Raw genomic sequence first — 288,358 nt, forward strand, 5'->3', positions numbered from 1 at the left:
CCTCAAGGAGATATTTGAACAAGGAGAAAATAAATACAAGAGGGGCAGTGGTTTCATGACAGTAGAATCCCAAAATGTCAGAGAAGACATCCTCATTTTACAGATGAGTAAAACAGAGGCTTGGAGAGGGGAGATGACTAACCCTATATCACATGGTGAATGGTTACCAGAACCAAGGCTGATAATCACCTGTCATGAAGACTGAGGAGACTCCTCTGGGTCTACAGCATCTCCTGCCATAGGATTCAAAATTCTGAACAGAATCTTCTGGTTCTGTCTCTTGACTGCCTCTAGGCTATGCCCTTGCTGTTTATTTAAGGCTCAAACCCAATTCTCTACCACTCTATTGAGTACTGGAAATTTGCATTTTAACAAGCACTCTAGGTGATGGCTGGAAACATTTAAGCCTCAGAACCTCAGGTGCAAGGGGACATGCCACTGGAAGCCAGCCACAGGCTCTCCATCTCCCTCCAGGTAGGCCCGGGACACTGAGTAACAGGCTGACTGACCATGCACCAGCAGGCCTGACATGATGCACTACCTGGGGAAGGACTGTCAGGACAGGGGCAGCTCCAGAAGCATTTGCAAATAAAACCTACTATGTGACCCTATGTGTTGAGAAAAACTAGCTTCTTTTTTTAGTGCTTGATCAAAAAGCCCAGTTTTGCTGTGTTGCTAACACGAAGCCCAAAATGCTGTTGCTCTGTCCACCACCTCCACTCTCTCCTCCTCTTTCCCCCAAACCCGAGACTCCCACCCAACCTCAGGATTTCCTTTTATACACTTCTTATTTGTCTTTGAGCCCTTGTTTAGCCTCCTCTTAACTCCCACTCAGACAACTGGGGGATTTAATATTTTCTCCCAAGGGCAATACAAAAATAGCGATGACAGTGATTACAGGGTGGCCGTGCTCCGACCCTGGCTTTGACAAAGCCTTGCAGGTAAATGTCAGCATTTACCAGGACACACCTGCTTTACTTGCCCAGTTGGCTTTAGATTATGAAAGCAATTTCTTTTCTTTACTTAAAATTAGTTGCACCTCTCCCTGAGGTGGATGGCCATTTCTAAGGTTGGGCCTGATGCTGGTGCATGTATAGCTGGTTCACACTTCCATCAGGCCACTCACGTGTATGGAGCTCACACTGGCCTGCGTATGCTTAGTCTGTCAGAGGCAGCTTACAAAGGAAAGAAGGCCTCGCCTGAGAGTCATGGAGAGAGAAGCAAAGAGTAGAAGAAAGGAGAAGCCTCCATTTCTCTGCTGAGGCTGATTAAATGATTTGGGAGAGATGGCTGCATGGTGAGCTTGAGAGCCAGAGACCCCCAGTTTCCCTGGGCTATATTGCCCAGTGAAGGCTGGAAGGATTCGTTAAGTTGTGATTCAGTGAGAAGGAGACCAGCTAAGTGCTGGCAGCAGGGGAGGGATTACCAAGTAATGGCACTGGAGCTGTTTAGTTCTCAGTCATAGATGTAATTATCTCTCTAATGGGGACCTTGATAAGCCGATCAAGGTAAGTAAATATCATGTGAGGTCTGTTTATCAGCTGGGCTGAAGAACTTCACTGCATACAAAGGGAGAGATATACAGAAAGATATTAATGTATGTGTACATGTGCACACGTCTATATACGTAAACCTCATTCACATTCACTGGCACAAGAACACATACAGTTACACTCAGTTACACAAAGATATATATATATGTAAAGACATACACATACAACTATATGCATATGTGCATGTGCCAACATGCCATCTTACACACATGGGTGCATGCTAATGTGTACATTCCAATTAGTCCTACACACAGGTGTAAATAGGTACATTAGCTCACACATGCAAATCAGAATAAAATGGAATAAAATCAGAATGTGTCCATGGCATGGTGGCCACTTGACTTATTGGAGACCACACTGAGCCAAGGATGAGGTTTTTTTTTTTTTTTAAAATTATACTTTAAGTTCTAGGGTACATGTGCACAACGTGCAGGTTTGTTACATATGTATACATGTGCCATGTTGGTGTGCTGCACCCATCAATTTGTCAGCACCCATTGCCTCATCATTTACATCAGTTATAACTCTGAATGCCATCCCTCCACTGCCCCATAATAGGCCCCAGTGTGTGATGTTCCCCTTCCCATGTCCAAGTGATCTCATTGTTCAATTCCCACCTATGAGTGAGAACTGTGGTGTTTGGTTTTCTGTTCTTGTGATAGTTTGCTGAGAATGATGGTTTCCAGCTCCACCCATATCCCTACAAAGGACACGAACTCATCCTTTTTTATGGTTGCATAGTATTCCATGGTGTATATGTGCCACATTTTCTTAATCCAGTCTGTCATTGATGGACATTTGGGTTGATTCCAAGTCCTTGCTATTGTGAATAGTGCCACAATAAACATACATGTGCGTGTGTCTTTATAGCAGCATGATTTATAATCCTTTGGGTATATACCCAGTAATGGGATGGCTGGGTCATATGGTACATCTAGTTCTAGATCCTTGAGGAATCGCCATACTGTTTTCCATAATGGTTGAACTAGTTTACAATCCCACCAACAGTGTAAAAGTGTTCCTATTTCTCCACATCCTCTCCAGGACCTGTTGTTTCCTGACTTTTTAATGATTGCCATTCTAACTGGTGTGAGATGGTATCTCATTGTGGTTTTGATTTGCATTTCTCTGATGGCCAGTGATGACGAGCATTTTTTAATGTGTCTGTTGGCTGTATGAATGTCTTCTTTTGAGAAGTGTCTGTTCATATCCTTTGCCCACTTTTTGATGGGGTTGTTTGTTTTTGTCCTGTAAATTTGTTTGAGCTCTTTGTAGGTTCTGGATATTAGCCCTTTGTCAGATGAGCAGATTGCAAAAATTTTCTCCCATTCTGTAGGTTGCCTGTTCACTCTGATGGTAGTTTCTTTTGCTGTGCAGAAGCTCTTTAGTTTAATTAGATCCCATTTGTCAATTTTGGCTTTTGTTGCCGTTGCTTTTGGTGTTTTAGACATGAAGTCCTTACCCAGGCCTATGTCCTGAATGATATTACCTAGGTTTTCTTCTAGGGTTTTTATGGTATTAGGTCTACCATTTAAGTCTCTAATCCATCTTGAATTAATTTTTGTATAAGGAGTAAGGAAAGTATCTAGTTTCAGCTTTTTGCTTATGGCTAGCCAATTTTCCCAGCACCATTTATTAAATAGGGAATCCTTTCCCCATTTCTTGTTTTTATCAGGTTTGTCAAAGATCAGATGACTGTAGATGTGTGGTATTACTTCTGAGGGCTCTGTTCTGTTCCATTGGTCTATGTCTCTGTTTTGGTACCAGTACCATGCTGTTTTGGTTACTGTAGCCTTGTAGTATAGTTTGAAGTCAGGTAGCGTGATGCCTCCAGCTTTGTTCTTTTGACTTACGATTGTCTTGGCAATGCAGGCTCTTTTTTGGTTCCATATGAACTTTAAAGCAGTTTTTCCAATTCTATGAAGAAAGTCATAGGTAGCTTGATGGGGATGGCATTGAATCTGTAAATTACCTTGGGCAATATGGCCATTTTCATGAAATTTATTCTTCCTATCCATGAGCATGGTATGTTATTCCATTTGTTTGTGTCTTCTTTTATTTCACTGAGCAGTGGTTTGTAGTTCTCCTTGAAGAGGTCCTTTATATCCCTCATAAGTTGGCTGCCTAGGTATTTTATTCTCTTTGAAGCAATTGTGAATGGAAGTTCATTCCTGATTTGGCTCTCTGTTTGTCTGTTACTGGTGTATAAGAATGCTTGTGATTTTTGCACATTAATTTTGTATCCTGAGACTTTGCTGAAGTTGCTTATCAGCTTAAGGAGATTTTGGGCTGAGACAATGGGGTTTTCTAAATATACAATCATGTCATCTGCAAAGAGGGACAATTGGACTTCTTCTTTTCCTAACTGAATACCCTTGATTTCTTTCTCTTGCCTGATTGCCCTAGCCAGAACTTCCAACACTATGTTGAATAGGAGTGGTGAGAGAGGGCATCCCTGTCTTGTGCCAGTTTTCAAAGGGAATTTTTCCAGTTTTTGCCCATTCAGTATGATATTGGCTGTGGGTTTGTCATAAATAGCTCTTATGATTTTGAGATATGTTCCATCAATACCGAATTTATTGAGAGTTTTTGGCATGAAGGGCTGTTGAAATTTGTCAAAAGCCTTTTCTGCATCTATTGAGATAATCATGTGGTTTTTGTCTTTGGTTCTGTTTATATGCTGGATTACGTTTATTGATTTGCATATGTTGAACCAGCCTTGCATCCCAGGGATGAAACCCACTTGATCATGGTGGATAAGCTTTTTGATATGCTGCTGGATCCAGTTTGCCAGTATTTTATTGAGGATTTTTGCATCGATGTTCATCAGGGATATTGGTCTAAAAATCTCTTTTTTTGTTGTGTCTCTGCCTGGTTTTGGTATCAGGATGATGTTGGCCTCATAAAATGAGTTAGGGAGGATTCCCTCCTTTTCTATTGATTGGAATAGTTTCAGAAGGAATGGTACCAGCTCCTCCTTTTACCTCTGGTAGAATTCAGCTGTGAATCCATCTGGTCTGGGACTTTTTGATTGGTAGGTTATTAATTATTGCCTCAATTTCAGAGCCTGCTATTGTTCTGTTCAGGGATCCAACTTCTTCCTGATTTAGTCTTGGAAGAGTGTAAGTGTCCAGGAAATTATCCATTTCTTCTAGATTTTCTAGTTTATTTGCATAGAGGTGTTCATAGTATTCTCTGATGGTAGTTTGTATTTCTGTGGGGTCAGTGGTAATATCCCCTTTATCATTTTTTATTGCATCTATTTGATTCTTCTCTCTTTTTTTCTTTATTAGTCTTGCTAGTGGTCTGTCAATTTTGTTGATCTTTTCAAAAAACCAGCTCCTGGATTCATTGATTTTTTTGGAGGGGTTTTTGTGTCTCTATCTCCTTCAGTTCTGCTCTGATCTTAGTTATTTCTTGCCTTCTGCTAGCTTTTGAATGTGTTTGCTCTAGCTTCTCTAGTTCTTTTAATTGTGATGTTAGGGTGTCAATTTTAGATGTTTCCAGCTTTCTCTTGTGGGCATTTAGTGCTATAAATTTCCCTCTACACACTGCTTTAAATGTGTCCCAGAGATTCTGGTATGTTGTATCTTTGTTCTCATTGGTTTCAAAGAACATCTTTTTTTCTGCCTTCATTTCGTTATGTACCCAGTAGTCATTCAGGAGCAGGTTGTTCAGTTTCCATGTAGTTGAGCAATTTTGATTGAGTTTGTTAGTCCTGAGTTCTAGTTTGATTGCACTGTGGTCTGAGAGACAGTTTGTTATAATTTCTGTTCTTGTACATTTGCTGAGGAGTGCTTTACTTCCAACTATGTGGTCAATTTTGGAATAAGTATGATGTGGTGCTGAGAAGAATGTATATTCTGTTGATTTGGGGTGGAGCGTTCTATAGATATCTATTAGGTCCGCTTGATGCAGAGTTGAGTTCAATTCCTGGATATCCTTATTAACTTTCTGTCTCATTGATCTGTCTAATGTTGACAGTGGAGTGTTGAAGTCTCCCATTATTATTGTATGGGAGTCTAAGTCTCTTTGTAAGTCTCTAAGGACTTGCTTTATGAATCTGGGTGCTCCTGTATTGGGTGCATATATATTTAGGATAGTCAGCTCTTCCTGTTGAATCGATCCCTCTACTATTATGTAATGGCCTTCTTTGTCTCTTTTCATCTTTGATGGTTTAAAGTCTGTTTTATCAGAGTCTAGGATTGCAACCCCTGTTTTTTTTTTTTTTTTTTGTTCTCCATTTGCTTGGTAGATCTTCCTCCATCCCTTTATTTTGAGCCTATGTATGTCTCTGCATGTGAGATGGGTCTCCTGAATACAGCAAACTGATGGGTCTTGAATCTTTATCCAGTTTGCCAGTCTGTGTCTTTTAATTGGTCCATTTAGATTTATGGTTAATATTGTTATGTGTGAACTTGATCCTGTCATTGTGATATTAACTGGTTATTTTGCTCATTAGTTGATGCAGTTTCTTCCTAGCATAGATGGTCTTTACATTTTAGCATGTTTTTGCAGTGGCTGGTACCATTTGTTCCTTTCCATGTTTAGTGCTTCCTTCAGGGTCTCTTGTAGGGCAGGCCTGGTGGTGACAAAATCTCTAAGCATTTGCTTGTCTTTGAAGGATTTTATTTCTCCTTCACTTATGAAACTTAGTTAGGCTGGATATGAAATTCTGGGTTGAGAATTCTTTTCTTTAAGAATGTTGAATATTGGCCCCCACTCTCTTTTGGCTTGTAGAGTTTCTGCCGAGAGATCTGCTGTTAGTCTGATGGGCTTCCCTTTGTGGGTAACCCGACCTTTCTCTCTGGCTGCCCTTAATATTTTTTCTTCATTACAACTTTGGTGAATCTGACAATTATGTGTCTTGGAGTTGCTCTTCTCAAGGAGTGTCTTTGTGGTGTTCTCTGTCTTTCCTGAATTTGAATGTTGGCCTGCCTTACTAGGTTGGGGACATTCTCCTGGATGATATCCTGAAGAGTGTTTTCCAGCTTGGTTCCATTTTCCCCCTCAATTCAGGCACACCAATCAGATGTAATTTGGTCTTTTCACATAATCCCATATTTCTTGGAGGCTTTATTCATTTCTTTTCCCTCTTTTTTCTCTAGACTTCTCTTCTCGCTTCGTTTCATTCATTTGATCTTCAATCATTGATACTCTTTCTTCCAGTTGATCGAGTCAGCTACTGAAACTTGTGCATTTGTCACATATATTTTGTGTCACGCTTTTTATCTCTGTCAGTTCGTTTATGGCCTTCTCTGCATTGATTATTCTAGTTATCCATTCTTCCAGTCTTTTTTCAAGATTTTTAGTTTCTTTGCGCTGGGTACGTAATTCCTCCTTTAGCTCTGAGAAGTTTGATCAGTTGAAGCCTTCTTCTCTCAACTCGTCAAAGTCATTTTCTGTCCAGCTTTGATCCGTTGCTGGCAATGAGCTGCATTCCTTTGGAGGGGGAGATGTGCTCTGATTTTTTGAACTTCTAGGTTTTCTGTGCTGCTTTTTTCCCATCTTTGTGGTTTTATCTGCCTTTGATCTTTGATGATGGTGACGCACTGATGGCGTTTTGGTGTGGGCGTCCTTTCTGTTTGTTAGTTTTTCTTCTAACAGTCAGGACCCTCAGCTGTAGGTCTGTTGGAGATTGCTTGAGGTCCACTCTAGACCCTGTTTGCCTGGGTATCAGCAGCGGAGGCTGCATAAATTAGAATATTGCTGAACAGTGAGTGTAGTTGTCCAATTCTTGCTCTGGAAGCTTCATCTCAGGGGTGTACCCTGCCATATGAGGTGTGAGGTATCAGTCTGCACCTAGTGGGGGATGTCTCCCAGTTAGGCTACTCAGGGGTCAGGGACCCACTTTAGCAGGCAGTCTGTCCATTCTCAGATCTCAACCTCTGTGCTGGGAGATCCACTGCTCTCTTCATACTGTCAGACAGGGTCATTTATCTCTGCCACGGTTTCTGCTGCTTTTTGTTTAGCTATGCCCTGTCCTCAGAGATGGAGTCTACAGAGACAGGCAGGCCCCCTTGAGATGCAGTGGGCTCCACCCAGTTCGAGCTTCCTGGTGGCTTTGTTTACCTACTTAAGCCTCAGCAATGGTGGGTGCCACTCCCCCAGCCTTACTGCTCCCTTGCAGTTAGATCTCAGACTGCTGTGCTAGCAATGAGGGAGGCTCTGTGGGCATGGTACCCTCCCAGCCAGGTGTGGGATATAATCTCCTGGTGTGCCATTTTCTAAGACCCTTGGTAAAGCGCAGTATTAGGGTGGGAGTTACCCAGTTTTCCAGGTGTTGTGTGTCTCAGTTTCTGTTGGCTAGGAAAAGGGATTCCCTTCTCCCTTGCACTTCCCAGGTGAGGCGATGGCTTGCCCTGCTTCAACTCTTGCTGGTTGGGCTGTACCAGCTGACCGGCACTGATTGTCCAGCACTCCCCAGTGAGATGAACCCGGTACCTCAGTTGAAAATGCAGAAATCACCCGTCCTCTGTGTTGCTCACACTGGGAGCTGAAGGCTGGAACTGCTCCTATTTGGCCATCTTGCTCCAGGATTGTAGGATGAGGTTTTAAGTGTCATGATGGCAGTGGCCAAGTATCCTGGTCCTCACAGAACCCAAGAGCTGGGTGCATAGTGGCTGCACAATACAGTCTTCCGGGCTGATGGACTCCATGGCTTATCTGTCATGGTTTGATTATGACAGCCATTGCAAAATTGTCTTCTCTCCCATCCTTGAGTGTGAACAGCTAGAGTTTCTTGGAGCTCCTCCTTGGCTGAGATTACAATGTGCTTATGCAGCCTCTCCCTTATTCTCTGAATCGCTACTCCCAGAATCCTACCTTATAGTCCAGTATAAAATTTTATTTTCATTCCTGCTCCAAAGGGAAATGAAAGATCCATGCTAGTCAGTGTGCTTTGGGCTTCTTTGGAAAAGGAGTTTGCATCCTTGGCATAGAGAGAGACCAAATGCCTCATCTGTGGGATTCAGGGCCTTGGGGGTGATGCCCATGCCCATGGCTCTCTACAGCCCACCTGGCATCTCCATCAGGCCTCTCCAAAGAAGGTCCCAGTCCCTATCACAGCAATAAGGAAACCCGAGGTGGTGTCCCTGTGGGCCAGGCAATAACTGTTGATACGGCAGTGGTTCACTAACAAGTACCCATCATTATTAAATATTATCATTCAAAAGAGTGCACATTCTGTGTTTGTTTGCTTGGTCCATGTGAAACAAAGTAAAACCACACTCACACTCTCTGTGTTGCTGGAGGAAGGGAATGCTTGCTCCCTGTGCCACAGGAGTTAGCATTTCTACTGAAGCAGCAAAGTTCAGGGACCCACGTGAAGGAGCCTCAAAAGAGAGTTCCCTTTCTCTGTGCAGTTCTAGAGTGTGATGAACTCCTGTCTTCATTTCCCATGCACTTGTTATTGATTCTGGCATAGACTACTCAGTGCTCTAGGAGGAAGAAAAATGAATTGGGATGGTAATTTTGAACTTTTAATTTCATCCTTTTCCTTCTCCTCCTCCACGAACTTTCTCTGTTCCTCTCTCTTATTTGTCTGTCGTCCCCTTCCTTCCCCTCCCCTCCCCTCCCCTCCTCTCTCCTCTCTCTTCTCCTCATACACTCTGAAAACCAACAGGGTAGCTACCGAGCTGTAGCCTTCGTAGCCACACTCTTAAGATGTGGAAACCCTAGGACTATGGCTTCACTCTCCTCTGATCCCCATCTTTAACATGAGCCTCTTGTTAGCCTGTCTCTTGAAGAGTGGGAGTGCAGCAGTGGCATCAGGAACTCTGAGGGCTTGTTCCAGGAGTGACTGTACTGATGTTCTCACTAAACTGGTTTTCACTTCCTCAACTTCCACCCATTGTCTGCTGGTCTCTTGCAGGTTCTCCCTGCTGTCCCTCCTCACACCCATTTCATAAAAGCTCTTTTCTGATTCTACAAAACCAAGGCACTCATCGTTCCCAAATTTTCCTCTGGCACACTGTTCTAGGGTGTGAATGCCTCCAGAAAGCCAAACTTCCTGTATTCGTCAAAGCACCAGAAACACAGAGGATGCCTCTCCTTACTGATTTCACTTGTTTTCTTTAAGAAATAGTGTTAGACATGGAGTATGTTGGCCCTTTTGGGGAGGGCACAGACAATGGCAGTCTATGACCGTTCTGTTTCATGACCCCACCTCTTCCAAGACCTAACTGTTGTCAGAGATGCTCAGCTGTTGTGGAATAATATGGTAGGTGCAAAGCAAAGAGAGTTGGGAAGAAATAATGGATGCTAAAAATGACCTTGTTACACACATTTAATTACAAGCAGTTATGTTTATGTAGTCTCAATACTCATTACTGGGAAGCACCATTATCCAGAAAGAAAAGCGCCTTAGAACAGCTGAAAGTATACAGGTTAGGGACACAGATTGTATTCAACATAATGGGTATGTTTTTGAGGATGGGTAAAGGTTAAAATGTATGTGAATAAAGCTTTAGCTGATTTCTTTAAAATTCATTGTGTGTTATTCAATAAGTTAGTTAACACCTATTTTATAAAATGGTATCATGAAATATTTATGTCAGTCCTCAGCTTATTTCTTATGAAATTCTTAATATTTTCTAGATCTGATTAATGAAGAATAAAATGATACCATAGCTATAACAATGTTTTACCAGTGTGTACCTTTCTCTTTAAATAGAGGAGAAAATCTTGGTCATAAAGTCTCAGAAAATTAATGGCATCATTTCTGAAATTATATTCATAATTCTGATTTAATGATTTTCAAAAGCTGAGAGATTCAATTCATATATGTGCCCACATTTACCAAAGGACTAACAAGAGTTTGATACTTCTTGCTCCATAAATAACACACATTTGCTGAGATTACACTGAATTATTTCAAATTAAGTAGTGAGAAGCAGCATAAGGATTTATTGTTGTTTTTATAAATTATAAGAATAGACTGTATTCACTTTGTATCAGCATAAACTTGATTTGACTGCTTTTAGTATTCTACCTTAAAAAACACAGTTCCACGATATATTGCCGAGTAATTTTTAACAATATTTCTGAAATGTCTATTAGTCCGTTTACTTAAATTCAAAAATGAAGTCAGACATTTTATGACATAAAGTGACTCTGATTGGGCTGATCATTTGATAGTCAGGGCTGATGTTACTAACTAGGTTATTCGGCAGACATGGCCCCATTTACAAGTGAGCTAAGTCTATATTTAAAGAATAAGATGAGATAAGAGAAGTTTATTGTAAACATTATATTGTTAAAGACGTACTGAAGTTAATATTTTCAATTTTATCAATTCTATCTGGGCATTTTGTGCTAAAAAATGTGCATCTCCCTGGAAAACAATGGGCACAAATAATAGTATCGTAGTAAGTTTTGGTAAAGTCGTTTTGGTATTTCTCCCAGGTATGGAGACAGTGAATGATTGTAATAGGTTTTTTCTTTAAGTGAATAAATGAAAACGTACTTACACTTATATGGTTTGGATCCGTGTCCCTGCCCAAATCTCTTGTTAAACCGTCATCTCCAGTGCTGGTTGGAGGTGATTGGACCGTAGAGATGGTTTTCTCATGGTTTAACACCAACCTCCTTGGTGATTTCGTGGTGATAGTAAGTTCTTCTGAGATCTGGTTGTTTAAAAGTGTGTGGCACCTCGCCCGTCTCTCTCTTCCTCCTGCTCTGGCCACGTGAAGTATTGGCTCCCCGTTTGCCTTGTGCCGTGATTGAAAGTTTCCTGAGGCCTTCCCAGAAGAAGCCGCTATGCTTCCGTGCTTCCTGTACAGCCTGAAGAATTGCAAGCAAATTGAACCTCTTTTCTTTATAAATTACCTAGTCACAGACACTTCTTTGTAGCAGTGCAAAAATGAACTGGTACACACACACACACATGCACACCCCTTTTCAATTCTGGTGGTTTCCAGTGCTTTGCTGTCAGCACCAGCAGAGAGTTGCCTAATCAAACTGTCCTGTGATCACTAAAAATAATTTTTAATAATAGTTCAAGTGATTTTCAGCTTATAGAAGGAATTTTAGAAACTGATATAACTTCCAATCCCGTCTCTTTCAAAAGGACACATCTTCTGAGAGCTAACGCCTACTGAAATGTAAGAAGTAGAGAGGTGTGGAACGTGAATAAAAATCTTTCTGGGGCATAGGAGCAGTAACATTTGAACACGATTGAGCTGGAAGGTCCCTTTCAGCTCTGATAATCTGTGCCTGTCACTCACATCTATGTCCCTTTTATACTTCTTGGGATCCCTTCTCAGCTCCCCAGGAACCCCAGCTGACCCCAGCCTCTCCCAGCCCCACTGCCATGGCTTACATAGTCCTTCCAGGCTCTGTATGAACCATGCTCCATACCTTCCCTGCCCTCCCCACCCTTCTTATCCAAATCACTCTCCTCCCAGCCCTGCCTCTTCACTTGTTTTCTAACCATATTAATGTTAATAAAATATTGATGGTTAACCTCTACCTCTCCAAACCTTCTACCCTCTATCTATTAGGATTGAAAGGGAGCCTTAGATACCACTCCTAGCCACCCCATCAAACAGATTGGGCCACTTTTGACTCTCTTGAGTCTACCCAGGCTGATCTCATGTCCCTGTGTATGAGAATCACCGTGAGAAGCCCCAGACCTATGCCACTTCTGTCTTCTGTAGCCCATTTTCTGTTCCCATCTCCCACCTTGTCCTCCCCAACTCTTGAACACTTGTGTCTGCTAGAATATGTGGTCCATCAGCAGCAACCTCCCCCCGCCCCATTCTAAACCTCTTGTCTGAATTCTCCCTTCATTTTCTTGCCCTAACTAAAGCCTAGGTTTCCCCCAAGAACAGGGCTTTTCTGGACCTTTCTGGAGTGAGGGCTATTTATTTGCCCTTATCCCTTATACCACAGGATGTGGAGGAAAGCTAAAGATCCTCTCTTCTCTTCATTGTTGCTTCTAATCTGTCCTCTCCTCTCTTTCCTTTAAACATGCAGATCTGAATCTTGTGTCTTCAGAGTATGCCGCCCACTCCTCTTCTAACTACAGTTAACTTCTAATCCCAGAGTTATGCCTCTTAGTTTTCAATGATTTTAGCTGTTGGCTTACTGTTTCTCTGACTCTCTTTCTATCTTAATTCTGGGTGATTTCCATATATACATGCATAATCCCTTTAACTCTTGACCTTCTAGTTCCTTGAATTTCTTTTTTCTCTAATGAATGCATTCTTTCTGTTCTACTCCACTACTTGATCTCATGGCTGAATTCTGCCCTATCCTTACTAACAGCCCACTTTCTGACCTCACCATTTATTTTTCTAGCTCATTTCTTCTAGTGCTCTGACTTCAATCAACCCTTGATACTCAGCTTAAAATACATTATTCTACTCGTTATACCCATCCCTTGTATTTGCCCCTTAACTTCTTTGTCCCATTTTAATACTCTTTCGGGAGAACTAAGATCCTAAGCAAACTCTCCACAACCTCTGCACCTACACTCACGCAGCTAATCTGAAACAGAGAAAACACATAATCATGCTGACCGTCTCATGGGCTACTTTAAGTTGTGTTAAAAGAAAAACTTCAGCCAAAATTAAATTTAAAAGAGTTTAATTAAGCAATGAACAATTCGCAAACTGGGCAGTCCCCCAAATCACAGGAGATTCAGAGAGACACCAGCGCAGCCACATGGTGGAAGAAGATTTATAGACAAAAAGCAGGAAGTGATGTACAGAAATCAGAAATGAGGTGCAGAAACAATGGGATTGGTTACAGCTCAGCGTTTGCCTTATTTGAATACTCGGCAGCATAGGGGTGATTGAAGTATGGCTGCTGGGATTGGCCAAGACTCAGCTATTGTTACAGATGTGTATTCCCAAGTTAGGTTTTCAATCTTGTCTACCTGTTAAGTAAGGTTGCAGTTCATCCACAAGGAGTCAGTTATAGAAGTACAGAGTCCTTCTCGGGCCAGATGTAACTCACTTTAACAGTTGAGTCACAGTGTTCCCTGGCATTCATACTACATTCCATCTATTTGCCTCTATCTTAAAACCTTCACCATATGTTCCTTCACCATCATTCTCAGCTGACAACATTGCGTCAATTTTGTCAGTGAAGTAGGAAGCAATCAGAGGAGAATCTCCACATGTTTCTACCATCACATCTACCCATCTACCAGCATCTACACCCATAAGCTTCCCAAGCGTCAGTGGAGGTGAACTCTACATGTACCCCTCTAAGGCCACAACACCACACATTTCACCCACCCCCACCTACTGAAGGTTATTGTTCCAGCATTTCTCTCTCTTCCCCCTATACCATCCATATTTCTATTTCTAGTAAATCACTATCATTATCATGCCCAATGTGCTTATTTCTTCCATCTTAAAAAAGTCCCTTAAACCAACCAACGTGTCCTTCAGTCAGTGAACGAATAAATTGTGGTACATCCAAATAATGGAATATTATTCAATGCTAAGAAGAAATGAGTTATTAAACCGAAAATACATGAAGAATCCTTAAATGCAAATTACTAAGTGAAAGAAGCCAATCTGAGAAGGCTATATGCTGTATGATTCTAACTTTATGACATTCTATAAAAGGCAAAGCTATGGAAACAGTAAAAAGATCAGTTGTTTCAAGGAGGTGGGATGAATCATTGTGACAGAGAGGATTTTTAGGGGAGTGAAACTACTCTTTATGATACTATAATGGTGGGTGCACGCCATTAGACTTTTGTGCAAACCCATAGAATGTACAACAAGAGTGATCCCTAATGAATACTGTTGACTTTGGGTTATAATGACATGTCAGTTTAAGTTTATTGATTGTAACAAATGCACCACTCTGGTGGGGGAATTGATCATGTGGGAAGCTGTGCATGAATGGGAGAAAGGGGTATATGGGATATCTCTCTACCTTCTACTCAATTTTGCAGGTAACTCAAAACTGTTCTAAAAAATAAAGTCTTTAAAAATATGTCTTTTGATCTCACCGCACCTCGCATTTCTCTGCTCCGCTTTAGAGTAATACTCCTCAAAATAATTGCCTCTACCCACTACCTCAAATTCTTGTCCTCCTATTTTCTGTTAATCCCATGTCAAACAAGATTTTGCCTTCAACCCCTCTACCAAAACTACCCACATTTAAGGTCACAACGACTTCAATGCTGCTAAATCCACATCAATTCTTAAAACTGATATTTAACCTCTCAGTAAACATTTCATGGTTATTCATTCCTTACTCCTGAAAACACATTCATCCCATAGCTTCCTAAACAGCACACACTTGATTTTACTCTTACTTTTCTGGTAATATTTTAATCTTTTTTTTCTGTTTTCTTCTTTTCTACCTTGTCTTTTATTATTGGAGTGCGTCAGGGCTCAATTCTTGGACGTTGTTCTTTTCCATTACATTTACTGCCTGGCTGATGTCATCCTATCCTATAGCTTTAAATCCCACCAATGTGCTCATAACCTATATCTCCGGTACAGATATGGCCACTTAATTCCTGATTCCAACTGCTTATTCAGTAGTGATTATAAGAGTTAAAGAGGAAAGAAACATGAAATGTGGCTTAACAGTCAAAGACAGGTTTTCTTTAGATAAAACCTGAGAGGAGTTTCTGGCCGATTTTGGTCAGGAGTGTTTTCTCTTAGAGACTAAGAGTATATATTGCTTTTAGGGTGAGGGGCTTACTTCAAGCTTGGAATGTTTCTGTGTGAGGGAGAAGTTTTGTGGTGGGGTTGGAATGTCTCAGGGAGGTGGGGAGGTTATTTTGGGGCCAACATCTTTCGGGCTGGAGGGGAATTACTTGAGGCTAGCATGTCTTTGGTCAGGGAGGAGTTTGGAATGTTTCTGGTTGAAGATGTTGTTTGTGGTTTATGGTCATGATGACCTTAGCCATTAGACTGATGCCCTTTGGATTTAGGTGGTTTTTCAGTAAGGTGAATTTTAGAATGAGGGGCTTGTCCAAGATGGCAATGCTCAGCTCTGGCAGTGATGTCTAATAGAAATAGCGAACTTAACACGTCCAAGTGATGTTTCCCCACACCCTCTTTGGCCTTCTTTTTTCTATCAGAGCTCATGGCAACTCCATCCCTCCATCAAAATAGGCTGAAATACCTAGGTACCATTCCTGATTCTGTGTCCTACCTTTCATGAAATCATGTTAGTTCTTCCTTTAAAATATATCCAGCATCTGGCCCCTTCTCACCAACTCTTCTGCCACCACTCTCATCTTGCCTGAATTTTTGTAATAGATTCCTAATGGCTTATTTGTTCTAATTCCTACCTATCCCTTTATAGTCTATTCTTAATATGATAGCCAGAGTGAGCCATTCCCATGGTCCAAGGCTCAAAACCCTGCCATAGCTCTTCAGGTCATTTCAGCTGGAGCCTAAGTACTTAGTAATACTACGCCCTGCATGGGGTAACAATCTGACCCATTACCTTTCTGACATTACCTCCGGTGACTCTCCTCTCAATCTTCTGTAGCCCCTTCCTCAAATAGCTCAGGCCATTTGTACTGGCTATTTCCTCTGCCTGGAGCATTCTTCCCCCAGGTAACAGCAAGGCTTATTTCCTCTCCATGATCAAATTTTTTGTTCAAAACTGTCTATTTAAGGTCTACTCTGATTATCCAGTTTTAAATTGTGCTCCCCTTACCATGCTGAATTTTTTCAGGGCAATTTTTTCAACTTTTTTGTGTTTCTTTTATATATTGTCTTTCCCCCTAAATGCATGCTTTATTAAAGGATATATATATATATATATTTATTTATTTATTTATTTGTGTGTGTGTGTATATATATATTTATGTGTATATATATTTATGTGTATATATATTTTTATGTGTATATATTTATGTATATTTATATTTATTAGAGAATTATATATATAGACACACATATATAGTCTGTCTTCATTGTTGTATAATAAATGTAAGTATATACATATATGTATATAAATATATAAAAATAAATAATATATAAATATATATTATATATAAGTATATAAATGTGTGTGTGTGTGTGTGTGTGTAGTCTTCATTGTTGTAACCTTAAGGCCTGGCTATTGTCTAAAAATATTAAGTGCTCAGTGAATACAATTGATCATCATTATCCATGAATTCTGTCTTTGCAAATTCACCTACTTGTTAGAACTTAATTATAACCCCCAAATTCACATATTCTACTTTTGTAGACATTCAGATACACACACAGAGTGGTGAAAAAGTTGAGTCACCTGGCACAGAAGTTCCCAGCTCAGGGGAACAAGGCGATTTTCTGCCATCTTGCTTCAGCTCTCATACTGTGAGAGAGGGTCTTCTCATGGTCTATTTGGTGTCATCTTTTTCATGTTTTTATGGTTTTGGTTGGTGTTTTTGCTGTTGAAACTGCTCTCCAAGCAGAGTGCTAATAGTGCTGTCTACTGTTTCCAACTTCAAGAAGTCTGTGATGCACTTTATGGAAAAAAATAAATGTTAAGTTTTGTTCATGTGCGAGTTATAGTGCTGTTGGTGTGAATCCAATGTGAATCCAATCCACACACACACACAGAAAGGTGTCTTTAAACAGAAGTACATATAGAACAAGGTTGTGTATTGATTGATTGACAATAAGGTTGTGACCACAGGCTTGCAGGAACCTCACATTGTATTTCCCCTAGGAGCAATGGCTCAAGATTTGCTAACTCAGTGTTTGCAGAGACTTTATAGAGCATACCTATCAAAAAACTAAGAATACTTAGAATAAACTTGATTTCTTTAATTGAATGAAATATATTTGCATTTTAAAAGAGGTCTATTGTTAAATAAAACTAATCTCTCTTGCAGTTTCAGGCAATTTAGGATGGTAATCAGACCAGTCTCATGTATTTAACAATTGACTAGGCATCCATTGTCTTACTTGCTACTTCTAAAGACCCTACTGAATGGACCAGAGAAAGATATTGGTCCTCATTTTACAGATGGAGAGTGAAGTTCCAGAGGAGTTTTGAGGCCCTCCTGAACTGAAGCTCACCATACATGAGGAAGCTATTACTCCACAGACGGTGGACCTTGCTAGTCTAGCTCTTTACATCAGGCTTTCAGGAGTCTCAGGCTTGCTAAAGGGTGACCTCGGTGGTTTTAGTCTGAGTCTCTTATCAGGACAGACTGAGCTCCTCAGCCTCTATGCATCACCTCATCCCACCTCTACTTAGTTCTTTCTTATTTGTTTTTTGGACCACAGTTCTATGTCCAGTTCTGGCCTCCTTATTTCACTCTCTGGTTCTTCAGCTTCTGATGTCTTCTTTTTCTCTTCTCATTCTGCTTTGTTTTTTTTTTAGTCTCTAATTAGATAACTGCTTTCTTCTGAGACATAGATGAACTACAAATTCAGTAACAATCAGATACTGACCATAGCCACAGTCTTCTGTAGATTTAAATCCAGCAATAGCATGGACTATAACACAGTTATCCATCACAAAGTCACAGCACCATGCACTCTCTTACACAAAATAGGCACCAAAATACTTATTAAATTGAGTTGAATAGTCAGGCGAACTGTTAAACATGAGTCTCTAGTGAATATCTGGAATGAAGAGATGAGGTAGTGTTTACTGATGGGATAAATCATTTGGGTCTCTTTCTTCCCAGATCCCCAAAACAAGTCCTATAAATGTCCTCAGAGCCTCACTCTCTGGCTGTACAAGCTGAGAGATGCCCAAGACCCTGATTTAGAACCATTCCCAAAGGGTGCCTCCTATTCCTCTAAATTCTAGATTTTTCCCATCATAACTCCTTCCAACATGGTTCTGGATTCAAATGGGATTGCCAAGTGGAAGTATCTGGAGATCTGTCAACACTTGTTGATCAGCCCTGATATGAACAGCTCTAAATAACACACTATAAACTGTTTACTTTTCTGGCTGTAATTGCTTAAAGAAACAAACTTACAAACTTGATAACATTTAACAGTAAGAACTCTGTTTACTGGAAATTCACACCTGTACCCTTTATTCTACCACTTCTCAGAAAGGAATGGAATAGTAATTTTTTGAAATTGAAGCTGTTAGAATAGGTGATACACTTGGGGAGTTTGTAAGCACACACGGTGTGGATGTGTGTGTGTGTGAGGACACCAGCTCACACATTCCTGAGCCACCATCTGTACTGTTTGTATTCATTGATCAATCACAGAACTTTATGGGATGAGTCCTAATATATTCCACCTTTTTGAAATTTATTGCAATGTGAATTCCCTGACAGGGGACTTCCTGTTATGTTCCCAGAAAAAGATATGAAAGTGCCTGTTGAGCACATTTAGAGTGGCTCCAGCCATGAGAATAGATCTCAGATTAAGAGGAGCCCTTGTGTTCAAAGCCATGTCCCTAGAAGACCACAAAGGTTTAGGGGCAAGAGAATGGGGTTGAGGCCTAACTCTGTCTCTTTCTCCAACCCTATCTCCTTATATGCCCACTGCCACATCTATCTCCACATCCACTGTGTGTCTGCAGGGGCACATTCACAATATTTAATGGCCGTGGTAGCCTGGGCAATCACCCATCAAAATATACACAGGCTGTGGCACTCCAAAAGAGCCCTGAGGTCCCCTCCTATGACAGGAATTACCATTGTGATTATTGAATCTTGGGGAAATTGGAAGGTCCCAGAGGACAGTGGCTCCTTATCAGCTGGTTCAGAGGCATTTCAATATTTTAACAAGTACAACCACATCACATCATACAGATCACAGAACTGCTTAGCTGTATTTGTGCAATATATTGGCCTCAGCCTTCAAAATTGACTCAGATAGTTATCTTCACAGGAGGGTATGCTGGAGGCTTTCCAGAATCATTTATCCTGTGCAAGAAATGGAGAGAGCTGAGTCTTAATTTCAGTTTGGCTACTAACTTGCCTATGACCTTATTAAGCCAGTCACTTAACCTTGTGAGCCACAGTTCACTCATATGCAAACAAAACAAAACAAAATAACCAACTGGCTGGTTTCTTTACAGATTTATCCAGATCTTCATTCTGGAAAGGAAGAATAATGAGAGGAAGGATGATGAGAGATGAGGCAGAAGGATGGTAAGAGCTAAGATTTGGATCGCAGCCAATGATAACAGTGTCTTTCATCTGTACAGGATTTTACAGTTTCTTGAGCATTTTCATTATACTAAAACAAACTGTTTCCAGAGCACTAGTGTGTGTGTGTATTCTCCACAACAGAAAGCTCAGAGCTCATAGCATAGCCTAAGAGAAGAGACTGACACACATATGAAATAAGAGTAGAAAAAGATTGATGAGTGCTCGGGTGGTCAGGGAAGTTTGCACTGAGGAGGTGGGATGGGTGCTGGACCTCATCACATCCAACTGTGATGGCTTTTTATACTGTAGGATTTCTATCTGTGTATAATATTCCTGGGTCATTATTTTTTTGCCTCAGAACTTGGAAGTATTGCCCCTTTCTTTTCTGACACTGGATGTTTCTCTGGAGAGAATCGAAGACAGCTTTGGTTTCTCTTCTTGCTTTTTCTGCAAGTATAACTAAGTAATTCCTTTCTTAATCCTTGAAGTTCAAGAATGTAACCAGGATATCTCTTGGGTTTAGTCATTCTGTACAAGTGTTTTCTGTGAATGGATGTGCTTTTATAATTTACCCTCTTTTATTCAGTTCTTTCTTCATTTAGGGAAATTTAGCTTTAAAATATCTTTGAATAATTCTTGTCCGTATTTTTTGAGTTCTCTATTTCAGGAACACTTTTTTATCCATATGTTGTATCATTTCTGTCTTCCCTTGATATCTGTTACTTTATCTGTAATCATCCTATCTTCCCCTTTCCTTCCCTTTGCATTCACTCAGGAATTTCATTTCGAGGCTTTAATTAAAATTTCAGCCACGTCTATTCTGTTCTTGGCTGCTCTAATTATTCGTTTCGTAAATGATACTGTTGTGGTCCTCAATCAGTTCCCTTAGTTCTGCAATGTGCCTTTTCTTCTTATTCTGTTCTCTTGGCATGTTGTCTTAAATCCCTTTATAAAACAGAGAATTCATGTTATTAATATTATCAAGTTATTCCATAGCCTGAAGCACTTGCTAGAACTTTTCTTCTGTTCCTTGGGTTATGTTTTCTGCTGAGTTGTTTCTCTGTCTCCTGTAGCCCATGCTTTCCTTCAGGGGTTTCCTGTGATAGGTTCCACAGCCAACTTACCCTCTTGCTCATGTAAGCATGAGGAACTCTGACTGCTGTGGTACATTGGGGCAAATGCTTCTAAACATGTTTCCCTTCTTACTGAGACAGTTTTGGTTTCCCCTTTAGACAAATTCTAATGGTATTATGTTCTTACTGCTTTTCAGTTACCCAGTGCTTCAGAGCCGGTTGAAAAGTTGAGTGGGAGCTGTGAGAAAGTTTGTTAGATAATCTGGGCCATAGTCTTCTGAGATTTTTTAAAAAAATACACCATTAGAGACTCCCAAATCTGATCAAGGGTACATCTTTCTTATGGCAGGAAATACCCTGTGCTTTGGAGTATTCCCCTAATTTAGACTAGAATCCTAAAAATGGTAAATCCATGTAGTTTTTCTGCCTCTACTAAAATGGAATGTCAGTTAGGATTAACTTGCCCTTGTTTTCTTATGTACACCACGCAGCTAATAATATCACAGGGATTTTTGAGGCTTAAATAGAATATTGCATGTGCTGGGTTATTGTCATGGCCTAGTAGATACCCAAAATATGTTAGAAGTGATGATTTTACAGCCTTAGTAAATGGATATTCTCTTTAAGAGAATGTGTCTTTATCTCTGCCCAGGGCTACGTACTCACACCTTAATTCTATGTGTTCTCAAATGGGGTTGTATTCTTGAGACTTTTATTAACAACATTATTTGCCTTGTGTGACCTGTTGGGTGTGTGAAGGACGAAGAATGGAGTTAGGACTTGTGATGAGCGATGCCCAACCCAAATATTCTCTTTATTTTCTTGGCAACCACTACTCAAAATTTATGACATGAGATTTTATCTTATTTATTTTTTGTTGCTGCTGATGAAAATGTCATCGATGTTAGTTTCAATAGGTAATAGCGCGGGATATTGTTTATGTTCCTCCATTCATCATGTCTATCTATAAGTACAAACAGGGTTCTGGAGGCAGATGGGAGAGAGGCAGGCAGTGCAGGCAGAGGCCTGAAAGACGGAAGGAGCAGAGGTAGGGATGGGCAAGAGGAGGTAGTGCAGGCAGGGACTGGTTTGCAAGGAAGGGAGTCATGGGTGATGAGCCACAGTGGAAGGAATTTAGACTTTTGTGGCTAGTCATAGGATTTTGTTTTCTTCAGATGGAGTCTCGCTCTGTTGCCAGGCTAGAGTGCAATAGCACAATCCCGGCTCACTTCAACCTCCGTCTCCTGGATTCAAGTCCTATGTTCACCTGATTCTCCTGCATTCGGGTGATTCTCCTGTGTTCAAGCAATTCTCCTGCCTCAGCTTCCTGAGTAGCTGGGACTACAGGTGCATGCCACCACACCCAGCTAATTTTTGTATATTTTTTTAGTAGAGACAGGGTTTCACCATGTTGGCCAGGATGATCTCAATCTCTTGACCTTGTGATCCACCTGCCACGGCCTCCCAATGTGTATTCATAGGATTTTGGAGCCCAGGAATAGGAACTGAGATTGGTGGTAGAGCTAGGACTAGTATTTGGATTGTTAGTCTTCACCTACAGTGCTCTCCTGTGAGTTCGTCTGTTGGCATGCTCTCTCTCCAGCAGTGAAACTGTTGGCTTTCATGACCACATGGCCCTGAGGTTCTGGCTGAGGTGAAGGCACACCTCTTGCTATTTCTTCCTCTTTAGTAAAATAGAGACTACAGGATGAGGAGATAGATGCAGAAGATGCCACAGTTCTGCCTGTTTTTTATTTAAGGTTCTTGTTTTGCTAGAGATAGATGTGGCTGGGAGATTACCTGGTTCTATGAGTCCAAGTTTCATCTTGCTTCTGGAATTTGGGGACCAGGCTGCTCCCAGAGCCACTTCTAATGACACACCCATAACTCAGAGTTGTAATATTGATCTGGGCATCAGAGATGAAGATAATTACTTCATGACTTTTAAGTACTGTAATTTTGCTCATGAAGTCCAGGTAATAGTTCTCCTAAATTGAGAGATCCCAAGGTCATTGACTCCAAAGCCAGGATTGAAGCCTGGTGTATAGTAGGTGCTCAGTGGATGTTTCTTAATTAAGAGAGGAAAAGATAGACCAGTTAGCCCCCAGAAGTTAGAGAATATCCTTCGGGTGCCCTGCTTTCCTCCCACCCTATCACCCTCTCTAATTTAGAGTCAAATTCTTCCCAAGAAGCTTGAATCTGCCAGAGGAGTGAGGAATCATCCAGCAGGAGGGTTATTTTAAATCTTTAATAGACATATTACCTTACATTATGGCTTCATCATCCGCCCCTCAGCGTGAGCACAAAGAGAACATCCATCACAATTAGTGTAACATCCCAAACACATAAAAAAGATGAAAATGTGCGGCTACATTGGGTATAAAGGAGCCCAGCCTTTCTGAGCAGAGTTTCTTTGGACCTCGGGCACACAGCCAGACGAGGATGCTGTCCTCCCATGGGCCCAGTAGGAGATGAGGGTCTGCTCCAAGCCCAGTGGGTTATTTCTGTCTATCCTCCTCCAGAAAAGCAGAGCCTTCCAGAACTGAGCTGAGGCTGTCACTGTCCTCCACAAAGCTCTGCTCTCATTTCTATTACTGGCCACTCAGAGGACATTGGCCAAAACTTGTGGTCCCTGAGTCCAGGGCAATCAGGAAAAAAAAAAAAAGTTTTATGTACTGAGCCAAATTCTGTATGAAGATCTACTTCTATTAGCTCATGGAAGTCCTATGAGCAGTATGTGAAGTATTGCTGTTCTTTTTGCAGAGAAGGAAGAGGCTTAAAGATTTTCTGTGTGATACAGAAAGTAATAAGTGACTCATACACCCATCAGTCTGATGACAAAGGTTATTTTCTTAGAATGTGGTTACTGGTCAAGACAAGTGTTCATAGAACTGAAGTTGGAAGGAAAGAAGATGCCACTCTCATTTTGGAGGCAAGAGCAGTGCCAGTCATGCGCTGCCAACACCTGGTGTCCTTTTCCCTTTCTCTTTCTTTTGCCCTTCACCTCCATACAATTCTTCACAATGCCCTCCAAACTATTGCTTATATGTTTCAGTGTTTGCATAAATTTATGTATGCGTATATGCAATTATTTATCTCCCTTTGGGGCTCATGCACAGTTGAGTTAATCACACACTTCAGTTCTCAGCACTATCAACATCATTCACCACAAGCTTGTCTCCCATTTATTTTCTCCTGTTACAGTCCCTGATTCTCATTCCTACTCACCTCACCTGCCTGGACACCTGCTCTGATGTGCTGGATATGTGTCCTTCTAGCATTGTGTGTGTTCATGTGCTTTGGTTGACATAAACAATATTTTATAATAGGCTTTATTTTGCTTCTATTTTGTTTCCGTTTAGATTTAGCTACATTTGCTCTGCAGGCATCTAGCTCATTGCTTTGAACTCCTGTGTGCTGAGATGCTATGCCTCCACACATTTTATTTGTCCCCCCCTCCCTGGAGACAGGCACTCTAGATTGCCTTTGACTCTTGGCCACCTCAGACAATACAATGATTTAACCAATATCAACATCCTTGTCCCCTTGGGATCTGTATTAAACTTCACCTGGCTATTCTCAGTTCTTTGATTTTCTGCAATTGTCCTGCTTGTTTATGTTCTCATCACCCCTTGTCTGGGTCATTACAAAGATCATCCTGCCCAGACTCCCACCTCTCCTGACAGTAAATTCTGCTCTTATTTAAGGCTCAGATAAGCCAGTTGCCCACCTGTGCTTGGTCTCTTCTCAGTTCCTCCATGATATAATTTCTGTACTAGTCATTTGGTGTAGAAACCACAATCTGAGATGATAGATGATTAACTGTAGTAAATGCAGTGGCTTTCTACCTGGTTAGGTTTTGTTGTTCTCAGCTGCAGAGGGAGTAGCCTATTCATCTCATCATAGAGCCCAGTACTCTGTGTAGTACATTTACAGTATACCTAAAGGACTCTACAGGTACACACACTGGAGTATAAGTTTGTGACTCAATGCTACCCTCTGCCTCTGTGCCAGGGAAGGAGTCCCTACTCATCTGGCTTAGAAGCAGGTAGATGGAAGCTCATCACCAGCAGATGGGTGGGGTCATAGAGAGCTGGTGAGGGTGGGTCAGGAAGCAATAAAGAGGCTTTTCAAGCTTTCTGGTGCTGCCAGGTACTAATTTTGACACAAAGTGCTAATAGGCATGAATTATGAATTTGCCTCAATCCTTGGTGACAGACATGTGCATACAAGCCTCGTTGATCCTACATGCAAGTGTGTGTGTATGTGTGTGTGTGTGTGTACATGCGTGTGTGTGTGTGGTGGGGCAGGGAAGGAAAGGATGGAGGCATGGAGGAGCTGGCGTACACCATAGCTACTTTGGAAAAACAGGGCACAAAGTAGGGCTCAGATGTAGACCCCCCCCCCAGCTGCCCTTCCTCCCTCTTCCCTGAGATATACTGAATGGCAGGTGCAGCTGGAAGTATCAGGAAGGGGTTCTGCCTTTCAAGCAGCCAAAGCAAAATGTACTGAGCAGTAAGGCCAGAGGTGTGTGAGGCAGGACAGCCTTTTTCTTGGGATGTTCATTCATTTGAGTTTTAATCATGCCTATAATATCACTTTCATTTTCTGATCATTTTCCTGAATCCCAAGATTTCTTCATTCACTTTGTTCTTCTCTAAACATGCCTGAATGCATTCACCCTGTCCCTTTCTAAAGGGGTTACTAATTTGGAAGTTTCTTAGCCAGGTCTCCCTTAGCCAAGTCAGAATGAGTTGTTAATGCTCTGGACTTCAGTATCTTCTTGGTAAATGTGGATTAAGCATCTTTTCTAGAGCAATTTCATAAGGAAGCTGTAAGAACCAAACAGAATAGTAGGTGTGAAAGTGCTATGTACATTATAGCTATAAATAAAATATGCATTGCCGTCTGTATTCCACTTTTGTTTTATCTTAATTTTTTCCTTCCTTTTCACTTGTATTGATAAGACAGGGATTGGCTTTTCTCTTAGACTAGTGCTCCGTTCCCCGGCCCCAAACCTGTACAACTCTGCCACTGCACAAACATACCTCCTTTACTATTCACTAGGGAACAGTAAAGTTTATGCCAGCAGACTCCTAAATCTGTCATAATCCATAGAAGGAGACTTGGCCCAAGAAGGGAGATAGAAGGGGTAGTGGGATAGAGATGCTAAATTGACCTACACGATAAGGAATTGATAGAAGGGAAGGAGAGGAAGAGAATGGAAGCTGTTCAGCTGGGGATCTGAGGAAGTTCTAGGGACTGTGTGCGGAGGACTCTGTAGGATGGGAGGGAATTGGGTAGTAGAAGAAAGGGCTTTAAAAGGAGTTACTGTGACTTCTTAATTAGATCCCTTTCACAGTCTTCAAGAGATGTAAATAATGCTTGTGATTCCTTCCTAATTACTATTTGGTAGTGGGACTTGGCTCTTTAAAGATGAGTCCCTGCAGAGACTGTGTAATATAACAGATCATTTATCACATCATGATGAATTTAAAGCTATTCAAGTTATTTTTTATATTTGTAACTAGGCAGAACATTGTGTGGACCACCTGCAAAGTGATGGTGTGTGGTGGTTGAGGGTGGGCAGTCGGGAGGGCAGTGCCCTTGGTCCTTTTTGCTAGGGTTCCTGTGCAGTCTGGATGGCCATACCCAAGAACCCGCTACCGAGGCTCCAGGTCTCGGCCAGCTTGTGGATTTCAGCTGGGAGTCTCTTGACAGCTGTTAGCATTTCCAGGGCCACATATTGGGCCACATGACTGTGGCCCTGCCAGCTAAAGAGCACCTTGATGTTGTCACCATGACAATCAGAACTACTCAGCAAACATGGGATGCAGGGGGGAGTAGCTCTGTCAGAGTGATGACCCCAAGTCCTAGCCCCTGTTCCACTGCCATGCTGTAGTGAGAGGAATGGGGATGATATCCGCTAACATGGATGAGGGGGAAGCTGGGACTGTGAAAGTCCCCTGGAGGTGAGTGAGTGAATGATGACGACATTAGATGCAGTCATGTGATGTTGGATCCCTGTCCATTGTCAGGGAAGGAGGCCAGTTCTTGAGTTGATGCTCTGGTCAGTGTCCCATGGGAGGACATCTTTGAACCTTGCAGACAGCATGGATTCCTCAATCCTGGGAGAACCTGGCTTCTTTAGGATAAGCACCTTCTTTATCATACTGCTTTCCTACAGTCATCCCCAGTCATAAGTTTTGATAAGGATCATAACCAGAAGCTATGTAAAGCAGCCATCAGAAATGATGTAAGTGTGTGTCTGCAGCATTTTCCAGGGATGGGCAGGTGGCTGATCTGAGATGGTCTGGAATTGTTCTGACCAATCCCTCTCATCCTTTTACCTTAAAATCCTCCACACCCACCCACACCAGATGTCAGTAACACCTGAATAATGGTCTTCTGAGCTGGTTCTCAGTCTGGTCTGTACTTCATTCAGGTCTCATGCAACAAAGGTATGCTCTAATTTACAGTAGAGCATAATGGTTAGGGACAGAGATTTTGGAGCCCGCCTGCTCAAGTTGAGATCCCAGCTCTATCAGTTACAATCTGTGTGACATTAAGACACTGCTTAACCTCTCTGGGCCTGTAAGATTGAGTTAATGGCAGTATCAAACTCACTAGTGTTTGTTGTGAAGATTCAATGAGTTAGTACTTGTAGAATTAGATGAGGCCTAGTATACAGGCAGGTTTGAGAAATTATTGTAGGCATAGCTAAGTGTAGAACAATGATTCTGAAAACATGGTCTAGGGTGACCCATATCAGAGTCTTGGTAGGGCCAGGAGAGGGGAAAGGAGCCTATTAAGAGTGAAGATGTTTGGGCTCTGCCACAGATAGGGGAACTACAATCTCCAGGAATAGTGCCAAGTATTGACACTGACAACCAGCAATCCAGGCAATTCTTAGCTAAAGTTGGAGAACCATTGTGATGGGTAGAATTTTACAGATGCCCCACCCCTACCACAAAATACCTGCTACTGGTTATCCGAACATGAATCTAGGTGCTTCTAGGAAGGGATTTTGCAGATGGAATTACAGCCTTTAGTCAGTTCACTTTAAAATATGGAGATTATCTGGGTGGGCCCGCTGTAACCATAGGAGCCCTTTAAAAGGCAAAAGACATCAAACAGATTTGACAGAAGGGGTTATTCTAACCCTTACTGGTTGTGAAATAGAGCAGGGCACGTGAGGAGGAATGAAGGCAGACTTCAGAGACTGAGAGACAAGCTCTTGGTTGACAGCCAGCAAAGACCTGCGACCTCAGTCCTACAACCACAAGGACCTGAATTCTGGTGACCAACCATTGTTAGTCAGGTTTCCCTAGAGGGACAGGACTAATAGGATATCTGTATATATGAAAGGGAGTTTATTAAGGAGAATTGACTCAGAGGATCACAAGGTAAGTCTCACAATAGGCCATCTGCATGCTGAGGAGCTAGGAGGCCAGTAGTGGCTCAATCTGAGTCCCAAAGCCTCAAAAGTAGGGAAACTGATAGTGCAGCCTTTAGCCTGTGGTCAAAGGCCCAAGAGTCCCCAGTAAACCACTGGTGTAGTACAAGAGTCTGAAGGCCAAAGATCCTAGAGTCTGATTTTCAAGGGCAGGAAGTATCTAGCATGGGAGGAAGATGAAAGCCGGAAGACTCAGCGAGTCAGCTTATCCCACCTTCTTCTGTCTGCTTTTTCTAGTCGCACTAGCAGCTGACTGGATGGTGCCCACCCACACTGAGGATGGGTCTTCCTCTCCCAGTCCTGACTCAAATGTTACCCTCCTTTAGCAACACCCTCACAGACACACCCAGAAACAACACTTTGCATCCTTCAATCCAATCAAGTTGACACTTAATATTAACCATCACACCAATTGAATGAGCTTGTGAAAAGAACGCAGCTCTACTGACACCTCGAGACCCCAAGCAGAGGACCAAGTCCAGCCACCCAGGACTTCTTAGCTACAGAACTGTGAGACGATAAATGGGTGCTGTCCTCAGTGGCTAAGCTGGTGTCAATTGCACAGCATTAGAGAACTAATATCACCACTGGTGTTTGCAAGAGTTACAAACACCACTTTGTTAGACTTGTATTTGTCCTCTAAGTTTGTAAGACTTGTAAGACCGTAAGAAAGACACTTGGCTTGGGATATCCTATTGCATATATATCCTCTGGCAAGTTACTGAACATTTTTTTCTTCCTCCATAAAATAGTGACAAACTTAACAGAATTGTTGTGAAAAGAAGGTGAAATCAGATACACAAAAAGGCTGTTGCAGGGTAAAATGCTGTTTATACAAAATAGAAATTCCAAAATTTTTCATTGCCAAATATATTCTGTCCTTTGAGGTTTATTCAAAACAGCAGCAAACAAGCTTCTGCGTAAACTGGAGGGGTCCCCTGTAATGTTACGTGGTTCTGAGGCTCAATGGATTACAGACCTAACTTTGATATGCACTCCCTTCACACTGCCTACAGTCACAAGCCTTGGGCCATTTTTGCCCAGCGGCTGTGGGTCTCTGAGAAGCTGTTGCTGCACCTGCTAGAATGGCTCATCTTCTTTTGGAGTTGTTGTCTCCACATTCAGAGTGCAGTGCTGCAGAGATTCCTTCGATCAGCCTGCAGTCCTTAGGCAGACACTATGTGCTTCTCTGGTGGGTATGAGTGAGCCATATGGAAAACACTTTTTCTCAGATGTTGTCATACTCCCAATACCACCAGATTCACTATTCTCCTTTAAGGGACATGTGTGTCTTGTGCAAATACTTTGAATAAGCCATTGGGTGAGGGGAGGATACCCTAAGGACACGAGAGAATCACAGAGGGTTGTTCCTGATCAGTTAGTGAGTCATTTATCAGTGAAGTATGAAGGTATATCCAATGCTGATGAGATGGTATACTAGAAATGATTTTAAAAGTTCTTCTCTAAAGGGGAGAGGACATGAGATCATTGCCTTTAGGAGAGAAGCTGCGAGGAAGGAACATAGGCAAGAACAGAAGGCTGTGCATCTCACATCTCCGAGGGCCACCATCACATAGACTGTGATGTGCAGCCTTCTTAGAAGTGTCTGATGGAAAGTTTCATGACAGTTCTGCTTTATTGTGTGCTATGTAAAATCTCTTCCTTCTTGCCCTATGAAATCTAAGTGAAATCTGCATGATTTTTTAATGTACTGTTTTGGAGGAGACAGCCAACTACTATCCCCAGACTCAAGCTGGGCATGAGAAATGAGCCAGGACCCAGCATAGTGAGGCCAGAAATCAGGTGCAATTCTTGAGCACCTCTCTGTGTGTCAGGGATTGTGCTGAGCTATATAGAGGTATACATACATACTCCACACACAATTTTAACTCTTCATCACCCTCTTGAAATATGTTTGTATTCCTGTTCAACAGGGGAGAGAGGATAGAGATATTGAGTGATGTACCAGTCCAACATAGTGGTCGATGGCAGGGCTGGGACTCAATCCCAGTACACATGCTTCCAACTGCACTGCGTTGTCTGCCTTAAAAATGAAATGAAATACAGGCAAGAGACTTCCCGTTTTCTCATTTCGTCAATAACTTCCAGAAATCCTGATGCGAGAGCACTTGGAAGGAGTCAAGCCCCAGGGACCTTAGGCCAGCTCTCTCACCAGTGTCATCAATCTTAGAGGAAGACTCAGGACTCAGAGCAAGGTGTACCTGCTGAGTGACATTGTCAAAGTGGTTTGGGGAAAACATTTCGCTTTCTCTTAATACTGTCTAACTGGGGAAAACAAATATCTTCCCCTTTTCACCCTTTAAAGAGAAATCTATGCCCAGAATTTTCAAACAGCAGCTCAAGAAACAAATAATCTTTGTCCCTCTAATTTATCATTTTCTAACTTGATAATAGTCACCATCCAGTGGGCCACTGTATTATAACAAAGCATGTCAGACGGGTCTCGAAGCTTAATGAATACACATAAATTAAACTCCCAAAACTGCAGATTTAAACACAACTGCCCATCCCCATCCTCTTTTTTGGGTATATTTCTGAGCCATTAAAGAAATTACTTTCTCTTGCATTTGCCCGGTAACTGAGGTCAGGCTTGAATGTGTAAGCAGTGCATGGCTTGGCCCTCTGACTTTGCATCAGCACAGGCAGAAATTATCTCTCGAAGTGAGGAGGCTTCTCTCTCCAGTTTTTTGTTGAAGATATAAGAGTACTTTATAGAAACATCAGGCAGGGACCTGCCTTTAAAATAATCATATGACTTAGAGCAAAAATAAATAATAATGCCTGGGAAGGAAAGGGAAGAAGCAGTGTTGGGCCCTCTATTGAGCTGTCACGAGCTGCTGACAGAGCAGTTTGGTGACTAGAGGGAGCAGTGGCTGGTGGGAGGGAAGAGGATAGTGAGGACTGAGCAGTGACTGGGTTATATGAGAGGAAAGGAAGCCAGCGTTTTGGAGACCTTGAAGTAACAAGAAGCATCCCCCTTGCACCTGTAGAGAACCATGCCCATGACTGACAGTAATACCTCACCATTGGTGGAGGGACCCAGGGAGACCAGTAGGTGAGGAGGAGCATGTCTGAAGGCAGACGGGGAGAGCATGCAGGCCCTGCATGGGGAGGAGTTGAGAGTATAGGCTCACCTTCAGGCAGACCTAGGGTGCCTCTCGCTTACTTGCAGTGAGAGCCTGGGTAAGTTCTTACCCATGCTTGTTTCTCTAGCTATAAAGTGGGCATGGTTGCTCACTGTAGTTTTTATGAGGATCACATAAAACCCATCCGTGTGGCCCAATGCCTGATATCCAGCAGGTTATCCACAAATAACAGGTGGATTTATTACTAAGGTTAATTCCAGTTATCAATGGAAGCCTTGGATTCCGGGATCAGGAGATAGGGACTGCATGGCACCTATGGAGACAGAACATGAGTGACACTCATTACATCCAATTTGCAGAGGCTCCCTGAGGGCAGGGGCCTCCACTCAAATCCTGAGAAGCCAAACTCTTCCCAGGACCATCCCAAAGAAGTCAGCCAAGGCATGCGTGGTGCCAAAGGGAGGCATTCATCCATTGGGCCATAGTCACTAACCCCTTGCCAGGCACAGAGGGTGGAGTGGGGAATAAAAAATAGAGACATTTCTCCTGGCTAACACAGTGAAACCCCATCTCTACTAAAAAACACAAAAAACTAGCCGGGCGAGGTGGCGGGCGCCTGTAGTCCCAGCTACTCGGGAGGCTGAGGCAGGAGAATGGCAAGAACCCGGGAGGCGGAGCTTGCAGTGAGCTGAGATCCGGCCACTGCACTCCAGCCTGGGCGACAGAGCGAGACTCCGTCTCAAATAAAAAGAGACATTTCACAGTCTCTGACTTGAATTCGCTTACAGTTCCAGCCAGGGAGACAATATGCCTAGATGGGGAAAAGGGACAACAAAATAAAACTTTCTATAGTATCAGGAAAGCAGTAAGACTGATAAAAATACAGGAATGCTGAGAATGATGGTTTCCATCTTCATCCATGTCCCTATAAAGGACATGAACTCATCCTTTTTTATGACTGCATAGTGTTCCATGGTGTATGTGTGCCACAAATTCTTTTTTTTCTTTTTCTTTTTTTCTTTTTTATTATACTTTAAGTTCTAGGGTACCAGGAAGGGGCACATCACACACACGGGCCTGTCCTGGAATGGGGGAATGGGGGAGGGATAGCATTAGGAGATACACCTAATGTAAATGACGAGTTAATGGGTGTAGCACACCAACGTGGCACATGTATACATATGTAACCACGTTGTGCACATGTACCCTAGAACTTAAAGTATAATAAAAAAGAAAAAAGAAAAAAAAATACAGGAATGCCTCAAGGCTGATATGTATTAAACCCAACAGGTCATTCATTCCTGGTGTGAGCAAAAAGGAAGATGAAATAAATAGGAAGCTTCCAGAGGGCAGGGGTCACTTTGCAGCCTGATTTCAGCTGACCTTTTCTACCCTTGTCCCTGTCCCACAGACCAAGCAAGAACCAGGTCAGGATCTCAGGCCTTTGGTGAGTGCCGGGATATCCATCCCAGTCATTGAGAATGACTCTCTGAGCTTTAGGCCTGGCATGAAGATGTTGAGGACAGGCAAGGGAAGAGGCCAGGGAAGGCTGCCAGGGGTCATAAGGGACGCTGCTCTGGGAGGCAGAAGTTCTAACACTAGCTCTTCTTCTCCCAACTCACCATGAGAATTTGACAAAGAACTTGTCCTCTGCAGAGTTCTAGTTCCTCATGCATAAAAACCTGTATAAAGCTGGCCATAGTGGTGGCTCATGCCTGTAATCCCAGCACTGTAGGAGGCTGAGGTAGGAGGATTGCTTCAGCTCATGAGAGCTGAGAACTGAGACCAGCCTGGGCAATACAGTGAGATCTCATCTCCACAGAAGAATTTAAAAATTGGCCGAGCATGGTGGTGTGTGCTTGCAGTCCCAACTACTCCGGTGGCTGAAGTGGAAAGATCACTTGAGCCCAGGAGGTAGAGGTTGCAGTGAGCTAAAATTGCACCACAGCACTCCAGCCTGGGTGACAGAGCAAAATGCTGTCTCAAAAGCAAGCAAACAAACAAAAAACGACAAAGAAAAACTTGGATAAGGCATGCTGAACTATCCATTCTCTTAATTTTTCCCAACTGTGATACGTGAGTATATGAGGTGTGGAAGATTAGGTTCCTAGAAGTCACATTTCATCCCCACGGGGTCTCCTTTGACCCTGGTTTTAAGGATTCCCTCCTAGACTCCATGTCTCTTGCTCTGCCAGCTTCACCTGTCCCTTCAGGGACTCCGGCTGTCCCTGGCATCCACAGCTGGCTGCTGTGGGGCAAGGGAAAGGTCAGATGCCTCTGGTCAATTTTTAATCATAGGTGGCAGATGTTGAAGCCTGGGATTTATGAATGCTTTTCATCTTAAGCAACCTGCTGCTGGCTCCCAGCTACTCTCTCTCACCTGCTGCATATGATTTACACATCTGTCACCCACTGCGGTAAGCCAGAGGCTGAGCTGCAGAATTTCCAGTGGCCTCGCCCCTTCTCAAATGCATTCTAGTTCTTTTGTGCTATAACAATGAGCTCATTTGTTGAAAGGAGTCTGCTCCTTTGGAAAACCACTCCCATACCACACTCCTTTCCCAGCTCACCAGCTTTTCTCCTCTTCATAATCCAGAGTTCTCCCTCTCATCTAGCTCTCTAGAGAATTGCAATTTCCCTTCATGAAGCTTGCACAGATGGATTTAGAAGAGTCAAGGCCAAGTGAATTTCAAGGGTTGCTGCGAGAGACCTGCCTCTGATTTCCCCCCGCTTTTTTTTTTTTTTTTTTTTTTTTTTTTTTTGCACCCAGGCTGGAGTACAGTGGTGCAATCTTGGCTCACTGCAACCTCTGACTCCTGGGTTCAAGCAATCCTCCTGCCTCAGCCTTTCAAGTATCTGGGATTACAACCGGGGACCACCACACCAGACCAATTTTTGTACCTTTAGTAGAGACGGAGTTTCACCATGTTGGCCAGGCTGATCTCAAACTCCTGACCTCAAGTGATCTGCCCACCTTGGCCTCCCAAAGTGCTGGGATTATAGGCATGAGCCACCACGCCCGGCTCCACCTCTCTCCTTGAACCTCAGGCACCAGGTCCACACTTCCTCCCTTTTATGGCTGAGATGCATCACATTTAAATGGGGTCTCAGAGACAGACCCCAGGTTCTTGGAAAAGATTTCTAAAGTGATTTTAATGAATCATGGTATTCCTCGATAGCTGGCACCAACCCTAGTCTGGTGATGAAAGAGGTCTGTGTCTTTTGGCTAAGAAAGTGCTACCCATCCTCCTTTCCCCATTTATGTTCTTGAAATGAGGATAGCTGATGAGGTGCAAGGTTAAGAGAAGGATCAGGCTCTTGAGGAGATGATCCCACCAGTTATGTTCCTCTCTGAATCTCATTTGGCCATGGGAGCTTCAAGGTAGAGGGAAGAATGGAAAGAGGATATCTATTAACCCTTAATTGTAGAGCTAGACATTTTACATCCGTAGCGCAAAGGAGTTTCCATAGGACAGGCAGGTAATATCAAAGAGTGAATTGAATTTCAGTATAAGTGAGAGAATAAGGAATGGTGAGGTCTACAGCAATCTGGAGAAAATAAGTTCTGTACACAAGAAATGGTTACTACTTAGTTTTAAGGGGTTAATTTCTTACAGAAATAAAGGCATAAGGTTGCCAGATCTTCTGGTATTTCAAGAGCATATAGAAATACAGGTTTTTAAAATGTGCACTGTCTTACTTATAAGCAATTAGCCAATAATTCAAAAAATAGAAAACATTATGCAGGATTCTGCAGGCTAAGCAAAGTACATCTGCTAGCCAGATTGCTCCAAAGAGCTCCTGATTTCAACTTTTCTTTTACTTGTTTGATCTTACTACTTTCAACAACGCTAGAAGATGGGTTTTATGATCTCTTCCCATAGTGGAAGAAACTGAAGATCAGAAATGTCAAGGACTTTGCCTGGAGCCATACACATGGAAGAGACGGGGCTTAGAAATAGGCCTGCCTTGGCCAGGTGTGGTGGCTCACTCCTGTAATCCCAGCACTTTGGGAGGCCCAGCTGGATGGGTGACTTGACATCAAGAGTTTGAGACCAGCCTGGCCAACATGGTAAAACCCTGTCTCTACTAAAAACACAAAAATTAGCCAGGTGTGGTGGCACGTACCCGTAGTCCTAGCTACCTGGGAGGCTGAGGTGGGAGAATCACTTGAACCCAGGAGGCAGATGTTGTAGCGAGCCAAGATCAACCCACTGCACTCCATCCTGGGCAACAGAGTGCTACCCTGTCTTGAGGAAAAAAAAAAAAAGAAAGAGAAATGGGCCTGCCTGGATCTTCTGCAAAAGTCTTCCCCTCCCTGCAGGGAGGAAGCTCTCTGAATGTCCGCTGAGTGCCCTGCCCAGATTGTGCAGAATGAGGCAAGCATGGATATTTCCACTTTCCCTTCGTCCCTCACATGCTCCAAGGCTTTCTAGGACTTGTGAATCTTTCTGTATATTTGCCAGATTTGACCCCTAAGTACTTGAGAACTTCAGAAGCATCTGCAGAAAAATGTACTTGTTTCTGAGTCATTGTCCTTGCTAGGGCTCATTTAAGTGTGGCTGGTTAAGTCCTAAATAATGTTAATTTTTCTTTTACCTACTTATTTTGTACCCACTACCTGACTTTTTTTTTTTTTTTTCCCTCATGTGGTGTCTCTGTCAGCGAGGCAGGAGTGCAGTGGCACTATCTTGGCTTACTGTAACCTCCGCCTCCCAGGTTCAAGCAATTCTCCCACCTCAACCTCCCAAGTAGCTGGGATTACAGGTGTGTGCTACCATGCCCAGCTAAGTTTTATATTTTTAGTAGAGACAGGGTCTCACCATGTTGGCCAGGCTGGTCTCGAACTCCTGACCTCAAGTGATCCGCCTGCCTCGGCCTCCCAAAGTGCTGGGATCACAGACATGAGCCTCTGTGCCCGGCCTTGACTTTTATACAAAGAGAATAAAGACAAATTCCTAGAAGTTCCAAGTCAACCAATACATACAGAATCCAATCAGATTTTCTTGGTTGCCACATAGATTTGGAGCTTGCAGGGGACTGGGGAGCTGGCGTTTCCTGAAATGTGCCTGGCACTGTGCTTTGCTTCTCTATGATTTTATTTAACCTAATTCTCTATGATCCTGTGGATTGGGAATTATTGGCCTCAATTTACAAATGAGATAATTAAGCTCATAAGATTTAAGTAACATGCCTAAGGTCACAAAGTGCAGATAGAGGCAGGATTTGGGCCTTGAGCTGCCCAACCTCAAATACTGCAACATGTTACCTAGGAATCTTACAGTAAATCTGTCTGTGCTGATCATGAAACAAGTTGCTGAGAAATTCTGTTTTTAAATTCTGCTGTTCCACTGGGCCAGAAAGAAAGGAAAATAAAATACAGTTTGGATTAACAATATAAATGTGGGCTTTGTATACGTAGAACGAAATGCAGGAGAAAACCTCACCTTAACCCTTCTTGAAATTTATTATTCATCATTCTCTCAAAAAATGTATCAATAATACATTGTGAGTTAGCACAAAAATTATAAATTGTACTACTTTATGAGGATGGAGGAATCTGTAATTGTATAATTCCATTACCTCTTACACTTTGTGCTGGTGTTGTCTAAATTGCATTATTATATCAGCTACAAGCCCATGGTTCATTGCTATTGTTTTTGCTTTAAAAAGTTAATAATCATTTATGTTGTATATGGCGTATTTATATGTCAACTTAGAATTTTACCCAGTGGATGTATACTTCATTATTTATATATAAAAACACATTATATATGGAATATATAAATACGTTTATGTATATAAATATAATTGTAATTATACATATAATTATATGATTATGTATTCACATATAAATATCTTTTATATATATTAATGTGGTATATAACATGTATTAAATACTTTAAATGTAATTATATATTTACAAAAAATGTATGTAGTATGTTATATATAACATACTATATATAATATATATATTCACTCTATAGAATTCTAAGTTGACAGTTTTTTTTCAGCACTTTATTCACCATAAATATTCCAGTGGATGTAACTGGAGGTCATTATCTTAAGTGAAACAAGCCAGGCACAGAAAGTCAAATATTGCATGTTCTCACTTATAAGTGGGTGTTAAAAACTGTGTACACATGTAAACAGAGTGGAGTGATAGGCAATGGAAACTCAGTGGGGCGATGGGGTGGGACAGGGTAGATGACAAGACCAGCCTGGCCAATGTGGTAAATTAATGGGTACAATGTATATACACTGTTGGCTGGGCACGGTGGCTCACGCCTGTAATCCCAGTGCCTTGAGAGACCAAGGTGGATCACTTGAAGTCAAGAGTTTGAGACTAGCCTGGTCAAATTGGTGAAAACCTGTGTCTACTAAAAATACAAAAGTTAACCAGGCATGATGGCGCCTGCCTGTGATCGCAGCTACTCAGGAGGCTGAGGCAGGAGAATCACTTGAACCTGGGAGGTGGAGGTTGCAGTGAGCCAAGATCACACCACTGCACTCCAGCCTGGGTGACAGAGTGAGACTCTGTCTCAAAACAAACAAACACTATTGACTTAGGCTACACTGAATTTATAAGAAAAAATTTCTTCAATAATAAATTAAACTTAGCTTAATAAAAAGTAAATAAAGTCTCATTCCATTGGCTTCTGTTCATCATTATTTATGGTGAAAAGCCAGTCATTATTTTTATCACTGTTCCCCAGTATGTGTCTTTTTTCTTTGACTGCTCTTAGATCACTTTTTACTACTTACTTTAGGCTGTTTGATTACAGTGTACCTGGGGTGGAGGGGCTCTTTGTAATTACCCTACTTAGGGTTGATTGACCTTCTTAGATCTACAGGTTGATTCCTTTGAATAGTTTATTAGCCTTTGTATCCTCAAATGTTTCTCCTGCTTCGCTATCTCCCTTGTCTCTTCTGGGAATAACATCACTTATAGTTTAAAACATTTGCTATTGTATGCCAGATCTGGGATGCTCTGTTCTGTTTTTCTTTCACCCATTTTGTCTTTGTGTTTTCATCTGAACACTTTCCATTGATGTGTCTTTAAGTTCATTGATCTTTGCCCTTTCCATGTTCAGTCTTCTGCTAATCCATTTAATAAATTATTTCCAATATTGATTTTATTTCTTGCATTTTGACTTGGATCTTTTTTATAGCTTCCGTGTCTCCACTGAAATTTCCCATCTCTTCCCACATGTCTTCTCCTTTCCACGAGACCCTTCAGGATTTTTATCATAACCCCTTTAGCATCTCTGTCTGGTAACTCCAACATCTAGATCATCTCTGGTACTGTTTTCTATTGTCTGTTCCTGTTTTGACTTTGTATTACCATTTTCTTAACTTTTTGTGCTCTCATTACGTACAAAAGAACACTATATTCTGAAGGAAGTAATGTTTGCTTCCAGAAAGGTGCACACCTGTGTTTCTGTGATGCTGTGAGAGTGGGGGCTAAGTCAGTCTCACCTGAGTTAGACTAGATTGAGATAATTCTGTTGTAGTTTTAATTTTATTCAGTTCACAACTGGCTTCAAATATCTTGAGGACAGGATAGGCACTTTTCCTGTTTTATCAGAAATGGAGATCTCAGCACAGGTGAGGTTCTGGGGATATGGCTCTGACTCACAGCTGAGCCACCAGCTTTCAGATATGTGGAAGGCCTCTCCTTGCCTTACAACTAGGCTGACAAATCCTTGGTCATTAATGCATTCTCTTTGCCGTCAAGTCCTGCCCACTGCTCTCTGTACCTTGGGAGTTTGCTTTCAGTCCTGTTGCCATTCTTTCAGTCTTCGGAGGTCTTGGGAAGATCTGGAATGCCTTGAGAGTTCTTTCTTATTTTTAGTTCATTTAGATTTCTTGGTGTTATTAGTTCTATAATGGCTATTAGTACTGTGTTTTCTCTTGGTAATTAGGTGGAAGTGATAATCTTATAACTTTGAAAATCTAAGTCAAAAGTGGGAGCATTGTGCTCGTTGTTGTTATTGATGGTGCCTTGTTCCTGTATAGTTGGATATCATATAGGAAAGCAAGATTTATATCTAATAAGCTTACTCTGTGTGGTGTCTAGAGCCATGATGCATATTTTTTACCATGGTCCCAAATAATATCCTCCTTACAGGTAATACTGTCTGTCACAACCTTCATGATTCCACAGTTTTGCCCACACTTCTTAGCACTCCTTTATGAGTCTCCCACCTCCTTGGGACTCATTTTCAATTCTGGCAGCTGAATTAGGTGTGGGGTCTTGTCTCTCTCTCCTGCTTATGTGTGTGTGTAAACACACACATCCACACTCACCAGGAAGATACAACAATTTATCCACTCTGGAATCTGGCTTCTGAGTCAGTGTTTTCATGCCATTCCCACTGACATGTAGGATTAGTTCCTGTGTCGTGTCAACGAAGCATCTCACCATAGACCAACTTTCTTAACACATTTAGAAAAGCCAGGAAAAGAAGTAATTTGGAACCAGAAAAACTTGAAAAGGGCACAACTGACTTTTAGCCTTTTCTCTGGAAATATTGTAGGGCCTGGAGGACTTGTCTCAGGTTTGGAATCGACCTATATCCCAAGGATATGACTGGTGAAGGACAGCCAGGGATGAATGTTGCTAGGCCTTTAAAATGGCCCTGAGCTGAGCAGGTCAACACCTATGGGAAAAGGGGAGGCAAAAATGTAGTCAGTTCATGGCAAGAGCCTGGAAACAGGTAAGGGAGAGGGAGGAGGTAACGGGGAATCCAACGTAACTGTGCCAGCTGTGGCTCCCTGGCCCAGAACTGATGGCTCTGATTGTTTCCCACTGGATGCCACTATTTGCCATAAAACACTAGGACCCCACTATTCAGTCCAAATCATTTCATTTCAATTCAGTGCAATTCAGTTTCATTCAATCTGACATATTAAGTATGAATTAAGTAACTACTCTATGTCTAATGCTGTGTTAGTCACTGTGATGATTGCAGAAAAAGCATTGTGCAAAATGGCTCTGTTCTCAAGGAGACTGTGAGTATAATCCTACTACAGAAATAAGAATGACTCATTATCCAGCTAAAATTAGAGAACAAAGTAAGAGAACTGGACTGAAAGATCAGGGTTTTAATTCCAGATCCACAACTTAGTGATGGGGCCATTTAATCTTTCTGTACCTCACTTTCTTCCTCTGTAAAATGAGGGATTGTAATAGATCAGCGGTTCTCAAACTTACTGCACTTAATATCCCTTTTATAACAAATAATTTGTAATGCCTCATTTACCAAACTGAAATGAAATTTGCAGATTTTATACTTAGATATGTAATAAAAATCAGTATAATACCCTAACTATAATATAAAGAAGGAATAAAAAGCAAGCATTTTAAAATAAATAATATGCACTTTAGTATGTAAATTTTCAGATATAGCTACACTAGAAGACGTAATGAAGTACTTGGGTAGTTGCACCTACTTACAATGAATAAGTTCGGATTTAAGAGACAATGAGAAGATCAGAAGCAGTCTGTGCCGGAAGTACATGAAATAAAGGAGCAGAGGTATACATACTCATATTCTAGAACTAAAACCCATGTAAGGGTAACGAGTAACAGATTAGACTTACTTGTACATAAAAAGAGAAAGTGGGAAACAGCTTTAATTGAAGCAAGGACAATGTGCCAACTCTAATTACAAGCTACATGCAGAAGTAGGGAAAATGGATATTCTTACAGATGAGCTGGGCCTTATTTATAAACATGGTGTCAAAATAATGCCTGATGTTGTGACAGGGGATGGGAGAGTGGCAGGGCATCTCGGAACACACACCTTCCGTGTGAAGTCCCACCATATGTCAAGGTGTGCATTCATGCATTGAGTCTCTGGTTTTCTGGTGGGGAGCTTGAGATTTATCTAGGATATGAGGCAGTTCCTTGTTTTGCAGGACTGTGCCCAGCACTGTCAGACTTCTGTTCCCTTTCCAACACATGCTAATAGTGCTCTGTAATTATTGTGGCAACCAAGAATACCCCCATGTGTTTTCAAAATACCTCTCCCGTGAAGAGGTTATCGTGTGTGAATCTCCATCAGTCTACTATTCTGAAAATTCAGAGTCAAATGAGTGGGATGGATAATAAACTCAATGGCAAGTCATGATAGGGATGATCAGTGAGAACAGAACCATCTTGATAGAAGAAGCAGAGCTCAGATTGGTCCAGAAGGATGAGCAGAATTTAGCTAGCAAGAGTGGAAGAAAATGTTGATAATGGATGGGCATGTTGGCTCACACCTATAATCCTAGCAGTTGGGAGGACAAGGCAGCAGGATTGTTTAAGCCCTGGAGTTTGAGACTAGCCTGGGCTTGAATGGTGTCTAGTTTCCACAAAAGAAAAAAGAAAGTAGCCAGGTGTGGTGGTGTGCACCTGTGGTCTCAGACACTTGGGAGGCTGAGGTCAGGGTATTGCTTATGCCCAGAAAGTTGAGGCTGCAGTCAGCCATGATCACACCACTGCACACCACCCTGGGTGACAGAGTGAGACCCTGTCTCAAAATAAATAAATATATAGAAAAACTAAAAATGTTGATCGAGATTGCAGGGAAGGGTCCTAAAGAACATAAATATTAATATGTTGAAAATCCCTGAATCTTCTCTTCTCATAACTCTACTATCGAGATTCTACATTATACCTACATGTTCAGTGCAGCTGATCACAAATTGAGAGGGGCTCTAAGTACATTAAAAGGAATATACTGCACTCATTAACACTCCCCAGTTTTAGACTTTTCATGAGTTCAAATTTACTTTAAAATGGCAATGATTCTGAATTACAGAGATTTCCAGTCAACCAAAGAAAAAATTTCAAAACACGGTCACATTGGGGAAAGTAAAGAAGAGGGGTTCCAAACCCAGGGCTCCTGGGACCCCTCGACTCTTCTTGATTTGCGGAGTATCAATGAGAGTTTCCATTCTGAAAATACACAGCTCCTCTCTAGCTAACTGACACTCCATTGAATGTCTCTGCAGATAATGCCGAGATTTAGACTTTTAAGTGCAGCTTGGGAACCTTTTTGTTACAAACAGTTTTGATGATAGCTCTTAAGACTCTGAGGAAATACAGCATCATGCTCAAGTGCCTTAATAGCTGGAGGAGCAACAGAATCAAGCACACCTGAGATGAACCTCACTGTTGGCACTTCAGAGGAGCAGTTGTGGGTGGCGGGCACAGTTAGAAAAACAAGAGAGCTTCGGGAAGAAGCTTTGGCTGCCTCAGCAGTGAGGCCCGTCCCTGGGGATGTGAGAGTTGTGTACCTCAACATCTCAGGAGAAGGGAAAGAAATCAACCAGACCTCATGATGTTGTGGACTTCATAACCACATCTCCTACACTTCTCCCTAAGATACTGCAGGAGGGATTCAAAGCTTCAGAACCCTCTCTCCTGGCCATGTGACAAATCAGGATAGCAGCAATGTTGGGGAAATCTGGGTCCTATGTTCATTTTTTCCAGGTGGCTCTTTAAACCCACTCGTCACTGTGGGATTTCTGGGAAATGTACAAAGGAAGAAAAAGGGAGGATGCTATAGAAAGAAGGAGGCATGCAAAGAGAACAGAAACCAGGAGTTACGATGAGACAGAATTGGAATGAGCGTTGTGTGCAGAGTCGGATGCCTGGTTCCTGGTTTGGCTGGTCATCACTGTCTCTGTAATCTCCCCAGTCCTGCAGCATCACATCAGACCCTGCCAATCGCATCTGATGTTGTTCACCCCTTGGTGTCTGTACCCCAGTATCTCCTTTCCTTTTCAGTTCTTCAAACCCCCTTCACTCCTTTGAACCAATTCACTCTACATGCACTGACCTCTCAGGGGGCAGACTCCCCACACCACTCGTTGGTCAGTCTATACCTTTTCTCTGACTAACACCTACTCAAGGAGTAGACGTTGCTCCTAGAGAGTAATTGACGAGTGTTTTTGTTTGTTTTTTTCTGAGATGGAGTTGTGCTCATGTTGCCCAGGCTGGAGTGCAATGGCCCAGTCTTGGCTCATTGCAACCTCCACCTCCAGGGTTCAAGTGATTTTCCTGCCTTAGCCTCCAGAGAAGCTGGGATTACAGGCATGCACCGCCAGGCCTGGCTAATTTTTGTATTTTTAGTAGAGGAGGTTTCTCCATGTTGGTTAACCTGGTCTTGAACTCCTGACCTCAGGTGATCCACCCGCCTTGGCCTCCCAGAGTGTTGGGATGACAGGCATGAGCCACCATGCCCTGTTTCAAGGGCGTTTATTAAAGAAAATATGGGCAGATTTAGGGGAACCAAAAAGGCATGGTGAGCCGCAGGAACTGGCCCAGGAGGAAGTCTTCATTTCCCATAAGCCTATAGGGACAACCAGAGGAGCTGGCAGTGGTTCTCTTGGAGATTTGGCTGTGGGAAGATGCTGCATGAGAGGCAGCAGCTGCTGCCAAAGCAACCTCTGGACTCTGGGAGGTTGCAGGACAAACAGTGACTGTAGAACCAGAACTTCCTTGAGCAGAGCAGCCGTCAGCAACCCTGGAAGAAGTGGCTCTGAAGATTTGCAAGGGCAGGTAATGGGCAAATCTCATGCAAGTGTAGATAACTGGCAATATCGTTTATACCCAGTCCCCAATGGCAATGGATTCTGGAAAGTAAAGTTGTATGTAAGCTTTCCAACCACTCTAAATAAAAGGAGAATTCAGAGGATGAAATAACCATTCTAAGTACCCCACCTGTACGCCTTTACTAATAAATTCTGTCTGCCTGAACTCCACTTTGCAGATACTGCAAAGTTCTCACCCTCACTTCCTCTCAGTCTTTGCTCAAATGCCGCTTTTCCAGGGTGGCTCTCTTTCCTGTCCCTGTGAAGTGGTGCCCACTTCCTATCTATTCTCTCCTCACTTGTTCTGAAATGAAAGCCGCTATTTATTCATTTATTTCTTTCTCCCCTGACCAGAATGTTAGCCCATCTGAGCAGGCGTTTTTGTTGTTGTTGTCGTTTATCTTCACTGTCTGTGTCTCAGTAAATATTTGTTGAAAGAATGTTGAATCAATAAACCTGGAGAAGAGGAGGCTCGGGCCAGACTTTGAAGGGGTATTATAAGATGCACTGGAGAGTTAGATGTATTCTTTTCACAGAGGTGATGTTGCAAAGGAATGGAGGCAGAGAAGGAAGGTGATACTGCCTGTGATTATGAAAGTGGTCACTCGGGCAGCAGCTGAGAAGGCAGCCTGGGGAGGGGAGCAGTGGGAGGCAGCTGATCATGAAGGGCGTGGGTCAGCCAGTCATTTGAGCAGGACCTGCTGGATGCAGATCCCTCTGCCAGGCTCTGAGGAGTGTGTAAGTGGCCTAGGGGAGGGTGCTGAGCTCTGACAGCATAAAAGGAACAATCTCTGTCACCTGAGGAGCCAGCAGTTCTATTCGGAGAAATTATAGTCAATTACATGCATAAAATGTGTAGAGCACATTCAGAAGTTCAAGTTAACACAGCAGGAGTCCACCGGGTCCCGTGGACACCCTCTAGAAAAGAAGAACTGTCTTTGGACATGCTTGACCTAGAAGACTTCCTGGGAGCCATGAGCATGCGTGGTGCACCAGCAGAAAACTCTGGATAGCAGGAAATGCAAGAATCTGCCTGGGAACTTGTGGCCAGTTGGCGAGACACTGTCTAGACGCTGCCTGGCACGTGGGAGGAGCTCATATTCACTCTCTTTCAAACTTGTTGAATCAGCAACTGAAAAATGCAAACCCTATGCAATTTTCTGAGTGCTCTTGTCCCACTCTGTTTAGCCCACAACTCTCTAACTGCGTCTTCCTGTTTGAAAGGCTCTTTCCTTGGCGTTAGTTTTCCTCTCTGGCTTCTCTTCCTTCTTGGATAGGGTCGACATCCTTTGTCCTATTTTTTCCCCTTATCTCACTGCTGCTCACAAAGGCATAGTTCCTCTGATAGCTGCTTCTAGGAACAAGACCCCTCCAAATCAATGACTTCTTTTGTGAACTTGAATCAACCTTGCCAACAGCTCCTTAGGATGCTCCACTGTGAGGGATGATCTAAAACCAAATGGTTTTTCTACCCATGATAAATTTACATGCACATTTCTTTAGGCTATGGTGCCCAGTTGTTAGGCCAAACACCAGTCTAGATGTTTTTATGAAGGTATTTTTTTTTAGATGTGATTAACATTTGCAGTAGAGGACTTTGAGTAAAGCAGTTTACCCTGCATAATGGGGGTGGGTCTCATCTTAAACCAGCTCTCAGTGTTAAGAAAAAACTGTGAGGCCCACTGAGATGGGAGGAATTCTGCCTCTGATGATCTTTGGACTCAAGACTGCAACACTTGACCCTTCCTGCTTGTAGATTTCAGACTTGCCATCCTCTATAATCTTGTGAGCCAATTTCTTAAAATAAATCTCTCTCTTAAAATAAATATATACATCTTAGCTGTGTTTCTCTGGAGAATGGAATGCTGATATACCAGCTCCTATTGCTTCTGCCTGGACTCAATGTCTCTGATGAGGCAGGACCATCTGACCAGTGACTTCACTCACCCTTTCTCCTCCTGCTCACCCCTGACATCCAGTCATTACCAGATCTTGTCAGTTTTACCTTCTAAACTTATTTTAAATCCTATCCATTTTTTTTCTATTTTCATCACTATGTCCCTATAAAAGTTATTATCTTCTCTAGTAAGACCTACTACTCTACCCCACTTCTGAGGCTCCCTGCAATCTCTTGCCTCCTCCAATCCGCACAGTGGCGGTCTTTCTAAATAATAAACCTGATCTTATGGAACTGTTCAATGGCTCCCCTTGGTCTCTATGATAAAATAGAAATTCATTAATGCTGATTAAAAGGTCCTAGATGATCTAGCTTTGCTACATCTCTTATCCCATCTCCAGCTCTATCTAATCCCCACCACCTTACTCTGCTTCTTGAAGAAGCCATGACTTGCTATGCCTCAGGGCCTATCCCCTTATCCTGGAATACAACCTGCCTACATTTTCCTTCCGGCTAATTCCTCCTCATCACTCAGATGTCATTTCCTCCAGGAAGTATTTTCTGACCCCTCCAATCTAGGTCAGATTCTGCTTCCATATGGCTCCATCACACTTATCACTTATTATTACCTGTTTGATTTTCTGCCTCCCTGAAGGCTGGGATTGCATCTTGCTCACTACGTATTACGTCCCTGGTGTCTAGTGTTTAACAGATGCTCAATACATTTATATTGAATGGATAATATCTAAATACATTCCAATCTGTTTTTTTTTACTGTCCCTATCTACAAAAATGTTATTAAAAATGGAGTCTATTCAGTGTCTTCCTAACTTCTTAATAAGTTAGTGTATAAGAGAGTCTAATCTCTCAGCCTTTAGTGACCTCTCACACTGCTGCTGGTTCTGATACTCTTTCTTTGTTCACAGCCTTCAATAATTTGCCATGTCTGGTGTCATTCTAGGTCTTCCTGCTTGCGCATTTCAGGTGTGCCATGTCTGGTGTCATCCTAGTCATGAGATGACTGTCCATTCCTAGGACCCCATATTGTAGCCCCACAAATCTCCTGGCCATGGGCTATCTTGGCATTCCTCCCCTATGGTGGTTTCCTCATGTTGTCTCTTCTTGGTGGGGGGGTTGGGGGAGAAGCCTTTCCAGACTCCGAACTCCCTTTATCCTCTTCCTTGGATTGTAGTTAATTATCCTCTTTTCTAAACACCACATGATTTACATAAGGGAAAGAGTCAGCAGATATAAGACCTTAGATAAGCTAGCTCATTTTTAGAGGGTCAGTATCCTCACCTGTAAAATGGGACTGATAATATCCACAGCATTGTAATAACAGCTTTCACTCATCCAGTTACACCACGTGCTGAGTAACCTTCTAAGCATGCTGCACGTGTTAACTTACTGAACCATTACAACAAAACCCTCTTTAGTGCTGGAACTGAGGCAGAGAGAACTGAAGCAACTTTCCCAACATCACAGAACTAGAAGTTGCAGAACAGGGATTCAAGCCTGGCAGCCTACTTCCAGGCTTGAGCTCTCATGGCATTGCTACACTGCCTATTAGTAAAAGTGAGATAGTGAATAAAGGTGCTTAGTCCAGAATGCTGCTCTAGCATGCAGAGTGGGTGCCTTGGGGTCAGGTGGATTTGAGTGTGATTCTGCCACATAGCCACAAAGTCACAAGCTGACTGACCTTGAACTGGTTATTTATCTAATAGACACCTCATCTGAAAAATTGGCATATTACTAGTATTTCATAGAATTTGTTCTGCATGTTGGAAAACAACCCATAAACAGTATTCTTAGAATAGTGCCTGGCACATGGTAAAATCTTCATCGATGTGCATTTTATAATTATGTCTAATAATAATCTTTATTATCACAGTCTGCTCTGTGCTATAGTCGCTTGTGTGTTTAATTTTAATCCATCTTGTGAGGTCGTAGTCTTTTTGTTCATGGCGTATGTTTTAGGTCCTTGCGCACAGTAGATGCTCAATGTTTGTTAAATGAGTAAATAGATGATCTTTTCATTGTGATTCACTTAAGAGATTGTAGAAAGTTTGGTGAGCTGAAAAAAGGTTTTGGTCCAATTCCGTCTTAGGGGATGAAAAGGGTTCCCTAAGATGGAAGTGGTGATGTCAATGGACAATGCCAATTACAACTTTTTCCCCTGCTCTGTCTACTATTCCCACTGAAAGAGTTCATGGCTAGAGGGCTGGGACTGGATCTCTTTTTATCCTGTTGAGGCAAGGTGGGTAATACCCATCCCCCAGCTGGGTCTGAAGGACTCAGATACTTCCCTGAACTGAAGAAATTACATTGACTTTTTCAGACACAAAAGAGGCTTTTGGTATTGCCGTTGTTATATGTAGCCAGGAATAGTTGGGGGGGCGGGGGTACAGAAACAGGAGGGGATTCTGGAGAGAATCAGGGCTTTAGAGAAACTCACCTGGAGCCCTGACTCACCATCAAGAGCATGATTCTGGGAAAATCATGTAAACGCAGGTGGGGCGGGTCCATTTTCCTTATTTGCCATATGTGAGATCCCACGTGAATGTACTGGGGAAGCATCTTAAGGCCTTCCTTGGTTTATCACTGCTGCCCTTGTGCTAAATGTGGGTCACCTGAGAGTCTAAATCATTGTTGTCTCACTGACTGCCAAGGCAGAGACAAGCCCTGTAGGAAACGGAGCTCATAGGAGGAGGTGAAGTGAAAGTATCAGGTGACGTTAATGCTTGAAGGAGTCTTAAGGATCAGCTGGCCCAGCAATTCTCCAATTCCTGCTGCCTCCACAATTTCTGCCATATCTGCATTCCATCTGCAGTTATTGATGCAGTATTTTCCTTTAATACCGGTCGCCTTTTTACTTAAATATGTATAGAAAAAAAAACTTTGTACTATTACTGTAAATGTAAAACCAATATCACTTCCTATAAATAGAAGGCAAAAAAAGGAAATACAATGAAAACTCAGCGATATCATTAAATTCTAGCGAGGTACTACTGCTTGTCAAGGTTCTAAGCCTGAGGCCTGCCTTCTCTCCCTTGAAAAGGTAAATTAGCAGACATTAGAGAGGTGTTAACTGAAAACTCAGAACCAAGCTGGGACTTGAAGGATTGAATGATAATTGAAAAGGAGATCAATTTCTCACTAAGGATTAAATGTAACCTAATACTATATTTATGCTCCCTCTAAAATGATCTCCACTGCTCTACATTTTAGAGAAAAGGTGACTTTGGTCCAACCTTGTCATTTTACCAATGATGAAATTGAGATCCAAGTGGATCACGTCTGTTCACACCACCGAGGAGCTTTTCAGCCCAGACTTCTGACCATGATGTCTTGGTCACCTAAGGGTCACATCGCAACCGCCACCGCCACTGCCGCGAGACATGTGGGGATTCCATAAGTCCAAAAGTATTTTCAGCCACCTCAAGGCATTTGGATCTATTATTTCACTCAGGTTTGGAAGTGGCCCCATGAGATGAACAGGACTTGTTTGATTCTGGCCATGGTATAGATGTGGAAGTGAGATTACCTGCTATTTCAAGGTCTCTCAGCTGGCAGGTGGCACACCAAGGCCCCAACACTGCCCCCCAGTTTACTTCCTTTCTGCTACATCACTCAGCCTCTCAGAGAAGCTGGCATGACCTCCCTTCATCTCCATCTGCTTTGTGATTGAAATTTATATAACCACACTGATTGTATTCTCTGTGAACAAGATACTATAGGCCTTTACAAGGTTTGAGTTCTCAAGTTCACATTCTCATTATTCTATCCAAGGCATCTGGGAAAGGAAAATAAACTTTTCAAGCAAAACCTCATCTCTTCAATCTAACCTCAAGCATGAAGCAGGAAGATGGCATAACAACAGCCAGGGAGTCAGCAGGTCTTGCTGCAAGCAGGCTGAGTGGCTGAGTGATTGTGCCACCGGACGAGGGCTGGTGAGTGAATGATGTCAGCAGAGCAGCAGGCTCCAACCTGCATAGTTTGAGGGGGTCACATCCACATGTAGCTACATCAGGACTCCCCTTCTCGCCTCCACCCCACCTACTGCACAGTATTCCCATTCCTATCTTTCAGTGACATTCACTTTTTACAAAACGAATTACATACGTGCTGGACTTTTTAGTATGTAGGTTAAGTAACTGCAATCCATCTTCAATGCTTTTCCGAAAACTACCAGATAAGGTCAAAACTAATTAGCCTGGCATCCAAGCCTTTTCATGATGTGGCTAAGTGATTGTCCTGGTCTACATGGGCCAACCTTCCAAGCTCCTCTGTCTGCCTCCTCAGGCCTTACTCAGCCTTCCAGAGCACACTCTTGCTCTACTCCTGTATTAGCCGATTTTCATGCTGCTATAAAGAACTGCCCAAGATTCAGTGATTTATAAAGGAAAGAGGTTTAATTGACTCACGATTCAGCATGGCTGGGGAGGCCTCAGGAAACTTAAAATCATGGCAGAAGGCCAAGGGGAAGCAAGGCACCTTCTTCACAAGGTGGCAGGAAGGAGAAGTTCCAGCAGGGGAAGTGCCAGACGCTTATAAAACCATCAGATCTCATGAGAACACACTATCATGAGAACAGCATGGGAGAAACCCACCTGCATGATTCTTATGCCTCCACCTGGTGTCTCCCTTGGCACAAGGGGATTATGGTGATTACAATTCGAGGTGAGATTTGAGTGGGGACACAGAGCCAAACCATATTAACTCTCTTGAGCCCCAAGAGCCAGGTGAGCAAGGGATGGTGCTGTCCATTAGCTTATTTCTTACTTTGTGAAGAAGTTAGTTGTGTTATGTCTCTTTGCATCTCTTTATTTTGATCTGCTACTTATATAGTTGAGTCTTAAGTGTTTAGTAGTAGGTATTCAGTTACCTGTATTTTGTTTTTTTGGTCACAATGTGTTCTGTGCATTCTGCTGCCGACTGCTCTGTATTGCATATGAAGTAGATGTTCCATACACATGTGGACAGGAACTGCATTCCTAGCCAAGGTATAATTACCAAGTGTTAAGAGTTTTAGGAACCACACAAAGCAGTTTCAGTTTCGGAGTTGTATTGATTCCACTCCCAGGTGGTGAAACAGAAAGTTGCAGCTCCCATCACACTATGCTATTGCATCCCTTTTGTTTTCTCCTGACCTGAAGGAAACAACTCCTTTCTGCAGAGGCCTCAGGATAGGAGAAGGGATATGGTTTAGCAAACCCAGCCCCATCTCCCCAGCCTTTGCAATCCCTCTTCTTGCTTGCTGGAGTCCTTTCTGTTCCACCAGAGAGGAGGAAGCTGAGAGCTTCAATTCCCCCTCTCCTCTTTCATTCTCTCCTACGCTTCATTCTTCCTTCTTTGCTTTCTCCCATCTTCAGGGCTGTGGTTGGCTACCAAGTCTATTCCCTGTGGCCTTGTGGAAACTTGGGGAGTAAGGCAAATACACTGCCGGGGCCAAGAAATCAGGGAGCAAATTCCAAGTGAGTATTGGAGTCCCTCATGGGAAGAGGTACTGCTGCCTGGGCTGTAATTGTCATGGAGGCTGTTCATGGTGACTCCACTAGCAGGCAGAAAGAAAGGGTGCAAAAGACTAGGGAATGAGAGAGAGAGGGAGGAGGGGAAAGAAGGGGAAAGGAGGTGAAAGGGGAGATGGCAGAAAGCAAAGGGAAGGAGGAAGAGAGGAAGGGAGAGACAGGCGGAGGGGAGGGAGTTTCTGGAAGGATGTGGAAGGTTTGATTGGGGGAGACAGCAGGAGCTAGGTGGGTAATGGTGGTTGTTGCAGGAGGGGATGAAATGTGAAAGGCCAGTGAAGGGAGAGGTGAAGAGGTGGGAAGGAAGAGAGGTGATGAGTAGAGATGGGGAGAGTGGAGGAGCCTGAGGAAAAGATGAAAGAAGGGGCTTTAGAAAGAGCAGGGGCTGGCATGGGGAGGGGAAAGGAGGGGAGCCAGCCAGGCTCTCAGAGTAATTCTTAATTATGGCCCGATGTTTCCCATCTCTATCTGCTCTTTGATCTCGTGTGTTACACATTAAATATGAGCAACCAAATGGCTGCATCTCATGTTGAAAAACTCGATGAGGCAAGACTTCAAAGCGAGCAGTGGAGCAAAACAGGCGTCTTGCCTGGCTTTTTGTAGCGCGGTTTTGCTGGCCCAATTAGGTTAAATGGAGCCCTGAAATCCCCTCTTGATTGGAGCCGGGCTCCTTTTCTTGCTCCCACCACCGGCTGCCAGACTTAATGAGATTAATGACCCAGGCTGGTCAGCCACCAATTGACCCCTCTCCGGTCACTGCAGACCCACAGAGGGGCTGCCCAGAAGCTGGTACTTGGACCAGGCCCTCACAGGCTCTGCCTCTGCATTCTCGGGGAGGCCTGGGGCTGGATGGGATCCGTCCTCCATGTGGCTGGGAAGCAACTGGGTGTATAGCCACTGTGACAGGCGCCTGGAGTAGCAGGAGGAGTCCTTGAGCCCTGATCTTAGCCTCCCTCTCTAGATTTCCATTCTAGGTGCCTGAGGTCCCAGAGGCAGCCATATCCACTCATCCAGGAAGTCAGACTTAGGCTCTCATCTACCAAGAGCAGTGATCTAGCTGCTGTCTCTGCACCTTAGTTTTCTCCTCTTTCAATGCAGGGACCAGACTAGATACTTTCCAGGCACCTTACAGGGTGCCTCTGCCAGGCGATTTCTGGAACATCCTTGTGTCCCTGGAAGGAATGCTTTTTCCCATCCTAAACCGGAGGTGTTCAGCCTGCTCGGAGCCTTTTTTCTACTCCAGGGCCGTTTCTCTTCCCTTTCCCCAAAATTCCTCCAGAACTCTCATATTGCCTGAACCACGCCCACCCGATGGAAGGGGAGACAACTGATAGCTTATTTAAACTGGGTTGGGGGAAATTAAATGAGAGAGTTTGTATTTTGAAAAAGCACATCTGGAGAGAAGGCAATCATTCACTCAAAGGAAGGTCTCTGAGGACCCAGTTGTTGAATTTTACGTGTAGGAGGAGGCAGAACTGCGGGTGGCCCTCAAATCTTGCCAAATAGGGGAATTCTTACCCTTTCTATGATTTTTTCTTCTATGTGTGTGTTGGCGGCAGGGGGGATTACTCTGGGCATTATGGGCTGAGACTGTGAAGTTTGGCTTATGCTTTTAGGCATACACATCTCTCCCTCATCATCGCCCATTTTCTAGAAATGGGACTTGTGCTCAGCAGTAACTGATCTAGGCACATTGGGGTGGCAGGAGTAGGGAAGGTGAAGATCTGCGTCACAGGAGCTCACTGGCAGGGTGGACACAGCGCACAGCTGCCGATGAGAACAATTCCACCTTCTGGAGCATCCTGAGAACAAGGCTGGCCTCGTTTCCTGGTTGGGCTCATCGTTCACACCCTTGAGGCTCTGGCCCCTAAGAGACTTTCCCAGGCATCTTTTCTGGTGCCCTCCCTTCTGGAGCCATGTCTGAGCGGCAGAGTGAGCCACCGCGTGCCAGCCCCACTGATGGCTGCCGGCAATGACAGATGTTATTTTACAGAATGTGGCCCCAGAGATGTGACATGTGTAGTTCCTAAGTGCCACTGGGGAAACCTGGGGAAGGAGGGAGTGAGGAACGAGGCTCTACCCTTGGCTGGTTTTCTCCAGCTGATGGGGTGATGGGGTGCAGGGAATACGGAAGTGGAAAGTTGCTTTGCTTTTCTTAGTATCTGGGAGATTTCAGTGTTCAGGCAGCCCTGTGTTGGCCTCTGAGCCCATGAACGGATTGATGAGATCTGACCAGGGGCAGGGGATCTCCAGATACTTGTTTCTCAGTGTGGGGAACTGGGGAAAAGTGATGATGCTTCCATGTCTTCCTGGAGGCCTCTGACAAATCAAGCAAAGCCAGAAAGAGAAGGGGTGAGTGCATCTTTCCTGGTCCAGGCTCAGAAAACACAGCGTCTGGAAGTTCCACATTGTAAAGCTTCCCGGCATATAGGTTCCTTCACAGCACAACACTTAAGAACGGGCTGCCTGGGTCAAAGTCTGGGTCTTCCTGACCGGGCATGGTAGCTCACACCTGCAATCCCAGCACTTTGGGAAGCCATGGTGAGTGGATCACCTGAGGTCAGGAGTTTGAGATGAGCCTGGCCAACATGGCGAAACTCCATTTCTACTAAAAGTACAAAAATTAGCTGGGGGTGGTGGCTCATGCCTGTAATCCCAGCTATTTGGGAGGCTGAGGCAGGAGAATCACTTGAACCCAGGAGGTGGAGGTTGCAGTGAGCCAAGGTCGTGCCATTGCACTCCAGCCTGGGTGACAGAGCAAGACTTCATCTCAAAAACAAACAAACAAAAAAAGCTTAGTCTTCCAGAGTGATCTGGGACTAGTTACATAATGCTCCATGCCTCAGTTTCCACATTTGTGAAAAGCGAGGGTAATGGTTGACCCCTGCCATACCCGTTATGAGGATTAGAGCACTACAACAGTGCCTGGCACTTACTATTCAATGAGAAATATCTTTTATTTTTGCATCTGTTATTTCATTTGGTTCTCAATCGCTGATGGTGCTAGGGAACCTTAAGCTCTTTTTATAGAAAGAGGAGAAAGGTAAGACTTTGCTTAGCTCGCATATGGTGGAATTTTGTCCTTTTCCTTTTCATATGATGCCAGGTACACTAGGGAAGTGGAATCTTCAGTCTTGGTACATGTGGTAGCTGTTAGTTTTAGACACCAATTATTTCTAGTTCTAGCTCCTTCTGGACACATGGTAGGATTGCAATAAAAGTTATGGCCATGTGACTTGCTTTGACCAATAACATGTGAGCAGACATAGCATATGTCACATCTGAGTGGAAGTTCTAGAATCTGGAGTACACCTTGCCTGGTCCCCTTCCACTGCTGCAGTGATTATGTGAGCCCCTGCTGAGACCTGAGAAACCCGAATGAGAAGAATGCCCCAGAAGCCCTCACTGGATACAGGTGAAGGAGAATATACCTTGGTTGGTTAATCACTGAGATATGGGAGTCACTTGTTAGTGCCACACAGTCAAGATTGTCTTGCCTTCTTTGCCCAAATTAAATGCACCTAGAACCCGGAGTCCTCCTCTTGACAGAACCTGCTTCACAGCTTTCAGAAGAATCCGATCAGATGGAAAGGTGTGAAGTAATAAACCATGGTTCTCTGCCTTCCTCTTTCAATCTTGATCTGCTTTATTCCCTCGTAGACGCCATTCAGCTCAGGAGGTGAAGGGTTCTGAACAAAAGGGGGATTTTGTTTGAGTTTGTTTTGTTTTTCATTGTATTCCCCTGATAAAGACAATGGGATCCCTATCCACTCAGTTGTTCCCATCAACCTCCTGATACCTCAGAGGAAGTGGAGAGATGCAGGGATTATACAAGCACCTCTGGTAGAAGGAGTGGGGTTTGAGATAGGCTTTGCTTGCCCTGGTCTTCGGCTGCCCCTTCTCAAGAACTTGATCTCCAAGTAAAAGAGACTCAGCCTGGAGCTGACATTGAGAGACTCCTTCCCAGCATCTCAGGGCCAGAAGGAGACTTAAGTAAACACCACCCCATATTCTAGAGGAGGGGAGTGAGACTCTGAAAGATAGTGGATGGCCCTGAAGCCAGGCTCTCTGCAATCCTTGAAAAGCAGGACCAGTTGCATAATTTGTAGGGCCTAGTACAAAAGAAAAATGCTGGGCCCCTTGTCCAAAAGTGTTAAACATTTCAAGATGGTGGCTGCCAAACATTAAACCAAGTGAGGGCCCCTGCTAAGCATGAGGCCCAGGGCTTGGGTTTCTCATCTATGTAATGAGCTGATTCCCTCACAAGGAGGGAAAAGGAAATCCACTTTAGGCCTCAGTCCATATCCATCCTTTTGAAATTGTTGACCAAATTTCAAGAGAAGCTCAATTAAACATCATTTAGGCTATGAAATGACTCCAAACTCACATCGATGGTCTGGTCTTTCCAGGTGATGGCTCTGCCACGTGGCCAAGACCAGCTTCTTAACTCTCTCCTACACAGGGAAGGCAGACTTCCCCTGATCTGTAATAACCAGTTTAACGATAAACTCTAGGAAATCCTAGCCAGTTTGGCGGTGAACCCTAGAAAGACAGATACCACTTCTCCTTGTGTTGTTTTAACTGTTCTTGGGGTCTGGGGAGAAAATCCAATCTGCAGAGAGGAAGACATGAGTTTGGGGGCTTATCAAGACTTGTCACTGTCCTGTTTGTTTCCTTATTTTCTGACTTCCCCTTGCAAGTGTGAGTGTGGTCAGGACACACCTGCACCTCACTTGTTCTCTCTCCCCTATGTACAGAACAAGGTGGAGCAGAGATTGTCAGTCAACACCTGTGGCCTGAATGCATGATGAGGGACCCAGAGCCAAGTGGAACAAGCAGGCAGCAGGTGGAGCTGGTGATGTCTGTGGGTGCCCACAATGCAGAGTCGTGTGCATTGCACTTCCCTCCCACACCCAAGCCTGCACCTAAGTCAGGATATCTAGGTGTAAACAACTGCTGCAGCACATCAGGTGATGTCTTCTGGAGAATTTACGGGGATTAAAGGGCCCAGCTTGATCCAATCAATCATCAGTAGCCAAATACTTTCTAAACATCTAGCATTTATTCATTCAAGTAAAACAAACATTTACCTTAAACCAGTAAGATTTACAAAGACTTAGAGACAGAGGACTAATTGTGTGATTTCAGGCTCCACCCTACCTCCTTAGGGTACCGGGGTGGGAGTGGGGTCAAGACTTGATGCCTTTACCATTTTCTGGAATCACAGAGAACTGTGAAATGATGCCTGGGAGTCTTTTTGCCTATGGGCAAGGCAGGAGCCCTACAAGGGATGCAAGAAGGAACAGGGAAGATCTGAAGATGTCGCTCCTGCATCTCTGAAAACCCAGTTTGTCTCCACCTCCTCCCTAGGGTGGGCTCCTACTGGAGTCAACCATGCTCCCAAGTTAACAAACACAGCCAGCCTCTTCCCCCCTCAATTCTTTCTCTCCTCTTTTGCTGGAATGGTAATTTTAAGTCTCTAATAGCTCCTCAGGGCACCGAGGTGAGGCAAGAGGGGGATGTATTTATGTTCACATTTGCCAGCCTGTCTTGCCGGGTGACAGCAGGACTGATGGCACTGCTGATGAAAGCCGCCGCTCCATTCCACCCGGCGAAGAGCAGAGCAGAGTTTGTCGCATCTCCCCGGTGACCAGTCTGCCTGCTGCTCTCAGCTTGGGCCAGCCCAGTATGTCCTCTCACCCATTCCTGGCTTGAAATCAGTCCCAGCAGTCCATGCATATTAATGTTGGGGCAGCAGCACCCTCCTTAGAAGGGTTGGCATACTGGGCATTTATTAATCACTGTCTCTAGCTCTCTGCATGGCCACCAGACAGGAGGCCCCTGCATAGGCTGGCTGTCATGTCACTGCCAACAATGGGGTTAGCAGAGTGGAAAAGAACAATAGCACATCATTAATGAGGGGGGCCCTGTTCTGGTGGTGGGTACATTGGTGGGTAGTCAGCATCCTGAGTTCCACCCATAAGTGCATTATAAGACAAATACCATTGTGATTGCTGTCACTTGGTCTAACAACAGCACCTGCATTGCACACTTACTGGGCAGTGGGCCTCTACTGAGAACTCACTCATGCACTTCCAGGGATGCTCTCCCATTGAATGCTTCCAGCTTTGGGAGACGGGTATTCATTGGTATTTTGAGTCTACAGATGAAAAGCTGGTATTTGAAGAAATGAAGTGGTTGATCCAAGCTCATGCAGCTATGAAATAAGAGACACATCCAAGCCTTCTGACTCCTGGTCTGCCTTGTTACTGCTATCACAAGCTGCCTCTGCAGGTGCGGTTATCGCTGGAGGCATTTCCAGTAAGTCTAGTCAGCCTCCCTCTTACCTATTTTGCACAGGCATAAATTTGCCAAAGCTGTGCTTCTGGAAGGACTTATAGAGATTCCAAGTTGAGCATCTGAGAAAGAGCTGAGAAAGACATGAGAGGTCCCCTAGTCCAAATTCTTGTTTTAATAAATTGGGAAACTAAAGTAATAGCCAGACATCAAACCCAGTTCTTCCAGCATCTTGCTCTGATGCTAGGACTTTTACCCTCCCTCTAGGTCCTGGCTGCTGCACCAAGTCCAGCCCATGGGCCTGGCTCTTTAGCCCTATAGTCGTCTGTACCACCCAGCTAAGCCTGTTTTCTGTCACTTGGTGCCCAACCTATTAACTCCATTCAGGTTCCCAGGTGGGTTCCCTCATTGCCTGGAAGATGAGCTGTGCTCAGCCTCACCTTTGCATCTTTGTGTAGGCTGTTTCCTCATCTTCTTCTAAAATGTCATTTTTTCCTAGCCTCTGTCTGAAAACTTAAAGTGTCATATCCTTTGTGGATCTGTGTCCAGCTCACCCCTGTCTTTTCTTCTCAGAAATCCTACTGCATAAAATGTTGGACTTCATTCATCTCCACTTCTAAGTCATTGGTTAGATCAAGGAGGGCAGGAGTGCTGTGCTTAGCTCATGGGTTTTCTTCATCATTTGATAAGAACAAGAAGGCACATAGAAGTTCCTTAAGACATTCTTAGGAATCAACAGATGCATAATAATGTTGTCCACTTACAACCCTGTGTCTCTGATATCACTACCTCTACCTGCTCCCAGCATAGTACACAGCAACCTTGCATTCACAAATGCTAGAAATGTTTAAGGAAGAGATGCTACTTGTTGGGCACCATAGCAGTGTGGAGGGGGCATGATGGATAAGTATACCTGCCCACTAGGAGCTTATAATCTAGTGGAGGAGAAAGAAGTAACAGGCTGGAGAGTATCAAGGAAAGAAGAGAACCTGTCTGTCTGAAAGAGAAGCCATCTGGGCTGTGATAGAACTGAGCAGGTCCTGAGACATGACCCTTAAGCACCTCTGATCCTCCCCTGCCCACCGCAGCAGCATCTTCTCGCCTGCCATTCGCTAGTGACCCTGAATTTCCAATCATGCCCTCCTTCAGCTTGAGACCCTCTAGCCTGTTGTGATTAGTTCTTTCCTTTTTTTTTCTGTTAAATATTCCCAGCTAGATGTCCCTCTACTAAAGCCCTGTACATTCCATTTGGAATTACGAATGACAGGTAACCAATGTATATGCTGCCCCTGGAGACAATGACACATGAAGGACTCTAATGGAGGAACTCTAGATGTTGGAGACAAGTTATTAGGAGAGTTATTTGGGGACAGAATTGGGGCTTCCCATATGCCCCTGAAAAAATAACATGGAGTTGGAAGCAACCACTGCTTTCAGTTTCTTTTATCTCCTCTACAAACAATTAAGTTTCCATAGTGAACTAATAAATGATTTAGGATTAACACCCAGCTCTACACTGGAACCCTAAAAACGTGCTGAGAAAGAAGAGTTAAAACATATACTGGGGGCTGGGCACAGTGGCTCATATCTGTAATTCCAGCACTTTGGGAGGCCAAGGCGGGTGGATTACGAGATCAAGTGGTTGAGACCATCCTGTCCAACGTGGTGAAACCCCATCTCTACTAAAAACACAAAAATTAGCCAGGTGTGGTGGCTGGTGCCTGTAGTCCCAGCTACTCAGGAGGCTGAGGCAGGAGAATCGCTTGAACCTGGGAGGCGGAGGTTGCAGTGAGCTGAGATTGTGCCACTGCACTCCAGGTGACAGAGCGAAACTGCATGTACAAAAAAAAAAAAAAAAAAAAAAAAAAAAGTGGAAATATTTTCACCTACATAAATATTCCAAAAATCAGGAAAAAGTGAAAATAAAAGGATGGCCAAGGGGCTTGTGATCACGTAAGCATTTTGCATATATGAGCTGAACTGTAAGATCCGTGATGGTAGAACCATGTCTCATTCCCTGCTATAGTCCTAGATAAGCAGGCAGCACAGTGTCTGGCACTGGCTCGATAAATATTTTTAGATTGATTGCTTCTTTTTTCCTTTCTTTTTCTTGATATTAGTAGTAAAAGACGAAGTTAACATTGCGTTGTTCATCAGAGTGCCATTTGCACATCTGCCTGAGAACTCTGTCATATTGTAGCATAAATTGTGCAAAGGACATAGGCTCCCCGGAGGAATGGTAAGAGGAAGCTGGTGCTCCTAATCGGGCCGCCAAACCCAGGAGTGAGTTAGTCACAAAAGCATGATGACACATGTACTACAGTGAGGTTGCCCTCAGGGAAGCATTTGTTCATTCATTCCTATCCAACGTATATTGTTAAGCGTGTGTGTATACTAGGCACTCTGTTAGACCCAGCAATTTAAACAAAGTGTCTACCCTCATAGGATAAATAAGCAAGTAAACCAATAAATGAGTTTTAAAAGGAGTACTGCTATGAAGAGAACAAGCTGGGTTCCCACAGGGAGACGGATTAGGGTTGATGGCACTTATGTAGATAAAGCTACCCAGAAGAGGTGACCTGTAAGCTGAGACCTGAAAAAAGGTAGCCCATGGAGGGCCAGGAAAGCCATTTAGAGAAGAAAAGTGTAGGTATAAAGGGCTTAAGAAAGGGTGGGTGTGTTAGAGAGATGGAAAGAAGGCAACATGGGCAGAGCCCATGAGTGAGAGGAAGGAGGGACAGAGTGAGGGCAAAAGTTGGTCGCCAGGTTAGGTTTTTCCAGAAATACAATAGAAATATGATTGATATTTATAGAAGTGTCTTCTAAGGTAAGGGATGGATTTCACAGCACCCATAGAGAATGCTGGAAGACCAGTTGGAGAGATATTGCAATAGTCTTAGCAAATGGTAAGAGTGATGTAGAGATAGATTGAGTCTAGGAAATGAGGACAGAGGCAATCCAGAGTGACACTCAGGCTTCTGGCCTGAGCAGCTTAATAGGAAATTGTCCCATTTACTGAGATGTAGAGGGCCTGGCAGAGGAGCTAGCTGAGGGGGACTTCAAGAGTTTAGTTTTGGACATGTTAAGCCTAATGAGCCCTATATCCAACTAGAAAGGTCGAGTTGAAAATTAAATATACAAGACTGAGGTGTGGTTTGCCTTGCAGATACAAACTTGGAAGTTGTTGGCTTCCAGAAGGCACTTAAAGCCAGGAGTGGTTGAGAACACAGGGAGACGGAGGTGAGAAGTGGCCACAGGCAGTTAGTTCTCTTCAGGACACTTGAGTTAGAACTTGGGGAGCATGGCAGCAAAAGAGCCTGAGATTGAGCAGCATAATGTAAAAGAAAAATCTAGGGGTGTGTGATGTGACTTCTGCAGAAGCCAAGAGAAGGGAGTTTAAAGGAGGAAGAGTGATTGATGATGCTAAATACTACAAAAATGTTAAGCCAAGTGAGAAAAGTGTCCAGCAGATTTGGCAACGTGGAGGCCTTTGGTGATCTGGATCCAAAGAGATGAAGTGAGGGTGATTGTAGAAAATCAACTGGAAAGGGCTGATGTGTAGAATGGAAAATGATCAATTAGAGGCGGCAACCTGTGAATCTATCCTCTTTTGAAAAAATTTGAAGTTCCAGGATACATTTGCAGGATGTGCAGGTTTGTTACATAGGTAAACGTGTGCCATGGTGGTTTGCTACCCCTATCAACCCATCACCAATGTAGTAAGCCCTACATGCATTAGCTATTTATCCTGATGCTCTCCCTCCCCCTGCCCCCAACAGGCCCCAGTGTGTATTGTTCCCCTCCCTGTGTCCATGTGTTCTCATTGTCCAGCTCCCACTTACAAGGGAGAATATGCGATGTTTGTTTTCTGTCCCTGTGTTAGTTTGCTGAGGATGATGGCTTCCAACTCCATCCTTGCCCCTGCAAAGGACATGATCTCATTCCTTTTCACGGTTGCATAGTATTCCATGGTCAATTATTAAAAAGTGAATCTACTCTTTACAAAAGTTTCTATTAAAGTATTCTATTAAATACTATGAAAATATTCTATTAAATATTCCCAGCTAGATGTCCCTCTACTAAAGCCCTGTACATTCCATTTGGAATTACGAATGACAGGTAACCAATGTTTATGCTGCTCCTGGAGACAAAGACACGTGAAGGATTCTAATGGAGGAACTCTAGATGTTGGAGACAAGTTATTGGGAGAGTTGTTTGGGGACAGAGTTGGGGCTTCCCACATGCCCCTTAAAAAATAACATGGAGTTGGAAGCAACTACTGCTTTCAGTTTCTTTTATCTCCTCTACAAACAATTAAGTTTCCATAGTGAACTAATGAACGATTTAGGATTAACACCCAGCTCTATACTGGAACCCCAAAAACATGCTGAGAAAGAAGAGTTAAAAGATATAAAGGAAATTTACCATGTGTAAATGGCTCAATCCTTGCCTTGGAGAAGGCAGGGAGGAGAATCAAGGTCAAGGTCAAGATCAAGATCAGCAAGGGTCACACTGACAACTTCCCCAGCACAGCTCCTGAAGATTTGCTGTGTGTTGCACATGAGTGTGAGCTGCAGAAGTAACAGAACCAAGAAATCTGTGGGTGCAGTAGGGCAGTAATTTATGAGGAAATACTGTCTGGGCCCAAGTTGGAACTGCAGCACTGAAGTCCTCATCGGGCTGGACAGAAGAGATTGGAGTGAAACGTGTACTGAGGCAAGGAAGTAGATCAGATGAGGAAAGCAATAGTAGAGGGCCCCAGCATTTTTATGTTTTCCAGTGGACAGGAACAAGGAAGAGACAGTTATAGTAGCATTGATATCAACTGGGGGTGGCAGTGGCAGCTGGTCTGAAACTATAATCCTTCACTAATTCACAAATGGGTTTCCCCGACAAGAAGAGGTCAGGAGACCAAGTTTGACCTTGTGTTTTTGTGGTTATGCTGCTGCTGTTTTCTCATTTTCAGTACGGGGACATTCAGCCTTCAGGAAGACTTTGGAATACTTGCAACACAAGGCAAGCAAGCATTCTGAGTGGGGTCCGGAGCTTACTTGATGTTCACCATGACTGAACCGTACAACTTCTCAAAAGGTTAAGGGTGTATCAGAAAACCAGAGCTATGAAAACGAGCCCAGAGGCTTGCACTGTGGCTGCAAGGAGCCACTAGGCAGGGAGAGGAGTTCTCTCAATATCAGAAGTTTCGTCAGCCTCTGTCCTTCTGTCACTCTGTCTGGGGGTAGGCACCCATGGTGAGGGGAGCTCAAGGCAGCACCAACCTAGGTTACAAAAATCCCCATCACACCTGGCCTTGAGTTCTGTGAAGGAGATCAGATAGGATGCATTTCCCAACGCGTCCCCATCTCCATCTGCCTTCCCCACAATGCTGCTTCCAAAGCCTCACTGCCACCCAGTCTGAAATCTGAATCCAAGAGACCAGTGGCAGCAGAAGCTCTTTTCTTTAGTGTCTACTGTGTGCCGGACACCATTCTAAGAGCTTTTCATTTTGCTAGTCATTTATTTCTCACAAAACCTATTTCAGCGAGGTGCTCTTAGTAATTCCATTTTAGAAATGGGGAAACTGAGGCATGGAAAAGGTTGTGAGTGGGCCTATGGTGACAGGAATGGGAAGAGACAGAGGTGGGGCATGGACCCAGGCAGGCTGCCTGAGTACCACGGCAAGTGGGGAAGCCTGCTTCATCCTCAATGTCTCACCTGTTCCTTCTGAGGGTCTCAGACTGACTCACTCTAGAGAGTTAAAAGGACATGCCCTGTGTCTGAACACCTAATTGTTAACCAGGCATCCCCTAAAAGGTTGGACTTCGAGGCTCACAGTGGTTTCTCCAGGGGACGGGCACGGTGGCTCATGCCTGTAATCCCAACACTTTGGGAAGCCAAGATTGGCAGATCGCCTGTGGTCAGGAGTTTGAGAACAGCATGGTCAATATGGCAAAACCCTGTCTCTACTAAAAATACAAAAATTAGTCAGGTATGGTGGCACATGCCTGTAATCCCAGCTACTTGTGTGGCTGAGGCTGGAGAATCGCTTCAACCCGGGAGGCAGAGGTTTCAGTGAGCAGAGCTTGCACCACTGCACTGCAGCCTGGGTGACAGAGGAGATTCACACACACACACACACAGAATAGTTTCTCCAGCCTCCTGGAGGCAGAGGGGGGCTCCCCAAGGTTGTTCTAGGCCATCTCCACTCCCTCGACCCCTCTATTTGAAGGGTTGCCAGTCATGGTGACAAAGCCCTGCGTGCTTGGTTCTCAGTAGTCATTTCATTGGAAATGTAGATGTTTATTGACCTTAGTTCAAATCATTCTAGATAGGTCTACAAAATGTACCCAAATATCAGCTGGGCTCTTCAGACCCTTTGTATAGACAGGATATGACCTCATGCTTTCTGTGAGTTTTTTTTTTGTTGTTTTTTTTTTTTGTTTTTTTTTTTTGTTTTTTAAAGGTGGAGTCTCGCTTTGTTGCCAGGCTGGAGTGCAGTGGCGTGATCTCTGCTCACTGCACCCTGTGCCTCCCGGGTGTAACTGATTCTCCTGCCTCAGCTTCCCGAGTAGCTGGGACTACAAGCGCAAGCCACCAAGCCTAACTAATTTTTGTGTTTTTGGTAGAGACGGGGTTTCACCATGTTGGCCAGGATGGTCTCAGTCTCTTGACCTTGTGCTCCGCCTGCCTTATCTTCCCAAAGTGCTGGGATTACAGGCATGAGCCACCCTGCCCAGCTGCTTTCTGTGACTTTCATGCACTGACTTCCATTTCCATCACCCATGCCTGCTGGGAGCCAGCGTGACTCACCCTTGCCAGTTGAGTCTGTAATCTGGTTCTCCTCTCCCTAGGCATAAAGGATCCCTAGCGGCAGGTATAGGGAGGCCTCTCTTCCAAGTGGCCCACACCCTAGAAGGGGATTGAGGTAGCAGGTAGCACTGCATGCAGGTAAGCTGGAGTTGTTCTGCAGAGCTGAGGCTGAGGATCCGTAAAAAGGAATGAGGCAAGAGAAAAAAACCAGTTGAGCAGATAAATGCTCTTCCAGAGTAAATGCTTAGACTGATGACTTGTATTCTCCAGGTCACCCAGACCCAGTGTCCCTGTCACTACTCCTAACAGAGCCTGTCATCACTACATAATATGTATTTACTTTATTTGGAGTCAGGTTAATTGAGGTTAAACTTACATGCAGTAAAATTCGCACTTTTTTGTGAGTTTGGAAAAACATATACTGTCATGTAACTACCACCGCAATCAAGATCTAGAACATTTCTGCTACCCTTTGCTTACCAACTCCTCCTCTAAACCTAGCCCCCAGCAAACACTGTGAGTTTTTGTTTTGTCTCTACAATTTTGCCTTTTCCAGAATGCCATTGAATGGACTCACATAGTGTTCAGGCTACTGAGTCTAGCTTCTTTCATTTAGCAAAATGTATTTCCATTTCATCCATGTCATTTATTGTATCAGTAATTTGTTTGTTTTTATTGCTGAGTGCTGTTCAGTTGTGTGGATGTTTCAGTTTATCCATTCCCTGGCTGATGGACATAGAGTTGCTTTCTGTTTGAGACATACGTAAGTAAAACTGCTGTAATTATTCCTGTACAAATAGGTTTCCATTTTTCTTGGATAGGTGGGTAATGTATTGGCTGGTCACATGGTAAGCATATGTTTAACTTGATGAGAAACTTCCAAACTATTGTCCAGAGTGGGTGTACCCATTTGCAATCCCACCATAAAGATAGGAGAGCTTCAGCTCTGTGCATCTTCCACAACACTTGGTATTGTTAACCTTTTGCACCTGTTTTGTTTTTAATTTTAGCTTTTCTGATAGGTGTGTAGCAATATCTTACTGACATTTCAATTTGCATTTTCCTAATGTTAGGACATGGAATGCTTTTTCAAGGGCTTCCTTGTCATCTGTATAGAGTATTTGGTGATGTGTCTGTTCAAATCTTTTGCTTATTTTAAACATTGGGCTATTTGTATTTGTATTATTGAATTTGGAGAATTCTTTATGTATTCTGGATACAAATCTGTCAGATATGCAGTTTATAAATGCTTTCTCAACAGATACTTATTTTAATACAATCTGTCCTCCTCTTTGGATTTCAAATACCATTCCCAATTCTCACCATTAGGCCGGCAGAGTTAGAGGAACAGGAAGAACACTTTAGTTTTGATTTTCTAGAAGAGAGAAACTGAGACACACATATACTTTTTAAAACCTGCTGCTTCTAGTATCACAGAGAATCGGAGCCAGGCATGAGACTTGATCACCGAGAAGGGAGTCTTAGAATGTGTTTGAAACTGTCCCTCCCCTTATAGGGCTGTCATTTAAGTGAGGCCCAGCAAACCAGTGTCATCAGCTTACTTCCAGGAAAGAGTAACAGGTGTTTGTCAAATATCTTTTGTGTGCCAGAAATGAATTCAGATCAGGGACCAGCAAGCTAGGCCTGAGGGCCAAATATAATAACTCTTTACCTGATTTTGTACAGCCTGTGAACATTAAGATGAACATTTGCAACTGACATCATGACAGGAAAAACTCACTTTGAAACCCCACTTAAAGGACATGCAATCACCCCCTGTAAAGAAGTCAATTTTTTAATTATAGACATTTTTAAAAATGATACACAATTACTATTATTTTAATATATATTATTTGATATTATATTTTGAATTTCGTGAACAACAATCTTGTTTTCTCTCTTGCTGTGTCAATAATGCTTACATAGTACACTTCATTTTACCACTTGGTCTGCAGAACCTCCAATTTACTCTTTGGACCTTTGCAAGAAAAGTTATGTCTTTAACCGTTAAAACTGTAACAACCTATTTTACGGAGAAAAGTGAAGATCTTTGCAAAAGATAAGTAAGCTGTGTAAGGTTACCCAGTTAATGTCAGTGGAACAGGAATTTTGGGGGATATTTCTGACTTCAAAACCTGGTCCCTTTCCAAAAGCAAATTCACAGCAGCAATTTAGCAGAAAACAGAAAAGAAGAAAAAGCAATTTTGGTGGGTGGGGTGGGGTTCTTCGCTCAGGGCATACCTTCCCAGGGTTCCTCAGCCTGTTTTTGGCCAATTCACAGGCCTGTTCACGGAGACCAGGAATTCATCAGAGGGACCTCACGATCCTATGGGATTCTTAAACCATGCCAGCGACATTCTGCTCTCTTCATCCTACTTCACTAGCTGAAGTGCATATAGAAAATTTTAAAGCTTTCCAATAACAATTCTTTTTTTAACTACATAAAGCATGTTAGCTTTTAAAGCCCAGCGAATCATGTTAAGCAAATGGGCCATGGACCCAGGACACTGGGTTCAACTCCCAGCTCCACTCTTAGGAGCCTTGTGACCTCCAGTTAAGCTAAACAGAGGTACCTGGATTTACCTTTTTAAAAATAGGGTATAATAGGACCTATTCATAGGCCTTCTATGAGGCTTAAGTGGGTTAATATTTGCAATGTGATTAGAACAGCACCTGACGTAGCACAGGCACTTTATCAGCATATATTAAATAATAAAATAAATGCTTGATTAATCAGAATATTAAATTGCCAGAAAACTCATCTCTTCTCTTTCTAGCTCATCAAAATGTTTCCGTATTAAATGGGTCCTGAAAGAGCAAAAGGAAGAGAAATTTGAAAGCGACAGCATTGCCTCAACTTCCTCAGTGTGATCATTCTCTTGTGGGGGACAGAGAAGCAGGAGGGGAATGTGTTTTGCTACTTTCAGCCCAGGTACACGCTCCCCAACTCTCCAATCCAGGAGAATGACCTGGGTTTCACCAAATTACAATTATTATTATTTGAGCAATACGTAAAGCTTTTGATTCTGAAATGATGATCCTTGTAGTTGAAAGCAGCAATTCTACATCAAATTACAATTATTTACAACATCATCAGGCTAGGAAAATGCAGCACTTTGGCGACACCTTGCCCTTCCATGTCAGGAGATCATGTTTGTGTCTATACTTCCCCTCTCATTCTTCAGAAAGCCACACCCAGGTGTATCCCCTGCTGGTACCCTAATTAAGTTTCTTCACCTCCCACTCCATTTCCCTGACACACACAAATGGCACTCAGTGCTGGTGAGGGTGTGAGACAGATAAACACTTTCATACACTGACGGTTAGGATAAGCAATTGAGATATTTCCATCAAGAGCCTTAAACATATTCTTAATCCAAGATTCCAATTCTGAAAAGACATGGAGACAAAAAGAGTGTGTGTGGCGGGGTTGTGGGTGGTAGTTGTAGAATTTAAACGAGAAAAGCTGAATCTGACACATAATGGGAGTTGCCTGGCGAGTGTGTGGGCATCGGAAGCCAGAGGGCAGTAGGTGGTGCGTTCCAGGGTCCTTCTGTGAGCACACCTGCTGCACTGTAGCTGCTGGTGCCCAGAGATGGGCAGCGCTGCAGACCCATATGCTGTAGGACACTGCAGTGCCCAAACAAGGGCATTGCAGTCCATCCACCCACCACAAGCATTGTCCATTGGAGTCAGAATGGATCTGGGAGACAGACTCGACTCTGCCCTGGCTCAGACACCCTAGGACGGATCCTGCAGCCTGTTGGGGGCACTGCCTGGGTGGAGTCAGTTCTTCAGCTTGGCTGCCTAAACCTTTCCCTCCTCACTGTGGGTCTGAGGACTTAACACATGAACACATGTCTTAAAAATAAAGTTTCTATACAAGTATTAGGAATTAGTATCTAGATCCATATGATTTCAGTCTTTTAATCTTAGGTTAGAGTCTCAGATGCCCTAGGGTATCTTTAGTTTTTTGTCATAAGTCAAGAGAATTAATCTTTAATTGCTTTAATTTAAGCGAATAACCAAAATACTACAATTTTAAGGATAACCAAAACGCTACAATTTTAAGAAGAAGTATGGAAATCAAATAGAGGATCCCAGGTCAATAATGTTAATAGAGGCACAGGGAAAGGATTAGAAGGTTCATTTATTTAGCATACAGGAGACTGGCACTGACGAAGATGACCTCATTGAATCCTCAGGAGGCAAGATCTTACTCCCATTTTCTACCCCCAGGGAATGGAGGCTAAGGGCCTTAAGTTAGGGAAGATGGAAATGGCAGAGACGGGATTTGAACCCAGGCATCTGACCACGGGCCCATGTGCTTTCTCAGCATTGCAGCTGGCCACTTGGCAAGGCTGGCATTTAGGTGCACTGTTAGTCCTCAGCTGTGCAAATGTTCCAAATCACAGAGAAAGACATTTAATCTTTTCAGTGATCTATGGAACCGCTTAGGAACTGTAAGAGGAATTACGGGGATGAGTCATTCTCTGTCAGCAGGTGAACTGTAATGGAGTTTTTATAACTATTTTCTTATTTATGTGTTTGTCCAAAAAAATGGAAATAATGCACCAGAGCCCCCTGATGGCTGTTTCCCCACTGGGCTCTGCCTGTGGGGGTGTGTGAGATGTGTGTACACATTGGTCTTGCAGTCTCATGTGGGTCTTATGCTCTATGAGATTTGGGGTTGAGGATAGTTTGTGTAGAATTATATTGGGGAATCTAGTGGCTGCCTTTGTGTGTGAAGGAGGATATGCGAGTATGAGAGAGAGTAAAGACATTATGTGAATTACTGAGAAAGTGCCTACTGAAATGTTCTATAACTTCGGATACCCTGAACTCTGTGATCCTTTATTTTAACTAGAAAAGGAAATGTACAGTGACCTAGAGCTCTTCTTAGTCTTTGGATTCCGTTAGCCACGGGTGCCTAGTTTTGATGTTGTCCTTTAGTGAGGTGGACTCTGTTCTTACCAGGGACCTCCCTGCACCATTAATTCTGCCCTCCGAAGCCCCTCTCCTTTTCTTCTCTCAAGGCAGAGGAGGATGTTAGATCCTCCCCAGCCCCGTTTGGTTGTTGATAAAGCTCATGAGTATCTCTCGGGGAATCGCTCCGAGGTGCAGGCCACGCATGGTCTGAGAGAATTCGAAGGCTCTCAAACCCAAGTAGCTGAAGTCCTTTCTGAAATGGTGGACCCTAACTGCTAAAACCTAGACTTTGACCTCAGTCTTGATCCCATCTGAGAGAACATGAGGATTCTGAACTTGGGTTGACCTCCATGTCATCTTCTCTGGAGATAGCAGGACTGGTTCTGGGCTTCTGTGGGTTGACTCCATGGAAATGAACCTGGTCAAAAACTCATCTTCCAAAGGGTTTTTCATGGGGGATTATTTTATTTTAGAGATGGCATTTCATTTTGTCACCCAGGCTGGAGTGCAACAGGTGTGATCATAGCTCACCACAGCCTTGAACTCTTGGGCTCAAGTGATCCTCTCGCCTCAGCCTCCCCAGTAGCTGGGTCTACAGGCACTTCATGAGGGATTTTGAGTCATTTGGGTTCCTTAGCCAGCTCTGTCTCTATTTGGGGGCTGGAGTTAGTAGAAGGGAGTCTGTCCATTTTTATCAAGGGTATATTATATATTACATAGAGATCAGAGGCTCAAGGTGGTGACATAATGGGGTGTAAGATGTCGTCTGTAGCCTGTGGGGTAAAAAAAAAAAAAAAAACCTGGGAAGATAGCAATTAAGTAAAGCCTAATAACAATAAAAACATCAAAAGTCCTTTTTATGAGATTATCCTGGGCTAACAGTCAACACTCTGGTATATAAGGGCACCTTAGAATCTATGGTTTTGTGATTTAAGCTGCATCAGTTACCCCTATACCTGGAACATGGTAGATACTAAACAAATGTTTATGTAAAGAAAGAATGAATGAACCTAGATGCCCACACCTCAGACAGACAGAGCCCATTAAAATTCAGCTAACATATGTTGAGAACTTACTACAAGCTAAGTTTTTTTTTTTTTCTTCACTTTCATGAATGCCTATCTTTCCAGCAACAATTTGAAGCAAGAATTTTATGGAGGAAGCAACTAAAACTCAGTGACTGACCAAAGGCACACACCGCCTCCAGGGTGGAAGTGAAATTTGAACCCAGGCTCCTTCTAGCATGTTGCTTTGCTTTCCCTTCTATTTCACCAATGAGATTTTGCCTTTTTCTCTTTTGTGTTGCTTTCTCCCCTCCATGTTTCCTTTCTTTAGGAGACAGCCCTCTCCTGAACCTGTGTGTTCCACTCTCGGTTTCTGGACCATCTGGAAGGTCACTGCTCCTTAGCTCCAGATTCTAAACAGGCAATGCTGCGTCCACTGCCGCTTGATGATAAGGGCCAAACAAATATGAGCAGAACCCAGTTCCATTGCTTTTCCTTTGCCAAAATACATTAATAAAGTTAATTAGCATTGACCTGAAAAAGTCAGAACAGTAACCTCCTGGCATTAGGATCAAATGCAACGAAGCACAAACAATAAAAACTCAATTACTGCTCCCCTCTGAGAAGCTGTCACTGATTCTCGAGGACTAGAGGCAGTGGGGGCTGACACCTCCCCAGAACCCTCCCTGCCCGCTCCATGCCTCACTGCTGGACCCTGAAGGTGAGCTGGGGCTAGGCCCCAGGTAGGATTATGTATAGTTAAATGCACGAGTCCTAGTGACCTTGGCTTGACTTGGGCTGTCATCAGTGTCCTTAAGGACCAAAACAGAGCCTGCAGGAGGTACCTGGCCATCGGAATGGGAAGCTAGTCCTCTGCCAGATGAGCCTAGTGATTTGCTTTGGTGGCTCAGATGATGATAGACAGGGTCAAGTCTATTTTTTTAATTTAGAAAATGACTTATGGTCTCAGCAAGAATGCTAGGGTTTAGAGCAAGGCCTCCTGGCCCACCAGGGACCCAAATAGCCAGACAGCAAACAAAATAGGCTGCCACTCATGGGGACTAGGTGAGCCCAGAATGGAAAGACAGCAAGAAACTCAGGGGGTTTGAACAAGCCGGTACCCAGGACTCTCCCCAGATAGATTAGAAACCTGGCTTAGGTCGATAGGAATATTCTAGATCTTACCCCTGGCAGTCCTAGGTGACTAATTTATTGCTGCTTCTGGTCAGAATTGGCTTAGACACTGGGCGAGGACATGAAAGTTGTAAATGACCCTGCAAGGCACTGGGGATGTACGTTGCTGACATTTTCCCACCCCACCCCTACTTTCCAATGATCACATTTTATTGTTGAATTCCCGTCCTGTGCAAGGAATTGAGGAACTAGTATGTGGAGACAGAAATATGCACAAGCCCCAGCATTTGCCCTTGAGTGGTCCTCACTCTGGTGGGGTGGGATGAGCAACCCACTGGATTTCTGCCCCTCCTTAATACTTCCCTCAGCCTTTATTTTCCATGATACTGTGAGATATTTGAAGAGTGTGCTGTGCTGAAATGCAGGCTTCCTTATCTCAGTCTCCACTTGAGTCTCTCCAGCTCATCATCTTGCTTATGAGCAGCACTGGAAAGGGGACGGGGGACACTGCTGTCACAAATCTTATTGGTTCTCCTGCTGTTATATACAGCCCATGGGCTGCCCCAAGCCCCTCCCCTGGCTCCTGAGGCCCAGCAGGGTCCCATGAACTCAAAAAGGATGGCAGGAGCGGATGAGCCCATCTTTTGGTAATAACAGTGGCAGATGCTCTTTGTAGAGTTGCCTGCAACTCCAGGGAAAGGTTAGTTGAGATGGACGAAGGTATACGGAGAGGGGCTAAGGAACACACACAAGTATATTTTCTAGGTGGCTCTTGAAAAATACATACTTTGGCCCAAAAGTTATTTCAGGGAGATGCTTGCAAAGAATGGGAAAGATCCAGAGTGAGGAAAAGGGAACACCCAATACAAACCAGGCTGCATGAGTGGAGGGAATAGGAACTCCCTGAGAACACAAGGAAGCCCTTTTAAAATGTTTGCAACGGAGACAGCTCCCTCACACATTAGCACTCAGTTCCACACAGTCCTGAGGTCAAGCTGCCTGGGCTCCCTGCAGGTTCTGCTCCTTATGGCTGTGTGACCCTCCCACAAGACCCTTCTCTGTAAAATATGGGTAATGACATTACTCACCTTTAAAGATTAAATGAGCCCATATGTGCTAAGTTATATAATCATTGCTTGTCAAATGTTGGATATTATCATAATGTTAGTATTTGTAGATTCCAAGAGCCCATAGCTCAGAAGCAGAGAGAGACGTGCAAAGAACTCCAAGGCATGTAGAAATTTCCTCTCCTTCCAGGCTATCCAGAGAGCAAAGCCATGCTGCTGCGATAGTCAACAGAACAAAAGCAGAAAGCAGGCCGGAGGTAGATTTCACAGGACCTTGAATTCCAAGGAGCATTCAAGATTTCCTTAAATAGGTACCACATCTGTATACTTGAAATACGGTATTTAAATATGAATGCATTTTGGGGAAAATGTTTCAAACAGTGTGTGAGAGAGAGCTGCAGGCTCACAAAAAATGTCCTGCTTTGCTCTTCCGCCCACATTTCCATCCTTGCATTCATCAAGTGGCCCATGTCTGACCTCCGTCATTTGCAAACAGCCACTTCACCACTCTCTTATTCATGTGTTCATCTCCCACCTTGCCAGAATTGTTTTCTCTAAGCACAGATATGCTACCTGTTTAAGAAGACCTTGAATGCTCCCTGGAATTCAAGGTCCTGTGAAATGCACCTCCATCCTGCTTTCTGCTTTTGCTCTGCTGACATTAGACTTGCTGTTCCTTGAAAATTTCCTACTGCTGCCCCTCATCAGAATTAACTACTTTAGCAGTGTGGCTTTGCTCTTTGGTTAGCCTGGAAGATGGAGAGGAAATTCTTATGTGCCTTGGAGTTCTTTGCATACCCATCTCTGTTTCTGAGCAGTGGGCTCTTAGAATCAACAGATACAAATGTTATGATAATAGCCTACATTTTACCAAACAATGGTTATATAACTTTGCTCACAGAATCTTTTTCATCGTTTCAGGTAAGTAATGTTACTGCTCTTATTTTACAGAGAAGGATCCTGTGGGAGGGTCATAGCCACAAGGAGAAGAGCCAGCCAGGAGCCCAGGCAGCTTGACTTCATGGCTGTGCTCTCGAACACTATGTTAGGCCGTTTTTGCATTGCCATAGAAAATAATGGAGGAAGGCTGGGTAATTTAGGAAGGAGAAGAGGTTTAATTGGTTCACAATTCTGCAGTCTATACATGAAGCATGGCACCAGCATTAGCTTGGCTTCTGGGGAGGCCTCAGGGAGCTTTTACTGATGGCAGAAGGTGAAGTGGTAGCAGGGGCATCACATGACAAGAACAGGAGTGAGAGACAGAGAGACCGAAAGCGGAAAGCGGGAGGTGCCACACACTTTCTAGCAACCAGATCTCGCAAGTACTCACTCACTCTCATGAGGATAGCACCAAGTCATGAGGGATCCACCCCCAAGATCCGAACACCTCCCACCAGGCCCCTCTTCCAACACTGGGGATTACAATTCAACATGAGATACGAGGGGGACAAATAGTCAAGCCATATTAATCCCTAAGTTATTGCTGGGTCTCTGGAACTTTCAATGCACGTAGACAGTCTCCAGTTGCATAGTAGGGCCTGGTCAGTTTTGCAGACTGAAACAAAAGACAAATGAGAGAATAAGGGGATGGAAGGAGCACATCACCCTGGGAAGGTGAGCCTATGGGAGTGGGCTGAGAATGAAGCCGTAGGATGGGCCCAATGCACAGGTATGCTTGCTCTGTCTCCCTCTTGACCAGTTCACTGACCTTGGAGGAGGCAGCCTCTAGCAGGGCTGCCCCAGAAGTCCTGGGGAGGTCCTCCTGTCTGCCAAAAAATACCGCTTTCAGCTGCTTGATGGTGCCTGAAATTGTACCATTACAGCCTAATTCTTATAGCTTAGGCTGCTTTTCCCCTGTTAAAATGCAAATCCTCCTGGGAGAGGCAAGTTATTAAACTTTATTAGTCTTTTATATCTCATGGTGAGTTTATTGATGAAAGCCTTCTCCTTAGAAATGGCTGGGATAAGGGAGAAATATGGAGATGGCATATATGTTTTGGGCTCCAGGGAATGCAGTCACCTGAAGGGCCAGAAGTGAAGGAGCAGGGATTGAAGGAGGAATGATGAGAGCTTGGGAACCTACAAAGCTGACATTTCATGTGTTCTGTTGCATAGGACCACAGGTGACTGGTAGCATGTGGTTTTGAGTGGACTGGCTGAGGAAAGGGTCACAGGCATGTCCCCAGCATTGGAAGGACCAAGTTCCTGGGTCAACATGGAGCTCTAAGTCACTAAAACAGCCTTCCTGGTCTTTGCCTCATGCAAGAGAGCAGCATTGCAGGCAGCACCAGGGCCACTGTCAGCAGAGTTTTTGCAATGTGCCCATGCACACAGTACCCTCTTTCCAACACAGTGGTCCTGGATATCTGTCACTCACTCCAACCCAATGGGAGACCCTCAGAGTGTCTTCTGTGTGCGCTGCTGTTTATTCCCTTATTTCTTGCACTTCTTTCACCCCTTGGGCCTGAAGACGACAGCTCAGTTTCATTCTCTACCCCATCGCAGACATTTTTCTGAAACCAACCCTTGCCATCCACTCACTGCCTGGACTGTGGTGAGCAATGCATATTGAGAGGGATCCTTTTTTTTTTTAAGGACATGTCAGGGTTTCTTCAAGAACAATATTATTTTATGTGTTTTCAAGATACTTTGTAGTGCCTTCAGATTTATGAGATGGCCTTTATTACTTCGGTAAAATATTTAAAACAAAAATAAGAACGGAAGCCTGAGGTTCTTGGCCTCCATTTCTCTGGAGCTTGCTCGCACAGAAATACTCCCTAATCTTCACATACATCCTCCCTCCAGAGACCCTGGCGGCTTTGGTTGCTGGTGATACTGATGTTCAAGAACTGGGCAGGGCTGCACCTGGGATCGTATCTTTACTTAATGAATGGTGTTTCTCTACCTGATGGCAAATAAATGGAGATTCCAGCACATGGAGTGTGGTTTGCTGTTGTTGCTTAACGATGCATTCCAGTGTGTATGTGCCTTATTTTTGAAATTGTGATAGCACACAATAGCACCTTGAATGGAAAATAATGTGTTTGCTATATGTAGTAGATGCAATGAGACAGTTTGCAAAGAGGGTCAGATAGTATGTTAGTAAAAGGACAACTTAACTGAGGGAAAAGAGACCTGGGTTGCGAGCCAGCTTTGTCTCTAATGAGCTGCAGAGTCTCAGAGGAATTACTCTCCCCTCTGGACCAGGAGCTTCTTGCATTTTTTCAGTCATTCATTCAACGATTATTTCTTGAGTGTGTACTATGTACTGGATACTATGTTCATCTGAAAAGCCAGGCAGGTGTATTAAATGGCTTTTTCCTAATCTAACATTCTTTGGAATAGTTGATTTTAGGAGGCTTTGAGAACCTTGAATGTTCACTAAGACAAAGAACAGTGGACAAGGATTCTCCCCTTACTTTTTTTTCTAATTATTATTATACTTTAAGTTCTAGGGTACATGTGAACAACATGCAGGTTTGTTACATATGTATACATGTGCCATGTTGGTGTGCTGCACCCATTAACTTGTCATTTATATTAGGTATATCTCATAATGCTATCCCTCTCCCTCCCCCCTCCTCCCACCTCATGACAGGCCCTGGTGTGTGATGTTCCCCACCCTGTGTCTATGTGTTCTCATTGTTCAATTCCCACCTATGAGTGAGAAGATGTGGTGTTTGGTTTTCTGTCCTTGCGATAGTTGGCTGAGCATGATGGTTTCCAGCTTCATCCCTGTCCCTACAAAGGACATGAACTCATCACTTTTTATGGCTGCATCGTACTCCATGGTGTATATGTGCCACATTTTCTTAATTCAGTCTGTCATTGATGAACATTTGGGTTGGTTCCAAGTCTTTGCTATTGTGAATAGTGCCATAATAAACATGTGTGTGCATGTGTCTTTATAGCAGCATGATTTATAATCCTTTGGGTATATACCCAGTAATGGGATGGCTGGGTCAAGTGGTATTTCTAGTTCTAGATCCCTGAAGAATCACCACGCTGTCTTCCACAATGGTTAAACTAGTTTACAGTCCCAACAGCAGTGTAAAAGCGTTCCTATTTCTCCACATCCTCTCCAGCACCTGTTTTTTCCTGACTTTTTAATGATCACGGTTCTAACTGGTGTGAGATGGTTTTGATTTGCATTTCTCTGATAGCCAGTGCTGATGAGCATTTTTTCATGTGTCTGTTGACTGCATAAATGTCTTCTTTTGAGAAATGTCTGTTCATATCCTTCACCTGCTTTTTGATGGGGTTGTTTTATCTTTCCTTGTAAAATTGCTTAAGTTCTTTGTAGATTTTGGATATTAGCCCTTTGTCAGATGGGTAGATTGCAAAAATTTTCTCCCATTCTGTAGGTTGCCAGTTAACTCTGATGGTAGTTTCTTTTGCTGTGCAGAAGCTCTTTAGTTTAATTAGATCTCATTTGTCAATTTTGGCTTTTGTTGCTGTTGCTTTTGGTGTTTTAGACATGAAGTCCTTGCCCATGCCTATGTCCTGAATGGTATTGCCTAGGTTTTCTTCTAGGGTTTTTATGGTTTTTGGTCTAACATTTAAGTCTCTAATCCATCTTGAATTAATTTTTGTATAAGGTATAAGGAAGGCATTCAGTTTCAGCTTTCTACTTATGGCTAGCCAATTTTCCCAGAACCATTTATTAAATAGGGAAACCTTTCCCCATTTCTTATTTTTGTCAGGCATGTCAAAGATTGGATGGTTGTAGATGTGTGGTATTATTTCTGAGGGCTCTGTTCTGTTCCATTGGTCTATATCTCTATTTTGGTACCAGTACCATGCTGTTTTGGTTATTGTAGCCTTGTAGCATAGTTTGAAGTCAGGTAGCGTGATGCCTCCAGCTTTGTTCTTTTTGCTTAGGATTGTCTTGGCAATGCAGGCCCTTTTTTTGGTTCCATATGAACTTTAAAGTAGTTTTTTCCAATTCTGTGAAGAAAGTCATTGGTTGCTTGATGGAGATGGCATTGAATCTATAAATAACCTTGGGCAGTATGGCCATTTTCACGAAATTGATTCTTCCTATCCGTGAGCATGGAATGTTCTTCCATTTATTTGTGTTCTCTTTTATTTCGTTGAGCAGTGGTTTGTTGTTGTCCTTGAAGAGGTCCTTCACATCCCTTTTAAGCTGGATTCCTAGGTGTTTTATTCTCTTTGAAGCAATTGTGAATGGGAGGTCACTCATGATTAGGGTCTCTGTTTGTCTGTTATTGGTGTATAAGAATGCTTGTGATTTTTTGCACATAGATTTTGTATCCTGAGATTTTGCTGAAGTTGCTTATCAACTTAAGGAAATTTTGGGCTGAGACAATGGGATTTTCTAAATATACAATCATGTCATCTGCAAACAGGGACAATTTAACTTCCTGTTTTCCTAATTGAATACCCTTTATTTCTTTCTGCTGTCTGATTGCCCTGAGCAGAACTTCCAAGACTAGGTTGAATAGGAGTGGTGAGAGAGGGCATCCCTGTCTTGTGCCAGTTTTCAAAGGGAATGCTTCCAGTTTTTGCCCATTCAGTATGATATTGGCTGTGGGTTTGTCATAAATAGCTCTTATTATTTTGAGCTGTGTCCCATCAATACCGAATTTATTGAGAGTTTTTAGCATGAAGGGCTTTTGAATTTTGTCAAAGGCCTTTTCTGCATCTTTTGTGACAATCATGTGGTTTTTGTGTTTGGTTCTGTTTATATGCTGTATTACATTTATTGATTTATGTATGTTGAATTAGCCTTGCATCCCAGGGATGAAGCCCACTTGATCATGGTGGATAAGCTTTTTGATGTGCTGCTGGATTTTGTTTGCCAGCATTTTATTGAGGATTTTTGCATCGATGTTCATCAGGGATATTGGTCTAAAATTCTCTTCGTTTTGTCTCTGCCAGGCTTTGGTATCAGGATGATGCTGGCCTCATAAAATGAGTTATGGAGGATTCCCTCTTTTTCTATTGATTGGAATAGTTTCAGAAGGAATGGTACCAGATCCTCCTTTTACTTCTGGTAGAATTCAGCTGTGAATCCATCTGGTCCTGGACTTTTTTTGGTTGGTAGGCTATTAATTATTGCCTCAATTTCAGAGCCTGTTATTAGTCTATTCAGGGATTCAACTTCTTCCCAGTTTAGTCTTGGGAGGGTGTATGTGTCCAGGGATTTATCCATTTCTTTTAGATTTCCTAGTTTATTTGCATAGAGGTGTTTATAGTATTCTCTGATGGTAGTTTGTATTTCTGTGGGATTGATGGTGATATCCCCTTTATCGTTTTTTATTGTGTCTGTTTGATTCTTCTCTCTTTTCTTCTTTGTCTTGCTAGCGGTCTATCAATTTTGTTGATCTTTTCAGAAACATTGATTTTTTGAAGGGTATTTTGTGTCTCTCTCTCTTTCAGTTCTGCTCTGATCTTAGTTATTTCTTGACTTCTGCTAGCTTTTGAATGTGTTTGCTCTTGCTTCTCTAATTCTTTTAATTGTGATATTAGGGTGTCAATTTTAGATCTTTCCTGGTTTCTCTCGTGGGCATTTAGTGCTGTAAATTTCCCTCTACACACTGCTTTAAATGTGTCCCAGAGATTCTGGTATGTTGTATCTTTGTTCTCATTGGTTTCAAAGAACATCTTTATTTCTACCTTCGTTCCGTTATGTACCCAGTAGTCATTCAGGAGCAGGTTGTTCAGTTTCCATGTAGTTGAGTGGTTTTGAGTGAGTTTCTTAATCTTGAGTTCTAGTTTGATTGCCCTGTGGTCTGAGAGACTGTTTGTTATACTTTCTGTTCTTTTACATTTGCTGAGGAGTCCTTTACTTCCAACTATGTGGTCAATTTTGGAATAAGTGCAGTGTGCTGCTGAGAAGAATGTATATTCTGTTGATTTGGGGTGGAGGGTTCTGTAGATGTCTATTAGGTCTGCTTGGTGCAGAGTTGAGTTCAATTCCTGGATATCCTTGTTAACTTTCTGTCTCATGGATCTATCTAATGTTGACAGTGGAGTGTTAAAGTCTCCCATTATTATTGTGTGGGAGTCTACGTCTCTTTGTAGGTCACTAAGGACTTGATTTATGAATCTGGGTGCTCCTATATTGAATGCATATATATTTAGGATAGTTAGCTCTTCTTGTTGAATCGATCCCTTTACCATTATGTAATGGCCTTCTTTGTCTCTTCTGATCTTTGTTGGTTTAAAATCTGTTTTATCAGAGACTAGGATTACAACTCCTGTTTTTTTGTTTTGTTTTGTTTTGTTTTCCATTTGCTTGGTAGATCTTCCTCCATCCCTTTATTTTGAGCCCATGTGTGTCTCTGCGCATGAGATGGGTCTCCTGAATACAGCACCCTGATGGGTCTTGACTCTTTATCCAATTTGCCAGCCAGTGTCTTTTAATTGGAGCACTTAGCCCATTTACATTTAAGGTTAATATTGTTATGTGTAAATTTGATACTGTCATTATGTTGTTAGCTGGTTATTTTGCTCATTAGTTGATGCAGTTTCTTCCTAGTGTAGATGGTCTTTACCTTTTAGCATGTTTTTGCAGTGGCTGGTACTGGTTGTTGCTTTCCATGTTTAGTGTTTCCTTCAGGAGCTCTTGTAAGGCAGGTCTGGTGGTGACAGAATCTCTCAGCATTTGCTTGTCTGTAAAGGATTTTTTTTCTCCTTTACTTAGGAAGCCTAGTTTGGCTGGATATGAAATTCTGGGTTGAAAATTCTTTTCTTTAAGAACGTTGAATATTGGCCCCCACTTTCTTCAGGCTTGTAGAGTTTCTGCCAAGAGATCCACTGTTAGTCTGATGGGCTTCCCTTTGTGGGTAACCCGACCTTTCTCTCTGGCTGCCCTTAACATTTTTTCCTTCGTTTCAACTTTGGTGAATCTGACAATTATGTGTCTTGGAGTTGCTCTTCTCGAGGAGTATCTTTGTTCTCTGTATATCCTGAATTTGAATGTTGGCCTGCCTTCCTAGGTTGGGGAAGTCTCCTGGATAATATCCTGAAGTATGTTTTCCAACTTGGTTCCATTCTCCCTGTCACTTTCAGGTACACCAATCAGACGTAGATTTGATCTTTTCACGTAGTCCCATATTTGCTGGAGGCTTTGTTCATTTCTTTTTAACCTTTTTTCTCTAAACTTCTCTTCCCACTTCATTTCATTCATTTGATCTTCAATCACTGATACCTTTCTTCCAGTTGATTGAATCAGCTACTGAAGCTTGTGCATGCGTCACGTAGTTCTCATGCCATGGTTTTCGGCTCCATCAGGTCATTTAAGGTCTTCTCTACACTGTTTATTCTAGTTAGCCATTCGTCTAATCTTTTTTCAAGGTTTTTAGCTTCTTTGCGATAGGTTCAAACATCCTCCTTTAGCTCAGAGAAGTTTGTTATTATTGATCATCTGAAGCCTTCTTCTCAACTTGTCAAAGTCATTCTCCATCTAGCTTTGTTCTGTTGCTGGTGAGAAGCTGCGTTCCTTTGGAGGGGAAGAAGTCCTCTGATTTTTAGAGTTTTCAGCTTTTCTGCTCTGGCTTCTCTCCATCTTTGTGGTTTTATCTACCTTTGGTCTTCGATTATGGTGATGTACAGATGGGGTTTTGGTGTGGATGTTCTTTTTGTTTGTAAGTTTTCCTTCTAACAGTCAGGACCCTCAGCTGCAGGTCTGTTGGAGTTTGCTGGAGGTCCACTCCAGACGCTGTTTGCCTGGGTATCAGCAGCAGAGGCTGCAGAACAGCAAACTCTTCTGCAGGAACAGTTCTGCAAAGGTGCCTCCCAGTTAGGCTACTTGGGGGTCAGGGACCCACTTGAGGAGGCAGTCTCTCTGTTCTCAGATCTCAAACTCCATGCTGGAAGAACCACTACTCTCTTTAAAGCTGTCAGATAGGGAGGTTTAAGTCTGCAGAAGTTTCTGCTGCCTTTTATTCAGCTGTGCCCTGCCCCCAGAGGTGGAGTCTACAGAGGCAGGCAGGCCTCCTGGAGCTGTGGTGGGCTCCACCCAGTTCGACCTTCCTGGCGGCTTTGTTTACCTACTCAAGCCTCAGCAATGGCGGGCGCCCCTCTTGCAGCCTCGCTGCAGCCCTGCAGTTCCATCTCAGACTGCTGTGCTAGCAATGAGCAAGGCTCCGTGGGTGTGGGACCCTCTGAGGCATGCACGGGATATAATCTCCTGGTGTGCCGTTTGCGAAGACCACTGGAAAAGCGCAGTATTGGGGTGAGAGTGACCTGATTTTCCAGGTGCCATCTGTCACGGCTTCCCTTGGCTAGGAAAGGGAATTCCCCAACCCCTTGAGCTTCCCGGGTGAGGTGATGGCTGGCCCTACTTCGGCTCATGCTCCATGGGCTGCACCCACTGTCCTGCACCCACCGTCGGACAAGCCCCAGTGAGATGAACCAGGTACCTCAGTTGGAAATGCAGAAATCACCCGACTTCTGCGTCGCTCACTCTGGAATCTGTAGACTGAAGCTGTTCCTATTCGGCCATCTTGGAACCTCTCTCTCCTCACTTTTTAAAGATCTTATGAGTTTTCCAAATGTGAAGGTCATAAAAACCTAAAGCAGAAGGCAGGTAGTAAATCTCACCCTCCTCATTTCCCAGCATGGGTGTGCCAGAGATTCTGGGTCCTTTATAATTCACTTGATAGAATCAAATAAATTTTACTTCCTTCCCAGTGGATTTTCTTGCTCTTAAGGCAAAGTGCTCTGTCGTGGAAATTGGTCCTAGGAAGACTGAGAAAAACCCAGGTGGCACCAGCCCAAATCCACTCTTACAGACCTTTTTCTCTCCTGTTCACTGCTTCTTCCTTGAAAGGTTTGGAGTCTGTTCCTTTGCAGGCACTCTGCTAGGTGATAGCTGCATGCTCTCTGTCTTTGAGGAGCTCACAGCCTAAGGGAAGAAGGAGGTGCCAGAGAATCATAGTGATGTCTGGATGGTGCATTGTGAAGGAGCACCTCAAACCTTCACTGGATCCAAGAAGATTTCCCACTGGCGGCAGAACTTAAGTTTAATCCTGAAAAAATCAATGAGTTATGCAGGCAAGCAAGCTGTGGATTGGCACTCTAGACAGATGGAGTAGCATGGACAAAGGCCCTGGGGTAGGAGGAGGTGGTGTGTTTGGAGAAGCAGTTTAGAATGAGGCAGGTGCATGGGACAGGGCATCACAACCTTCAGCTGGTAGCCCTGGCTAGGGTAAGCTCCAGGAAGCTTGGAGTTGCCATTGACAAACATTAAGCAAAGCTGTGGCGTGATCTCCCTTCTCCCCAAATTGTCTGCTCTCACCAAGCAGCTTCCTACTTACCAAATCCATTGCTCATCTGCTCCCTGTCAAGTCTTCAGCGTCCTCTGCCTCATTCCGCCATGTAAGTCCCGTCCTCTTGCTTCCTTGGTTATCTTTCAAGAGGAGAACTCATTAATTCAACCTTATAATAGTTTAATGAGAATGACAAAACATCTGTCTTTTTAACTCATGTAAAGATGTCAGGCCGGACATGGTGGCTCACGCCTGTAATCCCAACACTTTGGGAGGTTGAGGCGGGTAGGTCACCTGAGGTCAGGAGTTCAGTACCAGCCTGGCCAACATGGTGAAACCCCATCTCTACTACAGATACAAAAATTAGCTGGGCGTGGTGGTGGATGCCTGTAGTCCCAGCTACTCAGGAGGCTGAGGCAGGAGAATCTCTTGAACCCGGGCGGTGGAAGTTGCAGTGAACCAAGATTGTGCCACTGTACTCCAGTCTGAGCAACATAGCAAGACTCTGTCTCAAAATAAATAAATAAATAAATAAATAAATAAATAAAATGTCAAAGAGGTGGTATATAGAAAATAACATCCAAGGTCTGACACCTCTTCTAAACATGTGGGATTCTATATCGTCCCAGCCCACCTACTAGAATGGGCGCAAGTCTGGGTGGGTTTGCAGAAAGCCTGTGTTCTGAGTTGTGGAGATCCACCTACCAAGTTAGCCACTGCCAGAGCCCACAGACCTTTCTGGGACCTGGTTCTGTTTGTCTCTCTGTGTTTATCCCCTCCACAGCCACCAGGACCCCTCTGCTGCTGATGCTGTGAAGACCTCATTCTCTGCCCTGTTCCTCATGATCGTCAATGGTAGAATCAATATCCATGGGACCAAATACAGCTACAGCTCTGGCCCACACTCCCCTTTTTAGAGGCTAAGCCTTCAGATGTAGAATCCCCATATTCCCAGGCTGACAATATGTTTTCATCATTACCATTGCATGAAATGAAGTTAACTTACTGAAAAGTTACTTGCCAAGTACAAGTACATCATCTTTGTTATTCATCACCAAAACCCTTTGAGGGAAGGGTCATTAACCCCAGTTTTGTGAATGAAAAATGGCTACTCTGAAAGATTAAGTGACTCTCTGAAGTTCATGTTGAAAGAAGCAGAAGCAGAAGGCTCGCTGTCTGATCTGCAAATGTTGCACCCATTATTGGGTTAATGATGTGTCTGATTTGTAGCTCCAGAAGTATATTCACAGCCAATCCTTGTAAGAGGCATATTCTAAACAAGCACATAGATAAACAAATGGATAACTATTTTATGGTCACTGTACATGTAGAATCCCTCACCTATTCATCATTCTATCTGGTCACGTCCAACTGTAGCCAACCTCAGAAATGTGTAACAGAGAATGCACCATTAATAAGGTAGAAACTGTCCCCCAGACACTGAGCTGTGCTCAGTGTTTTTGGGTAGGAGTAGGTGTGAGGCGAGATTCTGCCATTTAACATTGCACCAAACTGCAATTCCCTTGAAAGCAGCTGTTCCAGAAGCTCCTTCAGGCTCCTGACTGCCCTTTGGCTCTGTCTTGGGCTGCCCACTTAAGAAATCACTTTATCATGCCACTTCGTGATTATATTTGCCCAAGGATTGAGCTCAAAGGTCCTTTTAATTGGAAGGGTTTTTTAAAAAAATACCTTTCTGAGCAACCTAACGCTGGGGAGTAGAGGTGGGGACCCCTAAAGGCATCTGAGTTGCAGGTTACTAGTTCTCTGTAGCTGGAGATGTGGGTCATGGCCAGTGCTTGGGTTGGGCCCATATAATTCTGTAGAGAACGTCAGGAATGTCTAGTATTACTCTAGACTCCAGATGCATTATATACACAGCATGGGTAAAGGACTTCTCTGAGATAGGATGCTAGGGACATTAACCCTTGGGTTTCTCTAGGATTTATCTCATTTTGAACCTTAACTATGCCACAGCACCCTGAGATTAATCTCTAGACTCAGGAGATACCCTCCTTTTCTTTTTCTTTACTTTTTTTTTTTTTTTTTTTTTGAGACAGATACTCAGTTGCCCAGGCTGGAATAAAGTAGTATAATTTCGGCTCACTGCAACCTTTGCCTCCCAGATTCAAGTTATTCTCCTGCCTTGGCCTCCCAAGTTGCTGGGATTACAGGCACCTGCCACCATGCCCAGCTCATTTTCGAATTTTTAGTAGAGAAGGATTTTCACCATGTTGGCCAGGCTGGTCTCGAACTCCCGACCTCAGGTGATCTGCCCACCTCGGCCCCTCAAAGTGCTGGGATTACAGGCGTGAGTGATCGCACCTGGCCAAGAGATAGCCTTTCGATGAATCATCCTCAAAAAGATGACAAGTGCTGATATTCTGCCACAATTTCTGTGAATGGAGAATTCCTGATGAAACAAAATGGCAGAATATTAAAAATAGCTGGGAAGTCACAAGAGAAATTTCGACTGATTGGGTTGTTTGCCCCAATTCTTCATGCTTCCCAGGAGCTACATCCTTGGTGTGGCCTTGTCATGAACAGAGTGTACTTCCATACTATTTGCCTGAAGGCCTCAGTCATGGGAGTTTCTTTGGTCAAAGAGATGTTAGTAGATGTGATCCCAATGGGATCTTGAAGTGTACTTGAGCAGTGGGGCCTGCATTCTGTCACCTCCATTTGAAAACCATGCCCTAGCTAGCTCACTACCTGCGGAAAAGTAAGAAATATGAAGTAGAGGCACCACCAAACAAGAGCTGCCCAGCGATCCTGAAAGCTCTTGAGTGAGAGATCCACTGTTACTATATTCACTATTGATATTTTTCATTGGTTGAAATATAGCATAATTGTGGCAGTGATTAATACAAAGACCTATTTGTGTGGCTATGAAATCCTCCCTCTACAGGCTTCTCCCTCAGGCACAAAGCATTTATAGGTACTTACTACCCGGCAGCACAATGCTAGGCCCTGTGAAGACACAGGAGAAGTGAAAGATACAACCTCCGCCTTAGAGATATCCCTGTCTAGGTAGAAGTATCTATCTAGAAAGATATGTACCTATCTAGACCACCACAACTCAGGATGGCATCTCATGATAGCTGAACCACGGTAATGACACACTGGAGGGATCAAGCAAGCTCCCCATGGATCTTGTTGGGGATTCAGACCTCATCCCCTACCTTGTGTCTTTGCATGTGTAGGAATATATATATGGACATACTGACATTCAAAAGTTGTATTAGGAGTTTGAGACCATCCTGGCCAACATGATGAAACCCCGTTTCTACTAAAAATACAAAAATTACCTAGGTGTGGTGGCACACGCCTTTAATCCCAGCTACTTGGGAGGCTGAGGCAGGAGAATCGCTTCAACCCAGGAGGTGGAGGTTGCAGTGAGCCGAGATTGTGCCACTGCGCTGCAGCCTGGGTGACAAGAGTGAAGCACCATCTCAGAAAAAAAAAAAAAAGTTATATTAATCGTATCAATAGATATTTGTCTTAGACTCTCACCTCCCACTCATGCACATATATGTGTACCACACAAAGTGACTGATGAGGGAATTGTATTATTGTTTATCGCCAGTCATGACTTTTTACTGAAGATCTTACAAACATTTTAGAGATGAGCTATCTGAAATAAAAAGGGATGTCTCACATTCCTGAAGATGGTATTGCAGGGAAAGAAGGAGCTGGAGTTGGTATGGATCCAGACCGCACTTTTTCTTGACCACTCACTGGCTATCCTTCCTCTACCCAGAGGCAGCATTGCATGGCCACAGTGACTGAGCTTGAGAGAAAGTCAGACCTGGTGCTCTTTCTATCTCTGTTGCTTACTTACTGAAAAACTTTGGGCATGCTGTCTAATTTTTCTTATTTTTAATTGATTAATTTATTATTTATTCATTTATTTCTTAGACACAGAAATAAATGAATCAGTCTTGATCTGTTGCCCAGGCCAGAGTGCAGGGGCGTGATCATAGCTCACTGTAGCCTTGAACTCCTGGGCTCAAACGATCTTTCCACCTTAGCCTCTCAAGTAGCTAGGACTACAGGTATAAGCCACCATGTCCGGTCTCTCCTGTTTCCCACTTTCCCTTTCTTTAAAATGAGGACAATAGTTTATACCCCTGAGAGGTATCATAAGGATTAGAAATAATTTGTCTATTATGGGATAAATTGTGTTCCCCTCCAAAAAATGTGTATGTTGATGTTCTGACCCCCCAGATATGTGTATGCTCAAATTCTAAGACCTCCTCGGGTTGTGATCATTATTTGGACCTATGTCTTTACAAGGTAATTAGATTAGAATAAGGTCATTAGAGTGGTCCCTGAGTCAAAAGAACTGGTGTCCTTAGTAGAAGAGGAAACACACAGAAGACAACCGTGGGAAGAAGAGAGAAGATGCTGCCTGAAAGCCACAAAGAGAGGCCTCAGTAGAAACAAACCCTGCTGACACCTTAGTCTCCGAATTCGAGCCCCCAGAATTGTGAAAGAATAAACTTCTGTTAAGCCACCCAGTCTGCTGTACTTGGTGCAGTCCTAGCAAACAAATGCAGTGTCTAAAACTCCTGGCATAGGATAAAGAATGATCCCTGCAAATACACAGGCTCCACCTCCCTTCCCTCCCACTTCCTTTCTACCTACTTCTCACTGGAGGCCTTTTCCTCTTCCTTCCTCCCTCCCACTTCTGCTGCCTTCTCTGCCAACCTCCTCTCTCTCCCCTCTCCTCTTTCTTCTATTTCTCTTCCTCCTTATTCCTTTACTTTTTAAGAAAATTTTTTTATTTTCATAGGTTTTTGGGGAAGAGGTGGTGTTTGGTCATATGAATAAGTTATTTAGTGGTAATTTCTGAGGTTTTGGTGCACCCATCACCCGAGCAGTATACACTGTACCCAATTTGTAGTCTTATCCCTCACCCCCCTTCCATCCTTTTACCCAAGTCCCCAAAGCCCATTGTATCATTCTTATGCCTTTGCATCCTCGTAGCTTAGCTCCCACTTATGAGTGTGAACATACGAGTCTCTCTTCACCCAAAATACATAGATCTGTAGCCTCTCAGTGTGAGGTGGGAGGGCTGGCCACAGGGAAGCAATCTAGGGAGTATTTATGCTCCTATAAAAGGAACAGAGGGACTCTGGCATTGCCCCTGGGCAGTCCAGAGTAACAGGAGAATAAGAATCCAGGAGGACACTGAGCTGCTCATGAGAGGGAAGACGTCTCTCAGGATTATGGAGTTTAGCTGAATTGAATCTTGTGAGAACAGGGACTTTGGAGTTTCTAATAGCTCTTAAGTATCTTTTGCTTAACTAGAAAAACAAGGAACTACTATGGAGGGAGATGCCATTTCCTACGTCATCCTTTGGTTTTGGGGCTGAGATCCTGGCTTTGGAAGAGTCTTTTGTCCTATAGTCCCCATTATCTGAATCCATACCTGCAAAGGTAGCACAGAGCCAGCAGGAGGAGACCCAGGATGCCAATGGGAACAGTGCTTGTTCCGCCCTGCAGCTCTTCCAGGGGCGGTTAGAACAGCCTTTGGTAATTGACTTCGCTTCCAGAAAAGACACTCTCTTCCGCCAGAAAAAAATGAGTGTAATCAGACTGGCTGGCAACAGCGTTTTGAGATTTCCTGGATGAGAGGTTCTGTGTAAACGTAGGATACTGTTGTTTTCATACCTGCTTGCTGGGCCAGGAGAGAAGGGAAATGGGAATGCAAAGCAAGAATGCCTCCCTGGCAGCTGGTCCCCAAGCCTCTCAATCACACTTGACGTTTGCAAAAACACTCACAAACTGAGCGGTCATGGAAACAGGTGGGAGAGTGAGGACCAGGCAGGCTAAGGATGAAGACGGGGAATGGCAGGTCAGACGGCAAAACATCTGGCAGAGTGGCCCTTTCCTACTCTGAGCTCATTTCTTTGCCTTTGAGATGTGAGATTGGGCTCTTCTGTCATTTCTGGAGCTCAGAGTATAAAATTCCCGGAATTCCTCATTAGCAAGTATAGAGGGAGTCCTGGTCAGAGACCAGGAGAAGAGATATTAAGGAGAGAAAGTGAGAGTCAAGTGGAGTGCAGATAAGGGAGGAGATGAGAACAGGAAAGAAGGAGGAATGGGAAACAGAGAAACACAAGGAAAGGAATTCTGTTTTCCCAGAATCAGTTCCCAGTCTGGGATTGGCAAAGAGCAGTTTTCCTGATGGAGGCTGTTACCTTTCATTTATGCTGGTGCTGTCATGTCCAACAGCAGGAGGAGAATTGCTTTGAAAAGCATACCTGAGCTTCCTAGGTAATATGCAGTTCAGGGTCTTATTAAGAGAATAAGCAAAGATAGCAGCTGAGCCTCAGGTTGTCCCACTGTCTGGGGGTGGCAGGAAGTCTAGGTCCTGATCCTTTCTTTTATGTCCCTCCCAACTCCCCCGACAAAAGAGCAGCTTTGAGATGGGAGGACTCCTACTGAGGTCTAAGGTGCTCCCTGGCATGACATGAAAGACCCTTTCTGTCTCTTATTCCTCAAGATGGAATGTTAAATAATGCTGCAGGGTTGTACAGACCGGTATCTAGAGAAGGCTGCCTGTGTCAGCCGCTTAATATGCAGAATGAAGAAGTCATAAAGCCAAGTGCCTGTAACGTTTACTGTGAGTGATAAAGGAGGAAAAACACCCTGAGCAGAAGGCAGGTCCGTGTGCCTCATTATCTCTGCATGGCAGGGGCTGCATCTGGTATCACAGCCAGGAGCACCCGCCATGTTGGCACAGGTGCATGCGTGTTAGAGAGGCATGTGCTTGGGCATTCATGTGCACACATACACATGCACACATACACCATCACAGGTGATGACTGACAGCAGGGGGACTGCACTACCTATGACTGGTGATTCCTAGGGCTTCCTCAACTCAAGAACTTCTCTCCCCTGGGACAGCCACCTTCTCAGGACCGAGGAGAATGATGGAAAAGAATAATAGAATTACCAGTTCACTTCACTGCTACAGAGTACATGGAACACCATGGAAGGGTCAAAGTTATAGAATTGCTAATCAGCAATCCCAAACCACCACATCCCATCTTTCCTCTGGCAGTGACCATTCCGAAGACACTGATCCTGAGCTGCAGCAGCTTCTGGCTGTTGTTTTCTGGCCCTGGTGTGGGTTAGAGCATACCTGGTCTGTGTCACAGCCATCCTTAATGCCCTCACTTGGGGAAGAAAGGCAGCGTTCTCCTGACTGCTATTTGTCTTCTCATTATAGAGATTCATCTCTATTTCTGAAAGGTCTCTCTTCCCTTGAGAAATGTGGAACATGTTGTCTTGGGCAGGGTGGTAGGATGCCTCACTGTGGATTGCAGGGCTCTCCAGACTGTGGCCTAGGAACCGCACAGGTGCGTTGGCCTCAGGTGAGTTCACTGCCCATCTGGATTATGCTCTGTGAAAGGTTCAAACCTGGTGACCCGGGCTGCATCTATCAACTACAAGACCTTCTTCTCTACTCTTACAAGGTCACAGTCCATGTCCTGACATGCCACTGTCTCTTCAGTAGGCAGGAGAGCTCAGATTCTCTTCGCCTCCTTTTTCTGAGGTTTTCTAGAAGGAAAGGCCACTATTTTGTATCTTATTACTGAAAATATACCTCATGACCTCTAAGGCAAACAATGAGAGAAAAATCTCTTTGTGGAGAGGACAACTAGATATTCAACTTTGCCTCTTACTGTAGAATCTGACCACCTTGGAGTGTTTCATTGATTATGACCTCACCATTCTGACCTCTGCTGGGGGTTGGCGGGGTTGGGAGGAGGTAGCAGTACTTCTCCCTAGCTACCCAGCAGTTGTTTGACTCAACCTACAATACCTCCAGGCTGAAACATTCATAAAAGACTTTGCCAAAGGGTATGGGAAAACAAAAGGGAAATGAACACAAAAAGCAATATGGGTCCAGGCAATTCAGTTTACAAGGGATGGCCCAATGCTGGGAAGTAATACTATCTCATTAAGCATGAAACTTAAACCAGTGCCCCAGGGAATTTTTACCTTTAAATCTACTGTTTTTTTTGGTTCTCCTACTACTCTCTCAGATGAGGACACCCAGCGGATAGAAACCTCTTAGTTTTTAGGAATATCCTCATGTCCTGCCTGCATGTAATGTGTTAGAGTGGAAGGATGTTCAGGGATCATCAAGCAGCGTGGTTTGCCCACCTAGAAGCTCATCAGAATTAAGAAGCTTGGCATAAATAGAGATTCCTGGGTATAGCCCCAGATATTTTGATACCATGTTTTAGGAGGGCACTGGTAATATTTTTAACATGTCTCTGAGGGGATGTACCCTTTAGACCTCCCAAAGATAAGGAAACTAGCCCCAGATGGGAATTTTTCAAGGTTAAATAAAAGTTTAGCGAGAAACTTTTTTTTTTTTTTTGAGATGGAGTCTTGCTCTGTCATCCAGGCTGGAGGGCAGTGGCATGATTTTGGCTCACTGCAACCTCTGGCTCCTGCGTTCAAGCAGTTTTCTTGCCTCAGCCTCACGAGTAGCTGGGATTACAGGCATGTACCACCACACCTGGCTAATTTTTGTATTTTCAGTAGAGACGGGGTTTCATCATGTTGGCCTGGCTGGTCTCGAACTCCTGACCTCAAATGATCCACCCACCTCAGTCTCCCAAAGTGCTAGGACTACATGCATGAGCTACCACACCTGGCCGAAAGTTTTTTGTTAATGTTTCTCCCCCTCCACCTATCTTGTGCCTCAATATCGGACCTTGGTAGAATCCAAGGGAGAAAAAGGCAACCTCAGTTTCCATGGAAAAATTTCCCTGTTTGACTCCATAATAAAGAACTCATCTCCGGGGTCAGAGAAGAGGTCCTCAGACACAAGAGGTAAGCAGCTAGAGCACCCATCTAGAAGGCATGTGTCCATGTTCCCTTAATGCTTATTATTCGGACCTGCTGAAATCCAAACTATAAGTATTTCAGTGTCTCTATCTACTTCCAAGGGTCTTGGAACTCAAACTGTGGACAGAACACAGGTTTGGTATTAAAGAACCTAAGTTGTGAATCCAGCTCTCCAACTCCTCGAAATAGCTGAGTGACTTGGGCAAATCACTTCCGCTTTTTAAGCACAGCCCTTCATTGACCATTAACGGGCCTGTGATTTGATACAAAGAAACATGCATCAATGGTTTTTTCAGACAGCATCTGGTCATAAAGATGGAGCAAGGAAGGGGCTGTGCCTAGAACCCCCGCCGATATTGGTAAAAGCCATCTCAGCTTTCTTCTCTGTTGTACACACCTCTTCTCTCCCAGTAATTCCGTCCTTGAGAATCAGTCTCCATACTTAGGTGGTGCAGGTACAAAGAATGGGCACAGGAGGATAGGCGCCACGGGTCATGCTATGAAATCCATGGGCTGACTTTCTGATTCAAAAATGCACTAAGCATGGTACTATCTTAGAGCCATAGGATGTGAAGTCTGGTGGGAGCAATTGAGGTCGTCTAGTGATTCTACCTTCCCTTTTCTGAAGGCCAGAAAAGTGAGTCCTACTCAATGCCACATCACTAAAATTTGTTTTCTCTTCTCCCAACATCAATCCCAGTTCTCTTCCTCTCTTCCTTGCCTACCCTGTCTCTCTCCCCTGTGAACTCTTGCAACATTCTTGTAATGCACACAGCACCAGGATGTTCCTTACATGCAGCTTTTTCATTCCTGCACATCTTGTCCCTCTGACGAGGCTGTCAACAAGGCAGGGATTATGCCTTTTGTGTGTCTGCTGTATGAAAGGCTTCACACACAGTGGATGCTGAATAAAGACATACTAGCTTGAAAAACGCAGCGATGAATATTGCTTTCAGCAAAGAAAGAAAAATGCTGTAGCAAGCATGTGAAGCATTAGGAGAGGTGAGAATGCATATTAAACTCTTCAAGTGACCTTAGCATGCTTCTCCCCTACCATGCTTACCCCCTGCCAGTCCCCTTGGAATGTCATCCTCCACCCTACCTACCACCTTTCAGCTCATTAACCACTTTTCCATCCCCTCTCTCAATCCATCTTGGCCCCATGTCTTGCTTTTCACCACTCTCGCAGGGCTTCCCTTCTCCACAACATGATTTGTAGAGTTGTTTATGCTTTGTTGGCTGAGTCTCCTGCATAGTCTGGTCTTACTCTCACCTTTTCAAACCATTCCAGTCATAGCCACCTCTCCCTTGTCCTTCTCATCCCCATCTATAGTCTCTCCAACACAATGATGCACTGAGGTTGAATGAAGGGTTCTAGGCACAAGTGAAGTCTGGACATAACTAAGAATGGGGTGGTGGAAGAAGTCATTGCCAAACAGATCCAGAAGGGGATGTCTGGGAAATCCATGGAACAAAGGCTTCTCCAAACTCTGAGCACCGTCTCTATCTCCCTGGTGTCTTTATGCACAGAGATTCTAGTTCTTTAGTTTGCCTTGGCTTTCATCAAAATGCCCTATGTTGATTCTCCCTTTCCTCTCTTTTCACCTCCCTTCATACACACCCCTCATCCTCAAACACACACACTCCCCAACACTTTTTCTCTTAATACAAATCACAGGTACAGTTGAAAAATCACAGAGCAGAAGAACAGAAATTATTTTCTCCTAAAAACTCTATTTCCCTTGACTCATTTATATATTGGTATGAAGCCAGTTCTGGAGCTGTGGTCAACAGGAAATTTTATTCAGTTTATCACTCTGTAGTGTCTTCTTTATCAGCGTGAAATCTTACCTGTAGCACAGCGTAAAAAATTGGGTCTCTTTTCCTTTAAAGCAAGCTCCCCCTCCCACTGCCACCCAGGCAGTTCAAAAGGAGATTGTGGAAGTTGGTTCTGGCCCAGTGCCCCTCTGAACAGAGATGCTCACTGCATGGTTTATGTGCATAAGCAGTCGGAGCCAAAGGCCAGTTGTCACCAGGAGATGTATCCAGGCAACCTTGGTGCTAAGCAACAGATTGAAACTCAGAGTGTCCTGGTCCACGCCAGTTAGAGCAGGCTGTTGAGAACTTGGCCTTGACTGGAGGAAAGCTTGATTTGGGTGGGGTGGAGGATAGAGGAGGAGAGGAGAAAACAAGAGGAGAGGAGACAGGGATATGAGATGGGAAAATAGAAGTAAAGAGGGGAAGGAGAGGGGAGGGAATGAGAACAAATAGAAGATGGTTGATCTCAAACAACATTTCTCATGTTATGAAGGCCAATAGTTAAAGAGTAATTTGAGGTTTTAAAAAAGCAACAACTAAGCTTTTTGAAGTGTTTTTGTACATGTTATTTTTTAGGTGAATGCGTTTCCCAGGCATCAAAACATTCTGTCTCCAGGACCTACATGACCTCAATCATCCATGGTCCTGAGATTAGTCTCACCTCACTTTCTGGCCTGCTTCTGCAGATCAGAAGCCCAGGACTGGCCTGGGGGATTTATTCCTGAGGACAGGGCCCTGGCATGGAAATGTGTGTGGAGCAATGTGCCACAGGATGGAGAGAGATAGAGGAGAGGTGGAAGAGGAGGCCGGAAAAACGAGTCCAACCTAGTGATGGGGCAGAATTTGGGTCAGCCCTTATGGTCAGTATGAACCCCCTCCCCACTTTCTGCTTTCCTGCAAAGTTCTTAGGAAACAGGTCAGACGCTGTCCACAAATTTCCTCTCTATGGATGAGACAGCTCAGTGCTCAGATGATCCAGTCAAGTCTATCACACAGACCAGGGAAAACAGCTTGACAGCCATATTATCCTTAGGCTGGAAATGTTTTGGTCATAGGATAGAAAGACTTGAGGTATTAGAAAGAAAGGCAGCACCTGTCACATGAGCCTCCAACCCAGGGCCCACTGGACTCCCGACCCACACCACCCACTTCTCCGCAGCATGCTTTTCTCATGCACCTCTCATGCAGAGCCTGCGCTAAACAAGCTTCTGCCTCTATCACCACCTCCTCCATCACCACCTCCTCCCATTAGCTGCAAGCAGTTGCCACATGGCAGATATCACATGTGCCACTCATCACAGTCTCTTCTCACACACTAGCAGGATGATTAGATGTCATTTCAACAAGGCCCTGGAATAGGGTCATTAAGAGCTGTCATTCCCTTTTTCTAAGCCAATTTGTCTGTATCAGTTGTTGTCGACCATTAGAGCCTCGCAGACTCACAGAGAGGTGTCTGAGTCGGAAATCATTTGGCATATGGCGAGCACGTGTGCACTTATGAGCTGTGCCTCATCCCTGATTGAGATCTATCATCCCAAGCCAAGGCTCTGGACTCAGCAATTTGCAAATCCCAGACTTTCACAGTTTGTCTCCTCCCCAGGACGATTCCTAAAACCAGCTTTGCCTGGAAAGTACCAGGTGCATTTGGTCTGGAGTTGATGAGATGTTTCTTTTTGTTTGGCTTTTAAAAGCCTGACAAGAAGAACACTAGGAACATCAAGTCCGTGGTAGTGCCAGATAAAGATAGTCTGAAAAAACTAGGGATGTGTGTGTGTGATAGAAACTAGAAACTATTCAAACGTAAGTTTCCAGGGATTTTATAACACATACACACATATGCTGGCCAAGAACCAGACTTTTGGAAAAAAAATTTATCTGAAACTCACACAAGCCACAAGATGAAATGTTTATTTTCTTTAGTAGAACCCTATGTTTCCATTTCATGGGCATTTGTTTGTGACCACACACTAACTGAACCCCCTTCATCTACTGGAGGAGTTCTCCTATAATGAGCTGAGAATTCTAATACCTGCTGTCCTTCCATAGTCAGTCTAAATTTAAGCAGCACCCAAAGTGAAGTGATGGACACTTAAGCAAAGCATTATTATGGGCCGGGACCTCACTAGATGACTGAGGAAACTCACCTAATTAGGAGAAGATGACTGTAGAGACTTTGTGTATCTAACGGGAGAGAGTTTTCCAGAAGATGGGCAAATCCCTTCTTTTTAAAGTCACGTATGCCTCCAGCATGGCCAAATTATTCTAGTTTTTAAGGAATCCAGGCTGGGCGCAGTGGCTCCTCCCTGTAATCCCAGCACTTTGGGAGACAAAGGTGGGAGGATTGCTTGAGTCCAGGTGTTCAAGACCAGCCTGGGCAGCATAGCAAGATCCTGTCTCTACAAAAAAAAATTTTTAAATAGCCAGGCATGGTGTTGTGTACCCGTGGTCCTAGCTACTCGGGTGGCTGAGGTTGGAGAGTCACTTGAACCCAGGAGGTCAAGGCTGCAGGGAGTCGTGATCATGGCACCACACTCCAGCCTGAGTGACAGAGCTAGAACCTGACTCCAAAAATAAAAAGGAAATCAAGCAAAGAATTCTGGGCACTCCAACTTCTGTTAGCAATTTGAACCAGTAGGAAGAGGGGGGTCTTCCTATTATAGATAGTGATCTGTGACATAAGGTAGACGTTCTAAACAAAAGAAACGAGACTAGTTAAGATCATTCCCCATTTCCTGATTGAACCTGTTGCTTCGTGTTTGTTATCCCCAGTGTCTGCCTTCAACTCCTCCTGACTGAGACCATTGGACCTCCCAGCTGCTAGGTCCAAATCCTACTCCTTGAAGGACCTCGAAACTCCACCTGTGCTGATCAAATTCTCACAATAGGAATAGCACAAAGACCAAATCGCTGAAAAGAGAAATGCTGAATGAAAAATCAAGCAAGAAGTTAATCTGTTTGGCACCTTGTTACCTCTCTTCTGAGTGTAATCTGGGAGGCTGTTAATTGCTTGATTTACTGTATAGTCACTGCCAACAACAATAAATACAGTTAATTATTATCAGGTAACTCACTGCCAGTAATTACCAGGAAATTGAAGAGAAAGTCTCTCCATGATATCGTCAGCTACAACTCATTATCCTCCTCCTTTAGTATCTATTATTTTTAAAATTTGCTTTCCTTAAGCTTTCTGTAGAAATACCTTGGGTTCTACCAGTGGTTTTCTTTTCTTCCTTCCATTAACGGCTGCACGTTTGTCAAGAAGGAGTAACTACAACAGAATCTGTCTTCACCTGTTCCTACCACCCTGGGAAGCTGAAATGATTTTAGAGCATGTGACCAGCCTGATGGGGTTTCTGAGAATACCCAGTCTTTGTTGTAAGAAGGGATCCACCAAGAGAAATAGGGGGAGAATATCTTGCTCTAACCACACAACACATTTTTGCTTAATTTTCTTAAATCAAGACTTTCTTAGACAGGACTTAGAAGTAGTGTGCGGTAATAGAAACAGAATAATATTTGGTGTTAGAGACTTAGTTGTGAAAATGTTTAAAGTATTTCTTAAACACCTTAGACATTCAGTTTCCTCATCTTCAGAATAGAAGCCAACGCCGTTTCCATAGAATTTACGTTGTGATTAAGTGGAAGAGTTGCTGAATAAAAACTTTCTGTTCCTCCAGCCTATTCTTATATCTTTCCTTAAAAATTATACCATTTTTTCTTTTTTTTTCTTCCTGGCTTGGATGCTGAATAGTTTAGTGCCAAATTTGTTTATGCCGTTACTAAATATACGGTGTATATCATGCGTGCTAACCACTTACAATATCTTATTTTGCTATTTTGACATTTCCTTTTCCCCACTGTCCTCATTTGAATGTTTTAACTTTTCATCTTTTTTTATGTATATATTTATAGAGTCACCTTAAATCCATATAATTAGCATTAAAAAATTCTCGTATTTTCTGTGTTTCTACTCCTGGCAAACTGTCATCTTTCTCTAAACCCAAATCTTTAGTTTGACAAGAACTGAAGAGGGAAAATTTCTCATTAGTGCAGATACACTTTCAAAAAATAGTCTGCCATGGTCTCAGAGCCCTAATCAGACTTGGCCTTTGACGGGCAATGGAGAAGTGGCATTCTCCAAGTGCTTCACTTCACAGCGAGGGGAACGGGAAGGTGCTAATGGGAGACAGTCCGAAATGCATTGTGCCAAAGGTTGAAGAGTTCTTGGCCCTGAGTTGAAATTTCAAGTAACATAGTGGGTCTTTATTGAATGTCTATTATGTGATTTGTCAGGTTCATACAGGTATAGAGACAAGATGTCCCACGTGTTCTTCAAAAATGCTCATTGTCCCCACACTACAGCTGAAGTTTTAGCAAATGATTCATGTATCACAGATTGCCTTACCAAAAGTAGCATCAGTTTTGGTTGTATGCGAAAAAATGGATTTCTATTCTTTTGGAGTGGATGGGGTAAGAAAATATGGGTTATAGTAGTTACCACACAGAGGGAACAAAAAAGTTCCCACTCATTGGAAAGAGTCTCAACTCTGAAAGCCATATATCTTATATTCTATGGGTAGGCTTATCTTAATTTAGGGATTACACCATGTAATTATTGTAAATAAAGGAAATAACCAAGCTATGTAATTTAGTTTGGTCGTATCTGCAGAGGATTTAGAATTCTGGCTAGGACAGAAGATGGCAATGAGTGAACAAAACTGTGTTGTATATGATTAAGAGAACAGTGCAGAAATAACAAATATACCACACACACTTACGTATGTTTAAATCTTGCATACACGTACCCATGATGTTTTGAAACATGTATGCGCCTTAATGGCTAAATCAAGCTAATTTTCATATGCGTTACCTTACATACTTATCATTTATTTTTGGTGAGAACACTTAAAATGTACTCTGTTAGCAAGTTTTAAGTATGTAATACATTGTTATTAGCAATGGCTATCATGTCGTACAGCAGATCTCTTGAATGTATTCCTCCCAAATGAAATGTCGTATCCTTTGAGCAACATTACCCCAATCCCTTCTTTCCAGTCCCTGTTAACCACTATTCTACTCTCTACTGCTATGAGTTCAACTTTTTAATATTTGACAAATAAGTAAGATCATGTGGTGTTTGTCTTTCTGTGCCTGGCTTAGTTTGCTTAATATAATGCTCTCCAGGTTTATCGATGTTTTTGCAAAAGATAGGATCTCCTTCCTTTTTAAGGCCTAATAGTATTTCGTTGTGTATATATACTATATTTCTTTATCCATCTATCCATTAGGGAACATTTAGGTTGACTCCATATCTTGACTATTGTGAAAAATCCTGCATCAAACATGGGAGGGCAGCTATATCTTCGACATACTGAGCTTATTTCTTTCGACTAAATACCCATAAGTAGTATGACTGCATCATATTGTAATTCTATTTTTAATTTTATGAAAGACTGTCATACCATTTTCTGTAATGACTGTATTAATTTACATTCCCGCCAGCACTGTACAATGGTTCCCTTTTCTTCCTGTCCTCACCACTTGTCATTTTTCATCCTTTTAATACTAGCCAACAAACCTCATTCTTGACTGCCTTGCCTTTGACTGTCGTCCTTGCTCTGCCTTTTCTTGGGCAGCAATTGGTTATCCAGAGCTTGCATCCTTATCTTTGGACAGTTTTATTCTGACTTATTTCTCCCTTGAAATTTCCATCCTCCCACATGTACCCAGTTCCTCTGGTGTCTTGCAGCCCATACCCAAATCTTTCACAGGACCTTTGGGTCTGTGGAACTCTGCAACACTCTTCTTTGTAAAAAAGGGTGGCGTAGAGTTCTTTCCCTTCTTTCTCTTGTCTTTCTTTTCTTTTGCCTGGTGTATCCTGACCAAATCACCTCTGTGCAACAGTCATCTTGTCATCCTGCCAAGTCCCCACCTGCTAAGGTATTTTACTTTTGAGGGGAAAGGATTGTGTTCCTAAACATCTTGTATTAACACTTCCACCTGATAATTTGCATCTTGTAAAGTGTAGGGTGACTTTTGAGCTAACTCAAGGCATGGCATTAATTTTGTGGGCTGCCCTGTCCTTGACTAGTTGTTTGTTCTTGGATCCTTTGCTCTCCTTGCCAAATGTATATCTAGTCACTTTCATGTACCCCAAAGAGGGGAAGCTACTGGCTACCTGACTCTCAAGAATGTGGAGATCACCTTTGTGTTGGTGAGGCATACTTCGCTTCCCAAATTAATGAAGCAAAATCCTTCAGTCTTCATCTTGGTCCAATGCTGGGAACTGCCTTGGCACTGTGGATACCAGCCCTAGCTCTTCTGTGCCTACTCGGTTCCAAACTCCAGGTGGCGTGGCTCACTGACTGTCAGAGGTCTAATACCAGGAATCTCTTCAAGGATGAGATATCTCACAAAAGAGAATACTCTCGAAAAGAGACAGATAAAATGCTGAGCAGGTGTTTCTGGCTTGAAACCCCTGTAGTCTACACAGAATACCTCCGTTGTGTCCTAGCTGCCTTTAACAACAGCTCTGAGGACATAGAGTGATAGAGACTTCTCTACATTGACTGTGTGAAGCGCTACAACCACTTTTGTTGGTTGCTGCAACAGTTTCAAGTTGTTGTTGCTACAATCATTTTTTAAAAACTGTTTAGCATTATACACTAAATTTGAAAATAAGCAGCCATACTTGGACAGTTCTACTTTTAGGTATTATTTCCTATGTCTGCTGTCAAAAGTTACCTCTAACGTGATGGTTTTAAAATAACAGAAATTTATTTTCTCACAGTTCAAGAGGCCAGAAGTCAGAAATTAGTACTACAGGGCTAAACTCAAAGAGACAGAGGGTCATGCTCCCTCCAGAGACTCTAGGGGAAAATCAGTTACTCAACTTTTCCAGTGCCTGCTGGCTGCTACATTCCTTGACTGAAGGCCACATCACTCCAATCTCTGCTTTTGTAGTCATATCACCTCTTCTTCTCCCTTTCTTTCTTATAAGGATACTTCTGATTGATTGAATTTCAGGCCTATCTAGCTAATCCAGAATAATCTCATTTTAAAATCCTTAATCACATCTGCAAAAACCTTTTTCTCAAGTAGGATAACATTTTCACTATTTAGTCTTTTGCAGGTATGTATTCAAAAATATGCACACATATGCACATCAGAAGACATGCTGAAGAAGGTGTACAGCACATATTCATAATAAACCCAAACTTGATATATATTGGATATACTCCAAATATCCATCAGGAGTATTAGATAAACCAAGTATATCCATGTAATAGAATATCATGAAGCAATGAAAATAAACATATATTAACTACATGTAGTATCATGGCTGAATATCACACACATAAGTTTGAGTGAAAGAAGCCAGATAAAAATACATATTGTAGGATTCCTTTTTATAAAGTTCAAAAACAGGGAAAATGAAGCTAGAATATTTAGGAATGACTATACATTGAAGTTTGAAGAGTATGTACTGGTTTGAATAGTATCTTCCCGAAATTCATGTTTACGTGGAACCTGTAAATGTCAGCGGTTTTTTTTGTTTGATTTTTTTTTTTGAAATAGTCTTTGCAGATGTGATTATGTTACAATGTAGTTATCTTACATTAAGATGGGCACTAAATCCAACAGCTAATGTCCTTATAAGAAGGCCCTGTGGCTGGGCATGGTGGCTCATGCCTGTAATCCCAGTGCTTTGGGAGGCCAAGGCGAGCGGAACTCCTGAGGCCAGGAGTTCGAGACCAGCCTGGCCAACATGGTGAAATGCAGTTTCTACTAAAAATACAAAAACTAGCCAGATGTGGTGAGTGCCTGTAATCCCAGCTACTCAGGAGGTTGAGGCAGGAGAATCATTTGAACCTGGGTGGTGGAGGATGCAGTGAGCCAAGATCGTGCCATTACACTCCAGCTTAGGCAACAAGAGCAAAACTCCATCTCAAGAAAAAACAAAACAGAAACAAACAAACAAACAAAAAAACAAGGCTCTGTGGACACACACAGGGAGAATGCCATGTGAAGACAAAGGCAGAGACTGCAGTCGTATGTCCACAGCTTGGGGATGCCAAGTTTGTTGGGAGCCACTAAAAGTGTGGAAGAGGCAAGAAAGGACTCGTCTGGAGCCTTCGAGAGAGCATGACCCTGCAAACACTTTGATTTCACTTCTAGCCTCCAGAACAATGAGAAAACAAATTTCTGTTGTTATAAACCACTTGATTTGTGGTTATTTTTTTTATGGTGGCCCTGAGAAAATAATACAGAATGTAAAACAAATAAGTGATAATCAAAAAAGTTGGAATAATGGTTACCTTTACTGGGAATGGTGTGAGTTGTAACTAGGAAAACGTAAAGAGAATTCCAGGGCTGACAATTTTATTTTTCTTGACATGGCTAAGGCTAGCAGGTATCAATAATGATGCTAAACTTCCTGCTTATCCTTACATTCTTTATTCCTTCTTTTTCCATTTTTTAGTAAAAAGTTTTAAGTTATTTTCCTAGGGGTTCTGAGACTTCTTGTGGAGTGACCTGTCCATCGAGGTTTGGAGCTTGCAGAGCAAGTCAGCCGCAGAGTGGGTTTGTGGTGTCAATAAGCAGAAGAGGAGGGATTTGGCTGCATGTATCAAGGAGATTCAGATACGCAAGAGCCTATCAGAAATCTATTTCTTTTTTTTCTTTTTTTTTGAGATGGAGTCTCGCTCTGTCGCCCAGGCTGGACTGCAGTGGCCGGATCTCAACTCACTGCAAGCTCCGCCTCCGGGTTTACGCCATTCTCCTGCCTCAGCCTTCCGAGTAGCTGGGACTACAGGCGCCCGCCACCTCGCCCGGCTAGTTTTTTTGTATTTTTTAGTAGAGACGGGGTTTCACTGTGTTAGCCAGGACGGTCTCGATCTCCTGACCTCGTGATCCACCCGTCTCGGCCTCCCAAAGTGCTGGGATTACAGGCTTGAGCCACCGTGCCTGGCCCAGAAATCTATTTCTTCTCCTGGGAGAAAACTCATCCTTACAGAAAAAGGCCATGCCTGCAAGCTTGGTCCAGGAAGGAAAATTCTAATTAAGTCCTTGAATTTGTCAGTCAGCTCTCTCCTTTTTTTTCTTTTTAAATTTTTGGAGACAAGGTCGGATTCCGTCACCAGGCTGAAGTGTAGTGGTAATATCTTGGCTCACTGTAACCTCTGTCCCTCAAGCCAGCCTCCCACTTCAGCCTCCCAAGTAGCTAGGACCACAGGTGTGCACCACCACGCCTATTATTATTTTTTTTTTTTGTATTTTTAATAGAAACAAGATGTCACTAGGTCACTAGGTTGCCCAGGCTGGTCTCGAAATCCTGAGCTCAAGCTCAGCCTACCCATCTCAGCCTCCCAAAATGCTGGGATTACAGGCGTGAGCCACTGTGCCCGGCCAGCTCTGTCCTGTTTCTAATATCCACCTTCTATATATTTCTGAAGCTCTGGACATGGGTATTGAGAGAATGGAAAGGAGAAAATGTATTATCTTACTTAAATGTCTTGTAAAGCTTTTTTTTGCAAGAAGGATTTTTGAGGTATGTATATATATACACACACACACATATTTTATATATATACACATATACATATATTTATACATATATATATACACACACACATATATATGTATAATTTTTTTTGAGACAGAGTCTCCCACTGTCAACTGGGCTGGTGTGCAATGGCACTATCTTGGCTCACTGCAACCCCCTCCTCCCGGGTTCAAACAATTCTCCTGCCTCAGCCTCCCAAGTAGCTAGGATTACAGGTGCCTGCTACCACATCCAGCTAATTTTTTGTATTTTTAGTAGAGACAGAGTTTCACTATGTTGGCCAGGCTGGTCTTGAACTCCTGACCTCATGATCTGCCCACCTCGGTCTCCCATAGTGCTGGGATTAGAGGCATGAGCCACCGCACCTGGCCAAAATATTTTTAATAGGATTTTTTTTTTTAAAGCAGAAAGCATTCTAATTTTGACAAACACTGAATGGCTTTAGAGACCTGAGAGCTCTGTATCTGGGGAGAGGCAACGGCACTTCACAGATAGTAGACATGGTAATTGACCCAAGTTGCTTATAAGTTTATAGGAGCTCCTGAGAGAGATATAGGAGACAGTGGACTGACTAAGCAGTAGGCAGAAGCTTTGTATCATTGGCTGCAGGTAAGAGGCAGAAGCCAAAGGATATGCCAGAAATTGCTCCTGTCAGTGGAGGGTTTCGGGATCCCAGGTCTTTATTCTCACTAGAAATTGCCGGGAATCAATCCTCAGCTTGCTCATTAGACTTGAAGGCAACAGGAAGTTGAGGGAAAAGATGGGATGAGAAACCATAGTTCTTAGTTTCACTGGGAGTATCAAAGAGGGTTTAACATTTCTTACCTTTTGGAGCATGTTCTCCATCGTCCTCTATAAAGTGAGCAGTGTAACACCTAGAGCACTGAAGACTGGAATGATCAGCAGAAAGGAAATGGACATGCACCAAGTTCCTGGTCTGTACCAAACACTTTATATTATCTCATTTAATTATCACCAGACTAGGAAATAGGTTACATTGTTTTCATTTTACAGTTGAGAATATCAGCCAACTTCATTTTATCAAGAAGAAACATCACCAGATTCATAAAACTGGAAACTGGTGGAGCTGGGACTTGCAGCCAGAGCTCTGCGGCTCTGGAGATCTCAGTTTTCCCACTACTAGCCCTGCTGAGATAATGTTTGCGAAACAGCCCAGTTAGAACTATGAGATCACCTAGAAACTGAGACTGCATTCTCACTTATGTAATTCAATGAAGTCAACATTAAACTGTAAAATAAGTGTAAGGTAGTATAGCAAAAATCTAATGAGTATTTTAATAACTTTTCTTAAATGCCAGATGTCCAGTTCTTCACCAAAAAATTATTTTGGGGACCCTTCCTTTACTGTTGCTCTGGATGTATTCTCAATATGCTCAGACAGTTCAGTATCGGATATAACAGCAAGGGGAAGACACAACATCACAAAAGTGAGGCATAATTATTCATTTTATAACAATTATACAATACATAATTACTTATTACAACATTATTTGTATTCGGAAAACTTAGTTGATAAGACCAAATAACACAGAGGTGGGATTGAGAGGTAAGAACAGGTACATGAGATATGGAGATCCCAGACTGGTATTCCATTGTACTACCTAGAATCCAGGAGATTCTGAGATACTTTTGGTCACACTATTGTTCATTTCCTTGTAGAAGCTTCCCTTTCCCACTCCACTGCTGCCCAGCAACCAACACTCTATCAATATCCAGTTGACAGTTTGCTCCCAGAACATATTCTCAGATCATTTTGAAAATGCGAACATTACAAAACTGAAAACTAGAATTCATAACAAGACTATTTCCATAATATAAAAGGTAGTACAATACAAGGAAAAGAGCATATATGGGCTAAATATATTCCTTTTCTGTTTTTGATATGATTTGGCTGTGTCCCCAACCAAATCTCATCTTGAATTGTAGCTCCCATAATCCCCATGTTTTGTGGGAGAGACCCGGTGGGAGGTAATTGAATCATGGAGCAGATCTTTCCTGTGCTGTTCTCTTGATAGTGAATAAGTCTCACAAGAGCTGATTGTTTTATAAAGGGGAGTTCCCCTCCACAAGCTCTCTTGCCTGCTGCCATGTAAGATGTGTCTTTGCTCCTCCTCCACCTTCCACCATGATTGTGTGGCCTCCCCAGCCATGTGGAACTGTGAGTGCATTTAGCCTACTTTTCTTTATAAATTATCCAGTCTCAGGTATTTCTTCATAGCAGTATGAAAGTGGACTTACAGTTTTTAAATTCAGCAGTTAAAAAGAAAACTTGATACATTATTTCTTCCTAATTTTCATATGAAAATGTCACTCCCCCAATTTCTTTAGTTGAGCATTCAATGAATTTATTTTCATCATTTCAAAACTACAAAAATAATTATTTAAAGCTAAGAATTTAAAATTTTAATACAATTTGGGCCATATCACATGAATTTGATATCAAATATTTGCTTTGTTATTCACTCTAATTCACATTTTGTTTTTTCTTTGATCTGAGAGATATTTAGGAGTTCTTAGTTTTTAATTATGAGTGATTTGGGATTTTTAAATAAGAACTTTAAAAATTAATTTATAGAATGGTATCGTTACTGGAGAATATCACCTGTAGTAGTAGTTTGTTGAATTTTTTTCCCATTATATGGTAAAATTTTATAATGTTATATAAGCACTGCAAAAGATGTTTTACATTAATAGGAAGAATTTGGTATTGATATATAGGAATTCCATTTTTTTTGCCTTGACATTTTCTCAGTCTAATATTAAAGTTATGACTCTTACTTAAATTTTTTCTTGAATATGTTCTTTTCCTTTAATTTTTCTTGTTTCATTTAGTCTTGTTTAGTTTTGTCTTAGTGATGTCTTTATAATATTCCATATAACTTTACTGCTCAGGTGAATCCACACGTCTCTCACTGAATTGAAGAGATTAGTATATTTTACCTTTATTTTATTTTATTTTTATTTTTATTTTATTTATCTTATTTATTTTTTGAGATGGAGTCTCACTCTGGCACCCAGGCTGCAGTGCAGTGATGCAATCTCTGCTCACTGCAACCTCACCTCCTGGGTTCAAGCAATTCTCCTGCCTCAGCCTCCCAAGTAGCTGGGACTACAGGCGCCTCCCACCACACCTGGCTAATTTTTTGTATTTTTAGTAGAGACGGAGTTTCACCATGTTAGCCAGGAGGGTCTTGATCTCCTGACCTTGTGATCCATCTGCCTCAGCCTCCCGAAGTGCTGGGATTACAGGCATGAGCCACCCCACCCAACCCGTTTTACCTTTAGAGCCGTAGTTAAAATTTCAGTCTCACTTATAATCCTATCATATGAAGTTTCTCTACTGTCTCTTCTCTTTCCTTATTGTCTTTTGTTAAATGAACTATATTTAGCTTGTTCATTTCCATGCCCACTATTTCTGAAGATAAATAAGTCGTTACTATGATTATTTCTTTGAAGTTTCTCAAAAACATTTTCCAAATCTATGTTTGGAAATGAATAGGACTTACATTGATGTACCCTCCAGGCAAGAGTTTGGCAACATTTTAACTTACTTTACTTTTCCCCTTTCACCTTTGTGGTTTTTGCTAATATAATTTTGTTACTATAATGTGATATAATCTATTAATAAAACTACAGCTCTTTTAACAGTTTCAAATTAATAAATTCTATAATACATATTCACTGTTTCAAGAAACACTTTAATGCCTGTGTTCCTTTTGAACCAGACTTGTAATTTTAAGACAATTCTGTTTTACTTATTGTAGGACTATCCTTCCTTCTACACTATAGTTTTCCCATTCTTGAGCACTAATTTGTTCAGCATAATAAAGTTGTCTTCAAGTAATTATTCTGTGAAATGTATATTGGGGTGTTATATTTTCTTTTTCTTTTTTAATTTTTAATTTTTATGGATATATAATAGTTGTACATTGTTATGGAGTACATGCAATATTTGGATACAATTATACAATGTGTGATAATTCAATCTGAGTAATGGAGATATTCATCACCTGAAAGATTTATCATTTGTGTTGGGAACATTCCAAATCTACTCCTCTAGTTAGTTTGAAATATTCAATAAATTACTGTTAACTGTATTGCTTCGTGGTGCTACTGGACACTAAATCTTATTCCTTTTATCACACTACATGGTTGTACCCATTAACTAAACCCATCTTTTCTGGGCACTTGCATATCTGCCAAGAAAATTTTAATGACTATAAAATTGTTGCATAGTACATGTTTTCCATTACTATAAAGTTGCTCTGTTATCTTGTGGGTTTCAGTGTTACAGAGGAGACTCCTGAGGCCAGTGCAATTTGGACCTTCTGGAAGTGTACAAATTAAAGTTATTTTGGTTGTAAGAGAAAGACGATGACTGTGACTAACTTAAGAAAACAAGGCATTTGTTGAAAGGATCACTTTATAAATTGAAGGAATAGCTAAAATTCAAACATTGGGAAGGTTAGAAAGGTCAAAATAATTACTATAAATGTATGGATCTTTCTAGGGTGATGCTATTATAGTAATTTAGCTTGAATACTTCCAACAACTCAGTGTTTCTATCCAGGTTTCTCAATCATGAAAAAGAGAATCAGCCTTAGGGGGTACTGAAGACCCCCTAAGCCAGTTTGACTGATGCCCCATTATAAGTAACCTGATTTTTTTCTGGATGGAATTTTACAGGATTTTTATTCCTGTTATTTTTTTAAATGCCAAAATGGGTTTAGAAGCCCAGGTTTTTCCTTAGTTCAGAAATAATTTCTTCTAGCACAATAGCTTTATTGTTTCTATTTATTTTGTTCTGATCTCTTCTTCCAAAATCCCAGTTATCCTGACATTACGCACTTGTCCTTTGCCTTCCATACTGGTGACCATTTTTATGTCTTTTTCTTTGGTGTTCGGAGAGAGACTCTCAGTTGTTTTCTACGCTTATTGATGTTCTGCAGTATCTTTTCTGGTTTCCATGGGCTGCCTGCACTCCTTGTCCTGAGGCTTCTTTTTCAGAACACATCACTCCAACCTCTGCTTCCAGAGGTTGTCTTATCTCCTTCTTCTGTTGACCTTCTCGCCCTCCTCTTAAAAAGACCTTTTATGATTTTATAGGGCCCATCTAGATAATCCAGTTTAACTCTTTATCTCAAGCTCCTTAATTTAGCCACATCTGCAAAGTTCTTTCTGCCAAGACAGGTAACAGATTCCAGGAATTCGGAGGCAGGTATCTTGGAGCTAGGAGGACTTCATTCTGCCTGCCACAGTATATGACATTATTATCAACCAAACTCCAGTTATTCAAATTTCATGTTTCCTACATATTTCTTTATTTTTTCTGTTCCAGGATCCTGTCCAGGATTCCACAATGCATTTCGCCACCATGTATCTCCTTAATTTTCCTCTTTTCTGTGACAGTTTTGCAATCCCAAAGAAAAATTTTAATTTTGCTTGCTTATTTTTAACTTTTCCTCTTATTCTTCTCTGTGTTACCCATTTCTGTTTTCAATTCATCCCACTATACATTGTCCCATTTTGGTTCTTCTGCCTCTATTTCTTTTACTTCTTTTATTATTTGTCCTGGCTTTTTTGGAAACCAGTTTTTCTGCATTCTATCGAAAATGTCAAATGGTGTTTTCATCCCACAGTAGATGTTTATGGAGTACTGCTCTTCCTCTGAGTCATCAAGACACGTTGCTTTGACTTTGTTCTCAGTGTAACTTTCAAATGTGCTGCACACCATCTATATTTGGAGTTTGCCAACACCCAGGATATGTGGATCACATTCCTCCCCGGTGCACAGCCACGCTGCTGACGGAAGAATCACTTTCCCAATCAAGAGTTAGAAGACACAAGTCTTTGAGATATGAGAAAGATGACAAGGATATAAGAAAATGTTTTCCTATCCAATCCCAGGTGTTTTTATGAAATAAAGTCTGGGCAGGTTTCTCTTGTTATAAACTCATCTGCTTTATTATTAGAGAAGAATTCCCCGTGGTTCTGTCAATACTTTTTTTTTAGCCTGTTTTTATTGTTGTTAGGAGTAGTCATTTTTTGGTCATAGGGTATCCAACCCAGGAACTCACGGATAAAGGTACAAATTTCAAAGTTATCACACATGAAGATGAGGCAAACTACAGGACTGGCTGATACTACTCAGGGATAAAATATAGCTAGAGGATTGACAAAAGCTCACATTGAGCTCCACGTTCCTCCATATGTTCACAGCTACATTAGCTCTGTTTGGGAGAGTTCAGACCTGAAAGCAGTGCATCTGAGAAAGTCCTCATTTGTCTGGCCAAGTGTTGAGCTAATATGGGCCTCATAAATGCTGAGGCAACATTCTACAGTGGAAATAAATAGTTTAGAGAAGAATTTTATAGTCAGATAGAATTGAGTTCAAATATGGGCCCAGCCACATGTAGGTGTAAAACCTGGGAGATGGTACTTACTTACATGGGGCTCTGATTCTGCATCTGTAAGATGGCTTTACTGAAAGAACCTATTCATAATTCACCAATGTATAATTGAAAATCAATAACCTGCACTTTTTAAAAGTGTTCATTTGATACATTTTAAAGTACATAGGCACCCATGAAATTATCACCATAATTAAGATAATGAGTATATCAATTATCCCCTCCTTTGTCATCCCTTCCTCACACCCCTCCCCACCTCCACCTTTTCCCCAGGCAACTCCTAATCTGTTTTCTGTAGATTCATTTGCATTTTCTACAGTTTTATATAAGTGGAGTTATGTAATATGTGCTCTTTTTTTCTGGCTTTTTCACTCAACAAAATTATTTTGAGATTTATCCATATTGTTGCATATATCAATAGTTCTTTCCTCTTAACCACTGAAGTCCAATTTATTTTTTTCTTTTATGGATAATGCTTTTGTTGTCATATCTAAAAAATGTTTGACTAATCCAGGATTATAAATATTTTCTCTTATATTTTCTTCTGGAAGTTTTATGGTTTTATATTTTACATTTGGGTCTTGTCTTAGTCCATTTGTGTTGATATAACAAAATATCTTAGACTGGGCAATTTACAAAGAATAAAATTTACTTCTTACCATTGTGGGGATTGGCAAGTCCAAGATCAAGGCAACAGAATTGGTGACTGGTGATAACTGCTCTCTGTTTCCATCATAGTGCCTTGTTGCTGTATCCTTACATGGTGGAAGGTGGAGGGGCAGGAGAGATGCTCCCTTTAACGTTGAGCCCTTTTACAGGGTGTTAATCCCATTCATGAGTGGTCCACATTAGTCACCTCTCAAAAGCTACACCTCTAATACTGTTGCATTGAAATAAAATTTCAACATGAATTTTGAAGGAACATCATCATTCAAACCATAGCAGGTCTCATCTCACAAATTATATACTGTGCTTTTGTTTTCATTCAATTAAAAAAATTTCTAACTTGCCTTTTTATTTCTTCTTTTATCCAAGGATTATTTGGAAGTGTGTAAGTTAGCAAACAAGTCCTTTACTGAATTTTTTTCCAGATATTTTTCTATAAATGACTTTTAATTTTATTGTGATCAGAAATCCTACTTTGTATGACTTAAAACTTTTCAGGTTTGTTGAGACTTCTTTTATGGCCCAGAATATGGTCAACTTTGGTAAATGTTCCATGTGCACTTGAGAATTTGTGCATTGCTGTTGAATGTTGTTGGCTGGAACGTTCTGTGAATGGAAATTAGATCAAGTTGTTTAATGGTATTATTTATTATTCCAGCCATTTGTATCCTTAGTGATTTTCTTTCTCCTTGTTTGGTCAATTATTAAGAGAAGTATATTGAAATCTCCAGCTATAATTTGCATTTATTTCTCAGTTTTTGCTTCATGTATCTTGAAGCTTTGTTATTAGATGTGCAAACATTTAGAATTGTTGCATCCTCTTGATGAATTGACCCCTTTAGCAGGTTGAAATAATCTTGCTTTGAAATCTATGTTGTCTAATAGTAATATAGTCAATTCAGTTTATTTGTTTTCTTTTTCCAATTAGCATTAGATTGCTGTATTTTTCCATCCTTACACTTGTAATAAATTTGTGTGTTTATGTATCAAATTGCCTTCTTGTAGGCAACATATAGTTGTGTTTTGCTTTTTCTAAATCAAACCTCTGCCTCTTAACTGGGGTGTATAGAAGATTTAGATTTAATGTGGTTATTGATATGATTGAGTTCTAATCTGTCAAAACACTAATTGTTTTCTATTTTTTCTTTGTTTCCAGTTTCCTTTTGTCCTGTGTTCCCTTGGACTATTTTTTATAATTTCATTGGATCTCCTCCATTGGCTTGTAAGTTATCACTCTTTTTAATGTTATTTGATTGCTCTAGGGTCTGTAATGTAAATCATTAACTATCACAATCTTCAAGTAGTATTATACCACTTCATATATAGTATAAGAACCATACAGCAGTATCCTACCATTTCCCCCTTTTAGTCTTTGTAGCAGTGCTGTCATACATTTTACTTTTGCATGTTATAAACCCTATAATACATTGTTATTTTTGAACAATTGATTATCTCTTAAAGAGATTTAAATTAGAAAAAAAATACTAGCCATTTCCAATGCTGTTAATTCCTTTGTATTGATATATTTTTCTATTTGAAATTGTTTCCTTCTGCTGGAAGGACTTTCTTTAACATTTCTTGTAATGCAGGTCTGTTGTTAATGAATTCTTTCAGCTTCTGTATGTTTGAAAAATACTTTAGTTTGCCTTCACCATATGAAAGATATTTTTGTTGGCTACAGATTTTTAGGTTGCTAGTTTTTGTTTTGTGCCCCCCACCGCCTACTCCCTTGCCACCAGTTCTCCTACCTCACCCACCTCTGAACTCTAAAGATTTTGCTTCATTGTCTTCTGGTTTGCATTGTTTCCACTGAGAAATCTGCTGTCACCGTTCTATTTGTGCTTTTGTATGTCTCAAGTTGTTTTACTTTGGCTCATTTAAGACTTTTTCTTTATCAGTGGTTCTAAGCAATTTGATTCTGATACACTGCAGTGTAACTTTCTTCATGTTTAATATGCTTGGATTTTGTTGAGCTTCTTTTAATCAAATTCAGGAAAATTTTGGCCATTATTTTTTCAAATAGTTTTTTTTCTCCCTGTTTTTCTTTCTGGAACCTCTTGGCTACTTGAAGTTTCCTCATGCTTCACTGATGCTCTGTTCATTCTTTATTTCATCTCTTTTCCCCTATGTGTGTTAAATTTGGCATAGTTTATTGCTATGCATTAAAGTTCATTTGTCTCTTCTTCTACAATGTCTAGTCTGCCATAAATCCCATCCACTATTTCTTGTTTGCTTGGTTTTGTTTTTTGTGTGTTTTATTTTTGGAGGCATTGTAGTTTTTAATCTCTGGAATTTCTGTTTAGGCCTTTCTTGTGTCTTTCATGTCTCTACTTAATATGTTCAATTTTTCTTCTAGATTCCTGAACATATTAATACAGTTATAATACCTGTTTTGATGCAATTGCCTACTAATTATATCATTTAGATCATTTGTGTCTTTTCTGGTTTTGTTTCAATTGCTTACTTTTTATCCCTATTATGGGTTGTAATTTTTTCCTTTTTACATACTTCATATAATTGTGTGTGTGTTTATATATATGTGTGTCATTTTTTGTTTGTTTGTTTTTTAGTCAAGGTCTCGTTCTGTCACCAAGGCTGCAGTGCAGTGGTGTGATTTCAGCTCACTGCAGCTTTGCAACCTCCGCCTCCTGGGTTCATGCAATTCCTGTGCCTCAGCCTCCTGAGTAACTGGGACTAGTGGTGTGTGCCACCACGCCTGGCTAATTTTTGTAATTTTAGTAGAGACGAGGTTTCACCATGTTGGACAGGCTGGTCTCGAACTCCTGGCCTGAAGTGATCCACCTGCCTGGGTCTCCCAAAGTGCTAGGATTACAGGCGTAAGCTACCTTGTCTGAATATATTTTTTATTCCTAAAAATATTCCCAAGTTTTGTTCTGAGACACAGTTAAGTTACACAGAAACCACTTGATCTTTTCAAAACATGAATACATTTAGTCTAGGGCTAATTTTTTCCCACTACTGAGGTAATCCCTTCTTAGTACTCTACTCAGTACTTGGTGAATTATGAATTTTTCTACTCTTAGACACTTTCTGGCCCTGTGTGATGGCTGAGAATTGTTCCTTCTAATTTTTTCAGGTGGTTCTTTCCCCAGCCTAGAGTATCTTCTTTGAATGCCTGTGCAAATGAGACTTTAGTTGAAGGCTCAACAGTCTTCTACAGGTTTCAAGTTCTAAGTATGGCTCTCTCTTCTCGTGATCTCTACCCTGTAAACTTTAGCCACCTGATCCTTGCCTGATTCCCAGTTCTGCTTCCTCAACTCAGTTAGACCATTAGGCCTTGCATGGGCTCTACCTCCCCATGCCTTGCCTTGAGAACTCTCTAGACCGTAAGTCAGAACAATCATATGGCTCTGTTTGTTTGCTTCCTGCCTCTAAGGGAACACTGCCTTTTATTGCTTGATGTCCTATATTTACTCCTATTGTCTTTTCATATAGTCCAGTTTTTTAGTTATTTTAGGTGGGATAATAAATCTGGTTTGTGTTACTCTATCTTAGCCAAAAGAGAATGTCTTCAAAATCATTTTTGTAAGAACTGAATGATATAGGACAAGAGAAGACCTTAGTATAATATCTGACACAAAGTAAGAAATCTGCAAATGTTAATTTTTAGCCAACTTAATCAGAATTTGTATGCAAGTATGGCTTTCAGATCAAGGCCAAAAATAGTTTTCCTCTACTTTGTTCTGGCCAGATCCCTCCAGGAATACTAGATTCACTCCCTGTTACCATAATTTTAAACAGGTCCTGACAAATTGGAGAATATCCAAAGGAAAACCACAATAACAGTGAGATTTCTAGAAAGAATGGCCTAAGTGAATAGTTAAAAAATAATGGCAGATATCCAGCTGAAAGAAGATAAATCAGCCGTCCTCTGGTAACCAAAGGGCCCTTGCATGAAAGATGATTTAGATCATGTCTTTAATGGGAAGGATCAGGATCAGTTGGTGGAAACTAGAGACAGTGTGATTTGGGCTCATTATTAATGCAGCCAGTTTCCTGAATAGTCAAAATCAGGTACAAATACTGAACAATACTTTTTCTCTTTTTTTCTGATGAATGCCTTCAGTCATCGTTTAACAAATCAATTTCTTTTCCAAATCCCAATGACATATGCTGTTGATTTCATTCGGTAAAATTCACGTGAAATGTAAACCTCATTATGTTTCAGGTTTGGCTCAAGTGACCTTCAGAGGCCAGGGCATGGTTTGTTCTTTTATTATTCTCTCTCCCTCTCCAGGTTGTTTTTTTGTTGTTGAAGCCTGGCAGAAGGGGATAGGATATATTGGAAGGGGTGGTCTTAACCTCATGCCCCTCCCTAGCTTGTCTGGTTCTTCTGCTGCTTGTGGCATGCATGATGTGGTGGTCTCTGTGTAGATCATGTACCTAGATTTCTCCGGTTCTACCTTGCCCTCCTCAGTAACTGTGGATCCCTCAGACAGGAGCAGTCAAGTTTCCTGGGAGCATCAGATCATGCCCCAAATCTCCCTCTTGTTAAAGTACATCTGCTTCCTTTTCTACCTGAGTGTTTTTTCATGTGGAGGCTCTGAAACTGCTCAGTTGCTCTTGGGGTAGCAGTTGCCTTCGCTTTTTCTTTAGAGACTCCACTGGTGGTCTCTACTCAGCCTCCTGTGTTAGATTACTTCAGTAAGCTATTTGCCTTCAAAAATGCCCAGGAAATAATCTGACACCATCTTTATATTCATATTCACATACATCTGAAACTTAAAGTACTCATGTCCAGTTTTCACAAAAGCTTAAGTTTCTCTTAAACTTGACACCAAAAGCACAGACAGAAAAAGCAAATATAAACAAATGAGACTATATCAAACTAAAAAGCTTCTGAACAGGAAAGGTAATTATTGACGGATTGAAAAGGCAATCTACAGAATGAGAGGAAATATTTGCAAACCATCTCATAAGGGATTAATATTCAAAATATATAAGGAATTCCTACAAGTGAATAGCAAAAAAAAAAAAAAAAAAAAAAAAAAAAAAAAAAAAAAAAAAAGTCCCAAATAATCAGATTTTAGAAATGGGCAAAGGACTTGAACAGATATTTCTCCAAAGCAGATACAGATAGCTAACAGGTATATAAAAGGATGCTCAACAACACTAATTGTTAGGGAAATGTAAATCAAAACCATGAGATAGCACTTTGGACCAGCTAGGATGGCTATTATTGATAGCATTAGGATATATACCTAATGTAAATGACGAGTTAATGGGTGCAGCACACCAGCATGGCACATGTATGCATATATAACAAACCTGCACGTTGTGCACATGTACCCTAGAACTTAAAGTATAATTAAAAAAAAAAAAACGGGGCTGGGTGGGGTGGCTCACGCTTGTAATCCCAGCACTTTGGGAGGTTGAGGCAGGCAGATCACAAGGTCAGGAGTTCAAGACCACCCTGGCCAACATGGTGAAACCCCGTCTCCATTAAAAACACAAAAATATGCTGGGTGTGGTGGCACACGTCTGTAATCTCAGCAACAAAGCAAGACTCCATCTCAAAAAACAAACAAACCAACAACAACAATAAAACAGAAAATAACTAAAGTGTTGGCGAGAATGTGAATAAATTGGAATCCTTGTGCACTGTTGGTGGCAGTGGAAAATGGTGCAGCTACTATGGAAACAGTATGGAAGTTTCTCAAAAAATTCAAAATAGTGCTACCATATGATGCAGCAACCCTTCTCATGGGTATTTAGCAAAAATAGTTAAAATTAGGATCTTGAAGAAATATTTACACTCCTATGTTTATTGCGGCATTATTCACAATGGCCAAGAGGTAGACACAGTGTAAAAGTCCACTGGTAGATGTGTGGAAAAAACAAACATGACATGCACACAATGAAATATTATTCAGTCTTAAAAAATAAAATTTTGTCCTATGCTACAACATGGATTAATCTTGAGGACATTATGCAAAGTGAAATACGCCAGTCACAGAAAGACAAATACCAAATCATTCCACTTATATGAGGTATTATCTAAAGCAGTGAAACTCAGGGAAACAGAAAGTAGACTGGTGACTGTGGGTAGGGACCGAAGCAGGAGAAAATGGGGAGTTGCTTTTCAATGAATATAGAGTTTGAGTCATGAAAGATTAAAAAGTTACAGAGATATGCTGCACATCAATGTGCATATTGTTGACAATACTGTACTATGGACGTAAAAGGTCGATTTTTATGTTGTATGTTTTAACCACAAGAGTAAAATCATTTAAGAAAAGATGCTGAGGGAGGGGGAATGGGGAGTTAGTATTTAATAGGAACACAGTTTCAGTTGGGAAAAATGGAAAGTTTCTGGATCTGGATGGTGATGCTAGTTGCACAACAATGTGAATGTACTTAATGCCACAGACCTATACGCTTACATATAGTTAAAATGGCAAATATTATATGTATATAAGAATTACAGTAAGAACAATTTTTAAAAGGCCGGCTCACGTCTGTAATCCCAGCACTTTGGGAGGCCAAGGCAGGCAGATCATCTGAGGTCAGGTGTTCAAGACCAGCCTGGCCAACATGGTGAAACCCCGTTTCTACTAAAAATACAAAAATTAGCCAGGTGTGGTGATGCACCCCTGTAATCCCAGCTACTCAGGAGGCTGAGGTATGAGAATGGCTTGAAGCTGGAAGTCGGAGGTTGCAGTGAGCCGAGAATGAGCCATTGCATTCCAGCCAGGGTGACAGGGTGAGACTCTTTCTTTAAAAAACAAACAAACAAACAAACAAAAAAACAAAAAAAAACCTTACATCACCCTTGACACACATTCAGTTTGGGAATGAGAGCTTGGTGCCCATTATTCCAGGCCTCCTAATGGCTACACTAAATCTCTTGGAAACTCCTTACTTTGGTAGGTAGCTGAAAATGAGTGCAAGAGCACACAATTTTGATGTTATCTTCAACTTCCTTCCCTGGCCTCTGCTTCTGTAGATTGAGAAGGGGTTGTGGGGAGGAATGTAGAATTTGTGACCAGGGAGGGCAGCTGTGAGGCTCCTTCTGCTACCGCTTCATGACTAGCTCAGAGGGTAGTCGCTGGCCCCACTGTTATAGGTTCCTTCCAGTACATTCAAAGCAGACTCCTCTTTTCTGTCTTTAGTTTTGGGCTCTGGTCAGCAATTGTCGGGTGACATCCTATTACACAGGAATAGCATGTACATAGGAAGATGTTTCTAATAGTTAGGGAGTCTCTAGATAGACAGAGCTGCTCTGAAAAGTGATGAGCATCCGATTATTGATTTCAGGGTATTGTGAAGGATATTCCTGCTTGTGAAGAATACAAAAAGTAGCACCTTCAGAATCTTTTCCCTAGTCTATGAATTCTAGAGGCAAATTGATTTTTGTTTTACTTTTGTTTGAGGGTGAAGTTAGGAAGAAAACCAATCATTTAATTCTGAGTCCTCTCCTATATTTAGTGACCTGCTAAGTGCTTATTGGTCACCCACTCTGTACCAGGCAGTATGTTAAAACAGTGAAATACTGTAATGGAACACAAAGGTGAAATTCTGGTTCAATGAAAAGATAGAGATGTGCTTCTAACCCGACTGGACAGACATCTGCCTATATTCTTATTTTGCCTAAATATTTATTAAGTAAAATGTGATATATGCAGCTATGTAGTATTTAAAGATTTACATACTGAAGCACAGTTCCTGGTCTCAAAGATTTATGAAAACATTGGAGGAAAGACCAACCAATGAAAAGTTATATTTCATAATAAAAACTAAATAAGACTACACCATTATGTGCAAAGCCTCAAAGCAGTTCATGGTTGTCAACTGTATTCTGCAGAAAATTAATTTTATGAAGCTAAGTATCAATGGAATTAGAGTGGTCAGAGAAAGCTCAGTGGAGAAGATAAGACTTGAGCTTATGGAAAATCTCAGAATCCCTTCCCTAGACAAGAGCCATAATTTTGAGAGTTCTTGAGTCTTCAGTGGAAACATCCTATTCTCTAGATAATGAGCTGTTGGAAACGGGTGGCATTTTCCTTCGTGTTTGGGTAGGATGTGCCAAAGAGTTTAAAATAGGAATCTCCAAGATGGTCTGTGGGTGATGTGAACAGCAACTCAACCAGCTCTGTTATTATTAGATGCAGATCGTTTTAGGTAAGTGGAAATGGCTGTTCTATAAAAATGTAAACTCTGAGTCATTCTCTGAGCATGGTGAGAGCTGGGCGCTGAGCCTTCAAGTGGATGCCCCTCCCCAATATTGAAAGTGTAGCCGTTCTCTTAATATGCTGAGGACTCTTCCCCCTTCTCACATCTGTCTTGTGAGCAAAAGGGGAAAGTGATCTTCCGTTTCTGAACAGGGAAAGTGTGTGTGTAGGTTATTTCCAGGATTAGTGAAGGCAAATAAGAATCAAAGCTACATGACTGCTGACATTAAATGGACCCCCCTCCACAAAGGCACAATTATACACATTCTCCCCCTAGTGTTATCTGAGTGGCTGAGAGAAACACCTGTATTCCAAAATAAGAACCTGCTGTACCAATCAGATTACACCATGTCTGAATTCTAACATTATTGAGTCATTCCTTCGGTTTTCTCTCTCCCTGGGTAATCTCTGATATACAAGCAAATAATTTATCTGAACTCATAGTGAGAAGTCAGACCCACTTGTACTGGTTGCCTTGGGAAGGAAAGTATAGAAAGTATGGTGAAAGCAACATGGTACAACCTGATAAAAACATTGATTCACTTAGAATACATCTATTTGTGCAACTTCATACCAACTTTGCCAAAGAATGGGAAAATTCAATGACCAATGCAGCTCAAGATCCCAAGAGCTACTGGGACCTCCAAAGGGCACACATTGTTCTTCTTTAGAACAACAGAGAAGAGTGTGTGCTGGTCTTCTTCCAGGAATCCTTCTCTTCCCTGGGTCTTCTGAACACAGAATGGTTTCTTCTTCTAGGATCTTGGGTTCTTTACTTGTGCCTTCACTTAGCATTTACTTATCTTTAACATGCAGTCTAGTGGAGCACATTCATGTCCATGTCTCTACTTGACCATTGTGTCAGTGACTATAAACCCCTAAGGACTTGGACAATGTCTTTGCTGTCTCACATGTTCCCACTGACCAACAGTCACCAGGGCAGACAGTCATTCAGTCTAATACACTCATCCATTGTTTGCTAAGTGCTATGAACACAATTTGGCTCTGCCCTCACAGAGATTACGGAAGAGAAAGAAACATAAAAAATACAAACAGTACCTTTCTGGAGGTTGGTAAAGCAAAATAGCAGATTTTTTTTTAATCGAAGGGGATCAGGCAAGTCTTCATAGAAATGTCCTAAAAGTCTTTGACTATGAAATAGGGAACTACTCTAGGGCTCCCTGTCATGCATAAGGGATGAGGGCTAGGGCCAAACATCACAACCAGGAGAAAGTGGGACTGTAGACCTGGATATGCCCATCTGTAAATGGTGATCCTAAGGGTCAGCTGAGTTGGGAAGTAAGTGATAAAGGCAGTTGTAAGACAGGCAGAAAGTGGCTTCCACTTAGCTAAGAAAGTATAGCTTCAAGTGGCTAGGCATCTGTTTATACCTGGAAGACTGGAAGATTGACAGGCAGTCAGCCCCCAAGAAATGTTTACTCAAGGGCAATAGACTGATAAGTGGGAGGCAAGGGTTATACTGAATTCCATTCCTAGAAGGATAACCTAGACTACCAAGCAAAGTGACTAAGCAGGATGGAGTGACCCACAGAATAGGTTCTCATACATACTGAATGAATCAATGAGTAAGGGTAAAGATCAAAGCAAAAGACTTGCCCCCTTGACTCGGATAACACAGTATATGAAGATGGAGAATAAAAAGAAAGTTGTGTACTTAGACAATCTCGTTCTCAAGGGTTGATATTGAAGACATAAATCTGGCTGTCAAGCAAAAGAAGTTAAGGAGCAAGGCAGAAGTTTCATCCTAAATCTCACTAGTGGGTGCAGACAAGGTTCCCATTGTACTGCAGCATTAGCCAGAATTAGGCTAGGACTGAACCCAGCCAGACTTGGGGAGTTGAGCCTCGGTGAGATATTAGGTGTAGGATCCAGAATGAAGAGCAGACATAAGGTGTTAATTGACAGCATACCATGCCCCAAGCAAATGATTGAAGAGTGAAAATCAAATCAGTTGGCTGTCCAAAAATTGACAGGTTGCTGCTGAGGCGTCTTACTCCACTGAATTGACCAGCTGTTCTGAGATTTTACCAACACAAGTCCCCAGGAGAAAAGTACAAAAATGTGTTGTTGGAGGCATTGACGATTTGAGTGGATTGAGCACTGAACAAGAGGCCATTGGGGTTTCCCTGCTAGAGGTCCAATTTGTTAACTTAATTTCCAGTGTCTGAGCTTTAGAAGAAATGGCAGAGGAATAACTGATCCATTCACTGAGGTACATGAGAGGCTAGAGACCTTGAATCAGTTGCCCTGCATTGTGTGATGTTTATGAAAATCCATTTGGCTTTCCATTGTGTATGTAGTGAGTTAACACAGTCAACTAGTATGTAGGGTGCCTTCTGCAGGCGTCTCCTGATCCATTCTCCACTTTTTACCTTCTTTGTACCCAGGGACAGAGACCTTCATTAGTGGTTTCCTTATTTTCAGGGTGATTTCAAGCTAAAGAAGGCGAGAAGAGAGAAAGAGGAAGGTGCGTTTCCTACTCCAGTTCCCTTCCTGTGCGTTGGCTGTGGGTGACTCCATCCCTCTCATGTCCTGCCAGATACAGCATTTTCCAGGTTCCAGGAATGGCATCCTTCCCTGGCTGCTTCAGGCCTGGTGGGGCTGTGAGAACTCTCCCTTTGAGGGGCTGGCTATCTGTAGTGATTTTCCTAAATCGTGCCCACACCTTTGTAAATAGTCTTTATATTAAAAACTCCTTGAGTTATTTTAATGGGACATTGATTTCCTTCTCAGGTCCTGTCAGGTGAGCCTATGCCATAGGCTCAACCACCCTGTGGGCTGGTTCATCCGACTCACTGGGTAGACACCAGCTCCACACTGTCCACACAAGAACACAGGAACCTGTCCCATCTGGTGAGCATGGTCTTTCACAAGGAGTGAGTATAGAAGGGAAAGAGCTTAGTGAAAGTCCATTCCCACTACTCAGAAATGACCTTCACACTCACCTTTCTGAGATTCCATGGCATAATCTTCATGGCTTAACAACAAAAGCTATCATTGCTCAGTGTTTTGCACTCTAAGACTTTCTGCATCTGAATTTCCTCAACCATAAAATCTGGGTAATACCATGTATCTCACAAGCACAATTTTGATGCAACACCAGGGAGAGAGCAGGTGCTGTATTAGATAGATCCTTGTGAGGAGTATGGAAGAAATAGAAAGCATTGCAGAAATTCATGCTTTTCTGGAATTAAAAGTGTTTCTTTCTTCCACTAGGTGGTATGGACTGCCAGATACTCACAAAAAATCTTTATGAAATTTCTATGCTGCCAGTAAAGAATATTAACAAAGAGAGTAAAAAAATGAACAATAGTAATCTTCACCATTATATTGACTACTGATCATGTGAGGACTCTTTTTTACGTACTAATTCTAAAGACAATCCAGTGAGGTACACATTGTCATCACCATTATGTTGATGTAGACATGGAGGCCATACCAGCCTCAGGTCATTCAGCTCCTAAACAGTCAAAAATTCAACCCAGTCTTTCCAGTTCCAAAACTGGGGCCTGGGACCTTCCCCACTTTGTTGTAACACACAGGACTTAGTCCAGGAAACATATTTCCTTTTTTCTTTAACAGGAAGTTGAGTACTCAAATAATTTTTTTTAAATTTTATTTATTTATTTAGTTCCTGGAGATGGAGTCTTGCTGTGTTGCCCAGGTTGGAGTGCAGTGGCACAATCTCGGCTCACTGTAACCTCTGCCTCCTGTGTTCAAGTAATTCTCCCGAGCAGCTGAGATTACAGGCAAGCGCCACTGTACCCGGCTAACTTTCATATTTTTAGTAGAGACGAGATTTCGCCATGTTGGCGAGGCTGGTCTCAAACTCCTGTCCTTTAGTGATCTGCCCACCTTGGCCTCCCAAAGTGCTGGGATTACAGACTTGGGCCACTGCGCCCAGCCCAAAGGATCTTGAAGCAATGGTAGAATGACCGCTTCCATGTTCAAGCCCAAACCCATGGTGAGATTTCCATTGAAACCGAGCCAGCTTTTTATGGCAGTAGACTCAGAGGCTTTGGGTGAGTTTGGAAGGAGGGACACCTGGTGCCTTCATGTTGTCCCGTCTTCAGCAAATTCTTGGGTCTCCGACACTGGGGAAGTCCTGGCTAACTGCTTGTGCTTTGGTTTCCCTGCACTCCTGGCCTTTCCTGCTGGTGAATAATTGAAAAGAGATGAATAGCAAATGTCCTCCCAGTGATAATTACAAATTTCCTATGTGGGGAGGGGGAATCCCACCCAGGAGTTTTACAAATACTGAAAGGAGCTTCCCTCATTGTTGCAGGATGTGACTTGAGTCCTCTGCAGCTTCTGGTCACATCTTAGGAAGCCACTCCTCGTCCCTTCTAGCCTGGTGACTTTGTAGCCCCTGGCAGCCTGAGTCATACTCTCCAATCAGCAAAGAGGAGTAGGAGAGCAGCCACCCAGCCCAGGTGGCCCTCCTTTGCGGTGGGTGGCACATTAGACCACCCCCAGAGCCCCTTTCTCTACCAGTCTCCTCTTTCCCTCAGAGGTACAGAGGTCGACAAGGAAGGGTTGAGCACTTGAGCACACTCTATGTTTTTATTCTTTTGAGTCTTCTTTTACTGGCTAGGGTCACGCACTCCCATTCAACGTGGTGTTTGGACTTGGAACCCGAGATAAATTACTCAGAGCAGCTGACTCCTCAGTGTAAATAATTTAGCTTAATAAATAAGTCAAAGTCACCTGTCTCTCCAGTATCTCTGGCAGCTGATTCATCTCCTGTCTCCTCTGCTCCTCAAGTTGTACTGCTGCCTGCTGGGCTTCTCTGGCCTGATGGCCTTTTCCTGTCCTGTCACTATCAACAGCATTTGGCAAGAGAGAGATGGTTCAAGTGCTTGCACGGTGTCTTTGCAATCACTCAGTGGAATCATTGAAACCAGATTTGCGTGTGCCCTGGAGTGCAGCAGGCAGGTGGGGAGGGCTGGGCCGGCTCTGGCTTCCTCCCCTGAGACTGGGGCAAGTCCCTAGGAGAGGATCAGGTGGGAGTGGGGGAGGGAAGGAAGGACCTGTGGAAAACAGACCTGGGGAGAATGTAGGAGATGGTGAGAGACAGGGCTCTGCCTCTGCAACCTGACCTGGGAAAGTAGGAGAGAAAGGAAAGTCATGAAGCTGCCTGGAGACCAGTGTCAAAACTGCACAACATGCGACGTTGCATCTGGAGTCACCAATCCAAGTGCAGTGCTGATACTGGGATGACTCTTCTCTGGAACACTTTCCTGTTCTCTGCAATGAGAGGTAGGGAAGCAATCTCGTTAGTGAGGACTACTGTGTGCAGGTATCAGGGGAGCTGCTGGCACACCTTCCTCATAGGATTGCCTCCACACCAGGGCCTGGTGGAATGGGTGTACAGACTCTTCTCTGAGATTCTCTGGGCTTCAGCATGCTGCAATCCAACTCCTCTAAGCTTGGGAGGGATAGGAGACCCAAGAGTACACACATATCCGTTGCAAAATAAAATAAATATTCCTATTTGAAGAACTCACTGCAGCAGCACTATCCACCCCCTAATAAAATGGCCACGTGCTCACATCCTAGGGAGGAAAGAATTGCAGTTTTCCACATCGCGCTGTGAGAACTATGGAAAGAAGGAGCAGGCACAGGCCAGTTCTGGCTGGAAAATTCACCCCTCCACCCAAGAGGACTGTTTTCATCAGTGCAAATCCCAGCCCCGCACCACAATCCAATTAAAGTAATTGTCGCCTAAACAGCCCTTGCAGAAGGGAGCAGCAGCTAAGAGGGGCAGAGGGTTCGGTTCAGTGTCTTTCAAGGAAACCGGATGGCTCAAAAATGCAAGAAACAATTTCTCTAGATGGAAAATAAACGCAATGAATCTAAATGCGGCAGGAAATCTTATGAGAAAATAAGACTTTGGGAGGATTTATTGAAAGACATAATTGTAACAAGTATATTGATTTTACATAGATAAGAAAACAAATTTTGTCAGGGATTGAATTTGGTTTATTACATTTATTTCCCCACAGAGTTAATGCATTTAAAGACATAGTTTATTTTTCAGATGGAGGAACATTGTTTTCAGAGACCTTTATTAGGTTCCTAACATTTCCCCTGACTTTTCTTTCCCAGAAAATTGGTTTATATGTGAAGGTAGGGGGAGGAAAGACGTTGGGAGTCTCCTCTTTCTGGAAGGTTCTAGAACCAAAGGCTGTTGGTGCCTCTTAGGCAGGGAAGTCATTTCTGCTCTCTGTCCTGCCTCTTGCCGTGGGAAGAACCACTGATGCTGGAATGTACAGCAAAAAGTCAGAACTGTTAACAGCTTTTCACTCTCCCCTTCTATACCCCCGGGTCTAGGTTCAGACCCAAGGGACTGTAGGCTCATGGCCACTTCATCAGTCAGAAACCTTCTGGGAAGCAGAAACCAGGGGCGCTGGTCTTTGGCTTCCATTTTGAAATCCTTGAACAAATCCTAAAGTTTTGTTGATGAGTTGAGTGTTACAGTGATTGCTACAGTTTGTGAGAGCTTGCAGCTTGTTAGGTAATGGGTTTACCCTTCTACAGCACTATGAGGTACCTCTCATCCCTGTTTTCCAGATGCAAATATTGGGCCTACGAGATTAAGAAATTTAACAAATAGATCTGCCCAACTCCCAGGCCTGTGAGTTTCATTTCCCTTCTGTTCAAGGGACTTGAGTTTTGTGCCAGTTCTGTGACAAGATACTCTATGCCTAATTCCCAATTCTATGTAGTGAAAGAATCCAAAGCTAGCCCCTCAAGCCCACGTCCATGTGCACAGCTGGACCTGGGCAGGGAGGGGGAGAAAAGGACACAGACAGGAAAAGTGGTGACCAACCTTGGCTAGGACTCTGACCCTGGTACCTAATGACTCCTTAATGAGACACATTATCTTAGGCTTGCTCTCCTGAGGGCCACACTAGTGCCATCCTCTTTCCACCCAAATGGTGCTTAGCTGATCCACCTCTGGACCAAGGTCATCCCTGTTCTGTAGCCAACATTTGATCACAATTTAAGTTAAAACTCAAGAGCATCTTAGAGTTTATAAGGAGCTTTTACATGATCGTAATTAAAAGATAATTTGTTCTAAAATTTCTAGGGCAGAAATTTTACAGAGGGAGATACTGAGACTCAAAGAAGTTGGGTGCCTTCCCTACACTTAGCCAGTAACTACAAGATCTAAGACCAGATCCCAGGTTGCCTGATGAAGTCCAAGCCTTGAAGCAAGGCAGCTGCCTCTTGCCATTTCTGTTCCTGCTGATTCCTGGCTGAGCTCGAAGTAGCAGCCCTGCCCTGCTCTGGACTTGCCGAGGCACCTGTAAAACCTTTCTATCCTTTGTCTGATAGCCTTGGCCATGCAAATTATTCAGAATTAATCCTGCCTGCTCCTAAATCTCCCTGCAGCTTTTCACAAGTAACTAATACTTGTCTTAATCACATCCGAGGCACAGCTTTATATGCCACTTGCAACAACATGTTCAATTATGATTGATTGGAATTTAAGTTCTGATTTCTCTTAGAACATAATCAGTACTGAATGGGAAATTTTTACAGTGACAATTAAAATAATGAAAGTGAACTTTAAATGACATTCAAACAGTGTCACCTGGGAGTAACTCCACAATGCTGGCCTCCCCGCTGCATTCTGGGAGCTTGGCGATTCCACAGGCCTCTGTCTGGCATGGCTGTTAATGCATTTGGTGTCGTGCAAGGATGGGGGATTAACCACTCACTGGTGGCCCTTTTAAAACCCACTGCACGTTGCTGCTACTTAATTATGTGTTTCCCTGGGCTGATTTCTATTTACACCTAAATGGCATGTTAATTGTACAAATGTGTAAACAGTCACCAAATAACTCTGCCCGTGGAACCTCCCTGCTATGGAAATCCTCTTCTAGGAAACAGGTAGAGATGAGTAGGGTCTTTCTAAATGATAGACCCAGGCCCTTTGAAGGTCACAGATTTGAAAAATCACCTTAATATTGAGGTATCCCTTCAAGGAATGGCTCCCCAAACTGAGTCTGGTGAAAATAACACACCCATGTGGGAGCCTCATCTCTAGATCTTCTCTGCTTCCATGGGAACATATGAGCCGTGACCTCCTATTATTTTTATCTGAATTCACCAAACACACACAATGAAACAAAATTCCACTTAAGAAGGGAGAAGATTATGTTAACATCTTATACTCTTAGAATGGCTTGTTTTTCCTGTTTGACCTAGGACAACAGGACACCTATGCCTCTCAAACCGTCCTGGCACTGGAGGCTCCTGAAATTCAGTCCCATGATACTCTATCTTGAACAAATCACATTAGCCTCTCTGTTGACTCTTTGCCTTCCACAAGGCTTTCTTTCATGTCTTGCTTTAATTCATAGTCTTGCCTTAAACCTGGAATGTCCTCATCTCTTTGGCTTCTCTGTATTCCAGACTACCCAACCTTAAAGTCAGTGTGTTTTGCCTGTCTTCTCATTGACACCATCCGTGACAATGTCAAGCCAACTCTGCATGCTACTCTCCTTGGCTAGCCCTGAACATTGTGTTTAATCTAGCACTTTATTAATAAGTCAGCAGTCTTACTGTGTTGGAGCCAGAAACTACCTTGAAATTTTTTTATATACTTAATAAAATACCAGTGAGACAGCGATAAAGATGATTAATGAGACAAACATTTTGGAAGACAATATTTTCTTGCTTTGTGGAATCTCTGAAGCATTTTTGAGTTCAATCCCCTTATTTCACAGCTGAAGAGAACTGAGGCTTGGATGTTGTTCCATTGCTTTCTAATGACTTTATTACACATTATTTCCTCCCACTGAGTTGTCAATAGGAACCATATTTTAGACCTTTCTTATGTCTGTCACAGTATCAAGCACAGGTCTTAGGAGGCTGCAGCAGTGTCATTCAGATCTCATTCAAAACTGAGTAGCATTTTTCGCAAATTTGAGGTGAATTTAATAAAGAGAAATGTACAAAGACCTGCAGGTGATTTGAGGAAGCAAATGGGAAAGTGAAGCATCCCAAGTCTAGCAGCTCAGAGGAGCCATTGCCACCTCTGGGCCTGAAGGGAACAGGTGGTGGCTGGCAGAACCTTGGAAAGATAGCTATTTGGAGAAGGCCACTCAACAAAAACCATGGCTTTGGTAAAAGGTAAGGGCCAACAAACAGTGATTCAGTAGGGAGGGAGCCCAGGGGTGAAAAACAACAGCAACAGAAAAACAATTTTAATCTGCTCCCAACCTCTAATCTGCTGCTGGTAGCTTCTAATGGCCAAACCCAACAAGGAGAGAGCAGGCAAGGAATAAGGTGACCGATGGTCCCAGTATGTCAGAAACTCAGAAATTTCTTGAGATGCAGAACTTTCAGTGCTCCAGTTAGTCAAACTGGTACAGTTTGACACCTTAGCTAGATAATAGCTCATCAAGGCTGGTCTCCTAGGCATGCCAGACAAGGTGGAAAGTGAACTTAGAGGTACAGCCAAAATATATATACTACAGGACCCCAATAAGTATCTGTAATTTTTTAGTCAAAACTATATTGATTAGTGATATTTGTGAGTATTTATTTGGCTGGTGCAAAAGTAATCATGGTTTTTGCTATTGAAAGTAATGGCAAACACTGCAATTACTTTTGCACCAACGCAATATTTCTTCCCAACCTCAAAGTCAACTTAGAGAATATGATAGATAAATAAGACTTCCTGGTATCTTAATTTTTACCAGGCCCATGAATAATTTCTATTCCACTGACTGGTGGTCTGCAAAATCACGAGTGAAATAAAAGGCTGTTATTTTAAGTCTCTTAAGTTTTCAAATGCTTCGGATGCAATAAAAACTAACAGATTCACTTTATAACTTTAAAATAGTCTTCATTCCGTTATTCTAAAGTGATAACCTGGACTCCCTCACCTAGACCAGATGCTATTAGTGAAATTCCCCAGAACCTCACTTTTAAAGGCCATTATTTTCATTACATTAACAGTATTTTTAGATAGACACATGCATTCCCTTCTCCTCTATCTAGTTGGTGAACCTCCATTTGGACTGACAACCAGGCTTTCTGAGCATCAAGATACACATCATGGGTTTGACAGGAGCCAAGAACATTCACACTTTAGACAATACAGAAGTAAAACATAATAGATTTAGAATTGATCCTGGAAGATAATTGATCTTGGAAGATAATTTCTAATAGATTTCCTTATTAAGGTAGAATCTCCATCTATCTCAAATTGTCTAATATTTAGAAATATAACCTCCGTTAGAAATATAACCTCAGTTTATTAAAATGTATGTTTTTAAACTTTAAATGTATTTTTCTCTTCAAAATTAACCCAGCTAAATATGAACTTCTAAAATGTTCCATCAACAATGAAATGTTACATCTAAAATGTTTCAGCAGTTATTCTGTTACGTAACAAAATTTTCTAGCCATGGAAAGAAGAAGCAATGGAGAAAAGGAACTGAAAATCAAGGTATTAAACGTTCAATAGAAGCAGATCTCCAAATAATCCAGGTAATTGTGTTAGTAGCTAAGTTTTTCAAAATAGCGTACTTCTAATAGAGCCACAAGGGAAATCAGGAAATATTTTGAACTCACAAGAGAAAAGAAGGAGTATGGCATGAAATAGAGTATAGGTGGAATAATGGCCTGACAAAGAGGTCTATGTTCTAATTCTTAAAACCCAGAATACATTGTCTTATGTGATAAAAGTAACTTTATGGATTCAGTGTATTGTGCTAGGGAGATTATCCTATATCATCTAGCTGGGCCCAATGTAACAACAAAGGGCCTTTAAAAGGGAGGCAGAAGGATTAGAGTCAGAAAGAGAAGATGTAAGAACAGAAGCAAATATCAGAAGAGAAGACAAGATGGTAGACTGTTGGCTTCAAAAATGGAGGAAGGGGCTACAGACCAAGGAATGCAGGCATATTGTCAAAGCTGGAAAAGGCAAGGGAATGAATTATTTCCTAGAGTCTCTAGAATGAGTGCTGGCCTGTCACCACTTTGATTTTAGACCAATGACACTGATTTCAGATTCTGACCTCCAGAACTGTAAGAAAATAAATATGTATTGTCTTAAGTCGCTAAATTTGTGACAGTTACAGCAGAAATAGAAAACTACCATACATGAAAAAGTAAAAAATATTTGAACAGTAATAAAAGGCAACATATTAAAATATGTGAAATCCAGCTAATGTGCTGCTAAGAGGCAAATTTGTATTTTAAATTATTTCTATTAGAAAATAACAGAAGTCTAAAATCACTCATACAAGTTTTCACCTTAATAAAATGGAATAAAAGAGCAAATTGAACCAAAGTATGCAAAAGGAAGAAAATTATAAAGATCAAAAATTATAAAGAGTGGAAATCAGTGAAATAGAAGAGAGACAAAACATAGGGAAAAAAACCTTAAGAAATTCAACTCAATTATTTGAATTAGATTAAAAAGTTAAATATCCCTAAGAAGACAGATTGAGGAAAAAAAAAAGAAATAACAAAATCAGAAATTTAAAAAAGGCGTATCACCAAAAAACTTACACATGTTGACAGAATATGGGGAAATTATGTACAACTGTGTGCTAAAAGAAAAAACTTGACAACAAATATGAAATGAAAAACCTTCTTTTAAAACAAAACTTACCAAAACTGACAAAAAGAGGGAAACCTGGATAAGCCTAGATCTATAGAGAAATTGAAGTAATAATTTAAAATCCCACAACGAAAATTTCTGGCCCAACTGGCTATTTGGTAAATTCAATTAAATATTTTACAAAGAAGTACGTGTCTTACACAAACTGTTTCACAAAAGCTAGAGGAGGAGTAATTTTCCAATTCATTTTATGAGGACACTGTAATAACAAAACCTGATAAGGACCTTACAAGAAAATAAAATTAAACACTAATATCTCTTGTGAACATATAGATGAAATAAAAATTCTTAATTGTTAGCAAATCAACTTGTAGCATTATATAAGAAGTCTAATATATCAAAGTGAAGGTTATTTTAAGAAAGTCAGGTTAGTTTAATAGTTGAAAACCAATGAATGTAATTGATCATAACAGCAACAAAAAAGGAAGCACATAAGATCATTTCAATAGGTGCATAAGGGTACACAAAAAGTTCAACACTCATTTATAATAGATAAAAGAATAAAAGAGAATTTCCTCAATTTGATAAAGGATATTTATGAAAAACCTGCAACTATCATCATTTTAATATAAAAATATTTAAAATGTTTAAGATTAGAAACAAGGCATGATGTTTACTCTTGCCAGTTCTATTCAGCATATTACTAGAGATCCTATCCAATGACATGAGACAAGAAAAAGTAAAAGGTACAACCATTGTTAAGAAGTAAAATATGCCCTTTGCAGATGACATAATTGTATATATACAAAATCCAAAAGAATCTCCCAAGAAAACAAAATGAAAATAACTACTAGATCTAACAAGTAAATTCAGCAACATCTAAGAATACAAGATCAATATACAAAAACCAATTATGTTTTATATACTAGCAACCAGCAATAGAAAAAACTAAAAATTAACACTATAATAGCATCCAAACCATAAAATTCTTAAAAACAAATTTAAGAAAAGATGTAAAAGACCTCTATAAAGCAACAAAATGTTACTGACATAAATTAAATACTACTTAAAAAATAGATATATCATGCTCATGAGTTGAATGACATAGCATTATGAAAATGTCAGTCCTCTGCAAATTGATCTGTAGATTCCAAACAGTGCCAAGCAAAATCCTAGAAAATATCTTTATAAAATAAATATTCTGATACTAAAGTTTATATAGAATTCCAAAATAATATTCAAGATATTCATAAAAATGAAACAGCTGGAGAATAAATACTACGTGATTTTAAGAATGACTAATAAGCTGTAATAACCTTGACAATGAGATAATCACATTTGTGTAGGCAAATTGATCGGTAAAACTGAAATAGATCCATGCATAAGAGGTCAAATTATTTTTAACAAAAGTGATGATTCAATTCAGTGGGGAAAAATGTCTTTTTAATGAACAGTTCTAGGTCAACTTGATATCTATATAAGAAAAAAATGAGTTTGACCTAGACCTCACATTATACAAAAAAATTAACTGGAGATGGTTTATAGACAGATTATGTAAAGACAAAAACTATCTCCAGACAAAAACACAGGATAATTTTGTAACTTAGGGATAGCCAAAGATTCCTTAGAATAATAAAAGCTCATAAAAGAAAAATGAAACAATTAACTAAATTTTGTCAAAATTAACTTTTTCTTAACAAAAATGACAATTAAAAAATGAAACAAAAAACAAAAAACAGGAAAAAAAAAAGGGGGGGGGGAAGCCATAGACCAGGAGGAAAAAAAATAGTAATATAGACCTTTTATTTAGAATATATAAAGCAGTCCTACAAACCAATAATAAAAAAGATAATAAAAACAGGGAAAACATACAAAGAAACTTGTATACACAAATAGAGTATAGAAAAATCTTGTTTATACTATTAGTATATGCAAATGTATTTACTATTAGTTAGCACATAAAAAGATGCTCAGCATTTTTAATCACCAGCAAAATGAGAATTAAAAATCAAAATGAGATTCTACTATACACCTGCTAACATGAGAGACTTTAATACCCAACTGACAATATTAGATAGATCATTGAGACAGAAAATTAACAAAAATGTTCAAGACCTGAACTCAGTACTAGATCAAATGGACTTGATAGACATCCACAGAACTTTTCACCCCCAAACAGAATATGCATTCTTTTCATTGCCACGGGGCACATACTGTAAAATTGATTACATCGTGGGAAGTAAAATGCCCCTTAGCAAATACAAAAGAACTGGAATAATAATAAACACCCTTTCAGTCCACAGAGCAATCAAATTGGAAATCAAGACTAAGAAATGTACTCAAAACCATACAATTACGTGGAAATTGAATAACCTGCTCCTGAATAACTTTTAGGTAAATAATGAAATTTAGGTAGAAATCAAGAAGTTATTTGAAACTAATGAGAGCAAAGATACAACATACCAGAATCTTTGGGACACAACTAAGACAGTGTTAAGGGGGAAATTTATAGAACTAAATGCCCACATCAAAAAGTTAGAAAGATCTCAAGTGAATAATCTAACATCACAACTAAAAGAACTGGACAACTAAGAGCAAACAAATCCCAATGCTAGCAGAACACAAAATAACCAAAATCAGAGCTGAACTGAAGGAGATTGAGACATGAAAAGACATTCAAAAGGTCAACAAATCCAGAAGCTTGGTTTTGTTTTTCGTTTTTTGTTTTTGATAAAATTAATAGTTTGGAATGTTGAAGAAGATGTTGGACAACTGGAAGTTTTATATATAGTTTGTAGAGGTATAAAATAGTACAGTCACTGGAAAACTATTTGAGAATTTATTATGATTCAGGAATTCTACCCCTAGATGTTTACCAAAACAAGTAACACCATATATCCACAAAAGGACTTGTGTAAGAGCATTTATTGCAGTGTTACTCATAATAGTAAAATACTGGAAATCACCCAAATGTCCACAACAGGTGAGTGGATAATTAAATTGTAACATAATGATATAATAGGATATATCTTAGCAACTAAGAATGGACTAATAATACACAACACAACATATATAAGTCTCAAAAACATCATAAATTTTAAAGCCAGATGCAAAAATTGTACTTACGTGTGATAATGTTTACATGAAGCTCAACCACAAGCAAAACTCATCTACAAAAATAGAAATTAGAATAATAATAGCCTTTTGGGTATAGAGAGGAGTGGTAGGGAATAGAAGGGAAAGGATGAGAAATTTTGAATGATGGCAATACTCTATATCCTGATTGAGGTCTTGGTTACATGACATATTGAAGTATTAGTTACATAGATAGACCAAAATTCATTGAACTGTACACTTGAGATCTGTACATTTTCCTGTATGTAATTATAGCTCTGTAACAAACATACTAAAAAAAATGACACAAAAAAGCAAAAGTCCAGTCTCACCCCTGAGCTTTCTCCCATGGTAAAACAAAGTCTCCTCAACCAAAGCTGTATCTTCCTTTAAGCTTTCCAGGAATATAAGAAAATGAAACTTCCCTAAATCTAATTCCAATATGACAATACATTGATAAAGCCCGGTCTTTGGCTACACTGGGATAGGAAGCCAGGAAAAGCTACAGGATTGTGTGGAGCTGGAGTAGAAATAGTGGATTGTCCAGAAATCGGCTATTCTAGGCTTGCAACCAGGGACTAGAATCTAATGTCAGTCCAAGGATCAACTCAGGAAGGCTATGAATGTTGTTTATAGAAGATCCACATAGAAAAATCCCATTTCGATTATCTCTCTAAGCAGAGATGAATTAGCCCAAGTTTAAGAGTGGGGGCATGGGCACTAGGAATGTCTAAAAGCAAGGATCATGACCCAAACTTGGGGATACTGAATAAAGGGTCCAAGTTAGGCCCCTGGGCCATAATGAAACTGGAATATGAGCCTGGAAGAAAGTCAAGCTTTGATGTGGTAGAAGAAAATCTCCAAGTCACTGGGAGATGAATGTGTTCAACCATCATAAGTCTAACTAGATGCTGGTTTGGTCAAGGATCTATCATTGGATTAGTTTATTCTCTATGTAGACCAGGCTAAGTCTGCAGATTGAAAATAATCAGCCACTGCTCTCAGGGTTAGTAGGAAGGCAGGGTCAGCCCTGCCATCACCAGTGGCCTGCTGGTTCTCCAGACAATTGGAAACAATAGATATAAAATGTGTGTGTAAGAGAGAGAGAGAGAGAGAGACACTTATGAAGGATGAAAAGTCTAAGATCTGCAGCCAGCAAACTGAACACACAGGATTGCTGCTGGTATAAATTTGAGTCTAAGTCCGAAGACCTGAGAACCAGGAAAGCTGGTGGTGTAAGTTCCAGTCCTAGTCCTAGTCCAAAGGCAGGAGAAGACTGATGTCCCAGCTCAAAGACAGGCAGAGAGAGAGAATTCCTTCTCACTCAGCCTTTGATTCTCTTCAGGTTTTCGAAAGATTGGCTGAAGTCCACCCATATTGGAGAAGGAACTCTGCTTTGCTCAGTCTAACAATTCAAGTGTGAATCTCATCCAGAGATCCTCACAGGCACACTCAGAAATCATATTTAACCAAATATCTGGACAACCTATAGCCCAATCATGTTGACACTTAAAATTTACTGTCCCATTCTGTGTACAAGAGATAATAATGTAGACACGTCAGGAAGACAGGACTAATTATGGGGCACATGGAAGCACTAGATGCTTTTCTGTGAGCCGTGAGGTTGAGGCACTAAGAGGAGAGGAGAGAGGAAGCTGGAAGGGAAGATGAGATGCTCAAGTTAAAATGTTTTCTATTTCCCACTGCAGTAAAGGTTTAAGGAAGGAGATTCATGGAGATAAATTCATTGTTCTTAGCAAAGGGCTATGATTTGAAATCTGGTTGGTCATGCTGTATGTGAGCCAACATTGCAAAATAGGCTCTAATTCCCACCTCAGACTGAGCCTGTGCAGATGGCAAGGGGAACGCCATGCTTAGTGCTGTGTGTTTCTGCCTCTGCTTCTTCTTTCCCAGCCCCAGGTATTTAGAAAGTGGCCACTCAAATCAAGGAGGCCCAGCTCCTACTCACCGCTTCTACCTACCCTTTGCTTTCATCCTGCCAGCTCCTTAGCTGTCCTTCCTGTTCCTTTACCTCAGGGTCCTGGTCTTGATTAGTAATTCACACCAAGGTGATAATGGGTGATAAAAAGCTAATGGCAATCCAAAGAGTTAATGGTTATTCAAATCAACTAACCACCTGCAATATACCAGCTAATTCACTTGCAATCCATCACACTATAGCCCAAAGTAATACAGTGAGGAGCGTTCCAGGCTGGCTGGGTAGATATTTTGTACCAATAGCTCAGTTCCATTGGCCAAGCACCAGCTATGCACCTGCCTCCTTTGTTACCAATGCCCGCAGTGTGTGCAAGGAGAATACTTCACACTCGTCAGTACACTCTTGCTGAAAACCTGTCTCCTGGCTTTCATTTTTTTGGATTTCAGTGACAATGGTGTTGACCTAAAGAAAGAAACAGGTGAAATTAATATGGGTGGAGAGTTTATCTGGGCCAAAATTGAGGCGTGCAGCCTGGGAACACTTCCAGACTGTGTTGGAAACCACTCTAGAGAACAAAGGAGTGGCTGAGGTTTTTAAAGAAAAAAAGGAAGAATCAGAAGAGGAGTTGATTACAAAAGTTGTTTGTCAGGAATCCTCATTGCTTTACAGTAATAACATTGATTAGTGATTGGCGATACATTGTTGAACTCTAGGGTATGAGTTATGGTGTCCAGCACATGGCATTTTAATTTATAGCTATTGGTGGAGACATTTAGTCTAGAAAGAGGACTGCTGTCTCATTTTAATGCCTCTCTGGGCCTAGTAATTTAGAGCAGGCTCACTCACCTCAGATAAAGTTTATTTTCTTCCTCAACAGCAAACATACATTTAATGAGCCCCTACCAGTGACAAACACTGTTAAGTGCTGGGGATCCTGAGGTGAATAAGAAATTTGCCCCCCCTTCTATTAGGTTGGTGCAAAAGTAATTGCACCAACCTAATATCAGCTCATGGCTTAGTGGTGTTCATAACCATCTGATTTCTATTGTCCCTGCTGTGTGCATCCTCAGTTAAACAGAAGTGTACTTAACCAACGGTACTTAAACACCTTGTGCATGTTTAGGAAGCAGGATCAGAGTAACTGCCAGTATCTCTGTCCATAGGCCTTCTTGTTAAACAAAGGTGAACATACAGACATGACCCCATCCTTGCATCCATGTAGATTACATACTAGCTAGAGGAGAAGGAAGACTTTCCTATCACATCCAAATATACAAATACAAACCCTAACAAGATCCACGGAGGAGAAGTACAAATGCCTATGTGAGAGCCTGATTCTGTCTGGGAATTTGAAAAGACTTCCCTGAGGTGGTGACATTTGGTGTGAGATGAGAAGGGAGAGATAAGAATCTACCAGGGGAAGGGGCAGGGGATGAGAACTATGGAGAAGGAATGGGAAGAACCAAATTCCTGAGGTAGGAGGATGATGCACATACGAGGAATCAAAAGAAGGCCATTGTGTCTAGGTTAGAGAGCAAGAAGGTGAATAGGAAGGGGTGAGGCTGGAGGGGGAGGCAGGGGCCAACCCTGTTGGGTGATCATGGGTTATATGTTCCTCATCCCAAGAGTGATGGAGAATATTGAAGGGTTTTCAGCAAGGAAGCAATAACTGCACAATTGAGCACATTATGTCCTTTCTGAACCTTGGTCTTCAATACATTAAGACAGATTTATTGAATGATCTCTTAGCTTCTTTTATCTCTAATATTCTGTGATTCTGTAGCCCAGAAATACACCCTCTTTTGATAGTTATCAGTACTAGTCACAGCACAACTGATTCTTCCTCTGGGTGTGTTATAGGACTGTACCTGCCTGGCTTTTTGGAGTTAGGTACAGTCAATGGCATGTGAGCTAAGTGACCTGTGAAAATTCTAGGTAGAAACCTTAACAGCCAACATGTAATTTTCCAAGCTCTCTCTCCACCACAGTGGCCAGCAACATTTCAAATAGTGCAATATCTGGGTCCTAAAATGAGAATAATGGGGTGCACAACTCTCAGACAACCTGCAATGGGCAAATAAAGCCACAAAATAAGTAAACAAATAAATAAACCTTTGCTATTTGAAGCTACTGAGATCTAGGGTTGTTTGTCAGCACACCACACTGCTCAGTACAGCTCCTGTACTCTAATGCCAACGTGCATCATAAAGGACATTTGGGACCATTGTTTGGACCATGGTGTGTAGTTGGTACTCAAAAAATGTTTTAAAATAGTGCAACCTTCGAGCCAGTGTTTTCCAAGTCATTCAGTCTGTGCCTTTGTTTATCCCATCCCTGAAATGGAACTGACCTCACTCCTGGAATTGCCAGAGCTCGAGGCTAATCAGAAGATAATGAAGCCCTTGACGTTCTTGAAAAGCTCTCCAGATGATAAATAATAGAGTAAGTTGGCACGGGCTCTTGGCTCTTGGCTCTGGCAAGAGCACACAGGGATGCCATTGCCAATGTCTCCCTCTGGTCTTTCTCTATCATTCAGTGAACAATCCAGGCTCCGGAGGAAACTGTTAGGTCTTTCAGGCTGCAGTGATGAGAGCAACTGTAATTAAGTCCTTACAGATTCCACCTTGTTTTTTCAGCCTCTCAGGACATTTCAGTCCTGACATTTCTGCAGTCTTTTTGAGTTAGGATAGAAGGAGAAACATCAGTAATTTTTCTCTTTATCTGTTGCCCTACTTCTTATCCATCCTTGACACTGGGCCTTGAGCCAACTCCCACCATCATCCCAATTGCTACACACACACCCATGCACACAGCGACACAAAACATTGTCATCATAGGACAAAAAAAAAGTCCAGTGATCACACACTTTTGTTTGGAAAGAAGCAGAGTCAGACGAGCGGGGAGATGACTGGGCTTCCTGATATGGCTGGGGGAAGGTTCTGTACTGCTGCAAGCCGGTTCCTTAGACACAAACTCATACTCACACCCAGCACCCAGTTGACACAACCACCTCCCTCTACACCATGGGATGGAATGGACCTGGGACTGAGACATGCAAGTCCTGAGTCTGAGACTTGCTCCTACCAGAACTGTCTGTGCGATCTTGGACAAGTTCCTTTATAGTTTAAAGCCTCGGTTTCCTCATGCGTGAAACAGATCTGAGGACTGAATAAGATTAGCTTTTAAAAGGCCCATTCACAAGCTCAGGAAGCTCCAGCCAATTGCCTTTCCCCTTATGGATATCACCATTACCACTAAAACAAAACATCATCTGTCCTTGGTCTCCTCCTGTCCTCCCACTCCCCTTTCTTCTTCACTTTCTGTCCCTTTGTGTTTACTCTACTATTCGTTTTAGCCTAATTCTTCCCCGACAAAAAATGATCCTGAGCTGTGTATGAAGCCTCCCTTTCCCCACCATGGTTGAGGGAGAGCCACTGTTGACCTAGATTAAGGCCAGATGTCCATCAGTGAGACCAGAGAGGAAGAAGGGGTCCTGGCTTTGAATAGCATTCAGTAGCATGGGGGTGGAAGGCCTGGTGTCTCTAGAGAGAGGCTGGATGATGGACAATGGGTGTACAGGGAGGAAAGCAGTGAGGTGTCTCCTTGGAAACAGGCCTGTCACCTCCTCCTCCTCCCCCTAGTTATTCTCCATTGTTCCCCACTGAATACTCATCTTCTTGGTTGAGGGGTCCTCTGTGGTCCCAGCCCCTCCCTGTCCTCCAGGGGCACCTGTGTGTCCTCTCTCCTCACTTCCCTCTAGGCAGCAGCAATCAGCTCACACTCTCAGGACAACTTCAAGAAAGAAATATCATTAGCAGGCCTCAAAAAAAGAGAAGGAAAGAGGGTCAGTATACCCCATGCATATTTGAATTACTAAACACTCACTAGGCTCATAGAGAACCACTTTCCATAGGCCCCTTCCACACGTGGTGTGCTTGGTGACACAGGGGGTCGTGGGAGTGGGGGAAAGGCCCAGCGTTTTGGACTTCTCCGCCCACAAACCCTGTCTTTCAATGCTAGGGTGGATGTCCTCATTACTCCTGCCAAGAGCAAAAGTATTCTGCTTTTGGGCAAATTTCTTAAGTAGTGTGGGCTTCACCCACAAGATGAGGCAGGTGGGCTAGGTGATGGTCTCTCATGCAGACCATCATTACCTGGTGGCTCTCTGCTGAGCCGTGAGCCCTCGGAAATACAGTGAAATATTTTGTGTGTCTGTTTAGGCATTTAAAGACAGGGAAGGGAGGGACCTATGACCTCATCAAGTCAATTTCCTGGGAAGCCTCAGTATTGGAAGAAGACCCATAACAAAGAAATGGAATGGGGTGTGGGAGGCAGATTAGAAATTAAGGCAACTGGAGTGCTAATGTAAGTCTGACTTGTGACCTGGAAGCTCAGCAAAGTCAGACTAAGTGAGTCTGCTTCAGGGACAACTGGCAAGAGCTAAGCCGGAAGTGAAGGCCCAACTGCCTGCTGGGACAGCAGCATTTCCACTAGGCAGCAGAGGTCCTGAGCATCTGCAAAGCTGATGCCTAGGATCTCTTTGGCAGAGACAGTGCCATAGGTGGTATGTCATTTTCTCTTCCTGGGCACACAGGAAGACTACGTTTCCAGCCTTCCTTGAGGTTAGATTGGGTCTACTTTCTGGCCAATGAGATGTGGACAAATGGATGTAAGGCACTCCCAGGCCTGTGTCTTATACATGTCTTCTTACTCTTTCTCAGGGATTATCAGGCATGGCCACCTGATCTGCATCAACATGTGATATAAGTGGAAATAAACCTTTGTTGTATCAAGCTGCTGAGATTTGAATGTTTATTGCCATGAGCTAGGCCTAGATTATCCCAATTAATACAGTGCTTCAGTCATCAAGTATAAGACAGTACAACTCTGTTTCTAAATATAGAAAATATAAAGTGGTAAATTAAAGCAGCAAAAATAAGGTAGTAAATATTCACTAGTAAGTATAAAGTGGTTAATATCCAGCCAGGCCGAGACCTTGACAGTCTCTTGACTGGACTGTGTGGTCACAGCAAGGACTGATAAGTTACCCCCAACTCCCGTCTGACTGCCTCAGAATGAGAAATTTTCTAAGAAGTGTTGCATCCTTGCTTAAACAATCTTTTAGAAATGAGGGAATCATTCATGTATTTCTACAGCAGAGGAGGAAGCTGGCATCTCTAAGGGATTGCTGTAGCACACTGATTCAGAGGGCAGGCTCTGGAACTAAGTAGCCTGAGTTTGTGCCCTGGTTCCAACACTTACTAGCTGGGTGATTTGTGTAAGTTGCTTAAACTTCTTTTGCTCAACTTCATAAATTGAATGTATCACTTGTGATTGCTGTATAACAAACTGTCTCAAAGCTTCATAGCTTGGAACATACATCTTTATTATTTCTTATAACTCTCCAGGTCACCTGGGTCAATCTTCTGGTCTCATTTATCCATCAGTGGTCAGGAAGGTGGCTCTGCTGATCTTGTCTGAGCCCGTCTCACATGCTTGCAGGTTAAGTGGCTATAGGCTTGTCTAGTGGTGTCAACTAGAACAACTGGGCTCAAGACTTGTTCCAGATGGTCTCAGCCTGTTTACACAGCAGTTGCAGGATTTCAAAAGACAGAACGCATGGGTGGCTTGGAATTGACACATCAACTCTACCACTTTATTCTGGTGAAAACAAGTCAAAAGTTTAGGTCAGGTTCAAAGGGTAGAGAAATAGACTCCATCTTTTTTAGGACAGAAAGTCATGTTACAAAATATAATGATGGAGGGAGTCCATCAATGAGGTTCATCAGTGCAATCAACCTCTAGTTGTTATTGTAAGGATTAAATGTGTAACACATGTAAAATAGTTGAATAATGTTGTCTTGCAAATTTCAAAATTTCATATTTTCCTGCTGCATTAATATCTCCATAAGCTGGCTGTAAGCACCCTGCCCAGGTGGCCAGCTGCACCAGGGTGCTGACCTCTGCCACAAGTCCTTCCTCCACACCCCTGACTGTGACCTAGTGACATTCACATGCACCAATGAAATTCCCTTGCATCTTTTGCTGTGTTCTCCAACCTGACCCTCAATAAAGGCACTTACCTGCAGCTCCTCCCTCCTTCCTGAATCCCCACATGCTCTATTAACACACTCCCTTGGCGCTGTTTCCGTGTGGCCCCCTTGTGGAGTGTAATGACCCTGTCTCTGTACGATGTGTGAGTATGTAGTAAATGCTCAATACACACGCACATCTGTCATCTCCATGACCTTCTTCTCTGTACAGTCTTCCCTGATAGAAATACTTAAACACTATGTGTACTGTGTTAAGCATTTGTATAATTATCTCATGTAAGGTTCACTACCACCCTAAGACAAGGTTTTTAGAATTGTTTATTTTTATAAATGCCAAAAGTGAGGCTTAGATAGGGTAAGTAACTTTCTCAGGTCACTAGGTACCACGATCAAACTGAATCCATGTTCTGAATCACTGACTGACTTCCACTGGCTTAGAAAGAACTTCACTTATCACTTCTGTATGGCAAGGCTGCCCCAAATTTCAGAGCCACCTCAGTTCTGCTGTAACTGTCCGCTATCCCCACAGCGAGGCATGCCAACACCTAGGCTGAGCCCTCCAATCTCCTATTGCCAGAGAGTTGGTTCTGTGGCTGACCTGGGAATAGGCTTAGAACTCTGGGCATGGTTATGTCTCCATGGTACCAACATCAGGTCATGGTACATCTTCTCCACCTTGTCTACCCTAGATACTCATCGTCAGGTTGGCTGATACCTCCAGCTGACAGATGAGCCTTCTCTAGGACAGGTGCAAGTATACATCAGGGATGTTAGCCCAGCCCTCTGGAAAGTATTTGAAGGCAAGTCTTGCTATTTAAGCACATCAGTATGGATTAGGTGAGTCTCAGCCCTGTTTGTCTAAGTTGCCTCCTTCATATTAGTTCTTCCTAGCATATTGCCCTCAAACCTATCCTAGTCTTCTTTCTAGTTCCCTAGAAGAATGGGAGCTCTGCCCTAGAGTTTCCAGCCTTGCCTAAGCTCATAGTCAAGCTATACTCTTGCAATCAGGCTCTGCTTCTGCTACTCCCAAACATTCAGGACAAAGGTAACAGATGTGATTCTGTTCACATCTGTTGTGATTCTGGATCAAGGGCCAGATCCAGGTAGGTGGGAACAATATTGAGGCCATATCTAGACCCAGCAGAAAATGGTGCTGTGATCAACTAGCAAGGTCTGCTGTAAGACAGAGAGTTAGAATGACAACAGTAGTTACTGTTATTGGCATTCCAGGCCTAGACCAAAGATGCCATCACCTGCTGGAGTTCTGAAGTTGCATTGCCAAATTGCATGCTTGGTTTTGATGACCTTTGGACACCAGGCATTGAATGATTCAGCTGCCCCAGATACCACAGGGCAGCTCAGCCCCACATATTAGGTTAATTTCTCTAACTGCCTGATCACTCATTCACAGCTTGTTTTTCTTCCTTAATTGCATAAATTACTCCCAGACATAGAACAGCTCCAGTGGAAGCCTTCTGAGTTTTGACCAAACCCAAGGTCTTTGATAACTTATAGTGTTTGATGGCCTTAGGGATTGTCCTTGTTCTAATTCTAACTCTTCTCATTGATGATGATAAGGATTCAACCCAAAGATAAGATGAAAAGAGAAGAAGCAAAAAGCAGCTGGAAGAATTATTTAGGATCCTTACTCCCAGGTTCGCCTCTTCCTGGGATATTCATGACTGCCTGAATATAGTCAGTACAAGACAGCATACCAGTGTGAGGTGCTCCTCAGACAGCCTGAGTTGAAATTTTGCCATTTCCAAGTACCAGCTGTGTGACCTTAGGTAAGCTGCCTACCAACCTTGCTACCTAACTACTCCATGCTTCTTCAGGTTTCTTGTCTGTAAAAATGAGGATAGTAACAGTTCCTACCATAAGAGATTGTTAGGATTAAATGAAATAATTTATGTAAAATACTCAGAGTATTGCTTGGAATATCTTTAAAATTCCATAATTAGCTTAGTAGATCTAGTTACTGTGCTGAGTTCATGCATTATCTCCTATTTTATGACTTTTTGAGATCAGGTTTGATAGCCCCATTTTGCTAATGAGAAAGGAAAGGCACGGAGAGGTTAAGTCTATTGTCCAAGGTGACACAGCTGCTAAGTGTCAGAGCTAGGATTTGAGCCAAGGCCTAGTTTGACTCCTAAACAAATGCTTTTTTTCAGAAGGAGCATTTGGACCTAACAGCTCTAACCATCCAAATCAGAAGAAGCGGCCTGGTGAAAGTAAAATGAAACTTTTTTTTTTTTAAGGCAGGCCTGAGATATAATCCCATTTGCTGTTCAACCGTGGGCAAATCACTTTACCTCTCTGGGCCTTAGAGTCCTTGGATGAGCCTTTTAAAGGCCAGTCTCATTCAGTCCTCAGATCCATTTCATGCATGAGGAAACCGAGGCTTTAAAATATCAAGCAGCTTGTCCAAGATCACACAGACAGTTCTGGTAGAAGCAAGTCTCAGATTCAGGACTTGCATGTCTCAGTCCCAGATCCACCCCATCCCATGGTGTAGAGGGAGGTGGTTGTGTTGACTGAGTGCTGGCCTCCCATCTTCTGAGCCTCTACCGTCAGTATCTCTGCTCCAGGCTGCAGCCGTGATTTCATAAATGGCATGTGTACTTCTTAAATTTGTCCTGCCCAGGACCCATAGAAAGCGTTTCCTCCTAGAGCGAGAAAGTAGTAGCAGCTGGGAGCCACCGTCTCTCAGCCCATCCTTTACTGATCCCTCATTTTCATTTCTGCTTTTCAGTGTCACATCCCATATTAACCCCATAGTCTGAAATGTTTAGCAAGTGAGGAGGGACCTCACAATGTTTAGAGGATTTAATTGGAATAAATAATATATGGAAAGGCAATGGTAAGGTACAAAATGCCTGTTAATTAGCAGAATTTTGAGTCAAGTAGGGGGTTTCTTCTGGCAAAAGTTCTTTCAAACAACAGATCAGAGTCCCAGGGTCAGCCTGAGCCCAGCCCCTCTATCCCTATCCTCTGGCCGAAATCTGTCGGCTGCCTTGAGTCTGCAGCCAGCTTTCAGAAACCTGGGATCTCTATCTTCCCAGCAGGAAAGGAATTTACTAAAACATCCACTGCATCCCAAATTGAGAAATCAGCTGCCCAGAATCCGTGATCAATATGTTGTCTCTCAGTAATAAAGTGTTTCCTTGGAATATGTTTCTCATGTTCCCTTCACGGTTCAGAGCTCCCAGAGGTTTGGGGTGGGTTCAGCTATCACGTGCTCTCATCACTATGAGATTCTTCATCCTCTCTCAGCCTCCCAGCTCTCCAGGATCCACAGAGCCTGGCATGAGGTTCCTACCCACCTGTGACTCAGGCTGTTAGCAGGGGAAGATGAAACAAAAGAAAGGTTTCACCAGGGAGCATGGCTATAGACATGGAGGTGGTGGGATGTTGCAGTGTTTATGGAGTTCATTTCAAGCCCATATCTAACAGACATGTGAGCTGTAGGTTCTCTGTGACATTAAAATGCATCCGCCAGACATCCCACTCAGCCCACAACCAGGAGTGCCTGCGCCACTAAGATGTCACACTGCTTTGTTCATTTGTCTCCTTACTATCTTCAACAGCATGGAGCTGTCTTCTGGTTGGCTCCCTCTCCTCTCCTACACTCTGGGCCTCCTCCCCACAATGGAGTGTCATTCTCTGTGGCATGTCCCTGTTGATGTTTGCCCTGACCCTCAGGACCCACTTATCTAGAAACCTCTGGGGATACTGAGAAGCACTTGGCATTTTCTAGTAGCCACCCAACTTCAGTGACCAAATCATTGGCTGTTGACATGTAGGTGACCGGAGATCTTTGGTCACATTACGGTTTTAGACACCTGCCGTTCTCCTCACCTTCTTTCTATGGCTGAGAGTAGAGTTCTTTCCGGTCCTGGACCTGCAGTCAATGAAAGGTGCAAGAGAGATGCTAAGAGGGTTGGAAGTAGAGAGAGAAAGCCAGGAAGCCAAGTACAGAGTGGTTTCTGGTATGTCATAGGAGCTCCTCCAATTCTAGATAGAATAGGAGCTGCAAACTCAAGGTTTCTCCTGGTTGTGCTTTGCGTGCATGTGTGTATACGTGGGTGTGAACAAGTGTGTGCATGTACGTGTGTGTATTTGTGCATGTGTTGGGAGAGGGTTGATTTCCAGGCTGCTGGATTCTAAACAATAAGGTGTTTGAAAAAGAATCTAAGGTTTATCAGCCAGGCGTGACGGCTCACGCTTGTAATCCTAGCACTTTGGGAGACTGAGGCAGGTGGATTGCCTGAGCTCAGGAGTTCGAGACCAGCCTGGGGAACATGGTGAAACCCTGTCTCTATTAAAAATACAAAAATTAGCCAGGCATGGTGGCGGGCATCTGTAATCCCAGCTACTTGGGAGGTTGAGGCAGGAGAATTCCTTGAACCCGGGAGGTGGAGGTTGCCGTGAGCCAAGATCGTGCCATTGCACTCCAGCCTGGGCGAGAGAGTGAGACTCCATCTCAAACAAAAATAAAAACAAACCAAAAAAAAGAATCTAACGTTTATTGTATTGGTTGGTAATTAATCCATTCCAAACCAGTCATAAAACTCAGTGGCTTAAAAGAGTAATGGCTTATTTTTGTTTGCCCATCTGCAGTTTGGCCAGTGGTTGGCTGATCTGGCTGGGTTCTGCTGGAAAAGCTGTGCTCTACCTGTCTGTGAGTCTGCTTGAGCTAGTTTGCTAGGGGGGGCACGTTCTCATGGTGATAGCTGAGGCACAAGAGATATGTGCCAGTAGAAATATGCAAGACTCAAGATGAGACCGTGGGAAAGGTGTGGATGCACGGAAAGGTGAAGAACTGGGAAGAGTAATTCAATTCAGCTCATCCATGTGCATTACACTGGCTTATTATAAGCAACACACTCAGGGAGAAGTCTGTACGCTCTCAGTGTGGATGCTCAGGGCTTGTGTCTCACAGGACTGGGCAGTGTTTACCAACAAAGCTGGCTGGGCACCTGGTGAACTGTGCTTGGGGCATGGTGGTGGGTGGTAGATTCTAGTCTCTGCTTGTTCCTAATTGGCAATGTCACTGTAGGCAAGTGATTTTAGTTAATTTAAGTCCTCTTAGGATCTGTGAGGGGAGGATAAGAAAATCTTAATTTGCTCAGTTGTCTCAGCCTGAGGGCCCAGAATTTAGTATTTTATTTTGTGTCCATATTTTCTTGTCTTCACCATCAATACCTGTGACGTTACTTCATGACTGATCTGGATGCATTTTTTGTAATAGCCATCTCTGTAGCCACTTCCATTATGGGTTTTCTGGGGCAGTAAATATTTGCCCATTTTTGGCAGCCTAGCAACCGAATCTTTCCAATGTTTGGTGTACCTCCTATCGTATGTACTGCCATAGAAGGCAGAATCCACTTCTATTACAGAAGCTGGAAAGACCAGGCACATTTCCAGTCTCCCTTGAAATAGACTGTAGGGATTTGTCCCATGCTTGGCCAATCACCTGCATCCATTTGACTTGTGAGCTGCTGCACAAACAAGCGAGGACAAGAGGGAGGCTGCCTTGGAAGTGGTGATGGCAATAGCATGAGGTCTCTCTAGGGACTGGGATGATGCTGGAGCTTGTGGTACACCCAGTGTCCAGTGTGGCAGAGAAGCCTGCAGCCTCGCTGCGTGGCCGTGGCAGTGGAGGTCTGATTTGGGCTAAGGCTTCCCAGTTTCTTTTTGTTCTGTACTATTTTGTGAACCTGGTCTTCATTGCATTTTGACGAATCACTGAAGTACCCAATACGTTGCAGACAAATTCCTTTCTTGGCAAGTTCGAGTTTCAGTTGCTCGAAGCCAAGGACCCTGAGTACTTTGTCTTCTGTTCTGCTGTCTCATCCATCACCTGTAGAGGAGCGGGTTTGAGCCCATACCCCACCCATCTGGAAAGGCCGCTGGGGCAGAGGAGGTGTAGTCCAGCTGCCTCCCTCCAGACTGACGGCTTTGACATGCATACTTGAAATGTCGGTTAGGAGTCGCTCTCTCTGCCTTCCCCCTAGAAAGTAAAACTTCTCCAGATGGATATATATATATATTTTTTTCCGAATGACTGGGGGCTCCCTGAGGAGGAGTCAATGCACAGCTGCTGTGTGCCCCCTTTGGTCAAGTGAGCCATTAAAACATCCATGACTGGTCTGAAGGGGACCCTTGGGCTACATCTAGCAACTGCAGTGGTCCACCCCGTTACCCTGACAGGAGACTGCCCTCCCTGTGGGAGCCTTGCTCAGGCCACGAACAGAGTTAGGTGAGAAGGAACAAGAGCTTATTGAGTCTCTTTTCCCAACTCTGTCCTTAGCTGGAGAGACCACGTGCCAGTGGAGATGGGTCCTACCAATCTTCAGACCTACACCTGGCATTACTCAGGACCAGGGCCCGGGAATAGAGGAGGGCAGAGTCAGGGGAGACTAGAGAAGGCTGTGAGGCAGGTTTGGGTACATGAAGAATAAGCAGCCACTTCTCAGGAGGCTCTTTGTTCCCCAAAATGAGCACCTCCCCTCTCTATCTCAGGACTCTGCTGCAGTTGGTATTTTCCCTGCAGTATCTCTAAACAAGTGCTCTCTCGGCAGTTTGGGTGGGACAATTCATTGTGCAGCACTATCCTCTGCAATGCAAAACATTGAACGTCCTTGCTCTTAGCCCATTAAATGATAGTGACTCACCCAGTCATTGTGACAATCCAGAACTCCTGAACCATTTCTGTGTGAAGTGTAGGGGTGGTACCACCCTTAAGTGAGAGCCAGGCAGTTAAGGAGTTTGAAGGAGCTTTTGTTCAAACGCAAAGAAAGCATTGAGCATTCTGAGGTTTTGTTAACTATTAATGCTAAATCTTCATTTAGACTGCTAGACTCTCTGTAACAGAAAGCAGGATACTTTGCCCTCTAGGGCATTGAGGAGGTTAGTCTTGGTAGAAAAGCTTGAAGACAGAATCCTCAGCATCAGGACCTATTCTGTGGATGGGGTTCACTGGGAGAAAGGGTGAGAGGACACAGATGAAAGGCTTGGGTACCCAGGGAGTATACAGCTTCAGGAAGCTGGAAAACCTTGTGGGGGTTCAGGAGGGAGGTGGAGAGCCTAGATAGGGAGATGGAAGTGGAGGAAGAACACCTCACACAGGACAGCCCCTTTCCCCCATTTCAACCACCTGCTTGCCAAGACTCCCCTGGTGACTGATGCCCAAAGACTGCAGAGCTATGAAAGGTTGTTGGCCATCAAAATCCCTTCTAGAGTTACATCCAGGAGTGGCTGTGCTGGCCATAACAGTACCGTCGAAACTTCAGTGAGGAAAATCCCAGGCTGGTCAAGCCTGCTGTGTGATTGAATATCCAATTTTCCAAATACCTACAGCAAAGCAGAAAGTTCCATCCTGAGTAACTTCCATATGCTGAGGCCATGCTGGACACAGATGGAGAAGAAAAAGCTGACAGGCTCACATATTTTCCCTCTGTATGGGGTAGTGGGCACGTCAGCAGACATCACGCTACAGTGTGCTACATGAGACAGGACCCTATGAAAGGGAGAGAGGTATAAGAAAGAAGAACAGCATCAGGACAGCTTTCAGAGAAGAGTTTTGAATGAGAGATATCTTTTATTAATACTTATTTAATTTATTGATTGATTTTATTGGTATAAACTTAAGGGGTACAAGTGCAGGTTTTTTCGTGGATATATTGTTTAGTGGTGAAGTCTGGGCTTTTACTATGACCATCACTCAAGTGGTGTATATTGTACCCATTAAACAATTTCTCATCCCTCACCCTCTTCCCACCCGCTCACCATTCTGAGCCTCCAGTGTCTATTATTCCACACTCTATGTCCACGTATGCACATTATTTACCTTCCACTTGTGAGAACATGCAGTATTTAACTTTCTGATTCTAAGTTATTTCACTTAAGATAATCTCCTCCAATTCCATCCATGTTGCAGCAAAAGACATGATTTCATAAGAGCTACTTTGATAGTGAGGCAGAGGTAGAAAAAATGGCATGAGCAAAAGTATAACGTATTTAAAAACCGTGTTGAGTGGAGGGTCAGTGGAGGGGAATGAAGTATTTGGAAACCCATAGCTGCTTTTTGGTTGGTTGGCTGATTGGTTGGTTGGTTTATCATTAATATGCTTTTGTTTACCATTTCACCTGGGTTGTTTTGGCCTGCCTCACTAGGCATCTGCGGATGTTTACTGCCTATAGGAAACCTTTGGAAGGCTGTGGGGCAGGCTTTTCCTCTCCTTTCTCTTTGGCCTGATGACAGGTTTTCTAATTCCCTCTCTAACACACAGTGGTCATGGCAGATGAAACACCCTATGTTGTCAGTTTCACTAGGGGTGCTGCTTTTGCGGCCTAGTTGAGTAAGCACAAGTAGGCAGGTGGATAGGAGGCTGCCCCTTCCATGCATGCCCTTCCATGTCCCTGTGTCGTGCACTTGAAAGATGGCTTCTAGAAATCTTGAGAATAATGAGTATTTCAGTCTTGGCAGTTGTGCCATCAGGCAGCCAACTGGATGTGTTAAATTCTGTTTTATCTGTACCTAAAACTCAAATGCACTCAACCTTGAATTAAAATCTGCTATGCACTGAACATCTGTGTCCTCAAAATTCATGTCTAATTGTCAATATTAGGAAGTGAGGCCTATGGGAGGTAATTAGGTCATGAGGGTAGAGTCCTCACAAATGGGATTAGCAACCTTATAAATAAAGATCTCAGAGAGACGTCTTGTCCCTTCCACCTTATGCGGAGCCAGCGAGAAGTAGCCTTCTGTGAAGCAGAAAGTGGTCCCTAATCAGACACCAAATCTGCCAAACATCTTGACCTTGCACTTCTAGTAGGCTCCATAACTGTGAGAAAAAAAGTTCTGGTGTTTATAATCCATCCAGTCTACACACTCTGCTCCAGCAGCCCAAATGGATAAAGACATACTAGAAAGATGAATTTTGAGTTGAGAGGCCCTGAAGTGCACAGGACAAGAAGTTTTGAGGCCAAACCCAGACCCCAGTGAGCAACCCCACCTCTGCCTGCCCTGTGTCCTTGGACAAATTACTGGGCGCCCTTCCTCCCAGTCAAAGGCCCCTTCTGCCTCCTAGATAATAAAATGGGAAAACTGAAACCTACCTCATAGCTCAGTTTACAATCAAAGAAGATGCGCCACGGAAAAGTCCTTTGGCAAGTGCAAAGGTACATCCCAGGTGGGTCGAGGAGAGCCAGAAGAAGGGGAGGCTGCCCTGGAGGTGCCTGGCGTGGGGAATGAAGACAATCCCAGTTAGTGCAGCCTTGTTTGTGCCACGGGAGAGGCCCCACAAGCCCTTCATTCCTAATTACCCTTAGATAATAAATGAATACAATGGTAAATGTTATTAGAATAATTTACTGTTCATCAAGAACAAGGGACAATTAGTATAATTCCCTATTAGTATTCACATGTCCCCTCGCTGAAAGCAGCTCTCTCCACCTTGGGCTCCCAGGGCTCCCATTACAGGCGTGGGATCCCCCTTGCGCAGTACCAGCCCACATCCAGCAGGGTTATTAGGAAAGGGGAGTTATTGGCTGTGTAATTAACTATGTAATTAACTCAGAGTGCAGAATGCAATCAGCATCTAATCTAATAGAAATGTGTAATTAAATTGCATCTTTAATCCCTGAGAAAATCTCTGGATTGGGGTATGGGAATCAACCTGGCAGGGTGCCCCCAGGTCTCCATTATCTTCAATTAGACAATTAATTGATATTCAAGTTACCTTTCTCATTCAAACCTAATTGAATTTCTCCCTACTCCCCATGAGGTGTAATGTGTTTATAAAGATGCTCCTCTCCACTCACTGACTAAAGAACCCACAGTAAAGTGGTCATCACCTGTCTCCCACTGCCACTTACCCAGATATTAGATGCCAGCAAGTGGCCCCTTTAAGAGACTGATTGGCACTTCGCTTTCTTCTTGGTACCTTTGTATCCAAACAGTGCAGTGGTGACTGGCTGGAAAGCAGCTCAATCTGTGACTAATGAAATTTTTTCTCCGTATTGTTCTGACATCAGGCAATTGTTGCCAACATCCCCATTTTGTTTTCTAGCTCCCTTTCGCTTCTCCTTGACTCAGCTGTCTTCTCCCTAAATTCCCCCTTTATCCCCTTAGTCTAACTTCCAGCAACCTACTAAGCTCTTCTCTACCCTGCACCACCTGTCTTCCTCCTCAGATTTAGCTCTTGGTGAGCAAATCACGCAGCCTATGTGATTTTGCCATGTTTTCTTGCTCTGCAAAAGCAATGCTCACAGTCCCAGCACCCTAACAGCCTCCCCTAGGCTAACTTTCCCAGGGGGTTCAGAGAAGCAATTGCACTAGGATGGGGGAAGAGAGAAATGGAGGTGAGACAGGCTTAGAGAGTCAGAAAGACTATGGAAAATGGAAAGATACCGGGAGAAGGGTAGAGACAAGAAGAGATGAGGGGAGAAGGGGGGACACAGGCTGGAGAAAAATGTGAGAGAGAAAACAGAGAGGACGTGAAGAAAATAGGAAGAGAAAGAGAAAAGGGGAAGGGGAGGAGTTAAGAGGAGAGAGAGGCCTGAGTTTAACAGAGCTGTCCTGAAGGACACAGAGCCAGCCAGCTAGCAAGGAAGGAGTGTCAGTGAGGAGTATCAGCCATTCAGGGAGGATCTTGCGGAAGGCCTGACTATCAAACAGAGGCTCCGGTGGAAGCCAAGCCTCCAATTGCACTATATACCTGATAGCCTAATCTGAAATGAGAATCTCGGGGGAGGTGTAGCCATTCTGAAAAAAGCTGCTATTTTTTTTTTTAAAGAGAAAATATAATAAAACTTTCCTTATCCCCTCTGCCTTCAGAAATTTAACAAAAGTGCATCCTTTCAGCGGCATCACTTATCTCCAATGGCAATCAGCTTAAATACGTCCCATTATCAAGCTGCTTGCTACTGTACATCAGCGGGTGTTGTAGCAACACACAGTCGAGTGCGGATAACATGCCAGTAATTGCTTGTCTGTTTAAAGAAACTTCAGTTCCCAGAGAGGAGAGAGGACAAGTGAAAGCCAGTGAGACAGAAGCGTGTGTTGGAGCTGGGGCCTGGAGCAGAGGAGGCCTGAGCACTGAATGGCAGAGGAGTTTTGCAGAGGAGTTCCGGAGACCTAGGCATGAAGAGTAGATTGGGGCTGGGTCAAAGAGGAATGGCTGAAAGAGTCCTTCCTTGACATTCCTTAGAAGTGGCAACAGAAGGTCAGGTGGAAGAGGTGTGGATAGGAACCTGTTCTCACTCATCTACAGGGCCAGACTCAGTGATCTGGGGATAGAGGTTGAGGTGTCAGGGTCTAGTGACCCCAAATAACTCCTCTACTTTCTTGTACTGCTGAGAATGGCAACGTTACTTACTTATATTTTGATCACAGGGTGACCTTTTCTTTATAATTCTTTAAAATATACTGGTAGCCTTGCCAGGGATTTTTAAGTCTTGAATCATCAACGTGTATATGTAGACTTCAGCGAGGAGATTGTGTTTCTGCTTTCTTCCTGCATCGCCTAACCCAGGGCTGGGGATGCAGAAAATCCCCTATCCACATCGGATAAATGGATGATGAACCCACAAAGGTCAATGAGCCCTTATTTATGAGCTTCCACTGCTTGCCAGACCCAGAGCTAGGCTTCCAGGATGGTTTATCTCCTTTGTTCATCATAAAAATGCCAGCAGGTAAGTAAGTATTGCAAGCCCTGTTTTACCCATGAGGAAGCAGAGATTCAGAGTGGGGAGTAACTGGCCCAAGACCACATGCCCAGTAAGAGCTCAGCTCCCAGCCAAGCCTGCAGAGCTCAGCTACCAAGCACAACGCCCCAGGTAAGCACAGAAGGCAGCAGTGCCAGAACAGGACTCAGCCTCACCTTATGCTTCCAACTCACCTCCACAGTACTGGATGATCCTGGAGGGTCTCTTCTCTGTTCCTTCCTGCTCTGTAAAATGGAAACCATTTCCTGTTTTGAGCTCAAGTCTCAGGTCATTGGTTCTATCAGTGGGAGAGGGACAGTGAAATACTATGCAGTGTTCCTCCCCCATCCCTTTGTCCGTAATGAAGCACTGCACTGTAAGTGGCAGTGTGGTGCATGAGGATAAATGCCCCCTCCCATTCTAGTGTTTTCCTTCGCTAATAAGCTGGGAGACCTTGGGCAGATCTTTGAACCCCCCGAGTGCTTTCAGCTCCCTTATGTTTAAAACAGAGATAATAATATCTGCTTTTCCAATCCTGCAGGATTATTCTAAGGATCAAATAGTGTAATGCACATGATAATGCTCTTGAATACACAGAAGCTTTTCATTTTGTGTATCTAGGTATATTCATATTCATTAGGCTTACAGACTAAAACTAGCTACGAAATGCCACTGTCGGCATAGAGAGAGGACTCTGTGTCTTGGCAGACTCTGTTTATAGTTTATCCTTAAGGATACCCATTTGTTTGTTTTAAGAAGAAGATGTGGCTCTCAATAAAGATATTCATGGCTTTCAGGACATGAAAATGTGCTTTGGATGTCACAAGTTTGTTTGAATTTCACTCCAGGGAGCTGAGCTCAGTAAACACTTTCATGTGTAGGCAGCACCCTTAATCAAGCCAGTGAATCTTAACCTAGCCTTCACAATAAAAGTTTAAATAGAACCCTGATTAAATAATTGTTATTTTCCTGCTGAGAATCTCAGTTGGGATGCTGTCTTTAGTGTAATATGTTATGCAAATGTTATGTACAGCATATATATGTCTCCTCTGCAGCAAACTGTGTCTTTGATCGTACTAACACAGGGCTGGGAATCAAAGACTGGGTTCTAGTCCTTGTTCTGCCAGTGACTAGCTGTGTGACCTTGAGAAAGTCACTTAATCTCCCAGAACCTCAAAGTCCTCATCTTGCACAAAGGATTGAAGGAGATCAATGGCTTGCCCTCATTTATTGCCCCTCCCCCAACCATGGAATCCATGTTTTCAAAAACGTCTGCCAATCTGCATGTATTATATGATAATTAATTAATTTCCCCAAGTCTAAAAATCAAAGGCATTTGTAACTGGTAGACAGAGATTCTGATCAGGCTTATATAATCAGGGTTAACACTATGATTATATAGTTAGAGCTATGATAATTTCAAGTAGAAGCAAAGAAGTATGACACTTCAGGGTGTCCTGTAGCCTCATAATGGATAGATCGGGGAGTGCCTTTGACAATGAGAAATATTAACGATAACTCGCCAGTCCTTATCACTACCTGTGCCCACCCCCAGAGTTGTATAAACAGGTTGGGAATCTCCAAAGTGCCCACTCACTCTAAGTTTCTGTCTGCTCACTCAAAGCTCTTGTCCAGCCCTAATCATCTAAGATGCAGTCATTCTGGGGATTTAGGTAAGCATCAAATGAACAAATGTTCCTGCCTTCATCTTGCTCACATTCTAGTGTGTGTGAAAGAGAAGGGAACAGAAAACAAATATAATAAAATATTAGCTAAATTATATGGTATCTTAGAAGGTGGCAAGTATTTCAGAAAGACAGCAGAGGAGGGTGAGGGCTCCTCAGGGTAAGGTTGCGGTTGATAGGAGGGTAACATTTGAGCAAAGACTTGAAGGAGGTGTGAAAGGAAAATATCTTGGGCCCCCAAAATCACTAAGCTGAAGGGAAAATTCGAGCTGGGAACTGTTTAGGGCAAGCCTGCCTCCCATTCTATTTAAAGTCACCCTTCTGCTCACTGAGATAAATGCATATCTGATTCCCTCCTTTTGAAAGGCTAATCAGAAACTCAAAAGAATGCAACCATTTGTCTTTCACCTACCTGTGACCTGGAAACCCCCTCCCTGCTTGGAGTTTCCATGCCTTTCCAGACAACCAATGTTCATTTTTACATATATCGATCCATGTCTCCTGTCTCCCTAAAATGTATAAAACCAAGATGTGCTCTGACCACATTGGGCACATATGATCAGGACCTCTGAGGTTGTTTCACAGGTTCGCATCCTCAACCTTGGCAAAATAAACTTTCTAAATTAACTCAGACCTGTCTCAAATTTTGGGGGTTCACAGAGGCAAGAAAGCAATATATACACACTTAGTGGGGAACAAGCAGGTCAGGCTGAAGCTGTAGTGCATGCAAAGTTCCTGTGGCTGAAACATGCTTAGCATGCTCAGAGACCAGGAAGAAGGCCAAGCTGGCTGGGCAGGGGAATCTGGTGGGTTGTCAGAGATAAGTCTAGGGAGAGCCTTGTAGATCATCATGATGACATTGACTTTTACTCTGAGGCAGAAGTCATGGTAGGTTTGGTGCTTGGTGCAACGGAGTTACATGATCTATCTTAAGTTTTGAAAGAATTATCTGCTCGTAGAAATTGACAATAGACTGCAGAAGAACAAGTGTGGAAGCAGGAGGACCACTTAGGAAGCTGTTACAGTGGTCATCAAGAGATGATAGAGGATTGACAAAGGTGGCAATGATGGATTAGTGAGAGCAGTCTATTTATGAATACATTTTGAAGACTGAGTTCTCAGGACTTGCCATTGCATTGGCCATAAGATATGGGAGAGAAAGAGGAAGTCAAGGTTTTGGAATTCAAGATATCCTCTCTGTCCTCTGATGAAGTCACTGCATTGACACATATATCAATATGTATTAGTTCGTTTTCATGCTGCTGAAAAAGACATACCCAAAACTGGGAACAAAGAGAGATTTAATTGGACTTACAGTTCCACATGGTTGGGGAGGCCTCAGAATCATTGCAGGAGGTGAAAGGCACTTCTTACATGGTGGTAGCAAAAGAAAAATCAGGAAGAAGCAAAAGTGGAAACCCCTGATAAACCCATCAGATTTTGTGAGACATTATTATTATTATTATTATTATTATTATATCTTCCCCAATTTAAAACTTTTAATTTAAAAGTAAACTTTAATGTGGAAAATGCAAACTTAGGGAGTGCAGAACGATCACACACAAGGCTGCCACTTCACACCTGGCGGGTTGCACGGTGGCCAGGCAGAGGCGCTCTTCACTTCCTAGATGGTGCACCCGCTGGAGACTTACTCACTGTCACAAGAACAGCACGGGAAAGACTGGCCCTCATGATTCAGCTACCTCCCCCTGGGTCCCTCCGACAACACATGGGAATTCTGGGACTTACAATTCAAGTTGAGATTTGGGTGGGGACATAGCCAAACCATATCCACAGTGTATTATACACATATAACAGAAGACTTTGTAGAAAGTTCCATGACTTACGATTTTGTATAAATTTCCCTTGACCTCTAGGAAAAATCACTTAAATAATTTATGAGAATCCATGAGCTTACGTGAATTCTGGAGATGAATGACATGCTATATTATATCTTACTTGGCAAAAATTGGTGGGAAAATCCCATCCCAGAGCCAGTGCTCAAGTGAGGCATAGAAGCCAGAGTTTACTCCTCCATTCCTAAATGGACTTTGTTTGTTTAACATGGAGGGGGCTTTTATGGCTTTAATTTCCCTTGAGATCACTCTGATGCCACAAATCCTAAATGTGTGTGGAAAGTGAAATGACCCTGAGAGCTTTCTGCTGATGAACCAAGGCTTGGGAAAACTAGTCCTCTTATTTATAAGGGAAGGAAATAAATGGTTCTCAGTTCGCTACTGATCATGGAGATGAAATGGATGAAAACTGAAGTGCAGCTCAGCACCATAAAGCCTTTTCAGAACATGATAGAATGTCAATCAATAAAAAATTAGGCCAGAGCTAATCTTTGCAAAAGGGGTTCTGCAGAACATTGGATACAAGGACTACTAATAGGTGTTATCTGAAAAAATTCTATGATATGCATACAAATTTGAGAAATACTAGGCTGAACAGGGCTAATTGGTTTTCTTCTTAGAGTCTTTAATAGGTTAAGGATAATATTTCCAATAAGATTAGTTTGATATGCAAAATTTTCTAAATATGTGGATATGAAACCCTATTTCATCCCCTGAGTAATACCTCACTTTGAGAAACGCTCATCTTGACCCCAAAGCAGTATTAGGACTAAAACACAGTCATAATCATTAAAAGCAGGAACATTTTTTACCTAGGACAGATTCTTTGTAATTTTTGCCTGGAGGTAGGTAAATAAATGAGAGTATCGCTTTGAGCTAACCAGTTTTATGGTTCTATTCATTTAGACTAAATTCTACAACTTTTTGAGCTGTAACTCTGGGTCATACCTAGAGGTTTGGTTTCAACATCATTTATACCATCAAAAAGTTCACAGAATTTTATGAAGGAGACAAACAACATGAGAATACTTACTTGCCATACAACTTGATAAAGTTGTCCCAGAACTATGTACTAAGATCTAGCAGACATAAGTTCAGAAAAAGAAAACACCTTCATAGGTGAAAATATGGCAGAACTTGGAGTCAGCAGACTGCTGCCTTGTCCATGCCTGACATCTGGCTAGGCTATATAATCATTCTGAAAATTAAATATTGCTACCATGCAGGGTTGCCTGGAAGAATAAAAGGACATAAATTTATATGTAAGCTGGACTGTAGTAGGTACTTAATAAATGTGGCTAACACAAATTTATTAATTGTAATAATAAATGAAGAAAACTACTCCAACAATATTTCTGCCTAGATTTTATGGTAAGGATGGGTTAGGAAAATTTATTTAAAGAAAAGGACATTGAAGTTGCTTAAACGATAAAGTGTATGAAGATAAATTAGAAGATAAATTCAGAGGACAAGAGACGCAAACATAAGTGGGATCACAGCATGAGCTATTGCCAGGGCCAGATTGTGAAGATGCTTGTGTAGCAAGATTCAGAGTTGAGACAGACTGATGCATGCATTGGGGCCCACACTGATGGTTTTAAAGAAGTGTCATGATCAGGACCCATGGTGGATGCTTCTTTGTACAATTTGTCTTGTCTTGCTTGAGGGACAAGTTGCATTTACTTCACATTTCTTGATGACTTGAGGGTCTATGGTGTCATGGTGCTCTGAATGTGGACCACTGAGATTGAAACTGGTATAGTAGCCCACATTTGGTAACACTAAGCTCAGACCCATTTCGGCTGCCTCTCCATACCTTAGAATCAGTGTTTTCATATTGTATTGTCCAGAATTTTAAGGTTCAGTGGAGACCATTAACTCAAAAGCTCCACATTAATTGGATTCCCACTTCTTGAAATTTTTACTTTATTCTGTTTCAACCTGAAATAAACACATATATGCCCATGTACACATGCACACACACCACATACAATTCAAATGTTTTATGTACCAAATGATAATACGTGAGAACCTAGTTGCATGTAAAGTTGGATTGCTAGGCTAACATGTTTTGGGGAAGATTTCAGAATAAACCTTGTCACCCTGTATTCTGTAAAGCATTTGAAATTCCTATGGCTAAATCACTGATGAGTATAATTGTAGCTCAACATCATTTTTATGCTTTTTATTTTATTTTATTTTAATTCAGAACTACATATACTCCTTATCCATTTTAGATTAGGGTTTTCTCAATATTATGCATCTGAAAGAATATATAGGAATTGGCTCTTGAGATGCATATGACTACACTCTTGTCATCCATAATCCTGACTTCAAGTTTTTGTGTTCATCAAAAATTAATCATTGGGTTGAATTCATAGTAAGTGACTGATAAAAATGTAAATCATACATATATACAACAAAATATTATTTTCTCTGTTTTATATGCTAAGATCTCACATTAGATATTACTTGAAAAGAAAGGAGTTTTTGCTAAATAATAAGAGTTAAGAAACTTACTGTCATAGGCCACACTTTCCTGTGTGTGTGAATGGCTTTGCCCATGGAAAGATAAGAAGCAGCAAATGGTGATGTGATATAATTTGAATGTTTGTCCCCTCTAAATCTCATGTTGAAATGTGATTCCCAACACTGAGGGTGGGGCCTAGAGGGAGGTGTTCAGTCATAGGAGTGGATCCTTCATGAATTTCTTAGTGCCATCCCCTTGATGATAAGTGAGTTCTCGCTCTTAGTTCATGTGAAAGCTGGTTGTTGAAAGAGCCTGGCATCTTTCTTGCCCCCCGTCTTTTGCTCCTCCTCTTTTACAGTGTGTTAGAATGGCTGTCTCTTCCATGATTGGAAGTTTCCTGAAGCCCTCACCAGAAAAAGATGCTGGTGCCATGCTTGTACAGCCTACAAAACTGTGAGCCAAATGAACCTCTTTTCTTTATAAATTACCGGGTCTCAAGTATTTCTGAATACTAATGCAGAACAGACTAACACGTGATGGTAAAACCAGTGCATTAACACCTTTAGCTCCACATTTGATATAGTTTGCCTCTGTGTCCCCACCCAAATCTCATCTTGAAGTATAATCCCCAGGTGTCAAGGGAGGGACCTGTAATCCCCTGGTGTCAAGGGAGAGAGGTGATTGAATTATGGGGGAAGTTTCTCCCATGCTGCTTTCCTGATAGTGAGTGAATTCTCATGAGATCTGATGGTTTTATAAGTGGTAGTTTTTCCTGCACTCTCATGAACTCTTTCTCACTTGCTGCCATGAAAGATGTGCCTGCTTCCCCTTCCGCCATGATTGTAAGTTTCCTGGGGCTTCCCCAGCCTTGCAGAACTGTGAGTCAATTAAACTTCTTTTCTTTATAAATTACCCAGTCTTGGGTAGTGTCTTTATAGCAGTGTGAAAATGGACTAATACAACATGTGAAGGGAGAAGGAGATAAAAAGGTAGAGTCTATTGCCGTTCGAATTCTTGAATATCCTCCTGATGGTTTGTTCTCTGTGTGTTGATGGGTAGAATTTGATTTCTCCTATTGCTGGTGCACTAAGTCTTATGACTCCATATTTTACCAGTGACTCTAATTAAGATAAAAATGTGTCTAGTTGCTTATTTAACACACACACACACACAGTTGTACATTAGATGCATCCTAAATACACTTTTGTTAAGACTTCAAGATACATTTAAAGTACTGTACAATGGAGGGCACAGTTGTTTCAGTTTATGGGCCATCAAGTCAGAGGTAAGCAGTATTCCAACAAGCTGTTTACCATTTGAAAGAGAGATTTACAGGTCTCAGTAGGTGAGGCTTCTTTCTGGCTTTGTGGTGTTTTGTGCAGCTTGAATGAATGGGTCTGGATTTCAAGGCACCAGCCAAGTGGTATTTATAACAAAGCTAATATACAATGCTTTAGAGATTTTCAAGCACAATCTCCACTTTAGAGAAAAATTAAGAAAATACACAGTGATTCTTCCCATTCTACAGATGAAAAGGGGATGTATTGCATGAAGCAATGGCTGCCCATCTGCAGGAGCACAGAGAGTGGAAAGTGCAACTTTTGAGTCAGAGAGACATGAATTCAGTGTTCAGTTCTGCACTCACTAGTCGCTGGTGATTGCATTTGAGCAACTTGTTAACCCCCGTGAGCCTTAGTTTCTTTATCTGAAAAACAGGATCAAAATACATGGTTATTAATGATAGAACGGAAAGAGATCAAATGAGATAACTATGAAGCTTTCCATATTGGGCCAAGGACCAAGGTGGAATGAGATAAATATGCGCATGCTTCCTCCCCATTATCTGCCTCTTTTCTGTATTTCCAGATTAGATATCACTACCATGCAGGGCTGCTTGGGGGGATTAAAGGATATACATTCATATGTAAACTGACCTATAGTTATGCACTTAATAACTGGTGGCTAATGCAGTTCTACTAATGCTAATAATAAATGAACAAAGCAACCACAATATTTCCTACCATTTTGTATAGAACTGTGATGGACACAGAGTCATATAAAATCAGCTCATTTCTTTGCCAGTTAGGAATCTCCCTGATGAATGGTGTGCGTGAAGTACATGGTTTAGTGTTAACCTCCCCTTCTCAGGGTGGGCTGGCAACTCTAAAGCTTATGAATAAGGTGGGATCTGAGCAGGTCTTGGAAGGAGAGGAAAGAGACAAATGAATGGAAAGAAAGGAGAAGGCATTGTAAGTGGATGACTCAGCAGGAGCAGAGACCAGGAGATGTGAATGAGAGTGGTGTGAGAAGAGGGGTAGGGAAGCTTCTGGCTTGGTTAGGGAATTGGGAAAGTACCCAGGAGCAGGGAACATGGGACACATCCCAGGACATATGGAGGGCCCTGAAACCCCAGCTGAGGAATTAGGGCTTTATTTTATAAGCAGCAGGTGGCCAGGACAGATTCTTGAACAGAGAAGTGTCATAATGAAAAAGACAGTTTAGTAAACGAATAGGGGAGAAATACTCAGGATGGATTAAAGAATAAAGAAGTTAAGGCCAAGTGTAGTGGCTCACACTTGTAACCCCAACAGTTTGGGAGGCCAAGGCAGGTGAATCACTTGAGGTTAGGAGTTCAAGACCAGCCTGGGTAATATGGTGAAACCCCGTATCTACAAAAAACAAAACAAAACAAAACAAAACAAAACAAACAAACAAAACCCCACAAAAATTAGCTGGGCATAATGGCAACACTTATAGTCCCAGCTGCTCGGGAGGCTGAGGTTTGCAATGAGCTGAGACTGCACCACTGCACTGCACTCCAGCCTGGGCAACAGAGAGAGACTGTGTCTCAAAAAAAATAAGAAGAAGAAGCTAAAACCAAAGACGCCAGTTAATAATTGCATTTCAGGAAAGTGGTGATGAGGACATGGACCGGGGTATTGGCAGTTTCCTTCTTGTAGGAAGAAGCAAGCCAAATAGATGCTGGAGGACAGATGTTCAAACAGCATGCAGGGCGGCTGAGGAGGTGTCCAGTATAAAGAAGTAATGCCATTCTTAGGACCAGGAGAACTGGTCTCGAGGAAAGAGAACTTGGAAATGTCTACCTTCAGAACTGCAATAAGTTGGTTGAGGCAAACGTTTGATTTCCCCCATCTCGTAAATAGGCAAGACTTACAATTTGCACAATGATATTATTAATGTCTAGGGCCTGGAAAAACAAAAATGATGTTTCAACTTCAGGCTTTTAAATCTTCTGATTTGCCCTGCTCTCTGCCTAGCTAAATTCACGACACTGGAGCCCGTTTGATGTTGAGCAAGGCTCTCTCCACACTGTCTTCTTGATGAAACCTTAAATCAATGGATTTCCCATCCCCATTCCTCCCTTTTCCTCTCTAAAGATGAGTTTTTTTCTGGTAACAGAAATTCTGTTTAAATATGTAGAATTTTGAAAGGAGCGACAGCTGTGGTAGTGATATTTTAAATCGTTAGAGTTTGTGACTTTAGGCTGTAAAATAGACGCCTATTAAAGTCCATAATTTAGGATGCTTCCATCATATACCTGTGGGGCAGAGACAGATGGAGGGTGGATGGACTGGAGGGTGAGGCCAGGTGCAGACCTGACTCTGCCCTGTGATGTACTGGACACTCCGGCTTAACTTTAAGGGAAATATTTAAGAGCAGGAGGAAGGCAGATCTGTGTGTCATTAATGCCTCCATGCCATCTTTACTGTGCTTAGCCCTGATCTGTGCTGTTGGAGCAGTGTGTGTGTGTGTGTGTGTGTGTGTGTGTGTGTGAGAGAGAGAGAGAGAGAGAGAGTGAGTGTGTGTGTGCATGGAGGAGGTGAGAGTATGCATGTCACTTGTACAGGGGTGAGTATAACACGGTACCTACCTTTGAGGAACACTATTCCAGTGCAGTGTTTCTCAAACTTTTTTTTCCCCTTATCAACTTAACATCCCCCATCTCCAGAGCGTTCTTAGACATATTTTCCTAACTGCCCTCCTCATGACATTTTAATATCACAGGCATACTGTGTATTTGCTTATATACTGTATATATAATTTCTTCCCTCTCATCAACCAATACTCTCCTGCTTAGAAAAGACATTGCCCCTGTTGAGAATGTATGTTCTAGTTGGAATGGAAACGATGATGTGTTTCTATTCCTCCCTGTATTGGAGGTAACTACAAACTCATAAACAAGCTCAGAGGACCTGTAGCGGGTGGAACAGTGGTCCAAAAACATACACCCATGTCTTCACCTCAGAACCTGGGAATGTTACCTTATTTGGTATTTTTACCAAATATCAAATTTTTATTAATTGCAGTTGCAGGTGTCTTTAAATTAAGGATCTCATTCTGGATAATCCAAGCAGGCTCTGAATCCAGTGATGAGTGTCTTTATAAGAGACACGCACAGAAGAGACACAGACACAGAGGAGAAGGCAGTGTGAAGACAGGTAGAAATTGCAGTGATGCTGTCATAAGCCAAGGAACACCCGAAGCCTCTAGAAACTGGGAAAGGAAAGGAGGGCTTCTCCCTTCGAGTGTTTAGAGGGAGCGTGGCCCTGCCGGCACCTTGATTTCAGACTTCTAGTCTCCAGAAGTGCGAGGGAATACATTTCTGTTTAAATTTCCTAAACTGTAGTTGGAACCACCATGTTTGTGATAATTTATTATAGCATCCCTAAGAAATGAATATAGGAGAGGATGGCCAACCTAGCCTCAGAAAGTACGAAGAAAACTCAAGAGGAGATAGATGATTTTTGGAGTAGATCTAGATGAGCAGGAGGTGAGCAGACAGAGGAAAGGAAGAGTATCTCGCAGAAAGAACAGCACGTGGATATAGGGAAACAGCAATGCAAGAAGTGGTCTTGCTTCTCAGGCTCCATTATTGCCTGGATGCTTCTCCCCACCTCTATACATGGGAGATCTTGAGAGTTCAGTGTTGGGGCCTCGATTCTTTTGTTTGTTCTCTCTCCCAAAGTGCACTCATCCTTTTCCCATTACCGTCTACATGCTGAGGACTCCCAAATCTATCTTCTGGCCAGACCTCTCCACAGTGGAACCTCAGATTCAACTGCCATTTGATGCCCCAGTTGCCTGGGCATCTGCACCATCAGCTCTATTCCCACCCCTTACACTGCTGCTTCTCCAGTTTCTCCTTTCTCTGTCTCACCAATAATACATATCTTCATCTACCAGATTGCTCATTCAAGAAAGGTGGACAACCTCACAGAGGCCTGCCCCTACTTCCTCAGTCTCCACCAACAACCACCAGCAGCTCTCTGTCCTTCTTCCTCCAATAGACACATTCACATGGGTCCTCTTGCCTGCCACAAAAGCAGTAGGACACCGAGAGCAGGGCTCCAGACTATCTAAGTTCCAATCCCTATGTGTTCCTATCTTTGCCTCAGTTTCTCATCTGGAAAATGGGATACAATTATACCTTCCTCATAGGGTCATTGCGAAGGTTAAAACAACACATGTAAAAGTTTTGGGAAACTAACACTAAGTATTAGCTAGTATTACAATCATTGCCAATGCTTTCGTTCAAGCCCTTATCATCTCATCTCTCACTTAACACTGTTACAACAACCTCCTGCCTAAAGTCTCGGATTCCTTCCTTGCTCCTTCAGAAATCATTGTCTGCATTGAAAGCTTGAGTAGTTTCCACTACATGGAGACTGACCCCCCACCTCCCTACCACATTCCACTGGGCTCTGCACGACCAGCTGTGTCCATCTATCTCCTCAACCTCAGCTCCTGTGATGTCCCCTCACTTACTCTAGGGATGTAGATAGGCCATTCTGCATATCCCTGCCCTACAGTAAGTGAGGGAGCATCACGTGATGTGTACATTTGACTAAGTTTCAGGGAGAATATGACCACATTTTTTCTGGTCGTATTCTCCCTGAAACTTGGCCAGTTGCAACTGAGATTTGCTCAAAGTGTAAAACACACCTGGAAATTTGAAGACCTAGCAAGAATAAAAGTATTTCTAAAAGTCACTAATTGAAAATAGATTGCATGTTGAATGATAATATTTTGGATATATTGGGTGAAGTCAAATATATTATTAATTTTATCTCTTTTGTGAAAATAAATTTTAGAATCACATATATGGATCACATTTGTTTCAATTGAATAGAGTTGTTTCATGGACTTCCATCAATTGTTAGGACATGCTAAGCCATCTCCAACCTAAGTCTTTGCACTTGGGCTTCCCTCTGCCTTGAACGCCCTCCTATTACTCTGTAGGTGGCTAGATTTTCTTGTCTTTGGCTGCCACGTCACCCCTTGAAAGAGGCCTCCTCTGGCTGTCCTCAATCCCAGCACTCTGTTTATTTCCTTCTTCGCACTATTCATTTTTTTTCGTTTGTTTGGTTTTTTTAAATCTAATTCACTTCTCCCACTCAAAAGTAAGCCCCATGATTCAGGAGCCATCTGTCTTGTTCCCTGTTGCATCCCAGTGCCTGCAGGGTGCCTTGGGCACACAGTCCATCTTCAACACACATTTGTTGAATAAATGAAGCAACAAAGGGATTGTTTTTAAAGAAGGCGTTTCTTGCCATTTAAAAGATTCTCTGGACTCTGTGGATGGCAGGAAAGTGTGAGAGGGGACATTTAAAAATTCTCCCCCACTGAAGATAGGAGTGGCAGACACCAACCTCTAAAGAGGCAGAAACACTCAAAGCACAACACATAACAGAGATCTAACTAAAAGTGACTGCTTTTAATATGCAACAGCTGTCAGAGAAGGCCAGGGCTAGAGGATGAACTTAACTGTAGTTAAAGTACCTAGCTTATCTGTAGGTATATAGTAAGATTTTTATTTTGTTTTATTTCATTTTATTTTTTGAGACAAGATCTCGCTCTGTCACCCAGGCTGGAGTGCAGTGGTATGATCACAGCTCACTGCAGCCTTGATCTCCTGGGTTTAAGCAATCCTCCCACCTCAGCCTCCTGAGTGGCTGGGGCTACAGGCGTGCACCACCAAGCCTCACTAACATATGGTAAGATTTAGAGGGTACTAAAAATGAACCCCAGCATAACAGAGACACCCACACAGTGCCACAATGCCTGAAACTGTTCATACTAGCTAATACTTGCCAGATATTAGACTGTGCTAAGCATATTATCTTATTTAATCCTCACAATGATCTTATAAGGTAAGTCCCAGCACAATTTTCCTTTTATACTAAAGAAACTCAGACAAGGCAGTAATTCACCCTGGGTCACCTCATCAGTGAGGATCGGCCCCAGGATTTGGGCCCACATCATCTATGTCCAGTGTCTGAGCTCACAGATACCACAATAGGAGGCTGGAAAGGAAGCACCTGCACACCTGCCTCAAGTCCAGTTCCTGCTTTGCCACAACCTGGGGAATTTGAGATTAGTCCAGAGCCTAGTATTTGTTGCTCACTTCTACTCCAGAACTGCTTATCCTTCAGTGCTTCCTGGCCATATTCTCCCTGGATATGGATAATGTACACAGTTCATCCACCTGGAGTTAGGTTGATTTGCTTCTCTTCCCCAGCCAGTTACCAACACAGATTTATTGTTTCTGCTTACGAAATGCTCTGCAACCTGAACCCTTCTCTCTGCCTCTTCTCTCATTGCCTTGGGTCAAGCTCCCATCATCTCCTCCCTCTAATCCCACAGGCTTCCAACTAGCCTTCTCCCTCCAGCATCTCCCACTGGAATCCTCTCTCCCCACTTTTGTAATAGTGAACCAACCTAAAAATGTCAATCTCCACTCCCTATCCCTTAAGTTCTTTTAGCAGCTTCTCATGCCTCTTAAAATAAAGCACAAATTCCTTCGTCAAGCATATAAATTCCTTTATGAGCTTCCCCCCACCTATACATGTGGACAGTTTTCCAAGATGACCCACTGGTCCCCTTCTCCTGGTATTTACCCCCTGTGTCATCTCTTGCCCTGGAATGTAAGTTGGATCTAGGGACACTCCTCTAGCAAACAGAATATGGCAGACAGAGTGGGACGTCATGTCTAAGGTTAGAAAGCACCTTGACTTCCATCTTGCTGGCACCAGATCATTGTCTTGATCTCTTGTTTACTCACCCTGCTGGAAACAACTGTCCTGTTGGGTGCTGCCCCATAGAGAGGCCCACATGGCCAGGAGCTGAGGGGGAGGTCTCAGGCCAGCAGCTAGTGCAGAACTGAATCCTGCCAACAGCCACTTGAGTGAGCTTGGAGCACATCATCCCCCTCACATCCATGGATGCTTGAGATGACTGCAGCCCTGGCTGACACCTCAATTGCAGCCTCCTTAGAGATAAAAGTGGACCTGAATTCTTGTTCTACAGAGGCTGTTAGATGAGAAACGTTTGTTGCTTTAAGCTAGGTTTTAGGGCAGTTTGTTAAGCAGTAATAGATAACGAATACACTGGGTTTTCAACCTCACTTTGTAGCCACTTCTATTATACTTGCACACTCAATACTCCTATCACACTGAATTTCTAGCAAGTCCCTAATATATCCTTCATCTTCAGACTTTTGTATATATCATTTATTTCTGCTGTTGATGCCATTTATTCATTTCTGGCCTGGTAACACATGTTCCTTTATCAAAACCCATCTGTAGTAACACGACTGTTCAGATGGCCCTTCCAGTCTACCAGGTAACCACTCCTCCTCTACACTCCCAAATGCTTCAGTGCATTTCATTTAGGGCACTTATAGTGCTGTGGTGGTTATGGATGAAGCGTGCTCCTTTCACGCGCCTTCCCCACCCTCTAATTTCCCTCCCTCACACTCCCTCTGCCTGGTCCCCTTCAGCCACTACACCCAGAATTCCTAGTCAGAAGGAGCTCTGTGTTCGTCTTCTATCTCCAATACCTCACACAGGGCTTTGGGCATATCCACAATTTAGGTTGTTCAGTAAACAGAATTCTAAAACTGACATTGAAGGAATGAAACTCTTAAATCAATTTCTTTATGTGTTATTATTCATTAATAATAATAATAATACAGTCATGTGTTGCTTAGTGATGGGGATACGTTCTAAGAAATTTGCCGTTAGACAATTTCATCATCCTTTGAACACCATAGAGTGTACTTACACAAACCTAGAGAGTATAGCCTACTGCACACCTAGGCTGTATAATATTCTCTATTGCTCCTCAGCTACACACCTGTACAGCAGGTTACTCTACTGAATACTGTAGGCAGTTGTAACACAGAGGTAAGTATCTGTGTATCTAAGCATAGAAAAGATTCAGTAAAAATAGGGTATAAGATAAAAAGATACACCTGTATGGGGTCCTTACGATGGATGGAGCTTGGAGGACTGGAAGTTGTTCTGGGTGAGTCAGGGAGTGCATGGTGGGTGAATGTGAAGGCCTAGGATACTACTGTCCAACACTGTAGACTTTATAAATACGGCACACTTAGGCTACACTAAATTTGCCGAAGGCAAAGAGGGAGCAGACACGTAACATAGTGAAAGCAGGAGCAAGGAAGTGAGCTCTTATAGGACCACTGTCATGTTTGTGATCCATCATTGACTAAATGTTATGCGACACATGGCTGTTATAATAGTAAAATAAGAATATAACATAATCATAGTAATAACAATATGGTCATGATAATAGTAATGTTATAATGATACTCTTAATATTATTATTATTAACATATCTACGAGCCTGGCTCTGCACTAAATGCTTTCAGATACACTATCACTAAACCTCAAGATACCCTGCAGGGTAATTAAATTATATCCATTTCACCCAGACTCAGGGAGGTTAAATAACTTGTCTAAAGCCTCAGAACTAATGGTGAAGCTGGGATTCAATCCCAGAGCTGCCTGATTATCCCGTGAGTTCTCCTTTCTTTACAACCTTGAAATAAAAGGCATCCAAGAAGATATTGTTGAGGAAGAACCGGAAAGCCCTTCTGAATGTGAATGGCAGATTCCTGCGCCAGGTTCCAGGCACAAACAGTACGTGAAGATCACCACGGTGCTGACGGAGGGAGTGAAAAACTAGAGAATGACTTAAGAAGATCAGTAAATACGTAGGGGCGGCATGCAGGAGTGGAGCAGTATGTCCTGGTGAAGGCACACTGGGACCTTGAAATCCATTAGAAAAATGCTCCCCAAGGCCTGAAGCTGAGCTGCGTATGCAACGGGCTTGACTGATGCTTGGATGCAGGTTAGAGCCATGCTAGAAAAGGTTGCACCCGGTCTTGGGAATTTTGATGAGCTTTTAAAATTCAGTGGGACACCAGCACCAAAATCTTAATCTGAGTTTTGCCGCACACACTGGAAAGCAGGAAGCTCTCATCACGTGGAACCAGCGAACGTCATTACTGCCAATAACGACCGTAATGACCCCAATGACCCCGGCCACTCTGCGCAATTTCTGATCGTCAGTGGCTTCCCAGAGTTTGGGAAAACCTTTCTCCATTACCCTCTGTCACCTGGTTCATAAAAGGTCTTAGCCCAAGGACTAGAGCTGATCGAGGACAACGTTCAAGGGAAGGAATTTTAGTTTCAGCGAATTTGAACAATTGTGACGTCAGTCCCAGGTCAACCAATCAGAACGCTCAGCCCAGACTGTCAAACCCAGAAACCCCTGGGCCCCAGGGCAGAGATACGTTTTCCCTCCAGGTGGCGTGGTGTTTCACGACTATTTTAAAATGCAATTTCAAATTACTAAACAGGATTGAGCAAACAGTTGTTGCTGTTCCGCTTTCAGTCTGTTTTCTTTTTCAAAATTATCCATTTCCCTTATCTCTCTCCCCTCCCCCGCTTAAGCCAGGCTATTGAAAAGCAAATTTCCTGGAGAGATTGGGGAGATGGGTGTTGAGAATTAGCATATCAAACATACCCAATAAGCCGAATGGAAATTAGCAGAATCCCGACTCAGACATCTAGTCGCTGTACTAAATTGAGGTTAATGTGACCCTGTCCTTTCTGGTTTAAACAAAGATAGGGAAATCTAGTAAGTTCTATTCCATCTCCCTCTGAGCCCATAGGCATTCCACCCCAGTGGTAAAAATAAAAACAACATAAAAGGTGAGGGGGAAAAAAAGGAAAAGGAGAAAAAAGATCCCAAACATGTTAGTGGAATATATATGTATATTCCCTGATATATAACTTAATAAAAGTTTATGGACCCAGGATAAGGAAGCCACAGTGAACAGATGCACTGGGACTGAAATATGGTCCAATTAAGTCTGTAACAGGGTGAGCTTTACTTTGAACATTCTCCAAGTTGAAATGAAAGCTTCCCAGAACAGATAAATCAGGCAACATAAAATAAAAACGCTGATCCGGCACTGCTCCCAAAAGGAGGGGAGGAGGAGGTAGTAAGATTGGAAGGGTCTTGTTGGGCTGCATGGGGAGGTGAGGAAAAGAGGGTAGGGGCGGAGATTCGGGCAGGCCTTTCTACTGGGTGCTCAAACAGTTGCCGGCTCTGTGATAGTAAATAAACAACAGCTATTTAAACCACTCCAATTAATGCCTTCTTTGGAAGCTATTTGTCTATTGAAAGGATGGCAAGGATTGCCTGGTGCAATTAAGCTGTTTGCTAGTAGTGCCTTCAGAAATACTTTGCCGGTAGCCACGGAGTCATCTGTGGTTCATGGCCAGCCTTCTTGCTGAGGGAGGGGCTTGGGCATAGAAACTGGATGGCCTGCTCTCCCTTCCTACACTGCCCACCTCAGCACCAGTTAAGCATCAAAGCTAAGCTCGGCCTTACCTCCTCCAGGAAGCCTTCACTGCCTGTCTGGATCTTTAGACAAGACACAGAATTCCTTCTGGTTTCCCTGCAGAAGGCACCAAGGGTGAGACTTAACAAGTCCTCATGTTACTGTAAAAAAATCCCAATCCAGACCCCAAGAGAAGGTTCTTGAATCTTGTGCAAGAAAGAATTCGAGACAAGTCCATAGAGAAAAGTGAAAGTAAGTTTATAAAGAAAGTAAAGGAATAAAGAAAGGCTATTCCATAGGCAGAGCAGAAGCTTGAGCTGCTGGTTGGCCATTTTTATGGGTTTTTTTTGATGATATGCTAAAGAAGGGGTGGATTATTAATGAGTTTTCCAGGAAAGTGGTGAGCGATTCCCTGAACTGAGAGTTCTTCCCCGTTTTAGACCATATAGGGTAACTTCCTGTTGTTGCCATTGCATCTGTAAACTGTCATGGTGCTGGTAGGAGTGTCTTTTAACATGCTAATGCATTATAATTAGCATATAATGAACTATGAGGACGACAAGAGGTCACTCTCGTTGCCATCTTGATTTTGGTGGGTTTTGACTGGCTTCTTTCCCACAACCTGTTTTATCAGCAGGGTCTTTATGACCTGTGTCTTGTGCTGAACTCCTATCTCATCCCGTGACGTAGAATGCCTTAACTTTCTGGAAATACAGCCTAGTAGGTCTCAGCCTCATTTTACCGAGCCCCTGTTCAAGATGGAGTCGCTCTGGTTCAAAGGCCTCTGACACTCGTATCAACCACCAGATCTAGGTTCGAATCTCTGCACTGTGTCTTTCCTCCTGTGGGATCAGGGGTGAAGTCTTTGCTCGGATTCTGATTCCTGCCTGTAAAACACAATGCCTATTTCACATATTGCTGGGGTGAGGGTTCAGTGAGATAATACATAGAAGTGGCATTGTATAGTGCCAGGCACATAGCTGGAGGTCAAGCCATTTTAGTATCTTGTCTCAACCTCCTTCCCTTGTTAAATGGGAATCAAATCCACTGTATTTATCATTGGGATTTAGCAAAGCTGTCTTGATTTTTATCTTTCAGAATGTACAATGGTTTGCTCATTGGAAACATTTTTGAGTCTCTGTGAGACAGTATATCTAGGTGTGATGCTTACCCCTTAATCCGTAAGTAGGCATCCTTAGGCTGCTCTCTAATCCCTTAAAGCATCCTTTTGCTCTTCTATAAAGTGGCAGTAATAATAGCAATAATAGTAGCATCTTCCATACCACATTTTTGTGACCAGCATAATCTTGCATAGTAAGGATGAGGCATGTTGGTGCTCCATAACTGCTAGCTCAGGTTTTTCTCTCTTTACTAGAACTGTCTCTAAGCCTCACAGAAGTTGAACCAATTCCCCCAGGTACCAGAGAGCAAGTTGCCGAGCAAGAGCACCTCAGCTAATCTCTAGCTTTTCCACAAATTCATGTTGTCCTCTGATGGACAGCTGAGCTCTTCAAGAGAAGGGTCTGTATCTGCTGTGTATTTGTATCTCCCAGAGTTTGCTGAACTCTGGAGACATCTAGAGACTAAATGAACCTTTAGTGAATTACAATATGCCATGTAGGGCATCTTTGAGGAGGTCAATTTTCTTCCATAGATAATAGTGGAAGCCTTTTGTCAGGATCCAAGTGCTAAACATATGGCCTCTGTCTTTGGGGCATCCAGCATCTTCTCCCCTTGCTTTTTCCAGAGCATCTTTCCTCAGTCAGGAACACATCTCACATCCTCATCTGTACCTGGCCTCAGAGAAAAGACAAGGTCATTGGCACTTGGTGCCCTCTGCCAGGGGCTTCTGTGTCTCAGTCTGAGCTCACCTGATGGAGTGAAAGGCTTCACTTCTTGATAGTAGAATCCTGCACCCATGGCCGGGCAGGAAACTTCCTGACCACTTGGCAAGACTTTGGGCATTCACAGTTAATCCCAGGTGCGAAGAGAAGGTTCTATATAATGACCTGCCTGCAGTCGTGGGAGCTGTGGTTCCAGTCTGCCGTCTGTGCTCTGTGACTGTATATCTGCCAGCGATTGGGTTTTAGGGACAATGTCAAGGACCCAGCTGGAATAACCCGGCTGGGAAGTTAGAACATCAGGGCCCCAACAGAACCATTGTGGAACTCTGGTCTGCAAAATTGGTTGAAGTAGACTGAGGTAGAGAGTGGAGCCAGCTCCAGGTTCTTTGGTCTTTCCCCTCCCTGCACATGAAAGATCCTTAGAAAGCCCCCAGCACTCCCAGAAGCTCAGCTTGAAAACTACTGACTCTCCCACTGCTCCATTCAGCTCGTCCATCTATGATCTTGATGGATCATAGTGGGACACCTGCCCTTGGGCTCCAGATGCCCACCTTCATGGTGTGATTTTCAGATGAGGTAGGGGCATCAAATTAGATCCCCAGGGCCTTTCATATAACCTGAAAGTCCAAAGTTCCAGGTAATACTCCTCAAGTCTTCTAGGTTTTCTTTACTAGTGTTTCCATTAACATGTAAGTGGGCTGAACTTATGCCCATGTCTGGGTCATCTTGAAAAGAATTTGTGTACTTGCAATCCTGGGCACAGGCTCTGGGGAGGAGGCTGGAGTCCAGGAGAGAGGGAATGGGTGACATGGAAAGTAAAGAGACCTCCCCTGTTCATAGCTCATTTTAGAACAATCCTGTGGGAGGAGACATTGCAGATCAGAGGGTTAACATTTCCTTAGCATCTACTCTGTGCAAAGTTATCTGATTTAATCCCTAAAATAACCCTGTAAGACAGATAACACCTATCTTCTCTAACCAATATATTATAGTATAAACTCCACGAGTGGAGAACATTTGTTTTATTCATTACTGGATTCCCAGCATCTAGAACAGTCTCTCTCTGCTCAGTAAACATGTGTTGAATGACTCATAGCTCCATTTCCCTGATGAGAAAACTGAGGCACAGAAATATTTATTGATGGTCATAGGTAACATAGCTGGCAAATGGGGGAGGCAGGATCCAAACGATATCTCCCTGACCCCAAAGCCCATGTTTCTCCACATGTGTTTGCTCGTGATTCTGTCTCTACATGTGCCCGACTTGAAGCAGGGCTGCAGGCCCATATCCTCACCCTGCAGTGCCTGTGAGACCACCATTGAGTTTTTGGTACTAATTTGGTGAAGCGGAATGGGGCTCTGGACTGAGATTCGGGGGTGCAGTGGTGTGGCCTCCCCCAGAATCACCTGTGTAAACCCTGCATATGCTCACTTGTTCCTGGGCTATAGTTCCTTGTCTGCCAAATGGGGGTCACCACAACCTCCCACCAACCTCTCAGATAGGGTCAGAGAAGCAAATGAGACTGAGGGGGTAATGGGAGTTGAAACACTATAAAGCCATAAACACACTTATTTAAAGGAAAATTGTTCAATACGAGAGCCTGCAGCTTCCCCAATAAAGAGAAATTTACAGAAAGGGAGAGAAAGGTGAATTGCTCTCATCATGTTCTGACTGTGGTAATCGGCCTGGTTATTTGCTGCTTCATTCTGAACCCCTTCCCTCCCGACTTCTCCAAGAAAAGGAGATTATTTTTAATTACAGTTTTACACTGGATTAATGAATCTCCACAATAAGTTAATGAGCAGGACACGGCACTGGGAGACAACACGTTTGATTGCTTTTGGAGACTTTCGTAAGCTTCATTATTTCCAGGCCGTCTCTGCAGAGCCACCGTGGCCTGGGTGAAGGGAGCCAGAAGGACACCCAGGATCTCTGAGCCATTACATTTATGATACCTGGGGCACGGCCACATTAAAGCCTGCTGGAGAGCGGCTGGCTTGGCTGTTCTCTAAGGGAGAAATTCCCCTGATATAACCTAGTAGCCTAAGGTCTCCCTAATAATATCCTTGCCTCTCTGTGCCCTCTGTTAGCATTTTTGTTTAGATTCTTCTCATCACACGTCTGGTCTTGCAAGGAGTTCCTGACAGGTGCCCCACTGTAACTTCTCTTAAAATCCTCCAATAGTTCCCCATGGCCCAAGGGATAAAATCCAAACTCCTTAGTTCATTAGGATCTGAGTTTTGCTTCCCTCTCCGGAGAAACCACAAGAGCCTGCTCTTTCGGGCCTCTGAGCATTTAAGTGTTGTTCCTACCGACTAGAGTATCTTTTCCTTTTCCACCTTCCTGACTAAATCTTACTTACCCCTTGGGACAAATTAGCGGGGAAGCGTTGCCTGCTGCTCTGAAGCAGCTCAGAACCTCCACAACACTCTCACAGCACCACCCTCAGAGGCATTTACAAGGATCATTCTCCTGCCTGCTGTTCCCTTGTCTGTACACCTGCCTTCCCTGCCCAGCCAGATCATACACTTGCGAGCACAGTTGCACAGTCTTCCATATTCACCTTTGTATCCTCTGCCCTGGTATAGATACACAGCAGATTCTCAGCGAACGTGGATTTAATTTGATTAAGGAGCAAGTGAATGACTGAATGAATGAATTAGTGAAGGACCTCTCCTGTCTGAGTGGAGGAGATTACTTCCTTTTGGTTTCGCTCCCATGTGACATCCCTGGAATTGTGTTTCTTGAAAACATGAATTCTGTCCTCCAGGCTGCCAGTCATTAGTTTACTGCAGCTGTCAAGAGAGACTAGATTTTGCTGCAATAACAAGTATTCCCTGGTTTTCAGTGGCTTAACATAAGAGAAATCTTTTTCTTGTCCTTCCACATGTCCATTGTGAGTAAGCTGGGAGGGCTCCCTTCCACGCAGTAACTCAGAGACCCAGGCAGGCAGGGGTTCCACCATATTGTAGCTGCACCATCTGGGAGCCCTCTTGGTTGCAATGGCAGGGGAAGAGAGAGACTAGAGAATGGTGTGATGGCTTTTTGCTGCCTCAATCTGGAAGCAATGAAGACTCACATTTCATTGGTGAGAGATAGTTATGAGGCCCCACCAACTGCAGAAGGTTACGAAATACAAGGTAGCCAGCAAAACATTTCATGAGTGTTACCATCCCTACCACTGTCTTAGTCTGTTCAGGCTGCTTTAATGAAATATCAGAGACTGTGTAGCTATGAACACCAGAAATTTATTTCTTACAATTCTGGAGGCTGGGAAGTCCAAGATCAAGGGACCAGCGGATTTGGTCTAGTGAGAGCCCATTTCCTGGTGTATAGATGGCACCTTCTAACTGTCCTCACATGGTGGAAGAGGCAAACAAGTTCCCTGGGGCCTCTTTTATCAGGGCACAAATCCCTTTCATGTGGGTTTTTCCCTCATTATCTAATTACCTCCAAAGTCCCCATCTTTTGATACATATTACCTTGGAAAGAGGATAAGATTTTTACTTGCAAATTTTGGGGGACCACAGACATTAAGATTGTAATAGCCACATTCACCTTAATCAAGTCTCTTTCCATCCCTGGATTCAAAGAATACAATGTCCAACTTTAATCATTCATTCTATAAATGGGGAAACGGAGACTGCCTTCGATCTGAGATCCATGGTTTAAATTAACTCTAAAAGTAGATAAATATCAGGGTGTTTCTGGGCCTCTATAGACACAACCAAATGGCTTCCCCTGAGTCCCTGAATCTATCCCCTAGACCACCAAGGACAGCTCATTGCACCTGTGGCTTCTGCCTCCATGGGGTTATCTCATTTTCTATCCCCTAATGGCCTCAGGGCAGGGTGGTTCTTTACTCTTCTACAGCTTCTTCTCCCTGAATTCTTTCCTTTGGGATGTTATGTGCTCATCTTCTTTGAAATCAGTCCTGCATAGCATCCTGTGCTTTTTAGCATATGATTGAGCATTGTGGAAGAAAGTCCCATGGTGAGAGCTACACACAAAGGACATTTTTAGTAGTATAGCTTGTCTTGATCTCCTGCTTCATGTCACTTTGTATGTATGCTGCGTTTCCAGACCCATAATACACAAACCATGTGACATCCCCCTTTCAAATTGGCTTAGGATTTTAGAGCTCAACTGCAGCCTTGTCCAAGAGAGGGAAAAAAAGGGGAAGGAAACTGCCCATCTAGTGTTTTGCCCACAGCAGGATAAAATGTAGCACGAAGACAGAGTAAGTCACAGAAATAGCTGTAATTCAGCACCCACAACATTCTGGTTATCCTAGCAAATGAAAGCTCCAGAGCCTATGAGGTCCAAGGAAGACGCACGCCATATGTGGTTACCGAGGTTCGGAGGTTTATTTTTAGCAGAACAGCTTGGTGGGTTGTTATGTCAGTTTGGCCTGAGACAGAACCCTGGAAAAAATGCTGTCTCAATCAGCGTTGAAGCTGTTTGTGTCTATGGGGATTTGTTGTGAGAATGATTAATAAGCCAACATGTTTTTATTGGGTTCATTGTCTGTTTTCTGTATTAAAGAGGCGAAGCCACCCATAACATTTTCTGTGCCCTCCAGCGGCTTCCATTTGGGTTGAGGAAGGGAGGCCCAGCACATGCCATTAAGAGGCAGCTCGAAATCCAGACCAAGATGTACTCCTTGCTGTGCTGGGAGAAACTAGCAGGGGACACTGTGGGCTGAGGGAATCAGGGAAGGATAATGGGGTAGGCAGACCAAAGTAATGGCAGAAAGGCAAAAAGCTGCTTGAAAGGACCATTCATACAGCATAGCAAATGTGTGGTGGTGGAATTACACAAGGCCTTGGGTGGCTATTGAATGATCAGCCAACTGGCTCAGGTTCACATCAAGGAACAGCAGAAGATGGAAGGGAGAGATTCCAAGGACAGTTAAAAGTAGTATTTTCTCCTCTAAACCTGAAGTACATCCCTGTTTAATGCTCATGACCTTCTCCTTCACTTATGTTCTTTGAGTTACCCTTACTTACTGAATTCAAGCACTGTGAGGAACATCGCATTCTCTCTCCCACTGGGCCAAGCATATTGCCTTATATTTAGCAAGCATGCAGTAGATATGCATTGCATTGAATGGAATGAAATTGCATTGCAGGTAGATTTCGAGATGCTTATGGCCAGCAGGAGTCTAAGGAGGGTAAGTGTGGGCCCGTAATTGTTAACACCAGGAATCTGGACTTGATCCTGAAAGCAATGGGAAGCCATTGATAATTGTGAGCAAGGGTGTCCTATGAGTCACAGTCGATGTGTAACTGGCTGATGTGGAGTCAGGAGACCTAGTGGCTTGTTATGGACCCCTTTCAGCTGCTCATGAAGCAACCAGCCTGGGGTGGTGTGAAAACTGCAAGCTCAAATGCTCACAGGAGCCAGGCAGCTTCCTGACAAATGAAAAGACACACTTTGTTTTCTTGCCACAGACACACTTTGTTTTCAGGTTAAACGTGTGAGACTAGCCTTCCCTTACATAAAGAAATAGCTCTGTTCATTTTCTTAGAAGCGTGAAGTCTTCTATCTCACTGGTCATTTTCCTGATTGCAATAGAATCAAGAATGCAAAAAAAAAATTCTTTTAATGTTTCTTTTCCTATAAAGTGACAGAACATCATAATAAATAGCAGCTAACACTTGTTCTCAGTGTCAGGGAGACCATAAGGAGTGGTGGGCGCAGTCCCAGACTGGAGCCTGTATTCTGGACTAAAGGGGAAAGCTGCTGTGTAGCTCCAGCCAAAGGTTAATGAGCAGGAATATAAGCCTGACATCACTAAATCTTTTTGAAAAGTAAGAAGAAATCGAGGGCTGTCTATGACTTCTTCAAATCTCAAAATGTTGACTAAAATGTATTTGAAACACTGCAGTTGCCAGGCAAAATGTAGGTGCTGATTCCTGCTTTTTGGCCTCCTTTTGTGTGTAAAAAAGGATGCATCTGGAGCTCAAAGCCCAAGCGTCAAGTTCTGATAATCACTGACCTTGAGCACTGACCTTGACCTTGACCTTAAGGTCTTTGAATCTTGAACCCCTAATTTAAAAAATGCCTATAACACTTCTCTCCTTGCAGGATGGTGAGGATAAAATGAGATGATAGTGGGAAAGCATCCTGCACGCTCTGAGTGCTATGAAAACCTTTGGGTCTCTTAAGTCTGAGATGGAAGGACACACGACTGAACCCCTGCTTACCTTATAGTGAAGTTCCTTGGTGGGGATACTAGGAAGAATAATAGTTGTGCAACTGGGGCACTGATGACAGTGTTCCCAGAAATTACTGGGTCTCAGAAGCTTTCTGAAATCTGGGCATGGAGAATAACTTTGGCCACAGTTATCTAAGGCATTGCTAGCTGCAATCAGTGGTCCAAGTAAGGAAAGGTATTGCTGAGTGAAATGCATACGATTTTTAGATCAGCATAAGTTCTCTGAGATGTTTATTGAGTTCAAAGCCCTGGAAGAAAGGAGTGTTCCAAGTGTCAAGTTGACCCAGTAGAAAACAACAGCAAAATAGAGAGGGAAAGATGATAAATACAGAGACCCCGGTCTCTTGCCGCTGGAGAGGCCTGAAGTCTATCCTATCTTTAAAGCTCAGCTTGTATTTGGTCTCAGTTTGATAAGCTGTCACTGAAAGCCCCTTTTCATGTTCTCAGCTTTCACCATGGTTGGCTGGCTGAGCCACCGGAAATTATCTTACACAGAGACAGAATCAACATTGAATGGCTTTGGCTGGGATGCCCTTTCCAGTGTTAACCCTCTTCTGGCATTTGCATCTGTAATGGTCTGCTTTTCAGACTCACAGAGGGGCCAATCATAAAAATTAATGCAGTTAAGGTGTAAACTGTGTTTTGAACCATGTCATTGTGTATGTTGGATATGTGGGATTTCCAGTGGAGGACTTACCTAAATTCAGACATGTATGGGTGTATCTCGTCTACAAAATGGCCCACTGGTCCAGGAAAATTCACCAGAGGGCCATTTTGACCTGGTAGCAAAGCATTCATCTTCAGGGATGACAGTTATGAAGAATGTGTGATTGTGTCTCCAGTGGGGCATACAGACTCACTATGCCTCGTGTCAGGGAGATGGGATGATGAGACGCATAGAAACTGCTGCTTTACTGAAAACCTATGTGCCACTGAGACCCGAGATTGTGTGCCCCTAGACCCAAGGGTAGCACAGAAGAATGCTGACTCCCATCCTCAGCACTAGCTTCCATAGCTATTCCACCATGAAGACGGGCAGCCCTGTAACAGACAGCGTAAGCATGTCCCTAAAACAATTCTTTGTGCGTTATCTAAAATTCAAATTAACTTGGAATCCTGTATTTTTATTTGTTAAATTTGGCAACTTTACTGTGAAGTCTTCACTGTTGGGGGAGGAGAGGGTGCACAAAAAGCCTCATGGAAGCAGTGTTTTCAAGAGGACCCTGGGGACTTTCTTGGGAGCTAAGTTATAAGGCAAGCAGCACAGGGTAAGAGCCAGTGAAATGTGTGATGTTACTGATGTGACACCATCATGTGAAATTTGAGAAAACTAAGGTTCACTTTTTCAAAGAAGGGGAAAAATATCCGTGGTTGACCTTAAGAAATTTCTTGCACTCAACTATATACAGTAAAACTCACTCTTTATAGTGTATAGTGATGGGAGTTTTACAGACAAATATAGTCATATAAACAACAAGCAGGATATGGAATAGTTCATCATCCCATACTTGTGCCGTGCCCCTCTGTAGTCATTTGATCATCTTAGCATACACAGAAAAAGCATTTGACAAAATTTAACATACATTCATCATAATCTCTTATTAAGCAAGGAACAGAAGCAATACAGAATAATCTACAACAAATACAGAATAATCTACAACAATTATATTCAAGCAATTGTATTCAAGCAATACAGAATAATCTACAACAAATGTATAAAATATACTTATGGTAAAAATTAAAAATATATGAAAATATAAGTAAATTATGCCAAACATTACTACTTCTACTCAATATGAGTCTAAGAATTTTTAGCAAATGCAATAAGAAAAGAAAAAAAATTAAAAATATAAAGACTAGAGGAAAGGCATGATTGTCATACTTCACAGATGATATGAAATAAATTTTAAAAATTAAAAAGAATTTATGAAAACACTTTGAATTAATGAAGCCAGCACTTACACAGATTGATAGATAAACTTGTTATGTAAAAATCAATTGTATTTTCATGTGTTCACAACAGTGAAATTTTCCAAAAATATAAAACAAAAAATGAAAATTTTGCCCATCAAATATTCAACCAAGGACTTGTATCTAGTCTATATAAAGAACTCTTACAATTCAAAAATAAAAAATTCAGTGCTAAACTAGGCATTTTACTAAAGAGGATATAATAATGACATGCAAATAAGAAGTTACTCAAAACCTTTATCATTATGGATGTGAAAATTAAAATTACAAGATACTGATGCACATACTAAAATGACTGAACTTTAAAATTAAAAGCCAAGCATATATGAGAATGTGAAGCAACTGTCCTCTGCTCCTAGTAGGAATCTAGTATGATACAAACAGTCTGGAGAATAATTTGGCAGAATCTTAAGAAGTTAAACACACACCTATTATGCATCCTACTTATTTCACTCCTAGGTATTTAGCCAAGAGAAATGAAAACATATGTCCATACAGACATTTGCACATGAATATTTATAGCAGCTTTCCTTGTAATAGCCAAAAACTGGGAGCAACCCAAATGTCCATCATCAGGTAAATGGATAAACAAATTGTGGTACATCCATACAATAGAATACTACTCTGTAATAAAAAAAGATTGAACTATCAATATACACGACAACCTGATAATGTAAATAACCCAAATATTGAAGTCAAATGGATTAATTTTGGTAAAAGTCATACAATGGAACACAATATGAGAGTGAAAATGTACAAGGTATCGCTATAGGCAACAATGTGGATGAATTTACAAATATAATGTTGAGCCTCAAGCCAGACACAAAATTATACATATTCTAGATTTTTATGCATATATAGTTTAAAAAAGCATCATCTCTATTGTGGTGAACATCAGGACAGTGATTACTTTCGAAGAAAGGGATTAGTGAGAGGGAAGGGATCTGAAGGGGCTTCTGGGCTGCTGGAAATAGTCTATTTCTTGATAAGAGCAGTAGTTTTATGGGCCTTATTTTTCTGTCAAAATTTCTCAATCTACACTTACAATTTATTTATTTTACTGTACATCTATAATATTTCACTGAAGTGGTTTATTACAAAACAATATTTTAAAAGGTCTTAATGGTCTTGTTTAATCTTTACCACGGACACACTATTTCCCAATATATATATTCAGGTTGTGGATTCTAATCTACTAATGAAGATTGTCCATGATTATTATGGGTTTGTGCTTTACCTTCTCATCTAGACTCTAAGCTCATTGAGAGTGAAGACCGTGTCTTAATAGATCTTTGCATCTTACCTTACGGAGCAGTTTTGAATTTCTTTGGACACTTCCTGTTCCCATAAAGATATTGTCCTTCCAGCCATACATTCTCAATTTTTATTTGGAAAATATGATCACACATATATATCTGTATCATGATGTCCTATATCTAAGAGATATATAATAAGCCTTTGATTAATATCACTTGAGAATTTCTTAACTTTTTATATTACAGTGAGTAAATTGGTATTTTAAACAATACTTATCAAAATAATCATGTCCTTCCACAGACTTTGGAAATCTTATAGGTTGTCTCTCTGAACCCATCAGTTAAAAGCCCCACAGTTTGTAGATACCTTCTAGAACCTGCAGGGTCTCAGGGTCAGCCCTGGGGTCTAGATCCCTCAAGGCTAAGTGAACTGCCAGTTCTTGTAGGATTAGAAACCAAGAAACGGAAAGTACAGTACCTAAGACTCAGATTTTGTGGCCAGAACTACTTTGATTTAATCCTAGCCTCTCCAATTCTTGGCTACGTAACCTTGGGCAAGTTACTTAACTCTGTTAAGCCTCAATTTCAATCTTTGAAATTGAAATAATGATTGTTATTTTATAGGGTTATTATGAATATTAAGTAAGGTCTTGCATCTGAAGTACTCAGGACAGAGCATACCAAGTATTAAGCACTGCAAAAATAATAACTATTATTATTCCAAATTGTTTATTTTGCAGAATAAGCTCTCAGGAATGCACTGACATTTATGCTTATGTACAGTCAGTAGTATTTACACACACACGGAGGCATGTGAAGGTTTCACATCCTCTCACTCTAAGACCTATCTTTGTTATCTGGCTTAAACCACAGATGTGAATCAAGGGCACGTTGAACCAAACCCAAAGTAGGTAAACCCCTGTAAATAGCTGTAAGATATTCCAGGGAGGGGAGCTGGGAGAGAAACACTCCACGTGAACAAATTGAGTTATTTAAAGAAACAAATTCTGGAGTGAATGTATGCCATAATGTGGGTCACTGGATTATTTACAATTCTGAGATACACAGGCAGTTGTACCCTCAGATTAGAAAGCGTTCCTCAGATTCCTGGTGACTGGACTTCATTTGTCTATTTACTTGCCTTTTCAGTAGGATAAACTAGGAATTGGGTCTGGGAATAGGGGTACTTGAAGAGAGAGTCTCGTTTTAATAAAATGTTGAGAAACTTGCCATGGAAGTATTTGGAAATTTGGACTCTATTACAACATTTTCCATTAAAAAGTAGTCACACCTTGAAGGTTTGTCAGACAACTGCAGAAGTAAATAAGAACATGTTGATCTTTATACACTTAGGTGATGGGGTCACTAGTTGCCTCAGTGGTAGGTTTTGTGACCATGCTAATTGCCATGTGGATAAAGAATGTTAACATTAGTAAATATTAATGGCTGAGACTTAAGCAATGTGTATGAAATTCAATACATTACTGGGACACAGTTACTGAAATTCAAGAGTATTAGAGACAGAGCATCAGAGACAGAAACGCACAATGGAACTAATGGCATATATATTATCTCTAAGTTATGAGAGAAGACTGAAGTAAATGCCGTCTAGACTTGCATTTACCTAGAAGATGGATGTTGTATTCGTCTGTTTTGTGTTGCTATAAAAGAATACCTGAGGATGGGTAATTTATAAAGAAAAGAGGTTTATTTGGCTTACGCTTCTCCAGGCCGTACAAGCATGGCACCCAGATCTGCACAACTTCTGGTGAGGCCTCAGAAAGCTTTTATTTGTGGCAGAAGGTGAAGGGGGAACAGGTGTGTAATGTGGTGAGCGAGTGAGCAAGAGAGAGGCCAGGCTTTTATAAACAACCAGCTCTCTCATGAACTAATAGAGCAATAACTCACTCATTTTTGAAGGCACCAAGCCATTCCTGAAGGATCCATACACGTGACCCAAACACCTCCAACATGGGGATCATATTTCAACATGAGATTTGGAGGGGACAAGCATCCAAACTATATCAGATGGAGAGAAAATGAACATATAACCATGATATGTTTGGACCACCAAGTATCTTCAGAAGTTGATGGAGCACGTAGATCTTTGTTTCTTTGAGTTGTGCTTGTGTGGGAACTCTCTGATCTCTTAATCAAAATGAATCATTCCTTTCTCTGAGTTCTTGAAACATGTGTCTTATTCTGTGCCTACATACATTCAGCAATATTTATACAACTTTCATCTTAACTTTTGTGATACACAGTCTTTTTTCTTTTTGAGACAGAGTCTCACTCTGTCCCCAGGCTGCAGTGCAGTGGCATGATCTTGGCTCACTGCAACCTCTGCTGTCCGGGTTCAAGTAATTCTCCTGCCTCGCCTCCTGAGTAGCTGGGATTACAGGTTCCTGCCACCGTTCCTGGTTATTATTATTTTTTTTTTTTTGTATTTTTAGTAGAGATGGGGTTTCACCGTCTTTGCCAGGTTGGTCTTGAACTCCTGACCTCGTGATCCACCTGCCTTGGCCTCCCAAAGTGCTGGGATTACAGGCGTGAGCCACCATGCCTGGCCCTATGATACACAGTCATTTTAACAGTTTGGCCACATACAGGACACAGATCTTGGTAATAAATGAGAATGCTATTTATTGTGCCCCTTGGCAATGGTTGCATCAGATACTTTATACCAGGTGTTGCAGACTTAGAGCCTGCAGACAGTCAGCATGTGTGTTTTCTTTGGGGTGCATGATATGAAAAAATTATTTCAAATGTCTTTGGATGGAGCATACATTTTCCAGGGACATATGCTCTGTAGATTTCCATTCTGTATTGTCTTATACATGACTTTCCTCATTCATTTACGTTATTTGCATAACCCTTGCAGGCTTGGGATTTGTGATTTTAATGGTAAAATAAAAAATAGCTTTTGAGCAAAACAAATACTTGCATCTTCATTTTAGAGAAAGAGGTAATAAGTTTAGTCTGGGGATTGAGAGGAAGTAGCTTTAACCCTAGATAAAGAGGGGAGAAAGGAATGCAAGGAAGGACTGATCAAACATTGAGGATCAATTATTGAGAAGGAAAGCATATTTCAAATTAAGCAAAAGTTACTAGTTGGTAAAGGAAAGGCTCTTGCGTGTGTAGGTCAGGAGAGTGAAAGACAATCTGAAGTTTAGGCTGCAGGTCCAGTTACGGCAGAGGAAGCTTTCTTCACCAGAAAAAGGAATCTAAAGTGAAAAGGGCCAGAACACATAAATAAATGTCACGTACATAATCCAGACTAGCTATTAATAGTTTGGGTGATTTTTAGACATCAGTTAGTGGTGCAATTTAGGAAAATAAAAATCAAAGCAAGTTATTCCATTTAGGATTCCCTTTTCTGAGATCTTGCAAACCCTCAACTTCACTAGTGGCTCTGACATTAGTCTCTGTGTCAATGAGAACTTGGTAATGACTGTTTACAGACCCACCTTTACTACCAGTATGAAGCTCTGAAGAATATATAGCTTATTTATTTTTGCACAAATGGCATTCACTGGTTTTGTTTCTTGTAGACTGCTATGTTAAAATATGAATGCCTTGTCGGTTATATGAGGATATAATCCATCCTAATCAAGAGTGAATAAGAGGCCATGCTGTAGTCCCAGCACTTTGGGAGGCTGAGGCAGGTGGATCCTTTGAGGGCAGAACTTTAAGACCAGCCTGAATACAGCAAACTGATGGTTCTTGACTCTTTATCCAATTTGCCAGTCTGTGTCTTTTAATTGGACAATTTAGTCCATTTACACTTAAGGTTAATATTGTTATGTGTGAACTTGATCCTGTCATTGTGATATTAGCTAGTTATTTTGCTTGTTAGTTGATGCAGTTTTTTCCTAGCATCGATGATCTTTACATTTTGGCATGTTTTTGCAATGGCTGGTACCAGTTGTTCCTTTCCATGTTTAGTGCTTCCTTCAGGAGCTCTTGTAGGGCAGGCCTGGTGGTGACAAAATCTCTAAGCATTTGCTTGTCTGCAAAGGATTTTATTTCTCCTTCACTTATGAAACTTAGTTTGGCTGGATATGAAATTCTGGGTTGAAAATTCTTTTCTTTAAGAATGTTGAATATTAGCCCCTACTCTCTTCTGGCTTGGAGAGTTTCTGCTGAGAGATCTGCTGTTAGTCTGATGGGCTTCCCTTTGTGGGTAACCCGAACTTTCTCTCTGGCTGTCCTTAACATTTTTTCCTTCATTTCAACTTTGGTGAATCTGACAATTATGTGTCTTGGAGTTGCTCTTCTCGAGGAGTATCTTTGTGGCGTTCTCTGTATTTCCTGAATGTTTAAATACCTAGGAATCCAACTTACAAGGGATGTAAAGGACCTCTTCAAGGAGAACTACAAACCACTGCTCAGTGAAATAAAAGAGGACACAAACAAATGGAAGAACATACCATGCTCATGGATAGGAAGAATCAATTTCGTGAAAATGGCCATACTGCCCAAGGTAATTTATAGATTCAATGCCATCCCCATCAAGCTACCAATGACTTTCTTCACAGAATTGGAAAAAACTACTTTAAAGTTCATATGGAACCACAAAAGAGCCCGCATTGCCAAGACAATCCTAAGTCAAAAGAACAAAGCTGGAGGCATCACGCTACCTGACTTCAAACTATATTATAAGGCTGCAGTAATCAAAACAGCATGGTACTGGTACCAAAACAGAGATATAGACCAATGGAGCAGAACAGAGCCCTCAGAAATAATACCACACATCTACAGCCATCTGATCTCTGAGAAACCTGAGAAAAACAAGCAATGGGGAAAGGATTCCCTATTTAATAAATGGCGCTGGGAAAATTGGCTAGCCATAAGCAGAAAGCTGAAACTGGATCCTTTCCTTACTCCTTATACGAAAATTAATTCAAGATGGATTAGAGACTTAAATGTTAGACCTAATACCATAAAAACCCTAGAAGAAAACCTAGGTAATATCATTCAGGACATAGGCCTGGGTAAGGACTTCATGTCTAAAACACCAAAATCAATGGCAACAAAAGCCAAAATTGACAAATGGGATCTAATTAAACTAAAGAGCTTCTGCACAGCAAAAGAAACTACCATCAGAGTGAACAGGCAACCTACAGAATGGGAGAAAATTTTTGCAATCTGTTCATCTGACAAAGGGCTAATATCCAGAACCTACAAAGAACTCAAACAAATTTACAAGCAAAAAACAAACAACCCCATCAAAAAGTGGGCAAAGGATATGAACAGACATTTCTCGAAAGAAGACATTCATACAGCCAACAGACACATGAAAAAATGTTCGTCATCACTGGCCATCAGAGAAATGCAAATCAAAACCACAATGAGATACCATCTCACACCAGTTAGAATGGCAATCATTCAAAAGTCAGGAAACAACAGGTGCTGGATAGGATGTGGAGAAATAGGAACACTTTTACACTGTTGGTGGGATTGTAAACTAGTTCAACCATTATGGAAAACAGTATGGCAATCCCTCAAGGATCTAGAACTAGAAATACCATATGACCCAGCCATCGCATTACTGGGTATATACCAGTAATCATGCTGCTATAAAGACACACACACACGTATGTTTATTGTGGCACTATTCACAATAGCAAGGACTCGGAATCAACCCAAATGTCCATCAGTGACAGACTGGATTAAGAAAATGTGGCACATATACACCATGGAATACTATGCAGCCATAAAAAAGGATGAGTTTGTGTCCTTTGTAGGGACATGGGTGCAGCTGGAAACCATCATTCTCAGCAAACTTTCGAAGAACAAAAACCAAACACCACATGTTCTCACTCATATATGGGAATTGAACAATGAGATCACTTGGACATGGGAAGGGGAACATCACACACTGGGGCCTATTATGGGGTGGGGGAGGGATGGCATTCAGAGTTATAACTGATGTAAATGATGAGGCGATGGGTGCTGACAAGTTGATAGGTGCAGCACACCAACATGGCACATGTATACATATGTAACAAACCTGCACATTATGCACGTGTACCCTAGACCTTAAAGTATAATTAAAATTTAAAAAAATGAATAATGTATGTGAGAGAGAGAGAAAAAAAAAAAAACCAGCCTGGCCAACATGGTAAACCCTGTCTCTACTAAAAACAAAAATTAGCCAGGCAGTGGCACACGCCTGTGGTCCCAGTTACTTGGGATGCTGAGGCATGAGAGAATCACTTGAACCTGGGAGGTGGAGGTTGCAGTGAGCCAAGATTGTCCCACGGTATTCCAGCCTGGGTGACAGAGCGGGATTCTGTTTCAAAAAAAAAAAAAAAAGAGTGTATAAGAATCCCCAGTAGCTCTCTGCTTAAGGGTAGGCATCTTTTCTAAGGAGAGAAGCCTTTGCTTAAGTCCAAAACTGAAGGACACTTTGCAAAATATACTCCACGCAGATTTCTGTCCTTCCATTTGACAACCTCCTTCCTGGAAAAGGCAGGAAGAGAGTAGATGAGCAAATTGAAATCAGCACTGGGATGGCTGACCCATCTGATGAGCTCCTTTGTGGACTTCAGTATGGAAAGCATTCCTCTGGGAACAGCAAAGTGATGGCAGGTAAAATGATTAGACAGAATAGGTACCTAATGCTCCCTAGATCCTGAGCCATTTTTTTTTTGCTTTGCAACTTTAAGTTTTCTCTATGGAGCTTCACAGGACATCTCCCATCCGTGAGGCAGTACAACAGGAAAGGTACCAACACATATGTGATCAAAGGATGAAGAAGTGGTGGAAAACTGAACAACAGAGTTCCTGGTACTGAATAGAGAATATCAGCAACTCTGGTCTCGAGTAGAAAAGCAATGGGTATATCGGCAGTTGATTGGTTGTTTCTCCCTTCAGCAATGTGGGAGTGAACACCTGCCAGTTTCTCGCATGATGACTGAAGTCCTCAGTTGCAGGCAGGTGGGACCACAGCTGCAGAAGCTGGTGCTTCCTTGGAGGAAATGAGGGGATCACAGGCAGAAGGATTAGGAGCACACCGAGTAGAAATTTCCATGGTTGAAAATGAATAGAGTCCTGTGCAAAAGATGTGCTCTCTAAGGTATTTTGTGTTCACTTAGGGAAAAGCTTAGAGTATCGTGGGTTCACAGGTTATAAGTAAGGTTATTGGGTCTACAGACAAAGCCTCCAAGATCTCTGTCTCTAAGTGGTCTTCTCATTATACGTAATTGGGGTTAAGTATAAGATAGTGTCATCTGTTAACCAATCTTCATCAGTTTGCTTCAATATATCTACTTTTTAAATTTAAACAAAAATTTTTTGGAGGTGGAATCTCACTGTGTTGCCCAGGCTGAACTCAGATTCCTGGGCTCAAGTGTTCCTCCCCACTCAGCCTCCCAAGTAGTTGGGGCTGCAGGCACATATGGCCATGTCTGGAGAGTTTTAGGACTTGTTGTCTCATAGCTCAGAAGTTGCCATGAAAAGATTCCAGAAAATATTTTATGGAACTCTCTGTCTTGGGGTGTTGTAGAAAAGAAAACCTTGATGTAGGTGCAACATATGGTAGCAGCTCTCATAGCTCTGATTCCTTCTGGATCCTATTAGCAACTGGGGCTCTTGCTGTACAGGGAAACAAGGACCCTCTCCTGGCATCCTCCCAACCCTCTTCTCTGCAGCCCCCTTCTGGAAAGAGCACAGGGACATCTTTCCTAGTCCCCCCACCTGCTTCATTCAGTGCTTCACAAACATTTATTGACCACTGACCATATACTGAACACTGTGCTAAGTGCTTAGGAGAACAAAGGAGTTCCTTTCATGGCTGCCTTGATTTCCTCTTTTATGCATTTACCTTAGATCCCTTTCTGAAAATCAACCTTCCAGTTTGCCCTGCTTCCTTTTCTAACGTCACCATCACCAACTTATTTTAACCATTATGTGTTGTGAGAATTCGTGTATCCATAGCTACAGAGATTGCAAAGTCAAAGGGCTCATAACTTCTTCATGTCCATTATAGTTCCATTTAAGCCTGTAACAATGAAAGAAACCATTGATTATGAAGGGGATCTGAAAGTCACATACACCACAATCCTAATTCTTTTCTTCTCTATATGTGATTATAATAATTACGGTAACTACCATGTATTTTGTGGTTTTGTGCTGGTGGCAAAACTTTTCACACACATTGCCTGGCCGAATTCTCTCAATACGTTAAGGTGGATAAGGTGGAGGATTTTATCTCCATTTTATAGATTAGGAAACTGAGAACCAAGATCATCCTATTGGTACAGGGTAGATTCAGGAATTGAACCCTTGCTTTTTTGACTGTAAAGTGTTGGCTGTCTTGATTTGCCACAGTCCAGAAAATGCTGAGTCGTTATTGCCATAACTCATCTATAATTTTATATGTAACCCACAGTGGCACAGAAATAGAATTTTGTAAATGTTTTGAGATAACATTGTACTAGGAACTGAAGTACTTCTTAAAGAGATCACCTTCCTTATGGGGGCCCCAGTCATGCCAGGCTCCTTGTTACCTTGTGAGTAGACAGTATTTTTTGTCTGGCTTGGGAACTGATTTGACTGGCAGCAGAGGCTCCATTTCCTCATCTGCAAGGAAGGTGGATGAAGTGGTGAATCCTTTAGGTCTCCTCTGATAGCTTCTGATGGAGACTGCTTCTTTTGAGCTTCCTGAAGCTCAGAGCTTGAACCTTGCCTGACTGTGAAGACAGCATTGCCCAGGAGACAAACCTTGATCTGGGACTTGGAAGTCTGAATTTCCATCCTGTGTGACCTTGGGCAGGTCACTTTCCATCCTAGTTTCCAGGTCCCTCCTGTGTCAAATGAGAGGAGGTATGGTGATAGGATAACCTCCAATGACCTTTCTAACACTACATTTGTCAGTTCATTTCTATAGGTAGCATAAGAGAAGTTGCCGCCTCCTATTCCCCAAGCAGTTTCAGCCTAGTCCGTGTCACACACCAAGAGCCAGGCGTCCACTGTGAGACTGATTGTTCCTGCTTCACTTAAACCATTAACTTCGTGATAACATTCTGGGGGGTGTCAGGTTATAACAAGGACATAAAAATTATGAGCTGGGTTTGTCATTGACTTCATGGCCTTTAATGGCCCTGCTGTCTCCTTAAGCAGATGGGAGGTAATCTTACGGCTGAAGCTTGGGGAAAGGAAATGTCTGGAAGGCCTTCTGCACAGAAGAAAAGACCGGGCAAGGCCTGCCCCAGCAGGCTATAGGCTGGCGTGATAATAAAGTATGGTGGCAAAATGAAACATTAAAACACCCCATAAAAACCTAAGTGCTTCATCACCATCAGTAATGAAAATATATGATTGCCTAATAAAATGCTTCAAGCCAGCCGCTGGCCATGGACCTGCATTTATTAACACCTGTTACCACTGCAGTCTCCTTACTGGGAAGGGTGACCTTCCACCCCAAATGGCCCATGGTCTGGGGAATTCAGTATGGGCCAACTATTTGGTCAGTGGGTCTCACGGGAGGATCCAGCCCACGTGGGACCCAGGAACACCTGTGCTTCCTTGGGCAATAAAGAGACAAGGGCAGTGGCTGGTGAGCCAGCCAGAGCAATAAAACAGCAGGTTCAATCTGTCTCGAAAGTGCCTTGAGGACTAGGGATGTGCCAGGTGTGTTACAAACACAGAGAACAAAACCTGATGGTGTTGAAATACACCTCGGGATACAAAATAGGCTTCTTAGTGGGCATAAAAGAAATCATTGAATTGTTTTGCTTCTTTCTGTCTCTTCTTCTTTGACAAGTATTTCATTTATTGTTTAAAACAAGAGTCACCAAGACCATCTAAAGTTTGAAATTCTGGGCCATTTGATTTGCTGTTAGACACTGAATCAAGCTTCACGCTAAAATGTTTATCCTGATGGCATTTGCACAGTACTTTATCATTTACAAGACTTCTGCAATTTGGAAAAAAATCACCTGTCACCTCTGATACGTGTATGATCTCATTTGATTCTAAAATAAACCTTGTGAGGTTGGTAATGTAATTATTTCCAAATTTGCAGAAGAGATTTAGAGTGGTCAGTTAACTTATTTGAGGTCTCATAGCTTGTAAGTTTCAAAGCTGGTTCCCAAACAATGGCTTCCGATCTCTTAATGTGATGTCCCAGCACCATGAAGTGGAAATAACCTACCATATCTTGAGACCACCTTCGTCCTAAGGATGGCTATCACCATCCAAACTTAAAGTGGCATGAATTGTAGCCACATCAACTGCTTCTACAGAAACAATAGGATTTGCGTGCTGGACATGGGATCCTAAAGGAGCCTGAGAAAGAGGAAGGGACCTCCTGCCCCAGAATAGCCCCTCGGGTCTCCTACTGTCTGAACTGTGACACATAAACACTCATCACTTTGGGTTTTGGGAAGTTTTCTACCATATTACTAAACTGGACTTTTCTTTTTGTCTTTATAAGATGAGGATTGAATTAGATGCCCTTCAGTTTTTCTTTAGCTCCAACTCTTCATCTCTCTAATTTGCAATTCTGTCTCACGTGGTGCTAAGGTGGGAACACAACATTTATGCCGGTTTCAAGGGGAAAATAAGGGCACATCTATTAAACAACTAATGTTTAGCAGAAACTGTTCAGATATTAACTCATTTAATCATCAAGCCAGCCTCCAAGGTAAATATTATTGTCGTTATTTTAGAGACCTAGAATTTGAGTCTGATACAAGTTAAGGAATTTGCTTAGTCCACCAGATGCAATGGGGTTGACTTTTATCCCAGGTCTGTCCAAAGCCTAGGCTCTTTCCATTGCACCACACTGTCTCCCAGTGACAGCTCCCACCTTGAATTTCCTTGTCTCTGTCAGGAAGACCCTTGGACCTTAAATCCTATTATCTAACTCACAATGTCTCTCTTCTCATAACTTGCCTCCCAGTGAGGCCACTTTATTACTGACTATATTCTCAAATGCATTTTTCCTTTCCAGCCACTACAATTTTCGCAAGCAGAGGGGCATTGTTAACTCGAGTTTTCCTCACTGGACTTGACGTTGGCTGATTGCATTCCGCCGACATGTACTCCTCCCGCTGTGTTGCTGAGATAGTCCCCTATCATTTCTGCATCCCAAGCTGGCAGGGTGTGTGGCTGTGCAGCATCTTTTTTCTAATCCAGAACGAATAAGATAGAACTACTTTGTGCAGGAAAATAAGAGGCTTATATAATGAGAAATCCAAATTACTGTTTTCCTACAAGGATGGAAAGGAAAACTTACCTGCATGAATTTCCCTTCACATCCCTGTCCTCTCTCCTTCCCTCCCATCTTCCCACTTCTCTCTTTCCTTTGCCTTTTTTGAGCACATATGGTATGAAAATCACAGTTTTAAACTTGAAGGAAAGATGTGTCAATATTGAAAGAATTGTTAATAGTGCATAAAAGGCCCAGTAGTAAAGAATTCGTTTTATGCGTTTAGATATGGTATCACAAGCCAGAAGGGAGTGACTTTTTAGCTACGTACTAGAAAATTTTCAGCTACTTATTGGAAATTTTTGCAGTACATTGGCCAGTCTTCTAATGGGTTAGAAGTGAGGTCCCAGGTAAGTCAAGACTTCCTTGGAGGAAATGGCTTTGGGCATGGGAGCCCAAGGAAAAGAGTGGGCTGGAAGGTGGATAGCTGTACTCCAGAGCAGAGAATTTTGGGGAGAAGACTTCAAGAATTCTGAGGAATGTTGAGCATGAAGGCTGACAGTAGCGGTGACAGAAGAGCTGTGTGTTTCAAAAGCAATAGCTTTCCATTTCTCAACTTAGCAGAAAAATAACTCAACCAAGAAGAGTACTCATATCTGGACCTAGGAGACCATCAAGTATCATGACTCAGGATAGAGTTGAGGGCAATGTTTGCCGAGGGCACACGAGGCCACTGTGAGGCTATTAAGCAAGGCTTACCTTTGCTTTTCATCACCTGCTTAACTGTTAGCAAAACAGTGTTCTCATCTGCAAACATCTCATCTTTAAAAATTAGTTTTCCAAACTGCAAAATGGGGAGAATGTCAACTACTCCAAGGGATTATTAAAAGTATGAAATGGGATGTTACATTTAAAACTCTATGCCTCGCTCATGATAAGAGCCTGATAATTATTAAGAGCACTTTGTGGTATTGTTTTTTGTATTTTGAGGTCATACTGTGGAATTCATGGAATATGCAGGGCTTCTGTTACTTTTTCTGCAGGTTTCTCTGTTGCTATCTCCATATTAGAAGTCACTCTTTTTCCTTGGGAAATGACGAGGGAGGAGGTAGGTGAAAGAGGCTGTGATGAAAGAGTGAGGCTTGCAGCCCTTTAATTTTTTGTGTATACCTGTGTGTCCAACTCTCCGAATCTGGACTTTATTCTGGTCCTACTAATAAGATGTTCCATGGATTGCTAGGATAGCTGAAGGTGCCAGATGGCCTAGGACACAGAGAAGCCACTTGGTCACCCTTATGAATCAGGTGGTCTTGGCACAGAAAAGGTATTTTTAAAGGTAGCCACATCAGCCTGCGGGTGTCTACCCATGGATTACTAAGTGGGCCATGGCAGGAGGCAGCATTAAGCTTAGGAAGGAAGTTAGAAGTGGCTGCTCTAGACAGGGAGGGGCCATAAAATCTCCTTCGTTCGTCAGCAAATCCATTTGTCAGGCATTCATTCGTCAATGTACATTTACTCAGTGGCCACTATATGAATCATCGATTTAAGTACTTTACTGCTTTTGTGCAAACTTATCCTTTCTGTTTCAACCCAGAACTAAAGCACAGGGGCTTAGCGGGAAAAAAACAAAACAAAAACAAAACAAAACAAAAAAAACACCAGGAAGCCATCAGGAGTCCGCTGAAAGACTGACTGTGTACATGCTGGCAATTTTCAGAGGGACATTCATTCAACCTGCCTTTATTGAGACCTGTTCTGGCCAGGCATCATAATAAGCACTGTACGAAAAACAAAGATGAATAAAACATGTTCTCTGTCCTTGAGGATCTAACAGTCTACTGAGTAACGCAAACAAATCAGGAAATAAGAATAACATAAAGTGATACACTTTGAAATAGAGTGGTATGGAATGTGCTCTGGGAGACATCATAACTGCCAGGCAAGACATGTAGAAATTCAACACTCTCCTGTCAGGTCCTTGGCAGCTGAGAAGCCAGGTCCAGACAGCAGAGTGAAAGCTGGATGCAGACCTTGAGTCTGACCAAGGGGGTTGGGGAATGCAGGCAGTGGAGGTTGAGGGTGGGCATTCACAGGTCATTGAGCAAAGTACTAGGTTTTTGCATATGTTGGGAGGGGGGCGGTTCATTTTGTTTTCATATACATGCATGTTAGCTATTTAAACGAAGTGTTTAAAAATCACAAACCAGCCTGACACATTGGCTCATGCCTGTAATCCCAGCACTTTGGGAGGCCGAGGCAAGCGGATTACTTGAGGTCAGGAGTTCGAGACCAGACTGACCAACATGATGAAACCCCATCTCTATTAAAAACACAAAAATTAGCTGGGTGTGGTGGTACATGCCTGTAGTCCCAGCTGGTTAGGAGGATGAGGCAGGAGAATCGTCTGAACCTGGGAGGCGGAGGTTGCAGTGAGCCAAGACACCACTGTACTCCAGCCTGGGTGACAGAGTGAGACTCCATCTCAAAAAATAATAAATAAAGCCAAAATCACAAACCCCAGAGAGGTCAAGCAACTTAGAGCCATTCAACAAGAGACTGCCTGAACCAAAACGACAACTGTCAGAGATCTTGGGACTGTATCTTAGGGGGCAGGCAATTCTGCAGTGGCAGCTGTGCAGAAGCAGAACATAAGTTGTAAATTCACTAAGTATGAGGTTGAAACTGCCCTTCTTTTTGTGATGTGTCTGTGTCCTTTTTTTTTTTTGAGACAAGAGTCTCACTCTGTTGCCCAGGTTCAAGTGCAGTGACATGATCATGGGTCACTGCAGCCTCAACCTCCCAGGCTGAGGTGATCCTCTCATGTCAGTCTTCTAAGTAACTGGGACTACAGGCTCACGCTACCACATCCCACTAATTGTTGAATTTTTTGTAGAGGTGAAGTTTTCACCATGTTGCCCAGGCTGGTCTCAAACTCCTGGGCTCAAGTGATCTGCCTTGGCCTCCCAAAATGCTGAGATAACAGGCATGAGCTATTGTACCTAGTCTATGTCAAATATTCCCCTTATGCTTAATAAATGTTTCCTCTGATTATTAATAATAGCATGTTAATTTCTGCAATACAAGTAGCTGCTCCATTAGTAATCTTCTCTGTCTTACCTCAACTTCACTCTATTCTGTGGCAACCAAGAAGTCAGTTGGAATGCAGAGCTTTGTGGGGAAGAAATCCTATATCCTGGTGCAGACAGGACTCTCTGGAGGCAGAAAATGGGCAAGGATGAGAAGCAGTGTCAGAGCATTCTGGCAAGGCAGACAAAGTTCGTACAGAACATGGTCCACTGAGATCCCCTGCTTTTTTTCTCTCAGTTTTAGAATTGCCTCAGTTGGGTGGGACAGCTGTGTATTCTTCCCAGGAAATGAAAGCATGTTTCCACAGGCAGAATAATTTCTTACTTTTATCTTTCCGATAGCCTCTGTGTAACCAACACTCATTAAATGAGGCTCTGATCATATGCCCCAGGCAACTGAATTTGACTTAAGGTTTCAATAGCAATGAAATTTCAAACAATTATCCAGAGTTAACAATTCAGAAAATATACAACTGTCCTCTGCCAAAGAAAATATATTCAGTGATACTTAAGGCCATTGTGATAGTTATGACCACTGTCATGGGGTCTTGTAGTGGGGGAAAGAGACTGAACTTAACTCCAGACGTGGCATGGGCAAGTGGGAATTTATAGCCAAGAGGCAGTGTGGGGGTCAATGGGTGAAAAATTACTAAGAGGAAATACCAAGAGTGAGGAAGATTCTGGCTAAGTTTGACAAAATTCTTGTTGAAGGCAGGTGTATTAGTCTATTTTGTGTTGCTATAAATGAATATTGGAGGCTGGGTAATTTATAAAGACAAGAGTTTTATTTGGCTCGTGATTCTGCAGGCTGTACAAGGATGACCCCAGCATCTGCTTAGGTCCTGGTAAGGTTTCAGGAAGCTTTCACTCAGGGTGAGAGGCAAAGGGCAAGCTGATGTGTCGCATGTCCAGAGACGGAGCAAGTGAGAGGGGAGGATGTACCAGGCTCTTTTTAACAACCAGCTCTCCAGTGAAGTAAGAAAACAAGAACTCACTGATTACTGCAGAAAGGGCCCCAAACCACACTAACACCTCTCACTAGGCCCCACCTCCAACACTAGGAATCACGTTTCAACAAGGGATTTGGAGGGGACACACATCCAAACCATATCAACAGGCCAGAGTGATCAGACATCACCTGGAAGATGGTAAAGGAGGAGGAGCCTGATCAGATATTGAGGATGATCCAATATTGAAGATGGGGAGTTCTGGCTAAACTGATTTGACAGCGTTACTTCACTAAACGGAATCAGTCTTTAGAAGGAAGTGTACCAGTGGGCTAGGAGAAGGGTTAGAAATCTCACTAACATCTTGCCAGGCAAAGAATCTTTGTCATCTTCTACAGACATATGTTTCTAAATTGTCCGGGTAATGCAACCATACTAGTTTGGGAAATTTGGGCACAAGAAAATACAAAGCCCTGGATGATCCATATGATTGATTCAACCTTTTTTTTTCACAGAAAGATAGGGTGGTTTAGCAAGTTCTGTCTCAGAGCCTGTGGCAGAAGTCAGCTAACACTAGGTGCTCAATAAATGCTGACTCACTAGGATGGCCCTGATTTTCTACCAAAGGCTCGAAGAATGCATCCTTCTTGCTTAAACTACCACCCCAAAACAGCTGCCTCATTTTCCTGATATCATCTTAGCAATAAATCTAACTGAGCTTTTAAGTTTGAGCATCTACGATATATGCTAAAGAAGACATCACCAAAGAGACAGAACTTTTAGTTGGGTCTTCAATAGAGTGCAATGAAGATTGATGAAAAGAAACAGAGAAGGCATGTCAGATAGTGGAAAAGGCACAGCATGTGAACGTTCAATCAGTGGCCAGGCATGGTGGCCCACACCTGGAATCCTAGCACTTTGGGGGGCTGAAGTGGGTGGATCACTTGAGGCCAGGAGTTTGAGACCAGCTTGGCCAACATGGTGAAACCCAGTCTCTACCAAAAATACAAAAATTAGCCAGGCATGGTGGCATGCACCTGTAGTTCGAGCTACTCGGAGGCAGAGGCAGGAGAATCGCTTGAACCCGAGAAGCAGAGGCTGTAGTGAGCCAAGATTGTGCCACTGTACTCCAGCCTGGGTGAGAGTGAGGCTGTCTCAAAAAACAAAACAAAAAAAAAGGACAATCAGCTTTTAGAAGACATTAGGCAGATTTGGTTGGTTGAAGTTAAAGGTTATGGAAGAGCAGCTACTTGAGATACGTACACGCAAAAAGGTAACCAAACCAAACGCTGCTCCAGGGATTTTTGTTAGATGAGCCTTGGTCCCTGGATGACCCAGGCTTGTTTTCCTTTCCAAATCCAAGAATCCTGGAAGCAGAACACCAGACCAATGCCACTTTTAAAAACTGGTTGTCTGCTACAGTGTTGCTGACAAGTGCTTGGTTGACCTCTTCCTGAGGATCTCCAGTGGGTGAATTCATTAGTTCAGAAGAGACCCTTCCTCTGGGGGTAATTTTTGGTTTTCGAAGATCTCCAAGTATTGAACTGAATCTGCCTTCCTGTGACTCCTAACCATTGGCTCTAGTTCATTTTCACTCAGTAGTCACCAGTTCATCTGCATAAGAGACGTATCTTAAGTGCCTATGAAGACAAAATAAGGAAGAAAATTAACATGACTTAAATTTCTGCTTGCTAACACTGTGTTGTAAAGGCTACTTTACATTAATTATCTCATTTAATAATCACAGTAATCTTATTATATTGACCCAGATCAAACCGTCCATATTAATGATGCAGAGCATACACACACAAACACACACACACACACACACACACACACACACACACACACACACACACAGGAAGTTGTTAAAGGACATAAAATTAGGCCTTGCTATAGGAGAGTAGCTCTTTACCAAGGAAGAACAAATTATTCAATTCAGTATTTTCTTCTTCCTTCTGCTTCATTCACCTTTTGTGTAGTTTGTGAGGGGCTGGGTGTTAAAGGTGGACCTAGGGACAGAGGACATGAGTAAGCTGCTCACATCTAACTCTGACATAGACTTTCCGAGTGAAGAATGGGTATGCAGGTACACATGAAATTTATGCATACCTCTGCCCGGGTTACCAAGGCAGAGTCAAGGAATACTTGGATAGAGGCCTCAGCTAGGAGTAAAGAGTGAACTCAAGAACTGAACAGAGTGGCTTTGTGGGCCAAGGCAGGAATTCAGTTTCTAGAAGCCATGCCCAAGTCCAAAAGTAGGTTCCATGACTCCAGTTCATAGGGGAGGGTAGGGGTACAGAGGTTTAGGAAATGTCTTCAAGTCAAAGTTTGTAACTGGAAGAGTCAGTGGGAAATGCAGCTGTAACCAACTCCAAGAACTTCTGTGGTTTCCAGAGACTGTGTCAGACACCGCTGTGGAACCAGAGAGGAAGAGGTTAGGGCCAGAGCCTATCCTCACATTGCTCACAGACTGGTGAGGGATGCATTAACTAAAATAACCTAATGTATAAAGGTCCAGGAGACCATATGAGCATGTATGAATGCTATGGGAGACTGCAGGGGTGCAAAGTTATTTCGGGATATGGGTCGAGAGGTTTGGAGAGGAAATGAGACTTTTCCTCTCCAAAAGATAAGTGGAAATAATCAAGCAAAGCAACAACAAAATGGTTAAAGATGTGAAGAGGAGAAACCATAGGTTGGATGAGTGAATAGCTCCATTTGACGGAGGCACAAAGTCCCTGAAGGGAAGTAATGTGAACAGAGGTTGGAAACTGTTGCAAGGGCCAAATCACCAAGGATCATGAATGATTTACTGGATTTGATCCCATAGATAATGAAGAACTCTTGAAGGTTTTAATCATTGAGTAACCTGATAAAAGCTGTGGGCATCAACTCTGTCCTCTGGAGCCAAGAGAATAACTTTAAGCCCTTTGAACAGAATAGTCCCTAAAATGTTTAATTAAGGTAGTCTCAGGCTGGGCACGGTGGCTCACGCCTGTAATCACAGTACTTTGGGAGGCCAAGGTGGGTGGATCATGAGGTCAGGAGTTTGAGACCAGCCTGACCAATATGGTGAAACTTCACCTCTACTAAAAATGCAAAAATTAGTCAGGTGTGGTGGCACCCGGCAGTAATCCCAGCTACTCAGGAGGTTGAAGCAAGAGAATCGCTTGAATCTGTGAGGCGGAGGTTGCAGTGAGCTGAGATCACGCCACTATACTCCAGCCTGAGCGATGGAACAAGGCTCTGTCTCAAAAAAAAAAAAGAAAAAAAAAGTGGTCTCTTCCTCTTTTATCTTGAAGCTAAGTGTCACCATTCTTAAACAAACAAAAACTCTCTTGTCTTTAAGGCTTGGTTTCAACCTCCTTAGCATCCTGGTCACCCTTCCCTATACACATTACATGCTATTCATAAGCAACTAATACTTATTACAGTCTTACAGTTGGCCAAGTATTATGGTAAAGATGTTAAATGAGTTATGTTATTTAAAGATCACAATAGTCCTATAAGAGAGATGTCATTTTAGCCCCATTTTACAAATGGGAAATCTGCAGTTTACAGAGGTTAAGTTGCCCAAGGTTAGTGAGTGTCAGAGGTAGAATTCAAAGCTACGCTTTCTACATGCAAAGCCAGGCTCCTAAAAACTACACTGCCCTCTCCCACCAGCCCCCCACTGCCCAATAACAAAAGAGGCTCTGTGGAACCTCCAGACCACCAAGCAACCTTTCTTTTTCTGAACCTCAGTTTCCATACCACTAAATAAAGAGTTTGGACTAGAACCTCTCAAAGGTCCAGTTCTGATATACCAGTAAAAGAGTTTTGTTTGTTTATGTGAATAATTGCAGTCTAATAGGGTCAGGGTAGTAGTAACTACATTCATTGAACTACTCAAGAGTGGCTGAGGACTGAATTCTAAACACTATCCATTCTTAGGATAACCCTAGGAAAAATCTCATTTACCCTCCAGTAGCTTATTTTATACAAACAAAGATAGAAAATAGATCTTGTGGGATAATATGTGTAGCATATTTGAAGCATACCTTAAATTAGATATAATCTTGGACCTACATATACTTTTCTTTTCATGATAATAGTAATAACAATAATAATAATAATAATTTATTGATGGCTGAGAAGAAGGGAAAGGGAAATATGCTTCTGACGGGTACAGAGGAAGAGAAATCCAATAACGTCTTTTACCTTTCAGCACTAAAAGCCTGAATTAAAATGATTGAGTGTAGCACTATAAATAGAAATATAAAAGGGTATGGAAATGTGAGAAAATAATCCCAGCCATGCTGAAAGCAATGCAGTGTAGGGACTGGTTGTGACCAGATAGGACAGGCAGGCACCTCTGGAGACTGTCTGGCTCACTCCCATCTACCTCTGTCATCTGCCAGGGTGAAACGGCCAGTGTGGAAAAGTAAGGCAGGACGGCAAGGTCCCTGCCACAATGTGGTCTCTCATAATCTTTACCCTTGCCCCTGCCTTGGCCAGATCAGTTCCCCTGTAGCCATACCAGCCTAACCCACTGGGTAATATGGTGGAACTCCCAGTCCTGTTTCATGGGTGCCATGCCTAGTCTTCTAGTCTTCCAGAATCTGGATCCAGCCTTCTGACTCTTGGTTCTTGCCTGCACATAAGTATGACAGATCATACTGCTCTTGCAGTATCTGCTGAATTGTATTCTCTATCCTGGCTTCAGCCCTACCCCATTGTTTCATGACCCAAAACCCTTTTGACCATACATAAAGGTTGTCGATTTAGTTGTCGATGTGCTAAATACTCTGCGTAGAATCTGAGTTTGAGTTGAGCTTGTAACTCTGTTTAAGATCTCTCATCCCTGAACTAGATGAATGAGAGAGGAGCCAGGCCAGGAGCAATTTTATAGGCAAGAAAGCTTCTTACATAAGACCAAAGTGTGTTCGGACTAAAGAGATAATCCTAGAAGTTGCATCTCAGAGATGATGCTGAAACTGAACATGGAAAATGATCTCAAATTGAGCTGTGTTTCAGGGCTAGATGAAGAGTAGGAGTCAAGGCATAGAACTAAACAAAAGCTTTCAGATAAATAAGAGGTAAAATAAGGAACTGTGAGTAACTTAGAGGTACTATAGATAAATCGCGAGGCTGAGAGCCATTGCCTGAAGCCCTTGGCAGGTACTTGCAGCTGGGGACTTGGGCAGAGGTTCATTCATATTTGATGGGGTCTCTAATTCAGTGGCTGAGATACAGGGCTCTGAGTCAAAAAGATGGATTTGGATCTCAGCTCTACTGTTAGCTATGCTGTGGTTATTCCAGAATTTTTACAACAGAGTGCTTGAGGGAAGCCATCTGGTTGGAATAAGAGGTTGAGAACTTGTCTTGAAGAGACCACTGTAAGTAATATTGAAAAGAATTAAATGTCTATATCTGAGAATGCCTGAGGATGGAGTGGTAGAGCAGTGCTAGTCAGCCATTGTTACAATAATGCTACATAACAAACAACCACAGAATGCCAGTGGCATATAACCATAAGATTTTAACTCCATGCACACCAGTACACGGTCAGCTGGGGTATATCTCATTCAGGTTCAGGATTTGTGGGTCCCTGGAGACACTGCAGGTCACCGTGGCTCAACTCATCTGTGTTGTGCTTGGTCAACTCTCATTTCAAGCAGAGAACTGGGTCCAGGTTTGCTCTACCTGTCTTACAACTTCTTAGAACAAGTGGCTAGCTGGATTATATTCTACTCATGGAGAAAGGCAGCACAAGTGAGTGTGCTGAACCACACAAGCACATTTCAGCCCTTTGCTGAAGTCATGTCCATTAACATCCCATCGGCCAACACAAGCCACAGGGCCAAGCCCAAAGCTGCATGATAGGGAAGCATACACATGCCTTCTGTAGCCAAGTCCAGAGCTCGTACTATGTGCTACATGACAGTGAATAAATCTAGAGACAAGGTATTGGGGCATGGAAAGTGACTGTATTTCAGAGAGCCAGCAGACTGAGAAGATGGTAGACTAGTGTCCTAAAGAACCATAGCTAATTTGGGGCTCCTCTTATGTTAGGGGAAAGGGGAAGAGGGGAGGGGGGTTAATTTCAAAAGGTGACTGATGACCACACACACCTGAGCAGCAGTGAGGGTAAACTTCTTTATCCTTGGTCTGATCACAATGCTCCTATGAAATTTTAACACAAAATTGTTATGTGTGTGTACACCCTTATTTCTCCAAGAGTTAGTTTCAGGGAAAGGACTATTATCATCCTTGCTTTAAAGTTAAACTACAAACTAAATTCCTCCCATAGTTAGCTTGGCCTACGTGCAGAGATAAGCAAAAGGAGTTCACCTAAAAGATATGATGGTTGATGGTTAGAAGCAAAATGAAGTTAGGCTAGGTCTCCTTTTCACTGTTACACTTCCACTCTGATGACGTGGGAAGAAGGCTATGGACAGAAGACAGTGCTGGCAGTGAAGAGTTGAGACCAAGTCATCCTTGGGTAGAGTTGCATAGTATGTGGCCTTGGATAAGTCTTAAAGTTTCTCATGTAAACTTCCATTTTCTCCTTTGTAAATTTAGACTGCTAAAACTTAGAGGAGCACAGAATGCAACCGAGTGGACCCAGGAGCCGTTCTTACTGGGTTCCATTTTTAGTCCCAGTGCCAACTAGCTGTGTGTCCCTGTGCAAATCACTTAATTTGGTTTGTGCTTCAGTTTCCTCATTGGTAAAATAGGCATCATGATAGTGGTAATGATTATTTCATAGGATTATTGAGACATTAAGGGAGTAAATGTGTATAAAGTACCTAGAAAATCGCCTGGCACAGAACCTGCTAGAAGTGGATGTCACATCCGAAACGCTCAGCCACCCTCTGGACCTTCCTGTAGAACACATTTGCTATCCCTCTTGTCCTTTGCTCTTGCCTTTCCTTCTGTCCCACCCAGTAGAATCCTTGCTGTATAGTTTCTGCTTACATATTCCTGCCTGACTCTGCCCTTTCAAGGGAACACATTCCCAGTGAGCTCTATCCTTCTCAAATCTGAGTTTCCTCATCATTTCTCGACTTTGGGACTCCTTCAAGGCTTGCCAAGATAAAAGGGCCTATATGATTTGGGAGCATATAGTAAAGATGAGGAGAGAGCCTGGACTCCCAGAAAGAAGGGAAGGTAGAGGAAGTCTGGAAGTCCAGTGCTAATGTGGGTATATTCAGAGTTCTGTGACCCACTATAGGTCCTACATATGGAGCCAGGGGCTGGGTGGCACCTGGAGCCCCATGAGCTATTGGGGCCTACAAAGCTTCAATCTTGTGCGTAGTGATCTTTGTCTTCATGTTCCTAGTCTCAGTCCTTTACAGTTTTACCAACAATTTTTAAACTAGAGTCAGTATTTTACATCTAATAACTACTGTTTGTCCAGGAGATCACAAACCCCCACAAAGGGCTAGGAATTCATCTTATATATGTTTGTAGCCACCACCCTTTCCTTTCCTTTCAAACCATCCCCTTCTCCATGCCTACCACAAAGGTTGGGGCATGGGAGATGCTCTCTATTTACTGAATAAAATATTGCACCAACTGGCAGGGAAATCACTGCCAGGGTTACTGACAGAGATGAGTTATCCAAGTCCACTTCTCTACTTCCTAGAATGCCTTCAGTATCCAGAATTGCAGAATAAAACCACACACACACATCCCCATGCTGAAACACACACACACAAACACACACACACCCCACCACACACACACTTAAAGTTTAATCATCCTATTTATTCTCTGGGTTACCAGAATTTGGAAGAAGTAAAATGTGAAAGAGAAAGACTGACAAAAAAATTTCTCATTTTAAACATTGCAGCTAATTCCATTAATTGTGTTGTGATGCAATTAAGCATTTCATTTCAGAGCTATTAAAGTTTAAATTATTTATTAACAATTACAGATCATTACGTGATACTGTTCACTCTGCAGAACAGGTGATGAATAATTTAGCAGCTTTGACATGGTTTTCTCCTTACAGCCCTCTTTGGATGGTGTCTATATTTGTACATGTCAGCTTGCTGATATATGTCCCTGTTTGTGTGAACCTACGTGTTCCTTCTGTTTATGCAGGATCTTCCTAATTTCTGAATATAGCTTAAAACTTTTCACTCCTAAAGTTTTATGACATAGATTGCAGGTGAGATAGCAATAATGGAATGTTTTATAGGTAAAATGTGCATTTTCTTCTTATGGTTGAAATGGACTTCAATTCTAAGAGTAAATGGGAATTACACTTATTCATTACAGAAACGTTTTCCTATTCCTCTCTCCTTCCTTTCAGGATCTTTAATCATTGTTATCGTTGCATTGTTACTATATACAGGCATGAGCACAAATTAATTCTTTTGCTTCAGTACTGTTTAAAGATTGTTTTTAATAAAAATGAAAACAAAATTATTTAATTTTAAATATACAAAAGAATCTCATGATGGAATCAATGCAAGCTGTAATTGACAAGTGGATACTGATGTTGCACAGAGATAAAGACGAAAGTCCAGTTACTATGGAACCTAACCAATCAATTTTAACAGCATGCAGAGGGGTTCACCCCCTGACATTCTACCTGGGAAGGATTCTAACTGGGGTCACCCATTTCCTACATTAGGAAATTATTCAAGACACATATACCAAGAACACAGCTACACTTAAGTGACTTAATAAAATACTATCTATATGGGCATAAATATATTATTATCTATTTTAGGAGTTTAAAGTGGAAGCCATTTCTTCATTCAAGAGATATTTTTTGAGTCTCTAAGTGGTGCCAACATTCTGCCAGATGCTGGAGATACGGCCGTAAATAGGCCGAGGTGGGAAGGTTTACTGGATTCAAAAACCATTTCTAACAGCTTTATAACTCACTCTTTTCCGGTTGATCTTCCATCATTCCTCTATCTTTTGGTGACTTGTCCAGGAATGGGGACAAGACTTTCCATTCCACACTATCAGAGCATGTTCTCTACCGTTAACTTGTGTATAGATTTGCTGTGAGCTCTTCGAAGCATAGTGTCATCATTATTGTATGTTGTGGATGGATCCAGATTAAGAGTGTTTTTGTAAACATTCTGCCAGGATCTGGTCAGGGATGGTAAGGAGGACTTTTGTTTTCTAAGCAATTACAATGTTTTCTCAAACTCCACCTGCCTCAGACCTTTTATTTCCCACCTCAGGGGTGATCCGCTTATGCTGTGAGGCTGTCTCTTCTGCTCCTGAGTTGTCTCCAGAGACACCTTTTTGAAAAAAACAATGGTGGTAAAATATATATAACATACTGTTTATTATTTTATATAACATAACATACTATTTATCACTGTAACCATTCATAAGCATAAAATTTGGTACTTTTAAGTACATTCATAATGTTGTATAATCATCCCCACTATTTACATTCAGAAATGTTTCATCATCCTCAACAAAAAATGCTTTGTTTTTTCAAAGTCCCCGTTCTCTCTCCCCCCAGTCCCTGATAACCATGATTCTACTTTTGCCTCTATAAATTTTCCTACTCTGTGTACCTCATGTAAGTGGGATTGTACAATATTTGTCCTGTGTCTGACTTATTTTGCTAAGCACAGTGTTTTCAGGGTGTATTCATGTTGTAGCATATATCAGAATTTCATGCCTTTTTAAAAGCTGAATAATATTCCATTTTGTGTGTGTATATGTGTGTGTGTGTGTATATATATAAAACACACATTTTGTTTATTCATTTGTTAATGGACATTTGGGTTATTTACTATTATGAATAATGCTGTTATGAATATTAGCATATAAATATCTGCTTGAGTCCCTACTTTCAATTATTTTAGACATCTCTCTCTATCTTAGAGATATATATATTTTGGAGATATATCTTTATACACATACACATACACATACATACACACACCTAGGAGCACAATTGCTGGTGTTACCGGTGGAGATTCTTGACTACGAATTGTCCAGGTTCTTGGCATGCTGAGCAAAGAATTGTACAAAATGCACAAACAAAGCAACAGAAGAATGAAGCAAGGAAAGCACAGATTTATTGAAATGAAAGTACGCTCCACAGAGTGGGAGTGGGCTTGAGCAAGTGGGTCAAGAAGGCTGGTTACCGAATTTTCCTGGGTTTAAATACCCTCTAGAGGTTTCCCATTGGTTACGTTGTTACACCCTTTGTAAGTAGAGACTTGGCCCATGACCAAGTCTGATTGGTTGTGGAAGGGGACTGATTAGAGTTGCTTTCCATTTTTCATTTGTGACACAGTGGAAAGGTGGCGGTTACAAAAGGAGTAGCCTCTGATTCTTTCGTTCCTTAGGTGGGGAGAGATGGGGATTTCCTTTCCATTCAGTTCTAGGAAGTGAGTGCAAATCGGCTTTAGGTTCTCTGCCTCCAGACCCTATTCTCCTGCCTCCCTGGGTCAAATAGTAGTTCTGTGTTGAATCATTCGTAAAACTGTCAAACTTTTTTTACAGTGGCTGTACCATTTTATATTCCCATGAGCAGTGCAAGAAGGTTCCAATTTCTTCACATCCTGTTATTAGGTCCGTAAATATTTATAATTGTGATATCTTCCTGCTGTATTGAACCTTTTGTTACTATATGACTTTTTTTGTGTCTGTTGTTACCTCATTTGATTTAAACTCTATCTTATTTAATTTTTTTTTTTTTTTTTTGAAACAGTCTCGCTCTGTTGCCAGTCTGGAGGGCAGTGGTGCGATCTCAGCTCACTGCAACCACCTCCTGGGTTCAAGCAATTCTCCTGCCTCAGCCTCCTGAGTAGCTGGAACTACAGGCATGCACCACCATGCTCAACTAATTTTTGTGTTTTTAGTAGAGGCATAGTTTTACCATGTTGGCCAGGATGGTCTTGATCTCTTGACTTCGTGATCTGCCTGCCTCAGCCTCCCAATATTTTATTTAATATTAGTATTACTACCCCAACTCTCTTTTGGTGACAATTTGCATGGACTAGATTTTTGCATCTTTTCAGTTTCAACCTATTTATGTCTTCAGATGTAAATTGATCCTCTTATAGATAGCATAGAGTGAGGCCATGTTCTTTTTTACTCCATTCTGAAAATCTCTGTCTTTTGATTGGACAGTTTAATCCATTTACACTTAAAGTGGTTACTGATGAAGAAGGACTTCTGCCATTTTGCTATTTTATACATGTCTTAAAGCATTTTTATCCCATATTTCCTCTATACTGCGTTATTTTGTGTTTAATTTTTTAATGTTGAAACATTTTTATTCTCTTATTTCTTTTTGTGTATGCTTTATGGATATTTTCTTTGTGATTACCATAGAGATTCCATTTAACATCCTAAAGTTATAATACTGATTTGTTTGTGCAACTTTAATAGTATACAAAAACTCTGCCCTTATACAGTTTTACTCTTCACCTCCTCCTGTTATTGGTGTCACAGATTGTGTCTTTACGTATTGTGTGCTCTGTAACAGATTAACAGCTGTTTTTATGAATTTATCTTTCAAATAATGTAGAATACAAAAAGTGGATTTGTAAACCAAAATTACCATAATAGTAGCTTATGCCCTAACTGCTCGCACTTATTTTTTACCAGAGATCTTTATTTCATCACACAGTTTCCAGTTGCTGTCTAGCTTCCCTTCATTTCAACTTGATGGACTACTTTTATAATTTTTTGAAGGGCAGGCCTAGTAGTAATGTACTCTCTCAGCCTTTTTATTAAAATCTGAGAATGTCTTGATTTTTTCTTTATTTTTGAATGACAGTTTTGTCATATATAACATTCTTGATTGATAGTTGTTTTTTTTTTTTCTTTTAAAGCTCTGAATGTATCAACCCACCGTCTTCTGGCTTCCAAGGTTTCTTGGATGATAAATGAATAATAATTTTATTAAAAATTATTTAGATGTAATGAGTGGCTTTCTTCTTGCTTCCTTTAAGATTCTCTCTTTGTCTTTGGTTATCGAGAGTTTGACTAAAATGTGCCTTGATGTGAGTGATTCTGAGTTTATCCTACTTGTAGTTTGTTGGGCTTGTCCAATTTGGGAGTTTTCATCCATTATATATTTAAATATTCTTTTTGCCCCTTTCCCCTTCTGTTTTTCTCCAGTTCACATAATGAGTATGTTCATTCATGAGATGGAGTCTCATAGGTCTTTAGGCTCTGTTCATTTATTTTTCTATTCTTTTCCTTCTGTTTCTCAGACTCAATAATTTCAATTGTCCTCTCTTCAGATTTGCTATTTTTTCTGCTTACCCAAATCGACTTTTGAATCAGTATATTTTTATAACAGTTTTTGTAATTTTCACCTCCAGAATTTTTTGATTCCCTTTTATAGTTTCTATATCTTTATTGACATTTATATTTTGTTAACAGATTGTTTTCCTGTCTTTGCCCAACTCTTTCTTTAGCTCTTTGATATTTTTAAGATCATTGTTTTAAAATCTCTGTCTAGTAAATCCAACATCCAGGCTTCCTTGGATGCATTTTCTGTCAATTTATTTTGTTCCTTTGAATGGAGCATATTTTCACGCTTTTTTGTATGCCTTAACGTTGTTATTGTTGTTGTTATTGTTGAAAGAAAAATATTTGAACCTTATATTGTGGTAAGACTGGAAATACATTTCTCCCCCTCACCCCAGGGTTTGTTATTTCTTTGTTTTTGTTTTTAATTGTTACAGATTGTGTCAGCCTGAGGTGAAAGTTTGTGGTCTTATTTGTATTTTCTGAGCCCGTATCCTTCCTTGGCCATGCACAGTGGCTTTCTGTATTTTCCCATATAAGCAGATGTTTTTGAATCATCAAATTAAAAAATCAGGTTCCTTTACATTCTTTGGAAACCACTTCATCTCGTGGAGATTGAAACCAGGTCCAGCCAGCCACTATATCTGCATCTCAGTAATCAAAACACAGAATCCCAATACTAGGGGGCAAGGTCCTTTTTGCCCACCCTTGCTTCAGTTAGCCACACCAGGAATGTGGGTTGCTGGGCCTAGAGCTATCTACTCTGGGGCTAGGAGTTGGGATGGCTAACCACTATAGAACTGGAGGCTTAACTTGATCGATATTAATTGCAATTTCCCGGCCAAGCTTTCCCCTGGATGCTGTAAGCATTCAAATAGACGCCATCTTTGCAAAATAGTTCAAACAGTTTTTGTCAGTACAATTTTTGTTTATTGCAATGATGGATTCTTGGTGCTTCTTATTATGCCATCTTCCCTGACATCATTACTCTAGAGAGTTATTTTCCAGAAGGACCAAGCACAGAAGGACACAAAATGGAGCCAAGCAACCCCAGGAAGCTTCCTTTTTATTCATTTATTTATTTGTTTGAGATAGAGTCTAGCTTTGTCACCCAGGCTGGAGTGTAGTGTTACCATCTCTACTGACTGCAACCTCCGCCTCCTGGGTTCAAGCAATTGTCCTGCCTTAGCCTACCAAGTAGCTGGGATTACAGGTGCCCACCACCACGCCCAGCTAATATTTGTATTTTTAGTAGAGACAGGGTTTCATTGTGTTGACCAGGCTGGTCTCCAACTTTTGACCTCATGATCTGCCCGCCTTGGCCTCCCAAGTGCTGGGATTGCAAGCATGAGCCACCACGCCTGGCCAAGCTTCTTTTGCACAGGGACTATTCCTTCAAGAGATCATCTCCTGAGGACCGTATGCAACAACTGGGCTTCTGTGAACATCTGCAGCCCTTGAAGACTTGGCTGTACCAAACCCATTGAACCAAGGGGAGGGGACCAAAGCCATAATCTAATGAGATTTTAAACACTTGTAGAATATCTATTAAACTATTGTTCTCCTCCGAGGATCCAAAATCTAAGAGTCATTATGGGACTTACCGACATGTGCAACATAGAGCCCATTCTTTTGAAAAGTTTATCATCTATAGCTTCTTTGCTAGGAGCCTAATGTTGCCTTAGAGAACAGGCATGATAGGTGCTCAAAAAAAAAAAAAAAAAAAGAACAATTTTTGTGTGCTGGGAATGCCATGAAATATGCAAAACATTAGGGATAGGAAGAGGATAAGGGAAAAGTTTGCAGATTGGATAGCAGTGTTAGGAAAACTGCCAGAGAAGAATCCTCTAAGTGGAAATAAGGAATAGTTTAAGCTTATAGGTTAGCATGGCTGAGGTAGAGCGTGCCGGGAAATGAGACTGGAAGAGTTTATAGATGGCCAGCAGTGAATTTTAAGAAGGGCAGGAAGAAGAAAAACTATCAGTGGCCTAGATTAGAGGTCACAAAATACGTTATGTAAAGGTCCAGATACCAAATAATTTAGGTTTTGTGGGTCGTACAGTCTCTATTGTGGCCACTTGACTCTGACATAGTGTGGAAAGCAGCCATAGATAATATGTGAACAACTGGGTGTAGCTATGTTCTAATAAAACTTTATAAAAATAGGCATGGAGGTAGATTTGGATTGCTGGTTGAAGTTTGCTGACCCTTGGCCTATAAAAATGTATTTCAGAGTGAGACTGAGACAGTAGAGTCAAGGATTTCTCAATGAACTTGAACTGATTCTTACCATTTTTATGCTCCAGCTCCTGTTGTTCAATGGAATAACTAATACTGGTCTTTCTTCACATGAGTTATGTGGAGATCCATTACCAGTGAATGACACCTAAAGTCCTTGACTACCATAACACCAACTATCTAATTCTCTTTCTTCTCAAATTGTTTATTTTTGTTCATTAGAAGTTTGACTAAAATGCCAGCTGTGTGTAAACTAGAAATAAAATTCTAAGCTCTGTAGCTGACTGAATGGATTCCCCTCTCAACCAAAGGGATTCCAAAGAAACCTGAAAAAGTAGTTCAGGCCATGACAGGAAACAATGAGGGGATGGGGTGATCAGACATGCTTCATTATAATCTCTTCTCTTTCGGGGTTCAGACACAACTGACTAGCTTTAACATTAAAACAGAGATCCTAAGATTGACTAAATAGCGTTAAGATACCAACTCAAACCTGACTCTGATATAACATCACATAGGCTCTAAAGGAAATCAAAGTATTTTACCCCAAAATATATTTATTTGACATTTTTTGGAACAGCCCTGAAAAATCATTTCTGGAGTGGGGGAAAACTGCATTTCGTAGAGAATCCCCTCCCTTTCCAGATCTTTTCCTGATCCAAGATTGATTTAACTAAGTCTCTGGCACCTTTTAAGATCTGATAGGAGACATGTACCATCTATTCTCTCTGAAGCCTGTTATCTGGAGGCTTCATCTACATGACAAGAGCCTCAGAGTCCACAACCCCCTTTATCTTCACCTGAAGCATTTCTTTATGCTTACTTCAACTCTTTAGGCAAAACTTAACTCTCTCAACTGTTTGCCAGTCAGGAAATCTTTGAACCCACCCATGACCTGAAGCCCTTGCTTTGAGATATCTCACCTTTGTGGGCCAAACTAATGTATATCTTATATGTGTCGATTTGTGTCTCTATAACTTCTGTCTTCCAAAAATTTATAGAATCAAGCTGTAACCCAACTACCTTAAGGTCTTGTTTTCATGATCTCCTGAGGCTGGGTTACAGGTCCTCACATTTGGCTCAGAATACACCTCTTCAAATATTTTTTTGAATTTAGCTTTTCTTGTCAACATATGTATAATGCATTTTCCTTATCAGTATACCTAAAGGAGCTATTTTACTTCTGAACATTATACAAATTAACGATTACTTTCAACAGCATAAATACATATAATGTTAGTTTCCCCTGGGTCATATCAGTTGAGAGCATAATCATGGGAAATTGGTCACAATGACAATATTCTCTGGTTTATAGTCCTTTCGAGCAAAAGAGCTGGAGAAACAGCTCTACAGATGTTAATTTTTATATTTACAGAGTGCTGGGCTTGTCTGCAAGGTACCCCTGAGTACCTATTACAATTGTCCAACTGGCCGCCAGGTCGCCTCTTGTTTTCTTTTCTTACTCACCTCTGATAATATACCTTTTCATATTAGAGCCCTATGTCCATCTCTCCAAGAGAGCTTGGTTCAAGACCCAGAGGGGCAGAATGAGAAGATAATGTCGGCAACACTGAACAGTGCTACTTTTGAAATCTTCCTTCCTCTAAACCTCTAGGCAAGGTTCCTGGATGTGGTAGGTAAACCTTAAGACCTACCCAGTGTCACAGTGGAAGGCAGTTGACACATTCAAAGGGGAGAAGGGAGTTTAATAAAGGCATTGTATTAAAATGTACAAAGGGGTAGGGTTAAGGGACCCACGAGGGATAGTACAATACTGTCAGAACTAGCTCCCAAGCATGCGACTTAAGGAGCAGAGGTAGAGAGTGGTTACCAGGTCCTGGAGCAGGTAGCTGTATGACAGAGCTGCCAGGCAGGAGCACAGACCTTCTAGAGGGGATGCAGCCAATCCACAATGACCCAACAAAGGGGGAACTGCAAACCTCCCCTTGTTACCACTGTTGAAATTTGGGTGCCTTTCATTGGTAATAAATCCATATGCAGTTTAATTTGGCCTCCCCTTGGCCAAATCTAAACAGAAAGCCGGAGGACAAGAAACTTGTTGCAGTTCATACATGTCAGCTCTCTGGTGACCCTGGGGAAGCTAACATTATCTGTATTTATGCTGTTGAAAGTAATTGTTAATTTGTATAATGTTCAGAAGTGAAATAGCTCCTTTAGGGAATATGTACTGATAAGGAAAATGGGTTATACGTAGCTGGTCTTGTAGTCAAAATTTTGACAAACCAGAATAAACAATTTGAGAAGAAAGAAAATTAGACAGTTAGTGTTGTGGTAGTCAAGGAATCGAGGTGCCTTTTATTGGTAACAAATTCCCACATTGCTTCATTTGGCCTACTGTTTACCAAGTCCAACAAGAAGCTGAGATGAGAGAGAAAGTTGTTGCACTTCATACCATTCAGTTTTCCAGAGCACAGAGCTGGGTGGATAAGGGCAGAGAGCAGATCTGGAGAAGCAATAGAAGTCCAACCTATCCTCCCTCTAGGTTTCCCAAAGGGTGAGCTCTTCTCTTGTCTTTTACACCATCTGGAAAGCTAAGCAGTGTCCTTCATTTACAGCCTTCAGCTCCTTTATTCACCACTCCACAAAGAGGTTCATCAGAAACGTATCTCAGCATAGTTTTAGCAGCATGAATTCCAAAGCTGCACATGTATAAATCCTGGCCATACCCTGGTCACCCTAGCTGGGTGCTTGGGCAAGTTATTTAAAGTTTCCATGCCTCAATTTCCTCATTTGCATTGTGAGGATAATAATTGGATCTGCCTCATGAGGTCACTGATGATACGTAAAGTCCTTGAACGACTGCCTGGCACATAGTAGGCATTTACACACAGGTTAGCTCTTTTTTAATATCATACCCAGGGTAATATAATAGATTGCTGTTGAGATACTCACCTCATGGTAAACAGACATTACAGTTTGGTTTTGGGATTCTTGCTATATGAACCACACACTTTAATTGATAATTAGACATAAGTATAGTGATACTCTGGTTTTATTTCTAATTCTTCTCACTTAAGATTTTCTGGAATTTTGTTTGAATCCTTTCCTTTTGCTTCATTTTTCAGCCTTAGATCATGTCAATACATACTTAGCCTTGGATTGGGGCTGTTTAATTGTAGAGAATTCAGTATTTCTGTTTTCTGTGGTACACGGGCCAAACTCAGCAATGCCCGTGATGTTAAATATATAAATTTTCATAGCTCTATATATTTCCTTCTTTTTTGAGACAGAATCTCACTCTGTCATCCGGGCTGGAGTGCATTAGCACATCTAGCTCTCTGAAGCCTCTACCTCCTGGGCTCAGGTGATCCTCCCACCTTAGCCTCCTAAGTAGCTGGGACCATAAGCATGTGCCACCATGCTTAGCTAATATTTTTAAATTATTTTTGTAGAGATGGGGTCTCTCTATGTTACTTAAAGGTGTGAATACTAGGAGTTGGGGATCACTTGAGACCATTTTAGAGGCTGTCCACTAGAAGTAGTATAAAGTTTCATATGGATTTCCATGTCTTTTGGTGGAAGAGAACCCCTTCCAGGTTGAGTTCTACTAGAAAGAGTTCTCTGATGATTGAAAGGTAATTTCTCCATGGCTATCTCTTATTTTATATTGAACAATGTCTGGCTAAATGCAGTCATTTGGGGTTCTGTTGCTTAACCATTTTATGGTCTCTTATATGTGGGTCACAAATACAGTTTGTAAGCTATAAACTATCAATGTTGGTTTTGTCAGCACTGGAAAGTTGAACAACTCCTACAACTTTAGTTATCACTTCTGTAAACAACTCTGAAAGTCTTCCACAGTTTCCAAGCTCATGCTCACCTCAAGCCATAACTTTCAAAGGTTTAGTCAGAATCGGAAAGTGCTAAGTCCAGAATCACCTCTTCTACACCCTATCCTTGTTAACCTCACTACCTCCACCAGGGGCATTACCGTTTCCTGATTTCACTCCATGTGAAGATTCTGAAGCGACCATCAAACTGGTCTTTTCTCCCACTACCCGTGACTAGTTGTCAAGTTATACTGATTTGGGGAGCTGGGTAGTATGGTAGAAACCATCTAAGCTTTAGAGACTGGCGGGGTTGGGTTAAAATCCTGGATCCATCAATTATTACTTATTACCATTTAAGTGTTTATGTAGGGGGTTGGGGAGCAGTGTGAGGGAATGTAACAGAAGAACAAGTTGGAAAACTTTGAATGCCATCTAAGTTATTAAATATTGTGTAGTGGAGGATCAGGAGCGGTGGCTCACGCCTGTAATCCCAGCACTTTGGGAGGCCGAGATGGGTGGATCACCTGAGATCAGGAGTTTGAGACAAGCCTGGCCAACACGATGAAACCCCATCTCTACTAAAAATGAAAAAATTAGCTGGGCATGGAGGCAGATGCCTCTAATCCCAGCTACTCTGGAGGCTGAGGCAGGAGAATTGCTTGAACCCAGGAGGTGGAGGTTGCAGTGAGCTGAGATCACACCATTGCACTCCAGCCTGGGCAACAAGAGTGAAACTCTGTCTCAAAAAAAAAAAAAAAAAAAATTATATTTATAAAAAATGTAGTGGAGAGTCACTAAAATACTTTTATGAAAAAAGTATGAATCTGAAAAGCTAAAGTTGGCACAATTTTCTTTTGTCTCCCTTTCTGCCTGCACTCCTCCCTTCCTTCGCCTTTTTCTTTCTTTCTATCTTTCCTTTCTTCCCTCCATTCTTTCTTCCTCTCTTCTTGTTTGTGAAATGGAAAGAGTGAAGGACGGTTTCCCTCCTCCAAAGAATCCCTTCATTCCTAGGGTCACTGGGGCACCGTGTGTTCCTCTGCTGAGCACTCAGGCTACTTTTGGGATGCTTGTGGACAGACTCATCCTTTCTCACCCATACACTTGGGCCCCGTCAGGGAAGTAAGGAGCTCTGTTATTAAGTGTGGAATTTCCCATGGTACTTACCGCAAGCATTATGTGTGGTAGATGTTCCATAAATTACTGTTAAATTAGTTAATTAAGGAAAGAAAAAAATAAGAGGGTAAAATCCAGAGGTCCATTGAGTTCTTGAAGGTCACTATGGTGGGCAGCCTCTAAGGGTTCTCCCAGTGGTCCCACCTCCGGATATTCACGTCCTTGTTCAAGCCCCTCCCTCTGAGTGTGGGCAGGAGCCGGTGACTGGCTTCTAACAAATAGACAATGGGAAAAGTGATGGGGTATCACTTCTGAGGTTGGGTGACAAAGTGAATGTGGGTTCTTTCTTGGGCACCCTCTCTTATTCTCTTCCTTATTGCTCAGCTTAGGAAGTCAGCTGACCTCTTGTGAGGCAGTCCAGAGAGAAGACCCTAGAACGAGGTACCAGGGTTGACCACATGCCCACCTCCACATGAGTGAACTTAGAAGTAGGTGCCCTGAACTCAGTCAATCTTCCATGAGTCTGCAGCCTCCAAGAGCTTGACTTCAACCTCAGCCTCCTAAGTATTGAGCCAAAGACACTCAACCAAATTACCATATTTCCCTAACACATAGCAACAATGAGATAATACATGTTTGTTGTTTTAAGATGCTAAATGTTGGAGAAATTTGTGACACAGAAATAGTGAATAGAGTCGGCAAAAAGAACCAACCCATTCCCACTACCATTTGTCCTTGTCTTCCTTGCTAATTCTCATACTGTCAGCTTCTACATGTACCAAGCATTTTACTGGCTCTTTGGGAGTGAGGGCTGTGGGTGGTGGGGTAGAGAGAACAGAGGACCTTGTGATTCAACCAGGCAGTTTCCCAGTGACTCACAAAGGCAGTGGGTGGGAGAAAAAGCATTGGTTTTAGCACTTGATACCAAATTAATAGTAGCTCTCTCAGACCACAAATTCCTCTTAGCCCCATCACCAAGGCAAGGAAATAGTTGCAGTTCTTACAGGTATCACTGCAGAGTGCACTTTGTGACCCCTGTCCTCTCTAGGGCTGTCTTCAAGGAACATCTGACATAATTGCACTTGAAAGCAGGTACTGTAGGCAAAAAGCTTGGTGAGAATTGCTTAATGCCACCCCTTCCCTTGCAAAACTGCCTGCTCCTGACTGTTTTCTGCTTGCACTAATGTTCCTCTGCAGCCCACATCTGTGTCCCTAGTGATAAGAACCATGTCTATGGCATTCTTGGGCATGAATGCCATGAGCGATTGAGTGCTGGAGAAAATGTCTTTTGAAGTAGGGACACAATCTTGGTGTAAGCGGAGAGAGCAGACTGAGAAAGCTGGCATGTGGAATGCTCACGTCCACATCTTTCCAAGCTATTTAGTAGAAGCTGGCCTGCCAGGTGACCCAATTCCAGGGGTGGTAGATATACATGCCAACTCCAAGCTCCCTGCTGGGGCCATCCCTCCCATGAGAAACAGCTCGCTGTAGTAGCTAATGAGAGAGCCAATGGGAGATAAATACCCATTAGGCAGATTTCCTCTGGGCCCTGACCTTTCCTGCAGAAGCTGCTGCAGACTAGTGGGACTGGGAAGAGGGGAGGAGGGAAGGAGTTAGTGGCTGAAAATGCCTAAATAAGTGGGCCTGGCTTCTGCAAAGAGTACCCTGTGATGCCATGCCTTGGCAAACAATTTGATGCTGTTTGAATTTGCAAACTAATGATAAAAAATAATTACTAAATAGCTCAATAACTGACAGGAAATTACCCTTGTTTCTCCATAACAATGCAGCAAGACAATTCAATTAGGGCTACTGTAGATTTTTTTTTAAAAAAAAAGTTTGTTTACAGGATTCACTTCCAACAATGACAATAGATGAGAAAGATAGGAGGACTGGGGAGAGGAGGGGCTGGAAGGGTTTCAAACCTTCCCTGGTTGCAGATGTCTGTCGACACAGGAGGGGCAGGCACCGTGAAAGCTGTTGGATGGAATTCTCCATTCAGGCGGTTGAGCTGGGAGCGTCCCTCACGATAATGTCCCATTGGATTGCTTGATGAGAACAAGCTGAGGTCAGCTGGAAACCAAAGAGAGGAGTCATCCTATTTCACCCTGCCCCACCTGCACCCAGTTGCTCCAGATGGGTAGCCAAGGGCTGCTGGGAAGAGTCCACTGGCCCTGGGACACCAACAGGTAACTGGAGCTGAATGGCATTCCCTTTGGGCATTTGCTCAGACCCTTGTTATTAGTGCATTGTTTCCAAATTTGAGTGTCCAGCTCCCCAGAACCACGCCTTGGTCCTGGGTTTCATTTCTCAGGGACCCAGAATTAACCAAGAAAGGTTTACAGTTTTTGCTTTTTCTAGAGATGTTTGCCATCTGAAAAACAATTCTTCCAAACCAAAAATTATTTTAAACTCCAGGGAATGGTGCTCTTATGATAGAACTATTCACAGTGGTGGGGACATAACTTTGTGCAAGGGGTTTTTCAAGACCTCAGTCTCCAGCCACTCTGCCCCAGTGCGATGAAGAAGAGCAGTGAATCCAGGAGTGGGGGAGAAGAGAGGATTCTAGAGCTCACTGCAGAAGCCATGGGTCTGAATCTCCTCAATATATCTGAGTCTGACTCTCCCTCCTGGTATATACCCAATTCAACAACAACGACAACAAAGTACCCTTATAGGTTAGGCAATTCTCTGTGGGCAAAATTGTCTGCAGAAATCAGAATTTATTCTTCAATCTCTCCTGGTGAATTACCCTAGTACTTAAAAGGCAGGAGAAAAATGGGGAGGCAGTACAGTCTCGGTAGGGAGATTAGCTTTTTAAGGCAAATATCTGCTCAGAATCACCCTCTGGTCCCTTAGTGCTGTGGACGTCAGATGCCAGGAGCCCTCCTCAGCCCCGTGGTTTAGGGGTATCCCCCCTACCAGTAAGACCCAGAGGTTCCAAGGAAATGAGAGGCAGGCAAGAAGCTGTACAAATGTTGTCATCTTTAATATGGTCAGTTTCCCTGAGTGATCCGGTGCACAATTTTCTTCCCCTTATAAATAAACCCAGCTGAGCCTGCGTTTGCAGCTCCTCATCACTTACAGAAGCAAATCAGCATTGCAATGTATTGTTTCTTACTGCGGGAGTTTTCAGAGCAGAAAGTTAAACTTTTATCTGCACATTCAAGCGAGGTTCCATCCATTCTCCCTTCCCACCTCCCTCTACTCCCTCCCTGCTATGTCCCCTCCTCCACCCAACCCCACACCAGAAAGGCAAAATCTGTAGACGAGAGGGCTCTGTTTTTCTGCCTGGGAACCCAATTACAGTTGGCTGTTGTGAAATTAACGTTCACAGCCATGAAATTATGCTATAGACGCTTTATAGAAATCACTCAATCAAACAGAGTGAAACCTTTTTTATATGGTAATCATTTCCCACCATCAAATTTCATAGGAAAGAACAGTTTGATTGAACCACCTAGTTAAACTGTGTATGAAATTAGTCATTCTCACTATAAACAGTGTTCTGCTGCCTTCCCAGACAAAAGCTAACAGAATCAAGGTAGTAATTGGTTAGGAAACGACAGGTCCTGATTCTGCCTGAGTGGTATTCCTGCTCTTTTAATCATTTAACTGGAAATCCTGAAGTCGTATGCTGCTTCTTCCAGAGTGGCCCAACCTAGTGGGCAAAAACCTAGTTGTTGAACCCTTTTCCTATTAACTGGCAATGTGACCATGGGCAAGTGACTAGACCTCTTTGAACCCATGAAATCAGGAATCAGACTTAGTCTCACTTTGGTCTAAAGTAATGTTAGTTGATGGAATCTGCTTCTAATTCTGCTCCATGAAAAGGTTTGCTGTACGGGAACACTTGAATGAGCCTGTTCTCTCAGATCAAAGATAAAGAATAGAGCGGGAGAAAAAAATAAAGATATGATGATGAAATCAGCTCCTTTCTAATAAGCCAGTATTGTGGGTTAGTCAGTGGAAAAAATTAAGGTCTCAAAAATGAGTGATCTCTAATTTTGTATTAAAGAAACACTGAACCGTTTCATATGCGTGATATCCGCAGTCCTTTCCATTTCAAATAGCTGTTTTGATGTTTACTAATTTATAATCATAAGGGTCTCCTTTCTCTCTCCTGCTGAATTTCAGTGGTTTCTCTCTGTCTCACCTGAAAGTTATAAACCCTCGCTTACCCTGCTGACCACAAGGCATTTCCTGGAGAGGGTCTTAGGTTGTACCGAATCATGCATAAAAGCCTGTAATTTTGATGTGTTAAGGATTTAGACATAATAGCTCCTGGCTGTGAGCTCTCTTTATTTTCCCTTCAGTAGTGCTGTCAGTTAGTTTATGAAAAACTCTTATAAATTCTGATCATGTGATCTTAGTGTCCTGTGGTAGTGCCAGGCTTTTCATTTCTATATGGTTTAATAGTTTATAAATCATTTCCATGTGGATTATCTCATCATATGTTCAAAACTATCCCATGAGGTAGATAATATTATCGGCCACAATCTACAAGTAAGAGAGTAAAGGCCCAAGGAGCTGAATTGGCTTTGTTGACTCCCTCGACTAGACAATGGCAGTGCCAGCATGAGGACTCAGGAAAGGGTAGATGCAAAGTAAGGCCTGACGTATGCTTGTCAAAAAGCTTAAAATAGCAAAAATCATAATAACAGTAAAAAGCAGGATATAAGTCAACTGAGGTTGGTCTGTGCTCATCTCAGATGGCTTTACCTACAGGCCTGGGGACTCAGCTGGACCTTTCTGTCTCTATGGTCTGTCTCGGTCAATGGGTCTCTTGTCCTTCAGACATCCTCTCATCCTTCTTCAGAGCATGGTGGCCTCGGGTTACAGGAAGGTAGAGATTGTAAGGCCCCATGATGCCTTGGTTCTGGGGCTTCTATAACATCACCTCCACCACATTCTATGGGTCAAAGTCACAAGGACGACTTAGATTCAAGGAGTGGGAAAACAGACATTACTTCTTGATAGCAGGAGCTGCAGAAGACTGTGGCCATGGTTTTCAATCTACCACAAATGGTTACCAAGCGGTAGAAATTGGACACATTTAATATATAGGCACTGTACCTGCTGAGACCTGGATATTTTGAGTAGACAGATGAGCCTTTGTAGGACAGGAATGAGTTCACTGGACGTGTGCTAAAATGCAAGGCAGGGCTTTTGAAACATTCCAGATTAGTGGAAAGAGCTCTGGATTAGGATATCAGAGACTTGGGTTCTTGCTTTGTGTTTATTATAAACCAGCTGAATTAGCCTGGGAAGTTGAGTGCTAGCCTAGTTTTCTGTAATGACAGCGTAATGCTCCTCCCAATCTTGGTATGTCCAGGTGAAATACTCAATGGGCAATCTATAGAGGGCATAAAGCTCCTTATCAAGATCTACAAATTGCAGGGTGCTGGGAGGGAGGAATGGGACAGGGCCTGGTGAGGAAACCAAGGCAGGAGTAATTAAGAATCACACTCAGTGACTTGTTTACGGGATTATCTATGAAGTTCTCATGCTTCCTATGTATGTGCTCAGCTAGATTTTTCTATCCTGTTCGTTTCTTTAGACTCACAAATTGCTTGGCACTTCCTTAAATACTGCTCAGGATTGGCTAGAATGTTCTCCAGGTTTTGATATCAGGCAGGTTTTGGTTGGCTTTGCTCGCTCCCCTCTTATTAGCTGGGTGTCTTACATCGGTTTTCACCTCTTGGAATAACAGTTTATGTCTCGGGAAGGTGTAGACACTTGTCAGGTGAAGGTTATGACACCATTAGCAGCGGCTGGCACAGAATGAGTGTTCAGTGACTTCCTTTCCTTGATTAAACTGTAAGCTTCCTGAGGGATTTGGATCGCCAGAACCAGAGACAGAGGAAGAGACCCAGTGCTGCCACCCAGTGCTTTGTTCACCACTGTACCTAGCCAAGTGCTGGCACGACGTTGACACCTAATAAATATTTGTGGAAGGAACAAGATCCAGAGCTCCGATCTCCTGTCCTGTGCCCTCTCTCACACCTGGCACCAAATCTCTTTCCCCTGGGTCTCTCTGTCTCTAGTGCCTGAGACACAAGTGCAGTGTCTAGTAGTTTTCTTCGTGTTGTAGGAAGTGGTGCTTTGTCCCTCAGTAAAACTGCCTTGTGAGCTCTCCAGGTGTCAAAAGCAGGAAAGAGCACACCAGCTGGGTGGCCAGGACCTCCCTATTCCTCTCTCTGCTGCTAAGCAACACTCAGTCTCTGGCATATCATCTTACTCCTGTGCTTGGATTTCTGACGGGTATGATCAGGAGCCATATCCCATGCTCTTTTCAGATTTCCCATTCCTTGAACCCACAAAACACCACACATTGTCATCTTCAAAGGGTGTATGTGGGGAAGGGCATGGGGAGGATGGCAGGGGTGAGGTGGGCAGGGGTCATCCCAGAACAGTTGCCATCACAGCCTGAGCCCAGAAGCCAGACGTTTTCTCCAAAGTTCGACATTCTCTTGGCAGCTCCAACCTGCCGTCCTGAGACCCCCAGCCACCCAGCTTCCAGGAGGGAGGCTGCATTCAAACCCTTCCAATTCTCCCACTTGATCAAACAGCCCAGGGCCCTGGAGACTTTTTCTCCTGTTTGAAAAAGCATCCCCAAATCTGGTCTCATCCCCTGTTTGAAAAAATATTCGCAAGTCTGACAGTGCCCTCCCCAGTTTGGTCCCAGTTTCCCAGAACTGTCACGGTGGCTGCTGACATGCCAAGAGGGAGCAGTGGTGCGATGGTCATCCCTGCTCCATGGGCGTCTTTTGGGGAATTAACATTCAGGGCCTCTGGTCACTTCTGGCTGCTGAGGTGAGGACATGGCAGGTCTGAGGGAGGAATGGAGGTGGGGCAGGAGTAGCAGTTGAGAGTCAAGGGGGCCAGAGAATAAAGAGAAAGAAAGATATAAGCACTGAAAAGCATTTCGTTTAGAGCAGCAGTGACCACAATCTCTTGTCTTCCCCGGAGAATCATGGCTTTCCAGAGTCATGTAGCCTCTGTGTTTCTGCGAAGCCCCTGCCTGCTCCAACCACAACAGAGGGAAGCAAGCTGTCAGCTCACAGGACAGTGAAGTGTGGCATGACGTGAGGTTGTAGCAGAGGCAGGGTCAGCTCTGGTCACTGGGAGGGTGATTGGGAGGGCGGTGGGCAGGATGTGCTCCTGTCCAGATGCATCTTCCCTGCACGGAAGAGCAGTACCTGCTGCTAGTGCTCTTGGATTATCACGCCCTTGATGCCTACAGATGCTGCTTCTAATGGGAGACAGATGGGTGACTGGAAGCCTGCAAAGAAAGATTCTTATTCTTTGGTGCCCTGATGATATAACATTGAACATGAGAGAGTTAATAAGAAATTTCCTTACGGCCTTCCCAAATGGGAGGACTAGAGAACTGGCCTCCCTATTAGGTGGAAACTACAGTGAGAGTATACTGCAAATGGTGAATGAGCGCCATGTTTCTTTTAAGCCCCCTTGTGATTAGAATTAAGCCAGATGCATAGGAGTTCCTAATAAAATTCTTGAGGGACAAGAGGGATGAGGAGGTCTGTAGGGTTTCCTTCAAAAGTGCTGCCGGCCTCACTCTCCTTAGCATGAAGACACCACTCTTTCTTAAAAGTGTCAGTTTCAGGCCAGGCACAGGGGCTCAAACCTGTAATCCCAGCACTTTGGGAAGCCAAGGCAGGCTGATCACTTGAGGTCAGGGGTTTGAGACCAGCCTGGAAAACATGGCAAAATCCTGCCTCTAATAAAAATACAAAAATTAGCCGAGCGTGGTGGCATGCACCAGTAATTCCGCCTGCTTGGGAGGCTGAAGCAGGAGAATCTCTTGGACCCGAGAGGCAGAGGTTGCAGTGACTGGAGATCGCAGAACTGCACTCCAGCCTGGGTAATGGAGTGAGACTCTGTCTCAAAAAAAGAAAACAAAAACAAAAAACCAAAAAACCTATTTCTTCATTCTGGACACTCTCAAATGGAATTCCTACTTCTCTTCACCTTGGAGCGAGCCACTGTAATATGACTGAGACCTTGGAATTGACTCCGTGGTAATTTCCCCTGCCTTTTTTACTGTCTTAGCTATTCAACCTCAGCCACTTCCATCTTCAGCAGGAGCACCCAGTGACCCCCCTCCTCACCCTCATATTAACTTTGGCCCTAGAGTACCCATAATCTATGCAAAAGGATTTTCATGAGCTTGCCCTTCTACGTCTACTGCTAAAAGGAACTCTTGTGAATGTGCCACGGGAGGCATGGACAAGAATAGTCATAACAGCACCATTCACAAAAGAAATACTTAGAGACAACCAAATGCTCATCTGTGGGACAATGGGTAAGATGTGCATTCAGTGAAATATTCTATAGCTGTGACACATAACAATATGCATGCATCTCAGTAATCTAGTGTTAACCAAAAATAAATCCCAATTAAACATAGCACAACATCCATATAAAGCTATCAACAAGTAATTACTGTTTAGGAAAATATAGAGATACAATAAAACCCTATAAAAAGAAAACCAAAAGAGAAAAAAAAATGATTCAGAATGATGGTCACTTCTAGTGTGGAATGGGAATGGGGGCCCCACGTAGCTGCAGCTAAGTTATTGTTTGTTTTGGGTAGAGGATTTGTAAGTGCTTGTCAGGCTATGAAACAGAACTAGCTAACTAAATAAAAACATGTAATGAGAACGATAGAGTAAAGGTTGCTGCCGACACGTTAGAAGGGGAACATACACAAATGGTTCCAGCTGGTGGCCAGAGAGAATTCAGAGGCATGTTTCTCACCCAGCAAACTGGGTGCTCTCTCTCTCTCTCACTCTTTCTTTGTCTCTCTGACTCTTCATTCTTGCATTTCGTGACCCAGAAATGGACCCTCTTAGCTCATTGTACCCTCCCCAGGTCTGTAAGTAATAATAAATTATTGAACTTATTTCCTACTGTACATTGAATTTGCACCTTCAATCTGAAGAACCAGGGAGTACCCTAGCCAGGGGTTAATTGGGACACCAGGGAGAAAACATGGTCAGGCTCCCAGTGCCAGAGCGATGGTCCGACAGGCATAAACTGGATACCAGTCACCCAAGAACTACAAGGGAGTCTGTCAGTATGAAGAAGTTTCCTGTGTGAGGGACCTCCTGGTCACAAGTTGGACTAGGAAGCATTAGGGCATCTGTTAGGTAAAAGAAATAGCCTATGAAATGCACACTGTAAACATTACGCCCAGCTTTACATCATTTTCTGTTGGACCAGGGTTCCTAGCCACTCTAATATTGAAATCCTAGTTTAGAAAATAAAGAAACTGGCCGGGTGCAATGGTGCACACCTGTAATCCCAGCACTCTGGGAGGCCAAGGCAGGCAGATCACGAGGTCAGGAGATTAAAACCATTCTGGATAACATGGTGAAACCCCATCTCTACTAAAAATACAAAAAAATAATAAAATAAAATAAATTAGCCGGGCGTGGCGGCACACACCTGTGGTACCAGCTACTCAGGAGGCTGAGGCAGGAGAATGGCGTGAACCCGGGGGGTGGAGCTTGCAGTCAGCCAAGATGGTGCCACTGCACTCCAGTCTGGGAGACAGAGCGAGACTCCGTCTCAAAAAAAAAGAAACCACGCATAGGCCAAAAATGAGTGTTCCACGAACTAAGATTATGATTAATTCAATTCTGTGCAGTTTTTTGGGGGAAAATCTCTCTGGAGAGGAGTCTTAAAACATTGCCAAGAAAATAACAGAGCTGGCTGAGTGGCAGACAACTTCCTTTCCACTCCTAAGCCAATAGCAGAATGAGGGCATAGCCCAACACTTACTTTAAATCTTGTGCAAGAGTTGAAGTCATTGCTTCCTGTCTTACTTTCCTATTGCTGTTGTAACAAATTATCACAAAGTTGGTAGTTTAAAGCCACACAAGTTCATGACTGTACAATTATCTTAATGTGAGACTTAAAATAGTACAAGTTGATTACCATACAATAGGTCAGATTTTTGACTTGGGTTTCGCTGGGATAACACTGATACATTTGCAGGGCTGTATTCTTTCTTGAGGCTCTAGGGGAGAATCTTTTTCTTTGTGTTTTCCCACTTCTAGAGACTGTCCACATGACTTGGCTCATGGCCCCTTCCTCTGGCATCAAAGCCAGCAACGGCAGCTCCAGTCTATTCTCATTGTATCATTCTGACCTTCTGCTTCCCCTCCCACTTATAAGGACCCCTATGTTACATTAGGCCTCTGGTAATCCAGGATAATCTCCCCATCTCAAGACTCTTAATTTCACCTGCACAGTCTCTTTTGCCATGTAAGGTAACACATTCATAGCTTCCAGGAATCAGACACAGCCACCTCGAGGGAACAATTATTCTGCCTGTCTCTTTCCAGTGAGGACACATCCAATCAGCTCCTTTAAATTAACTCTTCCCTCTCTCCTCCCTCTCACTCCAGTTCTTTTGCAACCAGCTGTGTCGAGGGCACAGTACTGGAGGAAAAGAAAGAGGAATTAATAGACTGGGAAAGCAGGAGTAGGATACATTAAGGGCTTGACTCCAGCTCAGAAATCACCAGCCCCTGAATGAAGTCAGTCTGAATCAGTCTCTAACTCATTTCATCTAGCAGGGTATTGGAAGTCTGGGCCATAGTAGCTGGGTGCAGCGAGGCATGCAGTCCTGCTTTGGAGTCAGGAAGCCCTGACAATGTAGGTTTAAGAAGAGAGTCAAGAAATTCAAACTCTCTTATAGAGATATAATATTGGAGCCTGGAAAGCCAGATATCGAGCCTAGATCAATGTGCAGAATCAATAGCCTCTGGCCAAAAACTGGCAGGGACTCCTGTTTTCCCATCATCTTCTGCTTAGTGAGATTCTTAGAGTCCATTTGAGGACAGTGCAACTTAGAGAGCTAAAGAGAAGTATGGAAAATACATGGAGGCTGGCAGAGTTCCCAAACTATATAGAAACTATAAAAAGGCTCTTAAAAACCTCCTGAGATTTTTTAGTATGAAGAGACCAAAAAAAAAAAAAAAAAGAAAAAAAGAAAAGAAATCCCTGGTAAGTAACATACTCATTTGCTCCAAGTCAAGCTTTATCACACAAAGTACCTGGACAAGTCATTTCCTCTGTCTGGACCTCAGTTTCTCCTCTAAATAATGAGGGGTTTATATAGATCCCTGTGTCTGTGTTTGACAGTTGCTGTTTTCTTGGCATACAGTGTGTTTAGCCTGTTCTCCATGGGGGTTCAGGCTGATGCCAGACATCGCCTTTTCCTACAGCACCAGCCTCTTTTCTGCTGACACCCACTGCCTGTGCAGAGCTTTTCAGGGTGTGCCATTAGGGCCACATGACACAGTGACAGGCAGGAGCTGGCTCAGAGAGTTAGTTGAATGTGCTGTTGACTCCACATTCACATTGGTAGCTAGACAATGGCCATGGTGGCCTATGTACACCACAGAAATGGGGAAACACTGCAAAGCAGGGATTTCCCTACCACCACCTGAGCCCATTTAGCAGAACCCACCCACTGGATAGCACTTCTGCTTCTGCTGGTCCCACTCCTGGAAGCAGGAGAGCAGCATCAAGAATACAGGCCATAGAGTCCATCACCCAGTGTTCAAATCTTGATTTGCTATTTTCTACCTGGACTACATTAGACCTTATGTAACAGTGCTTTCTATTTGATAAGGTTGCTGTGAGGATCAAATGTATGTAAACACTCGGCCCGATACCTAGTGCATCGCAACCTCTCAGTAAGTGTGCTCCGTCTGTTCTGTTAAGATCAGCGAGATTATTGAGGAGTTTTACCAACACTGTCGTGAAAGAGGGAAAATACCTCCCTTCCATTTGTATTTTGCATGTCTCATGGGGGATCAATGAAGAACTCCTGTGTGCCAGTAATTTATAGAGTTTGAAGGGAAACCCTGATTTCACAAATCAAATTTTTTTGTTCCCCTGCCATCAGGATTCAGACAACAGTCTACGGTGGACTGTGTTGGGAGACAGATGTAAAGGGAAGTATCATGTGGTTCTCAGAGTCATTCGTACTCAACAACCTCTAAGGCTTTCTTACTAGACTAAGCTTATTTGTCCCTTTGTCTCTTTCCTTAGGATCACTTTTTTCCCCAAAGCCTCCTCAGTCCTATAAGAAAAGAGACATCTAAGTGGACAACCCTACCAAGATTTATACAGGCAGCTCCCAAAATGTGCTGGAGATCCTGACACTAACACTGGGATTTTGAGCCCGTAAATAAATAAAACAATCTCTGTGTAAAACAATCTCTGTTCTCATGAGGCATATGTGCCCAGGGATACTCCATCCTCACCGAGAATTATGCAAGAGAAATTCATGTTAAATGTATCTTAATGGACTGAAGTTTTACATAAAGAGGCATCTTCTCAAAATGAAAGCCATACAATAGGAATTCTAGAGGGAAACAGGGTCTTTTCAAGAGTAACTTTACAGTCAGAAAAATAATTCTTGTTTTGCAGAATAGTGATGTTGGAGAACGGCAAAGATATGGCCTGAGCGCTTAATCTTCCCATGGGTGCTCATGGGAGACACACCTAATTGGTCACAGCCATCTCTCTCCTGGAGCTCATAAGCAGCCTCAAAACACTTCTCAATGAAACACTCTAGGCAGCCAGCGTCAATCAATCAGAGTGGCATGTGATATTAAAATATATTTGCCATCCTGAGTTTAGATGAAATGGGGGAATGGACGAGATGTTATTATGAGGCCCTTTCTAATCCTAGGGTTCCATAACAGTCGGTGGTAGCATCAATCTAACACTGTATCCTCAAACTGCTATTGCCAGATCTGGATGACTATCACAATTAATTGGTGAAATACGCTTGCAATGTCTAGTAAAGATAGCCTGTTCTGTCTAGTAGAGTTTTTATTTTCCTCTGTATATCATGAGATCTGTATTTGCCCCATATTTTCTGCTGATGAAATATTATTGATGGTGGCGGAGATGGTGATTATTATTAAGACTATCAATAATAGTAAGAAGAAGGTACCCTATACTTCCTGGTAATAAAATGAGGATGATTAGTTAGCTTGCTAACGTATGCCATTCATCTTCTACCTCTCTCTTCTTGACCTCCCTAAGGCACCACACCCATTAAGGTAGCTTTTTAAAGTGATATTTCAGTTCGTCGCATGTGTCAATCAGAAAGGTAAGGACCCATTTTTGCACTGATGTCTGTCAATTCAGTTAAGAGAGAAAGATACTCTTCCCCATTACCAGTGGGTAAACACATGTAAAGAAGCACTAACCATTCATTCTCTGCATTCATATTGACCTATCTTTGCTAGATACCTTCTTTTCTCTGTTGAACTTTCAGCTCATGACCTTTCTAGTGTTTGCGTCTTTATTTCACAGCTGACAAAACCAAAACCCAAACTGAGAAAGTGAGGCTGAGTCTGTACAGGAAGTCAGTGTCAGAGCACAACTAAAACCCAGATCTCCTGGCTGCTGTGTGCAACTTTAACCACAGGCCGATTGTTTTTCATTACATCACACTTACCAGTGAGATGCAGTCTACCTTTGGATTGAAAAGTTGGGTGTTCTGATTAAATCAGATCTAGTTCTCAGTTACGAATTGAGTTCATCTCTTTTGAAAAAGTCCCTGTGTGTTAGCTGACTCGAGGCTGTGCAGGTCAGGGCGTTTTCAGTGTGGAGCAGATCCCCAGCTATAGATGGGCGTCTACATGTCTGTATTTGCATTCCCTCCCACACACAAATACCCAGCACAGCACACACTTGTTAATTTAATTTATTTATAAACATAACCTGCCAAATTTTGAGATGATGGATGATTTGGGGCTTTAATAAATCCAACATTGAATGAGCCCAAGAAATTGTCTAGTGTCAGCTTTTCACTAAATGCAATTAGTCATGTGGAAATATTACAGATATAAAAAATAATCTTCAGCAGAATTTCATAAATTTGGTAGAGTACACAGAATCTAGGAAAGCTGCTTGTTTAGAAAGTGAAAAAAGAAAAAACATGGGAGAAAGCAAAGAAGGAAGAGAGTGAGGAAGAAGAAAAAGGAAGAGGAGGAAGAGAAGGAGAAAGGAAGAGGGGAGAGAGAAATAAATATTGACGAGAGAGAGAGAAAGACAATGTCACCTGCTCTTGCAATTCCATGACTCTTTTCTGTATACACAAGGCAAGCATTGCTATTCTTTGCAGATCCTTTGCCCTGCATACATTTGGCAGTGAAGATGGAATGGCAGCTCCTCATTTTGGTGTTTGCACTGCCTTACTTTCACACTTATTCATTTTCCCTGCAGTCATCCTTGAGGAGGTTCAGACAAGTTCCCAAAAGAGACAAAGCAAACAATGAGTAGGGTTGGCCCCTGGAGCTTTAGGATCCACATTGGCAAACTGCACTCACTACTAGAAGTCATCCTCCTCTTCTCAGATGGTTCCTGTTCTTGTCGTCTTCTTCTCCAGTATTGGTCCAGCTTCCAGAGTGTTGGTTTCAGGTCCTGGACAGAGCCAGGACTGGGAGAAATAATCCCAGCCATAGGATCTTCTTGAGAACAGGGGATGTGTCTTATATTGACCTGGTCACCAGTGGCTGGCCCAGGACTTGGCAGGTAATAGGTTCTCAATGAATATCTGTTGGATGAATGAATGGCTTTGACTTTCCTCATCTCATCTAAGTTGAGAAAAGATTCACTAGGATCTTATAAATAAGTTCTTAAGGAGGTGTATTCCATCCCTGCCAGAAAGTGCTCTATTCTTAAAGAGTAAACAGAAAGAGAGTAACTTAATTCAGAACCTTTATTTTCTAATAATGAAACTATAAGCTCTGGTGGAGCATGTTCTTGAGCTCATTCTTGAGGTTGACCTGCAAAGTAAAGTGAACTCTAAGCTAAGGTGATTAGAGTTTGTGCTTTACTGTGTGATGTTTGTTTTCATTGCTTGGTCCTGTGATACAAATGTGCCTGAAAGACAATACGGCACAGTGGTTAACATAGAAACCAGCCTAACTCATTTAACCTTTTGTGCCTCAGTTTCCTCATAGAGGGCAATAGTACTTACATTATATGATTGTGGGTGAAGATTAACTGAACTGATCTTGGCAGAGCACTTTGAACAGAGCCTAGAACGTAGTAACTACTGTGTAAGAAGGATCTATTATGATGTTTTGATTGAAGAAAAGACAAAAAAGAATGAGCTATTATTTTTCTTAGACTTCATCCTATAAGACTATGAAATGCGAATAGTAAACAACCTCCCTGCCCCATTTCTTATTTGTGTGATATTGATACTAAGCACAACATAGTAAGTGCTGTATCTGAAATAGGGGCCCTATTTAGTGGTTTAGGGAGATGCTGACATTTGTGTTTTTTAAATCTACCACTGGAAATTAGCATAATGGGGAAGACCGTGTGAGGAACATTCGCATCAGGAGACAGACTGCCGTCAAAAAGGAAACAGAGATGCCCATGCAGTCATCCAGATTCTGAGTCATTGAGTGTGGGGGAGAAAATCTCAATAGGAATAAATAGAATTTGATGCATAAACTGTGATTTGAGCAGCAAGTCCTGCAGTATAGTTGGGGCTGGCTTTTCAACTTAATTATGCACATGTGTCTCCGGCAGAGTTTATTGAATCATATGGTGTAAACCATAAACAAACACTAAAAACCTGGCTGGGTTGACGGCTACAAGCTACAAAATGATCTTTAAAGATCAAATATTTATTCCAAAATCCCAGGAGCCAACCTCTCTGCATTAAAGTCAAAAGCAAGTGATCCATTCTTCCTCAACAGTAGTTTATGAATCTTCTTCCTGATTGGAACATGCACAAACAAATTACGGTCCCCTGAGTGCCACGCCGCACGGAGGAGCCAATTTGGGTGACACACAAAATGCATAATCTAAAGGATTAGTAAATTGCCTTGGCAGTGAATTATCTCTGCAGAGCTTGACATAAATCAACCTCGTGATGCGCCATTGAGGGAATGTAAAAGCCTGGGCTCCCCAATAGTTTTCTGGATTCCCTCTGGCAGGGCCTCATTAGGCCTGGGAAGGCTGATACACTCAGCAGGGTGGCTTCTGAGGGTGGCTAATGGGAAAAAAAATGCAGACATTCCATCCTCTGCCTACTACAAACAATCTCATGATTAGCTGCAAAACCCAGGCCGCCTCCTCATTTCTCAGGGAAGAGAGGCCTATATTGTGTTTCCCAACCCCACTCCAAGGCTGCTGCCTCATTGCTAATTTCCATTCCATTTGGGATCTGAAATGCAAGCTGATATCACCAGGCTTTGCTGCAATTCTGGGTTACTCCTCAGAACGTTTGTTCCTTTTTCTTTTCTTTTTATGGAGCAATTCACAAGCCAGCTCAAAGCTCATAACTCTGCCTGTGGCTGGCTGGTGGCTTTGCCTGTGTGTTTTTACAATAGTTATATATGTATGCACATATACATATTGAAGCATAAGTATAAATATCTGTGTGTTATGGCCCATGCGAGGGAAGCCTCCTTCCTGCAGGGAGTTTGAGCTATCTGCAAATGACCACCTGGTCCTGTTCATCTTCCAAGACATTGCAAGTCCAATCAAGCCTCCCAGATAAGGAATGTATTATAAAGATACATACATGTCAAGATGCTGATGCAAGCTATATCAGGGACAGCAAAAATAAAGAATAAATAAATAAAAAGTCATTGGAAGATTCTGTTTGAGGAAATTGTCTATGATGGCTTTCCAGCATATTTGCTGGATGTCCTCTGCTTATATACTGAACCAAAAATCGTATTTTTATTGCTGATGTTGTTAAGACCATCGTTTCCTCGACCCTAATCCTGGTTTGGTTTGTTTCCTTCAATATGACTTTGTGTTCTCTAAATAAATATTGCCAGCTGAGGTCCTGGGGGCCGTGTGCACTTGGAAAACAGATTTTGTTTACCACCACCTATAAACTTTTGTGAAGAGTCAATATTCCAACTTAAAAAAGAAAGATTTGTTACTTCTCTTGCAAAATAAATCAGAAGATTGGGTCTTCGTTGCACCAAGGAATGCTGCTGTCCCACCGTGTGGCAGGAGCGAGGTCACTCTGAGAGGAATCTCAGCTTCAGAACATCCAGATATCCTCACATCTCCCTCTGCCCCAGATCAGCTCCTGTTCTCCAGTGGAGCTATTCACACTCCAGGTCATCTTTGAGGCTTGTGGGAGTTACTTCAACTCTCATACCTCTGCAGCCAAGGAAGACTTGGGACAAAGAAGATCTGAGACCTCTTGTCTTTCCAGGCCCAGTGGCCATCCTTTAGGCCTCCTGGACTTTGACAGTTCTTTGGCACAAGGCAACCCAAACTAACTAGATAATATCCAGACCCAGGAGCCAGAATGTGCTGGTCCATTTTTGTATTACTATAAAGGAATAGTTGAGACTGGGTAACTTATAAGGAAAATAGGTTTAGTTTACTCACGGTTCTGCAGGCTGTACAGAAAGCGTGGCAACAGCATCTGCTCCTGTTGAGGGTCTCAGAAAGCTACAATCATGGCAGAAGGCAAAGCGGGGGAGCAGGTGCATCATGTGGCAAGGGATAACAAGCAAGAGAGGAGGTGCCATGCTCTTTTAAACAACCAGATCTCATCTCACCACCAAGGAGACAGCATTAAGCCATTTATGAGAGATCCACCACCATGATCCAATTACCTCCCACTAGGCCCCACCTCCAACACTGGAAATTACATTTCAACGTGAGATTTGGAGAAGACAAACATACTATATCACAGAGTAAGAGGATGGAGGAGAAATACCAGCTCTGGGAACTTCTTCCCCTAGAGAGATTCAGGAGACCTAGCAACCGTAACAGAGGAGATCCTGCACGGGCTCAGGTAAGCACCTGAGTACAATGTTACCTTTATGCGGCATAGAGACACCTTGGAGGATTCGGGGAAGCAGGGGTGCTAAAGATTTCTGATGTCAGGGAGGGGCCTTGCCCAAGAGCCTGAGGGTCCCACACTTCGCCATGTATGGTCATGGGCAGTCCACCAGCAGTCTACAAGGCCTATAGTGACTTTGTGGATTCTCTGTATTTTTCCACCAGAAGAGTTTCCTTAAACACAAGGTAAAATTGCACTCTTTTCCCAGTTCCTAAACATCCAGGACATGGTTTTCTGTTCCTTGCCTACCTCCCCTTGCCTGCCCCACAACTTATGTGGATGTCAGAATATTCTGTAAGATGTCCTCTTGGAAATGCTATGCTTAACCTGCGTGCTGGTCCTTGTTCATTCCTTCTGCTGCAACCCTTTATAGATGAGGCCCCTTGTCTCCAAGCACTGTCAAGCTGCCTGACAGTAGATTGAAGCCTTGAGTGTGGACACTGGTTTGGGAGAATATTAACCAGAGTCCTTGAGGTTTTTATCTACAACTTAACACTCAGAGAGAGATGAGCACTAGAGTTTGTTTATATGGTTCTAATAAAATACCCTTGGCACTAAGCCTTTACATCACTGATGGCATCGTCTCGCTCACTGCATTCTGGCATGGTACATACCTTTCGTAGCAACAGTGCTCTGCCTCATTGCCGCCTCTCCATTTTCTACCACCATAGGGCACTTTGTTCTGGAAGTTTGTCAGTACCAAAATGATCTGAGTGCTGTTCAGAGAGTCCTGCAGAATAACAGTTGGTGGCTGAAGGCCAGGAGGAGTTGTACTATGATAGGCTATAGCCATGCTGAAGAGCATCTGGGCAAGAGATGCTGCCTGACTCTCAGTCTCATGCTAAAGGAGTAAAGAGATGAAGAAACTCATCACTGCCTCCTGAAGGGACTGCCACTTGGGCTTCTTTGAGATGATGGCACCTGTGCCCTTCGACCCTGGCCCTATAAGCTTAGTATATAAAGCTTATATATAAAGCTTAGTATATAAAGCTCCATAAAGCTTAGTTCAGAGACTCTTATTCCTGGCCAAGACCCTGAAGAATCTGAATATGCGGTGGAAGAGATGCTGGATTCCTACTGGTGGCTAGCCAGGTCCAGCAACTGGTTTCCCCAGGAATAAAACAGGCCAGAACCAGAGCTCTGGAAGTCTTCCTCGCACAGCCATAACATGCCAGAGTGCCCTAGAGGTTTTCATGGAGCAAACCTGAAAAAATTGAATTCTGCCCTATCCAGGGGAACTGGTGAAGTGCTGGGAGACGTGGTCATGGCAATATCATTTGTATCTGAGCATGACCAGTTGTATTTGTGTTTACATTGCTCAAGAAGCTTCTCCAGTGTTCACATTTCAACTTTCACCTTTACACAACCACCTTTTACCTGGTTTCCCCAACACAGCTTATCCCAACCAGCATAAGCTCATTTGCGATAACAAGTCACTGAAAGGAATGTTTACCAGCTCTGTTTTGGTTAGTCGCGGTGGTAGGAGGATCCATCCTTGCTCCCCAAGCCCTGTCTTGGCAGGCAAGTACCCTTGCCTTGCTCCTTGCCATTCTTTTGTTAATTGAAGCCACTAATGGCTTGATGTTGAGTGCCCTCTCAGCCCCTTACCCACTGTCTGGCCAGGGTGCTAAAGGAAAGAGAAAGCCCCTGCAGCAGGTCACAGGCGGAATCAACTGCTGCGTCGAGGAAGTGGGTAATCCACAAATGATTGTGAGCCAGTGAATAAGCACACATTGATTATGCTCATTTCACTACTAGTGGAACTGCCTATGGGGAGGATGGGCTGGGGAAAAATTGATGAGCTGGTTAATGTGGCTTATTGGCGAGACAGTTTTAACACCATGTAGCTTTAAGAGTCCTGTTTAAAAAAAATTAATGTGGAGATTGCATTCTAATGGGTCTGAGTTCATACGCAGCGAGTTCCAAATATGTGTCTCTAGGGGCAGTTCTTGCATTAGGCTCTTTGTTCTGAAATCCCTTGGGGTGGAAGAGGGTAACGTATCATATTGAACATTTGTTAAGTGTCACTGGTGTTGCACACACACCATGTAGAGGATGCAGTCGGGTGGGATGTGTGGATGTGTGTCTCCCTAGTGCTGAGCACGTAACAGTAATGAGATGTCCTAACTTGGAAGCTGAGATGTCGGGGAGACAAAGGTTGATGAATGAGATGGATGCTAAATGGAACTCTGAAGGGGAAATCAAACCCTAATGAGTTAGAGAAGACTTAGATGATATTGAATGTATCAAGAGCAAAAGAGACTGAGGGCAAGAGGAAAGAATGTAAAGAAGGAAGGAAGGAAAGGAAGGGAGGGAGGGAGGGAAGGAAGGGAAGGAAAAAGAAAAGAAAGAGTGAGAAAGAGAAAGGAAAGGAAAAGAGGGAAGGGAAGAAAGAAAAGAGGGAGAGAAAGAGAGATAGGGAGGGAAGGAAGAAAGGCAGGCAAGTGAGCTAGAGAGAAGCTAGACAGAAGAAAAGGATGGATGGATGGAAAGAAGGAAAGAAAGAGAAAGGAAAGGAAAAGAGAGAAGGGAAAGAGAGATAGGGAAGGAGGGAAGGAGAAGGAGGAGGGAGGAAAGGAAAGAAAGGCAAGCAGGCGAGCTAGAGAGAAGAAAAGGATGGATGGATGGATGGATGGATGGATGGATGGATGGATGGATGGAAGGAAGTAATGAAGGAGGGAAGGAAGTAATGAAGGAGGGAAGGATAGATGGATAGATGGATGGAAGGAAGTAATGAAGAAGTTTAGTTGAGAGAGGGGGAGAGATAGGGAGGAAAGAAGGGGAAGGAAGGTACTAATGATTCTCATCTATTCTTCTATCACTAAAATGCATCCTGGCCTCCACCTCATTGCTCACTCCATTGTTCACACTGGATTTAACTCTAAACCTTACTCAAGTCCTTTAGTAAATCATTCCTGGGCCATTCTAGCTCACAAAGATTTCTATCACTGATGATCTCATTAAGTAGCATTTCATGTGTTATAATAGAAATTTACTTTTGCTTTAAAATGCTGTTTAATTAAGCTCTTTCTCCACTGTAAAAAAATTAAAAAATAAAAATGTGGCTCAAATATTTAATTTGCTCAAATATTTTATCAGCTCATTTAGAGCACATTTTATCACTTACTCATCTCTGCACCTGCCATAGTTTTTGGTACAACATTGGAACATAGAGGAGGCAAAGTTGGTGATTATGGACTGCACTTGATTTGAAATTTGAGTTATGCAAATTAAGAATTCTCCCCACCACCTTGAAAAGGCTAAAGCCCTTTGCTGTTTTTGCCCAATACCTAGCAGGTTGGTCCTGATGATATTCTTCTCCTTTTTCCCCTCTGCCTTAGTTTCTACTCCTTAGGATCCTCCTTTCCTTGATCTCCATGTCCCAGCCCTGAAGAAAGTGAGCCAGTGAGAATGTCCCCCTCCTGCCATCTTGGCAATGATCTTAGCCAAGCCTGGTCACAGTGGCAAGTCTTGACCTCAAGACTCCCTTCCTACCCAACGGAAGCCCTCCACCACTCCATTGAAAGCCAATGCACAAGTTTTTCCTGGTCAGGAAGTCCTACTGGCTTTCTCTCCTGGTTTCCTTATTTTTGCACCATGTTCTCAAACCTGGAGACCCCTCGTTTCATGGTTCCTTCAAATGGTCAGCTCTGTGGGAAGCCCTGCCTGGTTCCGGTTTCTCACGGTGCTGCTACTCACTGGGATCATCCCTTCAGCTTCTTGTGCTGAGCTCACAAGCAAGTGATCCTCAACCTGGTGCCACATCCTCTTCTTAGACACCCTGCTTATCACAGAGGGAGATCTGGACAAGACTTGTCATTGAACTACTTGCCTGAGCAACATGATTCAGATTGTTTTCTCATGTGACCACCTTGCTTCTACTCAGGGACACCAAGGCGTGAATGGCTGGTGCCCAGCATCTCATCTCATCTCAGGGATACCATTAGGAAGGTGCCCAGCATCTCATCTCATCTCATCTCAGGGATACCATTAGGAAGGTGCCCAGTGTCTCACCTCATCTCAGGGATACCATTAGGAAGGTGCCCAGTGTCTCACCTCATCTCAGGGATACCATTAGGAAGGTGCCCAGTGTCTCACCTCATCTCAGGGACACCATTAGGAAGGTGCCCAGCGTCTCGTCTCGTCTCGTCTCATCTCATCTCATCTCATCTCATCTCATCTCATCTCATCTCATCTCATCTCATCTCAGGGATACCATTAGGAAGGTGCCCAGTGTCTCACCTCATCTCAGGGATACCATTAGGAAGGTGCCCAGCGTCTCACCTCATCTCATCTCATCTCATCTCATCTCAGGGATGCCATTAGGAAGGTGCCCAGCATCTCATCTCATTTCATCTCATCTCAGGGATACCATTAGGAAGGTGCCCAGCATCTCATCTCACCTCATCTCGTCTCATCTCATCTCTGGGATACCATTAGGAAGGTGCCCAGCATCTCATCTCACCTCATCTCGTCTCATCTCATCTCTGGGATACCATTAGGAAGACCCACCTTGTTTCAGAGATATGGAAAACACTCGATTTCCTTTTTACCTCCAATTTCCCCTTTCCCTGAGTACTTTTTAAACCCTGAGTTCCTTTACATCTGGCTTAAAAGAAATCCCATTTAAACCTCCAGAGCTTTTAACTTTTCAAAACTTTTTCTTACTTTTAGTCTCATTTGATCGTTACGATATCCCTGCGAGGTAGGTAGAGCAAGCATTATTCAACCCATTTGAATAATGAGCAAAAGAGACCCAGGAAGATGAGTGTCTTGCTCCAAGTCCCCTGAGAAAGGACCCTGGTCTCCTGACTCCTGGGTCAGTGTTTTATTCGTCATTCTAAGGACCTAAGTGACTTGGCCATCCTCTTTTCAAGCTCGCTAGTGTCCTGGGTCCATCCAGCAGGAGAGGGAGGGGGGATGAGGATGTGTGGGGACAGGGCTGGGGGTGGTGCAGCAAGGAAGAAGGTTCATAAGGGGAATAATGCTTACATAGCTTACATGTCAATGGCTACTCATTAGCAAGGAGAGGTCAGGGCACCTGCCGATAATGATGTCTGCATTATGGTACTTAATGGAAATGGTGCAGTACCTGCCCCATCAAAGTCTAATCTGCCCAAGAGACACCCAGGCCCAGCACAGCAAGAATGAGATCCCTGCTGGGGATAGCTCCTGGAACTGAATCCAAAGCCATTAGTATCAGAAGTCCCCGGCCGTGCATTTAGCAGGCCCTGCTGATGCAGATAGTGCAAAGACTACAGCCATTATTGAGGCCAGGCGGGGACTGGAAAAGCAGCCCTGGAGACTGGAGGCTTAGATTAATCTATCTGCCTTGAAGGATGCTGAGATGCCTGCAAGGAGGGGCTGAGGAAGAATGAATGGAGGGTCTTCGCTGTCCCCGGTTCCATGGGGGTCTTGGCATGAACACTCTGCCCGTTCTTTAAAACACAGCCAAGTAGTTCCTCTCCAGACTCTGTCCCAAGCACAACCATGCCCAGGTCTTACTCATGGCATCATGAAGGACTGCTTCCCTGTTCCTTGTCTAGCTTCCTCCAGGGAAGCCAGGGTGAGTGGCTCAGCCTCCAGGCCTTGCAGAGCCACCATCAGCAACATTCCTGGTAGCCATGTCTGAGACAAAGCAGGAAGGTTGCTGTGGTACCCCACGCTGCAGCACTGTGAGCACTGGACCAGGACTCTGGGCACTTGGAACGGGGGTTGCTAAACCTGTCTCTGCATTGGCCAATGTGTGGCCTTGGCAGAGGCTCTTCCCTCATGCATGACTGTTTTATCTGACAATGGAGGTACCAATGGCTGCCCACTGGGTGGCCATCAAGACTTGATTTCATTTTGGAAAAGAGGGAACAAGAGAGGTTTTAAAAGTAGAAAGAGACCAGGCATGGTGGCTCATCCCTGTAATCCCAGCACTTTGGGAAACCAAGACCTGTGGATCACCTGAGGTCAGGAGTTCGCGACGAGCCTGGCCAACACGGAGAAACTCCATCTCTACTAAAAATACAAAAATTATTCAAGCAAGGTAGTGTGTGCCTGTAATCCCAGCTACTCGGAAGGCTGAGACAGGAGAATTGCTTGAACCCAGGAGGTAGAAGTTGCAGTGAGCCAAGATTACACCACTGCACTCCAGCCTCAGCAAAAAAGTGAGACTCCATTTCAAAAAAAAAAAAAAAAAGTAGAACTCTAAAGGCAAAATATTGCTCTTCTGTAGATGAGAGCAGCCATTCCTTGTTTTCCTCCCTGAAGGTAGCACTGCCAGCTGGCATCCCCAGGGGATTATCAGGTGAGCAACAGGCTTGACACATTGGATATTTCTCGGGGTCCCATTGGTTCAGGCAGGGCACAGTCTCCAGCCATTAAAGGGGCCAAATATGCAAAAGAGAAAGCCCCTCAGGGCCTCTGCATACACTTGTAGCCTGGCCCTCCAGGTGGCCTCAGAGACCATCCTGTGCAGGTAACATTTTTATTACTCTTCTCTTCCTCTGGCCCTGCCCTTCCCACAGTAACAGGTTTTTTTCTGACTCATGGCAGCCACAGCATCAACACCTAGCCCTCTAGCTTTCTCCTGATTTTGTGTGTGTGTGTGTGTGTGTGTGTGTGTGTGTGTGTGTTTTTTTTTCTTCCAAAGGCCTGCCTCTCATTCATCCATGTTTCCTTAGGGTCCACAGGTAGTTAAGATTGAAAGACCTCAGCAAAATTAAACAAGCCCCTGGCTTTTTATAGAGGAAGAAAATAAAGCCCGGAGAGGAGAAGCTGCACTCAGAGCCAATTAGAGATGAATTCCAGAGTAGAATCTCATTCTTCTAAAGTCAGGAGGCCTCATGTAGAACTAAGAGACAAAATGGAGAAGATGAGATCATATGACCTCTCAGTCCAGCCAAATCTCTGCGCCTAAGTTATCATAAAACACCCTTCAGGCCGGGCGCGGTGGCTCAAGCCTATAATCCCAGCACTTTGGGAGGCCGAGGCGGGCGGATCACAAGGTCAGGAGATCGAGACCACAGTGAAACCCCGTCTCTACTAAAAATACAAAAAATTAGCCGGGCGCGGTGGCGGGCGCCTGTAGTCCCAGCCACTCAGGAGGCTGAGGCAGGAGAATGGCGGGAACCCGGGAGGCGGAGCTTGCAGTGAGCTGAGATCCGGCCACTGCACTCCAGCCTGGGCAACAGCGTGAGACTCCGTCTCAAAAAAAAAAAAAAAAAAAAAAAAAAAAAAAAAAAAAAAACACCCTTCAGATGACCCATATAACCTTACAGATATAATTTAGTTATTTTATTCAACAAGAAGATCCAGATTGATGCTGTCCTGTATGGTAACCACCATATGGCATTTCAGTTGCATGTGTCATTTCAGTTATTAATTAACATTTAGTTCATCAATCTTATTTTAATTAATTAAAATAATTAATTAAAACAATTAATTAAAATTTAGTTCATCGATCTTATTAATCCCATTTTAAGTGATTCCAGGGTGCAGTGGCCACCATATTGGACAGTGCAGATACAGAACATTCCATTAATCAGGGAAGGTTCTACTGGACGGTGCTAGTATAGGGCTGGGATTCGTTCTCTCATTTTTCAGATGGAAAAATTAAGGCTTAGAGAAGGAAGAAGACAGTAACTTGTCTGATTCCTGTAGTCAGTAACAAGAGGGACTTTACTTTTTGTTACACCAATTTCCACACCTTTGCCTATAAAAGGCAAAAATTGCATCCCATTTTGAGGTCCTTGGGAGTAGGGGCTCCTGAATTTCTACAGCAAGTGGTTTAGAGAAAACAGCTTGATTGGAATGAGGTTCTTGACACTGTTTTCATTTTAATTTATGTAAATAAGATTGAGAAAATGTTGTCTGTTCATAGCAAAGATTGGGACAGAATAGATAGAGATGTAGGATTTTGGCTGAACCCGTCCTTCATGGCATCCCCCTCTGTAAGCTGCGTTTCTCTTTGTTTTTATATAATAAAGATAATATTTATAGAGGCTTACTTCTCCTTCCCCCCAAATGATAAAAAGAAACAACTTTACTTAGTATAGTAAAAATTGTCTTACCTTGTTTGGTAGAAATTATCCTATTTTGACCATATCAGTAAAAGCAGATACATGCTATGCTGTTATTAATAGAAGTCTAGTATTAAAGGAGAGAAATTAAAACCTCTATCTACAATAAATGGCCAGACTACATCTGTGTTATTCATGGGACCTCATTTGAGGAGGACTAGAGATAAGTAAATGCATATTGTAAATTAGGTCATGAGACCTGGAACAAGAGAATGGACATATTTAATAAAAAGGAAGACTCAAACGGAATATATATGGTCATTTCTAAATATATGAAGAGTTGTTGACTGAAAAAAATATATTTGTTATGTGTTTGCCTATTGGATGGAACATTGGCTTATTTTCAGCTTTTTTATTTTATGTTATCTCATTTTCTTGGCCAGGCATAGTGGTTCATGCCTGTAATCCCAGCACTTTGGGAGGTTGAGGCAGGAGGATCACTTGAGTCCAGTAGTTCAAGACCAACCTGGGCAAAATAACAAGACCCCACCTCTACAAAATTAAAAAATATATATATCAGGCATGGTTATGTGCTTCTGTAGTCCCAGTTATTTGAGAGGCTGAAGTGGGAGGATTGCTTGAGCCTGGGAGGTTGAGGCTGCAGTGAGCTGTGATTGTGCCACTGCACTCCAGCCTGGGAGACAGAGTGAGTCCCTGTCTCTAAACAAACAAATAAAGAAAAAACCCTTTCTGTCTTAAAAATAAAAATCATATTTTTAAAAGTTCCCTGGGAGCTGCATGTTAAAGAGAAGCTGATTTCATCATCATCATCATCATCATCATCATCATTATCATCACCATCATCACCAAGGTCAATAGGTCCACTTGCTCTAGACCACATTTCCAAATAGTGTGGGGGCTGAGCCAGAAGATCTCACTGCTGCCTCTTCATATCAAGGCATTTTCATGGGGCTGGGAGATATCAAAGAAGCAGTGTCATAACCAGCATAAGAGCCCTGAACCAGTAATTGTTTCTCCTGAAAAGTCTCCCAGATTATCACAGGCATGAGACATTAATAGACAGTTCTAATCTGTTTACCCAGAAACAGCAGCCATCCAACATCACTTTGTGTTCATTATGTTATGTTGTCTTATTCATGTTGGTTTACAGTTCCCTCCCTCTTCTATATTAGGGTTTTCTCTTCTTAGCTTTTAGACTGAGTATCACCCTATCAGGGGTTATTTTGCCTTATAGAATATTTGCCCTTATGGGGAATCTCAGAGATCATGCAATGCAAAGCATACATGATCTGTGTCCACTGACAAGCCAGCTCTTATGACTTCCCAAAAATTGTTAGCTGGTAAGCTAAGAATTTCTCTATTCTCCGTTTAAGAAATGGGGTCCCTGGAAAACCATAAAGCCACCGAAAGTGGCCATAAAGGAGTGAATATATTTGAGCAGAAGAGAATGACCAGTAATCTTGAATTTCACTCAGTACATGATCACTCATGATATTCCCTTAAAAATCAACCAATAATCAGAGAATGTAATCACCATTTTTATGGGTTTGGGCTCTAATCTCATATGTTAACTGGCGTATTGGATCGTTGCTGGAGACTTCATTAGAAGACCATTCTTCCAGTTGGTTTTGGGCAAAGGCTTCCCTGAAACTGTAGGTAACTAAACTACTTGAATAGAGTACAAGACTCTTTCACCATGTAACATAATCCCTAGTAGAAGTTTAAAGCCATTGTAATGTTCTCTACGTTTAGCAAAGAGGTGGAGTCTACTTCTGTCTCCTACACAGTGTAGTTAGAAATCTGAAATGCACAAGTGTTTCTTCAACATAATTCATCAACCCCTGAGATGAATCTACATTCATAACCTGGAGAGCTATTTTGAAGAGTATCTATATCCCTTAAGTTACTTGTGTTTTATTAAACATAACTTTCCATTACCTACCATACTATGTGTTCAAGTAACCATCCTTCCCCTGCATTTTCTGCTAAATTGAGAGTTCTCTGTGTTCCTCAAGTTCTATTTCTTTTCCTACTGGGCACATAGCTAGACCTCATTTCCCAGTCTCTGCTGTGACTGAGTCTGGCCTATAGAACGTGGGCAGATCAAATGGATGTAACCTCCAGGCCTGGCTATGAAACACTCTGCACATCTCATCACACTTTTTCTTCACCCCCATCTGCTGGCTGGATATGAGCAAACAGCACAGGACTGCAAGAGATGGAAAGGTCACAGATTGCAAGGATTCTGGATCCCTGAATCACTGCATGGAGGAGAGCCACCCAGGAGAACTGCCTGACCAGAAACATGTACAATGGAGTATTTCATCAAACGGAACTAAAATTGTACAGTGTTAAGTCAGTGACCTTTGAAATTGTTATAGCAGTTAGCCTCCCCTTTACTAATACATTATTTCACATAAATTACAGTGTTTATGTCTAGATTGCAGTTTACACAAATGCTAGAAATCAGAGGATACATGTCTATAGTATACATACCATAACATACTTTGCTATAAAATACTAGAAGTGGGATGGATAGAGCAGAAAGATTTTCTGGTTCTGTGGAATTTGGTCAGTTGAGCTAATGCTAACTAGAGGTCAGACTGTAACTGAAGCACAGATGTGAGAGGTTTTGAGGCCAGGTTGTTGCAGAAAGGGATTTTACCCAAGTATCCTCTGGCTGTGTTATGAGGGTTATCAGAGGTGGACATACGTGTTCATGATAGACAAGACCGTAGTCGGGGAAACAACAGTGTGAGTCAAATCAGAAGACAAATATAAATCAGCAGTAGGCCAGGTGTGATGGCTCACACCTGTAATCCCAGCACTTTGGGAGGCCACTGTGAGCAGATCACCTGAGATCAGGAGTTCGAGATCAGCCTGGCCAACGTGGTGAAACATCGTCTCTACTAAAAATACAAAAATTAGCTGGGTGTGGTGGAACACACCTGTAATCCTAGCTGCTTGAGAGGCTGAAGCAAGAGAATCACTTGAACCTGGGAGGCAGAGGTTGCAGTGAGCCGAGATCATGCCACTGCAATACAGCCTGGGTGACAGAGCAAGACTCGGTCTCAAAACAAAAAAAACAAAAACAAACAAAAAATCCAGCAATGAAACTGATGAGTGTGATGAGATCAGCAATCAGTCCTAGTCAGGAATATTGAGGGTGGGGTGGGCTGGCTGCCAGGAGTAAGTTGAAGTAAATGGTTCAAGGTTGAGTATATACAGATGGCACATGTATGCTGGAGATTTATGGTTCTGGTTTTCTTTGGAGCCAGTCAACCTGGTGGCTTTGAGGGTAGGCTGTTTATGAGCCAATCAAGAAATAATCCCAGTTAAATATCACTTATGCTATAAGACTTATTTTCTGTACAATTTTGAAGTAAAAAAAGTTTGAAATGCTTCATCAATCAATATAAAATTATTTACATCTTTGGGCCAAAGAAGCACATCATCCACTGGAAAAAATGTGTCACAGATAAGAAATCCACTTTAAAGAAGATATTCTAGAGAAAGAATTCTAGAGTGTGTATTAGATGTTCTAGAGAAGAAGAATTTTAGAAGGTATACTATAAAACTTACTGGCCAAAAAGAGTTGGAAGCTCTGGGGTTGAATTTTAATTTGGCTACTAACATGCCGTGTAACCTTGGGCAAATCAGTCTTATTGGTTTCAGTTTCTTCATTGGTAAAACAAGCACATTATACCCATTACAAATCGCAAGTCATTTCCAACTCTGACATTCTATGAGTCTAAGATATTATCTTTCCTAAGTCTGTTTCTATGATGCTACAGAGGTGAAGGGAAGGGTGCCTGCCTTTCTACAGAAGACCGGACCCTGACTACAAATTTTGGTTGACTCTGGGCACAGATTGTCACCCATTAGAGGGTGCCCCTCATTCCAGTGATCTGGACAGTTCAGCCCTACCGTGCAAAGGGGACTCACACGGCAGGTGCCTCAGACAGTTTCTCCTGAAGCACATACATCAGAGAAAAGATCGCAGGCTTTAGAAGTAGACAGAAGTGGCTGTGGATGTCCTTCCCTCCTCACCTTTTTGTATCTCGGACAAGTAATTCAACCTCTGTGATCCATTAGGGTTCTCATGTGTCAAATCGGGATATAACCAAAGTCTCTTAGTGTTTGAGAACAACACAAACCACATCCATGTTCTGACTCTCTTTGTTAATTAAGCAAATGAAAAAACGTTGAACAAGTTTAACAAAAATCAGACCATATTTTATATATCTACATTGAATAAACTAATATTTCAATTACGTAACACACAGGTAGAATATCATTTAGCAACACTGAGGTCTGTTATGAAAGTGATGGTCAGATAGAATGGCTCTTTTCTCCTTTAAACTCCTACCTACCTGTGTTCTCCTCTGCCGCACATCTTCTGTGTGATAAAGGATTCAATGAGAAAATGTTTGTAAACTGCTTGGCATGACACGGCGAGCAGGCACTCAATAAATAGTAGCTATTACACTGATGATGATGTATGGGCAAACCTGAAGTTCAGCAAGCCCTTGCAAGCACCTCTAAGTCACCCTGGGGAGTGTGGTGTAGACTGAGTATTTGCCTGGTGCAACCCCCTTCTTGAGTCTCCATCCTGCTCTCCTTTTAATCCTCCTGGCAGCCATAAAGCATCCTTAAACACAGCCTCTTTGAGCACAGATCTCTGGCTCTTTGGCTCTGGAGCCAGCCTCCACCTGCAGGGCCACTTGAGTCTTTAAGAAAGTATGCTAAGGATCCCTTCTGTTCCTCGGCATTTATTTACTGTGGATTATTTATTGTGGAAATATGAGATGGATGGTTAGGAAAGGAGAGAACAAACAAACTTACCTTCCTCGCTTGCCTTAACGTGTTTCAGTTCCTACTTGTATGCACTGAAATATCTATAATTTACTTTTCAGTTTTGCAATGTTTATGGCTTTCATGTCATTTGAAGGTTATTTATAACAATTATATAAGGAAGCAAAGTGCCATAAACTGAAGTAATTTACTGTAAAATATCTGAAATGCTAAAATATCAAATGGTGCATTACTGGAGTGCTAGCATTGCTCTTGGAAAAAGGAAAAGGAAAAAAAAAACTCTAAAAATATAGCCTGTACCCCATCAGCCAGTCTGTTAAATTCATCTTGCAGATTTATAAACTAAAGAGCAACTGGCAAGTATTAATTTAATTGCTTTGAGGGAGGGGTTGAAGTTGAGAGAACATGGCTCCCCAATCCAGTGCTTATAAACTTAGATGGATTATTTTGGAGCAAAGGGATACAAAGGTGAAGTCAAGCACTGTTGGCATCAAGCTGGCCATGACCTTCTGCTCCTTCTGCTAAATCCTGACATCCTGAATCCAGATGACAGGCATCATATTGCTGGTAGCAGAGAGAGAATTAGGGAGCAATGAGCCTGAGTCTAGTTTCTACTTCCAGAAAGCCAATTAAGTAACTTGAGGACATCAGGTCAGTGAGTGATTCAAGTCTGGCCGGTGGTCACTCCAGAGAAATGCAGGAGCCTCTCCAACCAGGGGAAAGGCCTTTAGTCCTTCTCAAGGCTATGTCCTAATAAAATGACTTTTTTCTCATCTCTCCTTTTATTCATTGATTCAAGAAAGGTTGAATACCTACTATGGGTCAGGTTTTGGAAACACAGTGGTGAGCAAGACAGTAGGATCCTTCATGGAACTGAAAATCTGGAGCCTCAATATTAAGAACTATGGAGATATGTTCACTGTAAATCTGATAATCCTACAGATTCTAGTCTGAGTGCAGAGGGAGTTAGCTTATTGAATACCCAAAGAGATGATGCCTGTGTTCTGGGAATATGGAAAGAGTGCTGCTTCTAGAACATGGCAGTGTGGCTTGCTTTCAGATTTGTTGCTGGAGACTGGGGTTGGTGAGGAGAGAACACTCCTTAGACAGCTGCCGCCTTACTTTGCTTCAGCTATGGGAAGAGTTGTTGTTGGGAGTAGTCTTGCAATTCTTTCCCGAAAGTAAAACTGCTTTGTGGGCATTTATCAACCTGAACTAGCCACAAGAGACTAATGAATTTCAGGTTAGTCTCCTCCAAGTGAACCAGGGCACGTGGGCTCTAGGGATCATCCCTCAGTTGTAAACCCTTTACTGGAACTATGGAGGTGGTAGAAACATGGAGATTTTCCCTGTTTCTCAAACAGGAGGGTAGGAAGTAGACATGGAGGCTTGGCCGTATATGCAGGCGACTTAGACTTTCTACTAAACATCATTTGGTGAATGATGAGGAAGGCAGCTCCTCTGCCCCCAAATCTTCCCCGTTTCTCTTGTGCTATAATTCCCCCAAATCCTCCCTTATCTGCATTCCATGAAGTCAATTTTAGCTCCTCCCTGTAGGGCCTTTTGGTGTTTGTTTTAAACATAAAAACTACATTAATAAATTTTTAAAAATTATTTTAATAAAATATTTAAGCATATTTAAATAAATAAAAGATTATTTATTAAAGTATATATCTAAAAAGGAACATACATGAAAATAGATTGAATTACCACAAAGTTAACACGCCCATTTAAGTACCACTCACATAAAAATAAATAGAACATTTCTAGCCCTCCTTCAGACCCCTCATGCTCCCTTCCAGTCATAACCCCACTTCCTTTCCACAGATCATTACTATCACAATAATTACAGTAGAGGACATACCTTTTTGTTTGGTTTCACTGATTCAACATTATGTTTAAAAATTGTGGTTGCTAGTAATAGTAGTTTACTCATTTTCATTGCTGTATAGTATTTCATTGTAAGATCGTATCACAATCTTTTTTTTTTCCCCTCAGGAAAAGCTGATTTATTACTCAAAGATTGGCATCAAGGATGAACAGAAGCTTAAGATCCATGGTAAGCTACTCCCTCAAGGCCTAGGAAAGTGCCCAAGGTGGTTGGAATCTTGTCTGCATGTACTTCACAGTGGACCACAGCTGAGTGACCCTAAAAGTACTTTGCCCTGGGTTTTATATAGCCTGGGCACCACTTGTCTCGATGAGCACAAATGTTTCAGAATAAGGAGATAGCTTAGATTGTTTCAGACACTTCCTCCTTATCTCAGGGTGTTAAATTCTTAGTGCATTTTTCAAGGAAGAGTGGGAAGAACTGGGTTGGCCAAGGTCATCCTTGGGATGGAAAGGCCAAGGGGACCTTTCCTCCTACAACCTCTTTACCTCCATTTTTCCTCCTTAACTCAGTTGAGTCAGGCTTTGGGCCCTACCACGTTATGAAACAGCTCTTTTTAAGGCCACCAGTTGCCAAACCAATGGCCACATTTTTGTCTCCACTTATTCTTTCAGCAGCACTCAGCACAGTTGATCATTCCCTTTCTTGAAATGCTTTCTTCATTTGGTTTCTGTTAAACTTTAGCCTTGGTGTACTTCTTCCTTCACTGGCTGCCTTCTCATTGTTTCCTTTGCTGGCTGGTTTGTCTTCTTGCATCTTTAAATGTTGGGTTTTCCCTGGGCTTAGTACCATGGAAAACTTCTCCTACGGTCCTCATTTCCCAGATGATCTCATTCAGACCCAGGGCTTTGAATTGTATCCATATATTCATGACCCCAAAATTTATTCTGGTGGGGACTCCCCCAAATTACAGACTTGTGTATCTAGCTGCCTGCATTTTACTTCCACTTGGATGCCTAATAGGCATGTCAAACTGAGCTTGTTCAAAACAGAACTCTTGATACACCTCCCATGCAGAAACTGGTTCCAGTCCCAATGTTACATCTCCCTAAATGGTAGAACTAAGACTAAGAATGTTAAAATAGCTGCAGCACTTAGAACAATACTTGGCACATAGATGGTTAACAATAAATGTTAGTTGAATGAATTAATAAAATTAATCTCATAAACCAGTTTCTACCTGATGTGATGGAATGCAACCTTGCAGGATATAGAAGGTAGGAACAAACCTTCCTCCTACTCTAACAGCTAATACATTATATATGTATGTGTGTGTGTGTATGTATGTATATATACATACACATATCAATACCCACACATATATATATACACACACATACATACACATACACAAACATATACACACAAATATATACACGTATAGCTATACACACACACACACACACACACACACACACACAGAGAGAGAGAGAGAGAGGGAGGGAGAGGGAAGGAGTCCTTTCTATGTGAGTGGAGATCAGCAACCATTCTCATTCCATAGGCCATCTGCCAAGTCTGTGTATGGGCTGAGAACTGTTTTTTGCCATAGGCAGAGGGATTCTGCTAAGGAGACAAAAAAGTAGTAGAACTTTTAACAGCCTTGTGGGCTGATAGGAAGGATCAGAATTTGGAGGAGCCTCAAACTTGCAGTCAGGTCTCACCTGGGTTTCTCCCCATTGGCTTTTCTTGAGCACTGGAGTGGCACTGGAGCCTAACAGGCTGGGCTGGAAAGTCGGAGATAAATCTCCTGCAGTCTTTTGATTTATCAGAGACACAGTCTGGGTAGAGACAAGGTTCTCTACCAAAAGGGAAGAATCTGTTTTTCCAATTTTGTGCTAAAGACTTACAGTTAGAACTGAATGAAACTAAACCCACAGCCCAGTGCCAACTTAGCTCAATGTCTAGTTGGTTTGAAGTGATTACTCCTCACCCATATTCATGACAAAAAAGAGCATGAACCACCTCACCTGGCTCTGACTACTTTTACGTTTTTCCTTTTATTGTCCTTTGACCAGGATGTGCCTAGGGATGGCTTTCTTATTTTTATCCTGCTTGGGATTTTCTGAGATTGTTGGATCTATGGGTTGCTGTTTGTCGCTGCTTTTGGGAAATTATCAGCCATTATCCCTTTGAACAGGTTTTTTTTCCTGCCTTATTTTTTTGCTCTTTTTCTTCTGAGATTTTAATTACACAAATTTCATATTGGCTGACAGTCTCCTACATAATTCTCGTGCTTTTTTCTCTTTTTTCCATTATTTTTTTCTTTATGTACTTTATTCAATTGGATAGTTTCTACTGCACTGTCTTTGAGTTTCCTATTCTTCTCTTCTACTGTGTTCATCCCACTATCAAACCAATTCAAGGAATTATTTTAAGTCAAAGTGAAATACACAAACATAAAAATAATTTTAAAGTGTACAATTCAGTGGCATTTAGTCCCATCACAGTGTTGTCCAACCACCACCTCTAGTTCTACATTTTCATCACTGCAAAAGTAAACCCTAATCCATTAACTATTCATTCCCTATTTCCTTCTATCCATAGAGTTACCCTGACAACCACCAGTCTGCCTTCTGTCTGTATAGATTTGTCTATTCTGGGTATTTCATATAAGCAAAATAAAAAATAAATGACATTTTGTGCCTGGCTTCTTTCACTTAGCATAATGTTTTTGAGGTACAACCATGCTGCATCATGTATTAGTACATTCACTATCTGGACCACTAGACGGTCTACTTCTACTGACTGTTTTCCTTTTCATTATAGGTCATGTTCATTTTCCTGTGTCTTCATTTGTCTCATAATCTTTTTCTTTGCTTGTTTTGTCATGGGCAGGGCTATGCAAACCTGCCCCAAAGTTTCAAGGCTGAAAAAAAAATGGTTGACAAATCCAGTTTCTTAGAAAGAAACATTTAACAGGGACTTATGAACAGAAGCTATCTCTGTGTCTCAGGTGGCAGTGAGACAAGATGGTGAGTCCCTATGCCACTACCCCCCAGGACTTGGGGCTTATATACCACAGGGGAGGGGTCATTCAGAAGGGATGTGTAAGACAATGGAAGCATAATAACATCTAGGTTGTTTAACCTAAGGGTGAGATTTATGGTAAGTACCTGCTCTTATACAAGGCACAGCAGATAAACAAGAAATCTTGGAGGCCTTCCTGGAACATCGGTTAATCAGAAGCCAACAGGGCAGATTAGCATCCAAGGTGGAGTTGCTTTAGCCTCCACAATGCTAAAAATTGTGTATAAAATGACTGTAGAGTCTGATATACCACAATCTTTATCCATTCTACTGTTGATGGTCTGTAGAATGATTCTTGATCTGTAGTTATGATGAACAATGCTGCTATAAGCATTTTTGTATATATCTTCTGGTCTAGATGCATTTCTGACAGGTATACATGTAGAAATGAAGTTGCTGAACCATTAGGTGTGCATATGATCAGCTTCATTACATACTGCCAGACAGACGGCATGCTGTCCCAAGTGGATCGTCCTGCCTTTTTTTCCCCACAATTCTGAATGAGCATTGTTGGCTTCATATCTTTGTTGACCTTTGATATTGTCAGTCTTTTACATTTTATCAATTATGGTGGATGTGTATTGGTATTAATATCTCCCAGTATTATTTTTTATAAATCAACTTTCTGAGAAATAATTTACATAAATTTTATATTATTTTAAATATGCAATTTGATAAATTATTGACAAATATAGTATATACTTCTTGGTAGCCATCACCCCAATCAAGATAGAAAACATTTTATTATCTCAGAAAGTTGTTTCCCCTTGCAGCCAATCTTTACCCCTTGACATCCAGATACCCTTCCCAAGACAACCACAGGTCTGATTTCTATGACCACATGCTAGTTTTGCTGTTTCAGAATTTCATAAAGATGAAACCGTGACAGTCTGTACACTGTTGGGTGTTGTATTAATCTGTTCTTACGCTGCCAATAAAGACATACCCAAGACTGGGTAATTTATAAAGGAAAGAGGTTCAATGGAGTCACAGTTCCACGTAGCTGGGGAAGCCTCACAATCATGGCAGAAGTGCAAGGGACGGGACATCTTACATGGTGGCAGGCAAGAGAGACCTTGTGCAGGGACACTCCCCTTTATAAAAACATCACATCTTGTGAGATTTATTCACTATCACAAGAACAGCACAGGAAAGACCCACCCCCATGATTGAATTACCTCCCACCAGGTTCCTCCCACAATACGTGGGAATTTGTGGAAGCTACAATTCAAGATGAGATCTGGGTGGTGACACAGTCAAACCATATCAGGTGTGGATTATTCAACTCAGCTATTACTTTTGAGATTCATCCATATCATTGTTATGTGTATCAGTAGTTTGCTCCTTTCTACTGCGGAAGAATATTCCCTTGTTCATATATCACAATTTGTTTATCTATTCATCCACTGACAGACGTTTGGGTTGTTTCTTATTTGGGGCTATTATGCATAAAGCTGCTATAAATATTTTTGTTGAAGTCGTTTTTTGTGAGCTTATGTTTTCATTTCTCCTGGATAAATATCTGAGAGTGGAATTGCTGAGTTTTAGGTGAGGCGAATGTTTAACTTTACAAAACACTGAAAATTGTTTTTCAAAGTGCTTCTGCCATTCGGCATTTTACCACCAATGTATGAGAATCCCGGTTGCTCCTCACCCACCTTTTATATTGTAATTTTAAGCATTTAGGTCACTGTGGAGGGTTATCGCCTTGGGGGTTTACTTTGTATTTTCCTGATGACCTATTCATTTGAGTGTCTTTTTAGTCTGCTTGTTGTCCATTTGGATATCTTGTTTGGTAACGTGCCTGTTGTGCCTTTTCCCATTTTTGAATTTTGGGTTGTCTTTCTTTTCACCTATTGAATTTTAGGAATTACTTACACATCTTGGATACTTGCCCTTTGTTGGCTGTACATTACAAATATTTTCTATCAAACATCTTTTAAAAGGCAAATCCCATGGAAATAGAGACCCTGCTGAGTCACGGCCACCTAAGTTAATGTTTAAAATTCATTCTGTTCTTAGTGGAGGAATTGTAGGATTTACTGAGCAATGAAGAAAGGAGGAGGAGGAGGAGCAGATCTTACCTGAGCCATAGAGATAAAAGAGCAAACATGACACCGCAGAGGAAAGGCTTTGGGTGTCGCCATGGCAAAATACTCCAACTCACATGCAACCATCTGTGGTTGCCTATGCTCTGAAGATTAAAGTTGAATTTGGGTTTAATAGGAATTAGTCTTGAAATTGATTAGTAAAATCTGTCATTGACTTTGTAGTGGTGAAGTGTGTGTCATTTGACAAACTAGTAAAGAACTTAGAATTTCAGAACCCCCCAAAAGCTGGGAATTGTCTATTCCCATCCCCCACATTTTGCAGATGACAAATTGAAAATCCAGAGCAATGTGCCCAATGTCACAACATCAGGTTTGTATTCTAAAGACTGATGTAATCTACTTTGTGTCTGAAAGATTGGAAAATACCACAAGTGCTTAGCATCTTGATGGATAATTTGTGACAATTATCAGAGAAATGTCATATGCAATCTTCAAGAAAATTCCAGTTGAATGAGGAGGTAACATCCTTCCCCAGAATGATATAAGAACAATGAAAGGGGCTTTATTTCAAGTGTAAACACAGAGAGTTGGACTCAGTTCAGAGAGCTCTGACAGTGACCAGCTTTGATAGTCTTGGGGAAGGCCATGGCAGGTTTGAGCATCAGAGTCTCGGCCCATCAATGATCTTCAGAGCCAAACATACTACTTCTTTTCAGAGGTCAAAATATGTATTCACCTGCTGATCAGCCACGTTCTTGAAGACCTGCCCTGGAAGTGGGTTTGCAGGCAATTTAACAGGAGCAAGTGCTTGATAAACATGTCCATTGATAGATGGATTGTGTTTGCTGAGAAAAGAGGCTGGATAAAGAAAGTTCATTTGGCTTCAACTCTATTCCCAAGGGCTGTTAGTCTAGGAGACCCCATCCTGGAACTTGGAGGAGAGGAGGATGTACTGAGACAGGTCATTATCAAGGGGCACCAATGCTGCAGGTCAGCACTCAATAAATATTTCCAGCATTGCTAGCAGGTTTGCAAGAAGAGCAAATACTCCTGAAGAACAAGCAATAAAATGGATATTTTTATACTACTTTATTTTTATTAATGATCATAATAACAGGTGCTGCTTGTGAAGCAAATTTTGTTATAGGCAGAATTCTAGATACTTTGTAGTTAACAAAACACATTCACAAGCTTTCCTCATTTCATTCCACAAATACCCTGTGACTTAGGCAGAAAAAATAATAATGTTTTTGTATAACAGATAATGAAATGGAGGCAATGGTTTTCTTTTATAAATGGCATAGAATTTGGAAGCAGACAAGCCCATGCTTAAATATTAGTAAGTTCTTGTTTTTTCCCATAGTTCATTTCACTTAATACTCTGTTGGCTTAAGAAATAGGTATTCTCAGGAATAGAATGTGTCATTTCCAGAATGAAAAGGGAAACTGAGGCTCAAAAAGCTTAAAAGCTTAAGGGTGTATAAGAGCAAGTTTATAACAAGGCTTGAGCTAAACCTAGGCCCCTAACTTTCATGCAGCCCACCGTCCTGATATTGTGTATTATTATCATTATTTTGATATCTTTAATCCATTTTTTTTAGTGTGTATACTTTTCATACTTGTAATCCAGCTGTGTATATGGGAGTAGAGTAGGGTTAGGTCTGTGGGTCTGTCTTATGCACACTCAGACTAAAGGACAGCAATATATCCATGTATCAAAACTGCACTTGTACCCCCCAAATTTACACAAAAACATAGAAAGCATTCCTGAGTGTAGAGAGGAAATAGTTAAGTCAGCTCTATTTTGGATGAACCCTGTCCACCACTTGACTCTCTGAGATTCTCTTTCCTATTATAAAAAATAGGATTTGTTCATTTTCTGAAGGGATTGGAGTAATGAAACTGAAGGAGAAACAGCACCTATTGTGTGTTGGTCACTAGGGAAGTCCAGAGACAGGCCAAGCACCACTTTTGCCTTGGAGGAGAGCTCTTCATTGCAGATGCCTGAGTCCAATATCCTGTTAATCCTCTGCCCCTCAAGTTGCTCAGGATTCCCTACTGTGCATTCCTCAACACTAACATCTCTATCTCCTTTTCTCTGGGAGCCTTGCATCTGTTGGGCCAATCCAGTCTATTCACTGGTACCAAGTTATGGTAGACCAGTGGTTACTTGTGAGGTTGCCACAGTGCAGTGAAGACTGCATGGCCTTGAAAAGCCCAGCAGGAGAAGGTTTCCATCCAGCCTTATCATATTGTGTGTCTTTCAGCAAGTTATTTGGCTTCACAAAGTCACCATTTCCCCACCCATTATCACACAGATAATCATTTCTAAGTCTCGGTGTTTTGAGGCACTTTGTAGGTACTAAAACAGACAGGATAATTATTGTTCTTGCACAAGATGACATTTGCAAAGATGGTCCTACGGAGCTGACTCAGCATCTGCAGGCAGCCAGGGGCACCTAGTGCCACTGACAAATTTAAGATAATGAGCTGGCTATAGGGCAGCCTCTTCTTGAGAAAGCAGTGCATGGTGACAATTCTCTCTCTCTCTTTTTTTTTTTAATTCAGTGGAATGTCAGTTTCTGCCTTTATGAATGGGAAAAGACATGGAATCACGGTAGAAACGGACATTCCACTAAGAACTTCAATCCTTGGATTGTTCAGACTTAGTACCTTTATGGGAAGCACAGGAAGTGAAATCTAAAGCATTACCACAGCCCTTCTTCTGGATCAGTTGTGATGAGAGGGAAAAGAGAGTATAGGTGTCCCGTAATTATATAGAGCAGGGCTGGAAGCTGAAGGGCTCTGTTCAAGCCAGCTGCTTGACTGAAGGACCCTGAGGCAAAGCACACCTCAGAGAGACCATATCCTAGCTCTGTTGCTCATACAGTGCACGCCTGTGTCACTCTGGGCAAATTATATCACATATTTAAGCTTACTTTGTCCCATCTGTAAAATGGGGTTAACAACACCACCCCATCAGGGCTCTTGTAGGAAATTTTTTTTTTGGGGGAGATGGAGTCTTACTGTGTCGCCCAAGCTGGAGTGCAGTGGCATGATCTCGGCTCACTGCAACCTCTGCTACCCGGGTTTAAGCGATTCTCCTGCCTCAGCCTTCCAAGTAGCTGGGATTACAGGTGCCTACCACTATGCCCAGCTAACTTTTGTATTTGTCGTAGAGACAGGGTTTCACCATGTGGTCTAGACTGGTCTCGAACTCCTGACCTCAGGTGATCCACCTGCTCGGCCTCCCAAAGTGCTGGGATTACAAGCATGAGCCACCACGCCCAGCTCTTGTAGCAAATTAAATGGGGAAAGATATAAAAACTTCTTTGCATATGCTTCAGTGTGCAGACCACCCACTGCCTTGCGCATGGAGGGAACGGAAGGAGGAGAAAGGGAATGCGATTCGTGATTCCTGCTTTGGAGGTGCCAATGCCTTGCTTCCTGGCTGCCTAGCTCTGCTGTCTGGGAATTCCCATCTTCCTCTAGGCACACCCATCATGGGCAGGTTCTTTTCTCTACAAAGAAAAGAACTCCCAGGCTTTATCCCTGAGCTCTCTTTCCAGCCTGTTATGATTAACGTGTGCCTGGTTTCCAGGAGGGAGCATCTCTTAAAAGAGCATTGTCTCCTCCTCTCCATATCATGAGTCACAGGCATCAAGGAAAGCCTGGCCTCAGGTAACTGGGGCTCAGCACCGGCTATGGCACCCAGCAGCCCTGTCCCAAAAGATCCCCTTCCCTTTCCTGAGTCTGTTTCTCCACTGTCAAACTAGGGTTGATGAGATGACGTCTAAGGGCCCCTCTGGCTTTAAAACTCTATGACTTCTTAAAGGCTAAGCAAAACAAAATAAAACCCCAGGAACAGATAAATTCATCAAAATGAAAAACTATAACTCAGTTATTAGACGCAGGCATTGGAGGGAAGCCAGAAAAGGCTGACACAGCTCTCGCTTGCAAAGGCAATCTCTCCGTCAACCTCCCCTCTCCCTCTCTGGCCCCAGCTCACTGCTCACTCACCATGCTCAGGAAGAACCAGTCGAAAGCACAGGCCCTCCACGGGGAAGCCAGACTGTGAGGTCTCCAAAGTAGAAGGGGTGCCTGTTTAATGCATTGCTGAGCTGCAGAGTTCCACCTTCCATGACAGTTGTAGGAAATTTTGTGGCCTGCCCACCTGCACCAATGGGTTCCTGAGTCAAGGGATTAATTTGATCCACCTCTGAGATGCAGCGTGATAGAAAAAAGAGCCTTGCCCTGCAATTGGAGAGGGAGCTGTGGAGAGTCAGTTTCATTACCTCCTAACTGCACGACTTTGAACGAGTTATGTAATCCTTTTCAGAATCTCACTGTCCATAATACTAAAATGGGAGCCTATCGCTCTGCTTATCTCCAATGCATTGTGCATGTCAACACTTTTTAAATGGACCTGAAAATCCTCAGTTAGGGCTAAAGCACCATGCAAATGTCAGGTCTCATCACTACTGAGACCATGTCCATATTTAAGGGTTTGGCTAGGCTGCTCTGGTGCAACTACTTTGATATTGGCACTGATTCTAAATATTGTTAGAGTATCCTGTGCTTGGCAGTTGTTGGAAAGGACCTGGGTATCCTCGTTCCCTGAGACACCTGGGGGTAAAACTCCTGGATAGAAGGCTGCACAGGCAGTGCCATTCATCCCCAGGGCATCTCAGCACAGTCCTCAGAGCATCCTACAGCTGGGCACATGGTTCCTCTCCTGTGCTGCCCAGTGGGAGGAAACTGCATTTGTCAGTGCAGGTCAGGAAGCCAGGGAGGAAAAGGCAAAGCTCTCCCTGAAGATCCCATTGTTTCCTTTTCCTCCCTCCCCACCGACACCAGTGGGATCTGAGATCATCTCAAAGGTGGCATCCCATCTGTTCTTGTGCACAGGCTGGCTGCTTCCCTAGGGATGAGGGCTTTGCTAGAAAACAGGAGTACCTTTGCTCTCCCAGTTTCATATCCTCTGCCCAAATTATTCAAAAGCACAAATGATCCTGAGATGCAAATCAGGCTACATGCAGAAGCATACCCAGTTGCTCTGGGAGGTTTCAGGAGTCAGACAGTCATAGCCAGTGTCCTGAACCACAACCTATGTGGTGCACCCTGCAGTCTACTGAACAAGTGCCCCATAACAGTCTATTCAGTGTCAGGCATTTTGGTGGGTTCTGGGCAGAGGAATAGGGGCCATTAATATCTGCTAAGTTGACTTTGCTTGTCAGTGTCAAGCAACCAAATTATTCTCCATCTGAGAGGGTTCATTTCCGACACGGTGTTCATGGACGTCTCTCGATAAACTGAGAACATTTGAAGCCATTAAGAAAAATGATTTCCTAATTATTCCTGTAGTTAGAGGGCAGGAGCACACAGCAAGCTGATGAGCTGTCTCTCTCCATCTCTCTCCAAGTGTCCCACACTTGTAAAACTGGAACCACAGTCCAGCTACCTTGGAGGACGTTCAAGAGCTGAGTAGCCAATAAGAGGCTGTAGTTCTTATCCTGACCAGGTATTAAGAGGGTAGAATGTTGCTGTTTTCCCTTCCTTAGGGTCACGTGTGGCTCAAGGTCTTCCTCCATCCCTGGGGTGATTCTGCAGCTGCTGAGAGGCCATTGCTCTGGCTCTCGACAAGGGTTGCCACTGCTCTCCTGAGCCATCAGATCCAGCCCCCTAGGGCTTGCTGTGCAGAACTTTTTCTCCTCCTTTATTCTTTCAGACATTGCCAAGCTTCTGGTCAGAAAGTTGATGCAGGGTGGAGCTGTGGGGAGCTTTGGAGCAGTGGGGAGCGTTGGTATGGGTCTCTGACCCCAGAATGTAGGCTCAGGGAATACCACACCCAGGCAGCAGTGCAGTGTGGGAGCACAAGTGTTTGGTGGTTAAGGCATTGTCTCCCCAGGACAGCAACAGGTGTGGTACAAAATGCTGCATGTCAGTGCCGACCTTCCTGTATTCTCTCTCTCCTCTCACTTCAATCTCTTGCTAGCTCCTTTCTCAGACATCTTCGAACACATCCATCTCTTTATAACACCTGGTCATACACTCATCATTTCCCTCTCTGTTCCTCCCATCTCTACCTGTAAAATAAAGAACATGAACTAGAGTTTCTCAGAAGGACCTTTTGCTCTGAGAGCTCATGACTTGATGATTTCACATTTTCTTTCTTTAAACTTCCAGAATGGGAACTGAAAAGCATGTGAACCAAGTGCCGATGATCCTGGAAGCTCAAAATCCTTTCTTAAGAGGGCTTTTGCTGGGGAGGGTTTTCCAGGAAATAAAGTGTCCTTCCTCTTACTCCATGACAGGGTGACGGGTTTTCTTGGGAGGACAGTGCAGGCCCTGGAGCCAATTCGCTTGTGGAACTATTACTTTCAGCATGGCAGACAGCTGTCTTCCCTTTTTTTTTCTTTTCTTTTTCTTTTTTTTTTTTTTTGAGATAGGGTCTCACTCCATCACCCAGGCTGGAGTGCAGTGGTGTGATCTCAGCTCACTGCGACGTTTGCTTCCCAGGCTCAAGCGATTCTCTTGCCTCAGCCTCTCCAGTAGCTGGGATTATAGGCACCCACCTCCATGTCTGGCTAATTTTTTTTTTTTTTTTTTTTTTTTGTAATTTTAGTAGATACGGAGTTTCACCGTGTTGGCTAAACTGGTCTCGAACTCCTGGCCTCAGGTGATCTGCCCCCCTCAGAGTCACAAAGTGCTGGGATTGCAGGTCTGAGCCACCATGCCCTATGCTATCTTCACTTTTGAGTTATGGGGTCATTCTACTGTTTTCTTCGAGCAGGCTGGGTGGGCCTCTGTCGGTCGGTACTGCTTGTTAGAATTGTTCTGGAAGAACACAGCCAAGGCATGGTACCTTATGGCCTTGACAGAGAACACCAGCCGTGCTCGTCAGCTCATTTTGCTTCATGTTAGCTAGGAGCTAGGATAAGGATGGAACAAGGGTCTGGTCAGGAGATCGTTGTTCTCTACTCATGGAAGGAAGAGGAAAAACATCTCTTTCTGTTACCCAGCAGGTGCCAAATGAACAGGAACAAGACACTGAATGGAGAAGCATAGCTTGATTGCAGGCAGCACCTTGAAAATTCTCTTTGGCTGTATGCCAGTGGTATTGGCAATGTGTATGTCTTTCATTGTCTATATGCCATTTTTAGACTAGCAAAGCTGTTAAAGGAAAGGGAGGCGGCAAATAAGCTATGCCCATTGACTAACATAGATAAAGGAATTATATGTCTAGAAGCTTCCTTTAAGGCAAAGCAAAAAGGGGAAGATGATGGGTTTGGATAACTTTTATTTGATAGAAGGAAAAAAATAGCGTTTTTCTGGAGAGGCAAGTCACTTATCTCCCATGACAGAGCCAATGACTGATTGGAATGTATCTCGTAGCACGTTTGCAGAAACAATAAATGGCCAGTGGGCAATGTCTTCCAATGATATTGTGGATTATAGGAGCAGGAGGGTAAAATCTGGGGAACAGGGTGTTTGTACTGGGCAACAACGTGGAGGTTGCTGACAGGGGACGTGTTGGGGAGTAGGTTCTGTGTCCCCAGCCCTTCCTTCCTGCCCTCTCTATGCCTCCTCTGCTATCCCAGCTTTCTGGTCCCCAATGCTTAGTGGAGGGAGAGGGCTGGGTGTGGAACAAAGTCAGGTAGGTGGTGCAGAGGCTGAACCGAAACAGCTCGGAGATTTGAGAGAAGCTTGGAGAGAAGTAAACTGGATTTCTATTTCTTGTTTGTACTGTTAAAACATTCCTTTAATGTGAAAGCCTTTCTGTTAAATGAAGGGGAAAGGGAACTCTACGACAAGTAGCAGCCGTAAAACAAAGGGAACAAAAGGAGGAAACTGGTGAAATGGGTTTTGTTGCTATAGATATATGGAGACACATGGCTGGGCTGATGAATGGATTGAGGCAGCATTTGCAGCAAAGAGCCTGAAACAAGAAAACGGAGACAGCGAGTGAGAAGAGGAAAGGGGCTTGTCTCAAGAGCATCCACTGGGAGTTAAGCCAAGTGGCTGAAAATAAAATAGCCAGCTCAGATGCCCCTTACCTGGGAAGTGAGGGAGGAAAACAACTAAGAATAGGTAAAAATTGAAAATAAATTTTGGCCTATCTCATTTAATTTGCAATTGCAAGTCCGCCTGGGTCAACCACAATGACAGCAGGCAGCAGGGACAGTCTAGAAGACAGGGCAGCCTTAAGTCACTGGATGAGAAATACAACAAACTTTCAGTGAATGGATCTGAGAACCGCTTTCCAGGTTCAGTCTAGTCCCTCAGACACACACATACACTCACACATACAACTTACACATACAACTCACATCCCTTAGAAATGGAACAAATAAGTTACAATAGCAAGAGATGCTTAGAAGTAAACCTGTCTTGCTGCAGGTAGAGAGGAGTGTAAATTTCATGCAGGACCAATAAAATGAGGCCACTCTCCTCCAGGAACGGTACCAGTTATTGCATCACAGGTGACCTATAGGCACAGAAGGTCTATAAATTGCAGTGTTTATAGAGTCATTCCTCATTTGTGCTGGTGGTGATTAAATTGTGGGGGTATGCGTAAATTCCAGGGACTTCGCCATGAAGTCCACCAACCACCAGGTTAAGAGCAGAAAGATTCAGTCAATAGCCCAGGGCCAGGGCTGGGGGACCTACTCCCCACTTTCGGCCTGCGACGAGGTTCTGTGTTCATTCACTCCCTAACTTCATGGGCACGCCTTAGTGCTGGGCTGCCTGGAAAACTGGGACAGACAGAGGGTGATGCTCATGTTTCTAGAGAATGGGATTTGGAATGGAAGTGAACCCTCCTGTTTCAACCCTTCTTCTCCTCTGTCCTCTGAATAAAATTCACATGCTTGGTGCACAAGCGTACTCTTAGACCAGCCTTAGTCCTGTTTCAAGGTAAAATCCACTCATCCTCTGCTGACCTCTCACAGCTTCCTGGACACCACCTGTGTCTTTGCCAATACATCTTCTCCTGGAACGTCCCCTTTGCCCAGATGTCCACTCATCTGGGCCGATTTGCTCAGTCCTCCACCTGATAGATCCAGTCTCCCCTTGGCTGATCCCAATCCCTCCCCTCAGTCTTATCACCTGGCATGGGAAGCAGAGGAGTATCTTCCCCTCTAAACTGGGAGGTGCTTCAGCACCGGGCAGTGTAGTTCCTCTCAGCAGCCTTGTATCTGGTGGCTCCCACAATGCCTAGAATACGGAAAGTGATCGCTAAGTGACTGAAAGAAGAGAGCAATGTCGGGAGCCCAGGAAAATCGAGAGCTTCACCTGCCTTCTGGGTCACATGGCCCCTCTGCAGTGTCCCCATCACTATGGGCAGGAAAGAGAGGTGGTTCCAGCCAGTGTGGCTCAGGACAGCCCCAGCTATCCCCATCCAATATTCACCGCTCACCTCCACCCTCTGCCTTGGTTCCATCAGGACAAAAGCCAAGTCTCCTTTATCCCTTTCTTCTTCTTTACATCAGCTTTTGGAGGAGGTCAGGATGCCAGGATGACCACTTCCTGTCAGGGATAATAATCCTCAAACAGCTCTCTGGGCCAAAGGACGTTCTCCCTGCACCCCCTGGCCCCTGTCATGCTACTCTGCCCTGCTTTTCTTTGCAGTGCTTGTCACTACCATGAGATGCTATGCAGCTTACGTATTTATTTTATCATTATCCTCTTGCTAAAAGGTTAGCTCCTTGAAGGCAGATAATTCTGGCCTATTGTTTACTGCCTTACACTGGGAGATGGGAGGGGCCTAGTCAGGGATGCTGAAAGAGTGAGTAGATGCAGGTGGTTCTCAGATTGGAAGGTCATTAGTTCCTTCTGGGTTAGACCTGTAGCCCCATCTCCATGCAGCCAAACTGCTCTTATTTTTGAGACAGAGTGTCCCTCTGTCACCCAGGGTTACTGCAACCTCTGCCTCCCGGGTTCAAGCAATTCTCACGCCTCAGCCCCCTGAGTAGCTGGGATTACAGGCATGCACCACCACACCTGGCTAATTTTTGTATTTTTAGTAGAGTCAGGGTTTCACCCTGTTGGCCACGCTGGTCTCGAACTCCTGGCTTTATGTAATCTGCCTCCTCACCTTGACTTCCCAAAGTGCTGGGATTACAGGTGTGAGCCACCGTGCCTAGTCAGCTCTTATTTATTGTGTATGGGGAGTATCTAACAATTCTCCCTTTGCTTTCTACCGATTGGTCCAGGCAACCCCGGCCCCCAGCCCACTAGGTTCCGATTCTTCAGCCTGCTCTGTGACGGCACCGGTTCTCATTGCTCAGCCTGCAGGGGCTGACCCTGGACCCTCCTCACACCAGGTGATGCAGCTGGGGGACAGGTGATTGGACCCGCCCTCACCCCAGTGCTCAGGATTCTCCTGGCTGACTTATATGAACAGCTTGCTTGCGGAAAAGAACGCTAAGCAGAAGGGTAGAAGCCAGCATACCTCGGAGCTAGGTGTTTCCATGCACCTTATCTCACTGACTCTTCACCATGTTCTTCAGAGGTCAAAATGTCAACCATATTTTTAAAATATGGTAAGTGAGGCCAATCAGATATTGTGCCCAAGGTCACACAGCTGGTAAGAAGCATAGCTTCAAATCTGGATCACTTCTGATGCCATAGGCCAGTCTCTTTAATGGAGTCATGATGGCAAGAGGCATCCTGAGGAATGGGAAAGACTATTGAGGGCATTTATTTTGATGTCTGTTTTGAGTGTGACTTACGGTGTGACAATTTTTGACACTCAATTCCTTTGGAGATAACAGTCTGGCTGAAATGACAAAGATATGACTCCCAAGAATCTTGAAACAGAACAGGGCCTCCTGAATGATCATGTATTGTCCAAGCCACCCATTAGATAGCTGGGGAAACTGAGGCCCAAGAGGAAAATGGTTGCATACAGATTCTCGCAAATAATAACTAGAACAGTGCCTGGGACCCCAGGCTTCAGTTTTCTAGATTGTGTGTTGACCACCTAAGGCTGCTTTTTTTGTGGTCTTAGCACAGCAAAGGGAGATAAGTCTCCAGCCTTTCCCTTTGGACCATTTTTAAGCCAGGAACTGTGCTCTTGACCAATGCATGGGTTGTGGAATTCTCTGAATCCAGACAGGTGGTGCCCAGAACGTCTGAGATGGGCTAGTCCACTGGAGACCTAGGGCCAGAGGCTGGCGGTGGGTGACACTTCCTGAAAGTAGAGGGAGGACAACCTGAAGACCACCCTGGGCCCAACCAGAATCCAGACTGAGTCTAGCTTTTTATCTTCCCTAAGGGATGTCTCACCTTCCAAAGAGGGGCAGTGACATAATGGAATGTGTCTGGCAAAAATCATGCCATCTCGACCTCTTTAACTCCACCAGCCGGGACACAAATCAGGTGGTCTCCAGGGAACCAGCCTCGGGATGGGATATTTATGACCCTCCTTTGGAAATCTGGCTCTGGGATGGCATCTGCTTCATAAGCAGACCTGCCCACGTAAAGCCTAGACAGCTGTGAGGTTGATTTACGCCTTTAATACCACAAGCTTCATTTAGCCGATCTGAAAAACACATTTCGGCATGTGAAGCTAGAGTCTTTCTCTCCTCGTCCATCCTCACTAGACATTAATTTCGACAGTGGGTTTTGTCGTCATTGTTCTTGCTGTTCCTTTTCAGACAGGTCTATTCTTCTGTCTTGGATGACATCCACGCTGATCGCAGCTCACCATGGGCTTCTGTGGAGCCAAGGGGGCTGGGAGCTAGAACTGGGCAGGGGGGAAAGGATCAGGCATCTTCCCTATTTTTGAATTTTCCATAAAAAAGAATTGTCGGAAGTAGTCATTACCTTCCTCTGCCCCAGATCAAAACTACAGCACCCTAAAATTTTTAACTATTTTCATTTATCCAAATAAACACACTGTTTACACATTTTCAATGAAGCTCCCATAAATGTTGAAAACGGCTTTACTCAATATTGCCTCATTAGTGGAAAGGTACTGCTCTTGGTAGTGAAGTTCTTGGTCGTGAATTTTCTTGTTTGGTGGAAGGGCAGAGCAATAAGATTTTGTAGGTTTTTTAAATCTCTCAATACCTTTAATCGTTTGCCACAGCAACAGACAGCAGAATGGCACACGGGCTAGCTTGAGAGCATCATTATCTCCACGTATCCCCTGGGACCCTGTTCATTTTCTTTTCATGGATTCTCCATAAGTTATACATCAAACCACATTCTTCGGATGCTTTTAGATTTCCCACTTTCAAGTTGTTATGTCTTGGTTTCACTGTGTTTCTTCTATTCTTTTTTTTCTTTTTCATTGGTTCTTTTCATAAGACATTGCATCCCTCCTCCCTCCACACACAAACACACGCACTCAACTGCTCCAAAGCAGCCTTTTGTATCCATCTGTGCCGGTTTTTTCAGTAATGAAATCATTTATCCTGAAGGGGTTGTGTTCTTCGGTGTCCATGACACTTGGTGGGGATGGGGATGCTTGATTAGGCCAACACTCTGAGGGAGGAAAGTTCACTCCCTGTCTCATCCTAAACAAGAGGACATAATATCTGAGCAAGGCTGGGACTTGTTCAAGGTGACACATGGTAAGGCAGGCCACCAGTCAAAGCCTAGAGACTTCCTCGCTCCAGGCTATGGCCCAGTCACCAGCATGGTTAGGTGGATGCCAGCGTCTCCAGGTGGAGCCCTCAGGGACTTTACAGGAATAAGAACGGTCTGAGGTTGATGAGAGGTGGAGTGAGCAGTGATGGGACAGGGACAGGGTAGACAGGATTTCTGAGATAGTCCAGGTAGATGTCTACATTTGGGTAACTGGGACCTCGTGTTTTCCTAGAGGCCTGAAGCCCACTCTAGGTACTGTGAGAAATATATTCACCTGTCCAAACCCAAAGAATGGACTTGGAGACATGAAGAACAGCCAAAGTGAGACTTTTGATGGCGGTCTTGCAAGATCGGGTGTCTGGAAGGCAGGCACACCCGGAGTAGTTACAGCAGGTAATTTATTTCCTAGGATGCAAGTCCCTCCCCCACTTCTTCACTGGTCAAGTACTATGGGGTAACAATCTTCCCAGACATCGCCTAAGTTTCATTATCCCCCTTATGAGGTTATACCCTGGTCCTCTTCCCCACTTAAGTTTTGATTTCCCAATAATGAAACTTTCTCCCCTTCCATGGGCTGACCACTCCTCTACATTCTGTTTACTTAGCGTGACTTTCTAGCTGCACGAGCCATGTGGCTTGTCACATCCGCAGGCTGGCTGCTGGTATTTAGATTTATCATGCCGTGAAAATGGACCATTTAAAATATTTTCTCACAGTACCAGCACGATGAAATATGCCTCCCATCCCCACACCTGAGCACAACCCTTTCACAGATTGAGGGTGAGTCCAGATATGAAGGCTTGCTGGTAAAGAAATTTCCAGGACTGAGATGTCTGCAGCAAGCAGCCCACTCCTCCAGGAAGAACCTCTGAGGGCATCAAGGGAATGGGGAAGTGGAGAAACTCTGGTAATTACCATTCGCTCCCTGCCTCCTCCCCCATGCCCCTCCGGTCTACCAACCAGAAAGAAACTGGGCTGAGAAGGGCGAATTCTCTTACTCGTATTTCATGCGATGTGGGATTTTTCTTTCTTTTTCTCCTTTCTCTCTTTCAACTCTCTTATAAAGACAGAACAGTTCTCTTGTCAAGCAGGCACCCTCTCTGCCCCCATCCTGGTGCCCAATCACAGTGACAAATGACACTTTTGGGAGCCCCTGCTCAAGAGTTTCTGCTCCTAATGAGAAAAGGGATGGCAGAGTGGTCTGGGCCTGGAGTTGCGAAGGGATGTCCTGCAGTCCAGATCCACCAAGCCTTTCTCACCTGCCACCCCAACCTCTGCCAGCTCCATTCCTTCTGAAGACCCCAGACAGCCCACCCTGTTTATTCCTAGGGGAAAAGGAGGTTTGAAATCATCTGTGACCAGGGCAGTGGGCATGGGGGGAAACCAAGTGGCTCAGAGGAGTGGGCCTCAGAGATAAGGAAGGAGTAAGGAAACGAGAGGACCCAAAAAAGAGAACACGTGGGAAGAGACACACGGAGGGATGAATATGAAGAGAGGCAGAAACAGGAGAGAAGACAAAGACAGAGGAGAGGAAAGAACAGTGTGAGAATTTCTGCGCACGTTGCGTGCAATGGGAGGAGCGGGGAAGCTGACATTGCAGCTCACTCATCAAAAGGATTTGAGGGCCAGTCTCCTTTAAATCTTACTCTCAAGGGAGGAAGAGAAATACCCTTATCCCCCCTCAATTCCCAGCAGATCGCATTCCATTTCCTCTCCTCTCCAAAAACACTGCAATTGCTATTTTGCTTTTAGTCAAACGAAGTCTGTCTAATTAAAAATAGCTTTGTAAGTAAGTGTCAAGGGGGGAAAGTATGCGCTTGCCCTTGTGGGCCTGGGTACAGCCTCCAAACCCACCATGCCTCATTTGGGTAGGAAGGTCGTTTTTGTTTCCCCAAGGAAAAATGTCCTTTTTTTTTCTCCCCACTGTTTGCTTTGGCATGAAAGAGAGAGAATTATCTGGATGGAGACTCGGCAGGGAGTTGCCTTCTATCTGCTTTGCATGCTGTGCAATGTGAATTGATACTGTACTGATCATTTGGAGGAAGGGAGGGGAGTGTGTGGGGAGAAAGCATTCAGCATTGAGAGCATCTGCAAAAATCACTTTGCTAAGAAATGATCTTTTTCCTCTGCACGATGGCAAGATGTCACCCTCGGAATCTTCTGACAGTGGTGGTGGTGGCTGAGAGTGAGCATAATTTCCCATGTCTCTGTTGGGGTAGTTATTTATACAATTCTGCACTGAAGTCAAAGTCTTTTTTTTTGTTTTCTTTAACTTTGCTGGTTGCTGTGGTGGCTTTTGCAACAAAACAATTACTTTTGTGCCAAGTACTTAGGTAACAAGATAAACAAGAGGCAACATAACTGCAGTGTAAATATGGAACAAGTGTCTGTGAAGGGAAAAGCAGCCTAGGGCAAGAAAGAGCTTAGGGCTGGGTGTGGTGGCTCACGCCAGTAATGCCAGAGCTTTGGGAGGCCAAGCTGGGAGGATAGGTTGAGCCCAAGAATGTGAGACCAGCTTGGGCAACATAGTGAGACCCATGTCTCTACAAAAAAAACAGCAAAAGATTAATTAACTGGGTGTGGTGGCACTTGCCTGTGGTCTCAGGGATGTGAGAGGCTGAGGCAAGAGGATAGCTTAGAGCCAGGGGGGTCGAGGCTATGGTGAGCTGTGATTGCACCACTATACTTCAGCGTGGGTGACAGAGTGAGATCCTGTCTTCCTCACTCCCACCAAAAAAGAAAGAGCTTGCCTTGGTTTTCTTCATCTCGTAAATCCCCAGGAACCTGCAGAAGCTTCCTTTCTGTGCCCTTCAGTGGGTCTGTGACTTCCCAGGGAAGGGCCCATGGCTAGTGCCCAAATCTCAGGGTGATAGGAACTTCTCTTTTGTGATATGGTAAGGGTTATTCATGGGGAGGGCTCGGGAAACAGGATTTGCTTTGTCTCGTGGACAAGATTTATGCAAAGCACAGTTTGTAAACCCAGAAAGCTGAATCTGGGTTCTGGCTCTGACCCCAGTATGTGAGTGACTTTGGGTCAGTCACTTCTCTTCTCTGGAGTTCTGCATACTCATTTCTAACATGGGGAGTGGAACTGGGTAAACTCATGGATTTCCCACCTCTATGTGACTTCTACCCAACATTTCTATGACTGAGTAGACTTTGGAATCCACAACTCGGGAGCTAGGAAATGTGGAATCTAAATTCTGAGTCTGAATCTTTACCTGGTCAGGCAATTGTTATTTGATAATACCATTTGTAGTAGGTTGACTAGTGATACCTTTATCGAGGTCCCCAAAGATGTGTCCTTTGAGAACCTCCTGTGATTGTCTTGTTAAAAGGGTCATTAAGTTAAAGATCTCAAGGTGAGATTATCCTGGATTAGGGTGGCCCCTAACTGCAATGACAAGCCTTTGTAGAAGCAGTGAAGAAGAAGCAGACACAGACACACAGGGCAGAGGCCATGTGAAGACAGAGGCTGAAATGGGAGTGATTCAGCCACAAGCCAAGGAATCCCCAGAGTCACCAGAACCAGGAAAAGGCAAGGAAGGGCTCTGCCCTGGAGCTCTTCCTAGGGCAGAGGGAGGGCATATGATCCTGGTAACACTTAGATTTCAATTTCTGGCCTCCAGAACTCACAAAGAATACATTTCTGCAGTTTTAAGCCACCCAGTTTGTAGTAATTGGTTACATCAGCCCTAGCAAGCTAATACACCATCAATAAGCCTAGAATGAGGACCCATCCTCTCTGTTGGGTTTCCACCCGTCTCTTAGATATCAGAAGATGATAACCTGTCTGAGTGGGTCTGATGGGGAAAGCAAAAAAGGAGAATGTATTAGTCTGTTTTCACAGTGCTGTGAAGAAATACGAAAGACTGGATAATTTATAAAGGAAAGAGGTTTAATTGACTCACAGTTCCACGTGGCTGGGGAGGTCTCAGGAAACTTATAATTAATGTGGAAGGCACCTCTTCACAGGGTGGCAGGGGAGAGAATGAGTGGCCAGTGAAGGGGAAAGCTCCTTATAAAACCTTTAGATCTTATGAGAACTAACTCACTCTCATGAGAACAGGGCAAAAATGCCCCCATGATCCAATCATCTCCACCTGGTCCCTCTCACAACACTTGGAGATTACAGGAACTACAATTCAGGATGAGATTTGGGTGGGGACACAGCTAAACGGTATCATTCCACCCCTTGCCCCTTCCAAATCTCATGTCCTCACAATTCAAAATATAGTCATGCCCTTCCAACAGTACCCCAAAGTCTTAACTCATTTCATCATTGACTTTAAAGTCCAAGTCCAAAGGTTCGTCTCAGACAAGGAAAGTTCCTTCTGTCTATGAGGCTATAAAATTAAAAGCAAGTCAGTTAATTCCAAGATACAATGGAGGTACAGATGTTAGGTAAATGTTTCAATTTCAAATTAGAGAAATTGGCCAAAACAAAGGGATTACAGGCCCCATACAAGCCCAAAATCCAAAAGAGCAGATATTAAACCTTAAAGTTCCAAAATGATCTCCTTTGACTCCATGTCTCACATCCAGGTCATGCTGATGCAAGAGGTAGGCTCAAGGGCCTTGGACAGCTCTGCACCTGTGGCTTTTCAGGGAACAGCCTCCCTCCTGGCTGCTTCCACATGCTGATGTTGAGTGTCTGCAGGTTTTCCAGGTGCACATTGCAAACTCTCAGTGAATCTACCTTTCCGGGGTCTGGAGGACGGTGGCCCTCTTCTCACAGTTCCACTAGGCAGTGCCCCAGTAGGGACTCTGTGTACAGTCTCTAACCCCACATATCCCTTCTGCACTGCCCTAACAGAGGTTCTCCATGAGTGCTCCATCCCTGCAGCAAACTTCTGCCTGAACATCCAGGCATTTCCACACATCCTCTAAAATCTAGGCAGAGGTTCCCAAACCTCAATTCTTGACTTCTGTGTACCTGCAGACACAACACCATGTGTAAGCCAGCAAGGCTTGGGGCTTGCACCCTCTGAAGCAACAGCCTGAGCTGTACCTTGGCCCCTTTTAGCCATAGCTGGAGTGGCTGGACACAAAGCACCAAGTGCCAAGTCTGCACATGGCATGGGGTCTCTGGACACACCCCAGGAAACAATTTATTCCTCCTAGGCCTGTGATGGTAGGGGCTGCCGTGAAAGTCTCTGACATGCCCTGGAGACATTTTCCCCATTGTCTTAGTGATTGACATTTGGTTCTTCATTACTTGTACAAATTTCTGCAATCAACTTGAGTTTCTCCCCAGAAAATGGAGTTTTCTTTTCTGTGACATCGTCAGGCTGCAAATTTCCTAGACTTTTATGCTCTGCTTCCTCTTGAATGCCTTGCCACTTAGAAATTTCTTCTGTCCGATACTCTAAATCATCTCTCTCAAGTTCAAAGTTCCACAGATCTCTGGAGCAGATGCAAAATGCTGCCAGACTCTTTGCATACCAAGAGTCACACTTACTCCAGTTCCCAACAAGTTTCCCATCTCCATCTGAGAATACCACAGCCTGGACTTCACTGTTCATATCACTGTCAGCATTTTGATTGAAGCCATTCAACAAGTCTCTAGAAGTTCCAAAGTTTCTCACATCTTTCTGTCTTTTTCTGAGCCCTCCAAACTATTCCAACCTCTGCCTGTTACCAAGTTCCAAAGTCACTTCCACATTTTCAGGTATCTTTATAGCAACACACCGCTCTCTGTGATACCAATTTACTGTATTAGTCTGTTCTCATGTTGCTGTGAAGAAATTCCCAAGACTGAGTAATTTTAAAGGAAAGAGGTTTAATTGACCCACAATTTCATGTGGCTGAGGAGGCCTCAGGAAACTTACAATCATGGCAGAAAGCACCTCTTCACAGGATGGCAGGAGAGTATGAGTGCCTAGTGAAGGGGAAAGCCCCTTATAAAACCATCAGATCTTATGAGAACTGTCATGAGAACAGGATGTGGAAAACTGCTCCCATGATTCAATGATCTCTACCTTGTCCCCCACCATGACACGTGGGGATTATGGGAACTACAATTCAAGATGAGATTTGGGTGGGGACATAGCCAAATCACATCATAGAAGATATAAGTTAGAAGAAGGTGAAGAGGTCTCACCAAGTCCTGTGCCTGCCTTGGCAGACATTGCTCAGAAGTATGGCACAAGGAGGGTTATAGTTATCGGAAAGGTGTTCTCGGTCACTTTGAGAGGTGAGACATTGTGACAAGTCCACTCAATCAGCAGTGAGGAGGCTTGGTTTCTAACCCTCTCTGTTCTAGCCCTCTCACTGTTTGACCTTGAATAAGTCTCTACCTTTTTGGACTTCAGATTATGTACGATGAATATGAGAGTATTGATCAGTGGCTTTTTACCATATTGTAGCAAATATTTTGCAATGCCCCATAATTATTCCAAACTGAAATTCAAAAACAAAACAACCTGTCTATACTTATAATTTGCAAAGTAAGTATAATGTACTATGAGTGATATAAAGGAAGAATAAGGAAAAAAGTGATTTATAATAATGTAAGTTTTTCAATATATACGTGATCTGCATATTTATACTAGAAAGTACCATAAGGTAGAACTTAAAGGCTGTCACTATATCTCAGGTCACAGTGAAAGAGAAAAAAATGTGGACGGTACTAGGTGGGTTGTATTGATTCAAACAGCACAGACCACAGTGCCATCAATGACATGCTTTTCCCAAATGGTAAACAATTGGTAAACTTCTAAACAACACATTCTTTCCTTGATTTTCAAGGAAGTCATTTCTGGAAGATACAATCTATATTAAAACCATATTTTAAAACATACTATGGTTTTATGTCATGCAATGAAGTTAAGTTCTGGGCCTGGGTAATTGTAAGCAGGTTTTTCACCTATAGAACATTCAGATATCATGTGGGGTGCAGAACAGTTCCACCTTGGGAAGACTTCCCCACATGTTGCAGGGTTTCTAGCCTTCCATCTTACCTTGAATGCCAATAATCACCCCCCTCCCCATAACTGTGATAAATGATAATGTCTCCTCAGATTCCCAAACTTACCCCTGAGGAAGGCATCAACCCCTTGAGAGACACATTCCTCTAGGGCCCCTTCTAGCCCTAGGCTGAACCCCCATCAACTCATCTTCTTTTGTCAAGACCTATCCTGTCAGTCAAAACAATATTTATGGTGCCCCCATTCCTTGCTCTGTGTTGTGCTGAGGCTAGAGACGAGGTGAATTATGTATATTCTCAAGCAAGGCTTGGGATGATCTGATGGCTTGAACCGAGTTCCTCTTTCTCCCCTACCTCCCCTCCTTCTTTCCTTCCTTCCATTCTTCCTTCTTTTCAGTTTTTAAAAAAATTTGATTAAAAAAATGCATTATTTTTACTAATGCATAATAATTGTATGTTGTTATGAGGTACATATGATATTTCGATATATGCATGCAATGTGTAAGGATCACATCAGGGTAAATAGGATGCTCATCACCTCAAACATTTGTTATTTCTTTGTGTTAGAACATGTCAAATCCTCTCTTCTTGTGTATCTTGAAATATACAATAAATTATTATTAACTGTCGTCACCCTACTGTGCTGTCGAACACTAGAACTTGTTTCTTCTATTAACTATATGTTTGTACCCTCCCTTCCTCCATCCTTGTTCTTCTTTTGTCTTTTGTTTCTGCTGCCAAGTGTTTCCTAAACATTAGGCTGGTTAAATAAGAAGGACCAGGGGTCAGGTTCACATTTAGATTGGTGGCTACTGCTCCCAGAGGCTCAGATTTGGAAGGTCTGTGGTATTCACACAAATGCTGTTTTCAGACACGACACAACAGAAGTGAGCACCTGTTGTCAGCTCATTTTTAGAGGAGGACTCTCTGTTTTGGAGTCTATATCTGGAGATAATTTCAGCCAGACATTGCACCTAGAAGATGTTCAAATTATTCACTTGTAAAAATATCAGAGTCAAATAATGCAGCCTTGGTGCAAGAGCAGTTACAGAAAACTGCTCTCCAGGGAATGAACATCTGGGGCTGGATTTGCAATCAGTTGAGGCCACACGTGCGCTTAACCAGGCAGGACACAACAGTGTTCTGATCTGACGCACAAGGCTGTTTGCTTGTGTCAGCTACCAGGTCCCCCACAATAGTGATATGGCATTGAATAAGCAGTAAAGATCAGTTATAGAGGTAAATTATAAATTCTAGTGATTAAAAAGTAAAAGATAAGATGCATCCATCACAAATGGGTCTACGTGTGGGAGAGATGGTGACATGGACACACTTTTAACCAGACAGAAAGATGGAAGAAGGCAGCTTGTGGGGAATGAAGCTTGCCCTCAATGTGCAATTTTGCCATGGTAACTGGCTTTTTAGGTGCTACTGAAGAGCTGAGCCCAGAAAGGTGGCTGGAGCAGTGGGGAGCAATTGAGACTGGCTCACTTGGGTTGGAATCCCAGACTTCCTCTTTCCTACTGCCGGGAATATAAGCAAACGACTCAACCTTTTTCATAAAATGAGAATAATAATGTGAACACTCTGAGGCTGCCAGGTGAGCAGTTGGGGTGATGCACATTGGAGACTTCTGACAGCTCTGGCAAGTTGCACATACTCAGTAAATATGAGTTCTGTCCACCTATCAACTCCACTTCACCAACAAAAGGCCAAGTAATAGGAGAGGAAATTACCAAACCAGAAGAGCCCAGAATTGCCTGGAAGAATGAGAATAAGCAAGGGTTTCTGAGAGCCATTTCGCGCCTGGCCTGGAATTGGATAGTGTGATCCTGAAGTCAAGTCAGGCAGAGCCTGGCATTAGGTGGGGGAAATAGAGTTTCTCTAGTCCAAGCTCCTCTCTTGGAAGGAAAGCTTGAGAAGAATTGAGCAATGTCTTACAAAGGTGCCTTGCAGCCCCAGAGCACCTGAGGTCATCGCTTTTAATTTGCCAGCCTGAACCCAGTGTGCTCAAAGGCAGAGATTCCCTCAGGAATCCTCTCTCTGCAGAAGAAGATGGATCAAGAAGCCCTTTTGCTTATCTTAGCCACAGCCTTCCAAGAACAAAGGGATCAGTATCGGCAACCTACAGTGATCACACCACAAGCACTTATTGGGTTTCTTCTAGGTGCTTTATCTTCCTAAATGCAAAGCTGATCATGTCACTTCCTTGCTTAGAGATGTCCATTGACTTCCCATCACCTACAGGACACAGCCTGAGTCTCATCGGTGGTAGAAAACGTCCTTCCATCTGACCACTTGCCACTGCCTGCCTCCAAATCCCTGGTCCCCAGATGGCCACAGAGGTGCCACATGCCCACACACCCTACAGTACTGTCACGATTCCTCACACCTGGGAGATACCCTGCTTTCTCAAGTCTCTATGTCTTTAGGTATATTTTTCCTCTGCTTCCATTACTGTCCTTTCTTTGTCACGAAGCAGGTCTATATCAAACATCGCCACCTGTGTCGTGCCTGCTCTAGCAACCTCCAGGAGAGATGGGCCACCCTCTCAACCAGGGATGATTAATTATAGATCCCTCATCCTTTCTCATCTCTTCCCCTATGACTCTCACCATATGCATGTTAGACTTCCTCATTCTACCTTCATATCACGAAGTCTTTTCTATTTTTTATCTCTCTGTCTCTCTGTGCTATATTCTGGTATTCTTTAGATCTAGCTCCAAGTTTATGATTAAGTGAAATCTGCTATTTATTTTGTTTCTAATTAGGATGGTTTTAATTTTCAGAATTTTTTGGTTCTAGTAAAAATGAGGGGTTGATTTTATTTTAATAATATCTTGCTTAATAAGTCACACCTGCAAAACCCACTTTTATTTATTTAAACATGTTGTTACTGGTTTCCCAGGGCTGCCATAACAAAATACAACAGACTGTGGACTTAAATATTAGACATTTATTTTCTCAGAGTTCTGGAGGCTGGAAGTTCAAGATCAAGGCGGAGGCAGGGTTGGTTTCTCTTGAATTCTCTCTCCTCAGCTTGCAGATGGTCATAGGCTCTCTGTGTCCTCATACAGTCTTTTCTTGGTGCACATGCATCCCCTGGGTCTGTGTGACTCTACATTTCCTCTTCTTATAGAGACACCAGTCAGATTGGATTAAAGTCCACCGTGACAGCCTCATTTTACATTGATCATCTCTTTAATGATGACTCCAAATACAGTCATATTTTGGCCAGGTGTGGTAGCTCATGCCTGTAATCCCAGCACTTTGGGAAGCCGAGGTGGGCGGCTCGCCTCAAGTCAAGAGTTTGAGAACAGTCTGGCCAACATGGTGAAACTCCATCTCTACTAAAAATACAAAAATTAGCTGGGCATGGTGGCGGGTATCTGTAATCCCAGCTATTTGGGAGGCTGAGGCAGGAGAATCACTTGAACCTGGGAGGTGGAGGTTGCAGTGAGCCGAGATCATGCCATTGCATTCCAGCCTGGGTGACAAGAGCAAAACTCTGTCTCAAAAAGCAACAACAAAAAACAAGTACAGTCATATTTTAATATGACTCCAAATGCAGTCATATTCTGAAGGACTAGTAGGTCTGCCTTCAAGATATGAATTTTGGGGGACACATTCAGTTCATAACAAAATTCAAATTGTATATTTCTGTTTGTTATAACTATATTCTTCACTTGTCTGACACTGCAGTTTGAATTTTTCTGCTGATTCTTGTTGTCTTGCAAAATGAGTGTTTTTCTGTTGGGAAAGTATGTTCTTTAGAACGTACATGTAGAGATTCTTCGTGGCCATACATCCCTCTAGAGAGAATTTTCCTTTGCTTCTGGGAGACATCTGGGGTGTTTCTAATTTGTGGCCACTTAATTAAACGTTGAGTTTGGATTTTGTGGGGTTTCTTTGGTGGGGGTGGAGGGGGTTATACTGCACAGAGTTTGCATGAATTTCAGCCCTTAACTCATAGGAAGGCAAGTTGGTAGTTAAAAATTCTCTGAAGAAATTTTGTTTTTTGTTCTAGCCAAATACAAGGTCAGGAAAGCCCCTGATCCTCACCATTGTTTCTGCTTAGCAAATTTGTATTTTTGAAGTTTACCCTCTGTGGCCAATTGATTGTATTCAGGGCCCCAGTTCTTCATCCTTACTGAATTAGTTTTCCCGGAACTATGGCAACAAATTATCACATAGCTGGTGGGTGAAAACAACAGAAATGTATTTTCTTATAGTTCTGGAGGCTGGGAGTCTGAATCGAGGCATTGGGAGAGCTGTGGTCCCTCCAAAGGCTCAGGGGAGAACCCTTCCTTGCCTTTTCTAGTGGATGCCTCTTCTGGTGGCTCTCGGCATCCTTAGGCTTGTGACTTCATCACTCTTACCTCTGCCTCATCTTTTTCCCTATGTGTCTGTCTGAATCCTCTTCTCTTACTATAGGGACACCAGTCATCGGCGTTAGCCTCTCCTTTCCCCAAATCTGGGATAATGTCACCTTGCAACCCCTCACTAATTATATCTGCAAAGATCCTGTGTCCACATAAGGTTCTGTTCTGAGGTTGCAAGTGAACATGAATTTTGAGGGGTGCTCATCAACCCCTCACACCTTTCCATATACATATCCTATGCCCTGGAACTTTGTAGTGACCTTCCCCTCTGGTGTTCATTCCAGCTGTGTGACTTTCTTTAAACAATAGAATGTCTCTTGCTATGGTACAAATAGAGACTTGAAGAAGAGCAAGGGCATCTCCACTCACTGTTCTTGACCTCTGCCACTGTCCTGAGAGGGACCTGCCCCCAGTTTCAGGCAGAGGCTGAAAGAAACATGGAGCTGAGCAGAGTCATCCCATCATTTCATCCATCAGCCATCAGTGTTCATGTGGATGGCCAGATGACGGGCACAGGTGCAGGTGAGCCCAGCCATGATCAGCTGAACTGCCTGGCTGCTTGGCTAGATGTGTGAGTAAGGAGCAGTTAGTCTTGCATGTCACTGAGGAGCTGTGGTTGTTTCCCACACAGTAGTGCTGTGGCCATAGATACCTGACACCCCTGCTGATTGAGTGTCCTTTTGAGGGTCCTGGCTTTATGAGGGGTTGCCTATTGAACCTCCCACCATGCTCAGGCCCTAGTCTTTGTCTCCTGTGCCCTGGTGCTCCAGTGCCTATTAAAATGGATGCTCTGAGGCTGGGCACGGTGGCTCACACCTATAATCCTGGCACATTGGGAGGCCGAGGTGGGCAGATCACCAGAGGTTGGGAGTTCAAGACCAGCCTGGCCAACATGGTGAAACCCCTGGCTCTACTAAAAATACAAAAATTAGTCGGGTGTTGTGGCACATGCCAGTAATCCCAGCTACTTGGAGGCTGAGGTAGGAGAATTGCTTGAACCTGGGAGGCAGAGGTTGCAATGACTGGAGACCATACTACTGCATTCCAGTCTGGGCAACAGAGTGGGACTCTTGTCTCAAAATAAATAAATAAATAAAAATAAAAAAGTGAAATAGATGCTCTGGGACAGCAGGGATCTGCCGGAGGAAAGGCCAATGCCAGGGCACACATACCTTCACTCTTTCTTTTCAACTTCTGGCCTCCAAGGAATTCCCTTCCTTTCCTGACAATCAACTATTTAAGAAGTATTTTAAATCTGGAATACACAGAAATGCACTGGTGTGAAGAGGCTACTGAGCCCCCAGAACTCTCTTTCCTAGCTAGTTATCTTATTATACCTGTTCATCAAGCTGTGGTCATCCAAATAGTAGAGACTCTGAAAAGTGCCTTGCTCCAAGTGTCTTTTTCTACTGACTCCTGAGGATGGGCCATGGGTCCTCACCTAGACAGGCATTGTTCTGTGGCCAGAACACTCTTTGGGATCTTACTGCAAGAGTATCTGCAATGACCCCGAGTGACATGCACCAGAATCTTACCTGCTTTGGTGCACACACATGAAAGTTCTCCTCTTGGCACCTCCTTCACCGGTTCCATAGCCACAAACTGTTCTGGAGCCCAGGGTCAGCGTTCCATAGCCCAAGGGGCACTTGTGATTTTTCCAGAGTCAAGGACGCTCATATCACTGAAACTGCCTCAATTCTTATCAGTGAAGTCCAGAACCATGATCATTCCCTGCCACCAACTCAGAGAGGATATTTTTCTATTTCAGCTCACACGGCAAATATTTTTCTTCCTTGTAAAGGTTTAGCATCTTCACAATATAGGCACTGATGTTTTATCATGAATAAATCTGTTGTAAGTACCACTGGCTGGGTTCTTCTGTTCAATCCTGAAGCAAAAGGAGGTGATAAGCCCTCCTTTCCAGTTCAGGGCTGCATCCTGCTCTTTCCGACTCTTATTTGCAACCACACTCTTTGCCTACCCCTGCTGCTCTTAAGCTGCCAGGAAGTAAACACAGTGATGAAACTGGAAGCAGGTTTATCCAGGAAATCCATAAGCCCCTAGCATTTACCACTGGGATTCTCATATTGGCTGAGTCTTTGCAGCGTTTCCCCGAGGGGTTGAAGTGGAATCTTCTTGGGGCTGCTATGTAGACTCAGTTGTGTTTTGGAGAATAGGGGGGAACAGCCACCTTCTACCTGGAAGTCAGGAGGCCTACAGGGCTGGACACTTTCTCTTTCTCCAATGTGACCTAATAAGCACTGACTGAAGGATAAAGTGCCTGGCCGTGTGTCTGAGAGTAGAACTGAAATTCATTGTGAAGAAAAAGGAGAAATCGAATGAATTTTTAAGTCAAGAGAGGATGCCTTAACAGAGGCCTTAACTGTAGTCAGTGCAGGATCCCATTACTGATTTGTTAGGGGTTCTCGGGGTAACAACAGAAGATTGCAAAGAGGAAAAACAGCAGCCAGCTTCGGAAGACAAGGCCTTTCAGATGTAGTCCCTTTGCCCAGCGTGCACAGTGTTGTCCTCATCCCTGTCCTCCTGAACCAGCATGTGTGGCTCATTTCCCATCACAGAGTGAGCGAGTCAGGCGTGACCCGTGGAAGGAGGATTCTTTCTAATATGCCATAGGCTTCACATCACCCTCATTTGAAAAGCAGTTGCATCCAATAAGCTGATATCTGTAACAAAAATCCCAAATGATTGACTTACAGTAGTACGAAGTCACGTTTCAGGGGACAGCAAATTACAATGTGACTGTAATTGTATTCATTTACGGCCAGAAATATAGTTGTTCCAGAAACTGCACCTGTTAGTAAACCTGCATGTGAAGTCAAATCAAAATAAAAATGTCTTGAGAGCTTAGAACCAGAGGAGAGAAGTTCATCAACAGGATGGTCCATTCAGTGGCTCAGGCGACTGCAATCTGATCACTGTCACCTGTTAAGCTTAATCAGGCCAATGCTCTGGGGAATACAGAGACTCCATTGAACTCAGCTCCTGGCACCCATTTCCACATTAGGATGGCCTTGCCATTCGGAGGGGATACTCTATTGGCCTAGAATCCTCTGTCCCATTCACGGAACTGGCAGTGCCACTGCTAGATTTAAGGGATCTGGTTTCTCTGTGACTAATTTTCTTCAGATCGACATACTCTTTCTTTTGATTTGTTCAGGCCTCCACTGGAGTTATAACAGTCATTAGCCTATCATCATTAGGGAATGCTCTTAAGCCTAACACTGTCTCTCTATAACTCCTTCCCACCAGTCGCCCAGGTTCTGCTCTGCATGGATACACAGAAAAATTCTACACCATCTTCCACAAGGCAGCTCATCAAGAATTCAAGTCTTGCTATATTCAGGGTTGCCACATACAATTGTGTAAGTTGTGCCCTGAACAAGGGAATATGGCCGTGCAGAGTAGTGTGAGTGGAAAACTTGATGTGAGGCTTCCCCTACTTGTGGACAGCAGCTTTTCTCTTTTTACACAAAGGCTATATATGAACTAGCAAAGGGCATGGCTATTATGGTACTCCAATCTCAATATTTTTGGATCCCATAACGATTTTTCAACACTTGGTTTGAATCAAGCCAAGATTCAAACCCAATCCCATTTATCTTAAATACCAAGTTGTTTCATCTTTCAACTTGAAGCTCCTGAAGTCATTCTGTACAATGCCTCACCAACCAGGATGAGAGATATCTGGCATAACCTAGTGTTCTTGGTCAGAGAATGTTTAATGTCACTAGGATCAGGAAGCCACAAATTGGATTTCCATAACAGGAGATGCTCACCAGCTCAATGAAAAGATGGGCCCCCAAACTTTAGAACACAGAACTTAAGGTTTGCCAATGTCAGTATATCCCCCTGATGCCTATTTTGAGTTCAGCTCTATTCTTTTCTCTATAATTGTTATGGTTGAACTCACACTAGCATTTATCTGTGTTCTCTCTTTGAGGAACTCAGCCAGAGAAAGCCGTAGACAAAATGGGATTTTTTTTTTTTTTTTTTTTTTTGCCTTATCCCATTCCCTTGTGAGCAATTCAGAACAAAATAGAATATGAGGGAACTTTAAAAAGTTTGTAGAAAAGTGGAATTAAAAGACAAAACTGAAAATATAAACTATTTTTCAACACAATCCCTATCAAGTTCAAGACACTTTTTTTTGTAAGTGATGAGATGAGTTATTTAGCCCATTCCTAGAGAATTGAGGCTCCTGGGAATTTAATCATGTCAGTGCAGTCTTTTTTACATTATTAATTATTAATAATGTAACTATAATATAATTATTTTATATTATTAAGAAAACCTAGTATGCTTTACATCTTCTAATTTTAGGAAACAAAATGAAGTCATAAAGAGCCAAATCAGGACTATAAGGAAGATGACTAATGATTTCCCATCAAAGCTCTCACAAAATTGCCTTTATTTGATGAAAGGAATCAGCGGAAGCATTGTTACAGTGGAGAAGGACTCTCTGGTGGAGCTTCCCAGGGGGTTTTCTGTGAAAGCTTTGGCTAACTTTTTCAAAGCACTCTCTTTCTAAGCAGATGTTATTATTCTTTGTCCCTCCAGAAAGTCAATGAGCAAAGTGCCTGAGTATCCCAAGAAACGGGTCCACTTTTGCTTTGACTGGACCATTCCACCTCTTGGTAGCCATTGCTTTGATTGTGCTTTCTTTTCAGGATGGTACTGGTACAGCCATGTTTTATCCCCTGTCACAATTCTTTGAAGAAATGCTTCACAGTCTTGATCCCACTTGTTTAAAATTTCCATTGAAAGCTCTGCTCTTGTTGGCAACTGACTGGGCACTCATCAAGTGAAAAGCTTGCTCAACCTTAATTTTCCAGTCAGAATTGTGTAAGCTGAACCAACGGAGGTGTCTATGGTGTTGGCTATTGTTTGTGCTGTTAATCATTGGTCTTCTTTAATTAGGGCATGAATAAGATGAATATTTTCCTCGCAAATCGATGAGGATGGTCTGCTGCTGTGGGCTTCATCTTCAACATCATCTCTTCTTAAAATGAGTTACCCATTTGTAAACTGCTGATTTCTTTTGAGATTTGCCCCCAGAAACTTTTCATAAAGCATCAGTGATTTCACTATTTTACTCAAGCTTCACCATAAATTTGAGGTTCATTCTTGCTTCAATTTTAGCAAAATTCATGTTGCTCTGATAAAGATTCTTTACAAACTGATATTTTCTCCTCCTTGGTACCTCAAACTAGATCCTGTTCAGACACATTATAACAAATTAGTATGAGTTTGGGTGCAAAAAATTTTTTTTTAAATCCATGCATGGTGTGTATGTGAATTTTTTTTTTAAGTGGTCAGCAGCTACCTTTATTTGGATTAGACATGTGAGTCAGACCAATATGGCTTGTGAGCAAAATGGGTGAAAATAGAGGAAACTGACCGGGATGTTTAAATGTTAAACTATTTAAATGTTAAACTGTTTAAATGTTAAACTATCGTCTAACATCATTTTAAGGTCAGACTTGAGTACAAACTTAGAGAAAGCTGATGGAATGCCAAGCACCAACATGAAGACACCCTATATGTACACAGTGGCTATGTTATGCCTGGCAGCTGCCACCTTCCCTTCTTAGAACAAAACGGGAATGATTGCACTGTATTAGAAGAACGAAGTTAGTCACTAGGGAGCACACTTCCAGATGAGGCTTGAGATGCTAGACTTCAGATAAAGGGACTTATGTCAGGTAGCCTCTGCAAATGAGGAAGACTAAGATTTAGAAATAGAATAAACAAAGTAATTTTTTTTTTTTTTTTTTTTTGAGATGGAGTCTTGCTCTGTCACCCAGGCTGGAGTGCAATGGCATGATCTCACTTCACTGCAACCTCTGCCTCCTGGGTTCAAGTGATTCTCCTACCTCAGCTTCCCAAGTAGCTGGGATTACAGGCACCTGCCATCATGCCCGGCTAATTTTTATATTTTTTAGTAGGGACAGGGTTTCACCATGTTGGTCAGGCTGGTCTTGAACTCCTGACATTAGGTGATCCACCCACCTTAGCCTCCCAAAGTGCTGGGATTACAGGTGTGAGCCACTGTGCCTGGCCAGCAAAGTAACTTTAATTAAAAAAAAAAAAAAAAAAAAAAAAGTATTCTGCTAGGATGATCTGTTTGCAACAGACACAAAAACATTTTCCAGTTTAACCCATTTCTGACTAAAAGTCATTGTAGGGCTGAACCTTAAGGAAAACTAAGTTTAAACTTCCTTTGCATAGTATTTTGTCTTTTCTCCTTGGGTTAGAGGTGCAGACAAGAAAACATGATACAGTTTTGAATTAATATGAAAGAGGCAAAATTTGACATTTTAAAATGGCCCAAGACATCCCAGTGTTCATTTTGCTGATAGGTGATATACTCTAGAGAACCGGGAGTGGAGGGTTTAGTCATAATAAGCCTATGTGCTGTGGGTCAGGTGACTCATGAACTTGTCAAGCAGGCCAAGTTCTTTAGCAGTTTCTGGTTTTGTCCTGCTTTTAGTAATGTTGCAGTGGAACTTCGGCACATAGGTATTTGGTACCTCTTCCCTATAACCTAGCCCACACCTCTTTGCCCATTCTGAAGTCGGTCAGTCCGTTCATCCCAGTGCCCTTAGAAGGTGAAGGTTTGGGCTGGGCCCAGGGATTCGTGTCTGTAATCCCAGCACTTAGGAAGACTCAGGTGGGTGGGTCACTTGAGCCTAGGTGTTTGAGACCAACCTGGGCAACATGGTGAAATCCCGTCTCCACAAAACAAAAACAAAAACTGAAAAAAATTAGCCATACATGGTGGTGCACGCCTGTAGTCCCAGCTTCTTGGGAGGCTAGGGAAGATCGTTTGAGCCCGGGAGGCAGAGGTTGCACTGAGCCAAGATCATGCCACTGCCCTTCACTCCAGCCTTGGCAACAGAGTGAGACAGTCTTAAAAAAAAAAAAAGAAGAAGAAGAAGGTGGTGAGGGTTTGATGTGGTTTCTGACACCATCTTGCTCTTACTCATTACTGCCATTGTTTCAAATGCTGCTGAGGATGTGGGTTCTGAGCAGTGTTCCTTGTATTGTATCCAACAAACAACCTCCCTGCAGGCATCTCTTACCCTGGGGCCAGTGGTTGTTTCTCTCATTTTTTTTTTTCTTTTCTCCTCATACTTGTAGGGGCTCTGCAACATGAACATTAAAAGGAGGAATGGTATGAGTAAGTAGAGGGCATAGACAGATACAGGGCTTAACCGTTCATGCAGAGTCTCAGGTCTTTGTCCTTTGAAACCACTGGCTTTGGAAAATCCTCAAACAGAAATGTGGAGAGTATTGGAATTAAAGTCGTCATGGTGGGAACTGAGTAGATGATTTGCAGGGGTTCAAATCCACTTGCAGCTTCCTTTGAGGAAGGCATAGGTTGCAATGGGAAAGAAAGGTAGCTGAAACACAAGCTTGTAAAATAGAAAGGACTTAAACCAGGCTGATGGCTCCCACAGCAGCGTGTCTTTGAACTCCTTAGCATACCACTTCAGGACGTTTCTAAACTCTACTGGGTAGAGCTCTTGCAGCAGCACCACCTGCAGGGCCATGAACAGGGTGATGGGGACGCGGGTGAGGAAGAAGAGGCCCAGCAGTGACTCCATGCCGTGGCATTGTCTGTCGGTCGGGCCTGGACCTGCCAATGTGAGAAGAGTCAGTGTTTTCTTAATACACATTTTTCATGAAGTTTTTGAGAACCCCTCATATTTGAGTTGGAATCCTGGAGATCATTTAGTCCAGTTCTATCGTTTTAGAGATGAAGATGCTAAAACCCAAGAAGTTAAGCGTCTCTTTAGCCTGCACCGTAGGTTACTAGAGGGTTCTTGTCTTTTAATTTTTAGCCAGGAAAACCTCCCATCACAGCACACTGCCTCTCTTTTTATCTCAAAATGACAGTGAATTTTCTAAATCAGTCTATAAATAAGAACATCTCTTTCACTTCTAACCACCTCTGGTAAACAGTGACTGCTTTGGCCCTAACTGGCATTCTAGAGTGTTTTCAGCGGCCTGGTTTTTATCCAGGCTGCAGTCCAAGCCCAGGCCCACCCCTGCCTTCCTCTCTGTGCCTGTGGTCCTCCACCCCTTTTTCTCACCTGGCGCTTGTGCAGTACTCCATGCATGACAGCAATCAATAACCTTCTTATTAATTAAATGACACTTTATAAAATCTCTCCTCCAGGGGCTTTGAGAAAGCCAGCTTTGGCTAGCCGTAAAGTTTTCAGTAATCATTTAAGAAAAAAAATGTTATTTATCATCTTTATGTCAGATCACGGCCGCCACATTCTCCCCAGGAGTTCAATCCATCAAGCTCCTCAATGCAAGAATGTCTAACAAGGTCCCTGTCACTTTTGGTGAAATATACAAGCCTCACCAGAGGCTCCTGACTCCCACCAGGATCAAAGTTGTAGGCACCACTCCAGCCCAGCGTCCTCCACCCCAGAAGCCAGCAAGACAGCGTTGCCTTCCTTCCTATCTTTATTTGTAGAATACCAGTGGAAAAGAAGGAATCCTTCAAAGTTTCATCCTTTCATGAAAATGGGTTCCTGTGGGCAAGATATCTGCCATTATGCACCTAACCTTTTATATCTGAGATTTTCAAGAGAAAATGGTTTGACTATGGTAATAGGTCAGCTTTTTGAGATTTCCAACTCTCTTGTGCACATTCCACATTTATAACAACTGTCATAACTACTAGCTATATAATATTTTGCAAAGCGATTTCAGTGATGCTATCTCACTTGATCCTAACCTCAACCTTATAAAATACACAAGGGGTTATTGACATTCTCATTTTGCAGATGAGTAAACTGAAGCATATGTATGGTCACTTGGGTTCTGGTGGCATTGTAGGGTTTGAGCTCAGATTTCGCTTCAAATCCCATGTGTTGCAAACTATTATATCACCTTGCTTTCTAGCCTCACCTCCCTTGCTGCTTTGTGTGTAGCACAATTGCATTTTGAATTAAGCTTTTGTTTGTAGTCCTTTCTGTTTACCTGTATCAGGAACACTTTACCTGAAACAAAATGCTCAAGACTGGCTGGGCGCGGTGGCTCACGACTGTAATCCCAGCACTTTGGGAGGCTGAGGTGGGCAGATCACGAGGTCAGGAGATTGAGACCATCCTGGCTAACACAGAGAAACCCCGTCTCTACTAAAAATACAAAAAAGTTTGCCAGGCATGGTGGTGGGCGCCTGTAGTCCCAGCTACTCAGGAGGCTGAGGCAGGAGAATGGTGTGAACCCGGGAGGTGGAGCTTGCAGTGAGCCGAGATCACGCCACTTCACTCTAGCTTGGGAGACAGAGCGAGACTCCGTCTCAAAAAAAAAAAAAAAATCCTCAAGAACAAGACAAGATGCCATGTTTGGACTTTCCAATCAACTCAGAGTGGAAAGAAGACTTCATGTTGTTCCAGCTCCTATGCTGAAAGCTTCAGACTGGGTGGGGTCCACTCCCCTGAGCTCTGGGGCTACTGTGAACAAGCCTGAGCTTGTCTCTGACCACTGGTGTTTGGGCAGGGGTGAATCACTCCATCATCTGAGGAGCAACTCATGCTGTCTGTTTCTCCAGCAACTAAAATGAGATTGGAGAATATCTGAACTGAATCCAGGTCACACCTAGAAGGTGTATGTGTTCGTGAGCTCATGTGTGTGTATACGTACACAGTCAATAGCACATATCCAGTTTCAATTCACACTCAGTACCTGCACTGTGTTGAGTGTTTTCACATGGGTTGCTTTTATTGAATTCGAATCCCTCGAAGTGAATACTATTGTCTTCATTTTTTTCAGACAAAGAGTTGAAACTCAGAGAGGCTGTGACTCGACATTTGATGGTGACATACCTTCCTTTCCCTTCCCCCACCATAGAGTCCCTGGGATTACGGGTCACACTGCTTCCTCCTGGATGGATGTTTTATCAGCATGCCCCTGTGAGCTGTCGCCTGATTCTTTTCTTATTACCATCAAGTCTAGTCCTGACCAACAGGACCCAGGCCATTGAAATAGTATGATGTTCACTCATTGCTCAAGAATGGGAATGGGAGGAAGGCTACAGTTCTGCCCTGAGTGAGGGCCTTGGCTTTTCCTTCCACAGATTTGGCTGCAGATCCAGAGACATGAGAGCTGGAGGCTTCTGAGTGAGCATCCGTGATTTTCTGCTCTTTTTCTTGTTTTTTGACGACATGCTGAGCCACTGTGACTGATTTACTGGCTACCCCAAGGCTGAAAGCCAGTGTTAGAATTCCCTGCAATGGAAATGGTTTCTGCAGGCAAAAGTGGAGAAACATTAACTCATAAGAACAGGTGTTTGTTCAGAATGGTGGTTACTGGAGCCTGATGTGTTCCCCGGTACATCCTCCTGGGAGGTGGTGGGCAGAGAAGAAAAGGACCCAAGTGAGGTTAGAGAAAAACAAAGTAAGAACAAAGGAAAAAAAAAAAAAAAAAAAAGGAACGAGAGCCTTGTAGGACTTGT

Source organism: Macaca fascicularis, chromosome 8 (genome assembly GCF_037993035.2).
Source record: "Macaca fascicularis isolate 582-1 chromosome 8, T2T-MFA8v1.1".
Classification (NCBI taxonomy): Eukaryota; Metazoa; Chordata; class Mammalia; order Primates; family Cercopithecidae; genus Macaca; species Macaca fascicularis.